This window comes from Lolium perenne, chromosome 3 (assembly GCF_019359855.2).
Source record: "Lolium perenne isolate Kyuss_39 chromosome 3, Kyuss_2.0, whole genome shotgun sequence".
Taxonomy (NCBI): Eukaryota; Viridiplantae; Streptophyta; class Magnoliopsida; order Poales; family Poaceae; genus Lolium; species Lolium perenne.
In genome coordinates this window covers 66,196,317-66,484,674 of record NC_067246.2, presented here as the reverse complement: position 1 = coordinate 66,484,674, position 288,358 = coordinate 66,196,317, and positions in this window count along the sequence as shown.

Here is a 288,358-nt window from a genome sequence, read left to right as displayed (position 1 = left end):
TTGTAATGCGCACAATAAGCAAACAAAGAGTGCATGCCGCATACCAACAGCCAATATAACAGAGCATGTTAGAATGAAACAACAGACTTACTACTGTCGAGTCTCATGCAAACCAACATGTTCAGGGAGTACAAAATTGGCATGAACAACATAGTAGCAGGCTATAAATTTTGTAACAACGACTGAGCAAGATGAAGTTATGATGGCTACATCTACAGAGCAGGGAATGTAAACCAAAAATAGAAGTTACGATGGCAAAAGCTAAAGAGGAGGGAATGTGAACCAACATGTGCCAAGTGCAATTACTTCATTTTAGCCGTGAACTAAATAATACTCCTGAACTTATAGTGAAGGGGATACAAATCAAGATGTTTCGGGATATAAACTTGTAATGAGCAACACATAGAGGATAGTTAATGCTGGAGCTTAGGATGGACCGATTCTGAGAATATAGTGGGATCACCTGTGAACTTGTATAAGAGGGAATGCAAACCAATATGTTCAGCATTCCATATGTGAGCGTCATGCCAAGTCAGAGAAACAAGTCAATAATGCAGCTTCTGAAGAACAAGATGGCACGCAAAATTATTATGTAGTAGTATGACAAGTTTATTTGTACTACAGGCTAGATAGCAGAGTGATAGCATGCCAAACTAAGTACTTACTTTGTTAGCTTACAATGAACTAGATACAAAACAATGACATCACCTGTAGTACAGGGAATGCAAGCCAACATGTTCATGGAGTAAAAAATTGGCACAAACAACATAGTAGCAGGCCATAATTTTTGTAACAACGACTGAGCAAGATAAAGTTATGATGGCTAGATCTACAGAGCAGGGAATGTAAACCAAATATAGAAGTTACGATGCCAAAAGCTATAGAGCAGGGAATGCGAACCAACATGTGCAATTACTTAAAATTGGCCATGAACTAAAAAATAGCAGGATGTTACTATAATAGCTAGGAATAAAACAGATAGGAGTTATAATGGCATCACTCATAAACTTGTAGATAAGGGAAACAAATCAATTTGTTTCTGGATATAAAGTTGTGATGAGCAACACATATAGTATAGTTAATGCTACGGATTAGGATGGACCAGAAACGAAATATAGTGGGATCACCTGTGAACTTGTAGAAGAGGGAATGCACACCAATATGTTCACCATTCTATAAGTGAGCGCCATGCCAATTAAGAGAAACAAGTTAATATTGCAGCTTTTGAAGAATCAGATGGCAGACAAAATTATGATGGAAGTAGTCATTGTGGACGAGTTCAAATAAATTTGTATGCAGGATGGCAGAGCGATAGCATGCAGAACTAATAGCAGTGCGATTACTTTGTTAGCTTACGACGAAGTAGATAGAAATAACAATGGCATCACCTGTAGTACAGGGAATGCAAACCAACATGTTCAGGGAGAACAAGATTGGCATGAACAAAATAGTAGCAGCCTATAATTTTTTTAACAACGACTGAGCAAGATAGAAGTTATGATGGCTACATCTACAGAGCAGGGAATGCATACCAAAATGTTCAATCGCTTAAAGTTAGCAATGAACTAGAAAATAGAAAGGTGTTACGGTCATAGCTAGGGATGAACTAAAAGAGCTTCAGACAAACAAGCATCTGAACCCAGAACATGGCGCTAAAACAAGATTGGCATGAACTAAAAGAGCTTCAGACAAACAAGCATCTGAACCCAGAACATGGCGCCAAAACAAGAGACTTACATTAGGAGAAGCACTCTGTGGGAGTCACAGCAGATCTTCCTGGGGTTGATAGATCCGGTGATGAAGTACGCTACATGTGCTACTTGGGGTTGGAGAGACGGCCATTACACTTCATGGTTACTCATATCATCTGCAAAAACGTAACGGCACGTCATTAGCACAAACAGGTTCCCCCAAGATTAAACAAGAACTTGCAGGCAAACAATAGAAAAGCGACAGTAGAAAAGTTTAGATCATGCACGGCGCCGGTGAAGCAGATCCGGTTCATGCACAGCGGTGTCGGTGAGCAAGATCCGATGCGGTGGATGACGGATCCGGCGAAGCGGCTCCGGTGGGGTGGACGATACCGAAGCTGAAGCGACTGCGCTAGACTGCTGGATGAGCATATGGTTTCGAGGTTCGGCGGGGATGATCCGGTCCGGTTGATGACGGCGTCGATGAAGCGGCTCCGGCAGGCAGCCGGATGACGAGGATCGCGAGGCCTCGGGTAGGCCAGGGAAGTCCGGCGGGGATGTTCCGGTGCGGTGGTCGTGGAGGTGGGAGAGAGAGACTTGGGAAGTTCCGGCGGGTGGTCTGAGGGAAATGAATTTTTTTTGGGAGGGTTTCCGGGCTAGGGAGGTGGTGATCCAAAAAATGACGGGCATACCCCCCCACCAACCGACTTTGCTGCCATCTCCACAGGGGTAGAATGGGAATTTGGAAGCGTGTGAAATTTTTGTATTTTGTGGGCGGGAAGTTTTGCCGCTATGAGATTTTGAATTTGGCTACCGTCCAAGTATAATGATAAAAAATTGTGACACCGTACTAGTACCTCTGTTCAAGGCCGAGTGCAAAATCAAATCATCATCACATTAAATACCGGTCACTACCATGTGTTGGAGATATGCCCAAAAGGCAATAATAAATTAGTTGTTGTTATATCTTAGTGTTCATGATAAATGTTTACATCCCATGCTATAATTGTATTAACAGAAACATTGATACATGTGTGTTATGTAAACAACAAGGAGTCCCTAGTAAGCCTCTTGTATAACTAGCTTGTTGATTAATGGATGATCATGGTTTCGTGATCATGAACATTGGATGTTATTAATAACAAGGTTATGTCATCTATCTATTATATACTAAAAGCAAAATAAGATGTTTTAAATAGAGACACGAGGTTAATCTACATCATCTTAATTATTATTAATCGTTGGATCTGTAATTTGTGACTAGGATTTACTAATAGATGAATATAACGTAAACGTACACATGTGTAACACGAACTCAAACTTGACACGATCTATTTTTTTTTAATTTGGCGCGGGAAAGTCTAAGGCTGCACGTAAAAGTGTAGTTTGGGAAAAAACATGGAAACAGAGTCTGTTGCCCATACGAGTTTAACATATGTTGTTTTCTTTCTTTGACCGTAAGAATCCTATCAGATCACGTTTAAATGGGATCTAGATTGAGCCATATATTTACGTGCATGTGACCTATCCCGTCACGTTTAGACCAGTTTTTTTAAAAGTTTAGATGAGTTATCTGTGTATTATCCTAGCGTCGGACTGTGTCGTGTGCATACATATTCTGAACCACACGTGCATGACAAGGTTTTTAAACTAGGACGTGTAATATTTTAAAATTAGAATTCATTTTTTTAGTAACCACATGAGCTGAGCGAGAGTGCCGGCGAGGAGGACGTGTTATGCGTCGAGCTACTACGGTCGTCCTGCCGTCGAGCCGGGTAGCCCGGAAGATGAGGATGTACGCTAAATAGTGTGAAGTGGTTTATACTACATGAATTGAGTGTACTTAAACAAATCGAAAGAAAAAAGGTTACCCTCCCTCTCTAGAAGGATATAGCAGATTTTTAAAATTGGGACGTTTCTTTACACTTACACTAAATAGTGTATAGATTCATCAAAATTTAAAAAGAATTGCGACATCTTTTTCTGAACCAAGGTAGTACAAAGTAGAGCACATGTATGTACTCCCTCCGTTTGTTAATGTATGACATTTAAACAAGCTAGATTGGCTAGCTAAAACGTCTTATATTTAATAAACAGAGGAAGTATGATATAAAAAAATATTATCTAAAAATATTGAGCACGCATCTTGCTCCACAATTATCTTGCTCGATAGTTAGATACGAAGTTTTTCCCCAAACTTCATTTGTAGGTAATACGGTTGGTCATTGCCATAATCATATACACTCATGGTAACCACATGCTATCCTGTGTTCGTCACACACAAACATTCCATCTGGTCTATCCCAATTCATTCTAAATCAGTTATTATGAGAGAAGGGTGTAATTGGTTCTGAAGAGTGAATAAGTTCCAATTAGACCAATTATTTTCGATAGAGTGCTGTGTTTCGAAGAAACATGTTTGAAAAATCTCTATAGATGATTATACATACATTATTATATGATTTTGGATTTAAAGCTCACCGCCATGTTTAGCTACGTTTATTTATGAAAATTTTACAAAGTGTAATATCTAGATAGTCATGTCCCACTTCTAAGTCGGTTACACAAGTTTATGGTTATTCTAATTGGGACTCCGGGTCAGAGGGTACGACGCGGTAAATAAAAAACAATTATATCCGGGTGGGAGTACTATTTTGCGTGGATTTAAGTGGTTTTATCAAAATTTCCACAGGCGTATGGATATAGAATCAGGACAAGATTGCTCCATTGTACCTTAAGTGTTAGTTTTAGAAAGATCATGTCAACAATATTGGAGTTCTTATTTGGAATCAAACTCATAGGCACATAAGTAATCCACTAGCATAGTTGGATTAAATAGAAGAGAGAGTAAGGACAATATGTATATGGAGGTAGTTCGTCGGTCTATTATTAGAGAGAATAATGATGTAAGTGTAAGAGTAGCAATAACAATAGGTTGTTTTGTCACGATAAAAATCCACTAATGCAAGGCTACACCTTCAATATTTAGTCAGCAAACCAGTGGAATTTTAAATACCAAAAACTCAAATATAAATTGTAGAATATGTGACATGGTATTCTTGGAAATGTCATAGTAACTATTCATGGTAAATCAAAATTATTCAAAAAAAATACTACAAATGTGATGTTTTACCTCATATAATTTGTGGGAGCATTTCAAATTTCTGTTATCTATGACACCATATATTTATATCATCAAGAGCTTTAAACTGTTAAAGATGATGCCCTCGCATTTGCGAGGGCCATCTTGCTAGTTAGGTGAATGATATAATGGACACACACCCAAATAAGCATAGCATAAGATCAAGTCATTAAGTTCAATTTGCTATAAGCTTTCGATACATAGTTGCCTAAGTCCTTCGACCATGAGATCATGTAAATCACTTACACCGGAAGGGTACTTTGATTACATCAAACACCATTGCGTAAATGGGTGGTTATAAAGATGGGATTAAGTATTCGGAAAGTGTGAGTTGAAGCATATGGATCAATAGTGGGATTTGTCCATCCTGATGACGTATAGATATACTCTGGGCCCTCTCGGTGGAATGTCGTCTGATTAGCTTGCAAGCATATGATTGGATCATAAGAGATGACATACCACGGTACGAGTAAAGAGTACTTGTCGGTAACGAGGTTGAACAAGGTATGGAGATACTGATGATCGAACCTCGGACAAGTAAAATATCGCGAGACAAAGGGAATCGGCATCGTATGTAAATGGTTCAATCGATCACTAAGTCATCGTTGAATATGTGGGAGCCATTATGGATCTCCAGATCCCGCTATTGGTTATTGCTCGGAGAGGAGTCTCGACCATGTCTGCATAGTTCGCGAACCGTAGGGTGACGCGCTTAAGGTTCGATGTCGCATAAGTAGATTCGAAATATGAGATGGAGACCGAAGTTTTTTCGGAGTCTCGGATGGGATCCAGGACATCACGAGGAGGTCCGGAATGGTCCGGAGAATAAGATTCATATAAGGAAAGTTGATTTCTAGGTTTCGGAAAAGTTCGGGATTTTTCCGGTGAAAGACCGGGAAGGTTCTAGAAGGTTCCGTGGGTCCCAACAGTGGGCCCACGACCCTAGGAGGCCTAGCATGGGCCGAGGGGATGCTCCGTAGCCTAATGGGCCAGGGGCACATGCCCCTCAAGGCCCAGGCCGGCCAAACCCTAGGGTTTTCCCCAAAACCCTTAGGGGGATCAACTTGGGGGGGAAGAATTCCCCCTCCCCCCTTTGGCCGCCGGCCCTAGATGGGTTTGGGGCATTGGGGGGCCACCCAAACCGACCTCCCCCCCTATATAAAGAGGGGAGGGGCAGGGGGGCGTTCACCCCTTCAGACCTAGCTCTGGCCGCCCCCTCTCTCCTCCATAGTGTTGTACCGGCTTGGCGAAGCCTTGCAGTTTTTCTCCTCCACCACCACCACCACGCCGTCGTGCTTCTGGGATTCCGTGGAGATCTACCACACCTCCGCTGCCTGCTGGAACAGGGAGAGGAAGGGCTTCATCGACACCGTACGCGCGACCGAGTACGGAAGTGCTGCCGGATTGCAGCACTAGGGATGATCGTCTACACCAACAACGAGATCTAATCTCGTAGGCTTTGGAAATCTTCGAGGGTTAGTCTCATATCAATCTCGTTGCTACGATATTGTAGATTAGATCTTGGGTGTTCCATAGATTAGATCTTGGATTTATTCGTCTTGCGGTAGGAAATTTTTTGTTTTCTATGCTACGAACCCCATCAGTGGTATCAGAGCCATGTCTATGCATAGATCTGTTGCACGAGTAGTACACAATGGTTTTGTGGGCGTTGATGCTTTTGTTGCTTTAGTTTGTGCACTTTGCATCTTGCGGGATGGTGGGATGAAGCGGTCCGGGCTAACTTTACATGACCGCGTCTCATGAGACTTGCTCCACGCTTGACATGCAACTTGTATTGCATAAGTGGCTTTGCGGGTGTCTGTCTCTCCCACCATAGTGAAGATTGCAATTTGCACTTTCTATTGTCAACACTAGTATCACCGTTGTGGTTCATGTTCGTAGGTAGATTGGATCTTACTCGAAAACCCTAAACCACGTAAAATATGCAAACCAAATTAGAGGCGTCTAACTTGTTTTTGCAGGGTTTGGTGATGTGATATGGCCATGTGATGATGATTATATTTGATGTATGAGATGTTCATTATTGTATTATGGCAACCGGCAGAAGCCTAATGGTTGTCTTTAAATTTGTTAAGACCTGCGTGTCTATTCATCATGTAATAACTTTATTTCAAGTAGTTGTTATAGTAGCTATAAGTGATGGACAACCATGAAGCGGCGCCATGGACCTTAGTGCAATGTTGGTGATGATGGAGATCATGCTCATGTGCTTTGAAGATGGAGATCAAAAGCACAAGAAGAAAGGCCATATCATATCACATATTATGAAGGGATTTGTATTTTCGTGCCCTCGGGTCCTTAGTTGTGCTCAGTTTTCCCCAGCTCCTTAGTTTTTCCTCAGTTTTACCCAAGCCTTTGTCTGAAACCATCACACGTGATGTAACGGCCGGTTGCCCGATGGTTGACCGTTATCTTCTGACTAGTGGGGCCATGTAGAGCCCGCAAAGACACGTCAGACCATCCATCTTTGTTTGACCGTAAGCATCAGTGTATCCCTGACCAAAACGCACACGAGTGGGGCTTCGGTATATCGAATGACAAGTGGGCCATGGCGCTGATACAATGGGCAATACACGGGTAGGAATAGATTTTTAAACGGAGCTCTACAGCGATGTCACGGAGGAGGTGGCCTGCGGGGTGCCGAGATGAGATCGACGTCCACAAAGAACTGCATGAGGCGATTCCAGACGCATTAGATAGATATGAACTAGACGCGTTTAACCATGCAAAGAAGAGAAGAAATGGTCGACGACATCGACGACTACCTCAAAACTTTGACTGACCGTGTCCGACACGAACGCGAGCAATGTAGAGAAAACTAGTGTCTCTCCTTTCTGGCGTGTATAGATGGGTGCTAGAAGAGTGTGGTGGCGAAGGGAAAGACCTCGCGGTGGTCTGTGGCGTCCAGCATAGCGGGGCGGCGTGGCTGTGCCCACAGCGGCGTGCATGCATGTTCGGCATTGGCATCAGCATGTCCGTTCGGCATTGGCCTCGGCGGTATCTCTAGTGTGTCAGTGATCGAATGAGGGGACGGGATTGATGGTGCATCCCGACGGTGACCTAGCAGTGGCGGCGAGCATAGTCGTTCTGACCATGCCGATATCGGCATCAGCATCGTTTGGAGGCTGTGGTGCTCGAATCAAGGTGGGATTTGTTTCTTGTACGCCAAAAGTGATTTGAAACAAGTTTCGTGTTGAAGGTTAGGTAACGAAAGTTTGTAACTAAGCCCAAAATTATACTAGCGCCATGGTGAGGTTCTTTTTGATAGAGCTATACGGTTGGGCAAACTTTTTTGACACTTTTTAGATAGGGTTCCTTGTTGTTACACGTATGGCATCATGTATGGCAAATTTGGGGTCATTTGGAGATGTTCGAAAAAATCACTTTGCTTAAACGCATGCCGTTTCGTCTCACTGAAACCAGCTTTTCTAACAAGGTGATTTTTTCTACATTCTCTAAATGACCTCAAATTTCATACAGCTGATCTTCTATACATAGATAGATAGATGGTTTCGTTTTTACATTTTTCGAACTTTTTATTTCCCTTTATAATACCCAATTGATTTTCAGATTTTGTAACAAGTTATGGCATCATGTATGGCATCATTTTCGCCCTAAATTTCAAATTTTGTGAAACTTTCCCTTTTAGATATTCGTTGTTGTTATAGATATGGCATCATGTATGCCAAATTTTGTTAGGTCTCACTGAAACAAGCTTTTGCAACAAGTTAGGTTTTTTCGACCTTCTCAAAGGGATTTTTTTTCTACCTTCTCTAAATGACCTAAAAAATCATACAGACGATCTTCTATACAAAGATAGGTAGATTTTTTGCGTGAAAAGTAATGGCTACAACAAATCGGTGATGGTTTATCATTTTTTCGTGAAAATTAATGGCTACAACAAATCGGTGATGGTTTATCATTTTTTGCGTGAAAATTAATGGCTACAACAAATCGGTGATGGTTTATCATTTTTTGCGTGAAAATTAATGGCTACAACAAATCGGTGATGGTTTATCATTTTTTGCGTGAAAATTAATGGCTACAACAAATCGGTGATGGTTTATCATTTTTTGCGTGAAAATTAATGGCTACAACAAATCGGTGATGGTTTATCATTTTTTGCGTGAAAAGTAATGCCTAAAAGAGTTTATAATTTTTAGCGCGTGAAAATGAATACAGAAAACCGCCCTTTAGCATACTTAGAGAGTGGAAGGTAACCGCCGACAGAGAGAGAGAGAGAGAGGGGTTATCCTGCCCGTTAGATCATACGATCAACGGTCGGCGGGCACGATCCGCGTGACATGGGCTAGACCAATCAGGGCAATGTTGCACGTCTGCGAGAATTTGTGGAGGGAGAGGGCAAAACTGAGTAGTATCAAGAAACCAAGGGCACCTGTGTAATAAACAGACTAAGGGATTCAAATATAAGATTTAAAAAATGGAAAATGTGTGTTTTGTACAATGAAACCCATCTTGGCCTACCTCAAACTATTTGCAATACAAATATACATGAGTGTGAGAATTGTGGCCTCATTTAGACAAAGTATGTTTTGGGAAAAGCTGTTTTGGGAAGGGCTTATTGTGGAAAACCATGCACCTTCATAGCTACTAGGTGATTTGAGAAGGCCTTTGAGAAGTGGCAATTTGTGGTAAAACTTGATTTATCTATGACTTATCTATGTTTTGAGAACTGGAAATTTGTGGTAAAGACTCCATGAGTATGTGCCACTATTTTTCGGAATTTTTTGCACATTAAATGACTCATTTAACTAGTTAATCCCATTTGTTGACTGTCTGTTGACCAGCCACTTGAGGGTAAAACTGAGCATATTGCACTAGCCAGTATTAGCACTCAAGGGGAAAATTGAGCACACAAAAAATGCTAGTATATGACTCGAGGTTATATCTGAGTATATCTAAATTTCCAGGGTTAGACTCGAGGACGCGTGTTGCGGTGCAGAAATGGAAGACGTGCAATTGTTGACGCGTAGACGCGGGTCACGGTGCAGAAGTCGAAGACGTGCAATCGTGGACGCGTGTCGCATTGCAGAAGTCCAAGACGTGCAGACGTGCAGCGGTGGACGCGTAGGACGCGGGTCGCATTAACCACCCCTCGCCTTTATAGACACCTCCTCCCACTATCTCTGTCACTCTCACTCGCCCACGCAACGACGCCTCTCTCACGTCCCATCATCTTCTCCAAAGCAAAAAACCCTCTCCCTCTCCCTCTCCTCTGCCAGCGAGATGGACAAGGAGAATGCCAATCCCATCGTCCACGGTCCCGTCGGCTCCAAGCGCGACGCCTCCCTCTTCGACGCCGTCCCCTCAACGGACGTCGCCGCCGCCTCCGCCGGTGCATCGGAGGCTGCTGCCGCCGGTGGCGGTCAGATCCCGCCGGGATATGACCCCTATGAGCCGGTGCCGTACGTCCCGCCCCCGAACCCCTACGACACCTTCCTGGAGGACCCATGGAGCGAGGTAACTACGGTTTGCTTCCTTTTTTGTTCCCCATTCCTTTTTGAACCCTATTTTTCCTGGTGTAGATGGATCTGTAGATGGATGAGCATTGGGCTAATATTTGCGCCGTTTTTATTCCATTTTGTTTTGATCACTTCTTGATTTCCTTTAAGATTTGGGGTTCGGCCGTTCGGTTAATTTATGCAAGTAATAATTGGATCTCAATCAGTTAATTTATGCAAGTAATCATGGGATCTCAATTAGTTATTTTATGCACTAATCGAAAGATATCAACCATTTAATTTTGCAAATAATCTGGAATGTGTTCAAGTTCAGATCTGGAATCTGTTTCTTTGCCTATGATGAATCGTTGGGCACAAATTTTTACAGGGAGGGTTCAGCGAACCATTGCTGTGTACAAATCTGTTGTGCATGAGCTTTGGTTCGCTTACACCTTCCATGTAGATATATAATCGTGCCCACTCTAACTGGGGCAGACTCTGTTTTTCCTAACTTTGTTATCATGCACGTTCGTCATCGTTGCAACTCATTCACTCATAGTTTCTGTTTGATATGGACCAGATGTCTGGTAGTGACGTCGGCAGCGACGACGAGGAGGAGGACGTCAAGACTCGCCAGGTGCTGCGGAGGCTGCAGGTCGGCCAGTACATCTCCTACTTCGCCAAGGGTGTCTACATGTGCCCCTTCTGCACTAGGAGACTCGGCGGCACGGACTTCAACTGCCTCGTCACGCATGCTGAGAACATCAGCAACACCTTCCCCAAGGTCGGCATGACGGTGAACGTCTACTCCTTCCGCGCCAAGCACATGGCGCTCGGCATGCACCTCCGCAGCATGCAGCGGGTGGAGATCTCCGCCGGGCGCATGCCTCCGCTCAAGCCCAAGGCTCCCAAGGGGAGCAACAGCAACAAGTGGAGGGAGAGCCAGATGGTGTAGGCGGAGTCCTGGACGTGTGCTGCTGCTGCCTCCCATTTTGTTGTTGGGATCCCTTTGTTGTTAGTTAGGGATCCCTTGTTGTTATGTTGTTTGTATGATGGTGCTGTGAAGAACCTAGAACCTGTTACTATGTTGGCTGCTGTGTATGCAGCTTATTATCTAGGGAGGGATCCCTATTATCTATCCCTGTTCTACTATATTTTGTTGGCCCTACTTTGTTTTCTCGATTTACTATGACTGTGAATTTATCGTACATTACCCTGGATCCCTACTAGATTTGCTGCCATATTGGGCAAACAACGAGGGCCAAAAGGCACAAATAATTGAAGAAAGACAGAAATGCAAACTTCTCTAGATTTGATACTTATTTGGTGAAAAGGACAGAGAGAAAAGAGGGGAAAAAGGTGCTCTTAATAATGCCAATTTGGGGCCGAGAGAGACAGAACCCAGCTCCTGCTCATGTGCGCAACCAAACGCGGTCTCGTCCTGTCCCACGCGGTCCCTTTCTATCGGCCCCATACGACGTGGCCCCACACGTGACAGAACGGTCAACTAAACGGGAATCCTGCCGTCTGAGCTGCTTCTGCGGGTTTCAAACAAGGGCTTGGAGAAAACTGAGGAAAAACTAAGGAGCTGGGGAAAACTGAGTACAACTAAGGACCTGAGGGCACGAAAATAGAAATCCCTATTATGAATTGCATGTGATGTTAATCCTTTATGCATCTTATCTTGCTTAGATCGCGACGGTAGCATTATAAGATGATCCCCCACATTAATATCAAGATAATAAAGTGTTCTCCCCTCGTATGCACCGTTGCTACAGTTCGTCGTCTCGAAGCATCTCGTGATGATCGGATGTGATAGATTCTACGTTCACATACAACGGGTGTAAGCCATGTTGCACACGCGGAATACTTGGGTTTGCTTGGCGAGCCTAGCATGTACAAACATGGCCTCGGGACACAGGAAACCGAAAGGTTGAACACGAGTCATATGGATGATATGATCAATATGTTGATGTTCACCATTGAAGCTACATCATCTCACGTGATGATCGGTTTTGGTGTAGTGGATATGGATCGTGTACCACTTAACAACCATGAGGGATGTTGTATTAAGTGGGAGTTCATTAGTAATTAGATTAAAACATGAACTAATTATCATGAACATAGTCTGAATAGTATTTTGAATTAAAGTTTGTAGAATTGGCATCCGTTTTCTACCATGCGCTAGCCTTGTAATTGAGATAGAAATACTGTTAAGTCTGACAAATAACTTCACGGACTGTTACCGTATTGTTAAAGAATCAAGATATGATTGAGTCCTAATGCAAACTTTTAGTAAACCTCACATTGATGATTCAAAGAGCAATGGTTTCAATTAGTACCAAATCATCTTGTCTCTGTGAAACTTGAAGTTCAAATCCGTTTGAAAAGTAAGGAGCTGGAAATTTTGTTTTCAGAAATAAGCAAGGTATGAGATATGTGTGATATCTAAGACCCTATTGCAAGATGATAGAATATAATCTAGTGAGACTACATAAACTCATAAGTTTTATGGGAATGTACGAAGGTTGAAGACGCTAGGCGTCCCGATCCTCCAACTATTTGGGCACTAACGATATTCGCATATCCATGAAGTGATCGTCCTTAGTATGCACCGTTGCTAAGACTCGTCGTTTCGAAGCATCACATGATGATCGGGTGTTATAGATTCTATGTGTGCATACAACGGGTGCAAGCCAGATTTGCACATGCGAATACTAAGGTTAAACTTTACGAGCCTAGCATGTACAGACATGGTCTCGGAAAGTCGTCATGATTTGATGGATAAAATTATGAGTGAAATTGTTCATCACATTAAAAGGTTACTACTAGTGAAATCTGGAACACTTGTCATATGATGATCAACTTCAAAGTAAGAACCTCAAGGTTATTGGTATTTGACCAACAAACCTAGAAGTTATTGATGTTGAAGTGTTTTTCTGAGAATGAGGAAAGCTAAAAGAGAAACTACAAAAGATATTTTGGCAGAAAGAAAGAAAAAGACTAGAAAGTCTAGCTCAGGTGTATATAGATGATATACATGTTATGGATGTATTACTTGCTTGGTCACATAATAAAATTCTTGGGTATCTGTACCAGATTGGTTGGTATGAGATGTCATACAATACAACGCAATACAAGAATACGATGGCCTAAGTGACTGATAAGGAATATGGTAATAATGCACATCTGGAACATAATAAAGTGTTATTATGTTTGTCGTTGGCATTCTACCTAGCCCTTAGAATTTATAATAAAGAACTTAATAAATTGTTATTTTGCTCTGGTCAAATGAAAACAATGAGTTGTTCAAATTATGACATTACTCCATGTACGATGGATAAGTTATTATAAATTTTAATGGTGAAACACACATACATAACACTAACGCTAAAATGCCATAAGGCAAATGATTTGAATTCCACTTATTTGTGGAACCGCCATTTAGGTCATGTTAGAAAGGAACACATGATGGAACTCCATGCAAATGGATTTTTGGAGTCATTCGATTTTTGAATCGTTTGGCGCTTGCAAATTGATGCGTGTAATTGACACACGTCCGTTGGGAACCCCAAGAGGAAGGTGTGATGCGTACAGTAGCAAGTTTTCCCTCAGAAAGAAACCAAGGTTTATCGAACCAGTAGGAGCCAAGAAGCACGTTGAAGGTTGATGGCGGCGAAGTGTAGTGCGGCGCAACACCAGGGATTCCGGCGCCAACGTGGAACCGGCACAACACAATCAAAGTACTTTGCCCCAACGTAACAGTGAGGTTGTCAATCTCACCGGCTTGCTGTAATAAAGGATTAAACGTATTGTGTGGAAGATGATGATTGTTTGCGAAGAACAGTAAAGAACAATTGCAGTAGATTGTATTTCAGATGTAAAGAATGGACCGGGGTCCACAGTTCACTAGTGGTGTCTCTCCCATAAGATAAATAGCATGTTGGGTGAACAAATTACAGTTGGGCAATTGACAAATAAAGAAGGCATAACAATGCACATACATATATCATGATGAGTACTATGAGATTTAATCAGGGCATTACGACAAAGTACATAGACCGCTATCCAGCATGCATCTATGCCTAAAAAGTCCACTTTCAGGTTATCATCCGAACCCCTTCCGGTATTAAGTTGTAAACAACAGACAATTGCATTAAGTATAGTGCGTAATGTAATCAACACAAATATCCTTAGACAAAGCATCGATGTTTTATCCCTAGTGGCAACAGCACATCCACAACCTTAGAACTTTATGTCACTGTCCCAGATTTAATGGAGGCATGAACCCACTATCGAGCATAAATACTCCCTCTTGGAGTTACAAGTATCAACTTGGCCAGAGCCTCTACTAGCAACGGAGAGCATGCAAGAACATAAACAACATATATGATAGATTGATAATCAACTTGACATAGTATTCAATATTCATCGGATCCCAACAAACACAACATGTAGCATTACAAATAGATGATCTTGATCATGATAGGCAGCTCACAAGATCTAACATGATAGCACAATGAGGAGAAGACGACCATCTAGCTACTACTATGGACCCATAGTCCAGGGGTGAACTACTCACACATCGATCCGGAGGCGATCATGGCGATGAAGAGCCCTCCGGGAGATGATTCCCCTCTCCGGCAGGGTGCCGGAGGCGATCTCCTGAATCCCCCGAGATGGGATTGGCGGCGGCTGCGTTAGAGGGTTTCGCAACGAAGACTTTAAGTAGGCCGAAGGGCGGAGTCGGAGGAGTCACGGGGGCCCCACACGCTAGGGCCGCGCGCCCAATGCCTGGGCCGCGCCGCCCTAGTGTGGCATCGCCTCGTGGCCCCACTTCGTATCTCCCTCGGTCTTCTGGAAGCTTCGTGGAAAAATAAGCCCCTGGGCGTTGATTTCGTCCAATTCCGAGAATATTTCCTTACTAGGATTTCTGAAACCAAAAATAGCAGAAAACAGCAACGGGCTCTTCGGCATCTCGTCAATAGGTTAGTGCCAGAAAATGCATAATAATGACATATAATGTGTATAAAACATGTGAGTATCATCATAAAAGTAGCATGGAACATAAGAAATTATAGATACGTTTGAGACGTATCAAGCATCCCCAAGCTTAGTTCCTACTCGCCCTCGAGTAGGTAAACGATAACAAGGGTAATTTCTGAAGTGACATGCTATCATAATCTTGATCAATACTATTGTAAAGCATATGAGATGAATGCAGCGATTCGAAGCAATGATGAAGATAATGAGTAAACAACTGAATCATATAGCAATGACTTTTCATGAATAGTACTTTCAAGACAAGCATCAATAAGACTTGCATAATAGTTAACTCATAAGCAATAAATTCTTAGTAGAAAGCTTTGAAACAACACAAAGGAAGATATAAATTTCAGCGGTTGCTTTCAACTTCAACATGTATATCTCATGGATAATTGTCAACACAAAGTAATATAACAAGTACAATAGGTAAACATGTAAGAATCAATGCACACAGTTTACACAAGTGTTTGCTTCTAAGATAGAAAGAAGTAGGTAAACTGACTCAACAATAAAGTAGAAGAATGGCCCTTCGCAGAGGGAAGCATGGATTACTATTTTTGTGCTAGAGCTTTTCATTTTGAAAACATAGAAACAATTTTGTCAACGGTAGTAATAAATCATATGTGTTATGTATAAGATATCCTATAAGTTGCAAGCCTCATGCATAGTATACTAATAGTGCCCGCACCTTGTCCTAATTAGCTTGGATTAACACGGATTATCATTGCATAACATATGTTTCAACCAAGTGTCACAAAGGGGTACCTCTATGCCGCCTGTACAAGGGTCTAAGGAGAAGGTTCGCATTGGATTTCTCGCTTTTGATCATTCTCAACTTAGACACCCATGCCGGGACAACATAGACAACAGATAATGGACTCCTCTTTTAATGCTTAAGCATTCAACAACAGGTAATATTCTCATAAGAGATTGATGTTTTGTGTCCAAACTGAAACTTCCACCATGATTCATGGCTTTAGTTAGCGGCCCAATGTTCTTCTCTAACAATATGCATACTCAAACCATTTGATCATGAAAATTGCCCTTACTTCAGACAAGACGAACATGCATAGCAACTCACATGATATTCAACAAAGGTAAAAGTTGATGGCGTCCCCAGAAACATGGTTACCGCTCGACAAGCAACTTATTAAGAAATAAGATACATAAGTACATATCCTTCACCACAATAGTTTTTAAGGCTATTTTCCCATGAGCTATATATTGCAAAGGCAAAGAATAGAATTTTAAAGGTAGCACTCAAGTAATTTACTTTGGAATGGCAGAGAAATACCATGTGGTAGGTAGGTATGGTGGACACAAATGACATAGTTTTTGGCTCAAGGATTTGGATGCACGAGAAGAATCCCTCTCAATACAAGGCTAGGCTAGCAAGGTTGTTTGAAGCAAACTCAAGTATAAAATGGTGCAGCAAGACTCACATATGAACATATTGTAAGTATTATAAGACTTTACATCGTCTCCTTATTGTTCAAACACCTCAACCAGAAAATATCTAGACTTAGAGAGACCAATCATGCAAACCAAATTTGAACAAGCTCTATGTAGTTCTTCATTAATAGGTGCAAAGTACATGATGCAAGAGCTTAAACATGATCTATATGAGCACAACAATTGCCAAGTATCAAATTACTCAAGACATTATACCATTTACCACATGCGGCATTTTCCGTTTCCAACCATATATCAATGAACGAGGTAGTTCAACCTTCGCAATGAACATTAAGAATAAAGCTAAGAACACATGTGTTTATATGCACCAGCGGAGCGTGTCTCTCTCCCACATGAAGAATGCTAGGATCCGAGTTTATTCAAACAAAAACAAAAACAAAAGCAAACAGACGCTCCAAGCAAAGCACATAAGATGTGACTGAATAAAAATATAGTTTCACTAGAGGTGACCTGATAAGTTGTCGATGAAGAAGGGGATGCCTTGGGCATCCCCAAGCTTAGATGCTTGAGTCTTCTTAAAATATGCAGGGATGAACCACGGGGGTATCCCCAAGCTTAGAATTTTCACTCTTCTTGATCATATTGTATCATCCTCCTCTCTTGACCCTTGAAAACTTCCTCCACACCAAACTCGAAACAAACTCATTAGCGGGTTAGTGCATAATTGAAAATTCATATATTCAGAGGTAACATAATCATTCTTAACACTTCTGGACATTTCACAAAGCTACTGAAAGTTAATGGAACAAATAAATCCATCAAACATAGCAAAACAGGCAATGCGAAATAAAAGGCAGAATCTGTCAAAACAGAACAGTCCGCAAAGATGAATTTTCCAGGGGCACTTAACTTGCTCAGATGAAAATGCTCAAATTGAATGAAAGTTGCGTACATATCTGAGGATCACGCACGTAAATTGGAAGATTTTTCTGAGTTACCTACAGAGAATTCTACTCAAATTCGTGATAGCAAGAAATCTGTTTCTGCGCAGTAATCCAAATCTAGTATTGACTTTACTGTCAAAGAATTTACTTGGCACAACAATGCAATAAAATAAAGATAAGGATAGGTTTCTACAGTAGTAACAACTTCCAAGACTCAAATATAAAAAAAAGTGCGGAAGTAAAATGATGGGTTGTCTCCCATAAGCGCTTTTCTTTAACGCCTTTTAGCTAGGCGCAGAAAGTGTGAATCAAGTGTTATCAAGAGATGAAGCATCGACATCATAATTTGTTCTAATAATAAAATCATAAGGTAACTTCATTCTCTTTCTAGGGAAGTGTTCCATACCTTTCTTGAGAGGAAATTGATATTTAATATTACCTTCCTTCATATCAATAGTAGCACCGACAGTTCGAAGAAAAGGTCTTCCCAATATAATGGGACAAGATGCATTGCATTCAATATCCAAGACAACAAAATCAACGGGGACAAGGTTATTGTTAACCATAATGCGAACATTATCAATCCTCCCCAAAGGTTTCTTTATAGCATTATCAGCAAGATTAACATCCAAATAACAATTTTTCAATGGTGGCAAGTCAAGCATATCATAGATTTTCTTAGGCATAACAGAAATACTTGCACCAAGATCACATAAAGCATTACAATCAAAATCATTGACCCTCATCTTAATGATGGGCTCCCAACCATCTTCTAACTTCCTAGGAATAGAAGTTTCAAGTTTTAGTTTCTCTTCTCTAGCTTTTATGAGAGCATTTGTAATATGTTTTGTAAAGGCCAAATTTATAGCACTAGCATTAGGACTTCTAGCAAGTTTTTGTAAGAACTTTATAACTTCAGAGATGTGACAATCATAAAAATCTAAACCACTATGATCTACAGCAATGGGATCATTGTCCCCAATATTTTGAAAAATTTCAGCAGTTTTATCACAAACAGTTTCAGCAGTTTCAGCAGTTTTAGGCAGTTTTGCACGCTTTGCACTAGGAGTAGAAACATTGCCAACACCAATTATTTTACCATTGATAGTAGGAGGTGTAGCAACATGTAAAGCATTATCATTACTAGTGGTGGTAATAGTCCAAACTTTAGCTACATTGTTCTCTTTAGCAAGTTTTTCGTTTTCTTCTCTTTCCCACCTAGCATGCAATTCAGCCATCAATCTAATGTTCTCATTAATTCGAACTTGGATGGCATTTGCTGTAGTAACAATCTTATTATCATTATCCTTATTAGGCATAACTTTCAATTTTAAAAGATCAACATCAGAGGCAAGTCTATCAACCTTGGAAGCAAGAATATCAATTTTATCAAGCTTTTCCTCAACAGATTTGTTAAAAGCAGTTTGTGTACTAATAAATTCTTTAAGCATGGCTTCAAGACCAGGGGGTACACTCCTATTATTGTTGTAAGAATTCCCATAAGAATTACCATAACCATTACCATTAGCAGAAGGATATGGCCTATAGTTGTTACCAGAATTATTCCTATAAGCATTGTTGTTGAAATTATTATTTTTAATGAAGTTCACATCAACATTCTCTTCTTGAGCAACCAATGAAGCTAAAGGAAAATTATTTGGATCCACATTAGATCTACCATTCACAAGCATAGACATAATCACATCAATCTTATCACTCAAGGAGGAGGTTTCTTCGACAGAATTTACCTTCTTACCTTGTGGAGCTCTTTCCGTGTGCCATTCAGATTAATTTATCATCATATCATCAAGAAGCTTTGTAGCCGCCCCCAAGGTGATGGACATAAAAGTACCTCCAGCAGCTGAATCCAATAGGTTCCGCGAAGAAAAATTCAATCCTGCATAGAAGGTTTGGATGATCATCCAAGTAGTCAGTCCATGGGTTGGGCAATTCTTTACCAAAGATTTCATTCTCTCCCATGCTTGAGCAACATGTTCATTATCCAATTGCTTAAAATTCATTATGCTAATTCTCAAAGATATAATTTTAGCAGGAGGATAATATCTACCAATAAAAGCATCTTTACATTTAGTCCATGAATCAGTACTATTCTTAGGCAAATATAGCAACCAATCTTTAGCTCTTCCTCTTAATGAGAAAGGAAACAATTTTAATTTTATAATGTCACCATCTACATCCTTATACTTTTGCATTTCACATAGTTCAACAAAATTATTAAGATGGGCAGCAGCATCATCAGAACTAACACCAGAAAATTGCTCTCTCATAACAAGATTCAGTAAAGCAGGTTTAATTTCAAAGAATTCTGCTGTAGTAGAAGGTGGAGCAATAGGTGTGCATAGGAAATCATTATTATTAGTGTTTGTGAAGTCACACAACTTAGTGTTTTCAGGAGTATTCATTTTAGCAATAGTAAATAAAGCAAACTAGATGAAGTAAATGCAAGTAGCTAATTTTTTTTTGTGTTTTTAATATGGAGAACGCAAACAAGATAGTAAATAAAGTAAAGCTAGCAACTAATTTTTTTGTGTTTTGTTTTAGTGCAGCAAACAAAGTAGTAAATAAAATAAAGCAAGACAAAAACAAAGTAAAGAGATTGGAAGTGGAGACTCCCCTTGCAGCGTGTCTTGATCTCCCCGGCAACGGCGCTAGAAAATGTGCTTGATGCGTGCAATTGACACACGTCCGTTGGGAACCCCAAGAGGAAGGTGTGATGCGTACAGTAGCAAGTTTTCCCTCAGAAAGAAACCAAGATTTATCGAACCAGTAGGAGCCAAGAAGCACGTTGAAGGTTGATGGCGGCGAAGTGTAGTGCGGCGCAACACCAGGGATTCCGGCGCCAACGTGGAACCTGCACAACACAATCAAAGTACTTTGCCCCAACGTAACAGTGAGGTTTCAATCTCACCGGCTTGCTGTAACAAAGGATTAAACGTATTGTGTGGAAGATGATGATTGTTTGCGAAGAACAGTAAAGAACAATTGCAGTAGATTGTATTTCAGATGTAAAGAATAAACCGGGGTCCACAGTTCACTAGTGGTGTCTCTCCCATAAGATAAATAGCATGTTGGGTGAACAAATTACAGTTGGGCAATTGACAAATAAAGAAGGCATAACAATGCACATACATATATCATGATGAGTACTATGAGATTTAATCAGGGCATTACGACAAAGTACATAGACCGCTATCCAGCATGCATCTATGCCTAAAAAGTCCACTTTCAGGTGATCATCCGAACCCCTTTCGGTATTAAGTTGTAAACAACAGACAATTGCATTAAGTATGGTGCGTAATGTAATCAACACAAATATCCTTAGACAAAGCATCGATGTTTTATCCCTAGTGGCAACAGCACATCCACAACCTTAGAACTTTCTGTCACTGTCCCAGATTTAATGGAGGCATGAACCCACTATCGAGCATAAATACTCCCTCTTGGAGTTACAAGTATCAACTTGGCCAGAGCCTCTACTAGCAACGGAGAGCATGCAAGAACATAAACAACACATATGATAGATTGATAATCAACTTGACATAGTATTCAATATTCATCGGATCCCAACAAACACAACATGTAGCATTACAAATAGATGATCTTGATCATCATAGGCAGCTCACAAGATCTAACATGATAGCACAATGAGGAGAAGACGACCATCTAGCTACTGCTATGGACCCATAGTCCAGGGGTGAACTACTCACACATCGATCCGGAGGCAATCATGGCAATGAAGAGACCCCCGGGAGATGATTCCCCTCTCCGGCAGGGTGCCGGAGGCGATCTCCTGAATCCCCCGAGATGGGATTGGCAGCGGCTGCGTCTCTGGAAGGTTTTCCGTATGGTGGCTCTCGGTACAGAGGGTTTCGCGACGAAGACTTTAAGTAGGCGGAAGGGCGGAGTCGGAGGAGTCACGTGGGCCCCACACGCTAGGGCCGCGCGGCCAAGGCTTGGGCCGCGCCGCCCTAGTGTGGCGTCGCCTCGTGGCCCCACTTCGTATCTCCCTCGGTCTTCTGGAAGCTTCGTGGAAAAATAAGCCCTGATGCGTGCAATTAACACACGTCCGTTGGGAACCCCAAGAGGAAGGTGTGATGCAGACAGTAGCAAGTTTTCCCTCAGAAAGAAACCAAGGTTTATCGAACCAGGAGGAGCCAAGAAGCACGTTGAAGGTTGATGGCGGCGAAGTGTAGTGCGGCGCAACACCAGGGATTCCGACGCCAACGTGGAACCTGCACAACACAACCAAAGTACTTTGCCCCAACGTAACAGTGAGGTTATCAATCTCACCGGCTTGCTGTGAACAAAGGATTAACCGTATTGTGTGGAAGATGATTGTTTGCGAAGAACAGTAAAGAACGAGTATTGCAGTAGATTGTATTTCAGATGTAAAGAATAGGACCGGGGTCCACAGTTCACTAGCGGTGTCTCTCCCATAAGATAAATAGCATGTTGGGTGAACAAATTACAGTTGGGCAATTGACAAATAAAGAAGGCATAACAATGCACATACATATATCATGATGAGTACTATGAGATTTAATCAGGGCATTACGACAAAGTACATAGACCGCTATCCAGCATGCATCTATGCCTAAAAAGTCCACTTTCAGGTTATCATCCGAACCCCTTCCGGTATTAAGTTGCAAGCAACAGACAATTGCATTAAGTATGGTGCGTAATGTAATCAACACAAATATCCTTAGACAAAGCATCGATGTTTTATCCCTAGTGGCAACAGCACATCCACAACCTTAGAACTTTCTGTCACTGTCCCAGATTTAATGGAGGCATGAACCCACTATCGAGCATAAATACTCCCTCTTGGAGTCACAAGTATCAACTTGGCCAGAGCCTCTACTAGCAACGGAGAGCATGCAAGAACATAAACAACTCATATATGATAGATTGATAATCAACTTGACATAGTATTCAATATTCATCGGATCCCAACAAACACAACATGTAGCATTACAAATAGACGATCTTGATCATGATAGGCAGCTCACAAGATCGAACATGATAGCACAATTAGGAGAAGACGACCATCTAGCTACTGCTATGGACCCATAGTCCAGGGGTGAACTACTCACACATCGATCCGGAGGCGATCATGGCGATGAAGAGACCTCCGGGAGATGATTCCCCTCTCCGGCAGGGTGCCGGAGGCGATCTCCTGAATCCCCCGAGATGGGATTGGCGGCGGCGTATCTGGAAGGTTTTCCGTATCGTGGCTCTCGGTACTGGGGGTTTCGTGACGAAGACTATATGTAGGCGGAAGGGCAGGTCAGGGTGAGTCACGAGGGCCCCACACAACAGGCCGGTGCAGCCAGGGCTTGGGCCGCGCCGCCCTAGTGTGTCGCCACCTCGTGGCCCCACTTCATTTCCTCTTCGGACTTCTGGAAGCTTCGTGGAAAAATAGGCCCCTGGGCGTTGATTTCGTCCAATTCCGAGAATATTTCCTTACTAGGATTTCTAAAACCAAAAACAGCAGAAAACAGCAACTGGCTCTTCGGCATCTCGTCAATAGGTTAGTGCTGGAAAATGCATAATAATGACATATAATGTGTATAAAACATGTGAGTATCATCATAAAAGTAGCATGGAACATAAGAAATTATAGATACGTTTGGGACGTATCAAGCATCCCCAAGCTTAGTTCCTATTCGCCCTCGAGTAGGTAAACGATAACAAGGGTAATTTCTGAAGTGACATGCTATCATAAACTTGATCAATACTATTGTAAAGCATATGAGATGAATGCAGCGATTCAAAGCAATGATGAAGATAATGAGTAAACAACTGAATCATATAGCAATGACTTTTCATGAATAGTACTTTCAAGACAAGCATCAATAAGACTTGCATAATAGTTAACTCATAAGCAATAAATTCTTAGTAGAAAGCTTTGAAACAACACAAAGGAAGATATAAGTTTCAGCGTTGCTTTCAACTTCAACATGTATATCTCATGGATAATTGTCAACACAAAGTAATATAACAAGTGCAATAGGTAAACATGTAAGAATCAATGCACGCAGTTTACACAAGTGTTTGCTTCTAAGATAGAAAGAATAGGTAAACTGACTCAACAATAAAGTAGAAGATAGGCCCTTCGCAGAGGGAAGCATGGATTACTATTTTTGTGCTAGAGCTTTTCATTTTGAAAACATAGAAACAATTTTGTCAACGGTAGTAATAAAGCATATGTGTTATGTATAAGATATCTTATAAGTTGCAAGCCTCATGCATAATATACTAATAGTGCCCGCACCTTGTCCTAATTAGCTTGGATTAACACGGATTATCATTGCATAGCATATGTTTCAACCAAGTGTCACAAAGGGGTACCTCTATGCCGCCTGTACAAGGGTCTAAGGAGAAGGTTCGCATTGGATTTCTCGCTTTTGATCATTCTCAACTTAGACACCCATACCGGGACAACATAGACAACAGATAATGGACTCCTCTTTTAATGCTTAAGCATTCAACAACAGATAATATTCTCATAAGAGATTGAGGTTTTATGTCCAAACTGAAACTTCCACCATGATTCATGGCTTTAGTTAGCGGCCCAATGTTCTTCTCTAACAATATGCATACTCAAACCATTTGATCATGAAAATCGCTCTTACTTCAGACAAGACGAACATGCATAGCAACTCACATGATATTCAACAAAGGTAAAAGTTGATGGCGTCCCCAGAAACATGGTTACCTCTCAACAAGCAACTTATTAAGAAATAAGACACATAAGTACATATTCTTCACCACAATAGTTTTTAAGGCTATTTGTCCCATGAGCTATATATTGTAAAGGCAAAGAATAGAAGTTTAAAGGTAGCACTCAAGTAATGTACTTTGGAATGGCGGAGAAATACCATGTGGTAGGTAGGTATGGTGGACACAAATGGCATGGATTTGGCTCAAGGATTTGGATGCACGAGAAGAATCCCTCTCAATACAAGGCTAGGCTAGCAAGGTTGTTTGAAGCAAACTCAAGTATGAAATGGCGCAGCAAGACTCACATATAAACATATTGTAAGCATTATAAGACTTTACATCGTCTCCTTGTTGTTCAAACACCTCAACCAGAAAATATCTAGGCTTAGAGAGACCAATCATGCAAACCGAATTTTAACATGCTCTATGTAGTTCTTCATTAATAGGTGCAAGGTACATGATGCAAGAGCTTAAACATGATCTATATGAGCACAACAATTGCCAAGTATCATATTATTCAAGACATTATACCATTTACCACATGCGGCATTTTCCGTTTCCAACCATATAGCAATGAACGAGGTAGTTCAACCTTCGCAATGAACATTAAGAATAAAGCTAAGAACACATGTGTTCATATGCAACAGCGGAGCGTGTCTCTCTCCCACACAAAGAATGCTAGGATCCGATCTTATTCAAACAAAACAAAAATAAACAAACAGACGCTCCAAGTAAAGCACATAAGATGTGACTGAATAAAAATATAGTTTCATTAGAGGAACCTGATAATGTTGTCGATGAAGAAGGGGATGCCTTGGGCATCCCAAGCTTAGACGCTTGAGTATTCTTGAAATATGCAGGGATGAACCACGGGGGCATCCCCAAGCTTAGACTCTTCACTCTTCTTGATCATATTGTATCATCCTCCTCTCTTGACCCTTGAAAACTTCCTCCACACCAAAATCGAAACAAACTCATTAGAGGGTTAGTGCATAATTGAAAATTCATATATTCAGAGGTGACATAATCATTCTTAACACTTCTGGACATTGCACAAAGCTACTGAAAGTTAATGAAACAAAGAAATCCATCAAACATAGCAAAACAGGCAATGCGAAATAAAAGGCAGAATTTGTCAAAACAGAACAGTCCGTAAAGACGAATTTTCCAGGGGCACTTAGCTTGCTCAGATGAAAATGCTCAAATTGAATGAAAGTTGCGTACATATCTGAGGATCGCGCACGTAAGTTTGCAGATTTTTCTGAGTTACCTACAGAGAATTGTTCCCAGATTCGTGACAGCAAGAAATCTGTTTCTGCGCAGTAATCCAAATCTAGTATTGACTTTACTATCAAAGACTTTACTTGGCACAACAATGCAATAAAATAAAGATAAGGAGAGGTTGCTACAGTAGTAACAACTTCCAAGACTCAAATATAAAACAAAAGTACTGTAGTAAAATCATGGGTTGTCTCCCACAAGCGCTTTTCTTTAACGCCTTTCAGCTAGGCGCAGAAAGTGTGAATCAAGTGTTATCAAGAGATGAAGCATCGACATCATAATTTGTTCTAATAATAGAATCATAAGGTAACTTCATTATCTTTCTAGGGAAGTGTTCCATACCTTTCTTGAGAGTAAATTGATATTTAATATTACCTTCCTTCATATCAATAATAGCACCAACAGTTCGAAGAAAAGGTCTTCCCAATATAATGGGACAAGATGCATTGCATTCAATATCCAAGACAACAAAATCAACGGGGACAAGGTTATTGTTAACCATAATACGAACATTATCAACTCTCCCCAAAGGTTTCTTTTTAGCATTATCAGCAAGATTAACATCCAAATAACAATTTTTCAATGGTGGCAAGTCAAGCATATCATAGAGTTTCTTAGGCATAACAGAAATACTTGCACCAAGATCACATAAAGCATTACAATCAAAATCATTGACCCTCATCTTAATGATGGGCTCCCAACCATCTTCTAACTTCCTAGGAATAGAAGTTTCAAGTTTTAGATTCTCTTGTCTAGCTTTTATGAGAGCATTTGTAATATGTTTTGTAAAGGCCAAATTTATAGCACTAGCATTGGGACTTTTAGCAAGTTTTTGTAAGAACTTTATAACTTCAGAGATGTGACAATCATCAAAATCTAAACCATTATGATCTACAGCAATGGTATCATTGTCCCCAATGTTGGAAAAAATTTCAGCAGTTTTATCACAAGCAGTTTCAGCAGTTTTAGCAATTTCAGGTAATTTTGCACGCTTTGCACTAGGAGTAGAAACATTGCCAACACCAATTATTTTACCATTGATAGTAGGAGGTTTAGCAACATGTGAATCATTATCATTACTAGTGGTGGTAATAGTCCAAACTTTAGCTACATTACTCTCTTTAGCAAGTTTTTCATTTTCTTCTCTATCCCACCTAGCATGCAATTCAGCCATCAATCTTATATTCTCATTAATTCTAACTTGGATGGCATTTGCTGTAGTAACAATCTTATTTTCAATATCCTTATTAGGCATAACTTTCAATTTTAAAAGATCAACATCAGAGGCAAGTCTATCAACCTTAGAAGCAAGAATATCAATTTTATCAAGCTTTTCCTCAACAGATTTGTTAAAAGCAGTTTGTGTACTAATAAATTCTTTAAGCATGGCTTCAAGACCAGGGGGTACACTCCTATTATTGTTGTAAAAATTCCCATAAGAATTACCATAACCATTACCATTAGCAGCAGGATATGGCCTATAGTTGTTACCAGAATTGTTCCTATAAGCATTGTTGTTGAAATTATTACTTTTAATGAAGTTCACATCAACATTTTCTTCTTGAGCAACCAATGAAGCTAAAGGAACATTATTTGGATCCACATTAGATCTACCATTCACAAGCATAGACATAATCACATCAATCTTATCACTCAAGGAGGAGGTTTCTTCGACAGAATTTACCTTCTTACCTTGTGGAGCTCTTTCCGTGTGCCATTCAGAGTAATTGACCATCATATCATCAAGAAGCTTTGTAGCCACCCCCAAGGTGATGGACATAAAGGTACCTCCAGCAGATGAATCCAATAGGTTCCGCGAAGAAAAATTCAATCCTGCATAGAAGGTTTGGATGATCATCCAAGTAGTTAGTCCATGGGTTGTGCAATTCTTTACCAAAGATTTCATTCTTTCCCATGCTTGAGCAACATGTTCATTATCCAATTGCTTAAAATTCATTATGCTACTTCTCAAAGATATAATTTTAGCAGGAGGATAATATCTACCAATAAAAGCATCTTTATATTTAGTCCATGAATCAATACTATTCTTAGGCAAAGATAGCAACCAATCTTTAGCTCTTCCTCTTAATGAGAAAGGAAACAATTTCAATTTTATAATATCACCATCTACATCCTTATACTTTTGCATTTCACATAGTTCAACAAAATTATTAAGATGGGCAGCAGCATCATCAGAACTAACACCAGAAAATTGCTCTCTCATAACAAGATTCAGTAAAGCAGGTTTAATCTCAAAGAATTCTGCTGTAGTAGCAGGTGGAGCAATAGGTGTGCATAGGAAATCATTATTATTAGTGTTTGTGAAGTCACACAACTTAGTGTTTTCAGGAGTATTCATTTTAGCAGTAGTAAATAAAGCAAACTAGATAAAGTAAATGCAAGTAACTAATTTTTTGTGTTTTTGATATAGAGAACAAGACAGTAAATAAAGTAAAGTTAGCAACTAATTTTTTTGTGTGTTGTTTTAGTGCAGCAAACAAAGTAGTAAATAAAATAAAGCAAGACAAAAACAAAGTAAAGAGATTGCAAGTGGAGACTCCCCTTGCAGCGTGTCTTGATCTCCCCGGCAACGGCGCCGAAAAAGAGCTTGATGCGTGCAATTAACACACGTCCGTTGGGAACCCCAAGAGGAAGGTGTGATGCGTACGATAAGCAAGTTTTCCCTCAGAAAGAAACCAAGGTTTATCGAACCAGGAGGAGCCAAGAAGCACGTTGAAGGTTGATGGCGGCGAAGTGTAGTGCGGCGCAACACCAGGGATTCCGGTGCCAACGTGGAACCTGCACAACACAACCAAAGTACTTTGCCCCAACGTAACAGTGAGGTTGTCAGTCTCACCGGCTTGCTGTGAACACAAAGGATTAACCGTATTGTGTGGAAGATGATTGTTTGCGAAGAACAGTAAAGAACGAGTATTGCAGTAGATTGTATTTCAGATGTAAAGAATAGGACCGGGGTCCACAGTTCACTAGCGGTGTCTCTCCCATAAGATAAATAGCATGTTGGGTGAACAAATTACAGTTGGGCAATTGACAAATAAAGAAGGCATAACAATGCACATACATATATCATGATGAGTACTATGAGATTTAATCAGAGCATTACGACAAAGTACATAGACCGCTATCCAGCATGCATCTATGCCTAAAAAGTCCACTTTCAGGTTATCATCCGAACCCCTTCCGGTATTAAGTTGCAAGCAACAGACAAATGCATTAAGTATGGTGCGTAATGTAATCAACACAAATATCTTTAGACAAAGCATCGATGTTTTATCCCTAGTGGCAACAGCACATCCACAACCTTAGAACTTTCTGTCACTGTCCCAGATTTAATGGAGGCATGAACCCACTATCGAGCATAAATACTCCCTCTTGGAGTCACAAGTATCAACTTGGCCAGAGCCTCTACTAGCAACGGAGAGCATGCAAGAACATAAACAACTCATATATGATAGATTGATAATCAACTTGACATAGTATTCAATATTCATCGGATCCCAACAAACACAACATGTAGCATTACAAATAGACGATCTTGATCATGATAGGCAGCTCACAAGATCGAACATGATAGCACAATTAGGAGAAGACGACCATCTAGCTACTGCTATGGACCCATAGTCCAGGGGTGAACTACTCACACATCGATCCGGAGGAGATCATGGCGATGAAGAGACCTCTGGGAGATGATTCCCCTCTCCGGCAGGGTGCCGGAGGCGATCTCCTGAATCCCCCGAGATGGGATTGGCGGCGGCGGCGTCTCTGGAAGGTTTTCCGTATCATGGCTCTCGGTACTGGGGGTTTCGCGACGAAGACTATATGTAGGCGGAAGGGCAGGTCAGGGTGAGTCACGAGGGCCCCACACAATAGGCCGGCGCGGCCAGGGCTTGGGCTGCGCCGCCCTAGTGTGTCGCCACCTCGTGGCCCCACTTCGTTTCCTCTTCGGACTTCTGGAAGCTTCGTGGAAAAATAGGCCCCTGGACGTTGATTTCGTCCAATTCCGAGAATATTTCCTTACAAGGATTTCTGAAACCAAAAACAGCAGAAAACAGTAACTGGCTCTTCGGCATCTCGTCAATAGGTTAGTGCCGGAAAATGCATAATAATGACATATAATGTGTATAAAACATGTGAGTATCATCATAAAAGTAGCATGGAACATAAGAAATTATAGATACGTTTGGGATGTATCAAGCCCCTGGGCATTGATTTCGTCCAATTCCGAGAATATTTCCTTACTAGGATTTCTGAAACCAAAAACAGCAGAAAACATCAACTGGCTCTTCGGCATCTCGTCAATAGGTTAGTGCCGGAAAATGCATAATAATGACATATATTGTGTATAAAACATGTGAGTATCATCATAAAAGTAGCATGGAACATAAGAAATTATAGATACGTTTGAGACGTATCACAAATCTTTTCTAAAGAGAATGACTAAAATACCGTTCATAGGCCAAGAGTTGAACGGGCAACTAACTTAGTGGAAAAATACATGATGATGTATGTGGTTCACTGGGCATAGTTATGTGCGGGAGATTCTTTTACTTCATGAAAACTTCCAACAATGAATTGAGTATATATATGTGGATATATTCGATAAGGAAGAAGTTTTAAACATTTGAATGGATTCAAATAAATTTCAGCATGAAGTGGAAATCATCGTAATAGAAAAGTCAAATATCTATGATTGGATCATAGTGGAAATATTTGAATTACGAGTTTTAGCGAACATCTAAGAGAGTTATGAAGTTGGTCTACAACTCACGTGTCATGGAGTATCATAGTGATGATGGAGTATCCTAGAGACGTATCCAAACCTTGTTGGATTAATGATGAGATAAAATAAAATGAAGCCATTATATTTCTGTGGATTATGCTTTAGAGACTACCGCTTTTACACTGAATAGAGCATCATCGTGATCCATTGAAATGACACCATACGAGTTATGGCACGGGTATAAACCCTAAATAGTCCTTTCTTAAATTTTGGTATGCATAGCATAAGTAAATGAGTTTACAACCAAAATCGGATAAATGTCTTTGTTGATTATCCCATAAAATTGATTGGGAATTCTTTCCACTATGAAGTAAAAGACAAAAGTGTTTGTTAATGTTACTTGCTTATTTCCAAGAAATTGTTTTCTAGCGAAGTATTTAAGTGGGAGGACAATAGAACTTGATAAGGTTTATGAACCTGAGCATAATGATCAGAGTAGCGCAGCATCGGAAATGGTTCCGGAAGCGGCCACGACGATCATGGTTCCCATGACTACAAAGTGTTTTAGCCATGGAGATCAAAGTACCTATTGAACCTTGTAGGTATGGTTTACTTTGTAATCAAATAAATGATTTGTGGACAAAGGATTGTTTTTGAACAATGATAAACCAACTACAAACAAAGAAGTTATGATGGGCCCTGACTCCGTTAAAATGGCTATACGCCATGAAATCCAAGATAGATGAATACTTTTTGAAAGTAAATGGATCTATAAAATAGATGGACTTGGATGGAATATCCTTAAAGAAGCTTGACTTATCAAAAAGTTGTTTACGACAAAGTTCAAAGAGTTGACTACGATAAGATTAGATCTTCCGTGGCAATGCTTGTAGTCTATGTGGATTATTCTAGTAATCGCTACATATTTCTTTTATGAGATATGATAGTAGGATGGCAGAAATACATTCCTTACCCGAAGTGTGTATAAAGGATGTATACTAGATACAACCAAGAGTTTTGCTGGTCCATGGAATACTAGATAGGTATACGAACTTCAAATGGATAAAGTAAGTATCACGGAGTTGGAATCTTCACCGGATGAAATAGTCAAAGAGTTTTTGATTTCATCAGAAACGATGAAGATGCTTGCATTTGCAAGAAATTAAGTGGGAGCGCTGAGACATATTTATAATACTTTATGTAGATGACATATAGTTGGTTATAAATGATGTAATTATATACTTGATTAAAAGGTTTCATTGAGAATTAATTTCAATGAAATGATGTGGACTGAAACATATTTAGTGTCAAGATCTATGAAGATAGATTGAAACACATAATAAGTTTAAGTCAAAGTACATAGAATGGATATTGAAGTGGTTCAATATAAAGAAGGTGTTCTTTTCCATGTGAAGGTTTAACAAGACTTGAGTGTATTTGACACTCGATGAGTAAAAACACATGAGTGATTTTAGATCACGAATAATATGTATAAAGTCAAATGTCATGTGATCTAAAGTCTTACAAGCATATACCAGAATGATTCATGTAATGATCATTGGACAACAGTAAGAATATCCCTGAGTGCTTTAGAAGAACAAATCGCTGTAAAGTGTTGCACCGATATTAGTTTGATCACATATAAAAATAAAATTTCAATCTCAATTAGGCTAAGTGTTATTTAAAAGGGTAGCACAATGAGCTAGAATATGTCTATGCTAGATTTAGATGAGTTCTAAATATTGTGACGGATTCTACAAATGAAGGCAGAGTATGTCATTGTTTTGACAATAACTGGGGATGTTGAGTCAAGGAGTTCTTTGAGAACTTGGTGTAGTTCTGATAGTGTCAGAACTTTGAAGCTATATTGTGTATGACAATATTAGTGACTTATTTTCAGACCGCGGAATTAAGGTTCCACCAAAGGACTAAGCATATATAATTAATGCCGACTCATTTGGAAAATGAGTGATGCGTTGAGACGCAAATGAATTGCAAAATACATACGTTTCTGAGCGTGTCAGATCCGTTGGCTAAAACGTCTCCCGTGAGCAAAACATGATAAGCACCAGAAGGCCAAGGTGTTATATCTTTACAAATGTAAACTAGATTATTGACTCTAGTGCAAGTGGGAGACTGTTGGAGATATGCCCAAGAGGCAATAATAAATTAGTTGTTGTTATATCTTAGTGTTCATGATAAATGTTTACATCCCATGCTATAATTGTATTAACCGAAACATTGATACATGTGTGTTATGTAAACAACAAGGAGTCCCTAGTAAGCCTCTTGTATAACTAGCTTGTCGATTAATGGATGATCATGGTTTCGTGATCATGAACATTGGATGTTATTAATAACAAGGTTATGTCATTAGGTGAATGATATAATGGACACACACCCAAATAAGCATAGCATAAGATCAAGTCATTAAGTTCAATTTGCTATAAGCTTTTGATACATAGTTGCCTAAGTCCTTCGACCATGAGATCATGTAAATCACTTACACCGGAAGGGTACTTTGATTACATCAAACGCCATTGCGTAAATGGGTGGTTATAAAGATGGGATTAAGTATTCGGAAAGTGTGAGTTGAAGCATATGGATCAATAGTGGGATTTGTCCATCCTGATGACGGATAGATATACTCTGGGCCCTCTCGGTGGAATGTCGTCTGATTAGCTTGCAAGCATATGATTGGATCATAAGAGATGACATACCACGGTACGAGTAAAGAGTACTTGTCGGTAACGAGGTTGAACAAGGTATGGAGATACTGATGATCGAACCTCGGACAAGTAAAATATCGCGAGACAAAGGGAATCGGCATCGTATGTAAATGGTTCAATCGATCACTAAGTCATCGTTGAATATGTGGGAGCCATTATGGATCTCCAGATCCCGCTATTGGTTATTGCTCGGAGAGGAGTCTCGACCATGTCTGCATAGTTCGCGAACCGTAGGGTGACGCGCTTAAGGTTCGATGTCGCATAAGTAGATTCGGAATATGAGATGGAGACCGAAGTTTGTTCGGAGTCTCGGATGGGATCCAGGACATCATGAGGAGGTCCGGAATGGTCTGGAGAATAAGATTCATATAAGGAAAGTTGATTTCTAGGTTTCGGAAAAGTTCGAGATTTTTCCGGTGAAAGACCGGGAAGGTTCTTGAAGGTTCCAGAGGTCCCACCAGTGGGCCCACGACCCTAGGAGGCCTAGCATGGGCCGAGGGGATGCTCCCTAGCCTAATGGGCCAGGGGCACATGCCCCTCAAGGCCCAGGCCGGCCAAACCCTAGGGTTTTCCCCAAAACCCTAGGGGGGATCAACTTGGGGGGGGGGGGGGAAGAATTCCCCCTCCCCCCTCTGGCCGCCGGCCCTTGATGGGTTTGGGGCATTGGGGGGCACCCAAACCGACCTCCCCCCCTATATAAAGAGGGGAGGGGGCAGGGGGGCGTTCACCCCTTCAGACCTAGCTCTGGCCGCCCCCTCTCTCCTCCATAGTGCTGTACCGGCTTGGCGAAGCCCTGCAATTTTTCTCCTCCTCCACCACCACCACGCCGTCGTGCTGCTGGGATTCCGTGGAGATCTACCACACCTCCGCTACCCGCTGGAACGGGGAGAGGAAGGGCTTCATCGACACCGTACGCGCAGCACTGGGGATGATCGTCTACACCAACAAAGAGATCTAATCTCGTAGGCTTTGGAAATCTTCGAGGGTTAGTCTCATATCAATCTCGTTTCTCCGATCTTGTAGATTATATCTTGGGTGTTGCATAGATTAGATCTTGGATTTATTCGTCTTGCGGTAGGAATTTTTTTGTTTTCTATGCTACGAACCCCGTCACCATGATCATGATCTATCTCTGAAATTAGCGTATCCGCTAGATCTTGCAAAGTATAATGATAAAAAGAATTGTGAGACCGTACTAGTACTTCTCTTCTAGGCCGAGTGCAACAGCAAATCATCATCACGTTTAAAATTTGTTACCATGATCATGATCTATCTCTGAAATTGGCGCATCCGCTATATCTTGCAAAGTATAATGATAAAGAATTTGTGAGACGGTACTTCTGTTCAAGCCCGAGTGCAACATCAAATCATCATCACGTTGAAAATTTGTTACCATGATCATGATCTATCTCTAAATTTGGCGCATCCACTAAATCTTGCAAAGTATAATGATAAAGAAATTGTGAGACAGTAGCAGTACTTCTGTTCAAGGTCGAGTGCAACATCAAATCATCATCATGTTGAAAATTTGTTACCATGATCATGATCTACCTCTGAAAATGGGCGCATCCGCTAAAACTTGCAAAGTATAATGATACAAAATTGTGAGACCGTACTAGTACATATGTTCAAGGTCGAGTGCAACATCAAATCATCATTACATTGAATATTGTGTTACCATGATCATGATCTATCTCTGAATTTGGCGCATCCGCTAAATCTTGCAAAGTATAATGATAAAAAAATTGTGAGACTGTACTAGTACTTATGTTCAAGCCCGAGTGCAGGATCAAATCATCATCACGTTGAAATTTGTTACAACGATCATGCCATATCTCTAAAATTGGCGCATCCGCTAAATCTTGCACGTGGCGCATCTCGGTGCGGAGCAACAGGACGGTGATATCAAGGTTGAGGCGTCAATAGCGTCATCGGGCTCTCTTCTCTTGATAGATCTTCTACATGGCACGGCGCACCGCCTGCCGAGAAGAAGTCACATTTGAGACCGAGGTGGAGACGTCGCCGGCATCCTCGAGGCGCGGCCGCCCTTCTACGAGCCAGCCTCGACTCAAGGTATGAATCCATGCGTTGTCGCGCCCTTCTGCCAATGAAGTGGGGTGCCTTAGATTTATTGTTCTTCTCTTACAATTATTTCGAGCCGAACATGTGTGCTCTTTCTCTGAATATATTGCTTGAAAAGCTAACCAAGTTACTTAAATTCACTTTGTTCTTAATCTTGCGTGCTAATTTTGTTATTTTTGCTGACGGTGGTGCGCGCAATGAGATTTATTTGTGGGTGTGTTGAGCTATTAGGCCTAAGTCGAAATCCTCAGCTAAACGAGGCCTCAGCTTAATACATAAAAAAGGTGTTCAATCTCGCCCACAATGTCCTCTTCTTTCCTCTTCCTTTATTGGAACTTGTTTTGCAGACAAGGAAAGTGACACGTGTAATGTGAGTAAAACCCTCTTAGCCAAAATTAGCTACGAGCAATATTTTCTGTATTGTAGATGCCTCAATTGACTCTCATCCCCAGTGTAGTCTTTTTTATGTCAGTATAGACTTCTTTACTGGATGTATACTATCGTACATGGCATGCATTTGCCTAATGAGCAGCATTCTATTGCTATTCTAGCCAACCTGATCGATCTATCAAGCTTCATGCACGAGATGCCATGTTTAATTTACTCCCTCGCTCTGAACTTTAAACAGGACCAGGAGCATGAGAGCCACATTAACCCACGATCCTAAAAAACTGTTGGTCTATCCCGAGAAATGAGGAGGTTTAAGGAAACGAGGAGTCCAGCGCGTGCGGAAGGTGCTTTAATCGTGCGAGCATGCAGGGGCAAAATGAGGAAACTAGCGATTACTTTCTCTCCTGCCAGTCTTATACCTTAATAAATGGGCAAACTGAGCATGTTGTAGCTAATCCTTTTATTAATTAAGCAGCTATATTAGTCAATAAGATTGCCTTATGTTTTTCCTCAGTTTTCCCCAAGCCCTTATTTGTAACCCGCAGAAGGAGCTCAGACGGGAGGATTCCCGTTTAGTTGACCGTTCCGTGCTGACGTGTGGGGCTAGTAGAAAGGGACCGCGTGGGACAGGACGAGACCGCGTTTGGTTGTACATGTGCAGGAGCTGGGTTCTGTCTCTCTCGGCGCGAATTGGCATTTTTAAGAGCACCTTTTCCCCCTCTGTCTCTTTGTCTTTTTTAACCAAATTAGTATCAAATCTAGAGAAGCTTGCATTTTTGTCTTTCTTCAATTATTTGTGCCTTTTGGCCCTCGTTGTTTGCCCAATATGGCAGCAAATCTAGTACTCCCTCTGGTCCATATGTATGTAGTTAAATCTAGAAGCAAATCTCCAGAGTAATGTACGACAAATTCACAGTGATAGTAATTCGAGAAAACAAAGTAGGGCCAACAAAATATAGTAGAATAGGGATAGATAATAGGGATCCCTCCCTAGATAATAAGCTGCATACACAGCAGCCAACATAGTAATAGGTTCGAGGTTCTTCACAACACCATCATACTAACAACATAACAACAAGGGATCCCTAGCTAACAACAAAATAGAAGCTGCTTTAAAGCAGCAACACACGTCGAGGACTCCGCCTACCCCATCTGCCTCTTCCTCCACTTGTTGCTCCCCTTGGGGGCCTTGGGCTTGAGCGGAGGCATGCGCCCGGCGGAGATCTCTGATACGTCTCCAACGTACCTATAATTTCTGATGTTCCATGCTTTTTTTATGACAATACTTACATGTTTTGCTTACACTTTATAATGTTTTTATGCATTTTCCGGAACTAACCTATTAACGAGATGCCGAAGGGCTAGTTGCTGTTTTCTGTTGTTTTTGGTTCCAGAAAGGCTGTTTGGGCAATATTCTCGGAATTCGACGAAACGAAGACCCAACACCTTATTTTTCCCGGAACCTTCCAGAAAGTCAGAGGGGGACCAGAGGGGTGCCCTGGGGGCCCCACACACCAGGGCCGCGCGGGCTCCACCCTGGCCGCGCCGGCCTATGGGGAGGAGGCCCAGTGGCCCCTCCGACTCCGACTCTTCGCCTATTTAAGCCGTCCTGACCTAAAACATCGATACCGATTGACAAAACTCCAGAAAGACTCCAGGGGCGCCGCCACCATCGTGAAACTCCAATTCGGGGGACAGAAGTCTCTGTTCCGGCACCCTGCCGGGACGGGGAAGTGCCCCCGGAAGCCATCTCCATCAACGCCACCGCCTCCATCATGCTCCGTGAGTAGTTCCCCCATGGACTACGGGTTCTAGCTGTAGCTAGTTGGTATTCTCTCCCCCATGTACTTCAATACAATGATCTCATGAGCTGCCTTACATGATTGAGATTCATCTGATGTAATCGGTGTTGTGTTTGTTGGGATCCGATGGATTGTTACATTATGATTAGTCTATCTATAAAGTTTGTGAAGTTATTGTTGCTGCAATCTTGTTGTGTTTAATGCTTGTCACTAGGGCCCGAGTGGCATGATCTTAGATTTAAGCTCTATACTTATTGCTTAGATTGTATCTACAAGTTGTTTGCACATGTCTATGTCCGGAACCAAAGGCCCCAAAGTGACAGAAATTGGGACAACTGGAGGGGAAGGCTTAGATATGAGGATCACATGTTTTCACGGAGTGTTAATGCTTTGCTCCGGTGCTCTATTAAAAGGAGTACCTTAATTTCCAGTAGATTCCCTAGAGGCCCGGCTGCCACCGGCTGGTAGGACAAAAGATGTTGTACAAGTTTCTCATTGCGAGCACGTATAACTATATATGGAAAACATGCCTACATGATTAATAATCTTGATGTTCTCTTAATGCTATTTCAATCCTATCAATTGCCCAACTGTAATTTGTTCACCCAACACTTGTTATTGGAGAGTTACCACTAGTGTAGATAGCTGGGAACCCCGGTCCATCTCTCATCATCATATACTCGTTCCTACATGTCATTGGAAGTAGTATCAACTATTTTCCGGTGCCATTGCTCTCATATTACTGCTACTGCTGCCGTGTTACTGTTACTACTGCTCTCATATTATTGCTGCTTTCACATCACCCCTGTTACTAGTGCTTTTCCAGGTGCAACTGAATTGACAACTCAGTTGGTAAGGCTTATAAGTATTCTTTACCTCCCCTTGTGTCGAATCAATAAATTTGGGTTTTACTTCCCTCGAAGACTGTTGCGATCCCCTATACTTGTGGGTCATCAAGACTATTTTCTGGCACCGTTGCCGGGGAGGCATAGCTCTACTCATAAGTTCACCTGGGGAGTACACTCCACCTCTCTCTGTTTTATTTTATTTTGTTTTGTTTTGTTTACTTTTGTCTAGTTTATTTGTGCTTAGTTTATTTCTGTCTAGTATTATTTTGCTTAGTTTACTTTTGTTTAGTTTGATTTTGTTTTGTTTTACTTTTCTCATATACCCAAAAATCCATAAAAATTTGAAAAACCGAAAAATTAAAAAACTGCTATTATGGGAGAACCTACAACCTATTTGGAGCTTATTGAATTATATAATAATTATAGAGAATCAAGAACGGGAAAAGTTATGAGTGTTGTGATAGAAAAATTGAATACAATTGCTAAAATCTTGCTTAAACGCCATGATATAAACTGTTGCTCTAAACAGGATACTAAACATCTTAAATTTCAATGTGGCTTTAGTGAGGAAGTTTTAATTAAGAACTATAATTGGAATAGCTATATTCATTTTGGGTTCGAAGAGGTAGAACAATTTGTCTTATTTATGGGAGCCTCTGAGATAGAATCCTTCATATGTAAAAATTATGAAACTTGTGTTGTTTGTAAGGACCTTAAAGATTATGTCTCTTCTATCCTTAATTTTTGCATAGAAAGCTACAGTGATAGCCCTTATATCATTGATTATAAAGAGATACTCATTAATGCACAAGAATGCACTCACAATTTGCAGGAACCAGTGGAAGAAGAAATTGATGAACATGAAAGCTCATTGGATGAAAAAGAGGAGGAAATTGATGAACCTGAGAGCTCATTGGATGAAAAAGAAGAAGAGAGTGATGAACAAAAGGAGGAAGAATGGATTAGCTACCCATGCCGACCTTCTAATGAGAGTAACTCTTTATCTCTTACACTATTTGATTGTCCTCCATGCTTACCAAAGGAGGTTGAATGTTATGTTCCTGTGGATTCTCTTGAAATATTTCCTATGAGTAAAACTTGTGAGAATAATTATGCTACTGTTATCTATGATAATCCATGCTACTTTGATAAATTTTATGATAATGCTTTGATTGTGCCTGATGTCGAAATGCATGGTACTAAAGAGTTTTGCTTGGCAAATGTTTATGATAAATCTCTAGATGATGGTCCTATGTTACTTGATAATATTAATTGTACTACTAATGAAAATGGGATTGGAAAGGTCTTGACTTTACTAGGAGTCCCATATCTCTTGAGAATGATCAATCATCTTGTTATATTATTGATAAAAGTGGATTCGAAAGTTTTAATCCCACTATTTTTAAGCTTGATAAAAATTATGTGTTTATGGATCATGAAAAGCATGCTGCATGTGATAGTTATATTGTTGAGTTTATCCATGAAGCTACTGAAAATTATTATGAGAGAGGAAAATATGGTTGTAGAAATTTGCATGGTACTAAAACACCTCTCTATATGCTGAAAATTTTGAAGTTGCTCTTGTTTTATCTTGCTATGATTGTCACTTTGTTCTTCATGAATTTATTTGTGTACAAGATTCCTATGCATAGGAAGTGGGTTAGACTTAAATGTGTTTTGAATTTGCTTCTTGATGCTCTCTTTTGCTTCAACTCTTATTTCTTGCGAGTGCATCATTAAAATTGCTGAGCCCATCTTAATGGCTATAAAGAAAGCACTTCTTGGGAGATAACCCATGTCTTTATTTTGCTACTGTTTTGTTGTGTTTTGGAAGTTGTTACTACTGTAGCAACCTCTCCTTATCTTTATTTTATTGCAATGTTGTGCCAAGTGAAGTCTCTAATAGAAGATTGATACTAGTTTTGGATTACTGCGCAGAAACAGATTTCTTGCTGTCACGAATCTGGGTATGATTCTCTGTAGGTAACTCAGAAAAATCTGCCAATTTACGTGAGTGATCCTCAGATATGTACGAAACTTTCATTAGTTTTGAGTTTTCTGATTTGAGCAACGGAAGTACCTCTTAAAAATTCGTGTTTACTGGCTGTTCTGTTTTGACAGATTCTATCTCTTTTTTTTTGCATTGTCTCTTGTGGACTTTAAGTGAGGCTTTCTAGACGTGGAGAGCTGTAGCTATTGTTTTATTGAGTTCTTGCAATGTATCACTACAGGGACAAAGTGGATTAAAGTTTTTTGAGTACTAACCCCTCTAATGAAGTTTATGAGAAGTTTGGTATGAAGGAAGTTTTCAAGGGTCAAGAGAGGAGGATGATATATGATCAAGAAGAGTGAAAAGTCTAAGCTTGGGGATGCCCCCGTGGTTCATCCCTGCATATTTCAAGAAGACTCAAGCGTCTAAGCTTGGGGATGCCCAAGGCATCCCCTTCTTCATCAACTTATCAGGTTTCTTCTATTGAAACTATATTTTTATTCGGTCACATCATATGTGCTTTACTTGGAGCGTCTGTTCGTTTTTATTTTTGTTTGTGTTTGAATAAATTCGGATCCTAGCAATCCTTGTGTGGGAGAGAGACACGCTCCGCTTTTTCATATGAACACTGGTGTTCTTAGCTTTATTTTAATGTTCATAGCGGAGTTGAAAACCGCTGCACTTATTGGTATTTGGTTGGAAACAGAAAATGCTTCATATTGTCTTGAATAATTTGATACTTGGCAATTGTTTTGAGCTCTCAATTAGATCATGATTAAGCTCTTGCATCATGTAGTTTAAATCTATTAGTGGAGAACTACCGTAGAGCTTGTTGAAATTGCATGATTGATCTCTCTAAGGTCTAGATATTTTCTGGTAAAAGTGTTTGAGCAACAAGGAAGACAGTGTAGAGTCTTATAATGCTTGCAATTTGTTCTTATGTAAGTTTTGCTGTACCGGTTCATACTTGTGTTTGCTTCAAACAACCTTGCTAGCCAAAGCCTTGTACTGAGAGGAAATGCTTCTCGTGCATCCAAAACCTTGAGCCAAAACCTATGCCATGTGTGTCCACCATATCTACCTACTATGTGGTATTTCCTGCCATTCCAAGTAAATACTTTATGTGCTACCTTTAAACAATTCAAAAGCTATTATCTCTTATTTGTGTCAATGTTTTATAGCTCATGAGGAAGTATGTGGTGTTTTATCTTTCGATCTTGTCATTTACTTCGGACAAACTTTCACAATGGACTAGTGGCTTCATCCGCTTATCCAATAATTTTGCAAAAAGAGCTGGCAATGGGGTTCCCAGCCCCAATTAATTACAACTTGCATTAATAATTCTCTTCACGTGTTTTGTCCTGATCTATCAGTAAGCAACTTAATTTTGCAAATAGACACTCCTCCATGGTATGTGAATGTTGGAAGGCACCCGAGGATTCGGTTAGCCATGGCTTGTGTAAGCAAAAGGTTGGGAGGAGTGTCATCCGTAAATAATGAAACTAAAGTACATGTGTAAACAAAAGAGAAGAGGGATGATCTACCTTGCTGGTAGAGATAACGTCCTTCATGGGAGCTACTCTTGAAAGTCTGGTTGATAAGGTAGTTAGAGTACCCATTACCATTCGTTGACAACAACAAACACCTCTCAAAACTTTACTTTTATGCTCTCTATACAATTTCAAAACTTAAAAAGCTCTAGCACATGATTTAATCCCTGCTTCCCTCTGCGAAGGGCCTTTCTTTTACTTTATGTTGAGTCAGTTTACCTACTTCCTTCCATCTTAGAAGCAAACACTTGTATCAACTGTGCATTGATTCTTACATACTTGCTTATTTGCATTCATCATATTACTTTATGTTGACCATTATCCATGAGATATACATGTTGAAAGTTGAAAGCAATTGCTGAAACTTAAATCTTCCTCTGTGTTGCTTCAATGCCTTTACTTTGAATTTATTGCTTTATGAGTTAACTCTTATGCAAGACTTTTGATGCTTTTCTTGAAAGTACTATTCATGAAAAGTTTTGCTATATGTTATCTATTTGTTAGCAACTATAGATCATTGCCTTGAGTCACTGAATTCATCTCATATGCTTTATAATAGTATGATCAAGATTATGTAAGTAGCATGTCACTACAGAAATTACTCTTTTTATCGTTTACCTACTCGAGGGCGAGCAGGAACTAAGCTTGGGGATGCTGATACGTCTCCAACGTACCTATAATTTCTGATGTTCCATGCTTGTTTTATGACAATACTTACATGTTTTGCTTACACTTTATAATGTTTTTATGCATTTTCCGGAACTAACCTATTAACGAGATGCCGACGGGCCAGTTGCTGCTTTCTGTTGTTTTTGGTTCCAGAAAGGCTATTCGGGCAATATTCTCGGAATTCGACGAAACGAAGACCCAACACCTTATTTTTCCCGGAACCTTCCAGAAAGTCAGAGGGGGACCAGAGGGGTGCCCTGGGGGCCCCACACAACAGGGCCGCACGGGCTCCACCCTGGCCGCGCCGGCCTATGGGGAGGAGGCCCCGTGGCCCCTCCGACTCCGACTCTTCGCCTATTTAAGCCGTCCTGACCTAAAACATCGATACCGATTGACGAAACTCCAGAAAGACTCCAGGGGCGCCGCCACCATCGCGAAACTCCAATTCGGGGGATAGAAGTCTCTGTTCCGGCACCCTGCCGGGACGGGGAAGTGCCCCCGGAAGCCATCTCCATCAACGCCACCGCCTCCATCATGCTCCGTGAGTAGTTCCCCCATGGACTACGGGTTCTAGCTGTAGCTAGTTGGTATTCTCTCCCCCATGTACTTCAATACAATGATCTCATGAGCTGCCTTACATGATTGAGATTCATCTGATGTAATCGGTGTTGTGTTTGTTGGGATCCGATGGATTGTTACATTATGATTAGTCTATCTATAAAGTTTGTGAAGTTATTGTTGCTGCAATCTTGTTGTGTTTAATGCTCACTAGGGCCTGAGTGGCATGATCTTAGATTTAAGCTCTATACTTATTGCTTAGATTGTATCTACAAGTTGTTTGCACATGTCTATGTCCGGAACCAAAGGCCCCAAAGTGACAGAAATTGGGACAACTGGAGGGGAAGGCTTAGATATGAGGATCACATGTTTTCACGGAGTGTTAATGCTTTGCTCCGGTGCTCTATTAAAAGGAGTACCTTAATTTCCAGTAGATTCCCTAGAGGCCCGGCTGCCACCGGCTGGTAGGACAAAAGATGTTGTACAAGTTTCTCATTGCGAGCATGTATAACTATATATGGAAAACATGCCTACATGATTAATAATCTTGATGTTCTGTCTTAATGCTATTTCAATCCTATCAATTGCCCAACTGTAATTTGTTCACCCAACACTTGTTATTGGAGAGTTACCACTAGTGTAGATAGCTGGGAACCCCGGTCCATCTCTCATCATCATATACTCGTTCCTACATGTCATTAGAAGTAGTATCAACTATTTTCTGGTGCCATTGCTCTCATATTACTGCTACTGCTGCTGTGTTACTGTTACTACTGCTCTCATATTACTGCTTCTTTCACATCACCCTGTTACTAGTGCTTTTCCAGGTGCAGCTGAATTGACAACTCAGTTGGTAAGGCTTATAAGTATTCTTTACCTCCCCTTGTGTCGAATCAATAAATTTGGGTTTTAATTCCCTCGAAGACTGTTGCGATCCCCTATACTTGTGGGTCATCAATCTCCACCAGCTGGAAGCTGCGGAGGTGCATGCCGAGCGCCATGTGCTTGGCGCGGAAGGAGTGGGGGTTCACCGTCGCGCCGACCTTGGGGAAGGTGTTGCCGATGTTCTCGGCATGCGTGAGGAGGCAGTTGAAGTCAGTGCCGCCGAGCCTCCGAGTGCAGAAGGGGCACCTGTAGACACCCTTGGCGAAGTAGGAGACGTACTGGCCGACCTGCAGCCTCCGCAGCACCTGGCGAGTCTTGATGTCATGGTGCTCGTCGTCGCTGCCGATGTTGCTGCCAGACAGCTGATCCATATCAAACGGGAACTATTAGTGAATGAGTTGCAACGATGACTAACGTGCATGATAACAAAGTAAGGAAAAACAGAGCCAGCCTCAGTTAGAGTGGACACGATTATATGTCTACAGGGATGGAGTAAGTGAACCAAAGCTCATGCACAACAGATTTGTACACAGCAATGGTTCGCTGAACCCACCCTGTAAAAATTTGTGCCCGACGATTCATCATAGGCAAAGAAACAGATTCCAGATCTGAATTTGAACAGATTCCAGAATATTTGCAAAATTAAACGGTTGATATCTTTTGATTCGTGCATAAAATAACTGACTGAGATCCCATAAATTAACTGATTGAGATCCCATTATTACTTGCATAAATTAACCGAACGGCTGAACTCCAAATCTTAAACGAAATCAAGAAGGGATCAAAGCAAAATGGAATAAAATCGGCGCAAATATTAACCCAATACTCATCCATCTACAGATCGGCACTAATAGTTACTAGGGAACCATCAAAAATAGGGTTCAAAGAGGAATGGGGAACAAAAAAGGGAGCAAACCATAGTTACCTCGTTCCATGGGTCGTCCATGCAGGTGTCGTAGGGGTTCGGAGGCGAGATGTACGGCACCTCCTCATAGGGGTCCCATCCCGGCGGGATCCGACCGCCACCGGCGGCGGCGACGGCCGTTGAGGGGACGGCGTCGAAGAGGGAGGCGTCGCGCTTGGAGCCGACGGCGTCATTGACGATGGGATTCGCATTCTCCTTGCACATCTCGCCGGTGATAACCCACAAGTATAGGGGATCGCGATAGTCTTCGAGGGTAGTATAACCCAAATTTATTGATTCGACACAAGGGGAGGTAAAGAATACTTATAAGCCTTAACAACTGAGTTGTCAATTCAGCTGCACCTGGAAAAGCACTAGTAACAGGGGTGATGTGAAAGTAGCAGTAATATGAGAGCAGTAGTAACAGTAACACAGCAGCAGTAATAGCAATATGAGAGCAATGGTACCAGAAGATAGTTGATACTACTTCCAATGACATGTAGAACAGGTATATTATGATGAGAGATGGACCGGGGTTCCCAGCGATCTACACTAGTGGTAACTCTCCAATAAGTGACAAGTGTTGGGTGAACAAATTACAGTTGGGCAATTGATAGGAATCAAAGCATTAAGATAGAACATCAAGATTATTAATTATGTAGGCATGTTTTCCAATTATAGTCGTACGTGCTCGCAATGAGAAACTTGCACAACATCTATTGTCCTACCAGCCGGTGGCAGCCGGGCCTCAAGGGAAACTACTGGATATTAAGGTACTCCTTTTAATAGAGTACCGGAGCAAAGCATTAACACTTGGTGAAAACATGTGATCCTCACATCACTACCATCCCCTCCGGTTGTCCCGATTCTTGTCACTTCGGGGCCTTTGGTTCCGGACAGTGACATGTGCATACAACTTGTAGATACAATCTAAGCAGTAAGTATAGAGCTTAAATCTAAGATCATGCCACTCGGGCCCTAGTGACAAGCATTAAGAATAACAAGATTGCAGCAACAATAACTTCACAAACTTTATAGATAGACTAATCATAATGTATCATCCATCAGATCCCAACAAACACAACACCGATTACATCAGATGAATCTCAATCATGTAAGGCAGCTCATGAGACCATTGTATTGAGGTACATGGGGGAGAGAATACCGACATAGCTACTGCTAGAACCCGTAGTCCATGGGGGAACTACTCACGGAGCATGATGGAGGCGATGGCGTTGATGGAGATGGCTTCCGGGGGCACTTCCCCGTCCCGGCGAAGTGCCGGGGACAGAGTTCTGTCCCCCGAATTGGAGTTTCGCGACGGTGGCGGCGCCCCTGGAGTCTTTCTGGAGTTTCGTCAATTGGTACTGCGTTTTTAGGTCGAAAGGGATTTTATAGGCGAAGAGGCGGCGCAGGAGGGTCGACAGGGTGGCCTCACCCTAGGCCGGCGTGGCCAGGGTCTGGCCCGCGCGGCCCTATGGTGTGGGGCCCCCTGGCTCTCCTCCGACTCTTCTTTGGTGTTCTGGAGCCTTCCGGGAAAAATAGGAGGTTTGGAGTTGATTTCGTCCAATTCCGAGAATATTGCCCGAACAGCCTTTCTGGAACCAAAAACAGCAGAAAACAGGAACTGGCACTGTGGCATCTCGTTAATAGGTTAGTTCCGGAAAACGCATGAAATCATCATAAAGTGCAAGCAAAACATGTAAGTATTGTCATAAAACAAGCATGGAACGACAGAAATTATGGATACGTCTGGGACGTATCAGCATCCCCAAGCTTAGTTCCTGCTCGTCCCGAGCAGGTAAACGATAAAAAGAATAATTTCTGTAGTGACATGCTACTTACATAACCTTGATCATACTATTACAAAGCATATGAAATGAATGAAGTGACTCAAGGCAATGATCTATAGTTGCTAACAAGTAGATAACATATAGCAAAACTTTTCATGAATAGTACTTTCAAGACAAGCATCAAAAGTCTTGCACAAGAGTTAACTCATAAAGCAATAGATTCAAAGTAAAGGCATCGAAGCAACACAAAGGAAGATATAAGTTTCAGCTGTTGCTTTCAACTTTCAACATGCATATCTCATGGATAATTGTCAACATAAAGTAATATGATGAATGCAAATAAGCAAGTATGTAAGAATCAATGCACAGTTAACACAAGTGTTTGCTTCTAAGGTGGAAGGAAGTAGGTAAACTGACTCAACATAAAAGTAAAAGAATGGCCCTTCAAAGAGGAAAGCATCGATTGCTATATTTGTGCTAGAGCTTTGGTTTTGAAAACATAAAGAGAGCATAAAAAGTAAAATTTTGAGAGGTGTTTGTTGTTGTCAACGAATGGTAATGGGTACACTAACTACCTCGCCAACCGGACTTCCAAGAGCGGCTCCCATTTTATTTTATTTTTGGGTGGCACTCCTTCCAACCTTTCTTTCACAAACCATGGCTAACCGAATCCTCGGGTGCCTGCCAACAATCTCATACCATGAAGGAGTGCCTTTTTATTTTAGTTTTATTATGATGATGACACTCCCCCCAACCTTTGCTTACACAAGCCATGGCTAACCGAATCCTTCGGGTGCCGTCCAACAATCACAAACCATGGAGGAGTGTATATTTAAGTTAATTAATTTGGGACTGGGAATCCCATTGCCAGCTCTTTTTGCAAAGTTATTGGATAAGCGGATGTGCCACTAGTCCATATGAGAGTCCGTCAAAAGTAAATGACAAGGTTGAAAGCTAAACACCACATACTTCCTCATGAGCTATAAAACATTAACACAAATTGAGAAGCATTTTGAATTGTTTAAAGGTAGCACTCAAGCAATTTACTTTGGAATGGCAGGAAATACCACATAGTAGGTAGGTATGGTGGACACAAATGGCATAGTGGTTGGCTCAAGGATTTTGGATGTATGAGAAGTATTCCCTCTCGATACAAGGCTTAGGCTAGCAAGGTTGTTTGAAGCAAACACAAGTATGAACTGGTACAGCAAAACTTACATAAGAACATATTGCAAGCATTATAATACTCTACACTGTCTTCCTTGTTGCTCAAACACTTTACCAGAAAATATCTAGACCTTAAGAGAGATCAATTATGCAAACCAATTTCAACAAGCTTTACGGTAGTTCTCCACTAATAGGTTTAAACTACATGCAAAAACTATGATCTACTTGAGTGCTCAAAACAATTGCCAAGTATCAAATTATCCAAGACATATGAGGCATTTTCTGCTTCCAACCAAATAAAGATAAGTATTGTAGCTTCCAACTTTTATCATTGAACATTAAAAGTAAAACGAAGAACAAGTATTCATATGAAAAAGCGGAGCGTGTCTCTCTCCCAAACAAGGATTGCTAGGATCCGAATTTATTCAAACACAAACAAAAATAAAAGCACACAGACGCTCCAAGTAAAGCACATATGGTGTGACCGAATAAAAATATAGTTTCAGGGGAGGAACCTGATAAGTTGATGAAGAAGGGGATGCCTTGGGCATCCCCAAGCTTAGACGCTTGAGTCTTCTCGAAATATGCAGGGATGAACCACGGGGGCATCCCCAAGCTTAGACTTTTCACTCTTCTTGATCATATATCATCCTCCTCTCTTGACCCTTGAAAACTTCCTTCACATCAAACTTCTCATAAACTTCATTAGAGGGGTTAGTACTCAAAAAATTTGAATCCACCTTGGTCCTGTAGTAGCACATTGCAAGAACTCAGTAAAACATTAGCTACAGCCCTCTACGTCTAGAAAACCTCGCTTAAAGTCCACAAGAGACAATGCAAAAAAAACAGAGACAGAATCTGCCAAAACAGAACAGCCAGTAAAGACGAATTTTAATAAAATACTTCCGTTGCTCAAATCAGAAAACTCATAACTAATAAAAGTTGCGTACATATCTGAGGAACACGCACGTAAATTGGCATAATTGTCTGAGTTTCCTACAGAGAATTAGACCCAGATTCGTGACAGATAGAAATCTGTTTCTGCGCAGAAATCCAAATTTAGTATCAACCTTCGATTAGAGGCTTCACTTGGCACAACAAAACACAAAACTAAGATAAGGAGAGGTTTCTACAGTAGTAAACAACTTCCAAGACACAAATATAAAACAAAGTACTGTAGCAAAATAACACATGGGTTATCTCCCAAGAAGTTGCTTTCTTTATAGCCATTAAGATGGGCTCAGCAGTTTTAATGATGCACTAGCAAGAAATAGTATTTGAAGCAAAAGAGAGCATCAAGAAGCAAATTCAAACACATTTAAGCCTAACATGCTTCCTATGCAAAGGAATCTTGTAAATAAACAAGTTCATGAAGAGCAAAGTAACAAGCATAGGAAGATAGAACAAGTGTAATTTCAACAATTTCAGCATATAGAGAGGTGTATTAGTACCATGAAAATTTCTACTACCATATTTTCCTCTCTCATAATAATTTTCAGTAGCTTCATGAAAAAACTCAACAATATAACTATCACATGCAGCATACTTTTCATGATTTCCAAACACATAATTTTTATCAAGTTCAAGAATAGTGGAATTAAAACATTCAAACTTACTTTTATTAATAATATAACAAGGTAGTTGATCAATCTCAAGAGATATGGGACTCATAGAATAAGTCAAGAACTCTCCAATCCCATTTTCATTAGTAGTACAATTAATAGTATCAAGTAACATAGGACCATCATCTAGAGCTTTATCATAAACATTTGCTAAGCAAAATTCTTTAGTACCATGCATTTCGACATCAGGCACAAACAAAGCATTATCATAAGATTTATCAAAGTAGCATGGATTATCATAAATAACAGTAGCATAATTATTCTCACAAGCATTACTCATAGGTACTATTTCAAGAGAATCCACAGGAACATAACATTCAACCCCTTTCGGTAAGCATGGAGGACAATCAAATAGTGTAAGAGATGAAGAGTTACTCTCATTAGAAGGTTGGCATGGGTAGCTAATCCATTCTTCCTCCTTTTGTTCGTCGCTCTCCTCTTCTTTTTCATCCAATGAGCTTTTGTTATCACCAGATGTTGGCCAAATCAGGAGGTGGGCCGTAAGGGAGATGGGCTTGAAAGATTACACGTGAAGGATCTCTGAAGCGGCTTTGCATGAAGAGTTTGGGCTAGATTGCCCGTGTATCTTTAATTATAGTAGATTGCATCGTAGATTAAAAGTTAGAGTTTGTCTCGTGCACGGTGGGATTATTCCCTCGTTAGAAAGTCCCCTGGACTATAAATATGTATCTAGGGTTTATGGAATAAACAACAACTCACGTTCAACCCAAACAAACCAATCTCGGCGCATCGCCAACTCCTTCGTCTCGAGGGTTTCTATCCGGTAAGCGACATGCTGCCTAGATCGCATCTTGCGATCTAGGCAGCACAAGCTCCACGTTGTTCATGCGTTGCTCGTACTGAAGCGTTTTTGATGGCGAGCAACGTAGTTATCATAGATGTGTTAGGGTTAGCATAGTTCTTCATTTAAACATGCTAGCGTAGTGCAACCCTTGCATATCTAGCCGCCCTCACACCTATCTTAGGTGTGGGGGCGGCACCCCGCTTGATCATTATTTAGTAGATCTGATCCGTTACGGTTGCTCCTTGTTCTACAAGGATTAGTTTAATATCTGCAATAGTTAGGCCTTACAAAGGGGGGGAGGATCCAGCGGCACGTAGGGTGTCGTTCGCAAGTCCTAAACAGGATGTTCCGGGGATCAACTTCGTGTTGGTTTTTAGGCCTTGTTTAGGATCGGCTTACGATCACCGTGCGTGGCCGCGAGGCCCAACCTGGAGTAGGATGATCCGATTATGCGGTGAAAACCCTAAATCGTCGTAGATCTCATTAGCTTTATCTTGATCAAGCAGGACCACCATATATTCGTGCACCCCGTACGAATCATGGGTGGATCGGCTCCTTGAGCCGATTCACAGGATAACCTGAGAGCCGATCGAGGCTCGTATTTAATGTTTACGTGTATGCCATGCAGGAACTAAGCGAGGCATCTCCATCACCTTCCTGACCAGGTATAGGTCAGGTGGCACGCCCTTGCAAATCGCATCGGACGTGTGACCAGAAGAGCTTTGCGGGCCGTCGCTCGGAGGGGTCTCAGCCAGCCGCAGCTCTAGACTCTTCCCGGCTCTACCGTGTTGACAGTCGCTGCCCGCCGGTGGGTTTTGGCAGTCAACACATTCTGGCACGCCCGGTGGGACAATCGTCTACATCAACCACATCGCCATCTACATCTGAGATGGCGGACGGCACGCCAGTCACGTACGAGGATCTGACGGAGGAGCTCAAGAAGAAGTATGATGAGATCAAAGTCATCCTCGAAGCCGACCTCATCGGCTCTTTTCACAGGACCCGTTCCCATGGCATCAGATGGAAAGGGTTCTCGCCTCAAGGTGCACTCGATGGGATAGACCTCTCTGCCCCGTCAGAAGAACGCACCAGGTCCCTGCGGCAGGAGATCAACTACTTGGTGGCTCATTCGCTACACCGCCACTCTGAGAATCTGGTCAACACGTTGGAGCGTGTCGCTCTTCGTGTGATCCAGGAGATCATGAGGCACCAGTACTCGCCGTCAGGACCAGCTCTCGGGACGCATCAAGGAGAGTTGCCACTCCAGTCCCGTCCACCGCTGCCATATGCGTTGGCAGCACCAGAAGTGCCGGCTACACCGGCATTCGTCGTCTACAAGATTGGTGGTGACCCTAGTGACTACCAGTTCTTGCCCGAGGCGCCTAAGGAGATCCCCCACGGATACGCGTGCACGTATGTGCCAGATTGTGGCAAATGGGCACTCACGAACCAGGCCACAACATCAGGGACTCCGGCGAAAACAGGAGGAACGTCAGCGACAGAGCTTGAGAAGCAGACGCGGCTAACTAAGTACGCCACCCCGACGAACCTCCAGAGCCCAGCTCCTGCAGTTGGCTCAGAGCTGGAAAAGCAAGGATGGCTGGCTAAGTACGCCACTCCGGCGAATCTTCAGAGTTCAACTCCTGCAGCTAGCACAGCGGATCAAATCAGTACCATACTGAGAGACCAGTTCGGCATGGTGCCGAAAAGAAGGGCAATCGGCTATTCCAAGCCGTACCCCGACGAGTACGAGATGATCCCGCTGCCACCTAAATATCGGCTCCCTGACTTCTCCAAATTCAGTGGATCAGATGGCTCCAGCTCCATCGAGCACGTCGTCCGATATTTGGCACAACTAGGACCGGCTTCGGTGTCGGATCAGCTACGCGTGAGGCTCTTCTCACAGTCCCTCACGGGATCGGCTTTTGGATGGTACACTTCTTTGCCAGCAGACTCCATCCGGACTTGGAAGCAGTTGGAAGAGCAGTTCCATATGCAATACCATTCAGAAGCTTCCGAGTCTAGCATTGCCGATCTAGCACAACTACGTCAGAAGCGCGGAGAAACTGTGACAGAGTACATCCAGCGCTTCAGGAATCTTAGGAACCGATGTTATTCGGTTCGTATAACTGAAAAAGAAGCAGTCGAGTTGGCAGTAGCAGGCCTTGCAACGCAGCTCAAGGACATGGCCTCCCAAGCAGATTACCCCTCACTGGCGCATATGGTTCAGAAACTATCAGCATATGAACAGCGCCACCCGGACCTGTGCCAGGACAAGTTCAAGCGTGCAGTAGTCCTGGTCGATGCAGAGGAAGACGAAGTTCCTGTGGGAGACCAAGAGGTAGCAGCGGCTGAATGGACTCGGGGAGGAACCCCCGTGTCTTGCAAGTGGGTAAAGCCACCAGGCCCGCCTAGGGGATTTGATTTTGACGTGACCAAGACTGAACAAATCTTCGACCTCCTACTCAAGGAAAAGCAGTTGAAGATACCTGAAGGTCTCAAATTCCCCACGGCGCAAGAGCTGAATGGAAAGCCATACTGCAAATGGCACAACTCGCTCTCCCATGCCACCAACGACTGCAGGGTGTGGCGTCAGCACATCCAAGCGGCGATAGAGAAAGGGCGTCTAATTTTCAACCAGTACGCCATGAAGGTCGATACCCAGCCCTTCCCCGCCGTTAACATGGTAGAGTTCACCTACCCTGAAGGTTGCCAGCCAGGATCCTCGTTCACCATCAACATGGTAGGACCTGGGAATCACTCTGGCAAAGATGGAGATGAGGGCAGCTGCTCTCATAGCAAGGACACAGAGGAGGCCGCTCCACGCGATCGGCTCCATCATGATGGCAAGCGCTACGTCACAGAGGGAGAGGTGAAGAACATAAGATATCAGCGATCTCTCTCTGATCACCTCCTCAACAAGTATGTAAGGCAGTATGCCCAACGCCGACAGTCCAGCTATGATGATGAGGAAGATCGTCTGGCTAGAGAAGCCAGAAGACATCGTCGGCATGATCGCGATGAGGAGGAGCACGAGCGCCATGCCAAAGAAGAATCAAGGGAGCAAGATGACAACGCCAGGCACTGGGACTGCCCCTTCTTCAGACACTGCTGAGATTCAGGAATGAGCCGATTGCCCACAATCGGCAATTGCCCAGAATGCAACCAGAAGAAGAAGGAGGCAGCCAACGTATCTGTGTTCAAGCGCCTAGGGCCGCTCCCGCCACAAAGCAAACATGCTGAGTCCCCTCGGTGGGCAGATCTCGAGGATTCTGAAGACGAGGGACAAGAAGAAGAAGAAGACAGGTGCCACCGGCCAAGGTGGTGCCCCGATGGACTCAGCCGTTCCCAAAAGCGCAGGGTTCAGCGGTTGCGCGGCCTGGAGGAAGCCGAAAGGTTGTACTTGCATACGTTAAGGAAGGCACGACCTGATCTGGCCGCAAAAGTTCAGCGAACCCTGGATGAAGAGGGTCGCCCACGTAAAATGGAGTGGCGTCCCAAACAAAGGAAAGCCGATGATGAAACATCGGCTGGCACGAACATGGTGCTCGTCCTTCCGACAGAGCTTAGTGCTCCACGAGTCTACGATGCACTCAAGGTGGACGACAGCAGGCGCATCAAGTCAGAGGTTGGGTTGGTTCTGTCCAGCCTGACCGAGTAGCAGGACAAACCAACGAACAAATGTGGCGAGGCTGATCCTTGTGATCGGACCCAGAAGGCTATGGAGGGACATTACAGAACCTTCAGTCAGTGCTGCAATCAACATGGCGGCCGATTCCAGTAATCGGCCAAAATTATCTTCACCACATGTTCTGCTTGTGTTCAGCATCGATCTACTGAGCAGTGGCCACGTCGGCAGATGAAAGTCAGCACGGATCTTTGCGGAGCCGACGTGCAAGTACAGTGCCCTGGCTAACCGTACAAGCCAATATCTGTAGTCATCTGGCAGATATCGGCTCGGGGGGCATATAGTCAGATGAACATGTGCAGATAAACATGTGTAAACATGCGTTCAGTGAAACATTGGGGGCCGACCAAGAAAAATCGGCCAAATAAAAAAAAAAATTTGCGCAAGAAGCGAAGCCGATGCGCAGCCATCGACTCTAGTACAGTTACACAAGACCAAGACCTACTGGCTATGTGCTCAAGGTTTACATCAACGTCGACGTTCAGTAGAAGAAAGCTGATCAGCGACCTATGCATCCTCGCCGGTATTCTTGCCTTGATTAAGGCTCGGGGGGCAGCTCGCCCTAAAATATCTTTAGAAAGCCGATTTTGATGGAATCGGCCGATTCTGCATTACGATTCGGAGGCCGATGGTTGCACATGTGGTTGGCTTGCTACTGTTCTCGCCTTGATGAAGGCTCGGGGGGCAACGGACTACATGGATATTTGGTTCTTAAGAGACCGATTGGAATTGCATCGACTGCCCCTGCGTCGTGATCCTCTCTGAAAGCAGTTCCGGTTGCGAAAGAAGATTGCTGGAGCTACGGAGAGGAACCGGAAAAGGAGGCCATCGGCTTTACAGGTTTTGGACCGTCCTGTTGCTGCGAGAAAGGAAAGGGACTGGATTTTCAAAATAACCGATGAGTAGTCATCGGCTAAGGGATTGCGGAAAATTATGGTCAGATATCAAATCGCAGCCTGAATTTGAGAGGTGTTTAACTGGCGGTCTAATCGACATTTGAGTCCAGCTTCACGGGCGTCCAAAGGAAAAGGGATCCGATACGTTGCTATCGGTCTTGGTATGACAAGCAGGAGGGGTGAAATTGGATTAATTGAAAGATGAATTGAAAGAACAATTTTCATTAATTCAAAGGAGCGGCTTTACAAGAAAGAGCCGATGGCTCTCAAAAGAGGGATCTGGTGCCTAGTGCACTGCTACTACTAGTCCTACTCTACTAGTCGTCGCTGTCCTCATCATCGCCGTCGTCGAGGTCGTCGGCGCTGCTCCCAGGAAGCTCCTCGTCGCTGCTACCCCAGCCCTTGGCCGGAGCTTCGTCTTCCTCGTCATCATCATCATCCTCGCTGTCCGCCCAGGAGCGGAAGCGCTTGGTCGGCGGATACCCGATGGAGGAGGAGGATTCATCCTCCTCCTCTTCCTCCTCGTCATCATCATCGTCTTCGCTGTCCGCCCAAGCGCGGAATCGCTTGGCCGGCAGAAGCTTAGCGGGGGGAGAGGGGCCGCCCTCCTCTTCTTCTTCTTCCTCTACTTCTTCCCCCTTCCCATCGGGGGAGGTGGGTTTCGCCCAAGGATGGAGGTCGTCTTCACTTTCGCTCATCAGCTCCCCATCGATGAGGAACTTGAGGTCCTCTTCCCCGTCGGTCAGAGGCAGGTCGCCCTCTGGCGCGTGATCGGAGTTCCACTCCGGCTCGCTTGAAGAGAAGGATTGGAGAGAGACGGAAGAGGAGGAAGAAGAAGACATGGCTGAGGGAGAAGAGGGTTTTTTGGTGCCGATGGCTGGAACAGAGGAAGGGGATGAAGAGAGCTAATCAATCGGCACAGTTAAATAATGAGAAGCCTGGTGGAAATTTAATGCCACTGCAGTTTCCGAGGAAGTGATGCCAAAGCTATCGAATTTTGCAGAGAAGCTGGAAAGACAGGTCATCATGATGAAGAATACTGCACCAGGTCTGCTCTGCCACGACATGACCCTTTGATAAAAAAACAGAGTGGTTTTGGAATTATCATTGCCAAAACCAGGGGGGCATGTGTTATCACCAGATGTTGGCCAAATCAGGAGGTGGGCCGTAAGGGAGATGGGCTTGAAAGATTACACGTGAAGGATCTCTGAAGCGGCCTTGCATGAAGAGTTTGGGCTAGATTGCCCGTGTATCTTTAATTATAGTAGATTGCATCGTAGATTAAAAGTTAGAGGTTGTCTCGTGCACGGTGGGATTATTCCCTCGTTAGAAAGTCCCCTGGACTATAAATATGTATCTAGGGTTTATGGAATAAACAACAACTCACGTTCAACCCAAACAAACCAATCTCGGCGCATCGCCAACTCCTTCGTCTCGAGGGTTTCTATCCGGTAAGCGACATGCTGCCTAGATCGCATCTTGCGATCTAGGCAGCACAAGCTCCACGTTGTTCATGCGTTGCTCGTACTGAAGCGTTTTTGATGGCGAGCAACGTAGTTATCATAGATGTGTTAGGGTTAGCATAGTTCTTCGTTTAAACATGCTAGCGTAGTGCAACCCTTGCATATCTAGCCGCCCTCACACCTATCTTAGGTGTGGGGGCGGCACCCCGCTTGATCATTATTTAGTAGATCTGATCCGTTACGGTTGCTCCTTGTTCTACAAGGATTAGTTTAATATCTGCAATAGTTAGGCCTTACAAAGGGGGGGAGGATCCAGCGGCACGTAGGGTGTCGTTCGCAAGTCCTAAACAGGATGTTCCGGGGATCAACTTCGTGTTGGTTTTTAGGCCTTGTTTAGGATCGGCTTACGATCACCGTGCGTGGCCGCGAGGCCCAACCTGGAGTAGGATGATCCGATTATGCGGTGAAAACCCTAAATCGTCGTAGATCTCATTAGCTTTATCTTGATCAAGCAGGACCACCATATATTCGTGCACCCCGTACGAATCATGGGTGGATCGGCTCCTTGAGCCGATTCACAGGATAACCTGAGAGCCGATCGAGGCTCGTATTTAATGTTTACGTGTATGCCATGCAGGAACTAAGCGAGGCATCTCCATCACCTTCCTGACCAGGTATAGGTCAGGTGGCACGCCCTTGCAAATCGCATCGGACGTGTGACCAGAAGAGCTTTGCGGGCCGTCGCTCGGAGGGGTCTCAGCCAGCCGCAGCTCTAGACTCTTCCCGGCTCTACCGTGTTGACAGTCGCTGCCCGCTGGTGGGTTTTGGCAGTCAACAGCTTTCAGGTTCATCAATTTCCTCCTCTTTTTCATCCAATGAGCTTTCAGGTTCATCAATTTCTTCTTCCACCGGTTCCTGCAAATTGTGAGTGCATTCTTGTGCATTAATGTGTCTCTCTTTATAATCAAGGATATAAGGATTTCTACTGTTGCATTCTATGCAAGAATTAAGGATAGTAGAGACATAATCTTTAAGGTCCTTACAAATAGCACAAGTTTCATAATTCTCAACCATGAAGGATTCTATCTCGGAGGCTCCCATAAATAAGACAAATTGTTCTACCTCTTCGAACCCATAATGAATATAGCAATTCCGATTATAGCTCTTAATAAAATATTCCTCACTAAAGCCACATTGAAATTTAAAATGTTTAGTATCCTGTCGAGAGCAACAGTTTATATCATGGCGTCTAAGCAAGATTCTAGCCATTGTATTCAATTTTTCTATCATAGCACTCATTATTTTACCAGTTCTTGATTCTCTATAACAATTATAACATTCCATAAGCTCCAAGTAGGTTGTTGGTTCTCCCATAACATCAGCTTTTAATTTTTTGGTTTTTCAAATTTTTATGGATTTTTGGGTATATGAGACAAATAAAACAAGACAAAATTAAACTAAGCAAAAGTAAACTACGCAAACTAATACTAGACAGAAATAAACTAAGCACAAATAAACTAGACAATAGTAAACTAAGCAAAACAAAATAAAACAAAATAGAGAGAGATGTTGAGTGTACTCCCCAGGTGAACTTATGAGTAGAGCTATGCCTCCCCGGCAACGGCGCCAGAAAACAGTCTTGATAACCCACAAGTATAGGGGATCGCGATAGTCTTTGAGGGTAGTATAACCCAAATTTATTGATTCGACACAAGGGGAGGTAAAGAATACTTATAAGCCTTAACAACTGAGTTGTCAATTCAGCTGCACCTGGAAAAGCACTAGTAAGAGGGGTGATGTGAAAGTAGCAGTAATATGAGAGCAAAAGTAAAGAATACAGCAGCAGTAATAGCAATATGAGAGCAATGGCACCAGAAGATAGTTGATACTACTTCCAATGACATGTAGAACAGGTATATTATGATGAGAGATGGACCGGGGTTCCCAGCGATCTACACTAGTGGTAACTCTCCAATAAGTGACAAGTGTTGGGTGAACAAATTACAGTTGGGCAATTGATAGGAATCAAAGCATTAAGATAGAACATCAAGATTATTAATTATGTAGGCATGTTTTCCAATTATAGTCGTACGTGCTCGCAATGAGAAACTTGCACAACATCTATTGTCCTACCAGCCGGTGGCAGCCGGGCCTCAAGGGAAACTACTGGATATTAAGGTACTCCTTTTAATAGAGTACCGGAGCAAAGCATTAACACTTGGTGAAAACATGTGATCCTCACATCACTACCATCCCCTCCGGTTGTCCCGATTCTTGTCACTTCGGGGCCTTTGGTTCCGGACAGTGACATGTGCATACAACTTGTAGATACAATCTAAGCAATAAGTATAGAGCTTAAATCTAAGATCATGCCACTCGGGCCCTAGTGACAAGCATTAAGAATAACAAGATTGCAGCAACAATAACTTCACAAACTTTATAGATAGACTAATCATAATGTATCATCCATCGGATCCCAACAAACACAACACCGATTACATCAGATGAATCTCAATCATGTAAGGCAGCTCATGAGACCATTGTATTGAGGTACATGGGGGAGAGAATACCGACATAGCTACTGCTAGAACCCGTAGTCCATGGGGGAACTACTCACGGAGCATGATGGAGGCGATGGCGTTGATGGAGATGGCTTCCGGGGGCACTTCCCCGTCCCGGCAGGGTGCCGGGACAGAGTTCTGTCCCCCGAATTGGAGTTTTGCGACGGTGGCGGCGCCCCTGGAGTCTTTCTGGAGTTTCGTCAATTGGTACTGCGTTTTTGGTCGAAAGGGATTTTATAGGCGAAGAGGCAGCGCAGGAGGGTCGACAGGGTGGCCTCACCCTAGGCCGGCGCGGCCAGGGTCTGGCCCGCGCGGCCCTATGGTGTGGGGCCCCCTGGCTCTCCTCTGACTCTTCTTCGGTGTTCTGGAGCCTTCCGGGAAAAATAGGAGGTTTGGCGTTGATTTCGTCCAATTCCGAGAATATTGCCCGAACAGCCTTTCTGGAACCAAAAACAGCAGAAAACAGGAACTGGCACTGTGGCATCTCGTTAATAGGTTAGTTCCGGAAAATGCATGAAATCATCATAAAGTGCAAGCAAAACATGTAAGTATTGTCATAAAACAAGCATGGAATGACAGAAATTATGGATACGTCGGGGACGTATCAGCCGGCAGAGAGGGAGAGGGTTTTTTGCTTTGGAGAAGATGATGGGACGTGAGAGGAGGCGTTGCTTGAGCTAGTGTGAGTGACAGAGAGAGTGCGAGGAGGCGTCTATAAAGGCGATGGCTGGTTAATGCAACCCGCGTCCTACGCGTCCACCATTGATCGTCTGCACGTCTTGGGCTTCTGCAACGCGACACACGTCCACGATTGCACGTCTTCGACTTCTGCACCGCGACCCGCGTCTACGCGTCAACAATTGCACGTCTTCCACTTCTGCACCGCAACACGCGTACTCGAGTCTAACCCTGCAAATTTAGCATTTTTTGTGTGCTCAGTTTTCCCCTTGAGTACTAATACTGCCTAGTGCAATATACTCCGTACTCAGTTTTACCTCAAGTGGATGGTCAACAGAGAGTCAACAAATGGGATTAACTAGTTAAATGAGTCAACAAATGGGATTATCAAGCTTACTTATTCGTTTTCACGTGTTAAATTTGTCTAAATCTTGGTCAAACCTAGGATTTGACCAAGATTCAAATGGGCAGAAAATAAAAAAAACAGAAAAATGAAAAACCAAAGCACATAGTCTTGTTATGTCATATAGTAAGCATTACAGTTGATAAACAAGGTCTAGACATATTCAAACCATACAAATCATGTATCTACCCTCTAACCCCTAAACTATGTCCTATGAAGTCAAGCATGAAGAGAAGCGGTTTTGGGTTTCAAACATGGAAATTTCAAAAACCTCCCAAAAACTTCATTTTAGAGTGACTAAGAAGGATACATGCTTCCCTTTTCATTTTCATGTTTTAAACTTGTTTAAATCTTGGTCAATCCTAGTATTTGACCAATATTCAAATGGGCATCAAATTTAAAAAAAAACAGAAAAATGAAAAACCAATGCACATAGTTTTCTTATGTAATATAGTAAGCATTCAAGTTGATAAACAAGGTCTATACATATTCAAACCAGACAAATCATGTATCTATACCCCTAACACCTAAACTTTGTCTTATGAAGTCAAGCATGAAGAGAAGTGGTTTTGGGTTTCAAACATGGAAATTCAAAAACCTCCCAAAAGCTTCATTTTAGAGTGACTAAGAAGGATCCATGCTTACCTTTGCATTTTCATATTTTAAACTTGTTTAAATCATTGTCAAACCTAGGATTTGACCAAGATACAAATGGGCACAAAATTAAAAAAATCAGAAAAATGAAAAACAAAAGCACATAGTCTTCTTGTGTCATATCGTAAGCATTCAAGTTGATAAACAAGGTCTAGATATATCCAAACCAGACAAATCATGTATCTACCCCCTGTCGATCTTATGAAGTCTAGCATGAAGAGAAGTCGTTTTGGGTTTCAAACATCGAAATTTCATGAACATCCTAAAAGCTTCATTTTAGAGTGACTAAGAAGGATCAAGGCTTACCTTTTCATTTTCATGTTTTAAACTTGTTTAAATCCTGGTCAAATCTAGGATTTGACCAAGATTCATATGGGCATAAAATAAAAAAAATAAAAAACGAAAAACCAAAGCACATAGTCTTCTTATGTCATATAGTAAACATTAACGTTGATAAACAAGGTCTAGAGATATTCAAACTAGACAAATCATGTATCTACCCCCTAACCCCTAAACTCTGTCTTATGAAGTCAAGCATGAAGAGAAGTGCATGGTTTTGGGTTTCAAACATGGAAATTTCAAAAAACTCCCAAAAACTTCATTTTATAGTGACTAAGAAGGATACATTTTCCCTTTTCATTTTCATGTTTAAACTTGTTTAAATCTGTGTCAAACCTAGGATTTTACAAGATTCAAATGTACATCAAAATTCCAAAAAAATCAGAAAAATGAAAAACCAAAGCACATAGTTTTCTTATGTCATGTAGTAAGCATTAAAGTTGATAAACAAGGCCTAGACATATTCAAACAAGAAAAATCATGAATCTACCCCTACCCCTAAACTCTGTCTTATGTAGTTAAGCATGAAGAGAAGTGGTTTTGGGTTTCAAACATGGAAATTTAAAAAACCTCCCAAAAGCTTTATTTTAGAGTCACTAAGAAGGATCCATGCTTACCTTTTCATTTTCATATTTTAAACTTATTTAAATCATTGTCAAACCTAGGATTTGACCAAGATTCAAATGGGCATAAAATTAAAAAAATCAGAAAAATGAAAAACAAAAACACATAGTCTTCTTATGTCATATATATAGTAAGCATTCAAAAGTTGATAAACAAGGTATAGACATATTCAAATAATACAAATCATGTATCTACCCCTAACCCTAAACTCTGTCTTATGAAGTCAAGCATGAAGACAAGTGGTTTTTGGTTTCAAACACGGAAATTTCAAAAACCTCCCAAAAGCTTCATTTTAGAGTGACTAAGAAGGATCCAGGCTTACCTTTTCATTTTCATGTTTTAAACTTGTTTAAATCTTGGTCAAACCTAGGATTTGACCAATATTCAAATGGGCATAAAATAAAAAATAAAAAACCAAAGCACATAGTCTTCTTATGTCATATAGTAACCATTCAAGTTCATAAACAAGGTCTAGACATATTCAAACCAGACAAATCATGTACCCCCTAACCCTAAACTCTATCTCATATATGAAGTCAAGCATGAAGAGAAGTGTGGTTTTGGGTTTCAAACATGTAAATTTCAAAAACCTCCCAAAAGCTTCATTTTAATTAGACTTACTTATTAATTAAGAAGGATCCAGGATTAATTACCTTTTCATTGTCACTTTTAAACTTGTTTAAATCTTGGTCAAACCTAGGATTTGACCAAGATTCAAATGGGCATAAAAATTCAGAAAAAAATCGAAAGAATGAAAAACCAAAGCACATAGCCTTCATATGTCATATAGTAAGCATTCAAATTGATAAACAAGGTCTAGACATATTCAAACAAGAAAAATCGTGTATCTACCCCTAAGCCCTAACCCTAAACTCTGTCTTATGAAGTCAAGCATGAAGAGAAGTGGTTTTGGGTTTCAAACATGGAAATTTCAAAAACCTCCCAAAAGCTTCATTTTAGAGCAACTAAGAAGGACCGATGCTTACCTTTTCATTGTCATGTTTTTAACTTATTTGAATCTTGGTCAAATCCTAGGTTTGACCAAGATTTAAACAAGTTTAAACATGAAAATGAAACGGGAAGTCTGTATCCTTCTTAGTCACTCTAAAATGAAGCTTTTGGGATGTTCTTGAAATTTCCATGGTTGACTTCATAAGACGGAGTTTAGGGTTAGGGTAGACATATACATGATTTGTCTGGTTTGATTATGTCTAGACCTTGTTTATCAACTTTAATGCTTACTATATGACATAAGAAAACTATTTGCTTTTGTTTTTCATTTTTCTGTTTTTTTTATTTTGATGCCCATTTGAATATTGTCAAATCCTAGGTTTGACCAAGATAATTTAAACAAGTTTAAAACATGAAATGAAAAGGGAAGCACATATCCTTCTTAATCACTCTAAAATGAAGTTTTTGGGAGGTTTTTGAAATTTCCATGTTTGAAACCCAAAACCACTTCTCTTCATGCTTGACTTCATAAGATAGAGTATGTGATTTGGTTTTTCATTTTTCTGTTTTTTTTCTGCCCTTTTGAATCTTGGTCAAATCCTAGGTTTGACCAAGATTTAGATAAGTTTAACACGTGAAAACGAATAAGTAAGCCTGGATCCTTCTTAATCACTCCAAAATGTACCAATTGATAGGTGTGTTAACTTTGCTTCATGAAAAAATAATGTCATGTAAATGAGTTAACTTGGATTTCCTACCCTTGAATCCATAGGAAACTTTTTTCTAATGCACTATAATAATCAATCGAGTTTTTACGCCAACAGGTCTGTCACTTACGTGTGGTGCCTGATACGTCTCCGACGTATCGATAATTTCTTATGTTCCATGCCACATTATTGATGTTATCTACATGTTTTATGCACACTTTATGTCATATTCGTGCATTTTCTGGAACTAACCTATTAACAAGATGCCGAAGTGCCAGTTGCTGTTTTCTGCTGTTTTTGGTTTCAGAAATCCTAGTAAGGAAATATTCTCAGAATTGGACGAAATCAAAGCCCAGGGGCCTATTTTTCCACGAAGCTTCCAGAAGTCCGAAGGAGAGACGAAGAGGGGCGACGAGGGGGCCACACCCTAGGGCGGCGCGGCCCCCCCCTTGGCCGCGCGGCCCTGTGGTGTGGGGCCCCCGTGCCGCCTCTTGACCTGCCCTTTCGCCTATAAAAAGTCTCCGTGACGAAACCCCCAGTACCGAGAACCACGATACGGAAAACCTTCCAGAGACGCCACCGCCGCCGATCCCATCTCGGGGGATCCAGGAGATCGCCTCCGACACCTGCCGGAGAGGGGAATCATCTCCCGGAGGACTCTACGCCGCCATGGTCGCCTCCGGTGTGATGTGTGAGTAGTCTACCCCTGGACTATGGGTCCATAGCAGTAGCTAGATGGTTGTCTTCTCCCCATTGTGCTATCATTGTCGGATCTTGTGAGCTGCCTAACATGATCAAGATCGTCTATCTGTAATTCTATATGTTGCGTTTGTTGGGATCCGATGAATAGAGAATACTTGTTATGTTGATTATCAAAGCTATGCTTATGTGTTGTTTATGATCTTGCATGCTCTCCGTTATTAGTAGATGCTCTGGCCAAGTTGATGCTAGTAACTCCAAGAGGGAGTATTTATGCTCGATAGTGGGTTCATGCCTCTGTGAATCTGGAGGAGTGACAAGAACCACTAAGGTTATGGATGTGCTGTTGCCACTAGGGATAAAACATTAGTGCTATGTTCAAGGATGTAGTCACTAGTTACATTACGCGCAATACTTAATGCAATTGTCTGTTGTTAGCAACTTAATACTGGAGGGGGTTCGGATGATAACCCGAAGGTGGACTTTTTAGGCATAGATGCAGTTGGATGGCGGTCTATGTACTTTGTCGTAATGCCCAATTAAATCTCACTATACTCATCATGATATGTATGTGCATGGTCATGCTCTCTTTATTTGTCAATTGCCCAACTGTAATTTGTTCACCCAACATGCTGTTCGTCTTATGGGAGAGACACCTCTAGTGAACTGTGGACCCCGGTCCAATTCTCTTTACTGAAATACAATCTACTGCAATACTTGTTCTCTTGTTTTGCAAACAATCATCTTCCACACAATACGGTTAATCCTTTGTTACAGCAAGCCGGTGAGATTGACAACCTCACTGTTTCGTTGGGGCAAAGTACTTTGGTTGTGTTGTGCAGGTTCCACGTTGGCGCCGGAATCCCTGGTGTTGCGCCGCACTACATCTCGCCGCCATCAACCTTCAACGTGCTTCTTAGCTCCTCCTGGTTCGATAAACCTTGGTTTCTTTCTGAGGGAAAACTTGCTGCTGTGCGCATCATACCTTCCTCTTGGGGTTTCCCAACGAACGTGTGAAATACACGCCATCAAGCTCTTTTTCTGGCGCCGTTGCCGGGGAGATCAAGACATGCTGCAAGGGGAGTCTCCACTTCTCAATCTCTTTACTTTGTTTTTGTCTTGCTTTATTTTATTTACTACTTTGTTTGCTACACTAAATCAAAACACACAAAAAATTAGTTGCTAGTTTTACTTTATTTGCTATCTTGATTGCTATATCAAAAACACAAAAAAATTAGTTACTTGTTTTACTTTACTTAATATCATGCATGTTTTTATTTCACTAGTTAAGCATAATGGAAAACAACAAAAATATGAGAGATCTTTATGAACTTTATCTTGAATTAGGACATGATGTGTTTGAAGAGAGAATTAAAAAACCCATGGAACTTTATATGCATGCTAATGGGAATGTTATTACTATGAATGCTTTGAACACCATTGTTGCTAATGCTATGGAAAATTCTAAGCTTGGGGAAGCTGGCTTTGATGAGCATGATCTTTTTAGTCCCGCAAGCATTGAGGAGAAAATTTTCTTTTATGATTACAATATGCCTCCTATATATGATGATAGCCACTTTGTTGAATTTGCTCCCACTACAACTAATAAAATTGATTATGCTTATGTGGAGAGTAATAATTTTATGCATGAGACTCATGATAAGAATGCTTTATGTGATAGTTATATTGTTGAGTTTGCTCATGATGCTACTGAAAGTTATTTTGAGAGAGGAAAATATGGTTGTAGAAATTTTCATGTTACTAAAACACCTCTCTATGTGCTGAAATTTTTGAAGCTACACTTGTTTTATCTTTCTACGCTTGTTGCATTATGCTTCTTGAACTTGTTTATTTACAAGATTCCTCTTCATAGGAAGCATGTTAGACTTAAATGTGTTTTGAATTTGCCTCTTGAAGCTCTCTTTTGCTTCAAATACTATTTCCTGCGAGTGCATCATCAAAACTGCTGAGCCCATCTTAATGGCTATAAAGAAAGAACTTCTTGGGAGATAACCCATGTTTTTACCTACAGTACTTTGTTTTTATTTTGTGTCTTGGAAGTTGTTTACTACTGTAGCAACCTCTCCTTATCTTAGTTTTGTGTTTTGTTGTGCCAAGTTAAGCCGTTGATAGAAAAGTAAGTACTAGATTTGGATTACTGCACAGTTCCAGATTTCTTTGCTGTCACGAATCTGGGTCTACCTCCCTGTAGGTAACTCAGAAAATTAAGCCAATTTACGTGCATGATCCTCAGATATGTACGCAACTTTCATTCAATTTGAGCATTTTCATTTGAGCAAGTCTGGTGCCATTTTAAAATTCGTCAATACGAACTGTTCTGTTTTGACAGATTCTGCCTTTTATTTCGCATTGCCTCTTTCGCTATGTTGGATGAATTTCTTTGATCCACTAATGTCCAGTAGCATTATGCAATGTCCAGAAGTGTTAAGAATGATTGTGTCACCTCTGAATATGTCAATTTATATTGTGCACTAACCCTCTAATGAGTTGTTTCGAGTTTGGTGTGGAGGAAGTTTTCAAGGATCAAGAGAGGAGTATGATGCAACATGATCAAGGAGAGTGAAAGCTCCAAGCTTGGGGATGCACCCGGTGGTTCACCCCTGCATATATCAAGAAGACTCAAGCGTCTAAGCTTGGGGATGCCCAAGGCATCCCCTTCTTCGTCGACAACATTATCAGGTTCCTCCCCTGAAACTATATTTTTATTCCATCACATCTTATGTGCTTTTTCTTGGAGCGTCGGTTTGTTTTTGTTTTTTGTTTTGTTTGAATAAAATGGATCCTAGCATTCACTTTATGGGAGAGAGACACGCTCCGCTGTAGCATATGGACAAGTATGTCCTTGGTTTCTACTCATAGTATTCATGGCGAAGTTTCTCCTTCGTTAAATTGTTATATGGTTGGAATTGGAAAATGATACATGTAGTAATTGCTATAAATGTCTTGGGTAATGTGATACTTGGCAATTGTTGTGCTCATGTTTAAGCTCTTGCATCATATGCTTTGCACCCATTAATGAAAAAATACATAGAGCATGCTAAAATTTGGTTTGCATATTTGGTTTCTCTAAGGTCTAGATAATTTCTAGTATTGAGTTTGAACAACAAGGAAGACGGTGTAGAGTCTTATAATGTCTTCAATATGTCTTTTATGTGAGTTTTGCTGCACCGGTTCATCCTTGTGTTTGTTTCAAATAAGCCTTGCTAGCCTAAACCTTGTATCGAGAGGGAATACTTCTCATGCATCCAAAATACTTGAGCCAACCACTATGCCATTTGTGTCCACCATACCTACCTATACTACATGGTATTTTCCGCCATTCCAAAGTAAATTGCTTGAGTGCTACCTTTAAAATTCCATCATTCACCTTTGCAATATATAGCTCATGGGACAAATAGCTTAAAAACTATTGTGGCATTGAATATGTAATTATGCACTTTATCTCTTATTAAGTTGCTTGTTGTGCGATAACCATGTTTACTGGGGACGCCATCAACTATTCATTGGTTGAATTTCATGTGAGTTGCTATGCATGTTCGTCTTGTCTGAAGTAAGAGAGATCTACCACCATATGGTTAAGCATGCATATGTTAGAGAGGAACATTGGGCCGCTAACTAAAGCCATGCTCCATGGTGGAAGTTTCAGTTTTGGACAACAATCCTCAAATCTCAAATGAGAAAATTATTAATTGTTGTTATATGCTTATGCATAAAAGAGGAGTCCATTATCTGTTGTCTATGTTGTCCCGGTATGGATGTCTAAGTTGAAGAATAATCAATAGCGAGAAATCCAATGCGAGCTTTCTCCTTAGACCTTTGTACAGGCGGCATAGAGGTACCCCTTTGTGACACTTGGTAAAAACAATGCATTGTGATGATCCGGTAGTCCAAGCTAATTAGGACAAGGTGCGGGCACTATTAGTACACTATGCATGAGGCTTGCAACTTATAAGATATAATTTACATGATGCATATGCTTTATTACTACCGTTGACAAAATTGTTTCATGTTTTCAAAATCAAAGCTCTAGCACAAATATAGCAATCGATGCTTTTCCTCTATGGAGGACCATTCTTTTACTTTCAATGTTGAGTCAGTTCACCTATTTCTCTCCACCTCAAGAAGCAAACACTTGTGTGAACTATGCATTGATTACTACATACTTGCTTATTGCACTTATTATATTACTCTATGTTGACAATATCCATGAGATATACATGTTACAAGTTGAAAGCAACCGCTGAAACTTAATCTTCTTTTGTGTTGCTTCAATACTTTTACTTTGAATTATTGCTTTATGAGTTAACTCTTATGCAAGACTTATTGATGCTTGTCTTGAAGTGCTATTCATGAAAAGTCTTTGCTATATGATTCACTTGTTTACTCATGTCATATACATTGTTTTGATCGCTGCATTCACTACATATGCTTTACAAATAGTATGATCAAGATTATGATGGCATGTCACTCCAGAAATTATCTGTGTTATCGTTTTACCTGCTCGGGACGAGCAGAACTAAGCTTGGGGATGCTGATACGTCTCCGACGTATCGATAATTTCTTATGTTCCATGCCACATTATTGATGTTATCTACATGTTTTATGCACACTTTATGTCATATTCGTGCATTTTCTGGAACTAACCTATTAACAAGATGCCGAAGTGCCAGTTGCTGTTTTCTGCTGTTTTTGGTTTCAGAAATCCTAGTAAGGAAATATTCTCGGAATTGGACGAAATCAAAGCCCCGGGGCCTATTTTTCCACGAAGCTTCCAGAAGTCCGAAGGAGAGACGAAGAGGGGCGACGAGGGGGCCACACCCTAGGGCGGCGCGGCCCCCCCCTTGGTCGCGCGGCCCTGTGGTGTGGGGCCCCCGTGCCGCCTCTTGACCTGCCCTTTCGCCTATAAAAAGTCTCCGTGACGAAACCCCCAGTACCGAGAACCACGATACGAAAAACCTTCCAGAGACGCCGCCGCCGCCGATCCCATCTCGGGGGATCCAGGAGATCGCCTCCGGCACCCTGCCGGAGAGGGGAATCATCTCCCGGAGGACTCTACGCCGCCATGGTCGCCTCCGGTGTGATGTGTGAGTAGTCTACCCCTGGACTATGGGTCCATAGCAGTAGCTAGATGGTTGTCTTCTCCCCATTGTGCTATCATTGTCGGATCTTGTGAGCTGCCTAACATGATCAAGATCGTCTATCTGTAATTCTATATGTTGCGTTTGTTGGGATCCGATGAATAGAGAATACTTGTTATGTTGATTATCAAAGCTATGCTTATGTGTTGTTTATGATCTTGCATGCTCTCCGTTATTAGTAGATGCTCTGGCCAAGTTGATGCTAGTAACTCCAAGAGGGAGTATTTATGCTCGATAGTGGGTTCATGCCTGTGAATCTGGAGGAGTGACAAGAACCACTAAGGTTATGGATGTCTTTGTTGCCACTAGGGATAAAACATTAGTGCTATGTTCAAGGATGTAGTCACTAGTTACATTACGCGCAATACTTAATGCAATTGTCTGTTGTTAGCAACTTAATACTGGAGGGGGTTCGGATGATAACCCGAAGGTGGACTTTTTAGGCATAGATGCAGTTGGATGGCGGTCTATGTACTTTGTCGTAATGCCCAATTAAATCTCACTATACTCATCATGATATGTATGTGCATGGTCATGCTCTCTTTATTTGTCAATTGCCCAACTGTAATTTGTTCACCCAACATGCTGTTCGTCTTATGGGAGAGACACCTCTAGTGAACTGTGGACCCCGGTCCAATTCTCTTTACTGAAATACAATCTACTGCAATACTTGTTCTACTGTTTTCTGCAAACAATCATCTTCCACACAATACGGTTAATCCTTTGTTACAGCAAGCCGGTGAGATTGACAACCTCACTGTTTCGTTGGGGCAAAGTACTTTGGTTGTGTTGTGCAGGTTCCACGTTGGCGCCGGAATCCCTGGTGTTGCGCCGCACTACATCTCGCCGCCATCAACCTTCAACGTGCTTCTTGGCTCCTCCTGGTTCGATAAACCTTGGTTTCTTTCTGAGGGAAAACTTGCTGCTGTGCGCATCATACCTTCCTCTTGGGGTTGCCCAACGAACGTGTGAAATACACGCCATCAGTGCCCACTTATGAGGTCCCACACTTTAGTGAGCACATGTCACGTGCAATAGGTACGCAAACTCCCAGCCATCTTCTTTGTCAAGAGAAGACGCATCAGGATGCGTATCGGTTGTCCCTCTCACAAAAAATGCTATTAACAGAGGTTCGAGTGACGCTAAACATCCAAATCCAGATGCAACCTAACTTGCTACTATCTCCTTCCCTAATTACGATACATATATTTTTTCAGCCAAGTCAAAATTCAAAAGATTGAGGAACTCTACATAAAAAATATCAACATCTACAATTTTAGAAGCACATACTACGAAAGTATTATTCAGAGGGGGTACTGAATAATACATTTTTAGCGAGTACAAATAATGTCAGTTGGAACTAGACTTGTAAGGCACATGGCCACAAATCTTTCGTCAGAAGAGTCGAATCTGCAAATCAGTAGTTACAAAAGTGACCCAGCTTAGGGATGGATAATAAGACTTAGGCAATATAAATGTTGAAATATATGTATCTTGACATATTTCAGTTGTAGATACATCCATTTTAACATCAAGTAATATGGATCGGAGGACTAGCTAAAGAACAATGAGAGTCAGTGCTTTTCTCCCCCAGCCTACCTGGCGGAGTGGCCCTCCTTCAGGTCAGGTGGAGATTCCGCTTCTCTCCCTGGAATTCCTTATCCCCCAGCCTACTCGGCGACGTGCGCTCCTCAGCAACCTGCGCGAGGGCGCCTCGGCGACCTACGCAAAGGTGGCTGGACTCGGAGCACATCGACTTCCTTCTGCGGTGCCTGGATTGGATCGACCATCCCGCGCGTGTCCTCCACCATATTGTTTTTCTTCAAGATGCTGTCATCCATCATCTTCTTCACCGCATCATGTTGGGTGTTGAGGCTCCCGTTGAGAGCTTGAACGCACCTGTTTGATAGCTCGACGTTTTCTTTGCGAAGAAAGCCGCACTCGATCTTAAGCATCAAATTCTCGCCCTTGAGCTTCTTGATGACAGAGTTCGTTTCCTCACTTGATGGAACGCTCACATCATGCAGCTTGCCCCGGCCGGTGACCTCGTCCTTCAAAGTATCGAGATCATCGCGAAAGTTGGAGGCGAGTTCCACGAGAGTTTTAAGCTCATCTCTGAAACACGCCGACGCTTCCTGCATGGCAATATCATCAGTACCAAACAAAGTGTGACGAGAGGAAGACGAAAATGTCCAATCAGTGGTAACCTCTAAGCGTAGGAGACAGGGGTTGAAGTCTTCATGAGAAGATGGCAGGGTGCGTCGTGGGGCACTGAGATATGTATAAAAAGGATTAATACGGAATAAAGAGTTGGGACCTCCGGGCCAGGAAGAATCAAGAAACATGGCGATGGAAACCAACCAGGAATCTTCGACCGCACGACGGACGCCGTTCCGAGACGAGCGTGAAGCAGGGCCTTCATTTTCTGGCGGGTCCTTTCTCGCGGCCAGCATCTGGATAGACCGCCGGCGGGAACTTTCGCGTCCCTGGTCAACACTAGATGGTGCTTCTTCAAGCGAGATGGTGGCCTTGACTTCGGAGGCATCGCTGGAAGTGGAAGGAGACTAGAAGTGAAGCAAGAAGGGAATGGACGAAGTACTCCCCCCTATTAAAACCAGACAGCCGTCTCCTGCCCTCGCTTCGAGCAACCTGGTCCGCCCATCCTAAATCAACGGCCGAGAGGGGGCTCCCTTGCGAACTCAGATCCAGTGACTTGACCCAACAGAAGTTACCATGAACTTTACGTATACGAGCCATCAGATTAAGATCCAACGCACATGGTTGATCTAAAATTTTAAATTAAAATTTATGTTGCTCAGAAAAAAAGAAAATCCCTTTATCGAAAAAAAAAGTTTACATTAAGACGTATATATTCCCTTGAGTATTCTCGGAAAGTTCCAGTCCATTTAAAAAATTAGTTTAGTTTAAGTTCAAAATTTGGATCAACCGCGAGCGTTGGATCTTGATCGAATGGCTCACGTGTGTGAAGTCGCATGGTGACTTCTCTTACTGAAGTCACTGGATCTCAGTCCCTGGTCAGGACTCGGGAGCAGAAGCAAATGAATCGAGAGCGGTCCGGAGTAGTACGTATGCTTCAACACAGAGATGTTCTATCATGTCCGTCCACCGTAAATCAACGGGACAGAGCGGCTACCTTCTCTTCGAAGGCTCTGGCGCGCAACCCGAGGAATGGACATCTGTCGGCTAGTATAGAATTTTATAACATGCCATTAATCGAGCTAGCAGTACTGTACTACTGACTACTACTACTCTGATGGACGTCCAAAGCTCTAAATAGTTAGGGGAAACAATGAATGCGCGCCAGGGTAGTACTGTAGTAGTGAAGCAATGGGGATTATCTGGAGCAAGTACGGAGTACCGAGTACAGTACTACAAAAGTGTTGTTCGTTGTTTTCGCAGTTCATTTTAGCGTAACGTCCAGATACAAAAATGTGGGTTTTCTGGAGCAAGTACTGCTGCGCATTGATATAGTGTGCACGTGATGTCTGGTGCCCAGCTGCATATAAAATCACCATGGTACATATTTGATGGATTAAATTTAACTACTCCTACCTTATCACTTCTAAAATGATTGATATGGATTATCAAGATTTGCATATGTCATATAGTAAGCATTCAAGTTGATAAACAAGGTATAGACATATTCAAACCAGAAAAATCATGTATCTAGCCCTAACCCCTAAACTATGTCTTATGGAGTCAAATATGAAGAGAAGTGGTTTTGGGTTTCAAACATGGAAATTTCAAAAACCTCCCAAAAGCTTCATTTTAGAGTGATTAAGAAGGATCCAGACTTACCTTTTCATTTTAATGTTTTAAACTTGTTTAAATCTTGGTCAAACCTAGGATTTGACCAAGATTCAAATGGGCATAAAAAAACATGAAAAAACAGAAAAAACGAAAAACCAAAGAACATAGCCTTCTTATGTAATATATAGTAAGCATTCAAGTTGATAAACAAGGTATAGACATATTCAAACCAAAAAAATCATGTATCTACACCTAACCATAAACTCTGTCTTAAGTGGTTTTGGGTTTCAAACATGGAAATTTCACAAACCTCCCAAAAGCTTCATTAAACAGTGACTAAGGAGGATCCAGGCTTACCTTTTCATTTTCATGTTTTAAACTTGTTTAAATCTTGGTAAATCCTAGGATTTGACCAAGATTCAAATGGGCATAAAAAAATCAGAAACAATGAAAAACCAAAGAACATAGCCTTCTTATGTCATATATATAGTAAGCATTCAAGATGATAAACAAGGTCTAGAGATATTCAAACCAGAAAAAAGCATGTATCTACCCCTAACCCTAATCTCTGTCTTATGAAGCCAAGCATGAAGAGAAGTGATTTTGGGTTTCAAACATGGAAATTTCAAAAACCTCCCAAAAGCTTCATTTTAGAGTGACTAAGAAGGATCCATGCTTACCTTTTCATAGCCATGTTTTAAACTTGTTTTAACCTTGGTCGAACCTAGGATTTGACCAAGATTCAAATGGGCATACAAAATTCAAAAAATTCAAAAAAAAAATTGAAAAACCAAAACAAATAGTCTTCTTATATATGTCATATAGTAAACATTCTAGTTGATAAACAAGGTCTAGACATATTCAAACCAGAAAAACCATGTATCTACCCCTAACCCTAAACTCTGTCTTATGAAGCCAAGCATGAAGAGAAGTGGTTTTGGGTTAATTTCAAGCATGGAAATTTCAAAAACCTCCCAAAAGATTCATTTTAGAGTGAGTAAGAAGGATCCATGCTGACCTTTTCATTTTCATGTCTTAAACTTGTTTAAACCTTGGTCAAACCTAGGATTTGACCAAGATTCAAATGGGTGTAAAAATTCAGAAAAAATCAAAAAATGAAAAACCAAAGCACATATATAGCCTTCTTATGTCATATAGTAAGCATTCAAGTTGATAAACAAGGTCTAGACATATTCAAACCAGAAATATCATGTATCATATCTACCCCTAACCCTAAACTCTGTCTTATGAAGTCAAACATATGAAGAGAACTGGGGTTTTGGGTTTCAAACATAAAAATTTCAAGTACCTTCATTTTAGAGTGACTAAGAAAGGATTCATGCTTACCTTTTCATTTTCATGTTTTGAACTTATTTAAACCTGAGTCAAACCAAGGATTTGACCAAGATTTAAATGGTCATAAAAAATTTGAAAAAAATCAAAAAATGTAAACCCAAAGCACATATATAGCCTTCTAATGTCATATAGTAAGCATTCAAGTTGATAAACAAGGTCTAGACATATTGCAACAAGAAAAATCATGTATCTACACCTAACCATAAACTCTATCTTAAGTGGTTTTGGGTTTCAAACATGGAAATTTCACAAACCTCCCAAAAGCTTCATTTTACAGTGACTACTTAATTAAGCAGGATCCAGGCTTACCTTTTCATTTCTTGTTTTAAACTTGTTTAAATCTTGGTCAAACCTAGAATTTGACCAAGATTCAAATGAGCATAAAAATTTAGAAAAAAAATAGAAAAAATGAAAAACCAAATAACATAGTCTTCTTATGTAATATAGTAAGCATTAGTTGATAAACAAGGTCTAGACGACATATTCAAACCAAAAAAAATGTATCTACCCCTAACCCTAAACTTTGTCTTATAGTAAGCATTCAAGTTGATAAACAAGGTCTAGACATATTCAAACTAGAAAAATCATCTATCTACCCTTAACCATAAACTTTGTCTTATGAAGTCAAACATGAAGAGAAGTGGTTTTGGGTTTCAAACATAAAATTTCAAGTACCTCCCAAAAGCTTCATTTTAGAGTGAATAATTAAGAATGATTCATGCTTACCTTTCCATTTTGATGTTTTAAACTTGTTTCAATCTTGGTCAAACCTAGGATTTGACCAAGATTCAAATGGGTTTAACAAATAAAAAATTAGAAAAATGAAAAAGCAAAGCACATAGTATTCTTATGTCATATAGTAAGCATTCAAGTTGATAAACAAGGTCTAGACATATTCAAACTAGAAAAATCATCTATCTACCCTTAACCATAAACTCTGTCTTATGAAGTAAAACATGAAGAGAAGTGGTTTTGGGTTTCAAACATAAAATGTCAAGTACCTCCCAAAAGCTTCATTGTAGAGTGAATAATTAAGAATTATTCATGCTTACCTTTATATTTTGATGTTTTAAACTTGTTTCAATCTTGGTCAAACCTAGGATTTGACCAACAAGATTCAAATGGGTTTAACAATTAAAAAAATTAGAAAAATGAAAAAGCAAAGAACATAGTATTCTTATGTCATATAGTAAGCATTCAAGTTGATAAACAAGGTCTATACATATTCAAACCAGAAAAAAAGCATGTATCTACCCATGCATATATAACCCTATACTTTGTCTTCTGAAGTCAAGCATGAACAGAAGTGGATTTGGGTTTCAAACATGGAAATTTCAAAAACCTCCCAAAAGCTTCATTTTAGAGTGATTAAGAAGGATCCAGGCTTACCTTCTCATTTTCATGTTTTAAACTTGTTTAAATTTTGGTCAAACCTAGGATTTGACCAAGATTCAAATGGGCATAAAAAATAGAAAAAAATAGAAAAAATGAAAAAATGAAAATCCAAAGAACATAGCCTTCTTATGTCATAAAGTAAGAATTCAAGTTGATAAGCAAGGTCTAGACATATTCAAACTAGACAAATCATGTATCTACCCCTAACACTAAACTCTGTCTTATGAAGTCAATTATGAAGAGAAGTGGTTTTGGGTTTCAAACATGGAAATTTCAAGAACCTCCCGAAAGCTTCATTTTAGAGTGACTAAGAAGGATCCATGGTTACCTTTTCATTTTCATGTTTTAAACTTGTTTAAATCTTTGTCAAACCTAGGATTTGACCAAGATTCAAATGGGCATAAAAATTCAGGAAAAACAAAAAGAATGATAAACCAAAGCACATAACATTCTTTATGTCATATAATAAGGCATTAAAGTTGATAAACAAGGTCTAGACATATTCAAACCAGAAAATCATGTATATATCTGCCCCTAACCTTAAACTCCATCTTAATTATGAAGTCAATCATGAAGAGAAGTGGTTTTGGGTTTAAAACATGAAAATTTCAAGAACATCCCAAAAGCTGCTTCATTTTAGAGTGATTAAGAAGGATCCAGGCTTACCTTTTCGTTTTCATATTTTATACTTGTTTAAATCCTGGTCAAAAACCTAGGATTTGACCAAGATTCAAATGGGCATAAAATTCAAAAAAATTAGAAGAATGAAAAACAAAATCACATAGTCTTCTTATGTCATATAGTAAGCATTCAAGTTGATAAACAAGGTTTAAAAATGTGATCAAACCAGAAAAATCATGTATCTACCCCCTAACCATAAACTCGGTCGATCTTATGAAGTCTAGCATGAAGAGGAAGTCGTATGGGTTTCAAACAAAGAAATTTCAAAAACATCCCAAAAGCTTCGTTTTAGAGTGACTAGAAAAGATCCAGGCTTGCCTTTTTCATTTTCATGTTTTAAAATTGTTTAAATCTTGGTCAAACCTAGCTAGTATTTGACCAAGATTCAAATGGGCATAAAATTCAAAAAAATGAAAAAATAAAAAAACTAAAGCACGTACATAACCTTCTTATGTCATATATATATAGTAAGCCTTCAAGTTGATGAACAAGGTCTAGACATATATATTCAAAACAGAAAAAGCATGTATCTACCCGGCCCCTAACCCTTAACTATGTCTTATGAAGTCAAGCATGAAGAGAAGTGGTTTTGGTTTCAAACATGGAAATTTCAAAAACTTCCCAAAAGCTTAATTTTAGAGTGAGTAAGAACGATCCAAGCTTACCTTTTCATTTTCAGGATTTATGCTTGTTTAAATCTTGGTCAAACATAGGATTTGACCAACACACATATAGTCTTCTTATGTCATATAGTAAGCATTCAAGTTGATAAACAAGCATGCATGTCTAGACATATTCAAACCCGACAAATCATGTATCTACCCCAAACCCTAAACTCTGTCTTATGAAGTCAACCATGAAGAGTAGTGGTTTTGGGTTTCAAACATTGAGATTTCAAGAACCCCCCAAAAGCTTCATTTTAGAATGACTAAGAAGGATCCAGGCTTACCTTTTCATTTTATGTTTTAAACTTGTTTAAATCTTGGTCAAACCTAGGATTTGACCAAGATTCAAATGGGCATAAACATTCAGAAAAAACAAAAAATGAAAAACCAACGAACATATAGTCTTCTTATGTCATATAGTAAGCATTCAAGTTGATGAACAAGGTCTAGACATATTCAAAATAGAAAAAGCATGTATCTACCCCCTAACCCTTAACTTTGTCTTATGAAGTCAGGCATGAAGATAAGTGGTTTTGGGTTTCAAACATGGAAATTTAAAAAACATCCCAAAAGCTTAATTTTAGAGTGACTAAGAAGGACCCAAGCTTACCTTTTCATTTTCATGTTTATGCTTGTTTAAATCTTGGTCTAACATAGGATTTGACCAAGATTCAAATGGGCATAAACATTCAGAAAAAATTAAAAAATAAAAAACCAACGCACATTAGTAGCCCAAAATCGAACCAGTAGTTGGATATTTTTGAACTTGATCTGTAGTAGTGGGCAAAACCCTAGATTAACCTTTTAATGGAGTAGTTTTTTTATTATTGCTATACAGCACATGTGTGTTTGCCCGTCGAGTGAAACTCGGAGGAAGAGGGATCACTCGGAAGGAGAGAAGAAGGGAGTGCATTCTGGTGTCTCCCCTTCTTCGGGTGATGATGTTGACTGTTGTGCAGGTTTTGTCAGTGAGCAGGAGGTGCGAGCGAGCGAGTCGAGCGAGGCCGAGAATGAGAGTTTTTTTTATGAGAGGGACAACCGAAGGATCCTGAAGGACCCAGAGACTTCCAGTACGCATCCTGATGCGTCTTCTCTTGACAAAGAAGATGGCTGGGAGTTTGCGTACCTACTGCACGTGACTTGTGCTCACTGAAGTGTGGGACCTCACGCATGGGCACCACACGTAAGTGACAGACCCGTTGGTGTAAAAACTCAGTTGATTATTATAGTGCATTAGAACAAAGTTTCCTATGGATTCAAGGGTAGGAAATCCAAGTTAACTCATTTACATGACATTAATTTTTCCATGAAGCAAAGTTAACACATCTATCAATTGGTACATTTTGGAGTGACTAAGAAGGATCCATGCTTACTTATTCGTTTTCACGTGTTAAACTTGTTTAAATCTTGCTCAAACCTAGGATTTGACCAAGATTCAAATGGGCATGAAAATAAAAAAATGAAAAAATGAAATACCAATCCACATAGTCTTATTATGTCATATAGTAAGCATTCAAGATGATAAACAAGGTCTAGACATATTCAAACCAGGCAAATCATGTATCTACTCCCTAATGACCCTAAACTCCGTCTTATGAAGTAAGGCATGAAGAGAAGTGGTTTTGGGTTTCAAACATGGAAATTTCCAAAACCTCCCAAAAGCTTCATTTTAGAGTGACTAAGAAGGATCGAGGCTTACCTTTTCATTTTCATGATTTAAACATGGTCAAACCTAGCTAGTATTTGACCAAGATTCTAATGGGCATAAAATTAAAAAAAAAATCAGAAAAATGAAAAACCAAAGCACATAGCCTTCTTATGTCATAAAGTAAGAATTCAAGTTGATAAACAAGGTCTAGACATATTCAAACTAGACAAATCATGTATCTACCCCTAACACTAAACTCTGTCTTATGAAGTCAATCATGAAGAGAAGTGGTTTTGGGTTTCAAACATGGAAATTTCAAGAACCTCCCGAAAGCTTCATTTTAGAGTGACTAAGAAGGATCCATGGTTACCTTTTCATTTTCATGTTTTAAACTTGTTTAAATATTTGTCAAACCTAGGATTTGACCAAGATTCAAATGGGCATAAAAATTCAGGAAAAACAAAAGGAATGATAAACCAAATCACATAACATTCTTTATGTCATATAGTAAGGCATTAAAGTTGATAAACAAGGTCTAGACATATTCAAACCAGAAAATCATGTATATATCTGCCCCTAACCTTAAACTCTGTCTTAATTATGAAGTCAATCATGAAGAGAAGTGGTTTTGGGTTTCAAACATGAAAATTTCAAGAACATCCCAAAAGCTGCTTCATTTTAGAGTGATTAAGAAGGATCCAGGCTTACCTTTTCAATTTCATATTTTATACTTGTTTAAATCCTTGTCAAAAACCTAGGATTTGACCAAGATTCAAATGGGCACAAAATTCAAAAAATTAGAATAATGAAAAACAAAATCACATAGTCTTATTATGTCATATAGTAAGCATTCAAGTTGATAAACAAGGTCTAAAAATGTGTTCAAACCAGACAAATCATGTGTCTATCCCCTAACCATAAACTCGGTCGATCTTATGAATTCAAGCATGAAGAGAAGTCGTATGGGTTTCAAACATGGAAATTTCAAGAACATCCCAAAAGCTTCATTTTAGAGTGACTAGAAAAGATCCAGGCTTGCCTTTTCATTTTCATGTTTTAAAATTGTTTAAATCTTGGTCAAATCTAGCTAGTATTTGATCAAGATTCAAATGGGCATAAAATTCAAAAAAATGAAAAAATATGTCATATATATATATATATATGTAGTAAGCCTTCAAGTTGATGAACAAGGTCTAGACATATATATTCAAAACAGAAAAAGCATGTATCTACCCGGCCCCTAACCCTTAACTATGTCTTATGAAGTCAAGCATGAAGAGAAGTGGTTTTGGTTTCAAACATGGAAATTTCAAAAACTTCCCAAAAAAGCTTAATTTTAGAGTGAGTAATAAAAAGGATCCAAGCTTACCTTTTCATTTTCAGGATTTATGCTTGTTTAAATCTTGGTCAAACATAGGATTTGACCAACACACATATAGTCTTCTTATGTCATATAGTAAGCATTCAAGTTGATAAACAAGCATGCATGTCTAGACATATTCAAACCCGACAAATCATGTATCTACCCCAAACCCTAAACTCTGTCTTATGAAGTCAACCATGAAGAAAAGTGGTTTTGGGTTTCAAACATTGAGATTTCAAGAACCACCCGAAAGCTTCATTTTAGAATGACTAAGAAGGATCCAGGCTTACCTTTTCATTTTATGTTTTAAACTTGTTTAAATCTTGGTCAAACCTAGGATTTGACCAAGATTCAAATGGGCATAAACATTCAGAAAAAACAAAAAACGAAAAACCAACGCACATATAGTATTCTTATGTCATATAGTAAGCATTCAAGTTGATGAACAAGGTTTAAACATATTCAAAACAGAAAAAGCATGTATCTACCCCCTAACCCGTAACTTTGTCTTATGAAGTCAAGCATGAAGAGAAGTGGTTTTGGGTTTCAAACATGGAAATTTCAAAAACTTCCCAAAAGCATAATTTTAGAGTGTAGGAAGGATCCATGCTTACCTTTTCATTTTCATGTTTTAAGTTTGTTTAAATCTTGGTCAAACCTAGGATTTGACCAACAAGATTCAAATGAGCATAAAAAGTTAGAAAAAATCAAAAAAAAAGAAGAAAAACCAAAGCACATAGTATTCTTACGTCATATATATAGTAAGCATTCAAGTTGATAAACAAGGTCGATCTAGACATATTCAAACCTGGCAAATCATGTATCTACCCCTAACCCTAAACTCTGTCTTATGAAGTCAGCCATGAAGAGAAGTGGTTTTGGGTTTCAAATATTGAGATTTCAAGAACCCCCCAAAAGCTTCATTTTAGAATGACTAAGAAGGATCCATGCTTACCTTTTCATTTCATGTGTTTTAAACTTGCTTAAATCTTGGTCAAATTAACCTAGGATTTGACCAAGATTCAAATGGCCATAAACATTCAGAAAAATTCAAAAAATGAAAACCAAAGCACATAGCCTAGCTTCTTATGTCATATATATATATAGTAAGCATTCAAGTTGATGAACAAGGTCTAGACATATTCAAAACATAAAAGCATGTATCTACCCCCTAACCCTTAACTATGTCTTATGAAGTCAAGCATGAAGAGAAATGTTTTTGGGTTTCAAACATGGAAATTTCAAGAACCCCCCCCCCCCCCCAATCTTCATTTTAGAGTGACTAAGAAGGATCAAGGCTTACCTTTTTCATTTTCATGTTTTAAACTTGAAATCTTGGTCAAACCTAGGATTTGACCAAGACTCAAATGGGCATAGAAATTCAAAAAAATGAAAAAAATGAAAAACCAAAGCACATAGCCTTCTAATGTCATATATAGTAAGCGTCATTCAACTTGATGAACATGGCCGGTCTAGACATATTCATAACATAAAATGCATGTATCTACCCCCTAACGCTTAACTCTGTCTTAATTATGAAGTCAAGCATGAAGAGAAGTGGTTTTGGGTTTCAGACATGGAAATTTCAAAAACTTCCCAAAAGCTTAATTTTAGAGGGACTAAGAAGGATCCAAGCTTACCTTTTCATTTTCATGTTTTAAGCTTGTTTAAATATTGGTCAAACATAGGATTTGACCAAGATTCAAATGGGCATAAAAATTCAGGAAAAATAAAAGAATAAAAAACCAAAGCACATAGTCTTCTTACGTCATATATATATAGTAAGCATATTCAAGTAGATAAACAAGGTCTCGACATATAGTAAGTAATATGTATCAAAAAATGATTTTTGGGGATTTATAGGACGAAGTTATAACACACCTACATTTCAAATTGGAATTACTTTCAATAAATCAGCATAAAGTCATTTAAATGTGTGAAACTAGCTAGAAAGCACTAAAAACGTAAAGAGTTGGGAATTTTCACTAATATGTGGCCTAATTTATCTTTAAAATGTGGAGGCGTCATTTTGAGTTGTATCTTATGTACCCCATTCACAAAATAAACCTATTTTGACATCTAGAAAATGAAAAATGAGTTTTTATATACCGAAAAGTTGAAAAGTCTAGTCAGCAACATTGTTGGGAATGGCAAGATGCACCACCATGCCCAATTTGGGCACATTATAACAAACTATGCCACAAATATGGCCATAACTACGCCATTTGTTGGCTTGAAACCCATGAATCTTCATACACGATAGTCCGTTTTGTGAAGACATTTTGTTTTTTACTACCCTATCACAGATTTCTTATTTTCCCTGTCAACTAGTACACCTATAAGCACTCAATGCGGAAGGGTTTCATTTTTGAGGTTTTCTTCATTTTCATTTATTTATTTCAAAACTAGGTAAAAATGGTCGACATGATTATCCATGCAAAGGGGTCGAATATTTCTAGGCATCACATGTGTTTGCCCGTCCAGTGAAACTCGGAGGAAGAGGGATCAAACGGAAGGAGACGAAGGGAGAGAAGTGAGTGGGGCCCTCTTATTTATTGTTGATACGTCCCAAACGTATCTATAATTTCTTATGTTCCATGCTACTTTTATGATGATACTCACATGTTTTATACACATTATATGTCATTATTATGCATTTTTCGGCACTAACCTATTGATGAGATGCCGAAGAGCCAGTTGCTGTTTTTTGCTGTTTTTGGTTTCAGAAATCCTAGTAAGGAAATATTCTCGGAATTGGACGAAATCAACGCCCAGGGGCCTATTTTTCCACGAAGCTTCCAGAAGTCCGAAGAGGAAACGAAGTGGGGCCACGAGGTGGCGACATACTAGGGCGGCGCGGCCTGGGCCCTGGCCGCGCGGCCCTGTTGTGTGGGCCCCTCGTGACGCCCCTTGACCTGCCCTTCCGCCTACATATAGTCTTCGTCGCGAAACCCCCAGTACCGAGAGCCACGATACGGAAAACCTTCCAGAGACGCCGCCGCCGCCAATCCCATCTCGGGGGATTCAGGAGATCGCCTCCGGCACCCTGCCGGAGAGGGGAATCATCTCCCGGAGGTCTCTCCATCGCCATGATCGCCTCCGGATCGATGCGTGAGTAGTCCGCCCCTGAACTATGGGTCCATAGCAGTAACTAGATGGTTGTCTTCTCCTCATTGTGCTATCATGTTAGATCTTGTGAGCTGCCTATCATGATCAAGATCATCTATTTGTAATGCTACATGTTGTGTTTGTTGGGATCCGATGAATATTGAATACTATGTCAAGTTGATTATCAATCTATCATATATGTTGTTTATGTTCTTGCATGCTCTCCGTTGCTAGTAGAGGCTCTGGCCAAGTTGATACTTGTGACTCCAAGAGGGAGTATTTATGCTCGATAGTGGGTTCATGCCTCCATTAAATCTAGGACAGTGATAGAAAGTTATAAGGTTGTGGATGTGCTGTTTCCACTAGGGATAAAACATCGATGCTTTGTCTTAGGATATTTGTGTTGATTACATTACGCACCATACTTAATGCAATTGTCTGTTGCTTGCAACTTAATACCGGAAGGGGTTCGGATGATAACCTGAAAGTGGACTTTTTAGGCATAGATGCATGCTGGATAGCGGTCTATGTACTTTGTCGTAATGCCCTGATTAAATCTCATAGTACTCATCATGATATTTGTATGTGCATTGTTATGCCTTCTTTATTTGTCAATTGCCCAACTCTAATTTGTTCACCCAACATCTGTTTATCTTATGGGAGAGACACCACTAGTGAACTGTGGACCCCGGTCCTATTCTTTACATCTGAAATACAATCTACTGCAATTGTTCTTTACTGTTCTTCGCAAACAAACATCATCATCCACACGATACATCTAATCCTTTGTTTACAGCAAGCCGGTGAGATTGACAACCTCACTGTTACGTTGGGGCAAAGTACTGTGATTGTGTTGTGCAGGTTCCACGTTGGCGCCGGAATCCCTGGTGTTGCGCCGCACTACACTCCGCCACCAACAACCTTCAACGTGCTTCTTGGCTCCTACTGGTTCGATAAACCTTGGTTTCTTTCTGAGGGAAAACTTACTGCTGTGCACATCACACCTTCCTCTTGGGGTTCCCAACGGATGTGTGTCTCACGCGCATCAAGACTGTTTTCTGGCGCCGTTGCCGGGGAGATCAAGACACGCTGCAAGGGGACTCTCCACTTCCAATCTCTTTACTTTGTTTTTGTCTTGCTTTATTTTATTTACTACTTTGTTTGCTGCACTAACACAAAACACAAAAAAATTAGTTGCTAGCTTTAGTTTATTCACTGTCTTGTTCTCTATATCAAAAACACAAAAAAATTAGTTACTTGCATTTACTTTATCTAGTTTGCTTTATTTACTACTGCTAAAATGAATACTCCTGAGAACACTAAGTTGTGCGACTTCACTAGTTAGGCTTAATGGAAAACAACAAAAATATTAGAGATCTTTATAGTATTTATCTTGAGTTAGGACATGAGGTGTTTGAAGAGAAAATTAAAAAACCTATGGAACTTTATATGCATGCTAATGGCAATGTTATTAATATGAATGCTTTGAACAACATTGTTGCTAATGCTATGGAAAATTCTAAGCTTGGGGAAGCTGGTTTTGATGAGCATGACATTTTGAGTCCCCCAAGCATTGAGGAGAAAATTTTCTTTGATGATACTTTGCCTCCTATTTATGATGATTATAATGATAGTGGTCTTTTGGTGCCGCCTACTATGGAGAGTAAATTTTATTATGATTATACTATGCCTCCTACACTTGATGAGAATAATAATGATAGCTACTTTGTTGAATTTGCTCCCACTACAACTAATAAAATTGATTATGCTTATGTGGAGAGTAATAATTTTATGCATATAGCTCATGATAAGAATGTTTCATTTGATAGTTATATTGTTGAGTTTGTTCATGATGCTACTGAAAATCTTTATGAGAGAGGAAAATATGGTTGTAGAAATTTTCATGTTACTAGAACACCTCTCTATATGCTGAAATTTTTGAAGTTACACTGGTTTTATCTTCCTATGCTTGTTGCATTATGCTTCATGAATTTGTTTATTTACAAGATTCGTTTTCATAGGAAGTGGGTTAGACTTAAATGTGTTTTGAATTTGCTTCTTGATGATCTCTTTTGCTTCAACTCTTATTTCTTACGAGTGCATCATTAAAATTACTGAGCCCATCTTAATGGCTATAAAGAAAACACTTCTTGGGAGATAACCCATGTGTTTATTTTACTACAGCACTTTTGTTTTATATTTGAGTCTTGGAAGTTGTTACTACTGTAGCAACCTCTCCTTATCTTTATTTTATTGCATTGTTGTGTGATACGTCCCAAACGTATCTATAATTTCTTATGTTCCATGCTACTTTTATGATGTAACTCACATGTTTTATACACATTATATGTCATTATTATGTATTTTCCGGCACTAACCTATGGACGAGATGCCGAAGAGCCAGTTGTTGTTTTCTGCTGTTTTTGGTTTCAGAAATCCTAGTAAGGAAATATTCTCGGAATTGGACGAAATCAACGCCCAGGGGCCTATTTTTCCACGAAGCTTCCCGAAGTCCGAAGAGGAAACGAAGTGGGGCCACGAGGTGGCGACACACTAGGGCGGCGCGGCCCAAGCCCTGGCCGCGTCGGCCTGTTGTGTGGGCCCCTCGTGATGCCCCTTGACCTGCCCTTCCGCCTACATATAGTCTTCGTCGCGAAACCCCCAGTACCGAGAGCCACGATACGGAAAACCTTCTAGAGACGCCGCCGCCAATCCCATCTCGGTGGATTCAGGAGATCGCCTCCGGCACCCTGCCGGAGAGGGGAATCATCTCCCAGAGGTCTCTTCATCGCCATGATCACCTCCGGATCGATGCGTGAGTAGTTCACCCCTGGACTATGGGTCCATAGCAGTAGCTAGATGGTTGTCTTCTCCTCATTGTGCTATCATGTTAGATCTTGTGAGCTGCCTATCATGATCAAGATCGTCTATTTGTAATGCTACATATTGTGTTTGTTGGGATCCGATGAATATTGAATACTATGTCAAGTTGATTATCAATCTATCATATATGTTGTTTATGTTCTTGCATGCTCTCCGTTGCTAGTAGAGGCTCTGGCCAAGTTGATACTTGTGACTCCAAGAGGGAGTATTTATGCTCGATAGTGGGTTCATGCCTCCATTAAATCTGGGACAGTGACAGAAAGTTCTAAGGTTGCGGATATGCTGTTGCCACTAGGGATAAAACATCGATGCTTTGTCTAAGGATATTTGTGTTGATTACATTACGCACCATACTTAATGCAATTGTCTGTTGCTTGCAACTTAATACCGGAAGAGGTTCAGATGATAACCTGAAAGTGGACTTTTTAGGCATAGATGCATGCTGGATAGCGGTCTATGTACTTTGTCGTAATGCCCTGATTAAATCTCATAGTACTCATCATGATATTTGTATGTGCATTGTTATGCCTTCTTTATTTGTCAATTGCCCAACTCTAATTTGTTCACCCAACATCTGTTTATCTTATGGGAGAGACACCACTAGTGAACTGCGGACCCCGGTCCTATTCTTTACATCTGAAATACAATCTACTGCAATTGTTCTTTACTGTTCTTCGCAAACAAACATCATCATCCACACGATACATCTAATCCTTTGTTTACAGCAAGCCGGTGAGATTGACAACCTCACTGTTACGTTGGGGCAAAGTACTGTGATTGTGTTGTGCAGGTTCCACGTTGGCGCCGGAATCCCTAGTGTTGCGCCGTGATACGTCTCCGACGTATCGATAATTTCTTATGTTCCATGCCACATTATTGATGTTATCTACATGTTTTATGCACACTTTATGTCATATTCGTGCATTTTCTGGAACTAACCTATTAACAAGATGCCGAAGTGCCGATTCTTTGTTTTCTGCTGTTTTTGGTTTCAGAAATCCTAGTAAGGAAATATTCTCGGAATTGGACGAAATCAAAGCCCAGGGGCCTATTTTCTCACGAAGCTTCCAGAAGTCCGAAGGAGAGACGAAGAGGGGCCACGGAGGGGCCACACCCTAGGGTGGCGCGGCCCCCCCTTGGCCGCGCGGCCCTGTGGTGTGGGGCCCCCGTGCAGCCTCTTGACCTGCCCTTCCGCCTATAAAAAGTCTCCGTGACGAAACCCCCAGTACCGAGAGCCACGATACGGAAAACCTTCCAGAGACGCCGTCGCCGCCGATCCCATCTCGGGGGATCCAGGAGATCGCCTCCGGCACCCTGCCGGAGAGGGGAATCATCTCCCGGAGGACTCTACGCCGCCATGGTCGCCTCCGGTGTGATGTGTGAGTAGGCTACCCCTGGACTATGGGTCCATAGCAGTAGCTAGATGGTTGTCTTCTCCCCATTGTGCTATCATTGTCGGATCTTGTGAGCTGCCTAACATGATCAAGATCATCTATCTGTAATTCTATATGTTGCGTTTGTTGGGATCCGATGAATAGAGAATACTTGTTATGTTGATTATCAAAGTTATATCTATGTGTTGTTTATGATCTTGCATGCTCTCCGTTATTAGTAGATGCTCTGGCCAAGTTGATGCTAGTAACTCCAAGAGGGAGTATTTATGCTCGATAGTGGGTTCATGTCTCCGTGAATCTGGAGGAGTGACAAGAACCACTAAGGTTACGGATGTGCTGTTGCCACTAGGGATAAAACATTAGTGCTATGTTCAAGGATGTAGTCACTAGTTACATTACGCGCAATACTTAATGCAATTGTCTGTTGTTAGCAACTTAATACTGGAAGGGGTTCGGATGATAACCTGAAGGTGGACTTTTTAGGCATAGATGCAGTTGGATGGCGGTCTATGTACTTTGTCGTAATGCCCAATTAAATCTCACTATACTCATCATGATATGTATGTGCATGGTCATGCTCTCTTTATTTGTCAATTGCCCAACTGTAATTTGTTCACCCAACATGCTGTTCGTCTTATGGGAGAGACACCTCTAGTGAACTGTGGACCCCGGTCCAATTCTCTTACTGAAATACAATCTACTGCAATACTTGTTCTACTGTTTTCTGCAAACAATCATCTTCCACACAATACGGTTAATCCTTTGTTACAGCAAGCCGGTGAGATTGACAACCTCACTGTTTCGTTGGGGCAAAGTACTTTGGTTGTGTTGTGCAGGTTCCACGTTGGCGCCGGAATCCCTGGTGTTGCGCCGCACTACATCTCGCCGCCATCAACCTTCAACGTGCTTCTTGACTCCTACTGGTCCGATTAAACCTTGGTTTCTTACTGAGGGAAACTTGCCGCTGTGCGCATCACACCTTCCTCTTGGGGTTCCCAACGGACGTGCCAACCACACGCATCAAGCAAATTTCTGGCGCCGTTGCCGGGGAGATCAAGACACGCTGCAAGGGGAGTCTCCACTTCTCAATCTCTTTACTTTGTTTTTGTCTTGCTTTATTTTATTTACTACTTTGTTTGCTGCACTAAATCAAAATACAAAAAAAATTAGTTGCTAGTTTTACTTTATTTGCTATCTTGTTTGCTATATCAAAAACACAAAAAAATTAAGTTACTTGCATTTACTTTATCTAGTTTGCTTTATTTACTGTTGCTAAAAGGGCCAACGCTGAAAATACTAAGTTGTGTGACTTCACAACCACGAATAATAATGATTTCTTATGCACACCTATTGCTCCACCTGCTACTACAGCAGAATTCTTTGAAATTAAACCTGCTTTACTGAATCTTGTTATGAAAGATCAATTTTCTGGTGTTAGTTCTGATGATGCTGCTGCCCATCTTAATAATTTTGTTGAACTATGTGAAATGCAAAAATATAAAGATGTAGATGGTGATATTATTAAACTAAAATTGTTCCCTTTCTCATTAAGAGGAAGAGCTAAAGATTGGTTGCTATCTCTGCCTAAGAATAGTATTGATTCATGGACTAAATGCAAGGATGCCTTTATTGGTAGATATTATCCCCCTGCTAAAATTATATCTTTGAGGAGTAGCATAATGAATTTTAAACAATTAGATACTGAACATGTTGCTCAAGCTTGGGAAAGAATGAAATCTCTGGTTAAAAATTGCCCAACTCATGGATTGACTACTTGGATGATCATCCAAACCTTCTATGTAGGACTAAATTTTTCTTCACGGAATTTATTAGATTCAGCTGCTGGAGGTACCTTTATGTCCATCACTCTTGGTGAAGCAACAAAGCTTCTTGATAATATGATGATCAATTACTCGGAATGGCACATGGAAAGAGCTCCACAAGGTAAGAAGGTAAATTCTGTCGAAGAAACCTCTTCCTTGAGTGATAAGGTTGATGCTATTATGTCTATGCTTGTGAATGATAGGACTAATATTGATCCTAATAATGTTCCGTTAGCTTCATTGGTTGCACAAGAAGAACATGTTGATGTAAACTTCATTAAAAATAATAATTTCAACAACAATGCTTACCGGAACAATTCTAGTAACAACTATAGGCCATATCCTTATAATAATGGCAACGGCTATGGTAATTCTTATGGGAATTCTTACAACAATAATAGGAATTCACCCCCTGGACTTGAAGCCATGCTTAAAGAATTTATTAGTACGCAAACTGCTTTTAACAAATCTGTTGAAGAAAAGCTTGGGAAAATTGATATACTTGCTTCTAAAGTTGATAGTCTTGCTGCTGATGTTGATCTTTTGAAATCAAAAGTTTTGCCTAATGAGAATCATCATAATAAAATTACTACTACAGCAAATGCCATTCAAGTTAGAATTAATGAGAATATAAGATTAATGGCTGAACTGCGTGCTAGGTGGGATAGAGAAGAAAATGAAAAACTAGCTAAAGAGAAGAATATAGCTAAAGTTTGGACTATTACCACCACTAGTAATGCTAATGCTACACATGTTGCTACACCTCCTACTAATACTAATAAAAGAATTGGTGTTAGCAATGTTTCCACTTCTAATGCAAAGCGCGAAAAAGCTACTGAAAGCTGCTAAAAGCTGAAACTGCCTGTGATAAAGCTGCTGAAATTTTTTCCAACATTGGGGATGATGATCCCATTGCTTTAGATTATAATGGTTTGAATTTTGATGATTGCCACATCTCTGAAGTTATAAAGTTCTTGCAAAAACTTGCTAAAAGTCCTAATGCTAGTGCTATAAATTTGGCTTTCACGCATCATATTACAAATGCTCTCATAAAAGCTAGAGAAGAGAAACTAGAGCGCGAAGCCTCTATTCCTAAAAAGCTAGAGGATGGTTGGGAGCCCATCATTAAGATGAAGGTTGAAGATTTTGATTGTAATGCTTTATGTGATCTTGGTGCAAGTATTTCTGTTATGCCTAAGAAAATTTATAATATGCTTGACTTGCCACCGCTGAAAAATTGTTATTTGGATGTTAATCTTGCTGATCATTCTACAAAGAAACCTTTGGGGAAAGTTGATAATGTCCGCATTACCGTTAACAATAACCTTGTCCCCGTTGATTTTGTTGTCTTGGATATTGAATGCAATGCATCTTGTCCCATTATATTGGGAAGACCTTTTCTTCGAACTGTTGGTGCTATTATTGATATGAAGGAAGGTAATATAAAATATCAATTTCCTCTCAAGAAAGGTATGGAACACTTCCCTAGAAAGAGAATGAAGGTACCTTTTGATTCTATTATGAGAACAAATTATGATGTTGACACTTCGTCTCTTGATAATACTTGATGCACACTTTCTGCGCCTAGCTGAAAGGCGTTAAAGAAAAGCGCTTATGGGAGACAACCCATGTTTTTACCTACAGTACTTTGTTTTTATTTTGTGTCTTGGAAGTTGTTTACTACTGTAGCAACCTCTCCTTATCTTAGTTTTGTGTTTTGTTGTGCCAAGTTAAGCCGTTGATAGAAAAGTAAGTACTAGATTTGGATTACTGCGCAGTTCCAGATTTCTTTGCTGTCACGAATCTGGGTCCACCTCCCTGTAGGTAGCTCAGAAAATTATGCCAATTTACGTGCATGATCCTCAGATATGTACGCAACTTTCATTCAATTTGAGCATTTTCATTTGAGCAAGTCTGGTGCCATTTTAAAATTCGTCAATACGAACTGTTCTGTTTTGACAGATTCTGCCTTTTATTTCGCATTGCCTCTTTCGCTATGTTGGATGAATTTCTTTGATCCACTAATGTCCAGTAGCATTATGCAATGTCCAGAAGTGTTAAGAATTATTGTGTCACCTCTGAATATGTCAATTTATATTGTGCACTAACCCTCTAATGAGTTGTTTCGAGTTTGGTGTGGAGGAAGTTTTCAAGGATCAAGAGAGGAGTATGATGCAACATGATCAAGGAGAGTGAAAGCTCTAAGCTTGGGGATGCACCCGGTGGTTCACCCCTGCATATATCAAGAAGACTCAAGCGTCTAAGCTTGGGATGCCCAAGGCATCCCCTTCTTCATCGACAACATTATCAGGTTCCTCCCCTGAAACTATATTTTTATTCCATCACATCTTATGTGCTTTTTCTTGGAGCGTCGGTTTGTTTTTGTTTTTTGTTTTGTTTGAATAAAATGGATCCTAGCATTCACTTTATGGGAGAGAGACACGCTCCGCTGTAGCATATGGACAAGTATGTCCTTGGTTTCTACTCATAGTATTCATGGCGAAGTTTCTCCTTCGTTAAATTGTTATACGGTTGGAATTGGAAAATGATACATGTAGTAATTGCTATAAATGTCTTGGATAATGTGATACTTGGCAATTGTTGTGCTCATGTTTAAGCTCTTGCATCATATGCTTTGCACCCATTAATGAAGAAATACATAGAGCATGCTAAAATTTGGTTTGCATATTTGGTTTCTCTAAGGTCTAGATAATTTCAAGTATTGAGTTTGAACAACAAGGAAGACGGTGTAGAGTCTTATAATGTTTTCAATATGTCTTTTATGTGAGTTTTGCTGCACCGGTTCATCCTTGTGTTTGTTTCAAATAAGCCTTGCTAGCCTAAACCTTGTATCGAGAGGGAATACTTCTCATGCATCCAAAATACTTGAGCCAACCACTATGCCATTTGTGTCCACCATACCTACCTACTACATGGTATTTTCCGCCATTCCAAAGTAAATTGCTTGAGTGCTACCTTTAAAATTCCATCATTCACCTTTGCAATATATAGCTCATGGGACAAATAGCTTAAAAACTATTGTGGTATTGAATATGTAATTATGCACTTTATCTCTTATTAAGTTGCTTGTTGTGCGATAACCATGTTTACTGGGGACGCCATCAACTTTTCATTGTTGAATTTCATGTGAGTTGCTATGCATGTTCGTCTTGTCTGAAGTAAGGGCGATCTACACTGAGTTGAATGGTTTGAGCATGCATATTGTGAGAGAAGAACATTGGGCCGCTAACTAAAGCCATGCTCCATGGTGGAAGTTTCAGTTTTGGACAAACATCCTCAAATCTCTAATGAGAAAAGAATTAATTGTTGTTGAATGCTTAAAGCATTAAAAGAGGAGTCCATTATCTGTTGTCTATGTTGTCCCGGTATGGATGTCTAAGTTGAGAATAATCAAAAGCGAGAAATCCAAATGCGAGCTTTCTCCTTAGACCTTTGTACAAGCGGCATAGAGGTACCCCTTTGTGAAACTTGGTTAAAGCATATGTATTGCGGTGATAATCCAGGTAGTCCAAGCTAATTAGGACAAGGTGCGGGCACTATTGGTACACTATGCATGAGGCTTGCAACTTATAAGATATAATTTACATGATGCATATGCTTTATTACTACCGTTGACAAAATTGTTTCATGTTTTCAAAATCAAAGCTCTAGCACAAATATAGCAATCGATGCTTTTCCTCTATGAGGACCATTCTTTTACTTTCAATGTTGAGTCAGTTCACCTATTTCTCTCCACCTCAAGAAGCAAACACTTGTGTGAACTGTGCATTGATTCCTACATACTTGCTTATTGCACTTATTATATTACTCTATGTTGACAATATCCATGAGATATACATGTTACAAGTTGAAAGCAACCGCTGAAACTTAATCTTCTTTTGTGTTGCTTCAATACATTTACTTTGAATTATTGCTTTATGAGTTAACTCTTATGCAAGACTTATTGATGCTTGTCTTGAAGTGCTATTCATGAAAAGTCTTTGCTATATGATTCACTTGTTTACTCATGTCATACACATTGTTTTGATCGCTGCATTCACTACATATGCTTTACAAATAGTATGATCAAGATTATGATGGCATGTCACTCCGTAAATTATCCGTGTTATCGTTTTACTCGCTCGGGACGAGCAGAACTAAGCTTGGGGATGCTGATACGTCTCCGACGTATCGATAATTTCTTATGTTCCATGCCACATTATTGATGTTATCTACATGTTTTATGCACACTTTATGTCATATTCGTGCATTTTACGGAACTAACCTATTAACAAGATGCCGAAGTGCCGATTCTTTTTTTGCTGTTTTTGGTTTCAGAAATCCTAGTAAGGAAATATTCTCGGAATTGGACGAAATCAAAGCCCGGGGGCCTATTTTCTCACGAAGCTTCCGGAAGTCCGAAGGAGAGACGAAGAGGGGCCACGGAGGGGCCACACCCTAGGGCGGCGCGGCCCCCTTGGCCGCGCGGCCCCGTGGTGTGGGGCCCCGTGCCGCCTCTTGACCTGCCCTTCCGCCTATAAAAAGTCTCCGTGACGAAACCCCCGCACCGAGAGCCACGATACGAAAAACCTTCCAGAGACGCCGTCGCCGCCGATCCCATCTCGGGGATCCAGAGATCGCCTCCGGCACCCTGCCGGAGAGGGGAATCATCTCCCGGAGGACTCTACGCCGCCATGGTCGCCTCCGGTGTGATGTGTGAGTAGTCTACCCCTGGACTATGGGTCCATAGCAGTAGCTAGATGGTTGTCTTCTCCCCATTGTGCTATCATTGTCGGATCTTGTGAGCTGCCTAACATGATCAAGATCATCTATCTCGTAATTCTATATGTTGCGTTTGTTGGGATCCGATGAATAGAGAATACTTGTTATGTTGATTATCAAAGTTATATCTATGTGTTGTTTATGATCTTGCATGCTCTCCGTTATTAGTAGATGCTCTGGCCAAGTTGATGCTAGTAACTCCAAGAGGGAGTATTTATGCTCGATAGTGGGTTCATGTCTCCGTGAATCTGGAGGAGTGACAAGAACCACTAAGGTTACGGATGTGCTGTTGCCACTAGGGATAAAACATTAGTGCTATGTTCAAGGATGTAGTCACTAGTTACATTACGCGCAATACTTAATGCAATTGTCTGTTGTTAGCAACTTAATACTGGAGGGGGTTCGGATGATAACCTGAAGGTGGACTTTTTAGGCATAGATGCAGTTGGATGGCGGTCTATGTACTTTGTCGTAATGCCCAATTAAATCTCACTATACTCATCATGATATGTATGTGCATGGTCATGCTCTCTTTATTTGTCAATTGCCCAACTGTAATTTGTTCACCCAACATGCTGTTCGTCTTATGGGAGAGACACCTCTAGTGAACTGTGGACCCCGGTCCAATTCTCTTACTGAAATACAATCTACTGCAATACTTGTTCTACTGTTTTCTGCAAACAATCATCTTCCACACAATACGGTTAATCCTTTGTTACAGCAAGCCGGTGAGATTGACAACCTCACTGTTTCGTTGGGGCAAAGTACTTTGGTTGTGTTGTGCAGGTTCCACGTTGGCGCCGGAATCCCTGGTGTTGCGCCGCACTACATCTCGCCGCCATCAACCTTCAACGTGCTTCTTGACTCCTACTGGTCCGATTAAACCTTGGTTTCTTACTGAGGGAAACTTGCCGCTGTGCGCATCACACCTTCCTCTTGGGGTTCCCAACGGACGTGCCAACCACACGCATCACGCCGCACTACACTCCGCCACCAACAACCTTCAACGTGCTTCTTGGCTCCTACTGGTTCGATAAACCTTGGTTTCTTTCTGAGGGAAAACTTACTGCTGTGCACATCACACCTTCCTCTTGGGGTTCCCAACGGACGTGTGTCTCACGCGCATCAAGACTGTTTTCTGGCGCCGTTGCCGGGGAGATCAAGACACGCTGCAAGGGGAGTCTTCCACTTCCAATCTCTTTACTTTGTTTTTGTCTTGCTTTATTTTATTTACTACTTTGTTTGCTGCACTAAAACAAAACACAAAAAAATTAGTTGCTAGTTTTACTTTATTTACTGTCTTGTTCTCTATATCAAAAACACAAAAAAATAGTTACTTGCATTTACTTTGTTTTGTTATCATGTCTAGCTCTGTACCTGTTACTTCCTCACCTGAGGAATTAGTTTTTACTTTCAAACAAGGGGATGAGGAAAGTTTTAAAGATGCTTGGTCTAGAATTTTTGATTCCTATCGTAAAGCTGAACCTCAAATGACTCTAAGTTTGCTCCTTAGTAACTTTTATTTTGGGCTTATGATTCGCTATAGATATGCCTTGGATGCTGTAGTGGGAGGAGATTTCCTTCATTGCGATGGGGATCGAGCTTTTAATGCCATAAAGAAATTGGTTGCATCACATAGTTCAGCTAATAACTTTGATTCAGCTCTTATTAGCATTTATAATAGATTAAACACTCTTGAGACAAGTGCATCTTGCTTGAAAGAAAATTATAGTTATGTTCGTAACCATCTTGATCAAGTTTTAGTGAAGTCTGAACCTTCAATGTGGGACCCTACTATTAAAGTTATTATTGGTGGTGAAACTTTTCATGCCCGTTGTGATATTATGTCTGAATTTTGCCTTATGCCCAAGAGTATTTATGAATCTTTGACGCTTTGGGGACTCGTTGAAGGGGGAGAAGGAGTAACTCTTATTGATAACTCTGTTATAATTCCTAAGGGAATAGCCGAGTGTGTGCACACAACCATTCTTGGAAGAACGGTATCCACTGATTATCTTGTTATTGAATGTGTAGGAACAGGACAAATCACACTTGGGAGATCCCTGCTGAAACTATTGGGAGCAATCATAGATGTGGGAGAAGGCACCCTAAAATTCACCTCTACACCGGGAGGTAGACATGTATTCCCTAACCCAAAGAGTAAGAAAAAGAGTAAGAAGGGTAGGCATAAAACCCGAGGTAATGTCGATGCTTCATCTCTTGATAATACTTGATTCACACTTTCTGCGCCTAGCTGAAAGACGTTAAAGAAAAGCGCTTATGGGAGACAACCCATTATTTTACTACAGTACTTTGTTTTATATTTGAGTCTTGGAAGTTGTTACTACTGTAGCAACCTCTCCTTATCTTTATTTTATTGCATTGTTGTGCCAAGTAAAGTCTTTGATAGTAAAGTCAATACTAGATTTGGATTACTGCGCAGAAACAGATTTCTTGCTGTCACGAATTTGGGTATGGTTCTCTGTAGGTAACTCAGAAAAATCTGCCAATTTACGTGCGTGATCCTCAGATATGTACGCAACTTTCATTCAATTTGAGCATTTTCATCTGAGCAAGTTAAGTGCCCCTGGAAAATTCGTCTTTACGGGCTGTTCTGTTTTGACAGATTCTGCCTTTTATTTCGCATTGCCTGTTTTGCTATGTTTGATGGATTTCTTTGTTCCATTAACTTTCAGTAGCTTTGTGCAATGTGCAGAAGTGTTAATAATGATTACGTCACCTCTGAATATATGAATTATGCACTGACCCTCTAATGAGTTTGTTTTAAGTTTGGTGTGGAGAAGTTTTCAAGGGTCAAGAGAGGAGGATGATACAATATGATCAAGAAGAGTGAAGAGTTTAAGCTTGGGGATGCCCCCGTGGTTCATCCCTGCATATTTTAAGAAGACCCAAGCGTCTAAGCTTGGGGATGCCCAAGGCATCCCTTCTTCATCGACAACTTATCAGGTCACCTCTAGTGAAACTATATTTTTATTCCGTCACATCTTATGTGCTTTACTTGGAGCGTCTGTTTGTTTTTTATTTTTGTTTTGTTTGAATAAAATCGGATCCTAGCATTCTTTGTTTGGGAGAGAGACACGCTCCGCTGTTTCGTATGAACACATATGTTCTTAGCTTTATCTTTAATGTTCATTGCGAAAGTTGGACTATTTCATTCATTGTTATATGGTTGGAAACGGAAAATGCCGCATGTGGTAAATGGTATAATGTCTTGAATAATGTGATACTTGGCAATTGTTGTGCTCATATAGATCATGTTTAAGCTCTTGCATCATGTACCTTGTACCTATTAATGAATAACTACATAGAGCTTGTTAAAATTTGGTTTGCATGATTGATCTCTAGAGTCTAGATATTTTCTGGTTAAGGTGTTTGAACAACAAGGAGACAATGTAAAGTCTTATAATAGCTACAATATGTTCATATGTGAGCTTTGCTGCACCATTTTATACTTGAGTTTGCTTCAAACAACCTTGCTAGCCTAGCCTTGTATTGAGAGGAATTCTTCTCGTGCATCCAAATCCTTGAGCCAAATACTATGCCATTTGTGTCCACCATACCTACCTACAACATGGTATTTCTCCGCCATTCCAAAGTATATTACTTGAGTGCTACCTTTAAACTTCTATTCTTTGCCTTTACATAATATAGCTCATGGACAAATAGCCTTAAAAACTATTGTGGTGAAGAATATGTACTTATGTGTCTTATTTCTTAATAAGTTGCTTGTTGAGCGGTAACCATGTTTCTGGGGACGCCATCAACTTTTACCTTTGTTGAATATCATGTGAGTTGCTATGCATGTTCGTCTTGTCTGAAGTAAGGGCGATTTTCATGATCAAATGGTTTGAGTATGCATACTGTTAGAGAAGAACATTGGGCCACTAACTAAAGCCATGATTCATGGTGGAAGTTTCAGATTGGACAGAAATCCTCAATCTCTTATGAGAATATTAACTGTTGTTGAATGCTTATGCATTAAAGAGGAGTCCATTATCTGTTGTCTATGTTGTCCTGGTATGGATGTCTAAGTTGAGAATAATCAAAAGCGAGAAATCCAATGCGAACTTTCTCCTTAGACCTTTGTACAGGCGGCATAGAGGTACCCCTTTGTGACACTTGGTTGAAACATATGCTATGCAATGATAATCCGTGTTAATCCAAGCTAATTAGGACAAGGTGCGAGCACTATTAGTATACTATGCATGAGGCTTGCAACTTATAGGATATCTTATACATAACACATATGCTTTATTACTACCGTTGACAAAATTGTTTCTTGTTTTCAAAATGAAAAGCTCTAGCACAAATATAGTAATCCATGCTTCCCTCTGCGAAGGGCCTATCTTCTACTTTATTATTGAGTCAGTTTACCTATTCTTTCTATCCCAGAAGCAAACACTTGTATCAACTGTGTGCATTGATTCTTACATGTTTACCTACTGCACTTGTTATATTACTTTGTGTTGACAATTATCCATGAGATAAATATGTTGAAGTTGAAAGCAACCGCTGAAACTTATATCTTCCTTTGTGTTGCTTCAATGCCTTTACTTTGAATTTATTGCTTTATGAGTAACTCTTATGCAAGTCTTATTGATGCTTGTCTTGAAAGTACTATTCATGAAAAGTCTTTGCTATATGATTCATTTGTTTACTCATTACCTTCATCATTGCTTCGAATCGCTGCATTCATCTCATGTGCTTTACAATAGAAATGATCAAAATTATGATAGCATGTCACTTCAGAAATTATCTTTGTTATCGTTTACCTACTCGAGGGAGAGTAGGAACTAAGCTTGGGGATGCTTGATACGTCCCAAACGTATCTATAATTTCTTATGTTCCATGCTACTTTTATGATGATACTCACATGTTTTATACACATTATATGTCATTATTATGCATTTTTCGGCACTAACCTATTGACGAGATGCCGAAGAGCCAGTTGTTGTTTTCTGCTGTTTTTGGTTTCAGAAATCCTAGTAAGGAAATATTCTCGGAATTGGGCGAAATCATCGCCCAGGGGCCTATTTTTCCACGAAGCTTCCAAAAGTCCGAAGAGGAAACGAAGTGGGGCCACGAGGTGGCGACACACTAGGGCGGCGCGGCCCAAGCCCTGGCCGCGCCGGCCTGTTGTGTGGGCCCCTCGTGACGCCCCTTGACCTGCCCTTCCGCCTACATATAGTCTTCGTCGCGAAACCCCCAATACCGAGAGCCACGATACGGAAAACCTTCTAGAGACGCCGCCGCCGCCAATCCCATCTCGGGGGATTCAGGAGATCGCCTCCGGCACCCTGCCGGAGAGGGGAATCATCTCCCGGAGGTCTCTTCATCGCCATGATCGCCTCCGGATCGATGCGTGAGTAGTTCACCCCTGGACTATGGGTCCATAGCAGTAGCTAGATGGTTGTCTTCTCCTCATTGTGCTATCATGTTAGATCTTGTGAGCTGCCTATCATGATCAAGATCGTCTATTTGTAATGCTACATGTTGTGTTTGTTGGGATCCGATGAATATTGAATACTATATCATGTTGATTATCAATCTATCATATATGTTGTTTATGTTCTTGCATGCTCTCCGTTGCTAGTAGAGGCTCTGGCCAAGTTGATACTTGTGACTCCAAGAGGGAGTATTTATGCTCGATAGTGGGTTCATGCCTCCATTAAATGCGGGACGGTGATGAGAAAGTTCTAAGGTTGTGGATGTGCTGTTGCCACTAGGGATAAAACATCGATGCTTTGTCTAAGGATATTTGTGTTGATTACATTACGCACCATACTTAATGCAATTGTCTGTTGCTTGCAACTTAATACCGGAAGGGGTTCGGATGATAACCTGAAAGTGGACTTTTTAGGCATAGATGCATGCTGGATAGCGGTCTATGTACTTTGTCGTAATGCCCTGATTAAATCTCATAGTACTCATCATGATATTTGTATGTGCATTGTTATGCCTTCTTTATTTGTCAATTGCCCAACTCTAATTTGTTCACCCAACATCTGTTTATCTTATGGGAGAGACACCACTAGTGAACTGTGGACCCCGGTCCTATTCTTTACATCTGAAATACAATCTACTGCAATTGTTCTTTACTGTTCTTCGCAAACAAACATCATCATCCACACGATACATCTAATCCTTTGTTTACAGCAAGCCGGTGAGATTAACAACCTCACTGGTACGTTGGGGCAAAGTACTGTGATTGTGTTGTGCAGGTTCCACGTTGGCGCCGGAATCCCTGGTGTTGCGCCGCACTACACTCCGCCACCAACAACCTTCAACGTGCTTCTTGGCTCCTACTGGTTCGATAAACCGTGGTTTCTTTCTGAGGGAAAACTTACTGCTGTGCACATCACACCTTCCTCTTGGGGTTCCCAACGGACGTGTGTCTCACGCGCATCATTGTGCCAAGTAAAGTCTTTGATAGTAAAGTCAATACTAGATTTGGATTACTGCGCAGAAACAGATTTCTTGCTGTCACGAATTTGGGCAGGGTTCTCTGTAGGTAACTCAGAAAAATCTGCCAATTTACGTGCGTGATCCTCAGATATATACGCAACTTTCATTCAATTTGAGCATTTTCATCTGAGCAAGTTAAGTGCCCCTGGAAAATTCGTCTTTACGGACTGTTCTGTTTTGACAGATTCTGCCTTTTATTTCGCATTGCCTGTTTTGCTATGTTTGATGGATTTATTTGTTCCATTAACTTTCAGTAGCTTTGTGCAATGTGCAGAAGTGTTAAGAATGATTATGTCACCTCTGAATATATGAATTATGCACTGACCCTCTAATGAGTTTGTTTTAAGTTTGGTGTGGAGGAAGTTTTCAAGGGTCAAGAGAGGAGGATGATACAATATGATCAAGAAGAGTGAAGAGTTTAAGCTTGGGGATGCCCCCGTGGTTCATCCCTGCATATTTTAAGAAGACCCAAGCGTCTAAGCTTGGGGATGCCCAAGGCATCCCTTCTTCATCGACAACTTATCAGGTCACCTCTAGTGAAACTATATTTTTATTCCGTCACATCTTATGTGCTTTACTTGGAGCGTCTGTTTGTTTTTATTTTTTGTTTTGTTTGAATAAAATCGGATCCTAGCATTCTTTGTTTGGGAGAGAGACACGCTCCGCTATTTCGTATGAACACATATGTTCTTAGCTTTATCTTTAATGTTCATTGCGAAAGTTGGACTATTTAATTCATTGTTATATGGTTGGAAACGGAAAATGCCGCATGTGGTAAATGGTATAATATCTTGAATAATGTGATACTTGGCAATTGTTGTGCTCATATAGATCATGTTTAAGCTCTTGCACCATGTACCTTGTACCTATTAATGAATAACTACATAGAGCTTGTTAAAATTTGGTTTGCATGATTGATCTCTAGAGTCTAGATATTTTCTGGTTAAGGTGTTTGAACAACAAGGAGACAATGTAAAGTCTTATAATAGTTACAATATGTTCATATGTGAGCTTTGCTGCACCTTTTATACTTGAGTTTGCTTCAAACAACCTTGCTAGCCTAGCCTTGTATTGAGAGGGATTCTTCTCGTGCATCCAAATCCTTGAGCCAAATACTATGCCATTTGTAGGGATACGTTGCATAGAAAACAAAAATTTTCCTACCGCGAGAACGCAATCCAAGCCAAGATGCAATCTAGAAGACGGGAGCAACGAGGGGTTGATCAAGACTCACCCTTGAAGATTTCCAAAGCCTATAAGAGTAGGCTCTTATTGCTGCGGTAGACGATCACTTGCCGCTTGCAAAAGCGCGTAGAAGATCTTGATCACGGTGCCACGATCGGGCAGCACCTCCGTACTCGGTCACACGTGCGGTGTTGATGATGACGTCCTTCTCCCCGTTCCAGCGGGCAGCGGAAGTAGTAGATCCTCCTCGGAATCCTGGCAGCACAACGGCGTGGTGGCGGTGGTGGTGGAGATCTCCGATAGAGCTTCGCCTAAGGTATGTGGGAGAGAGAGGTAGGAGGAAACCGCTAGGGTTTGGGAGAGGGGGCGCCGGCTAGGGCAGCCTTGAGGGGTGCGGCCATGGTGGTGTTGTGGTGGCCGGCCAGCCCCTCTCCTCCCCTCTTTATATAGGTGGAAGCCCCAAGGTTTAGGTCAAAGTGTCCGAATAAGACCCCAACAAAAACCTTCCATGTGACCAAACCTAGGGGGAGTGGGACTCCCCCCTTTCCTTGGTGGGGTGGCCAGCCACCATGGTGGGGAGTCCACTTGGGACTCTTCCTCCCTTAAGCTGGCCGGCCAAGGTGGGTGGAGTCCCTCTGGGACTCCACCTTCCATCCTTATTTCTTCCAGACTCTTCTAGAACCTTCTAGAACCTTCCAGAGAAAATACCGGATCATTTTCAAACCTAGAAAAATTACTTCCTATATATGAATCTTATTCTCCGGACCATTCCGGAACTCCTCGTGATGTCCTGGATCCCATCCGAGACTCCGAACAAAACTTCGAACTCCATTCCATATTCCATATCTACTTAAACGACATCAAACCTTAAGTGTGTCACCCTACGGTTCGTGAACTATGTAGACATGGTTGAGACTTCTCTCCGACCAATAACTAATAGCGGGATCTGGAGATCCATAATGGCTCCCACATATTCAACGATGACTTAGTGATCGAATGAACCATTCACATACGATACCAATTCCCTTTGTCACGCGATATCTTACTTGTCCGAGGTTTGATCATCGGTATCACTCTATACCTTGTTCAACCTCGTCTCCTGACAAGTACTCTTTACTCGTACCGTGGTATGTGGTCTCTTATGAACCATTCATATGCTTGCAAGCTATTTAGACGACATTCCACCGAGAGGGCCCAGAGTATATCTATCCGTCATCGGGATGGACAAATCCCACTGTTGATCCATATGCCTCAACTCATACTTTCCGGATACTTAATCCCACCTTTATAACCACCCATTTACGCAGTGGCGTTTGATGTAATCAAAGTACCTTTCCGGCATAAGTGATTTACATGATCTCATGGTCATAAGGACTAGGTAACTTATGTATCGAAAGCTTATAGCAAATAACTTAATGATGTGATCTTATGCTACGCTTAATTGGGTGTGTCCATTACATCATTCACATAATGATATAACCTTGTTATTAATAACATCCAATGTTCATGATTATGAAACTAATCATCTATTAATCAACAAGCTAGTTAAGAGGCTTTAGTAGGGACTCATTGTTGTTTACATAACACACATGTATCAATGTTTCGGTTAATACAATTATAGCATGGTATATAAACATTTATCATAAACATAAAGATATATAATAACCACTTTTATTATTGCCTCTTGGGCATATCTCCAACAGTCTCCCACTTGCACTAGAGTCAATAATCTAGATTACATTGTAATGTACCTAACACCCATGGCATTCTGGTGTTGGTCATACTTTGCCCTAGGGAGAGCTTTAGTCAACGGTTCTGACACACTCAGAAACGTATGTATTTTGCAATTCATTTGCGTCTTCACGCATCACTCATTTTCCAAATGAGTCGGCATTAAATATGTTTGGTCTTCTGGTGGAACCTTAATTCCGCGGTCTGAAATATGTCACTAATATTGTCATACACAATATAGCTTCAAAGTTCTGACACTATCGGAACTACACCAAGTTCTCAAAGAACCTCTTGACTTAACATCCTCAGTCATTGTCAAAACAACGACATATTCTGCCTTCGTTTGTAGAATCCGTCACAACATTTAGAACTCTTCTAAATCTAGCATTGTGCTACTTTTTAAACAACACTTAGCCTAATTTTGAGATTGAAATTTTATTTTTATATGTGACAAAACCAATATCGGTGCAACACCTTACAGCGATTTGTTTGTCATTTCTCCATACAAAACTATTTATATATCCTTGGTTCTTCTAAAGTACACAGGGATATTCTTACTGTTTGTCCATTGATTATCACATGAATCATTCTGGTATATGCTCCTAACATTTTAGATCATAGGACATCTGATTGTGTACATATTAATTGTGATCTAAATCACTCATGTGTTTTTACTCATTGAGTGTCAGATACACTCAAGTTTTGTTAAAACTTCACATGACAAGAACATTTTCTTAATATTTCTATATTGAACTACTTCAATATCCTTTCTATGTACTTTGACTTAAACTTATTATGTGTTTCAATCTATCTTCATAGATCTTGACACTAAATATGTTTCAGTCCATATCCTTTCATTGAAGTTAATTCTCAATGAAACCTTTTATAATCAAGTATATAATTACATCATTTATAACCAACTATATGTATCTACATAAAGTATTATAAATATGTCTCAGCGCTCCCACTTAATTTCTTGCAAATGCAAGCCTCTTCATCGTTTCTGATGAAATCAAAAACTCTTTGACTACTTCATCCGGTGAAGATTCCAACTCCGCGATACTTACTTCATCCAATTGAAGTTTGTTTACCTATCTAGTATTCCACGGACTAGCAAAACAATTGGTTGTATCTTGTATACACCTTTAATACACACTTCTGTTAAGTAATGTATTTTGCCATCCTACTATCATATCTCATGAAAGAAATATGTAGCGATTACTAGAATAATCCACATAGACTATAAGCATTGCTATGGAAGATCTAATCTTATCGTAGTCAACTCTTTGAACTTTGTCGTAAACAACTTCTCGACAAGTCGAGCTTATTCAAGGATATTCCATCCAAGTCCATCAATTTTATAGATCCGTTTACTTTCAAAAAGTATTCATCTATCTTGGATTTCATGACGTATAGCCATTTTAACGGAGTCAGGGCCCATCATAACTTCTTTGTATGTAGTTGGTTTATCATTGTTCAAAAACAATCCTTTGTTCACAAATCATTTATTTGATCACAAAGTAAACCATACCTACAAGGTTCAATAAGTACTTCGATCTCCATGACTATAACATTTTGTAGACATGGGAACCATGATCATCGTGGCCGCTTCCGGAACCAATTCCGATGTTGCGCTACTCTGATCATTATGCTCAGGTTCATAAACCTTATCAAGTTTTATTGTCCTCCCACTCAAATACTTCGCTAAAAACAATTTCTTGGAAATAAGTAAGAAACATCGACAAACACTTTTGTCTTTGTCTCCATAGTGGAAAGAATTCCCAATCAATTCTGTGGGATAACCAACAAAGACATTCATTCGATTTTGGATGTAAACTTATTTACTTTGTGCTATGCATTCCAAAATTTTAGAAAGGACTATTAGGGTTCATACCCATGCCATAACTCGTATGGTGTCATTTCAACGGATCATGATGATGCTCTATTTAGTGTAAAAGCGGTAGTCACTAAAGCATAATCCACAAAAATATAATAGCATCAATATTTTATCTCATCATTGACCCAACAAGGTTTAGATACATCTCTCGGATACTCCATCATCACTATGATACTCCAAGAAACGTGAGTTGTAGAACAATTTCATAACTCTCTTAGATGTTCGCTAAAACTCGTAATTCAAATATTTCCACTATGATCCAATCATAGATATTTGACTTTTCGATTACGATGATTTCCACCTCATGCTGAAATTTATTTGAATCCATTCAAATGTTTCAAACTTCTTCCTTATCGAATATATCCACATATATATACTCATTTCATTGTTTGAAGTTTTCATGAAGTAGAAGAATCTCCCACACAACCTATGCCCAGTGAACCACATACATCAACATGTATTTTTTCACTATGTTAGTTGCCCGTTCAACTCTTGGCCTATGAACGGTATTTCAGTCATTCTCTTTAGAAAAGATTTGCAAGCGCCAAACGATTCAAAAATCGAATGACTCCAAAAATCCATTTGCATGGAGTTCTTTCATGCGTTCCTTTCTAATATGACATAAATTACGGTTCCACAAATAAGTGGAATTCAAATCATTTGCCTTATGGCATTTTAGCGTCAGTATTATGTATGTGTGTTGCACCATTAAGATTTATAATAACTTATCCATCGTATATGGAGTAATGTCATAATTTGAACAACTCATTGTTTTCATTTGACCAGAGCAAAATAACAATTATTAAGTTCTTTATTATAAATTCTAAGGGCTAGATAGGATGCCAACGACGAACATAATAACACTTTATTTTTGTTCCAGAAGTGCATTCCTATCATATTCCTTGTCAGTCACTTAGGCCATTGTATTCTTGTATTGCGTTGTTTTGTATGACATTTCATACCAACCAATATGGTACTAATACCCAAGAATTTCATTGTGTGACCAAACTAGGAATACAACCATAACATGTATTTCATGTATATACACCTGTGCTAGACTTTCTAGTCTTCTCTTTTCTTTCTGCCAATTTTTTTTTTGTAGTTTCTCTTTTAGCTTTCCTCATTATTCAGAAAATACTTGACCTTCAATAACTTCTAGGTTTGTTGGTCAAATACCAATAACCTTGAGGTTCTTACTTTGAAGTTGATCATCATATGACAAGTGTTTCAGATTTCACTATTAGTAACTTTGTAATATGATGAACAATTTCACTCATAATTTTATCCATCATATCATGACGACTTTTCCGAGACCATGTCTGTACATGCTAGGCTCGTAAAGTTTAACCTCAGTATTCGCATGTGCAAATCTGGCTTGCACTCGTTGTATGCACACGTAGAATCTATCATACCCGATCATCACGTGATGTTTCGAAACGACGAGTCTTAGCAACGGTGCATACTAAGGATGATCACTTCATGGATATGCGAATATCGTTAGTGCCCCAATAGTTGGAGGATTGGGACGCCTTGCGTCTTCAACCTTCGTACATTCCCATAAAACTTATGAGTTTATGTAGTCTCACCAAATTATATTCTATCATCTTGCAATAAGGTCTTTAGATATCATATATATCTCATACCTTGATTATTTCTGAAAACTAAATTTTCAGCTCCTTACTTTTCAAACAGATTTGAACTTCAAGTTTCACGGAGACAAGATAACTTTAGGTACTAATTGAAACCATAGCTCTCTGAATCAACAATGTGAGGTTTACTAAAAATTTGCAATAGGACTTAATCATTTCTTGATTCTTTAACAATACGGTACCAGTCCGTAAAGTTTCTTGTCAGATTTTAACACTATTTCTATCTCAATTATAAGACTAGCGCTTGGTAGAAAACAGATGCCAATACTACAAATTAATTCAAAATACTACTCAGACTATGTTTATGATAATTAGTTCATGTTTTAATCTAATTACTAATGAACTCCCACTTAATACAACATCCCTCATAGTTGTTAAGTGGTACACGATCCACATCTACTACACCAAAACCGATCATCACGTGAGATGATGTAGCTTCAATGGTGAACATCAACATGTTGATCATATCATCCATATGACTCGTGTTCAACCTTTCGGTTTCCGTTGTCCCGAGGCCATGTCTGTACATGCTAGGCTCGTCAAGCAAACCCAAGTATTCCGCGTGTGCAACATGGCTTACACCCGTTGTATGTGAACGTTGAGTCTATCACATCCGATCATCACGAGATGCTTCGAAACGATGAACTGTGCAACGGTGCATACGAGGGGAGAACACTTTATTATCTTGATATTAATGTGAGGGATCATCTTATAATGCTACCGTCGCGATCTAAGCAAAATAAGATGCATAAAGGATTAACATCACATGCAATTCATATGTGATATGATATGGCCCTTTAGTCTTTGTGCCTTCGATCTTCATCTCCAAAGCACGGACATGATCTCCATCATCAACGGGCATGATCTCTATCATCGTCGGCGTAGCGTCAAGGTTCATGGCGCCGTCTTCATGGTTGTTCACCTCATGTAGCAACTATTACAACTACTTTGAAATACTACTCAACATGAAATTTAAAGACAACCATAAGGCTCCTGCCGGTTGCCACAATACAATAATGATCATCTCATACATATTCATCATCACATTATGGCCATATCACATCACCAAACCCTGCAAAAACAAGTTAGACGTCTCTAATTTGGTTTGCATATTTTACGTGGTTTAGGGTTTTCGAGTAAGATCTAATCTACCTACGAACATGAACCACAATGGTGATACTAGTGTTGTCAACAGAAGAGTAAATTGAATCTTCACTATAGTAGGAGAGACAGACACCCGCAAAGCCTCTTATGCAATACAAGTTGCATGTCGAACGAGGAGCAAGTCTCATGAACGCGGTCATGTAAAGTTAGCCCGAGCCGCTTCATCCCACTATGCCACAAAGATGCAAAGTACTCAAACTAAAGAGAACAAAAACATCAACGCCCACAAAACCATTGTGTTCTACTCGTGCAACCATCTATGCATAGACACGGCTCTGATACCACTGTAGGGATACGTTGCATAGAAAACAAAAAATTTCCTACCGCGAGAACGCAATCCAAGCCAAGATGCAATCTAGAAGACGGGAGCAACGAGGGGATGATCAAGACTCACCCTTGAAGATTTCCAAATCCTATAAGAGTAGGATCTTATTGCTGCGGTAGACGATCACTTGCCGCTTGCAAAAGCGCGTAGAAGATCTTGATCACGGTGCCACGATCGGGCAGCACCTCCGTACTCGGTCACACGTGCGGTGTTGATGACGACGTCCTTCTGCCCGTTCCAGCGGGCAGCGGAAGTAGTAGATCCTCCTCGGAATCCCGGCAGCACAACGGCGTGGTGGCGGTGGTGGTGGAGATCTCCGACAGAGCTTCGCCTAATCTATGTGGGAGAGAGAGGTAGGAGGAAACCGCTAGGGTTTGGGAGAGGGGGCGCCGGCTAGGGCAGCCTTGAGGGGTGCGGCCATGGTGGTGTTGTGGTGGCCGGCCAGCCCCTCTCCTCCCCTCTTTATATAGGTGGAAGCCCCAAGGTTTAGGTCAAAGTGTCCGAATAAGACCCCAACAAAAACCTTCCATGTGACCAAACCTAGGGGGAGTGGGACTCCCCCTTTCCTTGGTGGGGTGGCCGGCCACCATGGTGGGGAGTCCACTTGGGACTCTTCCTCCATTAGGCTGGCCGGCCAAGGTGGGTGGAGTCCCTCTGGGACTCCACCTTCCATCCTTATTTCTTCCGGACTCTTCTAGAACCTTCTAGAACCTTCCAGAGAAAATACCTGATCATTTTCAAACCTAGAAAAATGACTTCCTATATATGAATCTTATTCTCCGGACCATTCCGGAACTCCTCGTGATGTCCTGGATCCCATACGAGACTCCGAACAAAACTTCGAACTCCATTCCATATTCCATATCTACTTAAACGACATCAAACCTTAAGTGTGTCACCCTACGGTTCGTGAACTATGTAGACATGGTTGAGACTTCTCTCCGACCAATAACCAATAGCGGGATCTGGAGATCCATAATGGCTCCCACATATTCAACGATGACTTAGTGATCGAATGAACCATTCACATACGATACCAATTCCCTTTGTCACGAGATATTTTACTTGTCCGAGGTTTGATTATCGGTATCACTCTATACCTTGTTCAACCTCGTCTCCTGACAAGTACTCTTTACTCGTACCGTGGTATGTGGTCTCTTATGAACCATTCATATGCTTGCAAGCTATTTAGACGACATTCCACCGAGAGGGCCCAGAGTATATCTATCTGTCATCGGGATGGACAAATCCCACTGTTGATCCATATGCCTCAACTCATACTTTCCGGATACTTAATCCCACCTTTATAACCACCCATTTACGCAGTGGCGTTTGATGTAATCAAAGTACCTTTCCGGCATAAGTGATTTACATGATCTCATGGTCATAAGGACTAGGTAACTTATGTATCGAAAGCTTATAGCAAATAACTTAATGACGTGATCTTATGCTACGCTTAATTGGGTGTGTCCATTACATCATTCACATAATGATATAACCTTGTTATTAATAACATCCAATGTTCATGATTATGAAACTAATCATCTATTAATCAACAAGCTAGTTAAGAGGCTTTACTAGGGACTCATTGTTGTTTACATAACACACATGTATCAATGTTTCAGTTAATACAATTATAGCATGGTATATAAACATTTATCATAAACATAAAGATATATAATAACCACTTTTATTATTGCCTCTTGGGCATATCTCCAACACCATTTGTGTCCACCATACCTACCTACCACATGGTATTTCTCCGCCGTTCCAAAGTACATTACTTGAGTGCTACCTTTAAAACTTCTATTCTTTTCCTTTACAATATATAGCTCATGGGACAAATAGCCTTAAAAAACTATTGTGGTGAAGAATATGTACTTATGTGTCTTATTTCTTAATAAGTTGCTTGTTGAGTGGTAACCATGTTTCTGGGGACGCCATCAACTTTTACCTTTGTTGAATATCATGTGAGTTGCTATGCATGTTCGTCTTGTTAGCGATTTTCATGATCAAATGGTTTGAGTATGCATACTGTTAGAGAAAAACATTGGGCCATTAACTAAAGCCATGATTAATGGTGGAAGTTTCAGTTTGGACACAAATCCTCAATCTCTTATGAGAATATTAACTGTTGTTGAATGCTTATGCATTAAAGAGGAGTCCATTATCTGTTGTCTATGTTGTCCCGGTATGGATGTCTAAGTTGAGAATAATCAAAAGCGAGAAATCCAATGCGAACTTTCTCCTTAGACCTTTGTACAGGCGGCATAGAGGTACCCCTTTGTGACACTTGGTTGAAACATATGCTATGCAATGATAATCCGTGTTAATCCAAGCTAATTAGGACAAGGTGCGAGCACTATTAGTATACTATGCATGAGGCTTGCAACTTATAGGATATCTTATACATAACACATATGCTTTATTACTACCGTTGACAAAATTGTTTCTTGTTTTCAAAATGAAAAGCTCTAGCACAAATATAGTAATCCATGCTTCCCTCTGCGAAGGGCCTATCTTCTACTTTATTGTTGAGTCAGTTTACCTACTTCTTTCTATCCTAGAAGCAAACACTTGTATCAACTGTGTGCATTGATTCTTACATGTTTACCTATCCATGAGATAAATATGTTGAAGTTGAAAGCACCCGCTGAAACTTATATCTTACTTTGTGTTGCTTCAATGCCTTTACTTTGAATTTATTGCTTTATGAGTAACTCTTATGCAAGTCTTATTGATGCTTGTCTTGAAAGTACTATTCATGAAAAGTCTTTGCTATATGATTCATTTGTTTACTCATTATCTTCATCATTGCTTCGAATCGCTGCATTCATCTCATATGCTTACTATAGTATGATCAAGATTATGATAGCATGTCACTTCAGAAATTATCTTTGTTATCGTTTACCTACTCGAGGGCGAGTAGGAACTAAGCTTGGGGATGCTTGATACGTCCCAAACGTATCTATAATTTCTTATGTTCCATGCTACTTTTATGATGATACTCACATGTTTTATACACATTATATGTCATTATTATGCATTTTCCAGCACTAACCTATTGACGAGATGCCGAAGAGCCGATTCTTTGTTTCTGCTGTTTTTGGTTTCAGAAATCCTAGTAAGGAAATATTCTCGGAATTGGACGAAATCAATGCCCAGGGGCCTATTTTTCCACGAAGCTTCCAGAAGTCCGAAGAGGAAACGAAATGGGGCCACGAGGTGGCGACACACTAGGGCGGCGCGGCCTGGGCCCTGGCCGCGCGACCCTGTTGTGTGGGCCCCTCGTGACGCCCCTTGACCTGCCCTTCCGCCTACATATAGTCTTCGTCGCGAAACTTCCAGTACCGAGAGCGACGATACGGAAAACCTTCCAGAGACGCCGCCGCTGCCAATCCCATCTCGGGGGATTCAGGAGATCGCCTCCGGCACCCTGCCGGAGAGGGGAATCATCTCCCGGAGGTCTCTTCATCGCCATGATCACCTCCGGATCGATGCGTGAGTAGTAAACCCCTGGACTATGGGTCCATAGCAGTAGCTAGATGGTTGTCTTCTCCTCATTGTGCTATCATGTTAGATCTTGTGAGCTGCCTATCATGATCAAGATCGTCTATTTGTAATGCTACATGTTGTGTTTGTTGGGATCCGATGAATATTGAATACTATGTCAAGTTGATTATCAATCTATCATATATGTTGTTTATGTTCTTGCATGCTCTCCGTTGCTAGTAGAGGCTCTGGCCAAGTTGATACTTGTGACTCCAAGAGGGAGTATTTATGCTCGATAGTGGGTTCATGCCTCCATTAAATCTGGGATAGTGACAGAAAGTTCTAAGGTTGTGGATGTGCTGTTGCCACTAGGGATAAAACATCGATGCTTTGTCTAAGGATATTTGTGTTGATTACATTACGCACCATACTTAATGCAATTGTCTGTTGCTTGCAACTTAATACCGGAAGGGGTTCGGATGATAACCTGAAAGTGAACTTTTTAGGCATAGATGCATGCTGGATAGCGGTCTATGTACTTTGTTGTAATGCCCTGATTAAATCTCATAGTACTCATCATGATATTTGTATGTGCATTGTTATGCCTTCTTTATTTGTCAATTGCCTAACTGTAATTTGTTCACCCAACATCTGTTTATCTTATGGGAGAGACACCACTAGTGAACTGTGGACCCCGGTCCTATTCTTTACATCTGAAATACAATCTACTGCAATTTTTCTTTATTGTTCTTCGCAAACAAACATCATCATCCACACGATACATCTAATCCTTTGTTTACAGCAAGCCGGTGAGATTGACAACCTCACTGTTACGTTGGGGCAAAGTACTGTGATTGTGTTGTGCAGGTTCCACGTTGGCGCCGGAATCCCTGGTGTTGCGCCGCACTACACTCCGCCACCAACAACCTTCAACGTGCTTCTTGGCTCCTACTGGTTCGATAAACCTTGGTTTCTTTCTGAGGGAAAACTTACTGCTGTGCACATCACACCTTCCTCTTGGGTTTCCCAACGGACGTGTGTCTCACGCGCATCAATGGTGTCTGACCTTTTTCAGGGTTTGTCAGTGCGCAGGAGGTGCGAGCGAGCGAGCGAGGCCGATAATGAGAGAATTTTTTTTTTGAGAGAGGGACAACCGAAGGATCCTGAAGGACTCAGACTTCCAATACGCACCAGAGCACAGTTTACAACAAGACACAGAATAAACAGGAAATTTCATCTAAATCCCTAACTTTTACATGGAAGACCCCATGCTGAAAGCAAGAAATGCGATCGGGTCCTTAACAGCCACCGCCCAGATTGATCCTCGTCGCAGCCGGGGACGAACCACTTAGCGCGACCAAATCGCCATGGCTACAGTGCGTGCACACCATGGCCTCCGAGCTGAGCTAGAAACGCAATGCCAAAACCGGCAGCCAGCGGAGGTGGATAACTAGAGAGAGAGAGAGAGAGGGGGAGTTTTGATGCGTCTTCTCTTGACAAAGAAGATGGGAGTTTGCCTACCGACCGCACATGACTTGTGCTCACTGAAGTGTGGGACCTCACGCATGGGAACCACATGTAAGTGACAGACCTGTTGGTGTAATAACTCGGGTGATCATTATACTGTATTAGTACAAAGTTTCCTATGGATTCAAGGGTGGGAAAGCCAAGTTAACTCATTTACATGACCTTATTTTTTCCATGAAGCCAAGTTAACTCATCTATCAATTGGTACATTCTGGTTATATTCGAAATTTTACTTGAAACTTGTTGTTCATGCCATTTTACTACTCGCCTAACACTTTTTCCGCGCGTGAAGGGAGGGGGTGGGCATGATGCTACCCTGAATTTGTGTGACCCCCCAAAACTAGCAAATACGAGAGATGCATCCAAAGAAACACACTCGTCCCCTACCCCCCCTCCCTAAATTTCAAATCCAGCCAAAGCAGGTGGATCAAAAAAGGCAATCGAAAAGCATGGCCGGATTGTTCATATTTTTCTATATAGTTAGGGTTAGGGTTTATGGTTTATAGAGATGCACATATTTTCATTTCACATTTGTGATGTAAAATAATACATAGGTAAGATTCCAAGCATGACCTTTGTTAGAATAACCTTTAACGTGTTCTCTCACCTTTAGATTCAAATGTGCATAAACATTCAAAAAAAAATCAAAAAATGAAAAACCAAAGCACATAGTCTTCTTATGTCATATAGTAAGAATTGAAGTTGATAAACAAGGTCTAGACATATTCAAACCAGTCAAATCATGTATCTACACCTAACCCTAAATAACTTTATCTTATGAAGTCAAGCATGAAGAGAAATGGTTTTGGGTTTCAAACATGGAAATTTCAAAAACCTCCCAAAAGCTTCATTTTAGAGTGACTAAGAAGGATACAGGCTTACCTTTTCATTTTCATGTTTTAAACTTGTTTAAATCCTGGTCAAAACTCTGTATTATGAAGTCAAGCATGAAGAGAAGTGGTTTTGGGTTTCAAACATGGAAATTTTAAAAACCTCCCAAAATCTTCACCTTAGAGTGACTAAGAAGGATCCATGATTACCTTTTCATTTTCATGTTTTAAATTAACTTTTTTAAATCTTGGTCAAACCTAGCTTGTATTTGACCAAGATTCAAATGGGCATAAAATTCAAAAAAACCAGAAAATGAAAAACCAAATTAAGCACATAGCCTTCTTATGTCATATATATAGTAAGCATTCAAGTTGATAAACAAGGTCTAGACATATTCAAAACTGAAAAAGCATGTATCTACACCCCCTAACCTTTAACTATGTCTTATGAAGTCAAGCATGAAGAGGAAGTGGTTTTGGGTTTCAAACATGGAAATTTGAAAAACTTCCCAAAAGCTTAATTTTAGAGTGAATAAGGAAGGATCCAAGCTAGCTTACCTTTTCATTTTCAGGATTTATGCTTGTTTAAATCTTGGTCAAACATAGGATTTGACCAACACACATATATATAGCTAGTCTTCTTGTCGTCGTGGTGAACAGACAGATGCCATGGGATGGCTTAAGTTGGGGCCGAGTTGGACGCTAGAGGATTCGGGGGAGGGTTTTGGATCAGGTAGGATGAACTTCCGGGTGCTTTCCTCAAGAACTTGGCCTAGGCCAGAGGTAGGAGAAGAGAGACACAAGGATGAACTCCGTTCTAGATCTTCTCTATTGCATAATCAACAGGGTTACAAGTTTCTCTACACAGGGATCGTACATACATGCGTGCCCGTGAAGAGGGCTGCCCCCTCTCCTTATATAGGGGAGAGGGTGGCTTACAGGGGAAGAAACCCTAATGGCATCTTTGAACAGACAAACTACTTTACAAAGCTACTTTACAAAGCTACTTTAATCATAGGTGACGCCGGTATCTTCTTTAATCAGGGAGGCTGATGTCCTCCGGTTGCTTTGGGCGTCACCCTCGTCTTTTACGTCATGGCTTCGTTTAAAGCCACTTTGCTTAGGTCATGCTTGTCCTCTAGCTCCCGAGGGAATCTTTGACCAGCTTTGCTCATACCGGTAGCCCGGTATCTCTTTAACTCATTCCGACATGCCCCTCCTTGGGCATACCGGTGTAGGTTTCCTCGGCCTAAGTTCACAGTCTGGATTAAACTGTAAACCGGTATCTTGATATGCCAAACCATCCGGGTTGGCCTGCCTTTGGCATACCGGGGGTCATCCCCCCAACATTAGTCCCCGAAGCTGGTATAGTCCGGTGGATGTTATCCGACGGGCCGTGCCAGGTTCCTATCTTGCAAGATACCGGTTTGATCTTCCCGGCGTCCTGTTCGAAGATGCCGGCTTCTTTGCCTTAGCCTCTTTCTGTTATCTCCCGGATTTTTCCGGTATCTCATGTGATACTTACATCCTCTTCTCTTTGCAAAGTGTCTCCGGTATCTTCTCCTCCGGTATCATTGACATTTACTCTTTCCTCGGCGAAGTCGAGAATTTCTCGGGTACAGTGCCTGTCAGGGACATGCGCACTGTTTCTGATGTGTCAGTGTCAGTGGTCACTTCCGTTCGGCTTCTGCGCCAACATTTAATGTGCCACACCGGATCCCTCTGGCCATTCCGGATCCGTGCGGCGACCCTGTGGCCTCTTAATTTTTGCGCGCGTATCTTCGCGCCACGTGGCGGCCCACGAGACGAACCGCCGCGGCCCGATGGTTTTCGGCCCACTAACTCCTTCTCCTATATAAGGGCGGAGCGGTTCCACTTCATCTTCTCCTTCGCATTTGCCCCCATTCCAGAGCACTTCGAGCCCTTCGCCCCTTGCTTCCTCGCCGCCACCGGTCGCTGCCAGAGCGCTGCTCCGGTCGAGGTTGCGACGCTGCCCTTGCTGCGCTGAAGCTTTTCGCCGCGCGGAGTTCCTGCTACGCTCCTTCTCCGCTGCTACCTTGAGCTTTCTCCGGCGGACTTCGCCCTTCTCCATCGCTGGCCTTCGTCGACGGCCACGGGCTCGCCATTTCTCCGGTGAACTTCTTCCTCGCGTCTCGCGCAGCCTCAGGTGAGACCCAATGCTTGTCTGCTCTGCTTTTCTCGTTTCCCAGATCTTGGGTTGGTAGCGTATTTATTCTTTCTTTTCTTTCGCTTTTTTGTCTTATTCGTAGATCTCCGCGCAAGGGTAGATCTTGGGAAATCTGTTTTTCGAGTAGATTCCGGCATCCCGTAGGCCTGTATGTCTAGAGGGGACCATCTTTCCGAATCTTCCTCCAGCAGCCGTGAAAGCCAAGCTTCCGACGAGCCTTCGGCTGAGCGCATCCGGATGGAAACCGATGCCGGAACAAGTCAAGATGCCGGCAGTTCTAGCCAGGCTTCCGGAGCAGATCTTTCCGGCGTCACTCGCGGAACCTGGAAGGGCTCCGAGGTAACTCAACACGAGATTGACTGGTTGTACCGGTCCAGAAGGATACCGGAAGGAGTATCCTGCCGGATTCCGAAAGACGAGATCGAACCGGATCTGGAAGAGGGTGAATTCGTCGTTTTTCTCGCCCACTTCGAACGCGGCTTCGGCCTTCCTGCCTCAGATTTCTTCCGCCAATTTCTTGATTTCTACAAACTCCAACCTCACCATCTTCCTGGCAATGCCATCTTCTATCTCTCTTGCTACACAACGTTCATGGAGGCCTACATGGGTCTCCGCCCCACTCGCGAGACTTTTGCTCGCTTCTTTTCCCTTCGGATTAACTCCGTTCAGGGCAAAGAGATTCCCAAGCCTAAACCCCCCGTTCAATGCTGGTCTTGTATCATTGGGTCCCGCCAGGGGAGCCCTTTCTTTAAGTTTGCCGGTCTCGACTCATGCCGAGCATGGGAAAGGACCTTCTTCTATGTGAAGAACACCGGCGCCCCAAACCTTATTAACCTGCCGGCTTTCAATCCGGCAGTGCCCACGAAGACCAACTGGAGCTACAACCCGAAGGACTCTCACATAGAAACCAACCGGATTGTACGCTTCATGAAGCAACTTATGAAGGACACTGCCATCTGTTCGGATGACATTGTTCGGATTTTTATTTCGCGCCGGGTGCTTCCCCTCAAGCGCCGGGCTCACAAAATGAGCGAAATGTACGTCCCTGGTGATGGGATTCGTAGCATAGAAAACAAAAAATTTCCTACCGCGAGAACGCAATCCAAGCCAAGATGCAATCTAGAAGATGGGAGCAACGAGGGGATGAATGAGACTAACCCTTGAAGATTTCCAAAGCCTACAAGAGGAGGCTCTCGTTGCTGCGGTAGACGATCACTTGCCGCTTTCAAAAGCGCGTAGAAGATCTTGACGGTGCCACAATTGGGCAGCACCTCCGTACTCGATCACACGTTCGGTGTTGATGAAGACGACGTCCTTCTCCCCGTTCCAGCGGGCAGCGGAAGTAGTAGATCCTCCTCAAAATCCCGACAGCACGACGGCGTGGTGGCGGTGGTGGTGGAGAACTCCGGCAGGGCTTTGCCTAAGCGTATGCGAGAGAAGTGGTGGAGGAGGAGAGGCTAGGGTTTGGGGAGAGGGGGTGTCTAGGGCGCCGGCCATGGGCAGCCCTAGGTGGTGCGGCCAAGAGTGGGCAGCCCCCTCCCTCTCCTCCTCATTATATAGGTGGAAATCCACAAGTGTTGGTATCCAACTCTTCGAATAAGACCCGAAACCAAAACCTTCCATAGGGACAAAACCTACCCAAGGGGGGAATCCCACTCAAGGTGGGACTCCCACCCCTTCCTTGGGGGGTTGGCCGGCCACCCTTGGGGAGTCCACCTTTAGGGTTGGCTGGCCATGTAAGGTGGAGTCCCTCCGGGACTCCACTTTCCATGGTGATTTCTTCCGGACTTTTCTAGAACCTTCTAGAACCTGCCATAAATGCACCGGATCATTTCCAAACTTGGAATATGACTTCCTATATATGAATCTTATTCTCCGGACCATTCCGGACCTCCTCGTGATGTCTTGGATCCCATCCGAGACTACGAACAAAACTTCGAACTCCATTCCTTATTCCAGATCTACTTAAACGACATCAAACCTTAAGTGTGTCACCCTATGGTTCGCGAACTATGTAGACATGGTTGAGACCTCTCTCTCCGACCAATAACCAATAGCGGGATCTGGAGATCCATAATGGCTCCCACATATTCAATGATGACTTAGTGATCGAATGAACCATTCACATACGATACCGATTCCCTTTGTCACGCGATATTTTACTTGTCCGAGGTTTGATCATCGGTATCTCTATACCTTGTTCAACCTCGTCTCCTGACAAGTACTCTTTACTCGTACCGTGGTATGTGGTCTCTTATGAACCATTCATATGCTTGCAAGCTATTTAGACGACATTCCACCGAGAGGGCCCAGAGTATATCTATCCATCATTGGGGGGACAAATCCCACTGTTGATCCATATGCCTCAACTCATACTTTCCGGATACTTAATCCCACCTTTATAACCACCCATTTACGCAGTGGCGTTTGATGTAATCAAAGTACCTTTCCGGTATAAGTGATTTACATGATCTCATGGTCAAAAGGACTAGGTAACTATGTATCGAAAGCTTATAGCAAATAACTTAATGACGTGATCTTATGCTACGCTTAATTGGGTGTGTCCATTACATCATTCATATAATGATATAATCTTGTTATTAATAACATCCCATGTTCATGATTATGAAACTAATCATCTATTAATCAACAAGCTAGTTAAGAGGCTTACTAGGGACTTCTTGTTGTTCACATAACACACATGTATCAATGTTTCGGTTAATACAATTATAGCATGGTATGTAAACATTATCATAAACACAAAGATATATTATAATAACCATTTTATTATTGCCTCTTGGGCATTTCTCCAACACCTGGCGATCCTACCAAGATCACCAGCTTCCCTCTCACCAAGGAGGATGTAGCCCTTAAGGCTAGGCACATCTGCCAAAGCGCCATGCCGCTGGATTGGGAGTGGGGCCTTCTGCCTCTCAGCTCCCTCAACCCTCCAACTGACGAAGTAAGAAATTAGGCAATCCGGGTTGTTTTCCGGTATCTTTTCGATATATTACTAACTGTCTTTCTCTTACTTTTCAGGCCAAGCAACGCTTCCCTCGCATCGCGGCGGAGCAGCGAGGCCCTCCCCGGAACCGGGCTCTGGATAAGGTTGATCCGGATCCTTATATCCACTGGACCGACCTCAAGATGGGCCGGACTCACACTTCACGCCCCGGTAACTTTTCCAACAAAGACTCTGGTTCGGACGACGAAGTTGTTATACTCGAGGTACTTAGCCCTTTCGTTTCCTCACTGGTTATCTTTTTGTAGACGCTCCCTCAGCCAGCACCAACCCGCAGGTCCACGAACACGTGGTTCCGCTGCAGGCCGAGGTCGGCCATGAGTTTCTGGAGAAGCTCAGCTCCCAGGAGAAGAGAAAGGCTCCGGCACCTGAAGCCAGCTCCAGCGAGGTTCCTCCCGCCAAGCGCCCAAAGAAGCCCTCTAAGAGGCATTATGTGAGGCGAGAGATGCCGACTTTTGCCGGGTAAGATTCTACCTTCCGTTTTGTTTCGTTGTTCCTTTTCCGGATCGTTTTTCCAACGTTCCTTTTCCTATCTTTTCAGCCCAGCGCTCAAGATTTCCAAGAGCGCTTCCGGCATGCCTCCGGAAAGCTCCGAAGACGCCGCAAGGCCTTCACCTCCTCCTCAACAAAGTCCGGTGCCTTCTGGTGCCGGCAACTCTTCTGCCTCCCCTTTGGGGGGCACAACAAGTGCGGGGCGCGCGGCCCCTACACCTCCAGATTACCGCGCGGAGGAGGACATCGTCTCCACTCCTAAGAACCAAGACACCGGCGCCAGCAACACCAGCGCCGATACTGAAGATGCCGGGCAGACGGAAACTTTGGTTTCCACCGTCCCCCAAAAGAAGAAGAAGACTTCCGCTTCCTCCCCCTCTACGTCTGTTCCGAAAACTTCCGCGCCGGGCGCGCCTGATGCCTCTGCACCGCCCAAGTCTACTTCCATGCCCCCTCCAGCAAGTTCAGCCGGAGGTTCCAGCGCGGCCAAGCCTCCAACACCGCCGCCAAGCCAAGAGCCCGTTGTGGCCAAAACTAAGCTGATGCCGCCGCCAGAAGGCGCCAAGCTGCGCGTGTCGGAACATTTTAAGGCGAAGGCAACGACTTCCGACCCGCAGTCGCTGGTGCTACACTCCGGCCCCGCCGCTGTCGTGGCTGGAGAGAGAGCTACCGGCCTGCTAGGCCGGATCACAGAGCTCAAGCGCGAGGGCCGCGAGCTGGGGCACTTGCTTGATTATGCTGAGAAGTGGAATCAAGCAGATGTGTCCGCGGCTACGCGCGGCGTGGGGAAGGACCGGCTTCCTATCATCGATCCGGCCGGCCCCCGGAGCACCGAAGAACACTTCATGCGACTCAAGCGCGTAGTGAAGGAGTTCGACAATGCGTGGCATGGCGCCACCAGCAATGTGGTGGTAAGTTTCACCAAACTTTTTGCAACTTTTCTGTTGATGCAGGTTTTGTTCTTTCCGGATTCATATATATCCTCCCAGTTCCCGAGTTTCGGGTTGAGAGCACAGCTCTGAGCGCGAAACTTTCTCTAAAACTCTCGAAACCGGCACCTTTCTCATAATTGTTTTCCTTTGAACAGAGCACGGCGGACGCCCGGAAGCAGCTCTTCGAGGAGCTTCTCTGGGAGCACCGGGATCTTGCCGAGGCCCATAGCCACTGCCAAGGTTTGTTTCCTTCGCACATCCGGCTTCTTTCTTGCGCAAAAATTTTGCTTCTCAACACTTATGAGTTTTTCCATAACAGCCATTCCGGAAGCCTCCCTTGAGGCCCTCAAGACCCAGGTTGGCAACCTCCAAGGTACTGTCTTTTCTCCGGTTGCATTGTCTTTCCGTGCTTTACCGGTTAGACTTTTGTTCAAATTTCTTTCTCCGGATTTCAGCTGAAAAGGAGCAGCTCATCCGGGACCACCAGAAGGCCTTGGACGCCCAGAAAACCATCTCCAGGGAGCTCAAGGAGCAGGCTATCCAGGCCACGCTCCGGCATGACCAAGAGCTAAAGGATGCCAAGGCAGCAGCCGAGGCCAGGCTGGCGGAGGTTGTGGATGATTCCGCGAACTCCACCGCGGTGCTGAGGGCAGAGCTGGAGGAAATGGGCAAGTTCCAGAAGGCTGCCGAAGACCAGGTCGCCCGCTTAACCGCGGAGCAGAAGGAGTACGATGAGCTGGTTACGCGAACCGACGCGCTCGCCCTCAGTAAGTGTTTCTTCTTTCTTTTCCGGTTTTTGCTTATAAGCTTATATGTTCCGGTAGCATTTTTCCTTATATCTTACCTTTATTTTGCAGGACTCTTTCCGGACTCGCAGGTGCACACGCAAAAGAAAGTTTCAGATCGCCGGATTGCACAGCAATTCCAAAATCTGGCCGCGCCTTGGGATCCTTATGATCACTTGGTTGCTCTTTCTGCCCGCGTCCAGCATATGCGCACTGTGGACCGGCATCTCGACGACCTGCCTGACGTAGCGATCCAGCTCTATAAGGTCTTGTGGCCTGGGGAAGCGCTGCCGGCAAACCTGACGCTCACCTCCGAGCGGCTGAAAGATGCCAGGCGAAGGATCCGCGAGTGGCAGTGCTCTGCGGCCCGTGCCGGAGCGGATGCGGCGTTACGCGTCGCCTGCTCCTGGTATGTGGATCTGGACTTGGACGTGCTCCATAGCTTGCGTCAGGAAGCTCCCACCGACACGGATCCGGTCCTCACCGCGAAGCGGAAGGACCGTGCCTACCAGATCGCGGAGTACGCCCCGGTGCGCACCTTTATTCCCCCTCCTCCTGGAGTTGAAGATTGGCTCAACGACGAAGGAGAAGAAGAGGAGGAGGAAGAAGAGGATGCCGAAGACGCGCCCCCGGAAGGTCCAGAGGCCGGTGATGCTCCCCCTGAAGCCCCCATTGCCTGAAGACTCTCTATTGTGTCTGTTAACTGAAAACAATGCTCGTTAAATTCTACCCCGGTATGCCGGGGTTTATGATGTAAGATAAAACTTATCCTTTTGGTTGTGGTACAACTTTATGCCGGTATCTTGCATACCGGTAACTTATTAAGTTATGTTGGTTGGTTAACTTAGCATGTTGCCTTTGTTGTTTGCTTTATCTTGCACTGTGAAGATTCCGGAATCGTTTCCGCATCCAATTTGATGCACACTTGGTTCTTTCCCTTTGCCTCTGCCTACCTCTTTTGGGTGTTTTGGCGTACGAGTTACAAAGTTCTTTTGCCAAGCGAACACTTCCTTGAACTTAGGAAAAATTCGAAATTTTTCACAAAAAACCGGTAAAACCGGGGTTAGTTAAGCTTTTCCGGATTGCTCGTTCCCACTTCCTCTTTTCGCAATTCACGTGCTTAATTCCTACCGGTTTATCTTGCTTGCCATGAAGCCGGTTTGCGGACAGCAGCAGAGTCGAAGACTCCGGTAGGTTTAGCACGTTACTAAACCGGAAAGAAAAATGTTCAACAAGCAACCGGCAAACGGAAAAAATAAACAGATTACATGCAAGTTTGATAGAGGTAGTCCCCGAGAAACATTCGAGGTGCCGGATTCTTTTATTCATAGCATAAGGTACAAAAAGGAACTTCTTACAGTACAACTTCATGAGTAGAAAGGGCGCAACAATGCTATGTTCCAAGGACGCTTGGTCTCATCTCCGGATTTGTCCGCCTTTCCTTCTTTCCATTCCTGTGCGTCAATCAAGTAGTAGGCATCATTGTGCAGAGCTTTGCTTACAATGAATGGCCCTTCCCAAGGAGGTGAGAGCTTGTGCCGGCCTTCAGTGCGTTGCACTAAGCGTAACACCAAGTCTCCTTCCCGGAAAACTCTCGGGTTAACCTTCCGGCTGTGATAGCGTCTGAGGTTTTGCTGGTAAATGGCTGTTCTTGCCAGTGCCAGTTCTCTTGCTTCTTCTAGCAAGTCCACATCGTTTTCTCGGGCCTCTTTTACCTCTTTTTCGGTATAGAGTTGCACCCTTGGTGAGTCATGGAGGATGTCGGTTGGTATGACCGCTTCTGCTCCGTAAACCATGAAGAATGGGGTGTATCCGGTAGTCCGGTTTGGAGTCGTTCTTATGCTCCACAGCACTGACGGTAGCTCATCGAGCCAACAGCCCGGTGTCTTTTCGAGTGGCTCAATGAGCCTTGGTTTTATACCGGAAAGCACCAGTGCATTGGTTCTTTCAACTTGGCCATTGCCTTGTGGGTGTGCCACTGAGCACAGATCTAGCCGGATATTGTTGTTCTCACAGAACCGCTTGAACTCTCCTTGGGCAAAGTTTGAGCCATTGTCAGTTATGATGCTATGCGGATATCCATACCGGAGGATGACATCTTTTAGGAACTTCACCGCTGTGTGGCCATCACACTTTGCGATAGGCTTCACTTCCAGCCATTTGGTGAATTTATCCACCATCACCAAGATGTGGGTCATGTTTCCTCTTGCGGTTTTGAATGGGCCAACCATGTCAAGGCACCAAACAGCAAATGGCCATGTTAACGGTATAGTTTTTAAGCCGGAAGCTGGGGTATGATTTTGCTTGGCGTACCTCTGGCAACCATTGCACTTTCTTACCAAATCCTCAGCATTTTCCAAAGCAGTGGGCCAGTAGAACCCATGCCGGAACACTTTTGCCACCAGCGCCCTTGATGAAGCGCGGTGCCCACATTCTCCTTGGTGAATCTCCTTGAGCATCTCCTTTCCTTCTTTCGGTCCCACACATCTTTGTAGGACACCGGTAACACTTCTCTTGTACACCTCACCATTGATGAAGGTGTATGCTTTGGCTCTCCGTTGGATCCTTCTTGACTCAGTTTCGTCAACCGGCAAGGTGCCGTTGATCAGGAATTCCTTAATAGGTTTAACCCAAGATGGTGTTTCTCTAACAACAAACACCGGCACGTCTATGTCCATGCTGTCCACAAGCATTGCTTCTTCCGGTATAGGCGTCGCAGTCCCCGAGCTTACCGGTGCAGTCCCCGGGTTTGCCGGAATAGTCCCCGAGTGTGCCGGAATAGTCCCCGGGTTTCCTTCGTCAATATCCATCGGCACCACATGTGACTCCTGTACGAAAATTGATTCCGACTCCGGACTTGGCTTGATTGATGGAACTCTTAAGTGTGCCAAGGCTATTCCGGGAGGAATTTCTTGCCTGGACGAACCTAGCTTGGATAAAGCATCCGCGGCATCATTCTCAGCCCGCGGCACATGGTGAAACTCACATCCTTCGAAGAAGCTGGCAATCTTTTGCACATGAAACCGGTATGAGGCCATGTTGGCATCTTTCGCATCCCAATCTCCGGAACACTGCTGCACCACAAGATCTGAATCGCCGTAGCAAATGATCCGGTGTGCACCGATTTCTTTTGCGACCTTAAGCCCATGTATCAGAGCCTCATACTCAGCGACATTGTTTGATGCCCTGAAGTGCACTTGCAAAACATACCGGAGATGATCTCCCTTTGGTGAGGTGAGTACCACGCCGGCACCTAGTCCCTCTTTGAGCTTGGATCCGTCAAAATGCACCTAGCCTTTTCTCCCAACCTGCTTATGAACCGGCTTAGCGATGCCAAGCTTCCGGTAAACTTTTGCACATCTTTTAGTTCCCGTGGGACATTCATTCTTTCTATTGCCCGGATTTTTACCGGATTTACCTCTATGCCCCGGCTTGACACAAGAAAACCAAGCAGCTTACCAGCAGGGATTTTTAGGTTGTCAAACGTTTGCCGGATGTCATCGATTAAGGTGTCTTTTACCTTAGTTTTTATCACAATGTCGTCTACATAGACTTGCACATTCTTTCCGATTTGATCAAACAAGCATTTTTGCATACAGCGCTGGTACGTTGCACCAGCGTTGCGCAAACCGAAAGGCATAGTAACATAGCTATAAGCCCCGTGCGAGGTAATGAACGCAGTTTTTATTTGATCTTCCTTTTTCAGGGGGATTTGGTGGAAACCGGAATAAGCATCAAGGAAAGACAATAACTCACACCCAGCAGTAGAATCAATCACTTGATCGATCCGGGGCAGAGGGAAAGGATCTCTCGGGCAAGCTTTGTTGAGGTTGGTGTAGTCGATGCACATGCGCCACACCTTTGGAGCTTTTGCCTCCAGGTTCTCATCTTTCTTCTTTTCGACCATCACCGGATTGGCCAGCCACTCAGTGTGTGTGACCTCCACTAGGAAACCGGCAACCAACAGTTTCGTCACCTCTTCTCCAATGATCTTCCTCCTATCTTCAGCGAACCGGCGCAAAGGTTGTCGCACCGGCTTGGCATCCTTCCGGACGTTTAGAGAGTGCTCAGCCAGCTCCCTCGGAACACCCACCAAGTCATCAGTAGACCAGGCAAAGATATTCCGATTCTCACGGAGGAAGCTGACGAGCGCGCTTTCCTATGCTTGATTCAGGCCGGCACCAATACGAACGGTGCACTCTGGGTAAGCCGGATCCAGCACAATGTCATTTGTTTCATTTGTCGGCTTGAATGCCGGTGTGCCCAAGTTTCCAATCATTGCCGCTAAGCTCAACTGTGAGGACTGAGCCAGCGCAACTGCGGTTTGCATCCTTCTTTTTTCCTCTGCGATCACCAGCGATTCCGCTACGTTTGATCCGGCAGACGCTGTTTCCAGTGAGACTTTGTAGTTTCCCACCACAGTCAAGGGTCCACGAGGTGCCGGCATCTTCATTTTGAGGTAAGCTGTATGAGTTGTGGCCATGAAAGCTGCCAATGTCGGTCTCCCTAGCAGTGCATGGTAGGGACTGTCTAGGTCCACCACTTCAAAGAGAATGTTTTCCACCCGGCAATTGTCACGTCCTCTGAAAGACACATCCACCCGGACTTTTCCTACCGGTGCACAGGATAGGCCCGGAACAATTCCATGGAACGTTGTGTGAGTTGGCTGCAGCATGTTTTCGGTTATTCCCAGTGTATGCATTGTATGCTTGTACATGATGTTTATGCTGCTTCCATTGTCTATCAGCACTTTGCTAAACTTTACTCGAGTTTCTGGCCCTCGCATGATTGGGTCCACAACAAGAGCGTATCCACCCGGATTCGGCATGATCTTAGGGTGATCCTTGAACGACCAGGTGATTTCCTGATCTGACCACAGCATGTACTTGGGAACTGCCGGCATTACAGCGTTTACTTCCATGGAGCGGCGATGCACGCTCTGCCTGTCGGTTGGCTCAGTGACAAATACAACACAACACAAATGTGGGTCCTCGTAAACATTCCGGCCTAAAGGTGCCGGTGGAGGTGGTCGATCATTATTTTCCTCCACCCGGTTAACTTGCTGGTATTGTTGTACCGGTATGGTATTGGCTCCGGTAAGAGGTGGTGGTGGTGGTAACGGGTGCTGGTGCAGCATGTCGTGCGAGGGCGGCAGCACTGTGGAACAGCCATCTGCTTGCGCATTCTTTGCCGCTCCTCTCAGCATCAAGTGCTTGATCCAGGAACAATCCTTTGTCAAATGGTTTGCCAGCTTCGATGGGTGTGCAGTATGAAGCTTGCACGGCATGTCCATTGCCGCTTCCATGGTGTATCTCATATGTTCTTGCCAATCTTTTTTCTGTCCCCATCCTTCTTTTTGGACCCATTTCTTCTTAGGACCTGCCCATGACTGCGATCCGGTTTTTTGCCTCTGGTTCCCGCTGGGGCCAGAATTTTCCTGCACCGCGGCTACTTGCTGCGGTCCATACCTTCAATCCGGGAAATCCTCCCTTCTTTTGTTATGCCGGTTGTCCCGGTGTTGATCTTGCCGGGGTTGGTTTGACTGCGTCGGTTCAGCTTGCACAGCCGGCTGCAGGGGGTCTCCCAACGCATAGTTTTCCGCCACTCGCATCATTTCAGCCAATGTGCTTGGCATGTTTCTCTGCAGCCTTTGCCATAGTGGTGATCCTCTCCGGCATCCCTGACTGAACCAAGCAATCGCTTGTGCTTCAATCACTCCTTCACACGTGTTTCTCATTGAGTTCCACCGGGTGAGATAGTCCCGGTCTGTTTAACTTGCATGCTGCTGGCATAAAGCGAGCTGCTGGGGCCGGTTTGGCCTCTTGTAAGTGCTGCTGAAGTTGCTCACAAAGGCTTCCTCAAAGTCCAACCATCCGTTAATACTTCCTGCCGGCAAGTTGTTAAGCCAAATGCGTGCAGGTCCTACCAGGTAGGACGGTATGATTCTTACCGCCCAGCGCCGGTTTACTCTGCCACCAGCTACATAGACAGCTGTGACATAGTCCGCCAGCCAATCTTCCGGCTTGGTCGTACCATCATACGTTTTTGTGTCTCGGGGCAACTGGAAATTGCGTACCGGTGGCTCTTCTCCCATGATTCGCGGGCCAAAGCACCTTGGTCCAGGAGGACCCTCAGATTCGATCATCTCGGAAAGATGCACTCTGTCCAGCCTGTGCCTCGCATCCCGGCCTGGCAAGCATCTTTCCCCCACGCGTTCCCCCAAGGGGTTCCGGTAGGCTCTGACTCGTTCCACTTCGGAATCTCCTTCTTCATATCTTTCCGGTTCCGCGGCTCTTGCCTGCCGGTACCTTGGTGGTCGCATTTCTTCTTCAGCATACGCTGCCCTTGCAGCTCGATAGTTTTGCCCGGTTTCATGTCTACCGGCATGATTGTTTCCGGCATAGCCATAACCATTGCCGGCATAACCGCGACCTGCTCCATAACTTTTTTCTCCGGCATTATGTGGCCCGGCTTTTTGTTTTCCGGCAAGAACCGGATCATACACGGTCATCTGCCGCGCATTCATTTCTTTTTCCCTTCTTTTATCCGGATGAGGGGACGAGGCCTGCCCCTGGGACTTGCTTCCGGCAACCTTTGTCGACCGGATCGATTTCGACTCTAGCGCTGCTTTGTTCATTCTAGCAAGCTCATCATTATTGTGCCTGTATGGTATCAAGCAACTCTCTAACTCTATCCTGTTGCTTTGCCAGAGCCTCGCCGGATAGCGAGTCACACATCTCCATAGCGGCCTTAGCAGCTTTTATAGTTTTATCCGGACTACTGTACTTAGGTTTCTCTACGATACTCACAGATGCAGAGGTACTTTTGTCGCCATGAATTTCCTTACGCAAATCCTGATCTAGATTGCGAGCCTTAAGCCGGTTTTCCGGCATCCTAGCGGCATGAGCGCTAACTGAAGCAAAGCCATGGGTAGCGTTGTACTCACGTAGGGTTAGGTTCAGCTCACGCTGCGCCTGGAGGATGTTCGCGCCGCCGGTAAGCAGCGTCTTGCGTGTCGCCTCCAGCTGCGCTTGGGCCGCAGCCGGGTCGATGTTCTGCGCGATAGGCGTCGCCAGCATGTTCATCGCTGCTTGGAGTGGCGTTTCCGGTGGTGCTGAAGATGCTCCCGCAGCGCCTGCGTCATGCTCCAGCGGTGGCTTGGCCGGGCGGGTCGATGCCGCACGGCCAGCGCCTTCCTCCGCAGTGTCCTTGCCGGCGCCGGCCACGCCAGCCATCATGACCTCCACGCTGCCGGCAGCGCTGCCAGCACATAGCCACCTTGGCGGATCCGGTGCCACCAGCACCGGCGAGAGGCACTGGCGCACAGGGACGGTGCCGAAGTAGATGCGGTGGCTGCCGAACTCGATGATGCGACCGTTCTTGGGGAACTTACCGCCGTTGGCGAAGCAGCCCGCGTTTTCGTTGATGAAGTCCATGGCGTAGATGTTCTGTACGAGCGCGGATACCGTTCGCTCGCCGTCGACGTCGAGGAGGCCCGCCCGAATATGAACTCCAGCAAGCGCCTCTCTCTGCCCCACGGTGGGCGCCAACTGTCGTCGTGGTGAACAGACAGATGCCATGGGATGGCTTAAGTTGGGGCCGAGTTGGACGCTAGAGGATTCGGGGGAGGGTTTTGGATCAGGTAGGATGAACTTCCGGGTGCTTTCCTCAAGAACTTGGCCTAGGCCAGAGGTAGGAGAAGAGAGACACAAGGATGAACTCCGTTCTAGATCTTCTCTATTGCATAATCAACAGGGTTACAAGTTTCTCTACACAGGGATCGTACATACATGCGTGCCCGTGAAGAGGGCTGCCTGATGTCTACGTTCCCCCTCCTTTCCTGTAGACAGTGTTGGGCCTCCAAGAGCAGAGGTTTGTAGAACAGCAGCAAGTTTTCCCTTAAGTGGATCACCCAAGGTTTATCGAACTCAGGGAGGAAGAGGTCAAAGATATCCCTCTCATGCAACCCTGCAACCACAAAGCAAGAAGTCTCTTGTGTCCCCAACACACCAAATAGGTGCACTAGTTCGGCGAAGAGATAGTGAAATACAGGTGGTATGAATATATATGAGCAGTAGCAACGATGCCAGAAAATAGCTTGCTGGCGTGTAGTTGATGGTGGTAGTATTGCAGCAGTAGTAACACAGTAAAACAGTAAACAAGCAGTAGTAACGCAGCAGTATTTAGGAACAAGGCCTAGGGATTACACTTTCACTAGTGGACACTCTCAACATTGATCACATAACAGAATAGATAAATGCATACTCTACACTTTTGTTGGATGATGAACACATTGCGTAGGATTACACGAACCCTCAATGCCGGAGTTAACAAGCTCCACAATAATGCTCATATTTTAGTAACCTTTAGTGTAAGATAGATCAAAAGACTAAACCAAGTACTAGCATAGCATGCACACTGTCACCTTCATGCATATGTAGGAGGAATAGATCACATCAATATTATCATAGCAATAGTTAACTTCGCAATCTACAAGAGATCATGATCATAGCATAAACCAAGTACTAACACGGTGCACACACTGTCACCTTTACACACGTGCAGGAGGAATAAAACGACTTTAATAACATTGCTAGAGTGGCACATAGATAAATTGTGATACAAACACATTGCAATCATAAAGAGATGTAAATAAGCACCTCACTATGCCATTTATCAGTGAATAAGTATTCTGTGAAATATAGCCTAAGAGACCCACACGGTGCACACACTGTCACCTTTACACACGTGGGACAAGGAGTCTCCGGAGATCACATAAGTAAAACTCACTATACTAGCATAATGACATCTAGATTACAAGCATCATCATATGAATCTCAATCATGTAAGGCAGCTCATGAGATTATTGTATTGAAGCACATAGGAGAGAGATGAACCACATAGCTATCGGTACAGCCCCGAGCCTCGATGGAGAACTACTCCCTCCTCATGGGAGCAGCAGCGGTGATGAAGATGGCGGTGGAGATGGCAGCGGTGTCGATGGAGAAGCCTTCCGGGGGCACTTCCCCGCTCCGGCAGGGTGCCGGAACAGAGACTCCTGTCCCCCAGATCTTGGCCTCGCGATGGCGGCGGCTCTGGAACGTTTCTGTGGTTTTCGCCAATCGTGATAGGGTTTTCGCGACGGAGGCTTTATATAGGCGAAGAGGCGGCGCCAGAGGGTCGAAGGGGTGACGACACCATAGGGCAGCGCGGCCAGGGCCTGGGCCGCGCCGGCCTATGGTCTGGGGGCCCAGTGCCCCCCCTCTGGTCCTTCCCGTGTGTTCTGGATGCTTCCGGTGAAAATAGGAACTTTGGCGTTGATTTCGTCCGATTCCGAGAATATTTTGTTACTAGGATTTCTGAAACCAAAAACAGCAGAAAACAGGAACTGGCACTTCGGCATCTTGTTAATAGGTTAGTTCCAGAAAATGCACGAATATGACATAAAGTGTGCATAAAACATGTAGATAACATCAATAATGTGGCATGGAACATAAGAAATTATCGATACGTCGGAGACGTATCAGCATCCCCAAGCTTAGTTCTGCTCGTCCCGAGCAGGTAAAACGATAACAAAGATAATTTCTGGAGTGACATGCCATCATAACCTTGATCATACTATTTGTAAAGCATATGTAGTGAATGCAGCGATCAAAACAATGGTAATGACATGAGTAAACAACTGAATCATAAAGCAAAGACTTTTCATGAATAGCACTTCAAGACAAGCATCAATAAGTCTTGCATAAAAGTTAACTCATAAAGCAATAATTCAAAGTAGAGGTATTGAAGCAACACAATGGAAGATTAAGTTTCAGCGGTTGCTTTCAACTTGTAACATGTATATCTCATGGATAGTTGTCAATGCAAAGCAATATAACAAATGCAATAAGCAAGTATGTAAGAATCAATGCACAGTTCACACAAATGTTTGCTTCTTGAGGTGGAGAGAGATAGGTGAACTGACTCAACAATAAAAGTAAAAGAATGGTCCTCCATAGAGGAAAAGCATCGATTGCTATAATTGTGCTAGAGCTTTGATTTTGAAAACATGAAACAATTTTGTCAACGGTAGTAATAAAGCATATGTATCATGTAAATTATATCTTATAAGTTGCAAGCCTCATGCATAGTGTACTAATAGTGCCCGCACCTTGTCCTAATTAGCTTGGACTACCGGATCATCACAATGCACATGTTTTGACCAAGTGTCACAAAGGGGTACCTCTATGCCGCCTGTACAAAGGTCTAAGGAGAAAGCTCGCATTGGATTTCTCGCTATTGATTATTCTTCAACTTAGACATCCATACCGGGACAACATAGACAACAGATAATGGACTCCTCTTTTATGCATAAGCATGTAACAACAATTAATAATTTTCTCATTTGAGATTAAGGATATATGTCCAAAACTGAAACTTTCACCATGGATCATGGCTTTAGTTAGCGGCCCAATGTTCTTCTCTAACAATATGCATGCTCAACCATAAGGTGGTAGATCGCTCTTACTTCAGACAAGACGAACATGCATAGCAACTCACATGAAATTCAACAATGAATAGTTGATGGCGTCCCCAGTGAACATGGTTATCGCACAACAAGCAACTTAATAAGAGATAAAGTGCATAATCACATATTCAATACCACAATAGTTTTTAAGCTATTTGTCCCATGAGCTATATATTGTAAAGGTGAATGATGGAATTTTAAAGGTAGCACTCAAGCAATTTACTTTGGAATGGCGGAAATACCATGTAGTAGGTAGGTATGGTGGACACAAATGGCATAGTGGTTGGCTCAAGTATTTTGGATGCATGAGAAGTATTCCCTCTCGATACAAGGTTTAGGCTAGCAAGGTTGTTTGAAACAAACACAAGGATGAACGGCGCAGCAAAACTCACATAAAGAGACATATTGTAAACATTATAAGACTCTACACTGTCTTCCTTGTTGTTCAAAACTCAATACTAGAAATTATCTAGACTTTAGAGAGACCAAATATGCAAACCAAATTTTAGCAAGCTCTATGTATTTCTTCATTAATGGGTGCAAAGTATATGATGCAAGAGCTTAAACATGAGCACAACAATTGCCAAGTATCACATTACCCAAAACATTTATAGCAACTACTACATGTAGCATTTTCCAATTCCAACCATATAACAATTTAACGAAGAAGAAACTTCGCCATGAATACTATGAGCTAAGAACACATGTGTTCATACGAACCAGCGGAGCGTGTCTCTCTCCCACACAAGCATGATGTAATCCAATTTATTCAAATACAAACAAAAACAAAAGCACACAGACGCTCCAAGTAAAGTACATAAGATGTGACCGAATAAAAATATAGTTTCAGGGGAGGAACCTGATAATTTGTCGATGAAGAAGGGGATGCCTTGGGCATCCCCAAGCTTAGATGCTTGAGTCTTCTTGAAATATGCAGGGATGAACCACCGGGGCATCCCCAAGCTTAGACTCTTCACTCTTCTTGATCATAGTATATCATCCTCCTCTCTTGACCCTTGAAAACTTCCTCCACACCAAACTCAAAGCAAACTCATTAGAGGGTTAGTGCATAATCAAAAACTCACATGTTCAGAGGTGACACAATCATTCTTAACACTTCTGGACATTGCCCAAAGCTACTGGAAGGTAATGGAACAAAGAAATCCACCCAACACAGCGAAAGAAGCAATGCAAAATAAAAGGCAGAATCTGTCAAAACAGAACAGTCCGTAAAGACGAATTTTAAAATGGCACCAGACTTGCTCAGATGAAAATGCCCAAATTGAATGAAAGTTGCGTACATATCTGAGGATCATGCACGTAAATTGGCTTAATTTTCTGAGCTACCTACAGGGAGGTGGACCCAGATTCGTGACAGCAAAGAAATCTGGAACTGCGCAGTAATCCAAATCTAGTACTTACTTTTCTATCAACGGCTTTACTTGCCACAACAAAACACAAAACTAAGATAAGGAGAGGTTGCTACAGTAGTAAACAACTTCCAAGACACAAATATAAAACAAAGTTCTGTAGCAAAATAGCACATGGGTTATCTCCCAAGAAGTTCTTTCTTTATAGCCATTAAGATGGGCTCAGCAGTTTTAATGATGCACTTGCAAGAAATAGTATTTGAAGCAAAAGAGAGCATCAAGAGGCAAATTCAAAACACATTTAAGTCTAACATGCTTCCTATGCATAAGAATCTTGTAAATAAACAAGTTCATGAAGAGCAAAGTAACAAGCATAGGAAGATAAAACAAGTGTAGCTTCAAAAATTTCAGCACATAGAGAGGTGTTTTAGTAACATGAAAATTTCTACAACCATATTTTCCTCTCTCATAATAACTTTCAGTAGTATCATGAGCAAATTCAACAATATAACTATCAAATGAAACATTCTTATCATGAGTCTCATGCATAAAATTATTACTCTCCACATAAGCATAATCAATTTTATTAGTTGTAGTGGGAGCAAATTCAACAAAGTAGCTATCATTATTATTCTCATCATCAAATATAGGAGGCATATTGTAATCATAATCAAATTTATCCTCCATAACAGGTGGTAACAAAAGACCAATATCATTATAATCATCATAAATAGGAGGTAAAGTATCATCAAAGAAAATTTTCTCCTCAATGCTTGGGGGACTAAAAAGATCATGAAAACCAGCTTCCCCAAGCTTAGAACTTTCTATATTATTATCAACAATGGTGTTCAAAGCGTTCATACTAATATTACTACCAGCATGCAAATAAGATTCCATAGGTTTTTAAATTTTCGCATCAAACAATCCATGTTTTAAATCAGGAAATAGAAATAGAAGCTCATTCTTGTCCATTAAGCCAAACTAGTGTAAACAAGAAACAAAAAGATGCAATTGCAGGATCTAAAGGAAATAGCTTTGAGCACAAACACAACGGCGCCAGAAAAGTACTTAACCTGGAACTGGAGTATGAGTGCCTTTTACCTTTCCTCCCCGGCAACGGCGCCAGAAAAGTGCTTGATGTCTACGTTCCCCCTCCTTTCCTGTAGACAGCGTTGGGCCTCCAAGAGCAGAGGTTTGTAGAACAGCAGCAAGTTTTCCCTTAAGTGGATCACCCAAGGTTTATCGAACTCAGGGAGGAAGAGGTCAAAGATATCCCTCTCATGCAACCCTGCAACCACAAAGCAAGAAGTCTCTTGTGTCCCCAACACACCAAATAGGTGCACTAGTTCGGCGAAGAGATAGTGAAATACAGGTGGTATGAATATATATGAGCAGTAGCAACGATGCCAGAAAATAGCTTGCTGGCGTGTAGTTGATGGTGGTAGTATTGTAGCAGTAGTAACACAGTAAAACAGTAAACAAGCAGTAGTAACGCAGCAGTATTTAGGAACAAGGCCTAGGGATTACATTTTCACTAGTGGACACTCTCAACATTGATCACATAACAGAATAGATAAATGCATACTCTACACTTTTGTTGGATGATGAACACATTGCGTAGGATTACACGAACCCTCAATGCCGGAGTTAACAAGCTCCACAATAATGCTCATATTTTAGTAACCTTTAGTGTAAGATAGATCAAAAGACTAAACCAAGTACTAGCATAGCATGCACACTGTCACCTTCATGCATATGTAGGAGGAATAGATCACATCAATATTATCATAGCAATAGTTAACTTCGCAATCTACAAGAGATCATGATCATAGCATAAACCAAGTACTAACACGGTGCACACACTGTCACCTTTACACACGTGCAGGAGGAATAAAACTACTTTAATAACATTGCTAGAGTGGCACATAGATAAATTGTGATACAAACACATTGCAATCATAAAGAGATATAAATAAGCACCTCACTATGCCATTTATCAGTGAATAAGTATTCTGTGAAATATAGCCTAAGAGACCCACACGGTGCACACACTGTCACCTTTACACACGTGGGACAAGGAGTCTCCGGAGATCACATAAGTAAAACTCACTTGACTAGCATAATGACATCTAGATTACAAGCATCATCATATGAATCTCAATCATGTAAGGCAGCTCATGAGATTATTGTATTGAAGCACATTGGAGAGAGATGAACCACATAGCTACCGGTACAGCCCCGAGCCTCGATGGAGAACTACTCCCTCCTCATGGGAGCAGCAGCGGTGATGAAGATGGCGGTGGAGATGGCAGCGGTGTCGATGGAGAAGCCTTCCGGGGGCACTTCCCCGCTCCGGCAGGGTGCCGGAACAGAGACTCATGTCCCCCAGATCTTGGCCTCGCGATGGCGGCGGCTCTGGAAGGTTTCTGTGGTTTTCGCCAATCGTGATAGGGTTTTCGCGACGGAGACTTTATATAGGCGAAGAGGCGGCGCCAGAGGGTCGAAGGGGTGACGACACCATAGGGCGGCGCGGCCAGGGCCTGGGCCGCGCCGGCCTATGGTCTGGGGGCCCAGTGCCCCCCCTCTGGTCCCACCCGTGTGTTCTGGATGCTTCCAGTGAAAATAGGAACTTTGGCGTTGATTTCGTCCGATTCCAAGAATATTTCGTTACTAGGATTTCTGAAACCAAAAACAGCAGAAAACAGGAATTGGCACTTCGGCATCTTGTTAATAGGTTAGTTCCAGAAAATGCACGAATATGACATAAAGTGTGCATAAAACATGTAGATAACATCAATAATGTGGCATGGAACATAAGAAATTATCGATACGTCGGAGACGTATCACTGCCCCCTCTCCTTATATAGGGGAGAGGGTGGCTTACAGGGGAAGAAACCCTAATGGCATCTTTGAACAGACAAACTACTTTACAAAGCTACTTTACAAAGCTACTTTAATCATAGGTGACGCCGGTATCTTCTTTAATCAGGGAGGCTGATGTCCTCTGATTGCTTTGGGCGTCACCCTCGTCTTTTACGTCATGGCTTCGTTTAAAGCCACTTTGCTTAGGTCATGCTTGTCCTCTAGCTCCCGAGGGAATCTTTGACTAGCTTTGCTCATACCGGTAGCCCGGTATCTCTTTAACTCATTCCGGCATGCCCCTCCTTGGGCATACCGGTGTAGGTTTCCTCAGCCTAAGTTCACAGTCCGGATTAAACTGTAAACTGGTATCTTGATATGCCAAACCATCCGGGTTGGCCTGCCTTTGGCATACCGGGGGTCATCCCCCCAACACTTCTTATGTCGATCATATAGTAAGCTAGCATTCAAGTTGATAAACAAGCATGTGATATAGACATATTCAAACCTGACAAATCATGTATCTACCCCTAACCCTAAACTCTGTCTTATGAAGTCAACCATGAAGAGAAGTGGTTTAATTTGGGTTTAAACCATTGAGATTTCAAGAACCCCCCAAAAGCTTCATTTTAGAATGACTAAGAAGGATCCAAGCTTACCATTTCATTTTCATGTTTTAAAATTGTTTAAATATTGGTCAAACCTAGGATTTGACTAAGATTCAAATGTACATAAAAAATCAAAAACATTGTCTTCTTATGTCATACGGTAAACATTCAAGTTGATAAACAAAGTCTAAACATATTCAAACAAGAAAAATCATGTATCTACCCCTAACCCTAAACTTTGTCTTAATTATGAAGTCAAACATGAAGATATGTGGTTTTGGGTTTACAACATGGAAATTTCAAAATCCTCCCAAAAGCTTTATTTTGGAGTGACTAAGAAAGGATCCATACTTACTTTTTCATTTTCATGTTTTAAACTTGTTTAAAGCTTGGTCAAACCTAGGATTTGACCAAGATTCAAGTGTGCATAAAAAATTCGAAAAAACCCCAAAAAATGAAAAACCAAAGGACATATATAGTCTTCTTACGTCACATATATATATAGTAAGCATTAAAGTTGTTAAACAATATCTAGACATATCAAACAAGAAAAATCATATGTATCTACTCCTAACCCTAAATTTGTCTTATGAAGTCAAGCCTGAAGAGAAGTGGTTTGGGTTTCAAACATGGAAATTTCAAAAACCTCCCAAAAAGCTTCATTTTAGTGTGATTAAGAAGGATCCAGGCTTACCTTCTCATTTTCATGTTTTAAACTTGTTTAAATCTTGGTCAAATTAACCTAGGATTTGACCAAGATTCAAATGGGCATAAAAAATTAGAAATAAACAGAAAAAATGAAAAACCAAATAACATAGCCTTCTTATGTAATATAGTAAGCATTAGTTGATAAACAAGGTCTAGACATATTCAAACCAAAAAAATCATGTATCTCTACCCCTAACCCTAAACTCTCTTTCTTATGAAGTCAAGCATGAAAAGAAGTGGTTTTGGGTTTCAAACATGGAAATTTCAAAAACCTCCCAAAAGCTTCATTCTAGAGTGTGACTAAGAAAGATCCATGATTACCTTTTCATTTTCATGTTCTAAACTTGTTTAAATCTTGGTCAAACATAGGATTTGGCCAAGATTTTAATGGGCATAAAAAATTCGAAAAAAATCAAAAAATGAAAAACCAAAGCACATATATAGCCTTCTTATGTCATATAGTAAGCATTCAAGTTGATAAACAAGGTCTATACATATTCAAACCAGAAAAAGCATGTATCTACCCCTAACCCTAAACTCTATCTTACGAAGTCAAGCATGATGAGAAGTGGTTTTGGGTTTCAAACATGGAAATTTCAAAAACCTCCCGAAAGCTTCATTTTAGAGTGACTAAGAAGGATCCATGCTTACCTATTCATTTTCATGTTTTAAACTTGTTTAAACCTTGGTCAAACCCAGGATTTGACCTATTTAATCATCGGTTCATAGGTCGATTTTTTACTTTTTAATTATTACTATGCAGCACATGTGTGTTTGCCCGTCCAGTGAAACTCGGAGGAAGAGGGATCACTCGGAGGGAGAAGAAGGGAGAGCAGTCACGGGGCAGGAGGTGCAGGGCTGCGAGGGAGGCTATCCTTTTTCTGGTTGTGCAGGGTTTGTCAGTGTGCAGGAGGTGCGAGGCTGCGAGCGAGCGAGCGAGCGAGGCCTAGAAGAGAATGAGAGTTTCTTTTTTTGTGTGAGAGGGACAACCGAAGGACTCAGAGACTTCCAGTATGCATCCTGGTGCGTCTTCTCTTGACAAAGAAGATGGCTGGGAGTTTGCGTCCCTACTGCAAGTGACTTGTGCTCACTGATGTGTGGGACCTCATGCATGGTCACGTAAGTGACATACCTGTTGGTGTAAAAACTCGGGTGATTATTATACAGTATTAGTACAAAGTTTCCTATGGATTCAAGGTAGGAAAGCCAAGTTAACTCAATTACATGACATTATTTTCCCCATGAAGCCAAGTTAACACATCTATCAATTGGTACATTTTGGAGTGACTAAGAAGGATCCAGGCTTACTTATTCGTTTTCACGTGTTAAACTTGTTTAAATCTTGGTCAAACCTAGGATTTGACCAAGATTCAAATGGGCATAAAAATCCAGAACAAAATCAGAAAAAATGAAAAACCAAAGCACATAGTCTTCTTATGTCATATAGTAAGCATTCTAGTTGATAAACAATGTCTAGCTAGCCATATTCAAACCAGAAAAATCATGTATACCCCCTAACCCTAAACTCTGTTTTATGAAGTCAAGCGTGAAGAGAAGTGGTTTGGGTTTTCAAACATGGAAATTTCAAAAACCTCCCAAAAGCTTCATTTCGGAGTGACTAAGAAGGATTCATGCTTACTTTTTCATTTTCATGTTTTAAACTTGTTTAAATCTTGTTCAAACCTAGGATTTGACCAAGATTCAAATGGGCATAAAAAAATTCGAAAAAATCAAGAAATGAAAAACCAAAGCACATAGTCTTCTTATGTCACATAGTAAGCCATTCAACTTGATAAACAAGTTCTAGACCTATTCAAACCAGAAAAATCATGTATCTACACCCCTAACCCTAAACTCATCTGTCTTATGAAGTAAAGCATGAAGAGAAGTGGTTTTGGGTTTCAAACATGGACATTTGAAAAGCCTCCCAAAAGCTTCATTTTGGAGTGACTAAGAAGGATCCATGCTTAATTTTTCATTTTCAAGTTTTAAACTTGTTTAAATCTTGGTTAAACCTATGATTTAACCAAAATTCGAATGGGCATAAAAATTCAAAACAAATCAAAAAAATTAAAAACCAATGCACATAGTACATATTCTTATGTCACTAAGCATTCAAGTTGATAAAAGCAAAGGTCTAGACATATTCAAACTAGAAAAATCATGTATCTACCGCTAACCCTAAACTCGATTTGTCTTATATATGAAATCAATCATGAAGAGGGTGTTTTGGGTTTCAAACATGGAAATTTCAAAAACCTTCCTAAAGCTTCATTTTGAATTAGTTACTAATTAAGAAGGATCCAGGCTTACTTTTTTGTTTTCATGTCTTAAATCTTAGTCAAACCTAGGATTTCACCAAGATACGTACAAATGGGCATAAAAAATTCAAAAAATTAAAATAATGAAAAACCAAAGCACATAGTCTTCTTATGTCATATAGTAAGCATTCAGGTTGATTAACAAGGTCCACACATATATATTCATAGCAGAAAAGCATGTATCTACGTACCCCCTAACAACCCTAAACTCTGTCTTAGGAAGTCAAGGATGAAGAGAAGTGGTTTTGGGTTTCAAACATGGAAATTTCAAAAAAAAACTCCCAAAAGATTCATTTTGGAGTGACTAAAAAGGACCCATGCTTACTTTTTCATTTCCATGTTTTAAACTTGTTTAAATCTTTGTCAAATCTCGGATTTGACCAAGATACAAATGGGCATAAAAAATCGAAAAAATCAAGAAAATGAAAAACCAAAGCACATAGTCTTCTTATGTCATATAAGTATTCAAGTTGATAAATTAAACAAGTTCTAGACATATTCAAACCAGAAAAATCATGTATCTACGTACCCTAACCCTAAATTCTGTCTTATGAAGTCAAGCATGAAGAGAAGTGGTTTTGGGTTTCAAACATGGAAATTTAAAAAACCCTTCCCAAAGATTCATTTTGGAGTGACTAAGAAGGATCCAGGCTTAGTTTTTCATTTTCATGTTTTGAACTTGTTTAAATCTTGGAAAAACCTAGGATTTGACCAAGATTCAATTGGGCATTAAAAATTCAAAAAATTAAAACCAAAGCACATAGTCTTCTTATGTCATACAATAAGCATTGAAGATGATAAACAAAGTCTAGACATATTCGAACGAAAAAAATCATGCATGTTTGGGTGGAATTAAGCTGGACGGTGTCCAACATGGTGCCAAACTACTTGAAGGGCTCTTCTCTAAAACACTAATATATATGACATTCTGGTATACACCAAGATTCAATTAGGCATTAAAAATTCAAAAAATTAAAACCAAAGCACATAGTCTTCTTATGTCATACAATAAGCATTGAAGATGATAAACAAAGTGTAGACATATTCAAACGAAAAAATCATGTTTGGGTGGAATTAAGCTTGACGGTGTCCAACATGGTGCCAAACTACTTGAAGGGCTCTTCTCTAAAACACTAATATGACATTCTGGTATTTTCCCTAGCTATGTACAAACTGATGAACAATCCATGTTTTTCGATTGCCTTTTTGAACCACTTGTAGTTTGATTTCATATCTAGGACAAATCACTGGGGGAGGGGGACAGATGTGTTTCTTTTTGTTGCATCGCTCATATCCTTCCCGCGTAGAAAAAGTGTTAGGCGAGTAGTAGAATGGCATGACCTACAAGTTTCAAGTAAAATTTTGAATATAACCAAAATATACCAATTGATTTTTTTCGAAATGGGGGAAAAATAGCCCCAGCTTCTGCATCCAAAGGATGCACACGACTTTTTTATTATTAGATTATTCACGAACCTTACAAGAAACAATACAAAAGATCAAACTCGAAGCAACCTTACTATACCTACAGTCGGATGAAGAGGGTGACAATTGATAGATGAGTTAACTTGGCTTCATGGGTGTGTGACCTGAGATTGAGCCATGGTACATTTTGCCAACAAAGTAGCAACTGAGTTGGCTTTCTACCTTAGCTGGCGTATACGTTGGGTACGTAGGCGTGCATTGGAAGGATGCATTATGCCGGCAAAGTTTTCAAACGTTCAAACTTTTCCGGATTCTCATACGGTATTTGGCTCCTTGAGAAGCATTGATGTGATCATATAAGGTTATGCAAAACTTCCCCTTTCCCGTACTTGCCCGAGCACTCAACACCCCTCGTCCCATGGCGACTCCTCCAGCCTTAGCCCCGTGCACCCAGGCTCCACGACTCAGCCTCGGAGGGGTGTGCGCTAAAAGCTCGCAAATATCTGTGTGCCATTGGTGTGCGATGAAGCAGGCGGCTCTGTGTCTTGCTGTGGCTAGACTCCTGGCGCCCTTTGATCTAGGAGAGGGAGAGGAGGGAGGGGGTCCCATGAAGCGGCGGTGGCCCAGGTATCGGCGGCAGCCCAGGCAGCAGCGGCAAAGTGGGCTGGTCGGAGCAGATGCATGCGCCGGGGGCGAACCTCGCCGGGTGACACTACAAGAAAAGTTGCCATGGCCGACGAAGTTGAAGTCGCACCGTGGTTGCTGGTGTACCATGGCCGACGATTTTGGGTCCCTCCGTGGTGCATGTCAAAACTTTTTTTTTCTCGTTTTTGAGGCCACCTAGCCCGACGAAAGCGGCCAAAACGTCGCGTATGGTGGCCCGGGACGTGGTGCATCTCGAAATCTCGGGTTCGCCGGCCGAGTCAACGCAAATCCGCACCGCCGAGGGATGTAGGGCCCAGATGGCAGCCTCTCTGGCATTGTTTTTTTTCTCGATCGCGCCATCTCGTTCAACGTTCTCCGATCGAGCCGTTTACGATGCAGGATCATGGGTCCCGCATGTCATCCTCTATGAACCAAAATTCTTTCTATTCTTGGATTTTTTTTGACCCCCTGATTTCTGGCTACTTCCTTTTTCTTTTGATCCCTTCCCGCCTTGGAAACGTTGAGACCACTGCTGCTAAATGGGACCCGCATGTCATCCTCTATGTGCAATCAACTTTCTTTTCTTGGAGTTTTTTTTGGCACCTCATATTTGGTCACTTGCCTTTTTTTTCGATCCCCTGCCGCCTCTCAAACGGTGATACCGCTGCTGCTAAATGGGACCCGCATGTCATCCTCTATGTACTATAAAACTTTCTTTTCTTGGATTTTTTTGGCACCTCATATTTGGTCACTTGCCTTTTTCTTTCGATCCCCTGCCGCCTCTCAAACGGTGATACCGCTGCTGCTAAATGGGACCCGCATGTCATCCTCTATGTACTATAAAACTTTCTTTTCTTGGATTTTTTTTTGGCACCTCATATTTGGTCACTTGCCTTTTTCTTTCGATCCCCTGCCGCCTCTCAAACGGTGATACCGCTGCTGCTAAATGGGACCAGCATGTCATCCTCTATGGACTATAAAACTTTCTTTTCTTGAATTATTTTTGGCTCCTGATATTTGGTCACTTGCCTTTTTCTTTCGATCCCCTGCCGCCTCTCAAACAATGAGACCGCTGCAGCTAAATGGGACCCGCATGTCATCCTCTATGAGCAATCAACTTTCTTTTCTTGGAGTTTTTTTTGGCACCTCATATTTGGGCACTTGCCTTTTTCTTTCGATCTCATGCCACGTTTGAAACGTTAAGGAACCTGCAGGCTCATGGGACCCGCATGTCATCCTCTATGTACTATAAAAGTTCATTTTCTTGGTTTTTTTCACCCTCTGATTTTTGGCAATTTCTTTTTTCTTTTGAACCCCTGCCGCCTCTCAAACGGTGATACCGCTGCTGCTAAATGGGACCCGCATGTCATCCTCTATGTACTATAAAACTTTCTTTTCTTGAATTATTTTTGGCTCCTCATATTTGGTCACTTGCCTTTTTCTTTCGATCTCATGCCACGTTTGAAACGTTGAGGAACCTGCTGGCTCATGGGACCCGCATGTCATCCTCTATGTGCTATAAAAGTTTATTTTCTTTATTTTTTTTTCACCCTCTGATTTTTGGCTATTTCCTTTTTCTTTTGATCCCCTGCCGCCTTGGAAACGTTGGGTAAGCTGCTGACTCATGGGACCCGCATGTCATCCTCTATGTACAATCAACTTTCTTTTTCTTTTGATCTCAAGCCGCATTTGAAACATTGAGACCGCTGCTGCTAAATGGGACCCGCATGTCATCCTCTACGTACAATAAAGTTTCTTTTCTTGGATTATCTTTGGCTCCTGATATTTTGTCACTTGCCTTTTTCTTTCGATCTCATGCCGCCTTTGAAACGTTGAGTAAGCTGCTGGCTCATGGGTCCCGCATGTCATCCTCTACGAACAATAAAAGTTTCCTTTCTTGGAGTTATTTTTTACCCCTAATTTCTGGCTATTTGCCTTTTTCTTTTGATCTCCTGCCCCCTCTGAAACGATGAGGACGTCATTGGCAGGTCGGACCCACCTGTCATCCTCTATGAACAATAAAAGTTTCCTTTGATGGATTTATTTTGAACCCCTAATTAATTTCTGGATATTCCCCCGCCGCCTTGGAATCGTTGAGGATGCTGCTGCCTCATGGGTCCCGCATGTCATCCTCTCAGAACGGTGAATGTTTATTTTCTTGGATTTTGTTGACCAAACGATTTTTGGCTTATTTTTTCTTTCGATCACCTGCAGCCTTTAAAACGTTGAGGACGCTCGCCGGCTCACGGGTCCCACATGTCAACCTCTATGAACAATAAACGCTGAGGATGCTGCTGCCTCATGGGTCCCGCATGTCATCCTCTCAGAACGAAAATGTTTCTTTTCTTGGATTTTTTACCAACAGATTTATGGTTTATTTTTTCTTTCCATCCCCTGCCGCCTTTAAAACGTTGACGACGCTGTTGGCTCATGGGTCCCCGATGTCAGCCTCCCCGTACAAGAAACATATGATATCTTGATTATTTTGCGGACAATAAACAATGTATTGCGCTCTGAGCTATTTCAAACGGATAATTAAATCTTTATTTTTACATAAACAAACTTATATGTTGAATCTCCTTGTTTTTTTGTCTTTGCGAAGCATAGGACTTTCCTGTTTTTTTAGAAAATTCGGAACTTTCCTGTTTTGGAGTGGGCTGAAATTGTACGAGTCAAAAGGCCAAGCAGGATAGTTCGAAGGCCCAGATGTCCAGATGCAGCCCAATTGAAATCTTTCTTCTTGGATTTTTTTCACCCCTTGATTTCTGGCTACTTCATTTTTCTTTCGGTTCTGTGCCGCCTTGGAAACGTTGAGACCGCTGCTGCAAAATGGGACCCGCATGTCATCCTCTACGTACAATAAAATTTCTTTTCTTGGATTATTTTTGGCTCCTGATATTTGGTCACTTGCCTTTTTCTTTCGATCCCGTGCAGCCTCTCAAACGGTGATACCGCTGCTGCTAATTGGGACCCGCATGTCATCCTCTATGTACAATCAAGTTTCTTTTCTTGAATTATTTTTGGCTCCTGATATTTGGTCACTTGCCTTTTTCTTTCGATCTCATGCCACGTTTGAAACGTTGAGGAACCTCTTTGGCTCATGGGACCCGCATGTCATCCTCTATGTACTATAAAAGTTTATTTTCTTTGTTTTTTTTCACCCTCTGATTTTTGGCTATTTCCTTTTTCTTTTGATCCCCTGCCGCCTTGGAAACGTTGAGTAAGCTGCTAGCTCATGGGACCCGCATGTCATCCTCTATGTCCATCAACTTTATTTTCTTGGATTTTTTTGACCCCCTAATTTCTGGCTACTTTCTTTTTCTTTTGATCTCAAGCCGCATTTGAAACGTTGGGACCGCTACTGCAAAATGGGACCCGCATGTCATCCTCTATGTAAATAAAGTTTCTTTTCTTGGATTATCTTGGGCTCCTGATATTTTGTCACTTGCCTTTTTCTTTCGATCTCATGCCGCCTTTGAAACGTTAAGTAAGCTGCTGGCTCATGGGTCCCGCATGTCATCCTCTACGAACAATAAAAGTTTCCTTTCTTGGAGTTATTTTTTACCCCTAATTTCTGGCTATTTTCCTTTTTCTTTTGATCTCCTGCCCCCTTTGAAACGATGAGGACGCTGTTGGCAGGTCGGTCCCACATGTCATCCTCTATGAACAATAAAACTTTCCTTTGATGGATTTATTTTGAACCCCTAATTAATTTCTGGCTATTTCCTTTTTTTCTTTGATCCCCTGCCGCCTTGGAAACGTTGAGGATGCTGCTGCCTCATCGGTCCCGCATGTCATCCTCTCAGAACGATAAATGTTTCTTTTCTTGGATTTTTTACCAACTGATATTTGGTTTATTTTTATTTTCGATCCCCTGCCGCCTTTGAAACGTTGACGACGCTGCTGGCTCATGGGTCCCTGATGTCAGCCTCCCCGTACAAGAAACATGTGATATCTTGATTATTTTGCAGACAATAAATAGTGTATTTCGCTCTGAGCTATTGCAAACGGATAAATTAAATCTTTATTTTTACAACTTATATCTTGAATCTCCTTTTTTTTGTTTTGGCGATGCATAGGACTTTCCTGTTTTTTTTTTGAGAAAAATCCAAACTTTCATGTTCTGGAGTGGGCTGAAATTGTACGAGTCAAAAGGCCCAGAAGGATAGTTCGAAGGCCCAGATGTCCAGATGCAGCCCAATTGAAATCTTTCTTTTCTTGGATTTTTTTCACCCCCTGATTTCTGGCAACTTCATTTTTCTTTTGGTCCTGTGCCGCCTTGGAAACGTTGAGACCGCTGCTGCAAAATGAGACCCGCATGTCATCCTCTATGTACAATAAAGTTTCTTTTCTTGGATTATTTTTGGCTCCTGATATTTGGTCACTTGCCTTTTTCTTTCGATCTCATGCCACGTTTGAAACATTGAGGAATCTGCTGACTCATGGGACCCGCATGTCATCCTCTATGTACAATCAATTTTCTTTTCTTGGAGTTTTTTTTACCCCCTAATTTCTGGCTACTTTCTTTTTCTTTTGATCTCAAGCCGCATTTGAAACGTTGGGACAGCATGTCATCCTCTATGTACAATAAAAGTTTCTTTTCTTGGATTATTTTTCACCCTCTGATTTTTGGTCACTTGCCTTTTTCTTTCGATCTCATGCCGCCCTTGAAAACGTTGAGGAACCTGCTGGCCCATGGGACCCGCATGTCATCCTCTATGTACTACAAAAGTTTCTTTTCTTGGATTTTTTCACCCTCTGATCTTTGGCTATTTCCTTTTTCTTTTCATCCCCTGCCGCCTTGGAAACGTTAGTAAGCTGCTGACTGGTGGGACCCGCATGTCATCCTCTATGTACAATCAAGTCTCTTTTCTTGGATTTTTTTTACCCCCTTATTTTTGTCACTTGCCTTTTTCTTTCGATCTCAAGCAGCCTCTGAAACATTGAGGAAGCTGCTGGCTCATGGGACCCACATGTCATCCTCGATACTATAAAAGTTTTCTTTTCTTGGATTTTTTTCACCCTCTTATTTTTGGCTGTTTCCTTTTTCTTTTGATCCCCTGCCGCCTTGGAAACGTTGATTAAGCTGCTGACACAAGGGGCCCGCATGTCATCCTCTATGTACAATCAACTTGCAAGATCTTGGGGCGGAAGAGCTTGTATAAGTGGGACCCATATGTCATCCTCTATGTACAATAAAAGTTTATTTTTCTTGGATTATTTTTTGCTCCTGGTATTTGGTCCCTTTCCTTTTTCTTTCGATCTCATGCCGCCTCTGAAACGTTGAGTAAGGTGCTGGGTCATGGGACCCGCATGCCATCCTCTATGTACAATCAACTTTCTTTTCTGGGAGTTTTTTTTACCCCTAATTTCTGGCTACTCTTTTTCTTTTGATCTCAAGCCGCATTTGAAACGTTGACACCGCTGCTGCAAAATGGGACCCGCATGTCATCTTTTATGTACAATAAAGTTTCTTTTCTTGGATTATTTTTGGCTCCTGATATTTGGTCACTTGTCTTTTTCTTTCGATCTCATGCCCCCTTTGAAACGTTGAGGAAGCTGCTAGCGCATGGGTCCCGCATGTCATACTCTATGAACAATAAAAGTTTCCTTCCTTGGAGTTATTTTGACCGCTAATTTCTGGCTACTTCCTTTTTCTTTTGATCCCCTGCCGCCTTGGAAACGTTGAGTAAGCTGCTGACACAAGGGGCCCGCATGTCATCCTCTATGTACAATCAACTTGCAAGATCATGGAGCGAAAGAGCTTGTATAAGTGGGACCCATATGTCATCCTCTATGTACAATAAAAGTTTCTTTTCTTGGATTATTTTTTGCTCCTGATATTTGGTCACTTTCCTTTTTCTTTCTATCTCATGCCGCCACTGAAACGTTGAGTAAGGTGCTGGCTCATGGGACTGTACAATAAAGTTTCATTTCTTAGATTTTTTTTACCCACTGATTTTTGCTAACTTGCCTTTTTCTTTTCGATCATATGCCGCCTTTGAAATTGAGGTTGCCGCTGGCTCATGGGTCCCACATGTCAGCCTCTATGAACAATAAACCTTTCATTTGTTGGATTTATTTTTTACCCCTAATTTCTGGCTATTTGCCTTTTTCTTTTGATCCCCTGCGGCCTTTGAAACGATGAGGACGCTGCTGGCAGGTCGGTCCCACATGTCATCCTCTATTAAGAATAAAAGTTTCCTTTTTGGATTTATTTTTGACCCCTAATTTCTGGCTATTTGCCTTTTTCTTCTGATCCCTGCCGACTTCGAAATGATGAGGATGCAGCTGGCAGATCGGTCCCACATGTCAGCCTCTATGAACTATAAATGTTTCCTTTGTAGGATTTATTTTTTACCCCTATTTTCGGGCTACTTGCCTTTTTCTTTGAAACGTTGAGGACGCTACTGTCTCATGGGTCCCACATGGCATCCTCTCTGAACGATAAACCTTCATTTCTTGTTAACGACAGGTTTATCAGTATTATTTTCGCAGACTAATACAAGCTCTTTGGCTCCAAGATCTTGCAAGTTGATAGATTAAATCAAGGAATTATTAGGATATGTTTTAAATTTCAAATCCACTTTATGAATTTTTAAAAATACCGTTATCCATGTGGGTATGGAGCGATCAAGGATTTTCATATTGGGCATGAGCAGTTTCAAAAATTGGAACCCTATAATTCAAAATAAATAAAAACAACTTTTATGTAGAATCTCCGTGTATTTTTATTTGCCAATCATAGGATCTGTGTTTCATTAGAAAAGGGCCGAAATTGCATGAGCAGAAAGGCCCATTTGTAGTTATTGGGCTTCGACAGCCGGATCAAGTAGACCGATAACAATTACCATGTAGATGTTCCTTGGCAACCCAAAAGTGAAATATTGGGCCCAACAGGGGAAGGTTGAACAGTACTTTTTTCTATTGGGAAGGTGGTACATGGGGTTATCCTGACAAAAAAAAATGGAACATGGGTTACTGAAGGTTGCCCATTTGTGCCTAATATGTTTGTCAGCAGGAGCTTTACCTTCCGCCGCCGCCGCTCCGCTTCCGCCGCCGCCGCCATGCCTCGTCGCGGGTCGAGCTACCGTACGGCGGCGTCTCGAGCTCGGGGTACCGCAGCGTCCGCGCGCGCCCCAAATTAAGGTACTTCCTCCTCGGGACGGCACCTACGATAGGCTCGGCTGGCCTTGGGGCATTTACCCCTAGCCTCTTCCATGCTCAAGTTTTTGAAATGTTTCTGGCTCTGTTCAACACTGGATCAAATTTGTCAACATGACCATTCTTATGGAGTAGCAACGAGTTGAATCTCTCAAAAATCTTTAAGTTCTGCAATATAACGACTAATTGGTACTACCTTATACAAAATGATTACATATCCTTATTTTGGAAGCAAGCAATCACACACTTATAGTTTGCTAGTCAGCTGCACGTAACGTTAAAAATCGGCAATTATAATGAATAAACCTGTAATTTTCACTTAAAATGCATTAAGGAGCATCAAATTTGACAAATCAAACCATGTCGTACTGAAAATTGACATGTCTTTCTCATGCAGAAATGTAAAATTATCCATGCATGTGCGTTTATACAGGTTAAGTTTTGCACGTATTATTTTTTGTAACTTTTCTGACTACCTTCAAAGCTCCAATCCTTCTTCATCATCTTTGTTGTACCGCACTGATGCAAGTGAATGCGAGCTGCTCGCCAGACACGACTTCGTGTCCGATATGTGTACTATGCCTTCTCCATCTAGTGCTAGTTACGCCTCTGTGCTAATTAATTCAGCACAAACCTCTGTCATTGCAGCTGTGACTCACCTCGACCATTGGAGCCCAATCACAAGAGCGAGCTCAGTCTCAACCAGAGAGGCATGTGTCTCATGGTTAGCTATCTACAACTTGCTGTCTTACTAAAACCGTGCCTATCATAGAGATCACCTCGCTGGTGTAGCAATGGCTGCAAGTAGCTGCTAGCATGAGCGAAGGGGATAAGGAAGAAAAGATTAAAAAAATGGGTTGGGGCCAACAAGCAGGAAAGCTATCAACTAGCTTTATGGATGTTTCTGGAATTGGGTAGAAAATAGTAGATGTGTTGCGGTCAAAACCCACCGGCGGGCAGCGACGGGCAACACAGTAGAGCCGGGAACAACTTAGGGCTGCGGCTGGCCCTGGTCCCTCCGAGCGACGGCCCGCAAAGCCTTCTGGTCACACGTCCGATGCTGGTGCAAGGGCGTGCCACCTGACCTATACCTGGTCAGGAAGGTGATGGAGATGCCTCGCTTAGTTTCCTGCATGGCATACACGTAAACATTAAATACGAGCCTCGATCGGCTCTCAGGTTATCCTGTGAATCGGCTCAAGGAGCCGATCCACCCATGATTCGTACGAGGTGCACGAATATATGGTGGTCCTACTTGATCAAGATAAAGCTAATGAGATCTACGACGATTTAGGGTTTTCACCGCATAATCGGATCATCCTACTCACGGTTGGGCCTCGCGGCCACGCACGGTGATCGTAAGCCGATCCTAAACAAGGCCTAAAAACCAACACGAGGTTGATCCCCGGAACATCCTGTTTAGGGCTAGCGAACGACACCCTACGTGCCGCTGGATCCTCCCCCCCTTTGTAAGGCCTAACTATTGCAGATATTAAACTAATCCTTGTAGAACAAGGAGCAATCGTAACGGATCGGATCTACTAGATAATGATCAAGCGGGGTGCCGCCCCTACACCTAAGATAGGTGTAAGGGCGGCTAGATATGCGAGGGTTGCACTACGACAGCATATGATACGAAGAAAAATGCTAACCCTAACATATCTATGATAACTACGTTGCTCGCCATCAAAAAGGCTTCAGTACGAGCAACGCATGAACAACGAGCATAAGCTTCTGCTGCCTAGATCGCAAGATGCGATCTAGGCAGCATGATGCTTACCGGTAGAAACCCTCGAGACGAAGGAGTTGGCGATGCGCCGAGATTGATTGATTGGTTGAACGTTGGTTGTTGTTTTTTCCATAAACCCTAGATACATATTTATAGTCCAGGGGACTTTCTAGCGTGGGAATAATCCCCACCGTGCACGAGACAAATTCTAACTTTTAATCTAAGATGCGATCTACTATAACTAAAGATGCACGGGCAATCTAGCCCAAATTCTTCGTGCAAGGTCGCTTCACGCATTTCTTCAATATATAATCTTTAAGCCCATCTTGATCGCAGCCCACCTCTGACTTGGTCAAATTCTGGTGATAACAAGATGACACTGTAGCAGCGAATCCCAGAGACCAAGGCCGTTGGATGATGTCTAATGAACGGCAGAACAAAATCGGCGAAATTAACTTGAATTTTGATAATAAATCTTGGGCATTTTCCCTCGAACATGATTTATCAACTTTGGGTAGTCTCTGGACTAGTCTCCCTCGTCCACCAATTATTATCATACTACTGCGGAAAGTTGAGGGCAGTCCCTAGTCCCGAGCACTTCGCCCACTTCCCCTGGCCTCATCCCAGAGATCTCACACCAACCACCTCACCGTCGACTAGCCGCCAGTCTACAGCCCTCCGAAGAATCCCCAATGGCGGCGACGCCCCTACTAGAGCGCTCCTCACGCGAGCGCATCATCGAGTCTGGCCCACATGTCTTCCGTGCCTGCCGTGTGTCGGCAAGCACGACCGACTTCTCCGTCGGCGAGCCGCTGGCCGTGGGCGAGGGCGAGGCGTCCCCGTACACTATGACAGTGCACATCTTCTTCTCGAGGACGTACGAGCTCAGGAGGATGGCCGGCCCCCTCCCTGCCCCACTGGATGAGGACGATATCACCACTACACCCTGCGAAGAGGTGGTGCTGGATCTTGGCTTGCCTCCGAGGGAGCTGCGTAGTGGGGGCAATGTCGTGCGAACTATGCGCGAGATTCTTGCCCGTGTATGGCTGCTCAAGAACCTGAACCTCACGGAGGAGGAGTGGGACATCATCATGCCTTACGATGTTATGCACCTGATGTGGCAGCAGGCGTGTCGTCGGCTCGGTGGCCTCCACTTCGACCTCACCCTTAGGGTGGACCACCGGCTCATCGTCAACTTGCCGGCGCTGCAGGACAGTTGGGTCCTAGTTGCGCCGGAGGACGGCCACTGCAGCATATGCATGCTGGGGCTGTCGCAGCGCACAACGGTGCGTCTCCGGGGATGCAAACACCCGTTCCATAGGAAGTGCATCTTCTCCTGGTTTGTAACGAACGCCAGCTGCCCTATCTGCCGCGATAAAGTGCTGACCCATCTTATTTTCGATTTGTAGCATAGTATGAATAAAACCCCTGTATGATAGGGATGCCATGCCAACTTGAATCCTATGTCAAGAGAAATTCTATTTGATTGTGGTTATAAGATATTCTGCATTAGTTTGATCAAGTATTATCATTCTATTTTCCTATGGGATATGACCCTATGAATCAAACAGCATGGGATTACTTCCACACAATTAAGTTTGACCAACTTTTAGTAGGACAACAAACATAAATAATTAGTCATCATGGGATTACAATCCGACAGATAATTGTCTTCAGGACTCATACATTTTCCAAATAGAAAAATCAAAACAAATCATGGTTCTTCATCTCACAGCATGATACAGAGACAAGAGTCTAATCATCATCATCATCATCATCATCATCATCACCTCCGTCTTCATTCTGATATTCGTGCATGGTCTCATCCTGCTCGTCGTGTCCATTCTCCTCCTGAGATTCACCAGGTAGCTTCAGTTTATCCATCTCTTTGTCGACTATGCTAACCTCAACAAGTGAAATCTACTTCTCCATCATGTGCAGGGATACCCAGATCCAACGAGGTTTCATCAATGTCAGCAACTTTAGTTTGCATACAACCAGCGAAATCATCTTGCTGGGCACCAATTATTGGATCCGCATTCTCATCCAAATCATATATGTTCCTTGCCACAAACTTTTGCACATACTGCCATCCTTTTCTAGATCTGTCTTCCAAGAAAAGTACCTTGGCCGCTTGAGGTACCAAAATATAAGGATCATCCTTGTACCACCGAGCGTAGTATTAATCGATATGAAATACCCATCATTTCTGGCACCTTTGCCCTTGTTTGGATCTTGGTTGTACCAATAACACTTAAATAGAACCACAGATCGGACAGTAACCTTATCACTATAGAACAACTGAATAACCTCTTCTATGTGACCATAATGGTCAAATGACTCTGATCTCTTCTTTCTGGTTGTCAAGTGATCTCCACTGGTTGTGATGCCACTATTTCGTGTCTTCAAATGTTGTTCACGCTCATAGGAGCTGTAATGGACACCATTGGCATTGCAAGCTGCAGCTACCAACACCCTCTTATCTGGACCACGTGATAGGACAAGGAGATCAGCACTAACAGCGCCTGGATTCTCCGCATGGAGTTTCGAGATCTACGATTACAAAATAGACAAGAGGTCATCTCATGTGAAAACACATAGACAAGTCAGAGTGCAATTGAACATCTTACATATTTCTCAAACCAGTCCTGAAACCCACTCCCACGTGCCGATAGCTTTCCATTCGTTTCCATGTATAACCTGTAAAACATAGCCAAGTCAGCTGAATATATTTCATTTTGATACAAGTTCATAGTATATGCGAGGAACTGAGTATTTCGTGTGCATAGTACCCACTTAACATATTCATCAGCCTCTGTAGCATTATTCAGCACATACCAAGACAAACTGTTCAAATTCAGACTGCTCTAATGTTTTTCGGTCCTCTTTCCTATTAGCTCAACACCATGATTAAAAACAGATCCTCCAACTTCCAAAATTCTGCGACCCCGGTTGAATATGGTCTCAATATCATGAATATATCTTGAGGCAAATGTATATGCTTCAGCAGCAATATACGCCACTGCAATGCACGCCTCCGGTCTAGCTTTGTTCCTAACTGTATTCTTGAAAGTGCACAGTCGACGTTCTATAGGGTACATCCATCCATACTGTACCGGACCTCTTAAAAGTGCCTCATCAGGTAGATGAACAGCCAAATGCACCATCACATCAAAGAAGGCTGGAGGATATATCAGCTCCAGCTTGCACAGGATTACTGCTATGTCCACCTTAAGACGTTCTACAACAGCTCTGCTTAGAGTTTTACTACATATTTCCCTAAAGAACCTTCCCAACTCTGCAATCACGTTGTACATATTTGGCTTCACTAAATCTTTAATGCCAATAGCTAAAAGCCTTTGCAGCAGGATATGACAATCGTGAGTTTTCAACCCTTGGAGCTTGTTTCCTTCAGCATTGAGACAATTTGCAATGTTGGAAGCAAATCCGAACGGGAACATCACACCTCGGAGGTACTCACAAAATAATCTCCTTTTAGGCATCGGCAATGTGAATTCCACGCCTCGAAATTTATAATGTTTTTCCTTGCCTTTGTTCACTTTGTCATTACGATCCAGTTGCAAGTGCCTGTTAACATTCAATGTTGCACAATCAATCCTAGCATTTGAGCTATCTTTTGTCTTGGATGGAATGTTGAGTAATGTGCCGACAATGCTGTCACATATATTCTTCTCCATGTGCATGATATCAATATTATGCCGAAGCTTCTTACCAGCCCAATACGGCAAGTCCCAAAGAGTGGTCCTGCGCTTATAAAATATTCTCGGTCTATCATTTTCCATTTCCTTCCTCTTGGTACATGCTGCTATTTCACCTCCCATCTTCCTTTTGGTAGCTGCTAGACTCAGTTCATCTCCTCTCTTCTTCCTTTTTCTATCTCGCTACTACTGCTGCTGCATCTTCTGTATCCTTCTCTGCTGTACCTGCTGTGGCGGCTGGTGGTTTTCCTGGTTTAACATTTCTAACCGCTTCTAGGTGCGCCTCCAACTCGTGACTCTTAAAGTGCTACGGTTTAGTCTTTTTACAGGCCTGATCACCAATAAATTGCAATTTTTTCTATTTTTTCGGAAACTATGATCTAATGGAAGGAAACGGCGATGGCCCATATAGCATATCTTGTTTATTATCCTCACTGCCAGCTGATCAGTATCACAGTGAACACATGCATTATAACCTGATGTTACTCTGCCTGACATAGTGCCCAAAGCTGGATAATCATGGGTGCAATACAAAGACAGCAAAGACGTAATAGAAAATTTTGTTCTTTAGGTTGACACACATCTCGTGTAGGGACACCCTCCCATAATGTTTGCAAGTCTCTAATAAGAGGCTGCATGAACACATCAAAATCCTTCCCAGGAGATTTGGGACTCGGGATGAGTAAGGCCATCATACGATTCGACCGATCGGTGCATGTCCAGGGAGCCTGGTTGTAAGGTGTAACTAGTACTGGCCACATGCTATACGAGTTGCTCATGTTGCCAAATGGGTTGAATCCATCTGTAGCAAGGCCAAGTCTCAGGTTCCTTGGATCTGCAGCAAAATCTGGATGATCCAGGTCGAATTGCTTCCATTCATCGCCATCAGCAGGATTCCTCAGTAAATCAGGGTCGGGCGTGAGAATCTCTTTGTGCCATCTTGTTTCCCGAGATGTTTGTTCTGAAGCAAACAACCTCTGCAATCTTTGTACAAGTGGAAAGTATCTCAGAACCTTCCAAGGTCTCTGTTTCTTACCACCAGGTCCATCATGTTTCCATCTTGATTCCTTACATAATCGGACATTCATCAAGGTCATTATACTCCATCCAAAACAAAGGTACGCTATTTTTGCAAAAATCAATCTTCTCATATCCAAGTCCCGCACCTTGATGTACCGCTTCACCTCATAAAAGGATTTTGGCAGTCCAGCCCCAGGGAGTGCATCGTCGTATGTCTTCGCAACCGCATTGAACGCTTTATTGGTAATCCCCTGGTATGACTTGTCATGAAGTAATTTCACAATTAATTCGAATCTTGACACAACAGAACCAGGGCCACTAAGCGCTTAGCATCTTCTATCGTGTCATGGAAAAGAGGCTTTTTGTGATAACCATGGGGCTGTTGGCTTGCATATGGATACAGATCCCGTAACAAATTAGCAAAGAGCCTCATCCCGGACGAGATCTTCAGCCGATAACCATCAGAATAAAGAGGATCAATAATGTCAGGCTGATCATAGTGTTCACCATGGTTAATCCACCTGATATATGTCTGGTCCATCCCATAAACGAATATATGATCTGAGACTACATGTTGAGGCTTGGACCCAATATTCAAACATACGCGGCATGGACAAATCACTTCATTTGTCTTGTCGCCGTCAGTAAAATCACTAACGTGCTTCATGAAGTCTTCAATACCACTCAAATATGTTGGTGTGTTTAATGAGTGAAATAATATCCAAGTTCTGTCCATCTGTTGAGGAGATAGATGGTCAGAGAAGCGATAAGCTATTTCAACAAACAGGTCACCTACGAATGTAAGCAAACATACCTGAGCAAAAAGGTCGAATATAAAACTATAAATGCTACATTATTTGAGCCGATTTCAGCAAACGAACTGAGTGCAAAACTACGGCTACCTAGCGAACAGATTTTTTTTAGGCTGACCACTGGGTTTCACCACTTTGTATTTTTTTTAATAAAAAGAGGGAAATATGTACAAAAGTTGCTGGAGAGCAGCAACTAAAAGGATCATAGATCCCAAACAGCAAAATATATATAAAATGTTCTACCCATGATATGATTTCCTCTTTGCCTTATGAACAAGGAGAGCAATTTCATCCTTGAATCTCTTGTGCCATCTGTAAATGCTTGGGGGGGAGGGGCGAACATATCTATCGAAAGCAATACAATACCAACACATTCTTTCTTCTTTTTTGCCGTAATTCCGCCGATCTATTAGTCGTGCAAAGAAGCCAAAAGTAATAAGATTACATACAGGTTCATAGACCACCAGGGCCGTACCTGAGAATACAGAGGGCCTGAGCAAAACAAGAAATAGAGGCCCTCAACATGATCATTGGCAACTAAAATGATTTTATATATACTAATCACTCCATTTCAATAAACAATGCACCCTTGTTTTTCGTATTTTATCTTCGAAAAAATATTAATCTATATCTCTCTATTTAAAAATGATGTTTCAATTTTATGTAGATATACATGTATTTAGATGAGTTTAGTTTGCAGATACATGCAAGTTTTGATGAAGTTGAAACATATTTTTCAGGATGAAGTATATAAAAAAATTGATATAAAACTGGTATCATTAGAAAGTATTTTCCAACACGATTCTAACAATGCTGCTTATGTATTATATGATCGTGATATTGTTGTCCTATTTATTTGGTCAAGGTTCACATTCAAATGTGGTAAAATAAATTAAAAGAAGTGCATCGTGTGAAAAAGCAATCTAAGAATTCAAAAGTGCTAATTGTTAGTCGAAACATGACATCATTGAGAGAAAATATTAATATTCATTGGAAGACTAACTGAATTAGCTGCACTCGCGATGAAAGAGAAAGAGAAGATATGGGTAAAAGCAAGTACAATAAGGTACAGTCTTTTTTTGTTTGTTTGGGTTGCTCATCAAGCTTATCGCTCGATACAATAAGGTACAGTCAGCGGGAGTGGTGTTTGGAACATGGGTGCATAGTGGGTGGTATCATAGAGTACTATCATAGATATGCTATATTTATTATAGTGGAGTATTAAAAATGGCATATATAGAAGGGGATATTGAGAATTGAGAGTGGCATAAACACAACTTCAGTTTTTGTAATGGCATAAACACAACTTCAGTTTTTGTAATGGCATAAACACAACTTGTGAATTGAGGAGTGGCATAGAACCAATTAACACTTGTTTCAATAACAGCCATCAAAAGCCAATCGAACGCACGAGAATGGATCGAAAATTTACCATTTTAAGTTTCACGAGAAATTTTAAACTTAAAATTCGTACTGCCTAGAAGTTTTTGAAACAAAAATCCAGTAAATCTTATATGTCGGGTTATGCATTCTGGGGGAGTTTCATCAGATTCAGCCATATTGTTTATCAATAAACCTCATTTTATGTTTTACAACAAACTTTAAACTTAAAATTCAAACTGTCCAATAAAAAGAACAACATTCCAGTAAATCTTATATATTTCTTCTGCATTCCAGGAAAGATTGGTCGGATTCAAAAAAAATAGTTTGGGAATAAACATTGTTTTAGTCTGGAAACGACTTATTGTAGAGTGATTTTTGGTTGGATACATTCATGTGTGTTCGATTGGCTTTGGATGGCTGATATTGAACCAAAGTCAACGCTGGGCTTTTGACCTGAACGTCACTGGAGCTGCGTCAAAAGTCCAGCCATGACTTTGTCTCAATAACAGCCATCAAAAGCCGATCGAACGCACAGAATGGATCCAACCAAAAATCACTCAACCGCTGGAATTTTGACACGAAAGTCATCAAGCTGTGTCCATACTTGCCCAACAAAGTTGCGTATGAATGTAAACCAACATATCTGAGCAAACAGGTCGAATATAAAACTATATAACTAAATGCCACGTTATTTGAGCCGATTTCAGCAAACCAACCGAGGTCTATTTTTTTAGGCTGGACAGTGGTTTCCTCGCTGTGTATTTTTCACTGTAATAAAAAAGAGGGAAAATGTTACTGGAGAGCAGCAACTAAAAGGATCATAGATCCCAAACAGCAAAATCTAGCTAAAAAGGTTATACCCATGATGATAAGCCATGATATGATTTCCTCTTTGCCTTACAAACAAACAAAGGTACAAGCATTTAACGAATTCGAGCAAATAGGTAAAGCGGAAAACAATGTCAAACAAACACATCGAGAGGAAAACAATATCAACCGATCGATTCGAACGAACTAACGAACTTATAAGGGCTGGGCGACGGCGACTGACTTCGATTGAGCTATAATGAATCGTACTTGCCCAGGCCTGAAGATAGCATGCATACCGTGAGGATCTACCAGCTGACCGCGCCGCCGGTGCGGGCTGGAGAAGAACGGCGCCACCCGCGATCGCCGGCTGATGCGGCTGATAGAAAGCGTGGGGAAGTTTTGGTGCGCGGCCTGGTTCACCGAGGGTGTGTCTAGAGAAGAACAGGGCGCCGAAGGAGGTGTCTAGAGAAGAACAAGGTGGGCTGGGTGCTGAGTTAAAGGCGAGCATTCGAAATATTGGGCGCGCGTTCGAAAGTTTAGGTGCGCGAGGGAGGTGTCTCGAGTTAAAGGCGAGCGTTCGAAATTTCCCCGTCCTCTTCTTTTTTGGGCTAATCTATCTATACCTCTATTCTATCTACATGTTTTTTATTTTTTTCTATTCTATACATGAGTTTTTGAATTTGAATTTTTTCACTCTGTCAGCCTTCCGGCCAATGCTCATTTGAAGTAATTGAAGCTGTTGATTTGCAGCTTAGAGGTGCTATCTACCGCTCATCATACAAGGACTCTTCAGATCTAACGGCTGTGAATGCACGGATTCGTCACCCATCCTTCCCTTGGACTGGCGATGCTGAAAGCCTGAAACACTGAAACCCTCTAGATACTTCGGGATACCTCACTGCCCCACATTATTAAACAGGCCTTTTCCGACACGGGAAGTCAAAAGTTGGGGGCTCCATGCAGTACATATGAATACTCGCTAGCTGCATGGTCTAGAAGCAGACTAGAGTAAATCATCAATTCGTCACATCAATTGGTGTATAATTTTTTTTAGGAGCTAAGACGCCGGCATGAACCATTTTATCAACCTGAATGCTTACTACATGACATAAGAAGACTATGTACTTTGGTTTTTCATTTTTCTGATTTTTTAAATTTTGTGCCCATTTGAATCTTGGTCAAATCCTAGGTTTGACCAAGATTAAACAAGTTTAAAACATGAAAATTAAAAGGTAATCATGGATCCTTCTTAGTCACTCTAAAATGAAGCTTTTGGGATGTTCTTGAAATTTCCATGTTTGAAACCCAAAACGACTTCTCTTCATGCTTGACTTCATAAGACAGAGTTTAGGGGTTAGGGGGTAGATACATGATTTGTCTAGTTTGCTTATGTATAGACCTTGTTTATCAACTTTAATGCTTACTATATGACATAAGAAGACTATGTGCTTTGTTTTTTCATTTTTCTATTTTTTTGAATTTTATGCCCATATATTTGAATCTTTGTCAAATCCTAGGTTTGACCAGGATTTAAACAAGTTTAAAACATGAAAATGAAAAGGTAAGCCTGTATCCTTCTTAGTCACTCTAAAATGAAGCTTTTGGGAGGTTCTTGAAATTTCCATGTTTGAAACCCAAAACCACTTCTCTTCATGATTGACTTCATAAGACATAGTTTAGGGTTAGGGGTAGATATATACATGATTTTCTGGTTTGAATATGTCTAGACCTTGTTTATCAACTTGAATGCTTACTATATGACATAAGAAAACTATGTGCTTTGGTTTTCATTTTTCTGATTTTTTTATGCCCGTTTGAATCTTTTGGTCAAATCTTAGGTTTGACGAAGGGGAGCATGCATCCTTCTTAATTAGTCACTCTAAAATGAATTTTGTAAGAGGTTTTTGAAATTTCCATGTTTGAAACCCAAAACCACTTCTCTTCATGCTGGACTTCATAAGACAGAGTTTAGGGGTTAGGGGGTAGATACATGATTTGTCTAGGTTGAATATGTCTAGACCTTGTTTATCAACTTTAATGCTTGCTATATGACATAAGAAGACTATGTGCTTTGGTTTTTCATTTTTCTATTTTTTTGAATTTTATACCCATATATTTGAATCTTTGTGAAATCCTAGTTTTGACCAGGATTTAAACAAGTTTAGAACATGAAAATGAAAAGGTAAGCCTGAATCATCCTTCTTAGTCACACTCTAAAATGAAGCTTTTGGGAGGTTCTTGGAATTCCAATGTTTGAAACCCAAAACCACTTCTCTTCATGATTAACTTCATAAGACAGAGTTTAGGGTTAGGGGTAGATATATACATGATTTTTCTGGTTTGAATATGTCTAGACCTTGTTTATCAACTTGAATGCTTACTATGTGACATAAGTAGAGTATGTGATTTGGTTTTCATTTTTCTATTTTTTATATTTTATACACATATATTTGAATCTTTGTGAAATTCTGGGTTTGACCAGGATTTAAACAAGTTTAGTACATGAAAATGAAAAAGGTAAGCCTGGATCCTTCTTAGTCACACTCTAAAATGAAGCTTTTGGGAGGTTCTTGAAATATCCATGTTTGAAACCCAAAACCACTTCTCATCATGATTGACTTCATAAGACAGAGTTTAGGGTTATGGGTAGATATATACATGATTTTCTGGTTTGAATATGTCTAGACCTTGTTTATCAACTTGAATGCTTACTATATGACACAAGAAGACTATATGCTTTTGTTTTTCATTTTTCTGATTTTTTTGAATTTTATGCCCGTTTGAATCTTTTGGTCAAATCTTAGGTTTGACCAAGATTTAAACAAGTTTAAGACATGAAAATGAAAAGGGAAGCTTGCATCCTTCTTAGTCACTCTAAAATGAATTTTTAAGAGGTTTTTGAAATTTCCATGTTGGAAACCCAAAACCACTTCTCTTCATGCTTGACTTCATAATACAAAGTTTAGGGGTTAAGGGGGAGATACATGATTTGTCTAGTTTGAATATGTCTAGACCTTGTTTATCAACTTTAATGCTTACTATATGACATAAGAAGACTATGTGCTTTCGTTTTTCATTTTTCTATTTTTTTGTATTTTATACCCATATATTTGAATCTTTGTGAAATCCTAGGTTTGACTAGGATTTAAACAAGTTTAGAACATGAAAGTGAAAAGGTAAGCCTGGATCCTTCTTAGTCACACTCTAAAATGAAGCTTTTGGGAGGTTCTTGAAATTTCCATGTTTGAAACCCAAAACCACTTCTCTTCATAAGACAGAGTTTAGGGTTAGGGGTAGATATATACATGATTTTTCTGGTTTGAATATGTCTAGACCTTGTTTATCAACTTGAATGCTTACTATATGACATAAGAAGACTATATGCTTTTGTTTTTCATTTTTCTGTTTTTTTTGAATTTTATGCCCGTTTGAATCTTTTGGTCAAATCTTAGGTTTGACCAAGATTTAAACAAGTTTAAGACAAGAAAATGAAAAGGGAAGCCTGCATCATATCCTTCTTAGTCACTCTAAAATGAATTTTTAAGAGGTTTTTGAAATTTCCATGTTTGAAACCCAAAACCACTTCTCTTCATGCTTGACTTCATAAGACAGAGTTTAGGTTAGGGGGTAGATACATGATTTGTATGGTTTGAATATGTCTAGACCTTGTTTATCAACTTGAATGCTTACTATATGACATAAGAAGACTATGTACTTTGGTTTTTCATTTTTATGATTTTTTTAATTTTCTGCCCATTTGAATCTTGGTCAAATCCTAGGTTTGACCAAGATTTAAACAAGTTTAAAACATGAAAATGAAAAGGTAAGCCTGGATCCTTCTTACTCACTCTAAAATGAAGCTTTTTGGGATGTTCTTGAAATTTCCATGTTTGAAACCCAAAACGACTTCTCTGTACTACAGTTTGTACATACTCTCAGATAATCTGGACCGTACTTTGCACCTATGTTTAATGGATCATATGTGCCCAGAAATGGCTCATATTAGAATAGTATACTCATATTAGTGTTCTTGACATTCTGTAAAATTATCAGATTTTTCGAAGTTTGTTTTTTTGGACAAAATTTTACCAATTTCTAGACAGAACAAAAAATGTCAGTCTTTTTATGCAAATCTGCACATAAGTGGCTCAAATTAAAACAGTATACTCGTTTCAGTGTTTTTGATTTCCTATAAAAAATAGATTTTCCTGAGAAGTTCTAATTTTTGCCAGAATTTGAAAATTTTGGATTTCTTGTGTGCCCGAAACACCCAAAAGTCGCTCCAAATCTGAACACAGGATTATTTTGGTCAATACGAAAGTATAAACTGAAATACGACTATTTATTGAACCGTTTTCATGTTGTATTGTTGAAAATGGCATAGATGGGGGTATTGAGAATTGAGAGTGGCATAAACACAACTTCAGTTTTTGGAATGGCATAAACATAACTTGTGAACTGAGGAGTGGCATAGAACCAATTAATCCTAGAACCAATTAACCCCACCAAAAATGGGTGATGCATGTCTCCTTCACCAAAACAGCAATACCTGTCTGAAACAAGTACATGAACACAAGTACACCACCATAATAATAATAATAGGTGACTCAACGACTAAACATTGACTCGACTCTCACACAACTACTACATTGACACAAGTACTAATATAATAAAGTAAGAGTACTAGTTTGTTTACATTTCCACATGCCAATTTTACGAACAAAATTTCGAAAATTAACCTTCAGAAACTCGGAAGCCAGGTGACACAGCAGTCATCAAGGATTGCAGCTAGTGGTACACAGTGACCTGGTCAAGATCTACCTTGAGCCTGCTTGACGCTTCAGCTCGGAGTTGAGAGCCTTAACCTGTGACAGCTCGGCCTCTAGTTTGTCCGTCCTAACCGTGAGGTTCAGGATCAGTCCGGCGAGTTTGTCCATGGTCTCCGCCTGGCCGAGGCTCCGCCGCTGGATCTCATTACTCGCAGTGAACGATTTCATGGCGATATCGTCGAGAATGCGAATCCGGATCTTCTCAGTGGCGAGCTCAGAATAAAGTCTCATGCACTCATCGGCGAGGGCGCTTCTGTCCGCCGTCTCGACGCAGAAATCGCCCATAACCATTTCTAAAATGGGCCCGATCTCGTAGCGGGGCTTCTATCAGATGGGGATGGAGCACAAAATCAGAAGTGTACCCAGAGAAGTACCAAGAAAGAGAAAATGGGAATCCCAATTTGCACGAATGTCTATACCTCGCTGCTTTGAGAACTTGGCTCCGTGGAAGATGTTTCCGCAGGCAGGAGGGCTGCGGGAAAACTAAGGCCGCCCGACCTGAATATACGATTGAGAGAAGGTAAGAAAAGGAGGGGATGATAAGTTGTGAAAGACATAGAAAGATGCGCAAGAACGGAGGATCGCCTGAAGGTGGCAGTCGCGGGCTGCGACGCCCTTGAAGACTCTTGCGCAGAAGGCACCTCGACAGCAGCACAGGGACGACATTGTTGGGATTCCCTCAGCTTCGCCGCAGCCGCACGAGCCCTTCTGTGGCGAGACTTGCTCCCGGTCATGGTGGCGAAGTAGTATTCCAAGAGGTAAACAAAGTGGTGAACTGAGGAAGACGGCAAGAGCAAAGGTTAGTCCTTAAATTTGGCCTCCCCGTCTCCTCGGCACCTCGCGAGTAGTAATACTTATCTGGTCAAAGAGCAAACTTCGAGGCGAGAGACTTGGTGGGCCATTCATCTCCAACTATACTTCCTCCGATCCGAATGATACCAAATTTTTGAATGACAAATCACCCAAAACAGTATTCCAAGAGTATATGTAAGCTTTCATTTTGGAGTGACTAAGAAGGATGCATGCTTACCTTTTCATTTTCACGTTATAAACTTGTTTAAATATTGGTTAAACCTATGATTTGACCAAGATCAAATGGGCATAAAAATTCAGAAAAAATCAAAAAATGAAAATCAAAGCACATAGTATTATTATGTCATATAGTAAGCATTCAAGTTGATAAACAAGGTCTAAACAACAAACCAGACAAATCATGTATCTACCCCCAACCCTAAACTCTGTCTTATGAAGTCAAGCATGAAGAGAAGTGGTTTTGGGTTTCAAACATGGAAATTTCAAAAAACTCCCAAAAGCTTCTCATTTTAGAGTGACTAAGAAGGATTCATGCTCACCTTTTCATTTTCATGTTTTAAACTTGTTCAAATCTTGGTCAAACTTAGGATTTGACCAAGATTCAAATGGGCATAAAAATTGGGAGGAAGGGTATGAATTACAATTCAAAAAAAACAAGGTAACTTAAATACTTGGATGACTCATATTAGTGTTCTTGACATTCTGTAAAATTATCAGATTTTTCGAAGAAGTTTGATTTTTTGGACAAAATTTTACTAATTTCTAGACAGAACAGAAAATGTCAGCCTTTTTATGCAAATCTGCACATAAATGGCTCAAATTAAAATAGTATACTCGTTTCAGTGTTTTTGATTTCCTATAAAAAATTAGATTTGTCTGAGAAGTTCTAATTTTCACCAGAATTTGAAAATTTTGGATTTCTTGTGTGCCCGAAACACCCAAAAGTCGCTCCAAATCTGAACACAGGTTTATTTTGGTCAATACGAAAGTATAAACTGAAATACGACTATTTATTGAACCGTTTTCATGTTGTATTGTTGAAAATGGCATAGAAGGGGGTATTGAGAATTGAGAGTGGCATAAACACAACTTCAGTTTTTGGAATGGCAAAAACACAACTTGTGAATTGAGGAGTGGCATAGAACCAGTTAACCCTAGAACCAATTAACCCCACCAAAAATGGATGATGCATGTCTCCTTCACCAAAACAACAATACCTGTCCGAAACAAGTACATGAACACAAGTACACCACCATAATAATAATACTAGGTGACTCAATGACTCAACATTGACTCGACTCAGACACAACTTGATATAGTAAGCACTCAAGTTGATAAACAAAGTCTAGACATATTCAAACCAGAAAAATCATGTATCTCTACCCCTAACCCTAAACTTTGTCTTAATTATGAATTCAAGCATGAAGAGAAGTCGTTTTGGGTTTCAAACATGGACATTTCAAAAACCCTCCCAAAAGCTTCATTGTGGTGTGACGTACTAACAAGGATACATGCTTACATTTTCAACAACCCCCCTAAAAGCTTCATTATAGAGTGACTAAGAAGGATCCAGTCTGGTGGGCTTACCTTTTATTTTATTGTTTTAAACTTGTTCAAATCTCGTTCAAACCTAGGATTTGACCAAGATTCAAAATGTGCATCAAAATTCAAAAAAAATATAAAAATTAAAAACCAAATTAAAGCACATAGTGTTCTTATGTCATATAGTAAGCATTAAAGTTGATAAACAAGGTCTTGACACATATTCAAACAAGACAAATCATGTATCTATACCCCTAACCCCTAAACTCTATCTTATGAAGTCAACAACATGCATGAAGAGAAGTGGTTTTGGGTTTCAAACATGGAAATTTCAAAAACCTCCCAAAAGATTCATTTTAGAGTGACTAATATATATAAGAAGGATCCATGCCTGCTTACCACCTTTTCATTTTCATATTTTAAACTTGTTTAAATTAATCCGTGTCAAATTAAACCAAGGATTTGACCAAAAGATTCAAATGGGCATAGAATTTTAAAAAAAAATCAGAAAAATGAAAAAAAAGCATATAGTCTTCTTATGTCATATATTAAGCATTCAAGTTGATAAACAAGGTTTGGACATGCATATTCAAACCTAGGCAAATCATGTATCTATCCCCTAGCCCCTAAACTCTATCTTATGAAGTCAAGCATGAAGAGAAGTGGTTTTGGGTTTCAAACATGAAAATTTCAAGAACATCCCAAAAACTTCATTTTAGAGTGACTAAGAAGGATACAGGCTTCCCCTTTTCATTTTCATGTTTTATACTTGTTTAAATCTTGGTCAAACCTAGGATTTGACAAAGATTCAAATGTGCATCAAAATAAAAAATCAGAAAAATTAAAAACCAAAGCACATAGTTTTCTTATGTCATATAGTTAGCATTAAAGTTGATATAAACAAGGTCTAGATATATTCAAACAAGAAAAATCATGTATCTACCCCTAACCCTAAACTTTGTATGTCTTATGTAGTCAAGCATGAAGAGAAGTACGTGGTTTTGGGTTTCAAACTTGGAATTTCAAGAACCCCCCAAAAGCTTCATTTTAGAGTGACTAAAGGATCCAGGTCGGGCTTACCTTTTATTTGCATGTTTTAAACTTGTTTAAATATTGGTTAAGCCTAGGATTTGACCAAGATCAAATGGGCATAAAAATTCAGAAAAAATCAAAAAAAAATGAAAACCAAAGCACATAGTATTATTATGTCATATAGTAAGCATCGATAGTTTGAACTAAATTTGAAATCAAAGAGAAGGTGGTTAGAAAAAATCGAAATTGGCAAAGCAAAGCATGAAATCATAAATTTGTGATGCACTATAGCTATGAAAAGTATCAACAAATGCATACCAAAATGATTTTTTAGAGGAATACTAGTTCAACTTATTTTAGTTTTATATTAGTAGCCCAAAATCAAAGTAGTAGTTGGATATTTTTGAACTTGATCTGTAGTAGTGGGCAAAACCCTAGTTTAACATATTTAATCATAGATTCGTAGGTCGATTTTTCTACTTTTTTATTATTACTACGCAGCACATGTGTGTTTGCCCGTCGAGTGAAACTCGGAGGAAGAGGGATCACTCGGAAGGAGAGAAGAAGGGAGAGAATTATGGTGTCTCCCCTTTTTCGTGTGATGATGTTGACTTTTGTGCAGGGTTTGTCAGTGAGCAGGAGCGAGCGAGCGAGCGAGCGAGTCGAGCGAGGTCGAGAATGAGAGAGATTTGTTTTTTTTTGTGAGAGGGACAACCGAAGGATCCAGAAGGACCCACATACTTCCGATACGCATCCTGATGCGTCTTCTCTTGACAAAGAAAATGGCTGGGAGTTTGCGTACCTATTGCACGTGACTTGTGCTCACTGAAGTGTGGGACCTCACGCATGGGCACCACACGTAAGTGACAGACCTGTTGATGTAAAAACTCGGTTGATTATTATACTACTACATTTATACAAAGTTTCCTATGGATTCAAGGGTACGAAAGCCAAGTTAAATCATTTACATGACATTATTTTTTCCATGAAGCCAAGTTAACTCATTTATCAATTGGTACAATTTGGAGTGACTAAGAAGGATCCAGGCTTACTTTTTCATTTTCATGTTTTAAACATGTTTAAATCTTGGTCAAACCTATAACTTGACCAAGATTCAAATGGGCATAAAAATTCAAAAAAAAATCAAAAAAAAAAACAAAAAACAAAAGCACGCCGTCTTCCTATGTCATATAGTAAGCATTCAAGGTGATAAACAAGGTCTGGCATATTCAAACCACAAAAATCATGTATCTACCCCCTAACCCTAAACAAGGATCCAGGCTTACCCTTTTCATTTTCATGTTTTAAACTTGTTCAAATCTTGGTCAAACTTAGGATTTGACGAAGATTCAAATGGGCGTAAAAATACTTAGAAAAATCATGTACGTATCTACCCCAAACCCTAAACTCTATCTTACGAAGCCAAGCATGAAGAGAAGTGGTTTTGGGTTTCAAACATGGAAATTTCAAAAACCTCTCAAAAGCTTCATTTTAGAGTGACTAAGAAGGATCCATGCTTACCTTTTATTTTCATGTTTTAAACATGTTCAAATCTTGGTCAAACCGTACGTACCTAGGATTTGACCAAGATTCAAATGGGCATAAAAATTCAAAAAAAAAATGAAAAACCAAAGCACATAGCCTAGCTTCTTATATATGCCATATAGTAAGCACTCAAGTTGATAAACAAACTCTAGACATATTCAAACCAGAAAAATCATGTATCTACCCCTAACCCTAAACTTTGTCTTAATTATGAAGTCAAGCACGAAGAGAAGTCGTTTTGGCTTTCAAACATGGACATTTAAAAAAACCCTCCCAAAAGCTTCATTGTGGTGTGACGTACTAAGAAGGATACATGCTTACATTTTCAACAACCCCCCTAAAAGCTTCATTATAGAGTGACTAAGAAGGATCCAGTCTGGCGGGCTTACCTTTTATTTTCTTGTTTTAAACTTGTTCAAATCTCGGTCAAACCTAGGATTTGACCAAGATTCAAAATGTGCATCAAAATTCAAAAAAATTATAAAAATTAAAAACCAAATTAAAGCACATAGTGTTCTTATGTCATATAGTAAGCATTAAAGTTGATAAACAAGGTCTAGACACATATTCAAACAAGACAAATCATGTATCTATACCCCTAACCCCTAAACTCTATCTTATGAAGTCAACAACATGAAGAGAAGTGGTTTTGGGTTTCAAACATGGAAATTTCAAAAACCTCCCAAAAGCTTCATTTTAGAGTGACTAATATATATAAGAAGGATCCATGCCTGCTTACCACCTTTTCATTTTCATATTTTAAACTTGTTTAAATCCGTGTCAAATTAAACCAAGGATTTGACCAAAAGATTCAAATGGGCATAAAATTTAAAAAAAACCAGAAAAATGAAAAACAAAAGCATATAGTCTTCTTATGTCATATACTAAGCATTCAAGTTGATAAACAAGGTTTGGACATGCATATTCAAACCTAGGCAAATCATGTATCTATCCCCTAGCCCCTAAACTATATCTTATGAAGTCAAGCATGAAGAGAAGTGGTTTTGGGTTTCAAACATGAAAATTTCAAGAACATCCCAAAAACTTCATTTTAGAGTGACTAAGAAGGATACAGGCTTCCCCTTTTCATTTTCATGTTTTATACTTGTTTAAATCTTGGTCAAACCTAGGATTTGACAAAGATTCAAATGTGCATCAAAATAAAAAATCAGAAAAATTAAAAACCAAAGCACATAGTTTTCTTATGTCATATAGTTAGCATTAAAGTCTATATAAACAAGGTCTAGATATATTCAAACAAGAAAAATCATGTATCTACCCCTAACCCTAAACTCTGTCTTATGTAGTCAAGCATGAAGAGAAGTGGTTTTGGGTTTCAAACTTGGAAATTTCAAGAACCCCCCAAAAGCTTCATTTTAGAGTGACTAAAGGATCCAGGTCGGGCTTACCTTTTATTTTCATGTTTTAAAATTGTTCAAATCTTGGTCAAACCGTACCTAGGATTTGATCAAGATTCAAAAATGGGCATAAAATTTCAAAAATGAAAAACCAAAGCATATAGCCTTCTTATGTCATATAGTACGTAAGCACTCAAGTTCATAAACAAGGTCTAGACATATTCAAACCAGAAAAATCATGTTTCTACCCCTAGCCCTAAACTTTGTCTTATGAAGTCAAGCACGAAGAGAAGTCGTTTTGGATTTCAAACATGGAAATTTCAAAAACCTTCCCAAAAGCTTCATTTTGGAGTGACTAATTAAGAAGGATACAGGCTTACCTTTTCATTTTCATGTTTTAAACTTGTTTAAATATTGGTTAAGCCTAGGATTTGACCAAGATCAAATGGGCATAAAAATTCAGAAAAAATCAAAAAAAAATGAAAACCAAAGCACATAGTATTATTATGTCATATAGTAAGCATTCAAGTTGATAAACAAGGTCTAAACAACAAACTAGACAAATCATGTATCTACCCCCTAACCCTAAATTAACTCTGTCTTATGAAGTCAAGCATGAAGAGAAGTGGTTTTGGGTTTCAAACATGGAAATTTCAAAAAACTCCCCAAAGCTTCTCATTTTAGAGTGACTAAGAAGGATTCAGGCTTACCTTTTCATTTTCATGTTTTAAACTTGTTCAAATCTTGGTCAAACTTAGGATTTGATCAAGATTCAAATGGGCATAAAAATTGGGAGGAAGGGTATGAATTACAATTCAAAAAAACAAGGTAACTTAAATACTTGGATGCCCCAAAGATGTGTGGAAGCCCAAAACAATGGCAAAACATGTGCGCACGCTGCATCCAATTCAAGTAGAACACATAGTAGGCATCGATAGTTTGACCTAAATTTGAAATCAAAGAGAAGGTGGTTAGAAAAAATCGAAATTGGCAAAGCAAAGCATGAAATCATAAATTTGTGATGCACTATAGCTATGAAAAGTATCAAACAATGCATACCAAAATGATTTTTTAGAGGAATACTAGTTCAACTTATTTTAGTTTTATATTAGTAGCCCAAAATCGAAGTAGTAGTTGGATATTTTTGAACTTGATCTGTAGTAGTGGGCAAAACCCTAGTTTAACATATTTAATCATAGATTCGTAGGTCGATTTTTCTACTTTTTTATTATTACTATGCAGCACATGTGTGTTTGCCCGTCGAGTGAAACTCGGAGGAAGAGGGATCACTCGGAAGGAGAGAAGAAGGGAGAGAATTATGGTGTCTCCCCTTTTTCGTGTGATGATGTTGACTTTTGTGCAGGGTTTGTCAGTGAGCAGGAGCGAGCGAGCGAGCGAGCGAGTCGAGCGAGGCCGAGAATGAGAGAGATTTGTTTTTTTTTGTGAGAGGGACAACCGAAGGATCCAGAAGGACCCACATACTTCCGATACGCATCCTGATGCGTCTTCTCTTGACAAAGAAAATGGCTGGGAGTTTGCGTACCTATTGCACGTGACTTGTGCTCACTGAAGTGTGGGACCTCATGCATGGGCACCACACGTAAGTGACAGACCTGTTGATGTAAAAACTCGGTTGATTATTATACTACTACATTTATACAAAGTTTCCTATGGATTCAAGGGTACGAAAGCCAAGTTAAATCATCTACATGACATTATTTTTTCCATGAAGCCAAGTTAACTCATTTATCAATTGGTACATTTTGGAGTGACTAAGAAGGATCCAGGATTACTTTTTCATTTTCATGTTTTAAACATGTTTAAATCTTGGTCAAACCTATGACTTGACCAAGATTCAAATGGGCATAAAAATTCAAAAAAAATAAAAAAAAAATAAAAAACAAAAGCACGCCGTCTTCCTATGTCATATAGTAAGCATTCAAGGTGATAAACAAGGTCTGGCATATTCAAACCACAAAAATCATGTATCTACCCCCTAACCCTAAACAAGGATCCAGGCTTACCCTTTTCATTTTCATGTTTTAAACTTGTTCAAATCTTGGTCAAACTTAGGATTTGACGAAGATTCAAATGGGCGTAAAAATACTTAGAAAAATCATGTACGTATCTACCCCAAACCCTAAACTCTATCTTACGAAGCCAAGCATGAAGAGAAGTGGTTTTGGGTTTCAAACATGGAAATTTCAAAAACCTCCCAAAAGCTTCATTTTAGAGTGACTAAGAAGGATCCATGCTTACCTTTTATTTTCATGTTTTGAACATGTTCAAATCTTGGTCAAACCGTACGTACCTAGGATTTGACCAAGATTCAAATGGGCATAAAAATTCAAAAAAAAAATGAAAAACCAAAGCACATAGCCTAGCTTCTTATATATGCCATATAGTAAGCACTCAAGTTGATAAACAAAGTCTAGACATATTCAAACCAGAAAAATCATGTATCTACCCCTAACCCTAAACTTTGTCTTAATTATGAATTCAAGCATGAAGAGAAGTCGTTTTGGGTTTCAAACATGGACATTTCAAAAACCCTCCCAAAAGCTTCATTGTGGTGTGACGTACTAAGAAGGATACATGCTTACATTTTCAACAACCCCCCTAAAAGCTTCATTATAGAGTGACTAAGAAGGATCCAGTCTGGCGGGCTTACCTTTTATTTTCTTGTTTTAAACTTGTTCAAATCTCGGTTAAACCTAGGATTTGACCAAGATTCAAAATGTGCATCAAAATTCAAAAAAAATATAAAAATTAAAAACCAAATTAAAGCACATACTGTTCTTATGTCATATAGTAAGCATTAAAGTTGATAAACAAGGTCTAGACACATATTCAAACAAGACAAATCATGTATCTATACCCCTAACCCCTAAACTCTATCTTATGAAGTCAACAACATGAAGAGAAGTGGTTTTGGGTTTCAAACATGGAAATTTCAAAAACCTCCCAAAAGCTTCATTTTAGAGTGACTAATATATATAAGAAGGATCCATGCCTGCTTACCACCTTTTCATTTTCATATTTTAAACTTGTTTAAATCCGTGTCAAATTAAACCAAGGATTTGACCAAAAGATTCAAATGGGCATAAAATTTAAAAAAAATCAGAAAAATGAAAAACAAGAGCATATAGTCTTCTTATGTCATATACTAAGCATTCAAGTTGATAATTAAACAAGGTTTGGACATGCATATTCAAACCTAGGCAAATCATGTATCTATCCCCTAGCCCCTAAACTATATCTTATGAAGTCAAGCATGAAGAGAAGTGGTTTTGGGTTTCAAACATGAAAATTTCAAGAACATCCCAGAAACTTCATTTTAGAGTGACTAAGAAGGATACAGGCTTCCCCTTTTCATTTTCATGTTTTATACTTGTTTAAATCTTGGTCAAACCTAGGATTTGACAAAGATTCAAATGTGCATCAAAATAAAAAATTAAAAAAATTAAAAACCAAAGCACATAGTTTTCTTATGTCATATAGTTAGCATTAAAGTTGATATAAACAAGGTCTAGATATATTCAAACAAGAAAAATCATGTATCTACCCCTAACCCTAAACTCTGTCTTATGTAGTCAAGCATGAAGAGAAGTGGTTTTGGGTTTCAAACTTGGAAATTTCAAGAACCCCCCAAAAGCTTCATTTTAGAGTGACTAAAGGATCCAGGTCGGGCTTACCTTTTATTTTCATGTTTTAAAATTGTTCAAATCTTGGTCAAACCGTACCTAGGATTTGATCAAGATTCAAAAATGGGCATAAAATTTCAAAAAAAATGAAAAACCAAAGCATATAGCCTTCTTATGTCATATAGTACGTAAGCACTCAAGTTCATAAACAAGGTCTAGACATATTCAAACTAGAAAATCATGTTTCTACCCCTAGCCCTAAACTTTGTCTTATGAAGTCAAGCACGAAGAGAAGTCGTTTTGGATTTCAAACATGGAAATTTCAAAAACCTTCCCAAAAGCTTCATTTTGGAGTGACTAATTAAGAAGGATACAGGCTTACCTTTTCATTTTCATGTTTTAAACTTGTTTAAATATTGGTTAAGCCTAGGATTTGACCAAGATCAAATGGGCATAAAAATTCAGAAAAAATCAAAAAAAAAATGAAAACCAAAGCACATAGTATTATTATGTCATATAGTAAGCATTCAAGTTGATAAACAAGGTCTAAACAACAAACTAGACAAATCATGTATCTACCCCCTAACCCTAAATTAACCCTATCTTATGAAGTCAAGCATGAAGAGAAGTGGTTTTGGGTTTCAAACATGGAAATTTCAAAAAACTCCCAAAAGCTTCTCATTTTAGAGTGACTAAGAAGGATGTGGGGACCCCGGACTAGCTGTCCGAAATACCCTGTTATGCATTCAACTCACGATCCCATGATCATTGCACCGTGAGCACATAACCGAACTGAATATCCAAAATTACATCATCCATTACAGTACCGAATAAATAAGTCTTACAAAGCGGGTCACATGACCGAGCTTACACAAATGCCTCTATGGGCAAGTTCATCAACACAGCAGCGGATACACATCAACGTCGTCGGGCCCAAGTCATGCCTTAGACCTACAGGCGACTGACTTGGAGAGCGTCCTAGGTCGCATAGTCGTCATGATATCCTCCATCGTCTTCATAGTCCTCCTCATAGTCTGGCCAAGTTAATAGCCAGGGACAAAGCCGTAAGTACATTTGGAATTGTACTTGCAAACCATCATAAGAGGGGTGCAACAATTCTAACTAAAGGAGACAAGAGAGTCCAACAAGTTTCTCTTGTGGGTATAGCATGTTCCTACCTTTTATGGTTTGCATAGCATTCCGACTTCTCAAGTGAAGGGAACACTATGATTGTCCTATGACATCCCTATATCTTTGTTAAAGAAGAGTGGCATTCATTCATCTCAAGTGATGAAGATGCGAGGAAAGTCCTATGACATCTCTATATCTTTGTTAAAGAAGAGTTGCATTCATTCATCTCAAGTGATGAAGATGCGAGGAAAGTCCTATGACATCTCTATATCTTTGTTAAAGAAGAGTTGCATTCATTCATCTCAAGTGATGAAGATGCGAGGAAAGTCCTATGACATCTCTATATCTTTGTTAAAGAAGAGTTCCATCTACGGAAACATTTAGGAAAGAGTTCCCCACTTGGTCCCAATTTTTCCCACGACCATCTCCATATGGTCAACACACGCCCACTTTCCGTACCCTTCCGGTACATAAAACACAACACTTTCTTTGCAAAGCCTTTGTCAAAACAAAACGCAAGCCCCGGTAAAGGTAGACCATTGCAACCTGTCCATGACCGCGGACGCGGCTATTTGAATAGATTTAACTCTGCAGAGTGTGCGCACTTTCCCCACAAGAACTGATAAATCCGCCGGGATCATCCCCGGATCGTCATACAAAAGTATGCGAGACTCGGATAACCAGTCATAGTCTTTCGCCCGTCTCCATTGGCACAAGTCCTTCCCTGCGGGCTTACCCCTTCCCGGCACCCCGGCAGCATACCTCCTTTTGAGCGTATCTCCGGCGCCACGACAGAAGACCCTCAGTAATCGTCCGGCTATAGACAACTACAGTGTATTGCCTCCTTCAGAGCGCAACCCGGCGTCGGAGGTCATCTTGACCCTCTCTAGAAAGTTGTGAAGGGTGCTTATGCCAACTTCAACAAACTACGGACTAAGCCCGTGCCCATATTGGATAATGTGGTTGCGCGAATAAAAGTTGGGCTGGTGTACACATATACGCAGTGCCCCTTTTTAGAAACCCTTTCCTTTTTCCCACAACACCTTGGTGTTCCACGAACAGCCATACACACCTTTCCCAACATCTTTATCAAGATCCTTTGCTTTTATAAACCATACACTTGGGTTAACTTACCCAAGGTTTTCATAAACATTTACAACAAGGTAAACCTTGAGGGGTTCCCAACCTAAAGTTTCTTGAGAAGGAACTACTTTGGCAACATGGCCGAGATGAAGATCATCATGCCATGAGAGCATAAGGGGGTGGCAAAAGAAATGGATCTCACTTGCTTAAGGTAAGCATGTAAGATGATAATATAGGGTGGCTCAACTTTCAGATTTGGTGGTGTTATTATTCAACTTGGGTGGGGTAGGTGTATCACCCTTTTAACAATGAAGGGGGTACACGGCATACTTCTCTCAATGTGAGAATTACACCAAGCTTCATGACTTTGATACCTCTAGACTCAACAAAGTGGGGGTGTGGTGTAAAACTCTAACATAGAAAGGTACGTGCTCAGGTTGAGCACTCCCGAGGACTCAAGGGAGTAGCACGGCAGTGACCATGCATCCCAGCATGTGTGAACCAATATGAAGGACCACCACAAGAAACTACTCCTATTACATCCATACATAGACCAACATAGAGAAAGATCATCACATAAAAAAAGTAAGATGCTTATGGACATCAACAAATGACATCCAACCCACATCATTCAGAGTTCAAAGATGGCTTGCCTTGGTTGGCTTGTCCCTGGTCTTCCTCAAGTTCTTCACCAAAATCCTCCCCTTCCACTTCTCCTTCGTTTATATCTAGCGTCGCAAAAGTAAACGTTGCATACAATCAACACATAGTTCAAGAAACAAGAACAAATAAATGAAAAAGGAAAATATGCAGGGGAGTTGTTTGACAGTAACAAAGCATGATTTGGCCATTTTTATAAACAAGAAGCAACAAGGTTTAAGTATAAACATCAAACAATAGCCTTATCATTTCATGTAACACACATGCACTAATAACCAGAGATGAAAAACTACTAACAGAGACTAATGATATTTTTCCTGGATGCATAGTAACAAAACAAGACTAACCCAATTGGAATCATTCAAAAATATTAATTTTTCAATTTTAGGAATTAGGAATACTAACCAGAAACAGAGATCTTGTCATATTTATTAAAAATCGCACAAAAATCCTAAAAATACAAGGCCAGTGGCATCTGAAAGGTAATTTCATACTGGTTCTAATGCAAGTGGAATCATGTTAATCAGAGTTACCAAACTAATTTAATTAACAAAACAGTATACTGGCAGTTTTTCATTTTTAATTTCTGTTTTAACAAATTTTCAAACAAAAGAAAAGGGCGGGAACGCCCTGGGCCGTGCGGTGCTGCGCAGATGGGCCGGCCCAGTGGGGCTCTCCGGTGGCCGGTGAAAAAAACTAAAAGTAAAAACGGCCGGGGGCCCGTGGCGGGCCAGGCAGGCCGACGTGGCCATGCACGCCGACGTGGCCGTGCATGCGCCATGCGCCCGCCCGATCTGGATCCGACGGCCCAGATCTGGCGCGTGCGCGACGTCGGAGGCGCTCGCCGGCGCGGAGGAAGAAAGGGGGCGGCTAGGGGGCTTACCGGCGGCTGGCGGTGGCGTGGATCGGTGCAGGCGGGTCGGTGGCGTAGGCGTGCGTGACGTGCGCCTGCTGGCGGCGTCCAGGGGCTGCTGCTCCTCCTCGCTCGGCGTCGTCTGCGTCACGGACGGCATCGGAGCGTCGAGAGCGGCGGCGTCCTGCGGTGTTCCTGGGAAGAAGAAGAGAGGGGCAGGGTCAGGAGATGCGGGAGGGGGTGCTGGCGACGAGGGAGTAGGAAGAGAAGCGTCGACGGCGTCGCGGCGGTGACCACCTGCGCGTCACCCACACGGTGACCGTGGTGAGCGCCTGGGCGCGTCGCAGCAGTGACGAGGGCGGCTGCCCAAGCGGACAGGGAGTGGGAGAGGCAGCCTGACGGCGCAGTGGGTGGGGAGCTGAGGGTAGAGGGGTGCCTCTCGGTGGGTTTTTATAGGCGGTGGGAGGCGAGGCAGTGGCGTGGGCGGTGGCGATGGCCAACCGGTGGCCAGGGGCTGGCGTCACGCGTCGGCCCCACTGTGACGTCGCCCTGGTGGCGTTAGCGAGGGGAGGGTAACGAGGGGGTGCGCGGCAGGCGAGGCTGATGGCGGGCGACGCGAGGCGTCGGGCCATCATGACGCTTGACCAGCGTGGCACGCGCGGGCTAGGGTTTTTGGCGCGGCGAGGGAGAGATGGGCTGGTGGCCTTTGGGCCTGAGAAGAGAGAAAAAGAGAGAGGGCCAGGGTTGGGCCAAGGTAGAGAGAGGGGAGTGGCGTCGGCCACGGTCCAAGGCAGAGAAGAAAAAAGAGAGGGAAGAGAGAAAGAAAAGAGAGGGGGAGGTTTCCCCTCTTATCTCTCGGCCAAAACCCAAGAGAGAAAAGAGAGAGAAGAAAAAGGGGCAGGGGTGAAAAAGAGAGAAGCCATGCCAAGTGCATGTGCCCAAGAGTGACAAGGGATCAAGTACACAAATGTGAAAATACAAAATGACAATAAAAAGGTGATGATGGTGTGGATGGTGCAACCCTAGGTGAATTTGGTGGTGGTGTAGGGAAGAGGGTAGAGTGTTCCTCCCCTCCAAGGGTAATGCCCTCCACCCCAGGGTTAGGGTTTCTGAGGAGCATAGTGCATAAGAGGTGGTGCCAACCAATTAAGAAGAGCAAACCCTAAATTTTTAAAGAAGGTGTAAAAATTAACCTAAGGTGAGGCGTCACACACAACATACCAAGAAAAGTATTTGAGTCAACCCAAGCAAGAATTCTAACCTACACTCAATCATAAGTGTTAAATAAAAAAATTTGTTGGCTCAAAATTTTAACTTGGAGAAATATGCAGGTTTTTGAAAAATGGGGTGTTACAGACCTTCCCCCCTTAAAAGAATCTCGTCCCGAGATTCCACGGCTAAGAGCTTGAACAGGTGTGGGAATTCTTGTCTCAGATAATCCTCTCGCTCCCATGTGGCTTCATCTTCGGAGTGGTTGCTCCACTGGACCTTGAAGAATTTAATCTTCCTCCGACGGGTGACCCTAACGGTTTCATCCAGAATACGGATAGGGTTCTCTCGGTAAGTTAAGTCGTGATTGAGGTCGATGGCACGGTAATCAATATCCTTAAAAACTTCAGGCTTGCTTGGTGCTTGGAGGCATCTTCGAAGTTGGGAGACATGAAAAACGTCATGGAACTCAGACAATTCGGGAGGTAACTCCAGCTGGTAAGATACTTCTCCCTTTCGTCCTAGCACCTTGAAAGGACCAATGTATCTTGGCGGAAGCTTGCCTTTAACATGGAAACGTTTCATTCCTTTGAGAGGGGTTACCCGGAGATAGGCGAAATCTCCGGTGCCGAAAGTTAATTCCCGACGCTTGTTGTCGGCGTAACTCTTCTGGCGGGACTGTGCAGCCTTTAGACGGTCACGGATAAGCTGAACTTGTTCTTCTGCTTCCCAAAGTATATCTGGACCGAACACTTGGCTTTCTCCGGTCTCGGTCCAGTTGAGAGGGGTCCGGCATCTCCTCCCATAGAGGGCTTCAAAGGGTGCCATCCGAAGACTGGCATGATAACTGTTGTTATAAGAGAACTCGGCGAATGGCAGGCAATCCTCCCACTTGGTTCCATAAGCGAGAACGCATGCGCGGAGCATGTCTTCCAGAATCTGGTTCACCCTTTCGGTCTGTCCTCCGGTCTGAGGATGGTAGGCTGTGCTGAAAAATAGTTTGGTGCCCATGGCTTCGTGAAGCTGTTTCCAGAAATGCGAGGTAAACTGGGTTCCTCGATCGGATATGATGACCTTGGGAACTCCATGAAGACTGACAATCCTTGAGATGTACAGATCTGTTAACGCTCTTCCGCGATCGGTGGTCTTGACAGGTAGGAAATGAGCGACTTTGGTGAGACGATCTACTATCACCCAAATGGAATCATGTCCACGGCTAGATCTGGGAAGTCCGGTGATAAAATCCATTCCCACTTCTTCCCATTTCCACACGGGTATCTTCAAGGGTTGCAATAATCCAGCCGGGCGTTGGTGCTCAGCTTTAACTTTCTGGCAGACGTCACATCGAGCAATAAAGAAAGCAATAACCCGCTTCATCCCATGCCACCAAAAAGTATCTTTTAGATCTTGGTACATCTTGGATCCTCCAGGGTGAATAGAGTAGGGAGTATTATGGGCCTCCTCCATTATAAGATTCTTCAAATCGGGAATATTTGGTACGCAGAGGCGCCCATTGTACCATAGTACACTATTGGGATCTATCGAAAATCCTTCTAGCTTTTTCCTGCTCATGCGACGCTTGATCCCTTCGATACTCTTATGCCCAACTTGGGCTTCCTTGATCTGATCTTGAAGGGTGGGTTTGGCTTCCATGGCAGCAAGGAATCCATGGCTAACCAATTCTAATCCGAATTCCTCAAATTCTTGATACAACATGGGTTGCTCGACTTTTAAACGAGAGTTAAGGGAACAGGGTTCTCGGCTGAGGGCGTCGGCTACAACATTAGCTTTTCCGGGGTGGTAATGGATACTAAGGTCATAATCCTTGATGAGCTCTATCCATCTCCTCTGTCGCATATTCAACTCTCTCTGGGTGAAGATATACTTAAGGCTTTTGTGATCGGTGTAAATATCACACCTATTTCCGATGAGATAGTGGCGCCAAGTCTTGAGAGCATGAACCACGGCTGCTAATTCTAGGTCATGAGTGGGGTAATTGGCTTCGTGGGGTTTCAGCTGTCGAGAGAGATAAGAAATTACCTTTCCTTCTTGCATTAAGACACTTCCAAGACCAACTTTGGAAGCATCACAATAGATCACAAAATCCTTGGTGACGTCGGGCATGGTCAAGATGGGGGCGGATACAAGTCACCTTTTTAATTCTTGAAAACTTTCTTCACACTTTTCCGTCCATTCAAACTTCTTACCCTTTTTAAGCAAAAGAGTCATAGGTTTGGCAATGCTTGAGAATCCTTCAACGAACTTGCGGTAGTATCCCGCCAATCTGAGGAAAGACCTCACTTCCGTAACATTCTTAGGTGTTTGTCGGTCCACAATAGACTTGATCAGAGAGGGATCAACAGAGAGTCCTCCAGCAGACAAGATGTGGCCAAGAAATCCAACTTCCTTGAGCCAAAACTGACATTTACTAAACTTTGCATAAAGTTGATGTCGCCGAAGGGTACCCAAGACTAGTCGCAGGTGCTCCTCATGTTCGTCCTCAGTTTTTGAGTAGACCAAGATGTCATCGATGAACACAACCACAAATTTGTCTAGGTATTCCATGAAGACCTTGTTCATGAGGTTCATGAAGTAGGCAGGGGCATTGGTGAGTCCAAACGACATTACGGTGTACTCATACAGTCCGTAACGGGTGGTGAAAGCAGTCTTGGGAATGTCGGATTCTCGTACTTTAAGTTGGTGATACCCGGTGCGAAGGTCAATTTTGGAGAAAACCTTTGCTCCGTTCATTTGATCGAATAAATCATCGATCTTAGGCAAAGGGTACTTATTTTTAATGGTTACTTCATTAAGTCTCCGATAGTCCACACACAAGCGAATGGTTCCGTCTCTCTTGTCCACGAAGATCACAGGCGATCCCCATGGTGATGCACTTGGCCTGATCAGACCTTTGGCCAACAGGTCATCCAACTGTCGCTTTAACTCAATCAATTCTTGGGGATTCATACGATAAGGTCTCTGGGCTATGGGGGCAGTTCCTGGGAGTAGTTCTATGATGAACTCAATGTCTCGGTCAGGGGGCATACCGGGCAATTCTTCAGGGAAGACATCGGGGTATTCGCAAACAACAGGAACTTGTTCGAGGCCGGGTCCAGAGATACTCTTCTTGTAGAAGGCTTTGGAGGAGTGTATAGTGGCGGTGTATTTTACGGGTAGGCCTTGATCATTGGTGAGGGTAATGGATTTCTGGACGCAGTCTATGTGTCCCTTATACTTGGTCATCCAGTTCATTCCAAGGATTACCTCTAAACCTTGTGCTCCTAAGACAATTAGATCAGATTGGAAAGATACTTCTTGTATGACTATGGGAACGTTTAGACAAGACATCCGGGCCTTAGCGGTGGATCCCGGAATTTGAACTAACATGAGGCGTCTCATGGCGGTTGGTTTCATCCCACTTTTCTTAACGAACGGTTCGGTAACGAAGGAATGAGATGCGCCGGAATCAAAAAGGACTCGGGCAGGAGTGGAGTTGACTAGAAACGTACCCATCACGATATCCGGAGCTTCCTCGGCCTCTTCAGCGCTGGCATGGTTCAGATGTCCATGGGCGGCATTGGCCTGCTTCTTGACCATGGGCTTCTTTCCTGACGCAGTCCTAGCTTGAGCTTGAGGGGGCCTTGGGGCGTTGGCGCGTTGAGGTGTCCTCATCTTGGTGGGACACTCACGAGAGAAGTGTCCAGGCTTCCCACAAGCGAAACATCCATCGCCTTGAGGGCGAGCTGGCGGATTGGGGCGGGGGTTGGTGTTGAATCCTCCGGAACGGGGCTGCGGAGCTGAGCGATTGGGGGCATAGTTATTGGAGCGGTAAGCTGGTGCTGGCGAAGGGTTCCTTTGGGGTGGGTTGACGGGTCTTGATGGGGGCGGACTGCGGTACTTGGGGTTGCTGGGCCCACCCTGCTGCTGTTGCATCTTGCGCTTCCTGGTTTCATAGGCAGCCTTGCGCTTAGACTCCACCAAAATAGCGGCATCCACAAGCGCTTCCAGGTCGGGGTAAGGTACAGCCACTAGGATACTCTGGATTTCTTCATGCAGACCATTCATGAAATGGTCGCGCTTCTTCTCGTCAGTGTCAACATCTTGCGGGGCATACCTAGCCAGGGTGTTGAACTTCTCAAGATAATCCACCACGTTGGAGTTGTTCTGCTTCAGGTTGAAGAATTCATCACGCTTCATCTTGATCAAACCAGTGGGTATGTGAGCCTTACGGAACTTGGCGGTGAATTCCGCCCAGTTGATGACATGATCAGGAGCTTGCATGGCCTTGACATTCTCCCACCAAGCTCGGGCGGGTCCCGAGAGGAAATGAATGGCGAGAAGAACTTTCTCGTGGTCTCCTACCACGGCGACTTCAAGGTTGTTTTCAATGGTGTGGAGCCAATCATCCGCGTCGAGGGGAGCGACACACTTGGAGAACACGGGCGGGTTGGTATTCTGAAAGTCCCTAAGGCGTGACCTTGGTGCTTCCTCGCCGTGTCCTTCTCCTTCTTCATTGTTGCGGTTTCCCGCGGCGGCTTGAGCGATTTGCCGAAGTGCGGCAATGTTAGCTTCACTCTCCTGGCGGGCACGCTGGCGATCCTCCATCAAGAGGCGTAGGATCTGAGCCATGTTGGGGTCCGGAGGTGGTGGTGGTGGTGGGTTTCCGGAAGTGGAACCTCCATGGCGAGTTTCAACCATCTGAGGAGGTGAAGACGACATTCATGGAAATGAGATGATGGAAAAGTTCGTGGGTTCAAGTGCTGGTTGAATAAGGGGAAGGAATGTGCATGCATAAAAAGAAAACTCCAACATAAAGGGAAATAAAAACCAACACAAATACTATCATGCAACCACAAACATTGGTACCACCAAAAGCATCAAGTTCACATCCAACATGGTCACATATGGACCAACAAGTTCATCGCATAAAAAGGGACATCCTATCATCGACCAAGTCTCGAAGGTGCACATCTAGAAATCATCAAGTGGTGCGGAAGGGCCATCGAACGGGGGCTCCTCGGGATCCTCCTCATCATCCGGAGTAGCCTCCATGGTGTGAAGTGGTGCGGGTTCTTCGATCACGTCGTTGATGAAGGCGCGGTCCTCGTCATCTTCATCATCAAGCCCATCAAGTCCTTCTTCCTCCATGTAGTCCTCATCGTCGCTAACAAGAGCGGTGTTCTCCTTGCGGATATCTTCACCGTCGTCCTGAGTCTCCTCGAGCTTCTCCTCGGCTTCGCGGAGGGCGGCCTTGAGGTGCATAACCTTGACCTTGAGCATGTAGTTGGACTCGCGGACACGGAGGGCCTTCTTCTGTTGGCGGCGATGCTTGAGCTTAGCCAACTTCAAGTCCATCTTGAGCCCCTCCATCTCATGCTTCAACACCTCATTCTCCATCCTATTGGAGTCAAGGCTGAGCTGAGTCTTGAACAACAAGTTCTCCATCTGGCTCACTTGGCGTCCAAGGGGCCAAAAGTAGGGGATCATAGTAGGAACCCCCTCCTCATTGCGGTGTCCCAAGAAGGCGTGAGGAAGCCCCATGGCCTCCAACTCGACACGGTGGTGGAAGACAAGACGAGAGAGGGCCGCTTGGAGCACCCTCACAAGTCCTTCCTCCCATGTGTGGTCAAAGACCTGGACCTCTATCTCCTCAAGCTGCTTCACATGAGAGCCACGAAGTGTGCAAACCACCATCCAGGACATCTCGCCGTCCTTGGTGCTCTCCATCTGTCCTCCCTTCACTTCGGGTGCCAGGCGTCCAACGGCCCGGGACACCTCGACAAGGGAGGTCTCAAACAGGTAGGGAGGCTTCTTGAAGCCAAGCTGGATGCTCTCAGTGAACATCGGTAGATCCATCTACAAAAATTTTAAGTTCTTTATTAGTATGATGATCAAAGTGTGCCAAATTTTAAGTGCATAAAGTAAAAACATTAATAATTAATGCAAGTAAAGTTACTATCCAAAAGAAAGTAGGGGAGAGACTAGGCATTATTTCAGCATATAGTCATCTCGTTTTTATTATAGAAAATAGTTTTTGCACTATCTTAGCGTCCATGCTAACTAGGGCCTCCTATGGTCAGGATGGCTCTGGTACCAGCTCTGTGGGGACCCCGGACTAGCTATCCGAAATACCCTGTTATGCATTCAACTCACGATCCCATGATCATTGCACCGTGAGCACATAACCGAACTGAATATCCAGAATTACATCATCCATTACAGTACCGAATAAATAAGTCTTACAAAGCGGGTCACATGACCGAGCTTACACAAATGCCTCTATGGGCAAGTTCATCAACACAGCAGCGGATACACATCAACGTCGTCGGGCCCAAGTCATGCCTTAGACCTACAGGCGACTGACTTGGAGAGCGTCCTAGGTCGCATAGTCGTCATGATATCCTCCATCGTCTTCATAGTCCTCCTCATAGTCTGGCCAAGTTAATAGCCAGGGACAAAGCCGTAAGTACATTTGGAATTGTACTTGCAAACCATCATAAGAGGGGTGCAACAATTCTAACTAAAGGAGACAAGAGAGTCCAACAAGTTTCTCTTGTGGGTATAGCATGTTCCTACCTTTTATGGTTTGCATAGCATTCCGACTTCTCAAGTGAAGGGAACACTATGATTGTCCTATGACATCCCTATATCTTTGTTAAAGAAGAGTGGCATTCATTCATCTCAAGTGATGAAGATGCGAGGAAAGTCCTATGACATCTCTATATCATTGTTAAAGAAGAGTTGCATTCATTCATCTCAAGTGATGAAGATGCGAGGAAAGTCCTATGACATCTCTATATCTTTGTTAAAGAAGAGTTGCATTCATTCATCTCAAGTGATGAAGATGCGAGGAAAGTCCTATGACATCTCTATATCTTTGTTAAAGAAGAGTTCCATCCACGGAAACATTTAGGAAAGAGTTCCCCACTTGGTCCCAATTTTTCCCACGAACATCTCCATATGGTCAACACACGCCCACTTTTCGTACCCTTCCGGTACATAAAACACAACACTTTCTTTGCAAAGCCTTTGTCAAAACAAAACGCAAGCCCCGGTAAAGGTAGACCATTGCAACCCATCCATGACCGCGGACGCGGCTATTCGAATAGATTTAACTCTGCAGAGTGTGCGCACTTTCCCCACAAGAACTGATAAATCCGCCGGGATCATCCCCTGATCGTCATACAAAAGTATGCGAGACTCGAATAACCAGTCATAGTCTTTCGCCCGTCTCCATTGGCACAAGTCCTTCCCTGCGGGCTTACCCCTTCCCGGCACCCCGGCAGCATACCTCCTTTTGATCGTATCTCCGGCGCCACGACAGAAGACCCTCAGTAATCGTCCGGCTATAGACAACTACAGTGTATTGCCTCCTTCAGAGCGCAACCCGGCGTCGGAGGTCATCTTGACCCTCTCTAGAAAGTTGTGAAGGGTGCTTATGCCAACTTCAACAAACTACGGACTAAGCCCGTGCCCATATTGGATAATGTGGTTGCGCGAATAAAAGTTGGGCTGGTGTACACATATACGCAGTGCCCCTTTTTAGAAACCCTTTCCTTTTTCCCACAACACCTTGGTGTTCCACGAACAGCCATACACACCTTTCCCAACATCTTTATCAAGATCCTTTGCTTTTATAAACCATACACTTGGGTTAACTTACCCAAGGTTTTCATAAACATTTACAACAAGGTAAACCTTGAGGGGTTCCCAACCTAAAGTTTCTTGAGAAGGAACTACTTTGGCAACATGGCCGAGATGAAGATCATCATGCCATGAGAGCATAAGGGGGTGGCAAAAGAAATGGATCTCACTTGCTTAAGGTAAGCATGTAAGATGATAATATAGGGTGGCTCAACTTTCAGATTTGGTGGTGTTATTATTCAACTTGGGTGGGGTAGGTGTATCACCCTTTTAACAATGAAGGGGGTACACGGCATACTTCTCTCAATGTGAGAATTACACCAAGCTTCATGACTTTGATACCTCTAGACTCAACAAAGTGGGGGTGTGGTGTAAAACTCTAACATAGAAAGGTACGTGCTCAGGTTGAGCACTCCCGAGGACTCAAGGGAGTAGCACGGCAGTGACCATGTATCCCAACATGTGTGAACCAAGATGAAGGACCACCACAAGAAACTACTCCTATTACATCCATACATAGACCAACATAGAGAAAGATCATCACATAAAAAAAGTAAGATGCTTATGGACATCAACAAATGACATCCAACCCACATCATTCAGAGTTCAAAGATGGCTTGCCTTGGTTGGCTTGTCCCTGGTCTTCCTCAAGTTCTTCACCAAAATCCTCCCCTTCCACTTCTCCTTCGTTTATATCTAGCATCGCAAAAGTAAACGTTGCATACAATCAACACATAGTTCAAGAAACAAGAACAAATAAATGAAAAAGGAAAATATGCAGGGGAGTTGTTTGACAGTAACAAAGCATGATTTGGCCATTTTTATAAACAAGAAGCAACAAGGTTTAAGTATAAACATCAAACAATAGCCTTATCATTTCATGTAACACACATGCACTAATAACCAGAGATGAAAAACTACTAACAGAGACTAATGATATTTTTCCTGGATGCATAGTAACAAAACAAGACTAACCCAATTGGAATCATTCAAAAATATTAATTTTTCAATTTTAGGAATTAGGAATACTAACCAGAAACAGAGATCTTGTCATATTTATTAAAAATCGCACAAAAATCCTAAAAATACAAGGCCAGTGGCATCTGAAAGGTAATTTCATACTGGTTCTAATGCAAGTGGAATCATGTTAATCAGAGTTACCAAACTAATTTAATTAACAAAACAGTATACTGGCAGTTTTTCATTTTTAATTTCTGTTTTAACAAATTTTCAAACAAAAGAAAAGGGCGGGAACGCCCTGGGCCGTGCGGTGCTGCGCAGATGGGCCGGCCCAGTGGGGCTCTCCGGTGGCCGGTGAAAAAAAAGAAAAAGGAAAAACGGCCGGGGGCCCGTGGCGGGCCAGGCAGGCCGACGTGGCCATGCACACCGACGTGGCCGTGCATGCGCCATGCGCCCGCCCGATCTGGATCCGACGGCCCAGATCTGGCGCGTGTGCGACATTGGAGGCGCTCGCCGGCGCGGAGGAAGAAAGGGGGCGGCCAGGGGGCTTACCGGCGGCTGGCGGTGGCGTGGATCGGTGCAGGCGGGTCGGTGGCGTAGGCGTGCGTGACGTGCGCGTGCTGGCGGCGTCCAGGGGCTGCTGCTCCTCCTCGCTCGGCGTCGTCTGCGTCACGGACGGCGTCGGAGCGTCGAGAGCGGCGGCGTCCTGCGGTGTTCCTGGGAAGAAGAAGAGAGGGGCAGGGTCAGGAGATGCGGGAGGGGGTGCTGGCGACGAGGGAGTAGGAAGAGAAGCGTCGACGGCGTCGCGGCGGTGACCACCTGCGCGTCACCCACACGGTGACCGTGGTGAGCGCCTGGGCGCGTCGCAGCAGTGACGAGGGCGGCTGCCCAAGCGGACAGGGAGTGGGAGAGGCAGCCTGACGGCGCAGTGGGTGGGGAGCTGAGGGGAGAGGGGTGCCTCTCGGTGGGTTTTTATAGGCGGTGGGAGGCGAGGCAGTGGCGTGGGCGGTGGCGATGGCCAACCGGTGGCCAGGGGCTGGCGTCACTCGTCGGCCCCACCGTGACGTCGCGCTGGTGGCGTCAGCGAGGGGAGGGTAACGAGGGGGTGCGCGGCAGGCGAGGCTGATGGCGGGCGACGCGAGGCGTCGGGCCATCATGACGCTTGACCAGCGTGGCGCGCGCGGGCTAGGGTTTTTGGCGCGGCGAGGGAGAGATGGGTGATACGTCCAAAACGTATCTACTTTCCCGAACACTTTTGCTATTGTTTGGCCTCTAATTTGTGTATTTTGGATGCAACTAACACGGACTAACGCTGTTTTCAGCAGAACTGCTCTGGTGTCTCGTTTTTGTGCAGAAATCCAACTTTCGGGAAAAACCTTGGAATTTATGCAGAAGGCCCTATTTTCCCAGGAAACTAACGGAGCCAGAAGGGCAATTGAAGTGGAGGCCCGAGGGCCCCACACCATAGGGCGGCGCGGCCCAGGGGGGCCCGCGCGGCCCTGTGGTGTGGCCCCCTCGGCCGGCCTCCGACGCCCTCCTTCGGACTACTTATTCGCCTCGACCTAAAAACGCCAGGGGAGAAGTCGAAGTCGCCAGAAACCCTCAAGAACGCCGCCACATCGCGAAACTCCGTCGCGGGAGCCAGAAGTCTCCGTTCTGGCACTCCGCCGGGACGGGGAATTGGAGGAGATCATCACCGCCATCACCGCCAACGCCTCTCCATCAACCAGCAATGTTTCCCCCATCCATGTGTGAGTAATTCCCCCGCTGTAGGCGAAGGGGATGGTAGGGATTGGATGAGATTGGTCATGTAATAGCATAAGATTGTTAGGGCATAGTGCCTAGTGTCCGTAGATGGTACTTTTATGATATTGTTGCAACTTGTTATGCTTAATGCTTGTCACTAGGGCCCGAGTGCCATGATCTCAGATCTGAACATGTTATTGTTTCATCATGATATTCATTGTTTATGGTCTTACCTATAAGTTGTATACACATGTCGCTGTCCGGAACCAATGGCCCCGAAGTGACAGAAATCGGGACAACCGGAGGGAATGGTAGTGATGTGAGGATCACATGTGTTCACGGAGTGTTAATGCTTTGCTCCGGTACTCTATTAAAAGGAGTACCTTAATATCCAGTAGTTTCCCTTGAGGCCCGGCTGCCACCGGCTGGTAGGACAAAAGATGTTGTGCAAGTTTCTCATTGCGAGCACGTACGACTATAATTGGAACACATGCCTATTGATTGATTAGTACTTGGACACCGTTTTATTACTATCTGCAAATGCCCTGCTATGATTGTTACATGAGTTTCTCTCATCCATGCAACGCCCGTCATCCGTCCCCGTGCCTACAGTATTTTAATCCTGCTGTTTACTATAATCACTACTGCTGTCTTTGTTACTCTGCTGTTATTTCACTATGCTATCGCTATAAAACTGCACTATCGATAAACTCTTGCGAGCAAGTCTGTTTCCAGGTGCAGCTGAATTGACAACTCCGCTGTTAAGGCTTTCAAGTGTTCTTTGTCTCCCCTTGTGTCGAATCAATAAATTGGGTAATACTTCCCTCGAAGACTGATGCGATCCCCTATACTTGTGGGTCATGAAGACTATTTTCTGGCGCCGTTGCCGGGGAGCATAGCTTTATTTGGAAGTTCACTTGGATTAATATTGTTCGCTGCAAATTCTCCATCATGGGTAAACCTCGCGATACTAAGATCGCCATATTACCATCCACTACAAGAAAAGGTACAATTCTGAGTACCTCCGCTACACTTGATTCACCATCTGTGATTGATAAACTTGTTTCACCGCCACATGCTTCGCATGTGGGTACATCTGCTGAATCTGAACACTCTCATAATATTGATAATGTTTCTGCTGTGCTTGATGATAGTGGTTCATTGGGATCTTTTCTAGATGCTACAATTGCTAAGTCTAGACAAATTGAAAATACTGAAACTCCTAATGCTACTACACCTGTTAGTTCACCTGAACTTGATTATTTTAGTGATGATCCTGAGGAAGATTATGTGGAGCTTGATGATGATTTTATTGAAAAATGCAATGCTACTACTGATGCAAGAAAAATTAAAAAGTTGCTTGCAGAACATACTGTTAGATATAAACTGTCTCCTGATCCTAAATTTGCCACATCTCCTATAAACATTAGGGATAAAGATTATGATTTTTCTCTTGATCTATCTCATATAGCTATTGTTGAGAAAACACCTTTCTGTGGTACTGAAAAAGAAAGTGCTGTTGAACACATGACTGAGTTATCTACTTTGAGTAGCTTGTTTTCTAATGATGTTAAGAAGCGTACTTACTTTGTTGCTAAAATATTTCCATTCTCATTGAAGGATGACGCTAAAACTTGGTATAATAATTTGCCACCTAGTTCTATTAAAAGTCCAAAAGAATTGCTTGCTGTTTTCTTTCGGAAATACTTTCCTGCTAGTGCTCAACATGCTGCTTTGCAGAGAGTTTATAATTTTGATCAGGGAGATGAAGAGAAATTGCCTGAGGCTTGGGCGAGATTTTGCTCTCTTATTAGAGCTTTGCCTGACCATGATTTAGAAAAGCATGATTTACTTGATATATTTTATAGTGGACTAACCATTGAGTCTAGGGCATACCTGGATAGTTGTGCTGGTTGTGTTTTCAGGAAAAGAACTCTGCATTTATCGCTGAAGAATTATTGGCTAAAATAGGCCGGAATTATGATGATTGGAATACGCCTGAACCAACTCCAACGCCAATAGTGAAGAAGAGGGGTTTAATTAAATTGAATGATGAAGATATGAGGGAAGCCAAGAAGTCTCTCAAGGAGAAAGGTATTAAATCTGAAGATGTGAAGAATCTACCTCCCATAGAAGATATATGTGAGATAATTCCCCCTTCATCAATGATTGAGGTAAACTCCCTTCAACGCTTTACTAGGGAAGATATTCCGTATTCGAAACCTCCTGCACAATGCTTAGATGAGTTTGATAATTATATTGTTAAGCAAGAAAATTTTAATATGAGAGTAGAGAATCATCTAATGGAAAATTCTCAAGCTATTAGTCAATTGCATGATATTGTGGAGAGAACCTCCAATGATGTTAAGATGCTTGTTAAACATTTTCATATGATTCAAACTCAAATTGATCAACTCACTAAAGTGCAAAATGACTTGTTAGGGAATAATTCTAAAAAGAAACATGCTTATGAAGTAACAACTAGAGGTGGTGTCTCTACCCAGGATCCTCTATATCCTGAAGGGCATCCCAAAAGAATTGAACAAGATTCTCAACGCATTGAACCTAGTGCTCATTCTAGGAAGAAAAAGAAAAAGAAACATAAAAATGTTGTAGAATCCTCTGAACCTGTTAATGATCCTAATAGTATTTCTATTTCTGATGCTGAAACTGAAAGTGGTAATGAACATGATAATGATAAAGATAATGATAAGAATGATACTCCTGATAAAGAAGAGGTTGAAGAAGAACCTGAAAAGCATGCTAAAAATAAAAAGTACACTAAAGAAGATTTTATTGCTGAGAAACATGGTAATGAAAGAGAACCTTGGGTGCAAAAGCAAATGCCTTTTCCTGCTAAGAAACTAAAATCAAAGGAAGAAGAACACTATAATAAATTCTGCGATTGGATGAAACCTTTATTCTTGCAAATCCCTTTGACTGATGCTATTAAATTGCCTCCTTATTCAAAGTATATGAAAGATATTGTTACTAACAAAAGGAAAATCCCCAATGAGGAAATTTCCACTATGCTTGCTAATTACTCTTTCAATGGCAAAATTCCAAAGAAGTTGGGCGACCCAGGTATACCTACTATTCCTTGTTCTATTAAGAATAATTATGTTAAAACTGCTCTATGTGACTTGGGAGCCGGTGTTAGTGTTATGCCTTTTTCTCTTTATAAGAGACTTTACTTAGATAAGTTGATACCTACTGATATATCTTTGCAAATGGCTGATAAATCTACTGCTATTCCTGTTGGTATATGTGAGAATGTTCCTGTTCAAGTTACTACTAACTGCTTGATATTAACTGATTTTGTTGTGTTGGAAATGCCTGAAGATGATAATATGTCCATTATTCTTGGGAGACCTTTTCTTAACACCGCAGGGGCTGTTATTGATTGCAATAAAGGAAAGGTTACTTTCAATGTCGATGATAAGGAACACACCGTCTATTTCCCCAAGAGGATTGAGAAAGCGTGTGGAGTTAATACTATTTCTAATGTGAGAACTATCAAAGTGGGAACTATTGATTGTCCTATATATGAGCCTAAAGAAGAATATCAAACTCTCGTGATTGGATCCATATCAATACAATTCAAGGTAACATGATTGATTTGAGGTTTATTTCTTCTTATGCTATGAAAAAGTTATTTGGTGACAAGACTTGATCAACCTTGTTAACGGATACTTTTTATATGCATAAAGGAGGTAAACAACATATCTTTCTTCCTCCACTTGCTCTAGTTGCTGTAGCATTTTTAATTTGCAAAGTTCTTTGGTTATTTGAAGATTTCGAAATTTTTCCTGGCCAGTAATAATAAACTTAATACCCAGAAAATGTGCATTTTTCAAAGTTTTCAAAAATTCGCGAAAATTATACCGTTGGTCCTATTTTTCGACGAGGCACCTGGGAGCACCAGAGGATGACCTGTGGGGCACCAGAGGGCGCCAGACCACAGGCCGGCGCGGCCAAGGAGGTGGCCGCGCCACCATGTGGTGTGGGCTCCCCTCTGCCCCACTTTGTCATCTCTTTCTCCCAGCACCTTCTCTCTCCCGAAAAAACTCGTACCAAGTTCATCTCTCTCGCGTTTTTGCTCCAGAGCTCCAGATTTCTCGATCTCTTTGCTCAGCCCAGATTTCTGTCTGAAATTTGGCACATTTGCTCTTCGGTATGTGACTCCTCCACCCATCCAAGTAGAATTTCGTTTGGTTGAGTATATCTTGAATATTTTGCTGCTGTAGGTAACATGTTTAGTGAGCTTGCATGCTTGTTCTAAGTGGTAGAAACTAGTTTTGATGCATGATTAGTACTCTAGCAAGTTCCTATGGTAGTTTCCCTCAATTTTATGTCACCAAATCAAATTTTTATGTTGGTTGTTGAAATTTCAGAAAATGGAATGGAATAGATATCACTTGAACCAGCAAGAATTGGAAGTCCAACAAGTTATGATAGTCAATCGTGAAGAGGGAGTATACCCCTCTTACTACCCGTGTGTGGATTTCATGAGAAGCGCGGGGATATTTGAAGATGTTCAAACTCTAATTTCTCGTGCAGGGCTGAGTGACTTTGTTGAAGGAGAGCCAAGACAATATGTAAAATTAACTATGGCTTTTGTGCAGGACTTCAAGTTTAATTGGTCGCGATCTAACCCCACGGTCCAGTATAAAATTTACAATAAAACTGTCAACTTGCCATTTAGTGCTTTTTGTGCAGCAATTAGAATACCGCAATGGGGGTCGTGCGAGAAGATAAGGGGATCGCCGCAAGAACTCTCGGATATTTACAAGATGATTTGCGATGGATGGAGTTTCTCAGGGGAGATTGGTCGGTCACAGAAGGTGCACTGGATGCACACATAGAGAGAGGAGGCCATCATGCAAGAGACGACATAGAGGTCGAGGAGCACCTCGACTCATCATCCGATGCAGCAAGTTCCTCGCATCAACATGGTGGATATGCGGAGCCTCCACGCTTTTCTTCTGCGCAGGAGCTTTACTATGACTACTCCATGGACTACCCACCGGCGAGGAACAACGACCCTCGTTGGGGTTGAACTCCACTTAGGCCAAAAGCCTAAGCTTGGGGGGAGGTATACCGGCATCACTCATTCTTTGCATATTATGGTTGCTGGATACTTGCACATACTTGTTTTGTTCGTTTGAGTGGTTTTCTAATGAGAGGAAGATGATATTTGGGGAAGTGCTGCCTGAAAACAGATTCTGGAACGTTACCGTAAAAATTCTCAAAAATAGCCAGAGCGTCATTTTGAGCTGCACATTTTTGTGCATGTTCCCCAGGTTGTTATCTAACTTTCATTAGTTGAACACTTTTTGAACTGAGCAACGTAAGATTTTTGTAAAAATCGATTTCTGTACTGCTGTCAGGTTTTGGCAGATTTCTGCCGTCTCGTTTTTCTGTGTTTCTTTTAGTTTGCTATTTCTTGTTTTTGTTTTGCTTCCTTTCCAAAACACAAAAAGACCAAAAATATTTCTGTTGTTTCTCTTCATAATTTGTTTGCTTTGGTTTCTCGCATTTGTTTCACTTTATTTGCTATTGCTAGTTTGCTATAAGAAAACCCAAAAAGATTTTGCTTTGTTTGCTTGTTTTCTCTTGTTCTTATTTGCAATTTGAAAACACCAAAAATATTTGCTGTTCTTCTTTGGTTTGTAAAGTTCTTTATGAGTTCAATGGTCTTCGGTGGCTGGAGCGTGGTTTTCATTTCATATTATCCAAGCTACACAAGTGAAAAGGCAATAATGACGATCTACGACAATCTGATTGTGGTGAGAGGCTGGTATGAACTCTATTTGTTTTCATTTTTGTACATATACTCATCCATGTGAGCATGCTTAGTTGGTTCATGTGAGGTATATGTTATTTGAGAAAGTCTAGTAGTTCATGATCTCTCATGTTTAGCTCCAATTTATTAATATGAGTAGCATGTCATGGATGTTTGCTTGCATTGTTTTATTCATAAGTAAGTATGGCATTGTGGTATCCTCCTCTGAATAATTCATTTATATCGACTTGGCACATGCTCACGCATGCATATGACTGAACAAAAAGTCAATTAAGCCTCGATGATCTATATTGTTTCAGAGTTCTTGTATCACTTTTATGCCTCCGTTAATTTATTTTGCCGCAAGCATGATTATGACAGTTACTGCTCTCTTGATTTGTCGCTCCCTAGTCTTTTGCTAGCCTTCACTTGTACTGAGCGGGAATGCTGCTCGTGCTTCCAAACACCTGAAAACCAAGTTGTTCCAAAGTGTCCACCATAAATACCTATGCATGGCATTTCAAACCATTCCAAGTAAATTCTCATGCGCTACCTTTAAAACCTTCAAAATGCTTCTTAATTTGTGTTAATGTTTCATAGCTCATGAGGAAGTATGTGGTGTTTAGCTTTCAACCTTGTCATTTACTTTTGACGGACTCTCATATGGAATAGTAGCACATCCGCTTATCCAATAATCTTGCAAAAAGAGCTGGCAATGGGATTCCCAGTCCCGAATTAATTAAACTTAAATAGACACTCCTCCATGGTTTGTGATTGTTGGACGGCACCCGAAGGATTCGGTTAGCCATAGCTTGTGTAAGAAAAGGTTGGGGGGAGTGTCATCATCATAATAAAACTAAAATAAAAAGGCACTCCTTCATGGTATGAGATTGTTGGCAGGCACCCGAGGATTCGGTTAGCCATGGTTTGTGCAAGAAAGGTTGGAAGGAGTGCCAAATAAGCAAATAATTCATGGGAGCCGCTCTTGAAAGTCCGGTTGGCGAGGTGGTTAGTGTACCCATTACCATTCGTTGACAACAACAAACACCTCTCAAAATAATTTTACTCCTGATTTATAAAAATGAAAAGCTCTAGCGCATGTTAATCCCTGCTTCCCTCTGCGAAGGGTCAATCTTTTACTTTTATGTTGTGTCTCCATTATTTCTTTGAGCACTATCTTGAGAGCACAACTGTCATTCTTAGTATAATATGCTTGTCTCAAAATATGATTGATTGTGGTATAACCTTGATGCATTTATCCTTTGACAATCACTACTTCTAGTCTTTTTATGAACTCCAGAGGTGCCCGGGCATTTATGTTTTGCCAATCAAATACAGGCAAGCGAGATACCACTTTATCATACTCTCTTATGAACATTGCAATCCTGCTCATATACATGATTCATGATGCTTATTATTAATTGTTGGTACCTCTCCATGATTGACATAGCTGTTAGATGATCTTATTTGCATGTATCTCATTATGAACTGCTTAAGTGTTAGCCATTGCATGAGAATATATACATCATATGAGCAAATGTGTTCGTGAAAGTTCTTTTATCGCTCAGTTGTTAACTGAATTGCTTGAGGACAAGCAATAAGCTAAGCTTGGGGGGAGTTGATACGTCCAAAACGTATCTACTTTCCCGAACACTTTTGCTATTGTTTGGCCTCTAATTTGTGTATTTTGGATGCAACTAACACGGACTAACGCTGTTTTCAGCAGAACTGCTCTGGTGTCTCGTTTTTGTGCAGAAATCCAACTGTCGGGAAAAACCTCGGAATTTATGCAGAAGGCCCTATTTTCCCAGGAAACTAACGGAGCCAGAAGGGCAATTGAAGTGGAGGCCCGAGAGCCCCACACCATAGGGCGGCGCGGCCCAGGGGGGGCCCGCGCGGCCCTGTGGTGTGGCCCCCTCGGCCGGCCTCCGACGCCCTCCTTCGGACTACTTATTCGCCTCGACCTAAAAACGCCAGGGGAGAAGTCGAAGTCGCCAGAAACCCTCCAGAACGCCGCCACATCGCGAAACTCCGTCGCGGGAGCCAGAAGTCTCCGTTCTGGCACTCCGCCGGGACGGGGAATTGGAGGAGATCATCACCGCCATCACCGCCAACGCCTCTCCATCAACCAGCAATGTTTCCCCCATCCATGTGTGAGTAATTCCCCTGCTGTAGGCGAAGGGGATGTGATGACCCACAAGTATAGGGGATCGCAACAGTCTTCGAGGGAAGTAAAACCCAATTTATTGATTCGACACAAGGGGAGGTAAAGAATACTTATAAGCCTTAACAACTGAGTTGTCAATTCAGCTGCACCTGGAAAAGCACTAGCAACAGGGGTGATGTGAAAGTAGCAGTAATATGAGAGCAGTAGTAACAAAGAATAAAGCAGCAAGTAATAGCAATATGAGAGCAATGGCACGAGAAGATAGTTGATACTACTTCCAATGACATGTAGAACAAGTATATGATGATGAGAGATGGACCGGGGTTCCCAGCGATCTACACTAGTGGTAACTCTCCAATAACAAGTGTTGGGTGAACAAATTACAGTTGGGCAATTGATAGGATTGATAAAGCATTAAGAAAGAACATCAATTCATTAATCATGTAGGCATGTTTTCCGTATATAGTCGTACGTGCTCGCAATGAGAAACTTGCACAACATCTTTTGTCCTACCAGCCGGTGGCAGCCGGGCCTCAAGGGAAACTACTGGATATTAAGGTACTCCTTTTAATAGAGCACCGGAGCAAAGCATTAACACACCGTGAAAACATGTGATCCTCACATCACTACCATCCCCTCCGGTTGTCCCGATTTCTGTCACTTCGGGGCCATTGGTTCCGGACAGTGACATGTGCATACAACTTGTAGATACAATCTAAGCAACAATATAGAGCTCAAATCTAAGATCATGCCACTCGGGCCCTAGTGACAAGCATTAAGAATAACAAGATTGCAGCAACAATAACTTCACAAACTTTATAGATAGACTAATCATAATGTATCATCCATCGGATCCCAACAAACACAACACCGATTACATCAGATGAATCTCAATCATGTAAGGCAGCTCATGAGACCATTGTATTGAAGTACATGGGGAGAGTATACCGACATAGCTACTGCTAGAACCCGTAGTCCATGGGGGAACTACTCACGGAGCATGGCGGAGGCGATGGCGTTGATGGAGATGGCTTCCGGGCACTTCCCGTCCCGGCAGGTGCCGGGACGAGTTGTCCCCGAATTGGAGTTTCGCGACGGTGGCGGCGCCCCTGGAGTCTTTCTGGAGTTTCGTCAATTGGTACTGCGTTTTTAGGTCGAAAGGGATTTTATAGGCGAAGAGGCGGCGCAGGGGGGCACCTGGGGGCGCCACACCCTAGGCCGGCGCGGCCTAGGCCTGGCCCGCGCCGCCAGGTGGTGTGGTGGCCCCCTGGCCCCTCTCCGACTCTTCTTCGGTGTTCTGGAGCCTTCCGGAGAAAATAGGAGGTTTGGCGTTGATTTCGTCCAATTCCGAGAATATTGCCCGAACAGCCTTTCTGGAACCAAAAACAGCAGAAAACAGGAACTGGCACTGTGGCATCTTGTTAATAGGTTAGTTCCGGAAAACGCATGAAATCATCATAAAGTGCAAGCAAAACATGTAAGTATTGTCATAAAACAAGCATGGAACGACAGAAATTATGGATACGTCGGGGACGTATCAGCATCCCCAAGCTTAGTTCTGCTCGTCCGAAATGTAAACGATAAAAATAATAATTTCTGTAGTGACATGCTACTTACATAACCTTGATCATACTATTACAAAGCATATGAAATGAATGAAGTGACTCAAGGCAATGATCTATAGTTGCTAACAAGTAGATAACATATAGCAAAACTTTTCATAAAGAGTACTTTCAAGACAAGCATCAAAAGATTGCACAAGAGTTAACTCATAAAGCAATAGATTCAAAGTAAAGGCATCGAAGCAACACAAAGGAAGATATAAGTTTCAGCGGTTGCTTTCAACTTTCAACATGTATATCTCATGGATATTGTCAACATAGAGTAATATGATGAATGCAAATATGCAAGTATGTAAGAATCAATGCACAGTTAACACAAGTGTTTGCTTCTTGAGGTGGAGAGAAATAGGTGAACTGACTCAACATTAAAAGTAAAAGAATGGTCCTTCAAAGAGGAAAGCATCGATTGCTATATTTGTGCTAGAGCTTTGGTTTTGAAAACATATAGAGAGCATAAAAGTAAAATTTTGAGAGGTGTATGTTGTTGTCAACGAATGGTAATGGGTACACTAACTACCTCGCCAACCGGACTTTCAAGAGCGGCTCCCATGAATTATTTGCATATTTATGTGGCACTCCTTCCAACCTTTCTTACACAAACCATGGCTAACCGAATCCTCGGGTGCCTGCCAACAATCTCATACCATGAAGGAGTGCCTTTTTATTTTAGTTTTATTATGATGACACTCCTCCCAACCTTTGCTTACACAAGCCATGGCTAACCGAATCCTTCGGGTGCCTTCCAACAATCACATACCATGGAGGAGTGTCTATTTAGTTTAATTAATTTGGGACTGGGAATCCCATTGCCAGCTCTTTTTGCAAAGTTATTGGATAAGCGGATGTGCCACTAGTCCATATGAGAGTCCGTCAAAAGTAAATGACAAGGTTGAAAGCTAAACACCACATACTTCCTCATGAGCTATAAAACATTGACACAAATCAGAGGTAATAAATTTTGAATTGTTTAAAGGTAGCACTCAAGCAATTTACTTTGGAATGGCAGAAAATACCACATAGTAGGTAGGTATGGTGGACACAAATGGCATAGTGGTTGGCTCAAGGATTTTGGATGCATGAGAAGTATTCCCTCTCGATACAAGGCTTAGGCTAGCAAGGTTGTTTGAAGCAAACACAAGTATTAACCGGTACAGCAAAACTTACATAAAAACATATCGCAAGCATTATAATACTCTACACTGTCTTCCTTGTTGCTCAAACACTTTTACCAGAAAATATCTAGACCTTAAGAGAGATCAATTATGCAAACCAATTTTAACAAGCTTTACGGTAGTTCTCCACTAATAGGTTTAAACCACATGCAAAAACTTATGATCTACTTGAGAGCTCAAAACAATTGCCAAGTATCAAATTATCCACAACATATGAGGCATTTTCTGTTTCCAACCAAACAATAAGTATTGTAGCTTCCAACTTTTATCATTGAACATTAAAAGTAAAACGAAGAACAAGTGTTCATATGAAAAAGCGGAGCGTGTATCTCTCCCAATCAAGGATTGCTAGGATCCATCTTATTCAAACAAAAACAAAACGAAAATAAACACACAGACGCTCCAAGTAATGCACATAAGATGTGACTGAATAAAAATATAGTTTCAGGGGAGGAACCTGATAAGTTGATGAAGAAGGGGATGCCTTGGGCATCCCCAAGCTTAGACGCTTGAGTCTTCTTGAAATATGCAGGGATGAACCACGGGGGCATCCCCAAGCTTAGACTTTTCACTCTTCTTGATCATATATCATCCTCCTCTCTTGACCCTTGAAAACTTCCTTCACAACAAACTTCTCATAAACTTCATTAGAGGGGTTAGTACTCAAAAAATTTGAATCCACCTTGGTCCTGTAGTGGCACATTGCAAGAACTCAATAAAACATTAGCTACAGCTCTCTACGTCTAGAAAACCTCGCTTAAAGTCCACAAGAGACAATGCAAAAAACAGAGACAGAATCTGCCAAAACAGAACAGCCAGTAAAGACGAATTTTAATAAAATACTTCCGTTGCTCAAATCAGAAAACTCAAAACTAATGAAAGTTGCGTACATATCTGAGGATCACTCACGTAAATTGGAATAATTTTCTGAGTTACCTACAGAGAATTTTGCCCAGATTCGTGACAGCAAAGAAATCTGTTTCTGCGCAGAAATCCAAATCTAGTATCGACCTTCGATTAGAGGCTTCACTTGGCACAACAAAACACAAAACTAAGATAAGGAGAGGTTGCTACAGTAGTAAACAACTTCCAAGACACAAATATAAAACAAAGTACTGTAGCAAAATAACACATGGGTTATCTCCCAAGAAGTTGCTTTTTTTATAGCCATTAAGATGGGCTCAGCAGTTTAAACGATGCACTCGCAAGAAATAGTATTTGAAGCAAAAGAGAGCATCAAGAGGCAAATCCAAAACACATTTAAGTCTAACATGCTTCCTATGCAAAGGAATCTTGTAAATAAACAAGTTCATGAAAAGCAAAGTAACAAGCATAGGAAGATAGAACAAGTGTAATTTCAACAATTTCAGCATATAGAGAGGTGTATTAGTACCATGAAAATTTCTACAACCATATTTTCCTCTCTCATAATAATTTTCAGTAGCTTCATGAACAAACTCAACAATATAACTATCACATGCAGCATACTTTTCATGATCCACAAACATATAATTTTTATCAAGTTCAAGAATAGTGGAATTAAAACTTTCAAACTTACTTTTATTAATAATATAACAAGGTAGTTGATCAATCTCAAGAGATATGGGACTCATAGAATAAGTCAATAACTCTCCAATCCCATTTTCATTAGTAGTACAATTAATATTATCAAGTAACTTAGGACCATCATCTAGAGCTTTATCATAAACATTTGCCAAGCAAAATTCTTTAGTACCATGCATTTCGACATCAGGCACAAACAAAGCATTATCATAAGATTTATCAAAGTAGCATGGATTATCATATATAACAGTAGCATAATTATTCTCACAAGTTTTACTCGTAGGTACTATTTCAAGAGAATCCACAGGAACATAACATTCAACCTCTTCCGGTAAGCATGGAGGACAATCAAATAGTGTAAGAGATAAAGAGTTACTCTCATTAGAAGGTTGGCATGGGTAGCTAATCCATTCTTCCTCCTTTTGTTCGTCGCTCTCCTCTTCTTTTTCATCCAATGAGCTTTCAATTTCATCAATTTCCTCCTCTTTTTCATCCAATGAGCTTTCAGGTTCATCAGTTTCTTCTTCCACCGGTTCCTGCAAATTGTGAGTGCATTCTTGTGCATTAATGTGTCTCTCTTTATAATCAAGGATATAAGGATTCCTACTGTAGCATTCTATGCAAGAATTAAGGATAGTAGAGACATAATCTTTAAGGTCCTTACAAATAGCACAAGTTTCATAATTCTCAACCATGAATGATTCTATCTCGGAGGCTCCCATAAATAAGACAAATTGTTCTACCTCTTCGAACCCATAATGAATATAGCAATTCCGGTTATAGTTCTTAATAAAAAATTCCTCACTAAAGCCACATTGAAATTTAAGATGTTTAGTATCCTGTTGAGAGCAACATTTTATATCATGGCGTCTAAGCAAGATTTTAGCAATTGTATTCAATTTTTCTATCATAGCACTCATTATTTTACCAGTTCTTGATTCTCTATAACAATTATAACATTCTATAAGCTCCAAGTAGGTTGTAGGTTCTCCCATAACAGCAGTTTTTAATTTTTCGGTTTTTCAAATTTTTATGGATTTTTGGGTATATGAGACAAATAAAACAAGACAAAAATAAACTAAGCAAAAGTAAACTAAGCAAACTAATACTAGACAGAAATAAACTAAGCACAAATAAACTAGGAAAAAGTAAACTAAGCAAAGCAAAATAAAACAAATTAAAAACAGAGAGAGAGGTAGAGTGTACTCCCCAGGTGAACTTATGAGTAGAGCTATGCCTCCCCGGCAACGGCGCCAGAAAATAGTCTTGATGACCCACAAGTATAGGGGATCGCAACAGTCTTCGAGGGAAGTAAAACCCAATTTATTGATTCGACACAAGGGGAGGTAAAGAATACTTATAAGCCTTAACAACTGAGTTGTCAATTCAGCTGCACCTGGAAAAGCACTAGCAACAGGGGTGATGTGAAAGTAGCAGTAATATGAGAGCAGTAGTAACAGTAACACAGCAGCAGTAATAGCAATATGAGAGCAATGGCACGAGAAGATAGTTGATACTACTTCCAATGACATGTAGAACAAGTATATGATGATGAGAGATGGACCGGGGTTCCCAGCGATCTACACTAGTGGTAACTCTCCAATAACAAGTGTTGGGTGAACAAATTACAGTTGGGCAATTGATAGGATTGATAAAGCATTAAGAAAGAACATCAATTCATTAATCATGTAGGCATGTTTTCCGTATATAGTCGTACGTGCTCGCAATGAGAAACTTGCACAACATCTTTTGTCCTACCAGCCGGTGGCAGCCGGGCCTCAAGGGAAACTACTGGATATTAAGGTACTCCTTTTAATAGAGCACCGGAGCAAAGCATTAACACACCGTGAAAACATGTGATCCTCACATCACTACCATCCCCTCCGGTTGTCCCGATTTCTGTCACTTCGGGGCCATTGGTTCCGGATGCGACATGTGCATACAACTTGTAGATACAATCTAAGCAACAATATAGAGCTCAAATCTAAGATCATGCCACTCGGGCCCTAGTGACAAGCATTAAGAATAACAAGATTGCAGCAACAATAACTTCACAAACTTTATAGATAGACTAATCATAATGTATCATCCATCGGATCCCAACAAACACAACACCGATTACATCAGATGAATCTCAATCATGTAAGGCAGCTCATGAGACCATTGTATTGAAGTACATGGGGGAGAGTATACCGACATAGCTACTGCTAGAACCCGTAGTCCATGGGGGAACTACTCACGGAGCATGGCGGAGGCGATGGCGTTGATGGAGATGGCTTCCGGGGGCACTTCCCCGTCCCGGCAGGGTGCCGGGACAGAGTTCTGTCCCCCGAATTGGAGTTTCGCGACGGTGGCGGCGCCCCTGGAGTCTTTCTGGAGTTTCGTCAATTGGTACTGCGTTTTTAGGTCGAAAGGGATTTTATAGGCGAAGAGGCGGCGCAGGGGGGCACCTGGGGGCGCCACACCCTAGGCCGGCGCGGCCTAGGCCTGGCCCGCGCCGCCAGGTGGTGTGGTGGCCCCCTGGCCCCTCTCCGACTCTTCTTCGGTGTTCTGGAGCCTTCCGGAGAAAATAGGAGGTTTGGCGTTGATTTCGTCCAATTCCGAGAATATTGCCCGAACAGCCTTTCTGGAACCAAAAACAGCAGAAAACAGGAACTGGCACTGTGGCATCTTGTTAATAGGTTAGTTCCGGAAAACGCATGAAATCATCATAAAGTGCAAGCAAAACATGTAAGTATTGTCATAAAACAAGCATGGAACGACAGAAATTATGGATACGTCGGGGACGTATCAGGATGGTAGGGATTGGATGAGATTGGTCATGTAATAGCATAAGATTGTTAGGGCATAGTGCCTAGTGTCCGTAGATGGTACTTTTATGATATTGTTGCAACTTGTTATGCTTAATGCTTGTCACTAGGGCCCGAGTGCCATGATCTCAGATCTGAACATGTTATTGTTTCATCATGATATTCATTGTTTATGGTCTTACCTATAAGTTGTATACACATGTCGCTGTCCGGAACCAATGGCCCCGAAGTGACAGAAATCGGGACAACCGGAGGGAATGGTAGTGATGTGAGGATCACATGTGTTCACGGAGTGTTAATGCTTTGCTCCGGTACTCTATTAAAAGGAGTACCTTAATATCCAGTAGTTTCCCTTGAGGCCCGGCTGCCACCGGCTGGTAGGACAAAAGATGTTGTGCAAGTTTCTCATTGCGAGCACGTACGACTATAATTGGAACACATGCCTATTGATTGATTAGTACTTGGACACCATTTTATTACTATCTGCAAATGCCCTGCTATGATTGTTACATGAGTTTCTCTCATCCATGCAACGCCCGTCATCCGTCCCCGTGCCTACAGTATTTTAATCCTGCTGTTTACTATAATCACTACTGCTGTCTTTGTTACTCTGCTGCTGTTATTTCACCATCAAGCTATCGCTATAAATCACATTATCGATAAACTCTTGCGAGCAAGTCTGTTTCCAGGTGCAACTGAATTGACAACTCCGTTGTTAAGGCTTCCAAGTGTTCTTTGTCTCCCCTTGTGTCGAATCAATAAATTGGGTAATACTTCCCTCGAAGACTGTTGCGATCCCCTATACTTGTGGGTCATCAATGGGCTGGTGGCCTTTGGGCCTGAGAAGAGAGAAAAAGAGAGAGGGCCAGGGTTGGGCCAAGGTAGAGAGAGGGGAGTGGCGTCGGCCACGGTCCAAGGCAGAGAAGAAAAAAGAGAGGGAAGAGAGAAAGAAAAGAGAGGGGGAGGTTTCCCCTCTTATCTCTCGGCCAAAACCCAAGAGAGAAAAGAGAGAGAAGAAAAAGGGGCAGGGGTGAAAAAGAGAGAAGCCATGCCAAGTGCATGTGCCCAAGAGTGACAAGGGAATCAAGTGCACAAATGTGAAAATACAAAATGACAATAAAAAGGTGATGATGGTGTGGATGGTGCAACCCTAGGTGAATTTGGTGGTGGTGTAGGGAAGAGGGTAGAGTGTTCCTCCCCTCCAAGGGTAATGCCCTCCACCCCAGGGTTAGGGTTTCTGAGGAGCATAGTGCATAAGAGGTGGTGCCAACCAATTAAGAAGAGCAAACCCTAAAGTTTTAAAGAAGGTGTAAAAATTAACCTAAGGTGAGGCGTCACACACAACATACCAAGAAAAGTATTTGAGTCAACCCAAGCAAGAATTCTAACCTACACTCAATCATAAGTGTTAAATAAAAAATTTTGTTGGCTCAAAATTTTAACTTGGAGAAATATGCAGGTTTTTGAAAAATGGGGTGTTACAAAGGATTCAGGCTTACCTTTTCATTTTCATGTTTTAAACTTGTTCAAATCTTGGTCAAACTTAGGATTTGACCAAGATTCAAATGGGCATAAAAATTGGGAGGAAGGGTATGAATTACAATTCAAAAAAACAAGGTAACTTAAATACTTGGATGCCCCAAAGATGTGTGGAAGCCCAAAACAATGGCAAAACATGTGCGCACGCTGCATCCAATTCAAGTAGAACACATAGTAGGCATCGGTAGTTTGACCTAAATTTGAAATCAAAGAGAAGGTGGTTAGAAAAAATCGAAATTGGCAAAGCAAAGCATGAAATCATAAATTTGTGATGCACTATAGCTATGAAAAGTATCAAACAATGCATACCAAAATGATTTTTTAGAGGAATACTAGTTCAACTTATTTTAGTTTTATATTAGTAGCCCAAAATCGAAGTAGTAGTTGGATATTTTTGAACTTGATCTGTAGTAGTGGGCAAAACCCTAGTTTAACATATTTAATCATAGATTCGTAGGTCGATTTTTCTACTTTTTTATTATTACTATGCAGCACATGTGTGTTTGCCCGTCGAGTGAAACTCGGAGGAAGAGGGATCACTCGGAAGGAGAGAAGAAGGGAGAGAATTATGGTGTCTCCCCTTTTTCGTGTGATGATGTTGACTTTTGTGCAGGGTTTGTCAGTGAGCAGGAGCGAGCGAGCGAATAGCGAGGCGAGCGAGTCGAGCGAGGCCGAGAATGAGAGAGATTTGTTTTTTTGTGAGAGGGACAACCGAAGGATCCAGAAGGACCCACATACTTCCGATACGCATCCCGATGCGTCTTCTCTTGACAAAGAAAATGGCTGGGAGTTTGCGTACCTATTGCACGTGACTTGTGCTCATCAAGTGTGGGACCTCACGCATGGGCACCACACGTAAGTGACAGACCTGTTGATGTAAAAACTCGGTTGATTATTATACTACTACATTTATACAAAGTTTCCTATGGATTCAAGGGTACGAAAGCCAAGTTAAATCATTTACATGACATTATTTTTTCCATGAAGCCAAGTTAACTCATTTATCAATTGGTACATTTTGGAGTGACTAAGAAGGATCCAGGGTTACTTTTTCATTTTCATGTTTTAAACATGTTTAAATCTTGGTCAAACCTATGACTTGACCAAGATTCAAATGGGCATAAAAATTCAAAAAAAATCAAAAAAAAGAAAAAACAAAAGCACGCCGTCTTCCTATGTCATATAGTAAGCATTCAAGGTGATAAACAAGGTCCGGCATATTCAAACCACAAAAATCATGTATCTACCCCTAACCATAATCAAGGATCCAGGCTTACCGTTTTCATTTTCATGTTTTAAACTTGTTCAAATCTTGGTCAAACTTAGGATTTGACGAAGATTCAAATGGGCGTAAAAATACTTAGAAAAATCATGTACGTATCTACCCCAAACCCTAAACTCTATCTTACGAAGCCAAGCATGAAGAGAAGTGGTTTTGGGTTTCAAACATGGAAATTTCAAAAACCTCCCAAAAGCTTCATTTTAGAGTGACTAAGAAGGATCCATGCTTACCTTTTATTTTCATGTTTTAAACATGTTCAAATCTTGGTCAAACCGTACGTACCTAGGATTTGACCAAGATTCAAATGGGCATAAAAATTCAAAAAAAAAATGAAAAACCAAAGCACATAGCCTAGCTTCTTATATATGCCATATAGTAAGCACTCAAGTTGATAAACAAAGTCTAGACATATTCAAACCAGGAAAATCATGTATCTACCCCTAACCCTAAACTTTGTCTTAATTATGAAGTCAAGCATGAAGAGAAGTCGTTTTGGGTTTCAAACATGGACATTTCAAAAACCCTCCCAAAAGCTTCATTGTGGTGTGACGTACTAAGAAGGATACATGCTTACATTTTCAACAACCCCCCTAAAAGCTTCATTTTAGAGTGACTAAGAAGGATCCAGTCTGGCGGGCTTACCTTTTATTTTCTTGTTTTAAACTTGTTCAAATCTCGGTCAAACCTAGGATTTGACCAAGATTCGAAATGTGCATCAAAATTCAAAAAAAAAATATAAAAATTAAAAACCAAATTAAAGCACATAGTGTTCTTATGTCATATAGTAAGCATTAAAGTTGATAAACAAGGTCTAGACACATATTCAAACAAGACAAATCATGTATCTATACCCCTAACCCCTAAACTCTATCTTATGAAGTCAACAACATGAAGAGAAGTGTGGTTTTGGGTTTCAAACATGGAAATTTCAAAAACCTCCCAAAAGCTTCATTTTAGAGTGACTAATATATATAAGAAGGATCCATGCCTGCTTACCACCTTTTCATTTTCATATTTTAAACTTGTTTAAATCCGTGTCAAATTAAACCAAGGATTTGACCAAAAGATTCAAATGGGCATAAAATTTAAAAAAAATCAGAAAAATGAAAAACAAAAGCATATAGTCTTCTTATGTCATATACTAAGCATTCAAGTTGATAATTAAACAAGGTTTGGACATGGATATTCAAACCTAGGCAAATCATGTATCTATCCCCTAGCCCCTAAACTATATCTTATGAAGTCAAGCATGAAGAGAAGTGGTTTTGGGTTTCAAACATGAAAATTTCAAGAACATCCCAGAAACTTCATTTTAGAGTGACTAAGAAGGATACAGGCTTCCCCTTTTCATTTTCATGTTTTATACTTGTTTAAATCTTGGTCAAACCTAGGATTTGACAAAGATTCAAATGTGCATCAAAATAAAAAATCAGAAAAATTAAAAACCAAAGCACATAGTTTTCTTATGTCTAGTTAGCATTAAAGTTGATATAAACAAGGTCTAGATATATTCAAACAAGAAAAATCATGTATCTACCCCTAACCCTAAACTCTGTCTTATGTAGTCAAGCATGAAGAGAAGTGGTTTTGGGTTTCAAACTTGGAAATTTCAAGAACCCCCCAAAAGCTTCATTTTAGAGTGACTAAAGGATCCAGGTCGGGCTTACCTTTTATTTTCATGTTTTAAAATTGTTCAAATCTTGGTCAAACCGTACCTAGGATTTGATCAAGATTCAAAAATGGGCATAAAATTTCAAAAAAAATGAAAAACCAAAGCATATAGCCTTCTTATGTCATATAGTACGTAAGCACTCAAGTTCATAAACAAGGTCTAGACATATTCAAACCAGAAAAATCATGTTTCTACCCCTAGCCCCAAACTTTGTCTTATGAAGTCAAGCACGAAGAGAAGTCGTTTTGGATTTCAAACATGGAAATTTCAAAAACCTTCCCAAAAGCTTCATTTTGGAGTGACTAATTAAGAAGGATACAGGCTTACCTTTTCATTTTCATGTTTTAAACTTGTTTAAATATTGGTTCAGCCTAGGATTTGACCAAGATCAAATGGGCATAAAAATTCAGAAAAAATCAAAAAAAAATGAAAACCAAAGCACATAGTATTATTATGTCATATAGTAAGCATTCAAGTTGATAAACAAGGTCTAAACAACAAACTAGACAAATCATGTATCTACCCCCTAACCCTAAATTAACTCTGTCTTATGAAGTCAAGCATGAAGAGAAGTGGTTTTGGGTTTTAAACATGGAAATTTCAAAAAACTCCCAAAAGTTTCTCATTTTAGATTGACTAAGAAGGATTCAGGCTTACCTTTTCATTTTCATGTTTTAAACTTGTTCAAATCTTGGTCAAACTTAGGATTTGACCAAGATTCAAATGGGCATAAAAATTGGGAGGAAGGGTATGAATTACAATTCAAAAAAACAAAGTAACTAAAATACTTGGATGCCCCAAAGATGTGTGGAAGCCCAAAACAATGGCAAAACATGTGCGCACGCTGCATCCAATTCAAGTAGAACACATAGTAGGCATCGGTAGTTTGACCTAAATTTGAAATCAAAGAGAAGGTGGTTAGAAAAAATCGAAATTGGCAAAGCAAAGCATGAAATCATAAATTTGTGATGCACTATAGCTATGAAAAGTATCAAACAATGCATACCAAAATGATTTTTTAGAGGAATACTAGTTCAACTTATTTTAGTTTTATATTAGTAGCCCAAAATCGAAGTAGTAGTTGGATATTTTTGAACTTGATCTGTAGTAGTGGGCAAAACCCTAGTTTAACATATTTAATCATAGATTCGTAGGTCGATTTTTCTACTTTTTTATTATTACTATGCAGCACATGTGTGTTTGCCCGTCGAGTGAAACTCAGAGGAAGAGGGATCACTCGGAAGGAGAGAAGAAGGGAGAGAATTATGGTGTCTCCCCTTTTTCATGTGATGATGTTGACTTTTGTGCAGGGTTTGTCAGTGAGCAGGAGCGAGCGAGCGAGCGAGCGAGCGAGTCGAGCGAGGCCGAGAATGAGAGAGATTTGTTTTTTTTGTGAGAGGGACAACCGAAGGATCCAGAAGGACCCACATACTTCCGATACGCATCCTGATGCGTCTTCTCTTGACAAAGAAAATGGCTGGGAGTTTGCGTACTTATTGCACGTGACTTGTGCTCACTGAAGTGTGGGACCTCACGCATGGGCACCACACGTAAGTGACAGACCTGTTGATGTAAAAACTCGGTTGATTATTATACTACTACATTTATACAAAGTTTCCTATGGATTCAAGGGTACGAAAGCCAAGTTAAATCATTTACATGACATTATTTTTTCCATGAAGCCAAGTTAACTCATTTATCAATTGGTACATTTTGGAGTGACTAAGAAGGATCCAGGGTTACTTTTTCATTTTCATGTTTTAAACATGTTTAAATCTTGGTCAAACCTATGACTTGACCAAGATTCAAATGGGCATAAAAATTCAAAAAAAATCAAAAAAAAAGAAAAAAACAAAAGCACGCCGTCTTCCTATGTCATATAGTAAGCATTCAAGGTGATAAACAAGGTCTGGCATATTCAAACCACAAAAATCATGTATCTACCCCCTAACCCTAAACAAGGATCCAGGCTTACCCTTTTCATTTTCATGTTTTAAACTTGTTCAAATCTTGGTCAAACTTAGGATTTGACGAAGATTCAAATGGGCGTAAAAATACTTAGAAAAATCATGTACGTATCTACCACAAACCCTAAACTCTATCTTACGAAGCCAAGCATGAAGAGAAGTGGTTTTGGGTTTCAAACATGGAAATTTCAAAAACCTCCCAAAAGCTTCATTTTAGAGTGACTAAGAAGGATCCATGCTTACCTTTTATTTTCATGTTTTAAACATGTTCAAATCTTGGTCAAACCGTACGTACCTAGGATTTGACCAAGATTCAAATGGGCATAAAAATTCAAAAAAAATGAAAAACCAAAGCACATAGCCTAGCTTCTTATATATGCCATATAGTAAGCACTCAAGTTGATAAACAAAGTCTAGACATATTCAAACCAGGAAAATCATGTATCTACCCCTAACCCTAAACTTTGTCTTAATTATGAAGTCAAGCACGAAGAGAAGTCGTTTTGGGTTTCAAACATGAAAATTTCAAGAACATCCCAAAAACTTCATTGTGGTGTGACGTACTAAGAAGGATACATGCTTACATTTTCAACAACCCCTAAAAGCTTCATTATAGAGTGACTAAGAAGGATCCAATCAAGCGGGCTTACCTTTTATTTTCTTGTTTTAAACTTGTTCAAATCTCGGTCAAACCTAGGATTTGACCAAGATTCAAAATGTGCATCAAAATTCAAAAAAAATTATAAAAATTAAAAACCAAATTAAAGCACATAGTGTTCTTATGTCATATAGTAAGCATTAAAGTTGATAAACAAGGTCTAGACACATATTCAAACAAGACAAATCATGTATCTATACCCCTAACCCCTAAACTCTATCTTATGAAGTCAACAACATGAAGAGAAGTGGTTTTGGGTTTCAAACATGGAAATTTCAAAAACCTCCCAAAAGCTTCATTTTAGAGTGACTAATATACATAAGAAGGATCCATGCACCTTACCACCTTTTCATTTTCATATTTTAAACTTGTTTAAATCCGTGTCAAATTAAACCAAGGATTTGACCAAAAGATTCAAATGGGCATAAAATTTAAAAAAATCAGAAAAATGAAAAACAAAAGCATATAGTCTTCTTATGTCATATACTAAGCATTCAAGTTGATAATTAAACAAGGTTTGGACATGCATATTCAAACCTAGGCAAATCATGTATCTATCCCCTAGCCCCTAAACTATATCTTATGAAGTCAAGCATGAAGAGAAGTGGTTTTGGGTTTCAAACATGAAAATTTCAAGAACATCCCAGAAACTTCATTTTAGAGTGACTAAGAAGGATACATGCTTCCCCTTTTCATTTTCATGTTTTATACTTGTTTAAATCTTGGTCAAACCTAGGATTTGACAAAGATTCAAATGTGCATCAAAATAAAAAATCAGAAAAATTAAAAACCAAAGCACATAGTTTTCTTATGTCATATAGTTAGCATTAAAGTTGATATAAACAAGGTCTAGATATATTAAAACAAGAAAAATCATGTATCTACCCCTAACCCAAAACTCTGTCTTATGTAGTCAAGCAAGAAGAGAAGTCGTTTTGGATTTCAAACATGGAAATTTCAATAACCATCCAAAATCTTCAATTTAGAGTGACTAAAGGATCCAGGTCGGGCTTACCTTTTATTTTCATGTTTTAAAATTGTTCAAATCTTGGTCAAACCGTACCTAGGATTTGATCAAGATTCAAAAATGGGCATAAAATTTCAAAAAATGAAAAACCAAAGCATATAGCCTTCTTATGTCATATAGTACGTAAGCACTCAAGTTCATAAACAAGGTCTAGACATATTCAAACCAGAAAAATCATGTTTCTACCCCTAGCCCCAAACTTTGTCTTATGAAGTCAAGCACGAAGAGAAGTCGTTTTGGATTTCAAACATGGAAATTTCAAAAACCTTCCCAAAAGCTTCATTTTGGAGTGACTAATTAAGAAGGATACAGGCTTACCTTTTCATTTTCATGTTTTAAACTTGTTTAAATATTGGTTAAGCCTAGGATTTAACCAAGATCAAATGGGCATAAAAATTCAGAAAAAATCAAAAAAAAAAATGAAAACCAAAGCACATAGTATTATTATGTCATATAGTAAGCATTCAAGTTGATAAACAAGGTCTAAACAACAAACTAGACAAATCATGTTTCTACCCCCTAACCCTAAATTAACTCTGTCTTATGAAGTCAAGCATGAAGAGAAGTGGTTTTGGGTTTCAAACATGGAAATTTCAAAAAACTCCCAAAAGCTTCTCATTTTAGAGTGACTAAGAAGGATTCAGGCTTACCTTTTCATTTTCATGTTTTAAACTTGTTCAAATCTTGGTCAAACTTAGGATTTGACCAAGATTCAAATGGGCATAAAAATTGGGAGGAAGGGTATGAATTACAATTCAAAAAAACAAGGTAACTTAAATACTTGGATGCCCCAAAGATGTGTGGAAGCCCAAAACAATGGCAAAACATGTGCGCATCGCCGCATCCAATTCAAGTAGAACACATAGTAGGCATCGATAGTTTGACCTAAATTTGAAATCAAAGAGAAGGTGGTTAGAAAAAATCGAAATTGGCAAAGCAAAGCATGAAATCATAAATTTGTGATGCACTATAGCTATGAAAAGTATCAAACAATGCATACCAAAATGATTTTTTAGAGGAATACTAGTTCAACTTATTTTAGTTTTATATTAGTAGCCCAAAATCGAAGTAGTAGTTGGATATTTTTGAACTTGATCTGTAGTAGTGGGCAAAACCCTAGTTTAACATATTTAATCATAGATTCGTAGGTCGATTTTTCTACTTTTTTATTATTACTATGCAGCACATGTGTGTTTGCCCGTCGAGTGAAACTCGGAGGAAGAGGGATCACTCGGAATGAGAGAAGAAGGGAGAGAATTATGGTGTCTCCCCTTTTTCGTGTGATGATGTTGACTTTTGTGCAGGGTTTGTCAGTGAGCAGGAGCGAGCGAGCGAGCGAGTCGAGCGAGGCCAAGAATGAGAGAGATTTGTTTTTTTTTTGTGAGAGGGACAACCGAAGGATCCAGAAGGACCCACATACTTCCGATACGCATCCTGATGCGTCTTCTCTTGACAAAGAAAATGGCTGGGAGTTTGCGTACCTATTGCACGTGACTTGTGCTCACTGAAGTGTGGGACCTCACGCATGGGCACCACACGTAAGTGACAGACCTGTTGATGTAAAAACTCGGTTGATTATTATACTACTACATTTATACAAAGTTTCCTATGGATTCAAGGGTACGAAAGCCAAGTTAAATCATTTACATGACATTATTTTTTCCATGAAGCCAAGTTAACTCATTTATCAATTGGTACATTTTGGAGTGACTAAGAAGGATCCAGGGTTACTTTTTCATTTTCATGTTTTAAACATGTTTAAATCTTGGTCAAACCTATGACTTGACCAAGATTCAAATGGGCATAAAAATTCAAAAAAATCAAAAAAAAAGAAAAAACAAAAGCACGCCGTCTTCCTATGTCATATAGTAAGCATTCAAGGTGATAAACAAGGTCTGGCATATTCAAACCACAAAAATCATGTATCTACCCCCTAACCCTAAACAAGGATCCAGGCTTACCCTTTTCATTTTCATGTTTTAAACTTGTTCAAATCTTGGTCAAACTTAGGATTTGACGAAGATTCAAATGGGCGTAAAAATACTTAGAAAAATCATGTACGTATCTACCCCAAACCCTAAACTCTATCTTACGAAGCCAAGCATGAAGAGAAGTGGTTTTGGGTTTCAAACATGGAAATTTCAAAAACCTCCCAAAAGCTTCATTTTAGAGTGACTAAGAAGGATCCATGCTTACCTTTTATTTTCATGTTTTAAACATGTTCAAATCTTGGTCAAACCGTACGTACCTAGGATTTGACCAAGATTCAAATGGGCATAAAAATTCAAAAAAAAAATGAAAAACCAAAGCACATAGCCTAGCTTCTTATATATGCCATATAGTAAGCACTCAAGTTGATAAACAAAGTCTAGACATATTCAAACCAGAAAAATCATGTATCTGCCCCTAACCCTAAAATTTGTCTTAATTATGAAGTCAAGCATGAAGAGAAGTCGTTTTGGGTTTCAAACATGGACATTTAAAAAACCCTCCCAAAATCTTCATTGTGGTGTGACGTACTAAGAAGGATACATGCTTACATTTTCAACAACCCCCCTAAAAGCTTCATTATAGAGTGACTAAGAAGGATCCAGTCTGGCGGGCTTACCTTTTATTTTCTTGTTTTAAACTTGTTCAAATCTCGGTCAAACCTAGGATTTGACCAAGATTCAAAATGTGCATCAAAATTCAAAAAAAATTAAAAAAATTAAAAACCAAATTAAAGCACATAGTGTTCTTATGTCATATAGTAAGCATTAAAGTTGATAAACAAGGTCTAGACACATATTCAAACAAGACAAATCATGTATCTATACCCCTAACCCCTAAACTCTATCTTATGAAGTCAACAACATGAAGAGAAGTGGTTTTGGGTTTCAAACATGGAAATTTCAAAAACCTCCCAAAAGCTTCATTTTAGAGTGACTAATATATATAAGAAGGATCCATGCCTGCTTACCACCTTTTCATTTTCATATTTTAAACTTGTTTAAATCTGTGTCAAATTAAACCAAGGATTTGACCAAAAGATTCAAATGGGCATAAAATTTAAAAATAACCAGAAAAATGAAAAACAAAAGCATATAGTCTTCTTATGTCATATACTAAGCATTCAAGTTGATAAACAAGGTTTGGACATGCATATTCAAACCTAGGCAAATCATGTATCTATCCCCTAGCCCCTAAACTATATCTTATGAAGTCAAGCATGAAGAGAAGTGGTTTTGGGTTTCAAACATGAAAATTTCAAGAACATCCCAAAAACTTTATTTTAGAGTGACTAAGAAGGATACAGGCTTCCCCTTTTCATTTTCATGTTTTATACTTGTTTAAATCTTGGTCAAACCTAGGATTTGACAAAGATTCAAATGTGCATCAAAATAAAAAATCAGAAAAATTAAAAACCAAAGCACATAGTTTTCTTATGTCATATAGTTAGCATTAAAGTTGACAAACAAGGTCTAGATATATTCAAACAAGAAAAATCATGTATCTACCCCTAACCCTAAACTCTGTCTTATGTAGTCAAGCATGAAGAGAAGTGGTTTTGGGTTTCAAACTTGGAAATTTCAAGAACCCCCCAAAAGCTTCATTTTAGAGTGACTAAGAAGGACCATGCTTACCTTTTCATTTCATGTTTTAAACTTGTTTACATCTTGGTCATAGCTAGTGTATTTGACCAAGATTCAAATGGGCATAAAATTAAAAAAACAAAAAAATGAAAAACCAAAGTACATAGTCTTCTTATGTCATATAGTAAGCATTCAAGCTGATAAACAAGGTCTAGACATATTCAAACCAAACAAATCATGTATCTACCCCCTAACCCCTAAACTTTATCTTATGAAGCCAAGCATGAAGAGAAGTGGTTCTTGGTTTCAAACATGGAAATATCAAAAACCTCCCAAAAGCTTCATTTTAGAGTGACTAAGAAGTATCCATGCTTACCTTTTCATTTTCATATTTTAAACTTGTTTAAATCATTGTCAAACCTAGGATTTGACCAAGATAAGTATGGGCACAAAACCCTCTTAGCCAAAATCAACTACGAGCAAGATTTTCTGTATTGTAGATGCCCCAATTGACTCTCATCCCCAATGTAGTCTTTTTTATGTCACTATAGACTTCTTTACTAGATGTATACTATCGTACATGACATGCATTTGCCTAATGAGCAGCATTGTTTAGCCATTCTAGCCAACCCGATCAATCTGTCAAGCTTCATGCACGAGATGCCAATTTACTCCCTCGCTCCGATCCATATTTCTTGGTGCTAAAAAGAATGTGAATCGGAGGGAGTACTTTTCTTAGATAGTACTATATCAGTTCAAAAAAAAGTATAGTACTACTACATCACAAATGCTACAAAAGAGTACTAGTACTGTACATCACAAGACCATGACAGTTGTATAGTAGAGTTTAATGCTGAACTTTAAACAGGACCAGGAGCATCAGGGCCAGCAGCAGGGGCGTTGACCGGCAACAAACCAGTCAAAAGACGTAAGGAAGAGGCCATATGCTGCGTGCTTGGCCTTGATTGCAGGGTGGTGATTCTTCGTCGCTCGCCATGTATTCACGCCGTACCAGTTCCTCGTCGCCCGCGAGCGGATCGAAGCGATCCCGCGCGCCGGACACGCTTGAGGAGGCGTGGCGGCTCCAGTGCAAGCAGTCCGCCGCCGGGAGTCGGCGCGCGGCGTGCAGGTACAGAGGCTCCCTGTACATGCCTTCGTCGCTCCGCGAGTTCGCCCCGGGCGGGCTCTGGTACAAGGCGGATCCGCCGCTCAAACCGATGAGCGGCCCCATCTTCAACAAATGGTGCGCCGACCGGGAGAGGAACCGCCGGTCGAAGGCGGCGTGGGAGGCGAGCACCAGCGGCGGATTCGCGCCGCCAGCCGGAGAGGAGGCGGAGGAGGCGGAGGAAGGGGAAGACCCCCTCTTCTTGAAGGCGCTGGCCGCGTCCCTCAAGGACGATGCCGACAAGAAGAGAGCGGAGGAAGAAGACAAGGCGGCGGCCATCGCCGCCGTGAAGGAGAAGGAGGCGCGGGATGCGGAGGAGAACGCGACCATCATCTTCCTCGACGACTAGATAGGTCAGAAGTCGCGATAAGGATCGCGCAATTCTGTATGTATGATCCGTATGTATGATCAACTATGAATTATGAACAATGAACTATCAAACCAAACCACATAGTTTTTTTTATGTCATATAGTAAGAATTCAAGTTGATAAAACAAGGTCTAGACATATTCAAACTAGACAAATCACGTATATTACCCCTAACCTTAAACTCTGTCTTGTGAAGTAAAGCATGAAGAGAAGTGGTTTTGGGTTTCAAACATGGAAATTTCAAAAACCTTCCGAAAAGCTTCATTTTGGAGTGACTAAGAAGGATGCAGGCTTACCTTTTCATTTTCATGTCTTAAACTTGTTTAAATCTTGGTTAAACCTAGGATTTGACCAAGATCAAATGGGCAAAAAAAATCAGAAAAAATCAAAAAAATGAAAACTAAAGCACATAGTATTCTTATGTCATATAGTAAGCATTCAATTTGATAAACAAGGTCTAAACATATTCAAACCAGACAAATCATGTATCTACCCACTAACCCTAAATTCTGTCTTATGAAGTCGATCAAGCATGAAGAGAAGTGGTTTTGGGTTTCAAACATGGAAATTTCAAAAACCTCCCAAAAGCTTCATTTTAGAGTTACTAAGAAGGATCCATGCTTACCTTTTATTTTCATGTTTTAAACATGTTCAAATCTTGGTCAAACCGTACCTAGGATTTGACCAAGATTCAAATGGGTATAAAAATTCAAAAAAACTGAAAAACCAAAGCACATAGCCTTCTTATGTCATATATAGTAAGCACTCAAGTTGGTAAACAAGGTCTAGAGATATTCAAACCAGAAAAATCTTGTATCTACCCCTAACCCTAAACTTTGTCTTATGAAGTCAAGCACGAAGAGAAGTCGTTTTGGGTTTCAAACATGGAAATTACAAAAACCTTCCCAAAAGCCTCATTTTGGAGTGACTAAGAAGGATGCAGGCTTACCTTTTCATTTTCATGTTTTAAACATGTTTAAACCTTGGTTAAACCTAGGATTTGACCAAGATCAAATGGGCATAAAAATTCAGAAAAAATCAAAAAATGAAAACCAAAGCACATAGTATTCTTATGTCATATATTAAGCATTCAAGTTGATAAACAAGGTCAAGACATATTCAAACCAGACAAATCATGTATCTACCCTAACCCTAAACTCTGTCTTATGAAGTCAAGCATGAAGAGACGTGGTTTTGGGTTTCAAACATGGAAATTTCAAAAACCTCCCAAAAGCTTCATTTAAGAGTGACTAAGAAGGATCCAGACCGGGCTTACCTTTTATTTTTATGTTTTAAACTTGTTCAAATCTTGGTCAAACCTAGGATTTGACCAAGATTCAAATGGGTATAAAAAAATGAAAAACCAAAGCACATAGCCTTTTTATGTCATATAATAAGCACTCAAGTTGATAAACAAGGTCTAGACATATTCAAACCAGAAAAATCATGTATCTACCCCTAACCCTAAACTTTGTCTTATGAAGTCAAGCACGAAGAGAAGTCGTTTTTGGGTTTCAAACATGGAAATTTCAAAAACCTTCCCAAAAACTTCATTTTGGAGTGACTAAGAAGGATGCAGGCTTACCTTTTCATTTTCATATTTTAAACATGTTTAAATCTTGGTCAAACCTATGATTTGACCAAGATTCAAATGGGCATAAAAATAGTTAGAAAAATCATGTACGTATCTACCCCTAACCCTAAACTCTATCTTACGAAGTCAAGCATGAAGAGAAGTGGTTTTGGGTTTCAAACATGGAAATTTCAAAAACCTCCCAAAAGCTTCATTTCAGAGTGACTAAGAAGGATCCAGACCGGGCTTACATTTTATTTTCATATTTTAAACTTGTTCAAATCTTGGTCAAACCGTACCTAGGATTTGACCAAGATTCAAATGGGCATAAAATTTCAAAAAAAAGAAAAACCAAAGCACATAGCCTTCTTATGTCATATAGTAAGCACTCAAGTTGATAAACAAGGTCTAGTCATATTCAAACCAGAAAAATCATGTATCTACCCCTAAGCCTGAACTTTGTCTTATGAAGTCAATCACGAAGAGAAGTCGTTTTGGGTTACAAACATGGAAATTTCAAATACCTTCCGAAAAGCTTCATTTTGGAGTGACTAAGAAGGATGCACGCTTACCTTTTCATTTTCATGTTTTAAACATGTTTAAGTAAGGATGCGTGGTTCTGAAACCTCATACACATTGTTGCAAAAGTAATTACATCACCTAAACAATACTACCAGTTCATAATTCTAAACTTATGTACAATCTTGGAAACATATAACGCCAGCCTAGTTCACCAATTATCATCATCCCTCTTGATGCGCTTGCCGGTGCCGCTTGTACCTGCCTCCCATGGGTTGGCAGTCCAAGTTCTGCACTCGTTCGCACTTCGTGTGTCGGGAATCCTTGTTGGAGCTTCCCAACCAGATACAGGCCCTGCCCTTGCTAGCTCACCACATCCAGCTGTTGCCCTAGCTTGCTCACCATGTGAACCGCCATCCCACGGAGACCCCGAAGTAGGCTCGCACGGGTCCTTTATCCATGGTGGCATATTCTTCGGATCAAATGGTATGTTGTGCCTAAAGCAATAAGATACAAATTCCCAGTAGGTTGTCCCAACACACTGCTTCTTCTCGTCGCGCCAGGCAGGGGGAAGAGCGGCCAACCTAGCCGCTTCCTTGCAATCCGGGCAAACCACTTCCCTTGGAATTGGTTGTGCTTGACGCTGCCCATCATTGATTTTTTTGAGTCGCCTGTACAACTCAAAACTGACATACCCATCAATCGCATCATACCTCAAGTTTACTTCAGGCAAAGGCATGCACTCCCATTGATAGTGGCTGCTAGTAGGGAACTTGGTCTTCATGTCTTTGTAAGATGGGTCAATGATGGCGGCTGCCAAATCACCCATGCCAGTCCTATTGCCAGGACCATTGAAATTGATCATATCCTGAATGGCAATCCAATTATGTTTAGGAATTTTAATGCCATCTCTAGCAAACCTGCTAGAGTCACCCCTGATGTCAACAGTTGTGAAACAATTCCTTTATGTTGAAGGAATTCTTGCAGTGCCAGATTATCAGGACTCCTGCATGTTAACACAAATCAATCTTGTAAGATCGTATATGCTGAAATAGTACACATATTTTTCTTCCAGTAAACTGTATACTTGTTGCAGTGAAACAATGATTTTGCATCAGTGATACACATCAAAATAACATGAATTATTGTTGCGACTATATGATCTAATTATTTAAGTGTCAAGTTAAGATTCAGTTACTATATGTTAATATCTTGACATCCATGCCGATTATCGGTGAGTATGAGTACATGAAATTTGTGCAAATTTTGAGTACCAAAATCAAGAAACTAGATATCGTGGTCAATCCAAAAAAAAATTATACAAGTATGTTGGATATTACGTTCCAGACCACATTTTTCATACAAGTTAGTTTGTTCGTGTTTTCATACAAGTTAGAACCTAGTCTATTTCGAAATAAAAAAGCAGATCCAAGATAAAGGAAGAGTTTCTATATTAAAAAACAAAAGGATAAAGGAAGGCATGTGAAGAACATACCTGCAGAAATGGTACACCAGGACGTGGTCGTCCATGGCCAACTGAACAACGGCGGTACTTACTTGGTTCGCAGTGTATTCTAGGTCGAGGCCGACGAACCTGGGCCTGTCCTCTAGTAGCTTTTGTTCGTACATCTTGAGGGTGTGCTCGAGAACGGAAGGGTCATTCGTGTAGACCACGTTCACCTTGGTCGTCCCATGGGGAACGACGCTCCTCTTCAGCGTAAACAGGCCGCCGTCGGCCATGGCAGCGCTGAAGCACGTCGAACTGATCGGAGGGATTGAGGGGGAGGGAGGGAGAGCAACTGCAAACAATGGGGTTTTTTGGAACTTGCCGAAATGCAGGGAGAACGAACCGCCAGGGGTTTTTTAGTGGGGACAGATGGGAATAATACTGCGATGAGGTTGAGGAATTAACTCCAACCGCCATTTAAATCTAGTACTCCCTATAGTCAGGTGATAGGAAATGGACGGGCAAGATTGATTATAGGGAGGCGAATCCCAGTATTTTCCCAATTTATTTGAATTGTAATATAACCATCGTTAATACTTGAATTGAAAAATATTTACAAAATAAATTTATTATATACTACATGATGAGATAATCCAACAAACCATGGAAATGCATGGCCATCCAACCATGTCACCCGCTTGTGAAAATTGTATAGGTGGTAGTGTGCGCAATACACGCGGTAGCCACTTCACAAATACATCCTTTTAATTTTGCCCCCCTTAATTCGGCCAATAAAAATGAAAAGACTTTATGTGGAAAACCAAAAAAACTGTATTTGGCAAAGTATAGTCGAAAATAAGAAGTTTTTCATTGATCTCTTAAAAATGGGGTCATGATTCGAAAGTTCGCCATGCATGGTTCTTGCGGTAACCAAGCTAGCTCACCCATGTGGCAAGAAGAGAATCAATGTCCAACATGCATGGTTCCAAAAAAAAATATTTACAGAATGATTCTGCTTCTCAAGAATATTTGCATGCCATCATGTTTGTTATTTTTCCTAGATAAAAGTAGTAATTGGTGACTTCATGATTGCCTTGCTTGCTGATTTCAATAAGTTTGAACCTCATTTTTGGCTTTTTTTCAAATTTAGGCAAAAACTTCTTGGCAATCGACTTTGTGAGTTACTATACTTGGATGCAACCCACATTTTCGTTGGCTAATTAATGTTTTCTGATTCCACAACAATAGGGCACATCCCTATATCATCCCAATTTTTGAATTCTTATTAGTTTGGTTGATGACCACCATTCATATCCGAACTTAATTAATTGGAGTACAAATGATGGTTTCATGGTAAGCTAGTTTGACAAATTAGCCTTCGAAATGGCGATTCTCCTACCATGCATGCATGTTTGGCCTACCCGTGAAATTTTGATTTGTGGTATTGTGCACACACTGCACATGATAGCGAATAAACAAAACACATATTTGGACCCCTTTGGCCAGCAAGGGCATGTTTGGTTCCTAGCCACAATTTGTCAAGAAGCCAAAATTTGGCAGCCATGCATATAGTTTATTTGGCAAGTGTTTGGTTTTTGCCACAATTTGGCTTATCACACTTCATTGCATGTATATATGGTCCATTTGTCATAGACTCAACTTTTTTTACAAAGTTTTGACAAAGTTTGGCTTTAATATTTTAAGCCACAATTTGGTGGCTAGCCATACTAGCTTTTTTTTGTTGCTAACCACACTTTGGCTTTGGAAAAATGTGGCTACCAAACATGGGTCCTAATAAAAAGAAAACAACACACTAATGTGTGGTAAACCAAAATCCCTACTTTGCAAAGTTGCATATGTGCAAAAGGGGGGCAATGCATGCATTATTCAGAAGTTGACTGTGGTTTTCGTAGTGTAACCAATTAATTAAGCTTACATATGGGAAGAGGCTAGCGAGGCGAACTCAAGCAGCTATGGTTCCAATGTTGTCAAGTTTGAAGTGGACACTGCATGAAGCTTGCTCAAATTAATGGGTAGAAAGCCAAAAGTAGTCCATATTTATTCTATATGTGTGTGAATAATAACTCTTCACCCCAAACCTCTATGTATGATAGGGTTTTATATTTTTTACTTGTTAGTAGTAAGTACATGTCATGTGATGGCTCCATGCACATGTTTCACAACAATTTTTTTGATTTGTTTCTACCTCATTTGGTTGGTTTCAAATTTGCTCAAACTTCCTATATATGCGCGCAATGTTGTACTATTGGGACCCATGTTTGGGCTTTGTTTGTGGTACCACACTTGCAGGGTACCTCCAAGTATTTTATTCCCAAAAATTATGAATCTAATTAAATGGTGAACTATAAACTGATCATCTAAAGTTGGAAAATAAAATCCATATATAGCTACACATCGAGATATGTGTATAAGGTAGACAAACTGCATTGCCACACATGCCTTATATAAGTTTGTTTTTTCTAGCGGAGTGGATTCCCTAATCACCCCACGGTTGTGACATTGTCAATGTTGTCATGATAAATAACATTGCGAGACTTTCCATATTATTCTTTTTTGTAGAAATGATTGTCCCATTATGGCAAACGTCCCCATTCGTTTTTCAAATTAAGTAAACGTTATAGGATGAAAATTCATTGAAGTGACAAATTTTCTAGATTTCTAACTATTTTAGCTCATTCAAACAAGTTTGCAATAGGCCGACCTGTTGTCCAGTGACAATTTTAGAGTACAATTTGATCAACATCACAAAAAAGTGCTTTTAAGGCTCGTAAGTAGTATCATACATGCCATGTTGGCAAAAATCTAATGTGTCACATCAATTATCAGGTGAGAGATGAGAGTAGTATTATAACACATAAACCTAGAAAACTTAGAAAACTTCATGACAAATACATCATGTACACACATTTGCATTGAGATTCTACAAAACTTTAAATATGACATAAGTATGAACCATATTATGATACTATGCATTGTGGAGGTAGTATCACAAACTAGTAGTGTATGATACTACGTACTACGTACTTCCCATTGTGACTAGTCTTAATCACTCTGACCTCGCCGTCTCGCCGTCTTACTATAGTACATACTACACCCCCACTCCGTCTCTCATACATCGCCCCACTCGTTTCCCACTCCGTCTCTCATACAGCGGCTGCGCTTTGTAGATATCTTCGAGGATCTGGCGATTTTGACCCGCTTTTCGGCGCTCGCCGTTTCAAGGTGAAGACCCCAATCTTAGCATGCATGTTGGACCAATTAGGAGTACAAAATTATGTTCTAAATGTTGCTCAAACTTTCCATACAACTAATATATAACTTATACTACGTAGGTTACACCATCGAAAAAGGTATGACCAGTTGAGAAATGGGAACAATAACTTGGAACCTTTCTTACTATCGAGTGGGACGTGTGATATTGGTGTGACCCTGCTTTTTCTTCTTCTACATAATGGCTACATGATGGTTCTAGAAAGAAGTGTATGCTGTTGTGGTATCTCTTGACGCGAATCCCTCTAATCACAAGCGTTAGATTTTGGAAACCAACGGTTAGTACTTCTGTTACATGTCTAGTTCAAAATCGGTGCATTTTGTATGTTGTTGTAGTAGTCTAGTAGATAGATTCAGATGCATGGTCAGGAGTGCAAACATTTCGCAACTAGTTGATCCCTCATCTTATTGTCGGATGTCACATTTCAAGTTTGTAAAAAAATGTAAATTCAAATCATAGTCACGGGTTATGTTGTATCTTGCGCACATCTAAACATTTGTTTCGAAAAGTGACCATATGTGAGCTGTGGAAAAAAGAAGAGACCAAAGTGAATAATATTCCTTAACTATTCACATATCATTTGTCTTTTTTGTGCAAGCTAGAATTTTTTTTTACATACTCATCTGTGACCTGTGGAGCAATACACTACTTAATCTGTGTCCCGGTTTGGTTTTTCTTCATATTTTTTAAAAGTGCGTATGTGATATCCGATAATAGGATGCGAGTGCAACTAGTTGCAAATGAGATGCTAATGCATGCTGATATGATACTACCTCTGTCCATAATTAGATGTATGTCTTTTGTCGTGGCCCCATCCTACTTCTGCATTTTCTTTACGACCATTTTTGAGTAGTTGGGACCTGGACGTGATCGGACTAGTCGATACTCGATAGTAGTCGTAGTACTGTACAACTTCTGCATGTGGCGTCAGCCTCTAGAGTGGTAGTACTAGCTAACGGATAGATTATATCTGGAGAAACTGACATGGCCATTGATATGACAAGACTATACCCGGATTCGGACGCATTGTAGTGACTCCATCAATGTTCCGCTATGATGGTGTATTTTACTGCTACACCAGATTGTCGACGCAGAGGATTCCTTGGCTTCCGCGCAAGACCTTCCCAAAGAAGGCATCTGCTCTGGCCCGTTGATTCTATGTGGACGGTTCCAGATTGCTTTATGTGTTTTTGTACAAGATCGTATACTAGGTTTTCCTTCCCTCCATATTAGGGGTTGTTTGGTTTAGGAGATAGGTTTATGGGGTGAGAGTATCCCCAACCACCTGGCTAGGGATAGCCAATTTTTGTTGTTTGGTTGTGTAGGAATTGAGTGTAGGACGAGAGGTGGGTAGTGGTATAGATTTTTTTTTTGCTCGAAATGTTAGGGGTGGCTATAAGATGGTGAGATTATCTCTACACACATCAAATATACCACACCTCCTATTTTTATAGCCCAAAAAATACATAACCGGTGGTATGTGAATTGATCCGGTAGAAATATTACACAACCGTACAAATATTCAAATCCTATAGTCAAATCCTACATAACTCCTATAGTCAAATCCTACATAACTCCTATACAAATTGTACGAATCAAAGGATATGATTTTCCCCCTATATAGCTTGTTTGATTTGAAGAATTGAATCCTCCAAAATTTCTATGTATTGTTTTCTTATACTAGTACAACCCTATGGGATTTCTAATAAGAGGTTAGACCTCTTGGAAAAATTCATATGCATCTGTGACAACTATGCTATGCACTCTCAATCTATATAGAAATTTCCTTTGTCTTTCCTATGATACCATCACGCACCTAGCTCTACCAATTCCCGTAGATTTCTTTCCCGTAGGATTCAAGGAGGCATATGTCATAGCGATTCTCCATTATTCTATCATATGAATCTAACATGCACTCTCAGTTTGAGTGATGCAAAGTGGCCACTATAAGATTTATTTAGTCAGATTAATTGGTCATGCATACACTAGTTGTTTTCTATCTTTCCTACACATGTCAATTAGCGAAATTTATAAGTAAAATCCTAAAATTCAAATAAATTGCTGAAAATTGGAAATATTATTACAGTTGTAGCAAATTACTAAATCGATCCAGAAAATATGTACATGGCTTCAAGAATCTTTTTGCCGAACTGAGTAGTCCGTAAATGATGTCCTTGGAGTAGTTTGTGAGTTAAAGAACGTCCATTTTGTCAAACTGACAAGGCCTTTGATTTGATAAGAGAACACTAATATTTTGGACCTGAATCAGAGTGGTAAAGGCGTACAGCTCGATCAATGCAATGGTATGATGGCTATGCAGCTATACCTATATAGGAGTAGACTACTAGTAGACTTTGGGACACAGAGATTTGGCTTCCGCGCCGACCCCGAACAAGATTCTTTTACATTGCCCATCTTTTCACCGACATTGAATCGCTGAAACTTGGGGTCCGCCCGTGGCAGGACCAGCACAATGGCCCAAAGTCTTATGTGCTCCCGCCCTTTTATTTTGGATGGACGGACAAGATTGCCCAAATTCCATCCCTGTCCCGTTCGTTCCAGCTTTTCATCCTCCTCCCCGGGGAACCCTCCCCGGAGAGCTCTACACCGACCCCTTCTATCCCCACCTGCTTGTCCCTTCCTTCTTCCTCCAGCGATTCATCCATCGTTCAACAAGTTGTCTAAGAAGAACATGAAGAAGTGTAAGAAGAGGAAGGAGGCGTTGTTGTCTGAGACTAAATCTGCGGTGAAATCCATCCCGCTGAAAGTCCTGCAAACTCCGACTTTGAAAGTGTACCAGCGGCGCCGGCGGACAGGCATGTCTGCGCTTCCATCGCAAGCTCAGTCTGCGCTTCCATCGCAAGCTCAGTCTGCGCTTCCATCGCAAGCTCGATCGGGCTTGTTGGGTCGTGGCAGTAATCCAAAGAAGAGTCCTGGTAGGTTTTTATCGCCATGTGCTTTCTTTGCCCCCATGAACGCAGATTACAGCAAGGCAAACAGATCCAACTATTTTTTTACCCAGGAGAACCAGCTATTTGACCGTCTTTCTTCCAGGGCCGCCCGTTCAAGTGTCGCCCTTCCTACCGATGCCGAGAAATCGACCGTGTTTCGCCAAGATGGTGGGTACGTAGCTCCCCGGTATGTTTCCATGCTGAAGTTTCTCTGCCTTCTGGCTGGCTAGCGGATCAAACAATTTAACCGTCTTTCTTCCATGGCGGCTGGTTTCAGCGCCATTCCTACCCAAGTTGAGAAATCGCTCGTTTCTCGCCAACCTGGTGGGTACGAAGCTCCTGGGTATGTTTCCATCGCCATGCCGGATTTTCGTTGAGTCCTTGCTGGCAGGCGGTGCCAACTAAACCGGCTATCATCTTCCAGGGCCGACGGTTCCAGGCTCGTGCTTTCTACCGCAGGATCCACTTCGTACTTAGGTATCGAGGACCCGTTGTTTGATGAGCACTTGTTAGCTCTCAAGAGCATTAATAATGTATGCACTATAATATACGAAGTATATCCATTGCTTTTTTTTTCTTCCTCTTCATCTCCGTACTGCATGAGGGCTTCTTTAATTCGTAGGACTTCTATAAGAATTGTGTAGCATTTAGATCCTATGGGTTCTTCCCTACATTAGTTTTTTGATTTATAGAAATATATCCTATGTTTGTTCCTTTTTTCGAAATGGGGGACATATCACAGCCTCTGCATCAAAATGATGTATATGGCTGCTTTATTGCTTTCCCAGTTCATACACAAATTATGACAACTTCTCACGGATCAGCTAGAGTCGACACAAAGATCCACCAACGAAACATAGAAAACAGCAGGTGCCAAAAAGGCAAAAACACATCAGTAAGTAATTCTATGAGGAAACTGCCAGCCACCCTGGCTATAAAAATCCCGTGCGGCTGTCTCTTGTCGGGCTTGCACCTGCACTCCCCCGATATCCCCGCTGATCCTCGGGCTGGAGATAAGAAACATACGGATCTAGTGAATAATCATAGGGATAACCTGCAAGAAGGGATGAGATTTGGGTTTATTAAACACGACTTCATTTTGTACATTCCAAAATAGCCCATAAAATAGCGCATACACCCTCTCTAATGTATACAAAATCCTATGCTTTTCCTAATCTTATGATTTTCATATCCTGTGAATGAAAAAGGATCCCTGATTCGTTACTGGTGAATTTTTTCATGCAGGAAGGGATTATGAGATTAAAGGGCCACAACACCACCCTTCGTAATCGTAAACCTCAAACTCTTGCATAGGTTTGGTAACCTGAATGCAGAATCGCAGACGAATGCTCGCCTCCGAGAGAGGAGCAGCCGGTGCACGTGTGTGCATCTTCGGCCGTGTATGTTTCCATTGCCGTGCCGCAGTTTCATCGCCTCCTTGCCGCTGCCAGATCCAACTACTTAACTGTCTTTCTTCCAGGGATGGCGGTTCCATAGTTGAAGAGGTTCCTATGGACAAGGACTTTGCAGCTCTTAGGCATATTGAAGAGGTTGGCACTCCATTTGTTTATTTCTCCCCCCTCATCTGCACTCTTCATACTTCATTGCTGTTGAATTTGCAATGCAGGATGTGATAACACGATTCTCCGCGAAACTGGACCAGATCAAGGGCCACAACACCATCCTTCATAAGAAAATCCGCCACCTCGTGGGCAGGGGCATTTTAAATCGTGCCATATCGGCGGAGAATGCCCGTTCCGAGCAATCTTCTTTGATAAACGGTACTCAGATGTTCTCGCGAGTGTAAGAAGTTGAAGAAGGAAGTCGAGGAACTACGCGCCCAGCCACCGATGAGTGTGGTCACCGACAAGGCTGGTCGGTGTGATTGCAACTGATCGTGAAAGTTTTCAACAGAAGTGGAGTTGCATGCTGAACATGCTAATATTTCGAGACGAAGTACTTGAAAGTTCGCACGAGTGCGATAAGTTGAAGAAGGAAGTCGAGTGTCTCCGCTCCCAAAGAGCCAACTATTGTGACATCAGAGACCAGGGTGTGCTAATTGCAGCCAGAATTTTGGAATCGATGAAAAGTTGAATTTGGCTTTGTTGTGCAATATAGCAAGACCTGTTCCTCCTCTCGCCTTCGTCTTTTGGCATAATTGCTTTGTCTTCGTATTGACTCTGAATGATTCGTATATTTCTGACGGTTTCTGAATTATGTACAACTTTTGTAATATTGGTCAAACTAGTTTTGACCAGGGTTTGTGTAGGGTGGTTGAATTTTTTTGGTTGGTCCAAATTGTGTTGTGTGGTCCAAATGTGATGTATCATCACACCACCATGTGCCCCGCCACCCCCAGGTTTTGGTAATGCCATTCTGATACATGCTTCATAGAAGGAACATACATTTTTTCCGTTAGGGCATGACAATTTTGAAAAATTCAAACAAAAATGGGAAGAGAGAATGGTAACATCATTTTCCATGTGATGCCCCTGTGCCAAATTTTGGTTCATTTTAAGAATGTAAGGTGACAAATTACTCGAGGAAGCTAGTTGGAGTAGACGGGCATGACCGGATTGGCATAGGGGATTTATTTTTTGAAGGATGTTATTTTTCATGGACAATATTTGACACAAACAATAAAATGTTAAGGTCTCATATTATTCTGAATGATTGTGAATTACTTATGACGTTTGGAAGTATTGGTATACGTGAGAATCGAGTACATGCACGACTTCACGCGTCCACAACTAGTCGGCCTCATCGTCTGTCGCGTCCACAACTAATGCCATTCTGATACAGAGAGTCAGAGGCTATAAAATAATCGGCCTCATCGTCTCTCGCGAGCTCGTCCTCTCCCCTCCCATCAACTCACCGCACCTCCGAGGCATCGACTTCCTTGTTTCCAACCGCAGCAGCATGAAGACAGGTCTTGCGTACGAGGCGGAGCAATCGGCGGCCGCTCGCGTAGAGGATTCCTCTGCGGTAGTGGCCGCCGCGGCGGGTGAGGCTTCACCGGGCACCCAGGCCGCTCGTCTCCTCTGCTTGTCTGATTCTTCGACCTCGGTCGAAACGGGCGTCCTGGCCGTCGAGGAGAAGGTGGATAGCAACGCCGTTGCTCCCGCCGAAGATCCACAAGGCGTTCAGGCCACCACGGCGAGGTCTTCCTAGACCCGGTGCTGGACGCGGACCTCGACCCCTTCGACGATTTTGGCCCAAACGTTCGGGCCTGTGAGGATGTCGAGGGTGACGACGAGGAGGTACTGCTCTTTTACCGAAACTGTCCCGATCCTTTTTGTGTCATATTACTGTTCGCGTGGTTTGCACGAACCTGGTTCTTGATTGATTTGATCCCCTACCTTGTCTTGTAGACGTACTTGATTCTACGGTTCGTACGGTCAGATTCTAGTTTAATTTCGACTAATCTGCCATGTAGTTGGCTTGATTTGTCATATAATTAATTTATGTGTGCATACTTAGTGGACTTGCAATTGTTGTGGCTTATGTTCATTGCTGTTCATAGGGTTTTCTCATGATTTAGTATGATTTCTTCTGCCATTTACTTGTTCTACACATTTAATTTTAGGGTTTCTAAGGTTTGCTTATGATAGTGCAGTATTTATTCGATCTTTCATTAAGCACCTGATTATTATGTACTTTATAATTCACAAGAATATTCTGATGACATGGACGACAACAAGGAGCGCAGGGACCAGAAGAGCCGCTACGTTCTGAAGCGGCTGAATGGTGGTGAAATTCGTTTCCGCATGCGCGGGGAGCTATTTTGCCCATTCTGTGGCAAAATCCTCCAGAAGGACATCCGCAGCCTGATCCAGCATGCGATGGGTGTAGGCCTAAGTACATCGGGGAAGCACCGCCCTGCAACCAAGGCCAAGCACGCAGCATATGGCCTCTTCCTCCAGAATTACGTCTTGCCTGGCTTGTTCCCAGTCAATGCCCCTGCTGCTGGCCCTCATGCTCCTGGTCCTGTTTAAAGTTCATATGTGTAATCTTATTCCCTTTGGAAGTTCAGTATTAAACTCTACTAGTACAACCGTGGTGGTCTTGTGATGGTAGTACTCTTTTGATGCATTTGTGATGTAGTAGTACGAAGTACTAGTATTTTTTTTGAAATGGTATAGTACTATCTAAGAAAAGTACTCCCTTCGATTCACATTCATTTTACACCAAGAAATATGGATCGGAGTGAGGGAGTAAATTAAACATGGCATCTCGTGCATTAAGCTTGACATATCGACCAGGTTGGCTAGAATGGCAATACAATGCTGCTCATTAGGCAAATGCATGCCATGTAAAGAAGTCTATACTGACATAAAAAAAAGACTACATTGGGGATTAGAGTCAATTGGGGCATCTACAATACAGAAAATCTTGCTTGTAGCTGATTTTGGCTAAGAGGGTTTTACTCACATTACACGTGCCACTTTCCTTGTCTGCAAAACAAGTTCCAATAAAGGAAGAGGAAAGAAAAGGACATTGTGGGCGAGATTGAACACCTTTTTTATGTGTTAAGCTGAGGCCTCATTTAGCTGAGGATTTCGACTTAGGCCTAACAGCTCAGCACACCCACAAATAAATCTCCTTGCGCGCACCACTGTCAGCAAAAATAACAAAATTAGCACGCAAGATTAAGAACGAAGTGAATTTAATTAACTTGGTTAGCTTTTCAAGCAATATATTCAGAGAAAGAGCACACATGATCGGCTCGAAATAATCGTAAGAGAAGAACAATAAATCTAATTCACCCCACTTCATCGGAAGAAGGGGCGCGACAACGCATGGATTCATACCTTGAGTCGACGCTGGCTCGTAGAAGGGCGGCCGCGCCTCGAGGATGCCGGCGACGTCTCCACCTCGGTATCACATGTGACTGCTTCTCGACGGGCGGTGCGCCGCGCCATGTAGAAGATCTATCAAAAGAGGAGAGCCCGATGACGCTACTGACGCCTCAACCTTGATAGCACCGGCCTGTTGCTCCGCACTGAGATGTGCCACATGCAAGATTTAGCGGATGCGCCAATTTCAGAGATATGTCATGATCGTTGTAACAAATTTCACCGTGATGATGATTTGATCCTGCACTCGGCCTTGAACACAAGTACTAGTACAGTCTCACAATTTTTTTATCATTATACTTTGCGAGATTTAGCGGATGCGCCAATTTTAGAGATATGTCATGATCGTTGTAACGAATTTCAACGTGATGATGATTTGATCCTGCACTCGGCCTTGAACATAAGTACTAGTACATTCTCACAATTTTTTTATCATTATACTTTGCGAGATTTAGCGGATGCGCCAAATTCAGAGATAGATCATGATCATGGTAACACACTTTTCGATGTAATGATGATTTGATGTTGCACTCGACCTTGAACATAAGTCCTAGTACGGTCTCACAATTTTTTTATCATTATACTTTGCAAGTTTTAGCGGATGCGCCCATTTTCAGAGGTAGATCATGATCATGGTAACAAATTTTAAACGTGATGATGATTTGATGTTGCACTCGACCTTGAACAGAAGTACTACTACTGTCTCACAATTTCTTTATCATTATACTTTGCCAGATTTAGCGGATTCGCCAAATTTAGAGATAGATCATGATCATGGTAACAAATTTTCAACGTGATGATGATTTGATGTTGCACTCGGGCTTGAACATAAGTACTAGTACGGTCACCCAAAATTTTAGCATTATACTTTGCAACGGATGCACCAATTTCAGGTGCATGTCACCAGATCTGTGTCCGATGATGATCATGGTAGTAACCGATGTTCAACTTGATGATGATTTCATTTTACAGTCGGCCTTGAACAGAGGTACTAGTACGGTCTCACAATTTTTTATCATTATACTTGGACCTTAGCGAAATTCAAAATCTCATAGCGGCAAAACTTCCCGCCCACAAAATACAAAAATTTCACATGCTTCCAAATTCCGATTCTACCCCTATGGAGATGACAGCAAAGTCGGTTGGTGGGGGTTCTGGCCGTCATTTTTTGGATCACCACCTCCCTAGCCCCGGATACCCTCCCAAAAAAATTCATTTCCCTCAGTCTCTCATCTGAGACCACCCACCGGAACTTCTCAAGTCCCTCTCTCTACCACCTCCACGACCACCGCACCGGAACATCCCCGCCGGACTTCCCTGGCCTACCCGAGCCCTCGCGATCCTCGTCATCCGGCTGCCTGCCGGAGCCGCTTCATCGACGCCGTCATCAACCGGACCGGATCATCCCCGCCGAACCTCGAAACCATATGCTCATCCAGCAGTCTACCGCAGTCGCTTCAGCTGCGGTATCGTCCACCCCACCGGAGCTGCTTCGCCGGATCTGTCGTCCACCGCATCAGATCTTGCTCACCGACACCGCTGTGCATGAACCGGATCTGCTTCACCCGCGCCGTGCATGATCTAAACTCTTCTACTGTCGCTTTTCTATTGCTTGCCTGCAAGTTCTTGTTTAATCTTGGGGGAACCTGTTTGTGCTAACGACGCGCCGTTACGTTTTTGCAGATGAGATAGGTAATCATGAAGTGTAATGGCCGTCTCTCCAACCCCAAGTAGCACATGTAGCGTACTTCATCACCGGATCTATCAACCCCAGGAAGATCTGCTGTGACTCCCACAGAGTGCTTCTCCTAATGTAAGTCCCTTGTTTTAGCGCCATGTTACGGGTTCGGATGCTTGTTTGTCTGAAGCTCTTTTAGTTCATTCCTAGCTATGACCGTAACACGTTGCTATTTTCTACTTCATTGCTAACTTTAAGCGATTGAACATTTTGGTTTGCATTCCCTGCTCTGTAGATGTAGCCATCATAACTTCTATCTTGCTCAGTCGTTGTTACAAAAATTATAGGTATTATAGTAACATCCTGCTATTATTTAGTTCACGGCCAATTTTAAGTAATTGCACATGTTGGTTCGCATTCCCTGCTCTATAGCTTTTGGCATCGTAACTTCTATATTTGGTTTACATTCCCTGCTCTGTAGATCTAGCCATCATAACTTTATCTTACTCAGTCGTTGTTACAAAAATTATGGCCTGCTACTATGTTGTTTGTGCCAATTTTTAACTCCATGAACATGTTGGCTTGCATTCCCTGTACTACAGGTGATGCCATTGTTTTGTATCTAGTTCATTGTAAGCTAACAAAGTAAGGACTTAGTTTGGCATGCTATCTAGCCTGTAGTACAAATAAACTTGTCATACTACTAGATAATAATTTTGCGTGCCATCTTGTTCTTCAAAAGCTGCATTATTGACTTGTTTCTCTGACTTGGCATGACGCTCACATATGGAAAGCTGGACATATTGGTTTGCATTCCCTCTTATACAAGTTCACAGGTGATCCCACTATATTCTGTATCTGGTCCATCCTAAGCTCCAGCATTAACTATCCTCTATGTGTTGCTCATTACAAGTTTATATCCCGAAACATCTTGATTTGCATCCCCTTCACTATAAGTTTAGGAGTATTATTTAGTTCACGGCCAAAATGAAGTAATTGCACTTGGCACATGTTGGTTCACATTCCCTCCTCTTTAGCTTTTGCCATCGTAACTTCTATTTTTGGTTTACATTCCCTGCTCTGTAGATGTAGCCATCATAACTTCATCTTGCTCAGTCGTTGTTACAAAATTTATAGCCTGCTACTATGTTGTTCATGCCAATTTTGTACTCCCTGAACATGTTGGTTTGCATGGGACTCGACAGTAGTAAGTCTGCTGTTTCATTCTAACATGCTCTGTTATATTGGCTGTTGGTATGCGGCATGCACTCTTTGTTTGCTTATTGTGCGCATTACAATGATCTTGTTATAACGACGAAATGATGAGTTCCAAATTCTTTGGCAAACAATATTGCAGTGTCTTTGCGTTTCCATTGTTGCTGTCTTAACTTGTAACTAGCAGGCTGACCCGCGCAATTGCGCGTCTAGATTATTTACAAATTAAATATGTACTTATATCTGTTGACTTCAGAATTTGGTATTAGATTTTTTTTGTAATATCACACAACTTGAGCTTGTTTCGAATCAGTAAAGTTTTGGACTTGGCATTAGAACTGGTCTTACATGTTTTGTTGGATTTTTTTTCATGTGTCGTTATATATCTCCACTTCAGTTAAAAAAAAAATCATATTGTTAAGGATATATTGTCATCTTCAATGGATTTAGAAATTCCAATTAAGGTGTTAGTGCCAGATGAGTTATACGCTTCGGCTAATGATCTATAATCTCCACACAAATTAAAATGGTGTACAATTTACATGCCAAAACTACGCTTGGGGCATGCTATAGAAGAGATAAGAATCTCCATGGTACAACCATTTTTTTAGAGAGATGATAGAAGTCATAGAAGATAGATGGGGACTACACCAAAAAAATCTCTTACAGTAGTATATGTATTTCCAATAATGGATTTATTCAATTGCTTAATTCAGTAGAGATATCAACAAAAGCTTACACGAAATAGATTTTCTAGAAGATGTCTATAATCAAGCACAAATATATACTCCCTCCGTCCTTATTATTTTACAATCTTAGACTAAAATTTTATTTCATATTAGTCTACATTATAGCTTTGTAATCAACAATAACATAGAAACTGGAGAAGGCATACTCGCTCTATTGGATGTCATTGTTTTAGTGTAACTTGTATTGGTTATTTACATGTCAAAGTAGTGGCATTAAATGACTTGCTATTTTTTGTAGAATGTTCACTAAATGGCTTACGTTATGACGCATAGTGATAATTTGTATGTCGAGAATATCACATGTAAGTTACCATTGTTGCTCTTTCTCTATCTATTCCTGTGGATCATTGATCCTTAGTAAATACAAAACTACAGCATAAAAATTATATGATAATCATTTTTCACATACTTTACCTTTGCATTATTTAGTGCACAAATATCTTTTTATTTCATCGCTTACCAAGCGATATGTGCAGATTCTAGAGCTTTAAAATTGCTCACATTAATCTTTTATCTGTAGTAGCCGGAAGTATATATCCTAATAGTAGCTTAACAATACATGAATTGATCAAATAAAACATCATCGCTGCAATCACTGTAATGTTGCATGTTTGTCATGTTTGTCATCTTGCGGTCAGCTCGCTCAGATTCTTTGTAGTAATATAGCTGATTCCTTCTGAACTGCTTCAAAGAATAGTTGTTTATTGATATAATATGCACATGAATTTAGATCAGAAATCAGAGATTTAACTACATGAACTGGACATGGAATTATTTTGGTTAATAAGGAAGCTGCGATACTTGTTGAGCTGGATCTAAACACTCATAATGGCGTGTGGTATGTGGATATTACTCATACTGGATTGCTTTTTGAGTTGTACTCTTACTTAGAGGAAACAATACTTCTCTACCTTCTTTTAGTCATTAGCCTTTTGATGTCGCAACTATCGTGATGGAGTATTGCTACATTGTCTGTCGAATCCTTTGGGCACTGAGCGTCATAGTTGCAAAGTGGGTGAAGATGTTGGTGAAGGTAGAGCTTTGCAGCATGCACGAACCGCAGACGTGGCCATGTATCCATTATGTTAAGTGTGTCGATTGTCCCGCAATCATGCACGCATCCGGCGTTGATTAATCGTGCCGCTGCTCGCTGCATACGATCGATAAATCCAAAACTATCCGCAGATCGAGGGTACCTCTTGCATCCATCCTAGGAGGGATCCTTGAAGAAGCTGGGGCGCATGATGATGACAACATGGATGGCGTTGTGGAGCTCGGCCAGTAACATCTAGTCCATGGCCTCCTGAGTCCTGATTCATTAGTAGCTAAGCTGCAGCTTCTGTAGTTCTGCTTCTCTGCACGTTGATGATGATCGTGTCCATCGTTCCGCACCCATGCACGGATCTGCCGTTAGTTAATGATGGCGCTGCTCGCCGCCGGCAATATCAATCTAGAGAATATACGGTCGACCGGCCGATTGATGGTACGACGTTCCTTGCATCCTTCGAGGAGATCCTTGAAGATTTTTTTGGAGCAGGATGTGAGGATGATGGCGCCGTGGAGCTGGCTAGCAGCATCTCCTTTTTGACCTTGGTGAAGACGTCCGTGTTGTACCCGAAGTGGTGCCGTGGTGGGAGACTGAAGCAGACGCAGTTCCTTCATGGTTTTGAGCTCTATATCCTGTGATCGCCGGAGCCGTTGGCTCCATCGCCGGCATCGTCCTGCAGAATCGCCTACCGCCTGCAGCTCGATCTGATTAAAAGGGGCATGGTGAAATATTGTAGTCTGCAATACTTTGGAAATAGACCCTATACGATCCATGTGGGTGATAATTGAATCTAATCCGCCGACTCCATTGCTTCTCGCAGATCAATATCAAGCTTGTCGATCGTTTCGACGGGACATGTAAAACACGTCGGTCGTGTAAAACCTGCAAGCGTATTGGGTACTTGGTGTTACCGCATCGAAGGCTTATGTACATCTAAAGAGATATCGTTTTTTATTTGAGGGAGATAGATGTTTAGATCTCAAACGTGGTGGAGAAGGACAGTTTCTATGCGCATACTCAAGTCCTATTAGATCTAGAGATAGAGTTAAGGATTTTTCTTGGTAGAGTAGAATTATTGTTTAGATATATTGCAAACGTGGTGGAGAACTGTCGATGCGCATGAAACAGACCCCAGCCAGGCTTCACGAATTTAATCTTAGCCGTTGTCTTTTAGGTGATTATGCTTACCTAATCTACACCGTTGATTGTTTGTTGTTTTAATTATATAATAGATGTCTTTGTTTCAGATATAGGTGCTGCATGGACAACTTAAAAGATTGCTGGATCGCTTCATTGTATTATAGGTTTAATTACCATTCAATTTCTCTGGGTTCTGTAATATTTTTTCAAAGCCTTGCAGCTGATGTAATATTTAGTTAGTTTTTATAGTTCTTTCGCGCATTTTTTCTTTGGTGCTTGTGGTAAGTGAGGCTATCCGACAGAAATCAATGCTGCGTAAATATTCTCAGTATCTAAATCACGAATTCCCATCCCTTAAACGGCCCAATTAAGCGAAATCACATATGTGCCGGCTCGCAAAATCCTAAAACGCCTATTACGCCGGCATATAAACAGCAACTAAACGGGCTGGCCCACTTACTTATTGGGCCAGCCCACTTGATTTACTGTGGACCCCACACTCTAAGTGGGCCGGCCCACTTGCTTTAAGGTGGACCCCACCCACAACTGGGCCGGCCCACTAACTAGTTGGGCCAGCCCAATTGCTTTTGTGGTGGACCCCACATACTAAATGGGCCGGCCCTTTAAGACCAAAGTGGGACCCACCAGGGTTTTTGGCCCGGCCCACTCTCTTGTTGGGCCGGCCCACTTGCTCTATGGTGGACCCCACATTCTAAACGGGCTGGCCTTTTAAGAGGAAAGTGGGACCCACTTGTGTTTTTGGCCCGGCCCACTAGCGTGTTGGGCTGGCCCACTTGCTATATGGTGGACCCCACGTACTAAATGGGCCGGCCCTTTAACAGGAAAGTGGAACCCACCTGTGTTTTTGGCCCGGCCCACTATCTTGTTGGGCCGGCCCACTTGCTATATGGTGGACCCCACATACTAAATGGGCCAGCCCTTTAACTGGAAAGTGGGACCCACCTGTGTTTTTAGCCCAGCCCACTATCTTGTTGGGCCGGCCCACTTGCTATATGGTGGACCCCACATACTAAATGGGCCAGCCCTTTAACTGGAAAGTGGGACCCACTGTGTTTTTGGCCCGCCCACTATCTTGTTGGGTGGCCCACTTGCTATATGGTGGACCCCACATACTAAATGGGTCGGCCCTTTAACAGAAAGTGGGACCCACTTGTGCTTTTGGTCCGCCCATCGGCTTGTTGGGCCAGCCAGCTGATCTAATGTGGACCCCACGTACTAAATGGGCCGCCCGATAGCAGAAAGTGGGACCCACATGCTAATTGGGCCGGCCCAATAATTTTTGGGCCGGCCCACTTGCTTTAATGTGGACCCCACTTTGTAAATGGGCCGCCCGATACCAGAAAGTGGGTCCCACATGTCTTGTGGGCCGGCCCTTTGCCTCGTTGGACCTGGTCAAACGAGTGCATTCGGCCCGCCCACATGCTTAGTGGGCCAGCCCATTAAAGTTTTGACCGATCAACTTTAGAGGTTAGGCCCTACCACGTAACTAATGGACCAGCCCAGCTATATAGTTGACCGGTCAAACTAAGTCACTGGCCCGCCCGCAAACTTAATGGGCCGGCTGCTTAAGACGTGGCAGCCTCGTGTGGGCCTACCATCTACCACGGGGTTTCAGCCAGGTTAACGCCGTTAATCGCGCTAACGGCGTCGCCACATGTCGCTTGCATGACGTCAGCAGTCAACGGGCTCCCGGAAACACTTGGGCAACGGTCCGATTTTCCGTGGCGGAAGGGCGCCCAAGCGCGACGGACCGAAAAAATCGTCGTAGGACTTTGCCTGACGCAGTTTCCACAACAGAACCCATATCGTCGGGTTAGGCCCATAGGCGACGAAAAATACCCCTTAGCGGACGATTTGGAGACGTTGTCTATCAGAACTTTTCTTGTAGTGTGAGGATGCTTCCATTGTGAAGAAGCACTTGCCATCCAGGGCTTCGGGTTTGCCAACAAACTCAGCGCCCCGTTCCATGGCGATGTCGTCGTGGGGACGTCGGGGGCGGCGGCGACGTGCTGCAGCCCCAGCCTTTAGTGGGGACCAAAGTGCGACCGACCACATCACGGCGTCGGCAGCATTGGGGATGCCGATGGGCATCCACTGCCACACACAGATTTGGGAGGTTCTAGCCGGGCCGAGTTCCAAACTTCCACCATCGGAGCCGAGGGCTTGGTACTTCAAATTCCGAATCAGGCAATCCTTCGACCCCAATCAGCTTCTGCCTGTGGTCCAAATCTGAGATATCTTGGCGGCAGCTATGCTGGTTAAGCTTAGTCGGACAGCGACAATCGATGATCTGCAAGACCTAGATGCCTTCCGAGGATTTGCAGCAGCCGTCAATGCACTCGTGGAGGCATCGCATGCTGGTAGCAGCGACGAATGCGGGTATGTTGGTTTTACTCGCTTTGTATGCTTTTGTCATAGAAATCAATTTTCTAATTCTCATTCGATTGAAAATTAGACCCATTCACCATCAACTCTCAAACAGTGGACACTAGTAATGTGTAGAACTAGAAATTACACAAGATTTCTGTACTCCTAGTACTACTACTTCGACGCTACATGTTGTTTACACGAGGAAATTGCACAAACTACCGCTTATTGCTGCCTTCGTTGCGTAAACACTTATTTAAACTGTTATTTTTTTCGCACAAACCACCAACTATCGTGTTCTGTTGCAGGGAGGTTCAAATTTAGGATTGAGCTGTTTAAGAGCAAATCAGATGATCGGGGATCACCAACTACTAGTTTTAATTGCAAATAGAATCGATTTTCCAAAATTATGAAACGCACTTAACGGTCGAATTACTACAATTACTTTGAAGGTTTGATATTTTTCATCATTTTTGTGTGAATCTCACACCAAGTGACACAACTTTCATACGGAATACAAAATATTTTCAAACTTCATAGATTTGTTAGCTCAAATATTTTTAATTACTAGCTTTTTCAGTATTTTAGAAAGTCGAAACACTATATTTTGGCTGAATGTTAGAAAATAAATTTCATGATTATCCCATATTGGTTAAGAAGTACATAAACTAGTAGTAGTAATAAAGAACAGAGGGAGTTTATGGAGATACATCCATTAAGGGCATGTTAGTGTGTGTTGGTGTATTACTTATGCCTTCTTTGGTTAATACACTTCTCAAGTGATCCCCGCAAACCCTCTATTCTTGCGTAGAATTAAAAAACTCCCCATCAAAGTATTAGTGCATTTTTTGGATGAGTATTCGAGAGGATTGGGTGAACCCCAAGGATTTGCATAGGAAATTGGTAGAATTGAATCCTTGGCTGTTTGATTTGTAGGATTGTTTCCGATAGGAATTTTCCTAAGGATTCCTTTGCATATATTCCATAGGAAATTAAACATCTACTCCTGCCTCTTTTTAAGAATCCTTTACTTTTCCTATAGTGGAATCAAACAAAGTTTGGTTTCTATGAATTCCTATAGGATTGGAGTGGACATGACATTGCAATCCTACATTTTTCCTATTCCTACATCTTTCGGTAGGCATTTGCCTAGAATAAATAACCATGTGTATTAGCAATAAAATAGAGGTTTATTTATCTAAAGCATCTTGCACTGTAATACATGGCTTAAGAGACAATATTATTACGATAGTTACTACATTTTATTGGATGATGAAGTGATAGCCCTCATCAATGCATTGTGAATTATTAGGGCATGGGTCGCACGTGATTTACGAGTGCACCGCACGATCGAGAGCCGCCGTTCCTCTTTGCTTTCTACCGATGCGGCGGAGCTCCTCCCCACACCCACGAACAACTGAAAGCCACAACTGCTGGGGAAAAGTCTTGCGCCGAGAAAATCTACAACCGTGGTTGAGTACATGTGTTTCTTAAGATACGAGTGCTCCAATGCATTTTTTTCTTTCCTTTTACTAATTTACCTTGAAAATCCCACACGTCCACTTATTTGTGGACGGAGGGAGTATCACGCCAAGAGGAATTAGGACAATAGTGGGCGCTTATATCCCGCCTACGTGGCACTTTTGCCATTGATACGTCCAAAACGTATCTACTTTCCCGAACACTTTTGCTATTGTTTTGCCTCTAATTTGTGTATTTTGGATGCAACTAACACGGACTAACGCTGTTTTCAGCAGAATTGCTCTGGTGTCTCGTTTTTGCGCAGAAATCCAACTTTCAGGAAAATCCTCAGAATTTATGCAGAAGGTCCTATTTTCCCAGAATATTGGCGGAGCCAGAAGGGCAAGCCAGGTGGAGGCCCGAGGGCCCCACACCATAGGCCAGCGCGCACTACTAGGGAAAAGCCTATAGGTGGAGGCAAGTGGTGCCGGCGCACCACCTTGTGCATGCGCCGGTGGAAAGCATTGCCGGCGCACCACATTTCAGCCGCGCCGGCGATGAAGGCCTACTGCCGGCGCACCTCGGGGAAAGGCTCGCCGGCGCTATTTCCTGGCATGGCCCCGGCCGATTCGGGCCAGGCCCAAGAATCATTGCCGGCGCACCGGCCCAGTGGTGCGCCGGTGGAAAATTTACTATTGCCGGCGCACCCCTGGGCCGGTGCGCCGGCAATGATTCTTGGGCCTGGCCCGGGGGTGATATAGCCGAAAGGGGTATATATTGTCGGCGCACCATGGTCCAGGTGCGCCGGCAATAACCTGGCAGTTATTTCAGCCACCAACCAGCCCACTCACTCACACACTCACTACACTCCACTTCTCCACACAAACCCGAGCCTTCTCCCAACCCAGCTCATTTTTGCCCATTTCTATCCCCAATTTCACCAATTTGACCAAACAAAATCATATTTTTTGAGCAAATCTTCCCTTCCTACATGCATCTCCCACATCCCCCTATGTAGATCTAGATCTACTATCCCGCATTGACCGCTCAATCTAGATCTAGATCTAGAAAGTCGGCTTCCATACGCCATTGTCGCGGCGCGTCGTCTCGATCTTATCGACGAATATATCAAACAAATAGGTGATTAATGAACAAATTAAGGAATAAAATCGATGTATGTTGGACATTTGAAGAAAAGCTCTCGTGTGTGGCATATATATATGTTGTGCTTGTGCTTGTGTGTGTGTTGGCGTTGAAAATGAGTTGCCAACGTTGCGCCGAAATGTTGATTCTTCAAGTTTCCGTTTCGGCACATTTCTGGCGCTCCTATGTCCTACCGTGTAGGAAGGTCATGCCGAAATTTTCCGTGAAAACTACCGACGGATGCATGGTTCTAATGAATTATGTAATCTTACCATGCAGGCGATAATGGTTATCGAGATGAGTGAAAGCATCGTGATGAGATATCTGAAACACGCGATCATCGACATGTATGAAAATAACCGCACGGAGGTATTGTGTCCGTGCCAGAGATGCAAACGAGGGAAATGGTTTGACCCGTATTCAGGCAAATTGCAGGGGCACCTGCTCACTAATGGTTTCATGCATGGACACACTCAATGGATGAGTGATGATGGCGCGGAGGTCAATGGGGCGACGGCGGCAGTTGGTAAAAATGGCCGGCAAGAAGGAGGGCATCATGATACTGATGACGATGAAGAGTTTGTCGCACATGACGATAACCTTGACGACGACAATAACCTTGACGACGACGAAGAGGTGCCGCTAGCTTCAGTCGTGCGGGACCCTCATCTTCAAGATCTGCTTCTCGAAAAGACGAAAGGCGCCAAGCGGAAATCAAAGCTTGAGCAACTCGAGATAGACTCGAATACTCCGTTGTACGACTCAGGTCGCGGGTTGGGGGAGTCTCGCTTGAGAGTAGCTCTCGATGTGTCAGATGAAGGCGAAACACGGATGGACGGACACAAGCGTCGACGACATCCTGGAATACGTGAAAGATCTCCTTCCTGCCGGGAACACGTGTCCTGGTAGTCTAGCCGAGGCCAAGAGAATCACGTGCCCTCTCGACTTACCCCACGAAAAGTATCACGCCTGCATCAACGACTGTATCATGTATCGCAAGGAGCACATGGACAAGACCAAATGTCCTGTGTGTGAAGCTGAACGGTACAAGAAAGGGAAGAAGAAAGCTCCTCGGAAAGTTGTGTGGTACTTCCCGCTCGCCCCCCGGCTTCAACGGTTCTACGCGGACCGCAAGGAAGCAAAGCTCATGCGCCGGCACGCGAGAAAGAAAGGAGGCAAGTGTTGAATGATAAAGAGCGGATTGAGCACCCAGTCTTGACGCACCCTTCGGATGCAAGCCAGTGGCAAGCACTAGACAATGAATTCGGAAGTTTTGGGGCAGATCCCGAAACATCAGGTTGGGTGCGAGCACGGACGGATTCAATCCGTTCGGAAACCAGTAGCAGCACACATAGCACATGGCCCGTGTTTGTATGGATCTACAACCTCCCGCCCTGGTTGTGCATGAAGAGGAAGTACATACGTATGAGTATGCTAATTCAAGGGCCGACACAGCCAGGAAACGATATCAACATGTATCTCGAACTATTAAAGGAGGAGCTTGAAACGTTGTGGGCGGAGGAAGGGGTAGATACATGGGACGCCGTCGCGGAAGAATATTTCCCTTTGAGAGCCGCGTTGATCACGACGGTGCAGGACTACCTCGGATACGGTTACATTTCGTGCCAGGTGTGCCATGGACACAAGGCATGTGTCAGGTGCATGGAAGAGACGATGTTTTTGCAGCTTGGTAAGGATGGCTCTTCGAAAACAGTTTACATGGGGCATCGAAGGTGGCTACGTAAAACTGACCCGTGGAGAAAGCGTGGAGATCTGTTCGATGGTACAAATGAACCCCGAGGACCTCCACGTAAGAAGAGCGGCGAAGAGATCGATACATTACCGAAAGGTAGGAATGCGTGCCCTGCGCCGGGAAAGATTCGTCAACAGCCTGTAGAGAAGAATAAGAAACAGGAAACCACGCCGCTCATTGGTGTATGGAAAAGGAGGTCCGTGTTTTGGGACTTGCCGTCGAAAATTCTCGATACACCTCACGCCTTGATGTCATGCATATTACAAAGAACGTGTGCGAGAGCTTGCTTGGCACTCTTCTCAACATGCCGGACCGGACCAAAGATGGGCCGAAAGCAAGACAGACCTGAAAGTTTTGGGCATCGAGGAAGAGCTTCAGATCCCGCCGGCCCAAGAGGGACAATGGAGGAGGAGGCGGACGGCGGTCGAAGTGCAAAAGGATTAAGCAGCCAGACTATTACCGTCCCCCTCCTCGCTTCACTTTTAGTCCGGCCGAGGTCGATCAATTTTTCAATTGCCTTGTAGGAGTCGAGTGCCCTTCGGTTACTCCGGCTAATAAGCAGATACCTGGACCCCAAGAAACGAAACTTCAGCGGCATGAAGTCTCATGACTGTCACGTGATGATGACGCAGATTCTTCCGGTTGCAATCCGAGGTATAATGGATGACCATGTCCGTGCAACGCTGATCGGGCTCTCAGAACTTCTTCGACGTCATAACTCGGAAGTCGATAAGCGTGGAAGAAACTCGCAAGGCTCCAGGAAGAGATCGTGGTGATCCTATGTGAGAGGGAGATGTACTTCCCGCCTGCATTCTTTGACGTGATGGTCCATCTGTTGGTCCATATCATGGATGATATCGTCAGTCTAGGGCCGGCATTCTTACACAACATGATGCCGTTTGAAAGAATGAATGGGGTCATTAAAGGATACGTTCATAACAGGTCACATCCAGATGGAAGCATCGTACAGGGCTGGCTCACCGACGAGTGCATCTCTTTCGCACGAATTATCTAGACATCGAGGACCCCGTTGGTTTGCCTCAAAACAAGTACCTCAGTAGGTTCGAGGGAGTAGGCCACAAAAATGGAAGGAAGGAACCGCACGTGCACATGTCTGGTCGGAGTGCCGACTTTGACAGGCCAACTTAGTAGCGCTACAACACATTGACTTGATCGATCCTTGGTTGAAAGAGCACAAAACCATGATAGAGAACAGTGGCAAGCCGATGATGACGGAAGCAGAAATATACAGAGAGCACAACTCCTCTTTCGCGCGCTGGTTCAAAGACCACATTGATGCTAATCCCCCACCAATGGATTCTGACAAGGATAAACTAGTATTGGCCTTGTCACATGGCCCCGCGCCCAACATCATGACTTACCAAGCGTACGATATCAACGGGTACACATTCTACACGGAAGAAAAAGACAAGAACAGTGTTTACCAGAACTCAGGGGTAACGATGGATTCCTGGACGGGTGACGTAAAGACTAGATACTACGGAAGAATCGCGGAAATCTGGGAGCTTAGCTACGCTGGGGAGAAAGTGCCGATGTTCCGTATCAGATGGGCTAAGAGCGTCAGAAAAGAAGACCGGTATTTCACCACCATGTTTCTACCCGAAGCCAACAAATCAAAATCCACGAACGCCACCGCGCAGAATGAGCCATGGGTACTGGCAGAACACGTGCACCAATGCTTCTTCATAACCGACCCATCCAGGCCTAGCCGTGTTATCGTGAGGAGAGGCAAGAGGACCATCGTCGGAATGGATGGAGTCGCCAACGAGGAAGACTTCGAAGGACAAGTCGGAGACCCAATGATGGAAGAATCCGAGGATGAAGACACAACATACACCACAAGAAGAAGCAGGACCACGCTACCGAGGTCAGGTCGACCCTTCAAAAGAAGAAGTCACGACACGGGGCTAAATTATTCAACGACGAGCAAGAAAAGCAAGAAGAAAGCGAAACACTCTTCTCAATCGATGATGTAAAAATTTATTTGCAAACTATAACTCATATTTTGTGTATGTATATATAACTCATATTTTTTTGTAATGCCTAATTAACTCATATTGCTTTGTTATTATCTTGAAAAGAGAAGGAAAAAAATAGTATAGGATTTGTGGGAAAAGAAAATAAACATAAAAGAAAGTGAAAAGAAATAAAGAAAAGAAGAAAAATAAAATAAAATAGAAAAAGGAAATGTTTTAGAAAAGGAAAAAAATAGTATAGGATTTGTGTTGGTCAATATTTTATGCATGCATGTATATATAACTCATATCTTCATGTTTTTACATAACTCATGCATATTGCTTTGTTATTATCTTAAAAAGATAAGAACATAAATATAATGCATAACTCATTTTTTGTATATGATTTGGGAGGAAAGAAAATAAACATAAAATAAAGTGAAAACAAATAAAGAAATGAAGAAAAAGTAAAAGTAAAATAGAAAAGGAAATGGCCAGCCAGGGGCTGGTGGGGGCTAAGTCCCACGTATAGCCGGACCCATGTTATTGCCGGCGCACCACCTGTTTGGTTCGCCGGGGGTAGCGTTGTCCCCGGCGAACCAAACAGTGGTGCGCCGGCAATAACATGGGTCCGGCTATACGTGGGACTTAGCCGGACCGCGTGTGTCGATCCTCTTCCCACCAGTCACAATCTCACGCGCCCTAGCACACGCCGAACCCTAGCACCGCCGCGCCGTCGTCGACCTCTGCACGCCCCTGCGCCGTCGTCGACCTCGCAGCACGCCGGAGCCGCCACGCAAGGAGGAGCAGGGCGTCGCCGCGGAGAGGAGGGGGAGGGCGTCACGCGCCGGCCACCGTCGCGGAGAGGAGGAGGAGGCCGTTGCGCGCCACCATCGCCGGCCACCGTCGCGGAGAGGAGCAGCAGGGCGTCGCCGGCCATCGCCGTTGGTAAGAACCTCTCTCCCTTCCCCTCTTCCTTCCCCTCTCCCTCCCCCGCGTCCTTCCCTCTCCATCCCCCGCGTCCGTCCCTCTCTCTGCGCCGTTGTTCTTGCAGTAGTTGAATTCGATCTTGCGCCGATTCTTGTATTACTCATAGAAAATTTGATTTGATGCCCTGTACCCTTGCAAATTTGCTACTGCTCATGCTCAATTTGCTATATATTCATGCTCAATTTGCTACTGCTCATGCTCAATTTGCTACTGCTCATGCTCAATTTGATTTCAATTTGCTACTGCTCATGCTCAATTTGCTATATATTCATGTTAAAGAATTAAATAAATGCAATAGCAGGTGAAAGAGTCAATTTTGAAGTTCAAATTTGAAAAATTAAGCACATCATTGTCTATATGAGTTAAGTACTTAGGTTGATTAGTTAGTTTTACTCAATGTTGTGCTCATGATGAAATGCAGTAATCAGGGTTCATAAAATGATGAAATGCAGTAGCAAATGATGAAATGCAGTAGAAAATGATGAAATGCACTCATATTCATTCTCTGGTTTGAAATTTTGAGAGAGCACTAAAATAAATTGCTACTGGTTCATTTAAATGTAGTGCCTTCTATGGCAATGCTATTAAATGTTGGCTGCCTGAAATTCTATAAATGTAGTGCCTTCTATGACAATGCTCTCTGGTTCATTTAAATTCTATAAATTCTCTAGATGTTGGCTGGTTGATATAGCAATAATGCTCTCTGGTTCATTAATTTATAGATGTGCTACTGGTTTAGCTACTGGTTTACTTAATTTAAGAAGAAGAAGTGCTATGTTCATTCTCTGGTTCATTTAAAATTGTGTTTTTGCAAATATATGATGTGCTGTTGCAAATGGACAGTAGCTAGCTAGGTTCATTTAGTTGATTTATAATTGGAGCTTTCTGATAATCCACAAATGAGAAATGACACATGTGAGCTTCTCTGGTTCATTTAAAAGAAAATGAAAATTGGTGCTATGTTCCTTATCTGGTTCATTTAAAACAAAATGAAAATGATAAGGTACCTAGTGTATTTTGTATAAGTGTGGGTACAAGCTCTCTGCCATTTATGCTCTCATGCTCATGCTACTGTCAAATTATGTTAGCAATAAAAATAAAATGCTTTAATAAAATGCTTTATATACTAAGTGCTGTTGAAAAAAGAAATTGAGTTGGGCTGTGGAAATGCTACTGGTTCCAGAGAAAATGCTCTCTGCCATTTATGCTCTCATGCTCATGCTACTGTCAATGCAATGAAAATTGATTTTGTTTATTATAGTGTAAATGAAATGTAGCCAGAGAGTAGCATGGTGTTGATGTACAAGCTCTGTTTGGCACTGGTTGTAGTACATGCAATGCTGCTGCTACTATTTGCTACTATTGTTGCTGCTACATTTTGAGTTATGTAACTTGAGAGTTAAGATGTTTCTGCTACTATTGTTGCTGCTACATTTTGAGTTATGTAATTGGAGAAAATTCCTATATGTGAATTGCATTTCTGTTACAGGGATTGAGTTGCTATTGAGTGCCGGAATGTCGATTCATTTCCGTTCCGGCAATTCTAGCACTCGGCATGACCAATTTTTAGCAAAGGTCATGCCGAATTTTTCCGTGAATTCTAACTCTTTTTCGTCTTCTATTAGTGCAAGCCACCATGTCGTCTCAAGAAGAGTTAGAGGAGCACTACAATAGGCACTTCTTTAGGACGGAGGAGGATGCCGAGGCCGCTGGTGTTGGCGGCGACGAGGACCATGAGATGGAGGATGCCGCTGGGGGTAGTGCCGACGAGCCGAGCGGCAACGAGGCAAGCGCCGCCGCCGGGGGTAGTACCTACGAGCCTAGCGGCGATGAGGCAACCGGCGCCGCCGGGGGTGGCGGCGAGACAAGCGGCGACGATCCTAGCGCCGCCGCCGGGAGTAGTGGCACCGGGACAAGTGGAGCCAAGAGGCCGCGGAAGGCAAGGCGCCAAAACACGGTCGGCACCGGCAGAGACACAGTCACAGAGGTGGACCCCGCCAGTGGTTTGCCGGTGTTGCCTAAGGATGTTGCCAAGGGGTACGGCAACCAACTGGCATGTATCCTCCGAGAGGTCGTCAATCTCAACGAGACGGACCTCCGAGCTGAGAGCAAAGCGCCTTTGCGAGCCCAGCTCATTGCGAGGTTGCACGCACGATACAAGTTCCTAGGCGACTACGCCTCCAGTCATCAAACCAACAACATTGTGAACTCACAAGCCCTCCTGAAGTTCACCAAACACCTCAGCAGCTATAAGTACATGGTGCGGAGGCTGATTGCTGAGGGCAAAGGTTTCGAAGAGGTCCACTCCACCTTTCCGCATGTCACCCAGGCGGACTTTGATGCTTTTGTGGCCAATGAAGAGCTACAAGCAACCAAGAATCGCAAGTTGTGGGGGAAGGAAATGCGGGAGCTTAACATCGGCAACCACAACCTTGGGAGCCGTGGGTACGAGGGAAAGGAGCCCTATTGGGTGAAGGAGGACGAGGCGTATGTAAATGCCGGCATTGAGAACCCCTGGCTCAAGTACAAGGACCCGCTTGAAAGAAGATTCATCAGGTCCCGGTACCATAAGAAGAAACTAACCGGGGAACTTGTCACGGACCCGAAGGTCGTAACCGACATAATTTGGTTCACGAACGACCAGAAGGTCCTGGCGTTGGAGAAAAAACTGGTAAGCAATTTACCGGTTTTATTAGATCAAGTATCGTTCATATAATAGAGCAACATTTCTAAATGGTTCGCGTTTCTTCCGCAGGAAGAAGAAAGACAAAGACTTTCTCAAGCCTCCCAAGGTGACGAAGGCTCCTCGTCCCAGGCGTCGACGGGCAGGGTAGCCTGGGACAAGCCTCTCGTACGGGCGCTAAACATCGTTAATGAGCATTCACCGACGAGAAGGCCGCATAGAGGCCGTGTGGCTGGCGCCGGTACAGGCTACAAGCATGGTCACTATGGCTTGTCGTCTGCGGCCGATAAAAATGCGCGTAATGAGAGGAAGCAGCGGGAGGCGGAGGAAATGAGGGAGTCAATCCTAGCCCAAGTCCAAGCTGGTTTGGTACCGCAACTGGTACCGCAACTCAAAGCTACACTCGTACCTGAAGTCAAAGCTGAAGTCGCCGCTGGAGTCCAAGCAGATTTCAACGCTATGCAAGCGTGGTATGAGGGTGGCAAACAAGCCCCCCCCCCAAAAATGCAAGTGGTTAGCTTCAACGGCAGCAACTCGATGGTGCCGCCGTCCGCCGGCAATGACAATGTTATAATGGAGACTCCTCCGGCCGCCGGCAATGTCGCTGGTGCTAGGGATTCACCGTCCATGCCGGGTAGCAGCCCCTCCGTCACTTGCACGCCCGCCGCCGCATGTGCTGGCCCGTCGACATTAGCCGAGCTCAACGCCCTCACGGTAATTAACTAATGTGTACATCAAGTTAATATATTAGTTTCGTCATCCTTGCCCTCTCTCTAACGCCATACACATGTTCTCGCAGGCGCTCTCGACGCCATGCACCTTTTTGATGAGAGTAAACGACGAACTCAAAGACGTCGCGAGGGGGTCCATCATTCGGCCCCTGGATAAGAAGTGGCACACACGAGATATGGCGGATGACGTTTACCGGGTTGAAGTGGATCGGGCGTTACCGGGCTATGAGGATTTGTTTCCTCCTAATCAACCGCATGGTGCCGATGACGATAGCCCGTTGAATCTGGCCTCACTGAAGGGTTGGGTACTGCTATGGCCGAAGACCCTAATTCGGATCAACACCTACTCGGGGTCGACGGCAAGCAAAGACAAGCACCTTGCGGCGCCACATGTCGGCGTCCCTCCACGACAGCAGCCAGCGGCGCCCGTGGTCATCGCCCCACCAGAACGGCCAGCTGCGCCAGAGGTCAGCGCCCCACCACAACAGCCAGCTGCGCCAGAGGCCGAGGAATATGAACGTGACAACTTCCAATGGGATATTCCTACGTCTTCACAAGTTGTCCATGAGGATGCGCCGGGCTTCAAATATGTGTGCTCCAAGAAGCTGTTCGATTCTCAAGAAACGGCTGATGAGGAGGAAAATCCCGAGGAGGTCGCCACCGCCGCCGTCAAAAATATGTTGAGCCCAAACACACTCCGTGCTACGGCCACTACGGCGATGGATGGTCCAGCACTACAACCCAAGAAGAGGAAGAGGGCAAATAAGAAGGACGCCCAAGACAAGGCGGCGGCGGCCAAATCCAAGGACAAGGTCCCACTCCTTGACAAGTTGCCAAACACCATTTGGCGACCTCTCGCATCACTTGGGTCAACCGATGCTGCCGGAGCATGTCGTGAAGAAACTCACCCCGGATATGAGGAGCTTGCATGAGACTGTCTTGCATGTGGAGAACCTTCTTCTCAAATCAAAAGATCCTGGTTACCCTCTCTTCGTGGCGAAGGTGCCAACTGGCATGAACTTCGTCGAGAAGTACCCCGCGACTTGTGCTTCATCCGGTTCAACGACATCTTCGGCATCTATCGCATGCAAGCGCTCCACTTTAGTGTGGTTCGCCTAGTTGCTCTTAGCATGTCTTCCCAGATTGTTAAGGAGGGGACGCCGACCATCGCGATCATGGACCCCTTCTATATGCGGGAGAGCATCATCCGCAACCCCGGGGACCGCGCGAGTGCCACCCAGCAGGTCGAGGCGGTCCTGCTGGCGAACATTAAGAAGGGCGCCATTCTCATCCCTTACTTCCCGAGTAAGTAATCACTCGCTAGTCCCCCATCACCATTCTATCCTATATCTCCATTTGCATTTCCAAAGGTTAATCCGTGTGTTTTCCGCAGAGACAAGTTCTGCACCCTCATCGTCGTGCACCCGCAACACTCGCATGCGCCTATCTCGACTCGGGTAGGGACCGCAAGAAAGACTACTCCCACATCGTGGCCCTTCTCAATGATGCTCTCACCGGCTTCGCCAACAAGGCAGGCCCCCTCAAAGTAGAGAGGAAATCCCGAGGAGGCTTCGTCTTAACCCGCACAACCAACTTCCCTGCCTCGTGCACCGACGCCCGACAATGGGATGGACGCGTGGTACGCCATCCTTCGTATGCAGGAGTACATAAAGTACGCAGATGACATGTTGCTGCCAGATAATCTTAGAAACAGGTTTGCAAACATGGCGGATGTCCCTGATAGAGAGATTAGAAAGAACTGGGGTCGCATCCAGCAGTTCATTTGCACGATAATCCTGCAGGATGTCAACAATAGGTCTGGCGAGTTCTTCTACGGCTATGGTCTACCACCTAATGACGAGATAGACCTCCGCTTGGAGATGTCGTGTGATGAGAGGCCGTTCAACTCGCTTGAGGGCTGCCGTCCATTCCCCCCTAGGCGTACAACCTGATCCTACGACGGGAACACTTGCTAAAGCTTGAACGATATGTCCTTGAACTTCCGTACTGTAATAATTGTTATATATTCCCATAGAATCGACTAGTTGCTTTTATTTAGTTGTATGAATGTGCATGTGAACATGTGTCTCGTAGTTTCATTTACTTTGCTATATATTTCAAGATTATGGCGTACATAGCTTAATAATTATTTGCATTTACTCGACCACTACTTGCCTCGTATTTGGAGTTCGCCGATGATTAGAATGTTCGGTCAATCGTACACTCGGGTGGAGCCAAAGTGAGCCTTGGTGCGACGGCCACAAGTATCAATCTATTGTGCATCCTACCTAGCCTCACTGACTCCATCCCTGGATGTTAATATTTGTTTCGACCGACAAAGTATGAGGCACGCTATTTAATTCGTACTACTTGTCTTCTATTTGAGTTCGCACTTCTTAATTGCATTGGCCGATGATTAAAATGTTCGGTCACTTGTACACTCCGGGGTGGGGCCAGTGAGGCTTGGTGTGATGGCCACAAATATCAATGTATTGTGCATCCTACCTAGCCTCACTGACCCCATCCCTGTATGTTATTATTTATTTCGACCAACAAAGTATGAGGCACATGCTATTTAGTTCATACTACTTGTCTCTTATTTGAGTTGGCACTTGTTCATTGCATTGGTACTAACGTTTTACTTGTCTTGTGAATGGAGATGCCGACGACATATGTCGTGTACAAGGGGAGGGTTCCTGGAGTCTACGACGACTGGGAGGACTGTCGGAGACAGGTGCACCGTTTCAGCGGCAACAGCTACAAGGGATACCCCACTAGGGTGGAGGCGGAAGGAAGATACGCCCGTTATCTAGCGGGAGAGATGAGGGACATGAGGAGGAACCGGATGAAGACCATGGCCTTCGTGATGATGGTCATGACCATGTTGGTCATGTTCTATGTGATTCTAGTTTAGGTTAGGACCTACATTGTGAGGTGTATGACGATACTTGTGACGACTATGTACCAAGACTTCTAACTTTGTGAAACTTCGCCGTTCGGTGTTGCATATGCACATGTGTTGTATGAATCAACACATTCCGAAACGAGACTTGCGTATTTGTGTACTGATACCGAAATGAAACTTGGCTCTCTATGTGCTTCTCATATTGCATGTAATACTGTATAAATATGAACTGCGTTGTAAATATATACTGCTGTCAAATATGTATTGTAATATGCTGGAAAAAAGCTGGAAAAAAGAATTTTCGAATTAATTGCCGGCGCACCTAAATGACACATTGCCGGCGCACGTGGCGTGCGCCAGTGCTGGAAGCACTACTGCCGGCGCATCTGATAGTGCGCCGGTGGAATAGATCTTTGCCGGCGAAGCAGGGTGGTGCGCCGGCAGTAGCTGAGATATCGCCGGCGCACTACCTGGTGCGCCGGCAGTGTCCGTTTATCACCGGCGCGTTCGCACCGGCGGGCTCGTGGTGCGCCGGCAATGGGGGTTTTAGGTGCGCCGGCAATGGGCCTTTCCCTAGTAGTGGCGGCCCAGGAGGGGCCCGCGCGGCCCTATGGTGTGGCGGCCCCGGTTGGCCTCCGACGCCCTCCTTCGGACTAATTATTGCCTTCGACCTAAAAACGCATGGAGAGAAGTCGAAGTCGCCAGAAAGCCTCCAGAACGCCGCCACATCGCGAAACTCCGTCTCGGGAGCCAGAAGTCTCCGTTCTGGCACTCCGCCGGGACGGGGAATTGGAGGAGATCATCGCCATCATCACCACCGACGCCTCTCCATCAACCAGCCATGTTTCCCCCATCCATGTGTGAGTAATTCCCCCGCTGTAGGCCGAAGGGGATGGTAGGGATTGGATGAGATTGGTCATGTAATAGCATAAGATTGTTAGGGCATAGTGCCCAGTGTCCGTAATTGGTACTTTGATGATATTGTTGCAACTTGTTATGCTTAATGCTTGTCACTAGGGCCCGAGTGCCATGATCTCAGATCTGAACATGTTATTATTTCATCATGATATTCATTGTTTATGGTCTTACCTGCAAGTTGTATACACATGTCGCCGTCCGTAACCAATGGCCCCGAAGTGACAGAAATCGGGACAACCGGAGGGGATGGTAGTGATGTGAGGATCACATGTGTTCACGGAGTGTTAATGCTTTGCTCCGGTGCTCTATTAAAAGGAGTACCTTAATATCCAGTAGATTCCCTTGAGGCCCGGCTGCCACCGGCTGGTAGGACAAAAGATGTTGTGCAAGTTTCTCATTGCAAGCACGTACGACTATAATTGGAACACATGCCTATTGATTGCTTTGTACTTGGACACCGTTTTATTATTATCTGCAAATGCCCTGCTATGATTGTTACATGAGTTTCTCTCATCCATGCAACGCCCGTTATCCGTCCCCGTGCCTACAGTATTTTAATCCTGCTGTTTACTAAAATCACTACTGCTGTCTTTGTTACTTTGCTGCTGTTATTTCACTATACTGCATCGCTATAAAACTGTTACTACTGATAAACTCTTGCGAGCAAGTCTGTTTCCAGGTGCAGCTGAATTGACAACTCCGCTGTTAAGGCTTCCAAGTGTTCTTTGTCTCCCCTTGTGTCGAATCAATAAATTGGGTTATACTACCCGCGAAGACTGCTGCGATCCCCTATACTTGTGGGTCATCAAGACTGTTTTCTGGCGCCGTTGCCGGGGAGCATAGCTTTATTTGGAAGTTTACTTGGATTGATATTGTTCGCTGCAAATTCTCCATCATGGGTAAACCTCGCGATACTAAGGTCGCCATATTACCATCCACTACAAGAAAAGGTACAACTCTGACTACCTCTGCTGCTCTTGATTCACCATCTGTGATTGATAAACTTGTTTCACCGCCACATGCTTCACATGCGGGTACTTCTGCTGAATCTGAAAACTCTCATAATATTGATAATATTTCTGCTATGCTTGATGATAGTGGTTCATTGGGATCCTTTCTAGATGCTACGATTGCTAGGTCTAGACAAATTGAAAATACTGAAACTCCTAATGCTACTACACCTGTTAATTCACCTGAACTTGATTATTGTAGTGATGATCCTGATGAAGATTATGTGGAGCTTAATGATGATTTTATTGAAAAATGCAATGCTACTACTGATGCAAGAAAAATTAAAAAGTTGCTTGCAGAACATGCTGTTAGATATAAACTGTCTCCTGATCCTAAATTTGCCACATCTCCTATAAACATTAAGGATAAAGATTATGATTTTTCTCTTGATTTATCTCATATAGCTATTGTTGAGAAAACACCCTTTTGTGGTACTGAAAAAGAAAGTGCAGTTGAACACATGATTGAGCTATCTACTCTGAGTAGCTTGTTTTCTGATGATGTTAAGAAGCGTACTTACTTTGTTGCTAAAATCTTTCCATTCTCATTAAAGGATGACGCTAAAACTTGGTATAATAGTTTGCCACCTAATTCTATTAAAAGTCCAAAAGAATTGCTTGATGTTTTCTTCCGTAAATACTTTCCTGCTAGTGCTCAACATATTGCTTTGCAGAGAATCTATAATTTTGACCAGGGAGATGGAGAGAAATTGCCTAAGGCTTGGGCGAGATTTTGCTCTCTTATTAGAGCTCGGCCTGACCATGATTTGGAAAAGCATGATTTACTTGATATATTTTATAGTGGACTAACCATTGAGTCTAGGGCATACCTGGATAGTTGTGCTGGTTGTGTTTTCAGGAAAAGAACCTCACGACGCTGAAGAATTATTGGCTAAAATAGGCCGGAATCATGATGATTGGACTACGCCTGAACCAACTCCAACGCCAATATTAAAGAAGAGGGGTTTAATTAAATTGAATAATGAAGATATGAGGGAAGCCAAGAAGTCTCTCAAGGAGAAAGGTATTAAATCTGAAGATGTGAAGAATCTTCCTCCCATAGAAGATATATGTGAGATAATTCCCCCTTCATCCATGATTGAGGTAAACTCCCTTCAGCGCTTTACTAGGGAAGATATTCCGTATTCGAAGCCTCCTGCACAATGCTTAGATGAGTTTGATAATTATATTGTTAAGCAAGAAAATTTTAATATGAGAGTAGAGAACCATTTAATGGAAAATTCTCGAGCTATTAGTGAATTGCATGATATTGTAGAGAGAACCTCCAATGATGTTAAGATGCTTGTTAAACATTTTCATATGGTTCAAACTCAAATTGATCAACTCACTAAAGTGCAAAATGACTTGTTGGAAAATAATTCTAAAGAAAAACATGCTTACGAAGTAACAACTAGAGGTGGTGTTTCTACTCAGGATCCTTTATATCCTGAGGGACATCCCAAAAGAGTTGAACAAGATTCTCAACGAACTAAAACTAGTGCTCCATCTAAGAAAAAGAAAAAGAAACATAAGAATGTTGTAGAACCCTCTGAACCTGTTAATGATCCTAATAGTATTTCTATTTCTGATGCTGAAACTGAAAGTGGTAATGAACATGATAAAGATAATGATAAGAATGATACTCCTGATAAAGAAGAGGTTGAAGAAGAACCTGAAAAGCATGCTAAAAATAAAAAGTATACTAAAGAAGATTTTATTGCTGAGAAACATGGTAATGAAAGAGAACCTTGGGTGCAAAAGCAAATGCCCTTTCCTGCTAAGAAACTAAAATCAAAGGAAGAAGAACACTATAATAAATTTTGTGATTGGATGAAACCTTTATTCTTGCAAATCACTTTGACTGATTCTATTAAATTGCCTCCTTATTCAAAGTATATGAAAGATATTGTTACTAACAAAAGGAAAATCCCCAATGAGGAAATTTCCACCATGCTTGCTAATTACTCTTTCAATGGCAAAGTTCCAAAGAAGTTGGGCGATCCAGGTATACCTACTATTCCTTGTTCTATTAAGAATAATCTATCATCTATTATTATTATAATTAAAGTACAAGACAACTGATGGTGAAGATTAAACAACGTAAAACCAATGGATTAGATTAAAGTAGTCAGGTACGAAAAAAGAGACAACGTACGCAACCAGGATCGCTTGGAAAAAGCCTGAATATATATGCGCACCAGCACGTGCAATAAAATATCGATTCAATGTTACACACAAAAATTAATAAGACGTAGGCAACCAGGTTTCCACGATCGCTAGGAAATAACTGCACTGCACAGATATCAGCGCGAGCATGTACAATAAAATATGTCTTCAAGTACGCAACCAGGATCGCTTGGAAAAAGCCTGAATATATATGCGCACCAGCACGTGCAATAAAATATCGATTCAATGTTACACACAAAAATTAATAAGACGTAGGCAACCAGGTTTCCACGATCGCTAGGAAATAACTGCACTGCACAGATATCAGCGCGAGCATGTACAATAAAATATGTCTTCAATTTATCCCGTCCCCTCCATAAATCATATCTAAACTAACTGGCGGATCGAACAACAACCAACTGATCGTGATGATTTGCCACCCTAAAACACAGATGTATAAACGGTGCATATTTAAATTTAAAGTAAACAAAAACCACGTATATAGAGAGGCAAAGAACGGATCTACTTGACTTGCCAAAATGCACCACACACGCAATCTTAAAACAGAAGGACCCTGATCAATGAAAATCCGAACAGAAAACAAACACTGATCCGCAGACCATATACACGCAAATCAAGTCAGAACATGGAGGCTCACCAACAACTATAGCTTGCATGCATCGGCAAATTGACAGCGCGTCTGGGCAGCAGGACGAGATGCTGCTAGGCCAGCTCCACGGCGCCATCATGCGCCCGGTCATCTTCAAGGATACCTACAACAATGAACGAGGTACCACTGATCGATCGGCCGGATATTCTCTTGATTGATAAATTGTCGGCGGCAAGCGGCAGCATGGTATATACATCTTCCGAACATTCTTAGATTGGCCGATCGCCGCTTGCGAGAGGCAACACGATTAATACACGGGATGCGCGCATGGGTGCCGGACGATCGACACGACCATCAGCAAAGTACCAAGCAGAACCAGCAGCTTAGCTTCATGGATCGGGATTAGGTGAGTATTTTTTTCTATTAGATACAAATTACTTTCATTAGAAAAAAAAGTTCGCCGATGGATTTAGAAAGGAGGTACATCAAATTCTGTGGATTTTTAGATTGATCAATCGCCAGCGGCGAGCGGCAGCACGATTAGGTGCCGGACGAAGTATGAAGCAGAAATTAGGTGAGTATATGCAAGATGATACAAATAACTTTTATTTGTTTGAAACTGCACAAGTTGAATCACAGATCCGTCAACACAGATGTGCTCTGGAGGCTTGCATGGAGCTGCTAATCTGCCATCCATCACCATGCCCGAGCTGCATGCGATGTGTAACATCCCCGGCCGGTTACAGCAGGGTAGAGAAAGCGGAGTGCTCGACTAAGTCTGACGAAGTAAATCCAGATGTAAAAGAGATATATGCTAGCAACGGTAGATCATCAACGGTGTCGTACATCAGCCTCTTCTTTCACACGGATTAACTTGAGGAAGCTATATTGGGTAGACACGCTGATTACACGTCGTACAGCTCCTATTAATTGCACAAGGCCGTCAATTCATCGACGCCGGCGACCCTTGCGCAGCAGCGCTTCATGAAACAAATTCCATATTCGTGTCTCTTCTCTTGGGCACTATTTTCCATTCATTGAATTCTGAGGGAGTAGAAAACTTTGATATATAAAAGTATGTTAACATATTTAATCTGTTGCAGGTTTCTTAATATGAATTTCTTTCTTCATACCATGGCGTTGTTGGACTTTATGTACTGTTGTATCATCTTAATAGATTTTCAGTGATTTGTGGTGGAACATACTGCTATATAATAGGTACATTACCCTGGTTTTTTTTTATCATCGGTTTGAAATCTCAGAGACAGAAAAAATTGTGCATGTTAATTCTAAATTATTACGACTCTATATTACTACTAACCCACGATCTGAAACAGTTAAAATACAATTATATAAAGCAATGGAAGATTTATTCTTAGCAGGCAAGTACATTCATGTAATTTGTTATCGTGAAATTGTAGTTGTGAAAGGGATGTATTTACTGAATATTCTAAACTAGGTCCCAGTACAGTACCCATTTTCTAGGCCATCATATACATAAAAAAGGTGCAGGAACATGGGACGTTTCAGAGTTACGCAAATTTTCTATCCTACCAGTAGGGGCTTGGTCAATTGAGGTAATGTATTTATGCAATTACAGTAATTTTCTATTTCGTACTCACAGAGCATGCTCATGGTAATGTCACAGATTTGTATAGAGTACGAAAAAATAGGATTACCAGCCGCAATTTAAAAAATGCTGCTTATAACAAAGGTCAACATAGTTTTGCCGTTGCTGCTGGATGGCTCAGCGCTGACCCACGCCCTGAAGAAAAAGACCAGCGAGGCCCTGGCCAAGTGGAGCTCTGTTGCTGCTGTGGTTGCCTCCCGCATTGTCGCAATGAGGCAAGACCGAGCTGGTGCAGCTGCACCTCGGGCGGGTGGAGAGCTGGCGTTGCTTGCCTCTGCATGCCGAGAGAAGGCTGGTACAGTGTGAGTATGTTTTTGTTGACTGCCAAAACCCACCGGCGGGCAGCGGCCTTGTCAACACCGTAGAGCCGGGAAGAGCCTAGAGCTGCGGCTGGCTGAGACCCCTCCGAGCGACGGCCCGCAATGCTCTTCTGGTCACACGCGGCGATGCGAAGTGCAAGGGCGTGCCACCTGACCTATACCTGGTCAGGAAGGTGATGGGGATGCCTCGCTTAGTTCCTGCATGGCATACACGTAAACATTAAATACGAGCCTCGATCGGCTCTCAGGTTATCCTGTGAATCGGCTCAAAGAGCCGATCCACCCATGATTCGTACGGGGTGCACGAATACTTGGTGGTCCTGCTTGATCAAGATAAAGCTAATGAGATCTACGACGATTTAGGGTTTTCACCGCATAATCGGATCATCCTACTCCAGGTTGGGCCTCGCGGCCACGCACGGTGCTCGTAAGCCGATCCTAAACAAGGCCTAAAAACCAACATGAAGTTGATCCTCGGAACATCCTGTTTAGGACTTGCGAACGCCACCCTACGTGCCACTGGATCCTCCCCCCCTTTGTAAGGCCTAACTATTGCAGATATTAAACTAATCCTTGTAGAACAAGGAGCAATCGTAACGGATCAGATCTACTAAATAATGATCAAGCGGGGTGCCGCCCCCACACCTGAGATAGGTGTGAGGGCGGCTAGATATGCAAGGGTTGCACTACGTAAGCATGCTTAAACGAAGAACAATGCTAACCCTAACACATCTATGATAACTACGTTGCTCGCCATCAAAAACGCTTCAGTACGAGCAACGCATGAACAACGTGGGGCTTGTGCTGCCTAGATCGCAAGATGCGATCTAGGCAGCATGTCGCTTACCTGATAGAAACCCTCGAGACGAAGGGGTTGGCGATGCGCCGAGATTGGTTTGTTTTGGGTTGAACGTGAGTTGTTGTTTATTCCATAAACCCTAGATACATATTTATAGTCCAGGGGACTTTCTAATGTGGGCGTGCACCAAACCGTGCACGAGTAAGATTCTACTTTCTAAACTAAGATGCGATCTAATATTTTACAGATACAAGGGCAATTAAACCCAACTTGGTATAACGGGCCGATTCACGTAATTCTCCATGTATATTTCTTTAAGCCCATCTTGATTGCGGCCCACCTCTGGCTCGGTCAAATTCTGGTGATAACAGTTTTGACCACCAATGATTAACACGAATCTAGATAGATGCTTGATGCAAATGAGAAAATTTGTTTGTGTTTATAATGTTTTGTCAGGCTGTTATGGGCGTGAGATGAATGGGAAGTTCATATTTCTACTGGAGCATTCACATGTTTTCTAGAAATAGAAGAACCTTGGTGCTAATCACATGAGCTAATTATATGCTTTTTTCATTTTGTTTCAGGTCTGCTATCACTGTGATTAGATCCAACCCGACAATGAGGATAGCCATTCTTTTAACAGCAATGAAGCAAGTTCGGATAGTCGATGAAATTATATGTTTTGGAAAAGGCAATCGGGTCATTCATGCCACTATTGTCAGTGTATCCGGAGCATTCGTGCTTTATCATCAATAGTTCAAACTATTAAATAGATCATACCGGAGGTTTGCATCAGTTGGTGCTCACCTGAGTTTCTTTAGGGTCCAACTAAATGTTCGGGCGGCCTGGCCAATGCATCAAGTTGACTCAAATAGGTTCGGTTATGTGCGTCCAGATAATGTGATGAATGTACAGAAACTATATACCACATGCTTAATATTCAAATAAGAGACGTCATTATTTTAGCAAAGCAAACAATCGGAGCAAAACAAAATGGGGCAGTTAATATACAAGCCGGACTTTAGTATAAAATAACACATGGGAGAAAAAGACTATCATTCAAATTTAGTGATCATAATTATTGGATTAAAGTTTTAATTAAAATAATAAACGTGTATATTAATATTGAATAAATACAACAAAATATATTGTCCCTAAAACTTCTACCTCCCAAATATTGTCTAGCCCCGCGAATTCGCGGGCCACCCTGCTAGTTATGTTAAAACTGCTCTATGTGATTTGGGAGCGGGTGTTAGTGTTATGCCTTTTTCTCTTTACAAGAGACTTTACTTAGATAAGTTGATACCTACTGATATATCTTTGCAAATGGCTGATAAATCTACTGCTATTCCTGTTGGTATATGTGAGGATGTTCCTGTTCAAGTTACTAATAACTGCTTGATATTAACTGATTTTGTTGTGTTGGAAATGCCTGAAGATGATAATATGTCTATTATTCTTGGGAGACCTTTTCTTAACACCGCAGGGGCTGTTATTGATTGCAATAAAGGAAAGGTTACCTTCAATGTTAATGATAAGGAGCATACCGTCTATTTCCCCAAGAAGATTGATAAAGTATGTGGAGTCAATACTATTTCTAATGTGAGAACTATCAAAGTTGGAACTATTGATTGTCCTATATATGAGCCTAAAGAAGAATATCAAACTCTCGTGATTGGATCCATATCAATACAATTCAAGGTAACATGATTGATTTGAGGTTTATGTCTTCTTATGCTATGTAAAATTTATTTGGTGGCAAGACTTGATCAACCTTGTTAACAAATACTTTTTATATGCATAGAGGAGGTAAACAACATCTCTTTCTTCCTCCACTTGCTCTAGTTGCTGTAGCACTTTTAATTTGCAAAGTTCCTTAGTTAATTGGAGATTTCAAAAAATTTCCTGGCCAGTAATAATAAACTTAATACCCAGAAATGTGCATTTTTCAAAGTTTTCAAAAATTCACAAAAATTATACCGTTGGTCCTATTTTTCGACGAGGCACCTGGGAGCACCAGAGGATGACCTGTGGGGCACCCCAGGGTGCCACATCATAGGCCGGCGCGGCCAAGGAGGGGGGGCGCGCCACCCTGTGGTGTGGGCCCCTCCTTGCCCCACTACTTCATCTCTTTCTCCCAGCATCTTCTCTCTCCCGAAAAAACTCGAACCAGTTTCCTCTCACTCGCGTTTTTGCTCAAGAACTCAGGATTTTTCGATCTCTTTGCTCAGCCCAGATTTCTGTCTGAAATTTGGCACATTTGCTCTCCGGTATGTGACTCCTCCGCCTATCCAAGTAGAATTTTGTTTGGTTGAGTATATCTTGAATATTTTGCTGCTGTAGGTAACATGTTTAGTGAGCTTGCATGCTTGTTCTAAGTTGTATAAACTAGTTTTGATGCATGATTAGTACTCTACCAAGTTCCTATAGTAGTTCCCCTCAATTATATGTCACCAAATCAAATTTTATATCACTTGTTGAAAATTTCAGAAAAGAGATGAAGAAGTTCAACTTTGGAGAGTTGTTCAAGAAAGGAACAACCAGCACCGGGAGGCCTTCTAGGGCCGCCACCCGGCTTAGGCGATCGTACAATGAGGATATCATCGCGCCTAGCTTCGCGCCCGAAGAGGACAACGGGGCTCCTAATGCTTCATCTTTTCCATGCTATGATTTTCTGAGAAATGCAGGGATATTGGATGATTTCTTCACCCTTGTCAATAGGGCGGGCTTAACCACCTACGTGGAAGACGAAAGGGAGCAATACTATATGCTCACCAAAATTTTCGTCGAGAGCTTCAGGTTCAACAACACGCAATACGAGCCGACAGTTGCATTCAAGATCTATGGTAATCCTGTTACTATGGAATTGGAAGATTTTTGTCGTGCATTGGATATTGCCCCTGTAGGTACAACAAGGAGGATTGATGACAACCCCCGGGACTTGTTGGAGCTCTATCGAGGGATCACCGACGATGATTGTCACACCATTCAGTGTGGCAAGATAAGGAACATTCAACTCCCCGCCATTAAGTATTTTGCATATTACATTGCTACTAGCATTCTTGGTAGGGAGAACACTAGCAATATTTTTAGTTACCATCTTGCTTTCTTGAATATTGCACTTACTGGACGGACATCTTATCATCTTGGTTCTCTTATTGCTCGCCGCCTGACTAACAGAGGGCCTATTTTTGGAGGAACTATTGCATTGCGCGTTTTAACACATTTAAGACTTCCTATTGATCCTAATGATGTGCCATTAACCCCTAGGAGGCTTGACATCGCTGCTATGAAAAGCCATCATTTTGTTACCACTGATTCCACTTTAGATAATATGGTCTATAGAATGTTGTTTGCTGACGGGGATGAGAAAGAAATCCCTCTTCCCCAGACAGGTTTGTTTTGTATTGACAGGCAACCATGGTCGCGCACTAAGGAGGAGGTGGATGAACATATGAAGATACAAGATTTCCACCAGCAGCATGACTCCGAGGACGCCGAGCCCTCCTATGACTACACCGTCACGTATCCGGGTGCTTCTTCTAGCACATACCCGGAAGATGATCCATCTTCGTCGTACTACGGAGATACTACCTCATGGGGTCGATGGGATTGAACTCCACTTAGGCCAAAAGCCTAAGCTTGGGGGGAGGTATACCGGCATCACTCATTCTTTGCATATTATGGTTGCTGGATACTTGTACATACTTGTTTAGTCTCTTTGAGCGGTTTTCTAATGAGAGGGAGATGATATTTGGGGAAGTGCTGCCTGAAAACAGATTCTGGACTGTTACTAGAAAAATTCGTGCGCCCAGCCAGAACGTTATTTTGAGCTGCCAATTTTTTTCAATGTTCCCCAGGTTGTTATCTAACTTTCATTAGTTGAACACTTTTCGAGCTGAGCAACGTAAGATTTTTGTAAAAATCGATTTCTGTACTGCTGTCAGGTTTTGGCAGATTTCTGTCATCCTCTGTTATGTGTTTCTTTTAGTTTTCATTTTCTTGTTCTTGCTTTGTTTCTTTCCTAAAACACAAAAAGACTAAAAATATTTCTACTGTTTCTCTTCACCATTTGTTTATCTTGGTTTCTTGCATTTGTTTCGCTTTATTTGCTATTGCCAGTTTGCTATAAGAAAACCCAAAAAGATTTTGCTTTGTTTGTTTGTTTCCTTTTGTTCTTGTTTCCAAATTTGAAAACACCAAAAATATTTGCTGTTCTTCTTTGGTTTGTAAAGTTCATCTTGAGTTCAATGGTCTTCGGTGGCTGGAGCGTGGTTTTCATTTCATATTATCCAAGCTACACAAGTGAAAGGCAATAATGACGATCTACGACAATTGGATTGTGGTGAGAGGCTGGTATGAACTCTATTTGTTTTCATTTTTGTACATATACTCATCCATGTGAGCATGCTTAGTTGGTTCATGTGAGGTATATGTTATTTGAGAAAGTCTAGTAGTTCATGATCTCTCATGTTTAGTTCCAATTTATTAATATGAGTAGCATGTCATGGATGTTTGTTGCATTGTTTTATTCATAAGTAAGTATGGCATTGTGGTATCCTCCTCTGAATAATTCATTTATATCGACTTGGCACATGCTCACGCATGCATATGACTGAACAAAAAGTCAATTAAGCCTCGATGATCCATATTGCTTCAGAGTTATTGTATCATTTTTATGCCTCCGTTAATTTATTTTGCCGCAAGCATGATTATGACAGTTACTGCTCTCTTGATTTGTCGCTCCCTAGTCTATTGATAGCCTTCACTTGTACTGAGCGGGAACGCTGCTCGTGCTTCCAAACACCTGAAAACCAAGTTGTTCCAAAAGTGTCCACCATAAATACCTATGCATGGCATTTCAAACCATTCCAAGTAAATTCTCATGTGCTACCTTTAAAACCTTCAAAATGCTTCTCAATTTGTGTTTATGTTTCATAGCTCATGAGGAAGTATGTGGTGTTTAGCTTTCAACCTTGTCATTTACTTTTGACGGACTCTCATATGGACTAGTGGCACATCCGCTTATCCAATAATTTTGCAAAAAGAGCTGGCAATGGGATTCCCAGTCCCGAATTAATTAACTTAAATAGACACTCCTCCATGGTTTGTGATGGATGGACGGCACCCGAAGGATTCGGTTAGCCATGGCTTGTGTAAGCAAAGGTTGGGGGGAGTGTCATCATAATAAAACTAAAATAAAAAGGCACTCCTTCATGGTATGTGATTGTTGGCAGGCACCCGAGGATTCGGTTAGCCATGGTTTGTGAAAGAAAGGTTGGAAGGAGTGCCACATAAACATAAAAATAATTCATGGGAGCCGCTCTTGGAAGTCCGGTTGGCGAGGTAGTTGGTGTACCCATTACCATTCGTTGACAACAACAAACACCTCTCAAACTAATTTTACTCCTGTTTTAGAAATGAAAAGCTCTAGCGCATGTTAATCCCTGCTTCCCTCTGTGAAGGGTCAATCTTTTACTTTTATGTTGTGTCTCCACTCTTTCTTTGAGCAATATCTTGAGAGCACAACTGTCATTCTTAGTATAATATGCTTGTCCCAAAATATGATTGATTGTGGTATAACTTTGATGCTTTTATCTTTGACAATCACTACTTCTAGTCTTTCTATGAACTTCAGAGGTGCCTGAGCATTTATGTTTTGCTAATCAAATATGGGCAAGCGAGATACCACTTTATCATACTCTCTTATGAACATTGCAATCCTGCTTATATACATGATTCATGATGCTTATTATTAATTGTTGGTACCTCTCCATGATTGACATAGCTATTAGATGATCTTATTTGTATGCATCTCATTATGAACTGCCTAAGTGTTAGCCATAGCATGAGAATATATACATCATATGAGCAAATGTGTTCGTGACAGTTCTTTTATCGCTCAGTTGCTAACTGAATTGCTTGAGGACAAGCAATAAGCTAAGCTTGGGGGGAGTTGATACGTCCAAAACGTATCTACTTTCCCGAACACTTTTTCTATTGTTTTGCCTCTAATTTGTGTATTTTGGATGCAACTAACACGGACTAACGCTGTTTTCAGCAGAATTGCTCTGGTGTCTCGTTTTTGCGCAGAAATCCAACTTTCAGGAAAATCCTCAGAATTTATGCAGAAGGTCCTATTTTCCCAGAATATTGGCGGAGCCAGAAGGGCAAGCCAGGTGGAGGCCCGAGGGCCCCACACCATAGGCTGGCGCGGCCCAGGAGGGGCCCGCGCGGCCCTATGGTGTGGCGGCCCCGGTTGGCCTCCGACGCCCTCCTTCGGACTAATTATTGCCTTCGACCTAAAAACGCATGGAGAGAAGTCGAAGTCGCCAGAAAGCCTCCAGAACGCCGCCACATCGCGAAACTCCGTCTCGGGAGCCAGAAGTCTCCGTTCTGGCACTCCGCCGAGACGGGGAATTGGAGGAGATCATCGCCATCATCACCACCGACGCCTCTCCATCAACCAGCCATGTTTCCTCCATCCATGTGTGAGTAATTCCCCCGCTGTAGGCCGAAGGGGATGGTAGGGATTGGATGAGATTGGTCATGTAATAGCATAAGATTGTTAGGGCATAGTGCCTAGTGTCCGTAATTGGTACTTTGATGATATTGTTGCAACTTGTTATGCTTAATGCTTGTCACTAGGGCCCGAGTGCCATGATCTCAGATCTGAACATGTTATTATTTCATCATGATATTCATTGTTTATGGTCTTACCTGCAAGTTGTATACACATGTCGCTGTCCGGAACCAATGGCCCCGAAGTGACAGAAATCGGGACAACCGGAGGGGATGGTAGTGATGTGAGGATCACATGTGTTCACGGAGTGTTAATGCTTTGCTCTGGTGCTCTATTAAAAGGAGTACCTTAATATCCAGTAGATTCCCTTGAGGCCCGGCTGCCACCGGCTGGTAGGACAAAAGATGTTGTGCAAGTTTCTCATTGCGAGCACGTACGACTATAATTGGAACACATGCCTATTGATTGCTTTGTACTTGGACACCGTTTTATTATTATCTGCAAATGCCCTGCTATGATTGTTACATGAGTTTCTCTCATCCATGCAACGCCCGTTATCCGTCCCCGTGCCTACAGTATTTTAATCCTGCTGTTTACTAAAATCACTACTGCTGTCTTTGTTACTTTGCTGCTGTTATTTCACTACTGCTACTGCTATAAAACTGTTACTACTGATAAACTCTTGCGAGCAAGTCTGTTTCCAGGTGCAGCTGAATTGACAACTCTGCTGTTAAGGCTTCCAAGTGTTCTTTGTCTCCCCTTGTGTCAAATCAATAAATTGGGTTATACTACCCGCGAAGACTGCTGCGATCCCCTATACTTGTGGGTCATCAGCCAGCTGTTGGCTCTTCTGTTGTTCTTGCTCTGCCTTCCACAATGTAGCCGGTGCCCAATTGCTGAAAAAGCTAACATGTCACCACCGATCCCAAATAAAAGTTTTGAGGCACCGAGCTCACAACGTAGAGCATCGCTTGTCAGAAAGGAAGTGAGCCCACATTTGATAAAGAATCCATTCAGCTAACCATCAGTGTACCTGTGGACAGAGAAAGGAGCTGAATAGAGGAAGGTTTGCTGCGGGTGAGCAGGAAAATAATACGGAGTAGTATTCTATCCACAGCTGAGTAGATGATTCGATTCCCTGGAAATAAATTGGGACACCGGTTGTGCAGCGTAGGGCACCGATGCCCAAAGCCTGAAAAGTTGTTTGGGCACCGAAAATGTGCAACGTTGTGGAGGGCCTAAGAAACCCCGATTGTGAAAGGCACCAAGGCGTACTTCTTTTGGTCACGCAAAATTCGAAATACTGCCATGGACATTGAATTGACATGACAACACAGAGCTTGGGATGTCCAAATTTGCACGTTAGACCAGTGACTTGTTCTTCACCTTTTCAGAGGGAAAAGTGACTTTTTATTATGGGTCTATACACTTTCCAAGAAATAGGAGGAGATGCTGTAGATTGTAGAGGAGCGAAGTCAAGCGCCCCGCCCCCACCTGCCCTATTTCGGTTCACCTCCATCGTCTACCTCCGCCCCAGCCCCCGCCCGCACCCACTCTCCAATCGACCACCTTCCATAGCACGCGCCAGTGCCGCCTCCATGCAGCTTTAGAATCAATTCCACCGCCCAGTTTGAGAGCCTCTGTTCTTCATCTTCCCCCCCACCTGCCGCCATCGAACCCAAATGAAACTCCAATCAGTTGAACCCAAACCTCATAGACCCACCCCCTGCCCTGCGATGGCGGCATCGAACAAGGAAAATGATGACTCTGAACTATTTCAGAAGGTCTTTTCCGAAGGTCCCCTTGAAGAACTCGTAACAAGATGCGACGTCATCACCGCCACGAGCCTCGTCGGTTCGTCCAAACTATTTTTTGACTCTGCAAATGATAGTGCAACTCTATCTATTTCTCTCCCGTTTGGGCTCCCATGTGTTCTTCATTCTCACCCGACGAAGGTAGCACGAGATTGCAAGCTGACGCCGCTGGACAGGTTCTCCTCCGACGCTGTGATGCCAGACGGTACGGGTAAGCAGTGGGTAGGTGCCAATGGAGATTGGGTTGCCATGGTTGACACTGGCTTTCCTGCTTGCAAATGGAAACTTGTCAACGTCTACACTCGCCGTGAAATTCCTCTCCCTGTGCCGTTTGAAACCACCCACATTCCAAATATATACCACCACAACCTTCGTGCTATTATATTTCACAAGATATATATTTGCCAAGTTCCCACAGCTGCTGGGGGGTACAAAAATTTCTCTCTTGTTGCTGTTTTTGACATCAGAGTTGCCCTCCTTTACGGCGCTGATTCTGGATGGACAGTTCTTACAGAGCCCAAGTCCCACATCTTTTACAATTACAGCGATGCAATTCTCCACAATGGGCTTGTGTTTGCCACAACTCATACTGGCACTGTTCACGCATGGAAACCTCAGCAAGCAGGTAATTTTCCTCCGGACGTAGTGTATGATGAGCTTCATTATTCATGGCTGTAAAGATAATTTTAATGCACAAACTTATTAATTTTCGAACCTGGCTGATCTGACTTGGGGCATATTTGCTTCGGATGAAATTTCATTGGTATTTAGACTTTTTATTCGAGATGATTACCATAGAAAAATTTGAGGATTGTATAATTAGGAGTTTTATTCTCAGATTGAATTATGTTGGATTTTGACCTCTACTTGAACTTCTTGAAATGAATCCTTTGGTTTCCCATGTGATGTACTCAAATACACCAATATGTTGTATTATTCAATGGAAATGACATTATTTCATCCCATCTGAATCCTAATGTGTTTTCCCAATTCTTACGTTTTCAGATTTTTGCAAACCAAACATGCCCTTCTTAACAGTAATTTCGTTTTCAAGCAGGTCCTCCACTGATCGTAGAGCCATCATCCATTGTGTTTGAATGGCGGTGTGCACTTGATGATGCTCTTGGCCATGATCACGAGGTCTATTATGGTGTGTGGTGGTTAGCAAGATCTATAGATGGTTCTAGACTTCTTCTGATCCATACACTGGGCATTGCTGATGAAAGGGAATATTCATGTAAAGTTTGCCATACTGCTTCTGATCGTCATGTTCATCATGGTCGCACTGTTGGCAACTATGCTTCTGGGTTTGGTTGCCTGGTGTTCACGAAGGACACTAGTAAGTTAAATGAAGGTACTCCATGGGAAAAGATTGATGACCTTGGAGAATATTCTCTTTTCCTTGGAGTGAACTATCCGATTATGCTGCCATTAGGCGGTGCAGATGTTGTCCCAGGATGTCTGACAAGAAGAAATTGTGTGTACACCTTGCCGAATGAAGCATGGCTTCGCAATTCGCAGCTGCCTGAAATATGCCGATTCAGTCTGAATCGTGAAGATTGCGCCGTTGGTTTCCAAACCAACGCCTTGGAGAAAACATGCAAAACAAAAAAAGATAGGTACCTGGTAAAGACACCGCTTTGGTTCATCCCAAACTTCGCCAACGCCCCGGATTGGAATAAGTGTGATGTTTAATTATGAAACAGGTCCTGCAGCCATTGTAGCTACTGATAGTATGTAATTTCATAGCTAATGAACGATGCACTTGTGGTCTACTAATTACAACTATTTTGTAAAGAGGTGGTCTATAAGTATACCCCTCTCTTCATTGATGCATTTGTGGTCTACATGATGGTACTCTTAAATATATGGGTGTGGCTCCTCAACACATAATGTGGAGGTATTATTGTGTTAAAGTTGAAGGCTTGATCAACTATAGGTTCACTTCTCTAGTTACACTACTAGGTACTCCGGTTGGCTATGTTGTGATGAACACATTGTGTTCTGTTGTTTGGTGAAGACAAAAGTAGAACTATGGTATGCTTATGTTTAAGACCAAGCGAGGGTTTAGCTTGAGATGTTAAAATTCAGATTTGAACTATTTTTTGATATGGAAATTTGAAATATATATGGTACTGCATATGATTATGTATAGCAACAAGCGACGAAAGGCCTGATGCTCCTATTCCTTGTCGGCGGGAGGGCTATGTGTGCGGCGACTTGAGCCAAATTAGAAGGCCATAGCTATGTCGATTGGTCCTTGAAGTTGGAGGGGCTAGGATTTCGGACGAGCGGAGTGGGGGAAGTTGTTGCTCATGGAACAAAAGTCCTTAAAATAATAATATTGGTATATACAAGGTATATAGTTGTACTATTTTAGTACTATAATAAGTATATCGGGTTCATCAAAAAGAAAATTATCTCGGGTCACAACCACGTGGGGTCAAGGTGAGGGAAAGTTGGTCAATACCTCGGAATCTGTTACCACTATATCCCCGCCCCAAGTTCTAATGAGCAAGTGCGGTTATTTTTTTTACTCCGTAAAAGGGAAATAGTGGTTCCTATCCCCCGGAAACATATGCCCCGCATCTCCACCTCCTAGTATCGTAGTACTACTGCATCTTCTCCAAAAAAAACCTCTTCTGTCTCTTTCTCCCATTCACCCCTCTCTCCCTTGCATTAGATTACCGACTCCAATGAAGCAGAAGCGTAAGGTTGAGGAGATTCCTGATTGCTACCACCAGTCCATGGGGTGGGGCAACCTCCACTACCCACTGGTGGAGAACATAGCCGAGCGGGCGGATATCCTCAGCACTGGTCGCCTCGCTCGAGGCATGATCGGCATGCGGCATGCCATCCGCGAAGCGCATAAGGTTCCGTTCGGTGTACCGAGCCTGCTCCACTGCGACCCCGAGACATGGCCAGACGACCGCGACAATACTGTAAGAGTATTTATTTATTTACTCATCTCGTTTCAGCTTGTGTTTTTTCAATCAACTTTTCTTACTGCCAAACATCATGCATATATTTAGACTCAACATCATCACCTAATTTGGGAGTACTGTAAGGTTTGCTGCCTTCACTATGCACATGTACTCTTCGGAATTGCTTTATTTATCCATTGCATCTGTGCTTCAGTTCTGCACAATCCGCTCTTCATTCTGTCGAATACCTTGCATGCATAGACAATATTGAAACAAATCCTATTTGCAGGGCATTCACACGTTGCTGATGCCATTAGACAAGCCGACAGTTCCAGCATTTATCCATACCAAGGAGGAACTGGATGGACATGGACCCATGCACTGGGTGGGTTGTAACGGCGACTGGGTGGCATTTGTCCAGTAGGACGGGCACTTGACGATCCGCAACATATACATATCAGATACTATTATACCTCTTCCATCTCTGCAAGATGCAGGAATTTCTTTGGGCCCTACTCGTGAATGGTGGCATGCCAGCCCACCATTCCTCTTCAAATACAAAATAGATAAAAGTTTGGAACTGCTCAAAGTACGGATCGTCAAGAGGCCGTACAAAGATGATCTAGCAGGGCCATGGCATTACGAGGTAATCATTGTATTTGACTACTTGATCGCTATCCTACAAGCGCCCCTAGAAAAGGAGTGGAATATCCTGGGAAACCCCAAATTCTTTGAAGAAACCAGCTATGTCGATGCCATGGGCATTCCTGGATATGGTACAAGTTCACACCTGCATCATGTATACGCAGTTACATATCCGTATGGAGATGTTCTGGTTTGGGAACCATATACCTGGGGTGAGTCTTTGTTTTATGTCTTAACTAGTAAATGGCATGCTGCACATGTTGGACCAATTATGATTCGCAATACTGATGTAAGTTGCGTTCTAAATGTTGTTCAAACTTTCAATACAACTAATAATTTGGTTATACTATCAAAATAAGTGTGAGCATACAGTTTATAAATATGAACAAAAAATTGGAACCTTTCTTAATCACTATCAAGTGGGACGTGTGATATCGGTGTGAGACTGCTCTGATTTTTCTTCATAATGGAAACATGACGGTTCTAGAAACACGTGGACACTGGTGTGGTATTTTTTTCACGCGAATACCTCTAATCCCAACCGTTAGATTTTGGACACCAACAGTTGGAATTGCTGCTACATGTCTTGTTCAAAACTGGTGCCTTATAGTAGTAGAAGATAGAAGATAGAATATAGAAGAGAAGAGATAATTTACAGTGTAGTTCCTCCTACTTGCTACATTGTGGTTGATCTTTGTCCATTGCAGGGACACATGCAGCCCCGCGTCTCTTTGACGCCCCTGTCATTGAAGATGAAGAAGCAGAAGCGGCTGCAATTTTGGCTCAAATCGAGGGGGATGCTGTCATGGAAGATGATGAAGCAAATGTGGCTCAAGGCGATGGAGGTGCCGATGAAGATAATGATGTTGCTGTAGAAGAATTAGAAGAAGAAGAATTAGAAGAAGAAGAATTAGAAGAAGAAGAATTAGAAGAAGACGAATTAGATGATGAAGAATTAGATGATGAAGAATTAGATGATGAAGAATTAGATGATGATGGTGATAATCATAATGATGAAGATGAAGATGTATTTCTTGGATTTTCTGACCAGCGCACTTGGTTCCTGGCACCAAGAGAGCAGATTCCATTACTGGTGAATCTGATCTCGCGTGGATTCAGGTTAAGGGTTATCGGCCCATCCTCGGTCCTCCAATGTTACATATGGGTAACAAGCTAAGGTCTTATCCTTTGGTACGGTGCTACGTTTTCTTGAGATCTGCCCATACCTTGGACCCTGTAGAAGAGGCAAGGTGGGAAAGATTGAACAATTTGAAGGGGCATTCTTTATTTCTTGGACTCAATCACCCAATTTTCATGCTACCCCCGCCAATCGACGCTGAGGCTGCAGAACCAGATTTCCAATTGTTCAAACCTGACTATGTCTTTGCTACCCACAATCACGCCCGTGCTACATAGATACGTCCAAGGCCAAATTGGTGCAGAATGCACGTCAATGGAGGTCCTGCCATAGGCTCAAGATTGCAGTACAAAAAAGAGAAGATTGAACATAGAGCTGAAGCACCCATGTGGTTCGTCCCAACACTTCCACCTGTTTTTCCTTGAGAAATAAGAGACGGATGGTGACCTTATTTTATAGAGAAAACATAGTGTTCGTGAACTTAACCTCATGAACATTCGCTGTTCGGTTTTTGGTGAAATCAAAATTTTGCAGAGATGAAGATCTTTGTTTGAATCCCGTGCTGAACATATTTTTCACAAATTAGCTACCCGTATTGTGATGAATACATGTTGGTCTATTGTTTGGTGGAGTAGCAGACATGAAGATCTTTGTCCTGAATACCACAATGGACATCTTTTTTTCTTCAAAAATTAGCTAAGCTCGCGCTATTAGGCGCAAATGCCTAAGAGATTTGGTGCTCTTGGGCACCAGTGCTCCTGCTATTTTAGAAAAAATAAAAAACATATTTATGTGTTTCAAAAAAATTAGAAAAAAATCATGGTGTAGCTAATGAATTGTCCCATAAGCGTGCAAAATTTCAGTTTCAAATACAAAAAAATCTGGGCTACACAAAAATAACAAACGTGTGGATCTGGGTATGCATATTTCAGATCTCCAAATTTAAACAGATTTTGTCTTTTTTGTGTAGTGGGACCTATCTTGCAGCCGCGGCCACAACATTTATCATTCAGAGAGGATGACATGTGGGACCCACGAACCAGCATCATTCTCGACGTTTCTCAAAGGGGGCAGGAGATCGAAAGAAAAAGGCAAGTAGCTAGAAATCAAGTGTCCAAAAATGGGATGTTTTCGGTCAGGTCTGCTTATCACATTGAGTGGCGACATCAATTCAATGGCGTCACCTGCCGATCCCTCATCTCTGGGACATCACCTGAAAATCCTACTTGGAAGATCTTATGGAACCTAGCAGTTCCGGCCAAGGTGAAAATTTTCTGTTGGCGTATTATGCATGGTGTTATCCCTCTGAAGGCGATTCTTTTCAGCAGACATATTGGTAATTCGGCTAACTGCCCACTCTGTGACCAACATCCGGAAGATATTCTCCATATGGTGTTTAAATGTAATCGCTCAGCTTTAATTTGGGAAGCGCTGGGGATTACAGATGTCCTTGACAGGGCTATATCAACCAGTAATTCGGGCCCTCAAGCTCTTGAGAAAATTTTCAAACTAGCTATGACGACGGTCCCTGGCTTGGACGAACTAAAGATTCCGTAGATAGTGGCTGTTGGAAGCTGGTATATTTGGTGGTTGCGGCGTCGGCAAACTCATGGGGAGCAGATCCCACCCATTCAGCATTGTGTTAATTCTATTCGAGCCATTACGGCTAATGCAAGAAAATCGGTATCCCAAGTGAATTATGTGGCAAAGAAGGTATGGGAAAGACCCCTAGCCAGAAATCTTAAAGTAAATGTTGATGCGGCTTATTTGGATGCCGACCATACGGGTGCAATAGGTGCAGTAGTGCGTGACAACCAAGGAAATTGTGTAGCGGCAACCTCCAAATTTTTATCACATGTGAGTTCGGCAATGATGGCTGAAGCATTGGCAGTATTATACGGCCTTGAGATGGTAAACCGGTTGGGATTTAATTCAATTGAGATTGAGTCGGATTCAATGGAAGTGATTCAGTTCTGCACAGGCGAAGAAAGCATTTGGAACAATGCAATGGCTGTCTATGCTGGTATTTTTTAACACGCTGCAAGCATTGGACATGTGGAGTTCCATCACTGCAGGAGGGAGACTAATATGGTAGCTCATGAAATTGCGAGGAATAGTCTTAGTACTAGAACTTCTAGTAATTGGGTCGATGAACCCCCTAGTTTTATTCTCTCGGCCCTCCTGAATGATGTAACCATACTATGATTTGGAGCAGCAAGTTTTTGACGCACTCTTTTCCTTACCAGGGTACCTTCGGGGACTGGAAGGTTTTTAATGAGGCGGCTTGCTGACTCGGGTTAATATATTTTAAATGTTCAAAAAAAAAGTGTCAAAAAAATCCAAGAAAGGAAAGGTTTATCGCACATAGATGCTGACATATTGGACCCGATTTGCAGCAGCGTCATCAACGTTTCAAAGGCGGTGGAGCTCGAAAGAAAAAGGCAAATAGCTAGAAATTAGGGGTCAAAAATAAATCCAGCAAAGGAAACTTTTATCGTACAAAGAGGCTGACATGTGGGACCCATGAGCCATCAGCGTCCTCAACGTTTCTAAGGTGGCAGGCGATCGAAAAAAGGCAAATAGCCAGAAATTAGGGGTCAAAAATAAATGCAACAAAGGAAACTCTTATTGTTCATAGAGGCTGACATGTTGGACCCATGAGCCAGCAGCACCCTCAACGTTTCAAAGGCGTCATGGGATCAAAAGAAAGAACCAAGTAGTCATTAATTAGGTGTCAAAAATAAATCCAAGAAACTAAATGTTTTATTTTTCAGGAGGCTGACATAAGGGACCCATGAGCCAGCAGCGTCCTCAACGTTTCAAAGGCGGCTGGGGATCGGAAAAAAGTGAAGTAGCCATTAATTAGGGGTCAACAATAAATCCAAGAAAAGAAAGGTTTATTGTTCATAGATGCTGACATGTGGGACCTATGCGCGAGCAGCGTCCTCATCGTTTCAAAGGCGGCCGGGGATCCAAAGAAAAATGCAAATAGCCAGAAATCAGGGGTAAAAAAATCGAAGAAAAGAAATATTATTGTTCATAGAGGCTGGCATGTGGGACCCATGAGCCAGCAGCGTCCACAATTTCAAAGGCGGCACAGGATCAAAAGAAAAAGGCAAGTGACCAAAAATCAGGGGGTAAGAAATCCATGAAAAAAAACTTTATTGTACATAGAGGATGACATGCGGGTCCCATGAGCCAACAACTTACTCGACGTTTCAGAGGGCCGAGGTGGCATGAGATCGAAAGAAAAAGGAAAGTGACCAAATATCAGGAGCAAAAAATAATCCATGAAAAGAAACTTTCATTGTACATAGAGGATGACATATGGGTCCCATGTTGTAGCAGCGTTCTGAACGTTTCAAAGACGGCATGAGATCGAAAGAAAAAGGCAAGTGACCAAATATCAGGAGCCAAAAATAATCCAAGAAAAGAAACTTTTATTGAACATAGATAATGACATGCGGGTCCCATGAGCCAGCAGCTTACTCAACGTTTGAGAGTCGGCATGAGATTGAAAGAAATAGGCAAGTGACCAAATATCAGGAGCCAAAAATAGTGCAAGAAAAGAAACTTTTATTGTACATAGAGTATGACATGTGGGTCCCATGACGCAGCAGCATCCTCAACGTTTCCAAGGCGGCAGGGGATCAAAACAAAAAGGAAATAGCCAAAAAGCAGAGGGTGAAAATAATCGAAGAAAAGAAACTTTTATTGTTCATAGTGGATGACATGTGGGACCCATGAGGCAGCAGCATCCTCAACGTTTCCAAGGCAGCAGGGGATCGAAAGAAAAAGGAAATAGCCAAAAATCAGAGCATGAAAAATAGTCCAAGAAAAGAAACTTTTATTTTACATAGAGGATGACATGTGGGTCCCATTTTGCAGCAGCGGTCTCAACGTTTCAAATCCGGCTTGAGATCAAAAGAAAAATAAAGTAGCCAGAAATTAGGGGAAAAAACTCCAAGAAAAGAAAGTTTACTGTACATAGAGGATGACATGCGGGTCCCAAGGCGGCAGGCGAACAAAAGAAAAAGGAAATAGCCAAAAATCAGAGGGTGAAAAAAAAACCAAGAAAAGAAACTTTTATAGATCATAGAGGATGACATGCGGGTCCCATGAGGAAGCAGCGTCCTCAACGTTTCCAAGGCGGCACAGGACCAAAAGAAAAAGGATGTATCCCTGCTGGGGCTGCATGGCCCTCTGGGCTTTCTAACCTGCTGGACGCCTTTTGACTCGTACAATTTCAGCCCACTCCAAAACAGGAAAGTCCTATGCTTCGCAAAAACAAAACAAAACAAGGAGATTCAACATATTAGTTTGTTTACGTAAAAATAAAGATATAATTTATCCGTTTGCAATAGCTTAGAGCGAAATACACTTTTTATTGTCTGCAAAATAATCAAGATATCACATAATTCTTGTACGGGGAGGCTGACATCGGGACCCATGAGCCAGCAGCGTCGTCAAAGTTTTAAAGGCGGCAGGGGATCGAAAGAAAAAATAAATCAAAAAATAGTTGGTAAAAAAATCGAAGAAAAGAAACATTTATCGTTCTGAGGGGATGACATGCGGGACCCATGTGGCAGCAGCATCCTCAATGTTTCCAAGGCGGCACGGGATCCAAAAAAAAGGCAAAATAGCCAGAAATTAGGGGTGAAAATAACTCCGAGAAAAGAAAGGTTTATCGTTCATAGAGGCTGACATGTGGGACCCATTAGCCAGCAGAGTCCTCAACGTTCAAAGGCGGCAGGGGATCAAAAGAAAAAGAAGTAGCCAGAAATTAGGGGTAAAAAATAACTCCAACAAAGGAAACTTTTATTGTTTATAGAGGATGACATGCGGGACCCATGAGCCAGCAGCTTCCTCAACGTTTCAGAGGCGGCATGAGATCGAAAGAAAAAGGAAAGTGGCCAAATATCAGGAGCAAAAAATAATCCAAGAAAAGAAACTTTTATTGTACATAGAGGATGACATATGGGTCCCACTAATACAAGCTCTTTCACTCCAAGATCTTGCAAGTTGATTGTACATAGAGGATGACATGCGGGCCCCATGTGTCAGCAGCTTACTCAATGTTTCCAAGCCGCCAGTTGATACGTCTCAAACGTATCTATAATTTCTTATGTTCCATGCTAGTTTTATGACAATACCTACATGTTTTGTTCACACTTTATATCGTTTTGATGCATTTTCCGGAACTAACCTATTAACGAGATGCCGAAGTGCCAGTTCCTGTTTTCTGCTGTTTTTGGTTTCAGAAATCCTAGTAAGGAAATATTCTCGGAATTGGACGAAATCAAGGCCCACGATCTTATATTTCCACGAAGCTTCCAGAACATCGGAGAGGCACCAGAGGGAAGGCCCAGGGCCTCCACACACCATGGCGGCGCGGCCAGAGGGGGGGCACGCCCCCCTACTGTGTGGGTCCCCCGTGGCCCTTCCGACTCCGCCTCTTCGCCTATTTAAAGCTCCCTGACCTAAATCTTCGAGACGGAAAAACCACGGTACGAGAAACCTTCCAGAGCCGCCGCCATCATGAAGCCAAGATTCGGGGGACAGAAGTCTCTGTTCCGGCACGCCGCCGGGACGGGGAAGTGCCCTCGGAAGGCATCTCCATCGACACCACCGCCATCTTCATCACCGCTGCTGTCTCCCATGAGGAGGGAGTAGTTCTCCATCGAGGCTAAGGGCTGTACCGGTAGCTATGTGGTTAATCTCTCTCCCATGTACTTCAATACAATGATCTCATGAGCTGCCTTACATGATTGAGATTCATATGAGCTTTGTATCACTATTCATCTATGTGTTACTAATACGTCTCCGACGTATCGATAATTTCTTATGTTCCATGCCACATTATTGATGTTATCTACATGTTTTATGCACACTTTATGTCATATTCGTGCATTTTCTGGAACTAACCTATTAACAAGATGCCGAAGTGCCGCTTGTCGTTTTCTGCTGTTTTTGGTTTCAGAAATCCTAGTAAGGAAATATTCTCGGAATTGGACGAAATCAAAGCCCAGGGGCCTATTTTTCCACGAAGCTTCCAGAAGTCCGAAGGAGAGACGAAGAGGGGCGACGAGGGGGCCACACCCTAGGGCGGCGCGCCCCCCCCCCCCCCTTGGCCGCGCGGCCCTGTGGTGTGGGGCCCCCGTGCCGCCTCTTGACCTGCCCTTCCGCCTACAAATAGCCTCCGTGACGAAACCCCCAGTACCGAGAACCACGATACGGAAAACCTTCCAGAGACGCCGCCGCCGCCGATCCCATCTCGGGTGATCCAGGAGATCGCCTCCGGCACCCTGCCGGAGAGGGGAATCATCTCCCGGAGGACTCTACGCCGCCATGGTCGCCTCCGGTGTGATGTGTGAGTAGTCTACCCCTGGACTATGGGTCCATAGCAGTAGCTAGATGGTTGTCTTCTCCCCATTGTGCTATCATTGTCGGATCTTGTGAGCTGCCTAACATGATCAAGATCATCTATATGTAATTCTATATGTTGCGTTTGTTGGGATCCGATGAATAGAGAATACTTGTTATGTTGATTATCAAAGTTATGCTTATGTGTTGTTTATGATCTTGCATGCTCTCCGTTACTAGTAGAAGCTCTGGCCAAGTAGATGCTTGTAACTCCAAGAGGGAGTACTTATGCTCGATAGTGGGTTCATGCCTGCATTGACACCGGGACAAAGGATGTAAAGTTCTAAGGTTGTGTTGTGCTGTTGCCACTAGGGATAAAATATTGATGCTATGTCTAAGGATGTAGTTGTTGATTACATTACGCACCATACTTAATGCAATTGTCTGTTGCTTTGCAACTTAATACTGGAGGGGGTTCGGATGATAACCTGAAGGTGGACTTTTTAGGCATAGATGCAGTTGGATGGCGGTCTATGTACTTTGTCGTAATGCCCAATTAAATCTCACTATACTCATCATGATATGTATGTGCATGGTCATGCTCTCTTTATTTGTCAATTGCCCAACTGTAATTTGTTCACCCAACATGCTGTTCGTCTTATGGGAGAGACACCTCTAGTGAACTGTGGACCCCGGTCCAATTCTCTTTACTGAAATACAATCTACTGCAATACTTGGTCTACTGTTTTCTGCAAACAATCATCTTCCACACAATACGGTTAATCCTTTGTTACAGCAAGCCGGTGAGATTGACAACCTCACTGTTTCGTTGGGGCAAAGTACTTTGGTTGTGTTGTGCAGGTTCCACGTTGGCGCCGGAATCCCTGGTGTTGCGCCGCACTACATCTCGCCGCCATCAACCTTCAACATGCTTCTTGACTCCTACTGGTCCGATTAAACCTTGGTTTCTTACTGAGGGAAACTTGCCGCTGTGCGCATCACACCTTCCTCTTGGGGTTCCCAACGGACGTGCCAACCACACGCATCAAGCAAATTTCTGGCGCCGTTGCTGGGGAGATCAAGACACGCTGCAAGGGGAGTCTCCACTTCTCAATCTCTTTACTTTGTTTTTGTCTTGCTTAGTTTTATTTACTACTTTGTTTGCTGCACTAAATCAAAATACAAAAAAATTAGTTGCTAGTTTTACTTTATTTGCTATCTTGTTTGCTATATCAAAAACACAAAAAAATTAGTTACTTGCATTTACTTTACTTATTTCATCATGTTTCCTTTTAATTTTACCACAAAAGACATACCGGTAGGACGTGGGTCTATAGTTGGGAGAAATAATATAGAAGAATTTTTCAATCATATTAGTACTATTGAAAATTTTGAAGATAGACACTTGGTAGACCTTGCGCCTACTTATGAAATTGCTGCTGCGCATTTAGTTCGCCTGTTGGAAACTAAATTTGTTAATCTTAATCCTATAATCCAACACATGTTTTTCACACTTAGCGATATGGAAGAAGGGGAAAAGAAAGATTTTGTATTAGAAACCCTTCTTAGAGAATTTGGTGGTCTAGCAAGAGAAGCTAGAAAGGTGTTTGCTAAATTTAATATGCTTGGTTCTCCTACTAATTTTGTTAGTCTCCTTGAAAAGATGGATATGGATAGAATAAGATACACTAATAATATTGATGATGGAGGGGAGATCAAAGCACCAATACCATGTAAGCTCCTAGCTATGAATGATGCACTAGAAAATAACTATGCTTGGCTTGTTCCAGAAAATTTGTTTGATGAGAGTAGCACGCCTAAGACTAATGAAAAGGGAGATGCTAAAACTTATGTATCTAATATACTATGCCTGGTTGAGAAAAGCCCACACCCCGCTGTAGAAGTACCACCCTTTGATAATACTTGATACACACTTTCTGCGCCTAGCTGAAAGGCGTTAAAGAAAAGCGCTTATGGGAGACAACCCATGTTTTTACCTACAGTACTTTATTTTTATTTTGTGTCTTGGAAGTTGTTTACTACTGTAGCAACCTCTCCTTATCTTAGTTTTGTGTTTTGTTGTGCCAAGTTAAGCCGTTGATAGAAAAGTAAGTACTAGATTTGGATTACTGCACAGTTCCAGATTTCTTTGCTGTCACGAATCTGGGTCCACCTCCCTGTAGGTAGCTCAGAAAATTAAGCCAATTTACGTGCATGATCCTCAGATATGTACGCAACTTTCATTCAATTTGAGCATTTTCATTTGAGCAAGTCTGGTGCCATTTTAAAATTCGTCAATACGAACTGTTCTGTTTTGACAGATTCTGCCTTTTATTTCGCATTGCCTCTTTTGCTATGTTGGATGAATTTCTTTGATCCACTAATGTCCAGTAGCATTATGCAATGTCCAGAAGTGTTAAGAATGATTGTGTCACCTCTGAATATGTTAATTTATATTGTGCACTAACCCTCTAATGAGTTGTTTCGAGTTTGGTGTGGAGGAAGTTTTCAAGGATCAAGAGAGGAGTATGATGCAACATGATCAAGGAGAGTGAAAGCTCTAAGCTTGGGGATGCCCCGGTGGTTCACCCCTGCATATATCAAGAAGACTCAAGCGTCTAAGCTTGGGGATGCCCAAGGCATCCCCTTCTTCATCGACAACATTATCAGGTTCCTCCCCTGAAACTATATTTTTATTCCATCACATCTTATGTGCTTTTTCTTGGAGCGTCAGTTTGTTTTTGCTTTTGTTTTGTTTGAATAAAATGGATCCTAGCATTCACTGTATGGGAGAGAGACACGCTCCGGTGTAGCATATGGACAAGTTTGTCCTTAGTTTCTACTCATAATATTCATGGCGAAGTTTCTTCTTCGTTAAATTGTTATATGGTTGGAATTGGAAAATGATACATGTAGTAATTGCTATAAATGTTTTGGGTAATGTGATACTTGGCAATTGTTGTGCTCATGTTTAAGCTCTTGCATCATATGCTTTGCACCCATTAATGAAGAAATACATAGAGCATGCTAAAATTTGGTTTGCATATTTGGTTTCTCTAAGGTCTAGATAATTTCTAGTATTGAGTTTGAACAACAAGGAAGACGGTGTAGAGTCTTATAATGTTTTCAATATGTCTTTTATGTGAGTTTTGCTGCACCGGTTCATCCTTGTGTTTGTTTCAAATAAGCCTTGCTAGCCTAAACCTTGTATCGAGAGGGAATACTTCTCATGCATCCAAAATACTTGAGCCAACCACTATGCGATTTGTGTCCACCATACCTACCTACTACATGGTATTTTCCGCCGTTCCAAAGTAAATTGCTTGAGTGCTACCTTTAAAATTCCATCATTCACCTTTGCAATATATAGCTCATGGGACAAATAGCTTAAAAACTATTGTGGTATTGAATATGTAATTATGCACTTTATCTCTTATTAAGTTGCTTGTTGTGCGATAACCATGTTTACTGGGGACGCCATCAACTTTTCATTGTTGAATTTCATGTGAGTTGCTATGCATGTTCGTCTTGTCTGAAGTAAGGGCGATCTACACTGAGTTGAATGGTTTGAGCATGCATATTGTGAGAGAAGAACATTGGGCCGCTAACTAAAGCCATGATCCATGGTGGAAGTTTCAGTTTTGGACAAACATCCTCAAATCTCTAATGAGAAAAGAATTAATTGTTGTTGAATGCTTAAAGCATTAAAAGAGGAGTCCATTATCTGTTGTCTATGTTGTCCCGGTATGGATGTCTAAGTTGAGAATAATCAAAAGCGAGAAATCCAAATGCGAGCTTTCTCCTTAGACCTTTGTACAGGCGGCATAGAGGTACCCCTTTGTGAAACTTGGTTAAAGCATATGTATTGCGGTGATAATCCAGGTAGTCCAAGCTAATTAGGACAAGGTGCGGGCACTATTGGTACACTATGCATGAGGCTTGCAACTTATAAGATATAATTTACATGATGCATATGCTTTATTACTACCGTTGACAAAATTGTTTCATGTTTTCAAAATCAAAGCTCTAGCACAAATATAGCAATCGATGCTTTTCCTCTATGAGGACCTTTCTTTTACTTTCAATGTTGAGTCAGTTCACCTATTTCTCTCCACCTCAAGAAGCAAACACTTGTGTGAACTGTGCATTGATTCCTACATACTTGCTTATTGCACTTATTATATTACTCTATGTTGACAATATCCATGAGATATACATGTTACAAGTTGAAAGCAACCGCTGAAACTTAATCTTCTTTTGTGTTGCTTCAATGCCTTTACTTTGAATTATTGCTTTATGAGTTAACTCTTATGCAAGACTTATTGATGCTTGTCTTGAAGTGCTATTCATGAAAAGTCTTTGCTTTATGGTTCACTTGTTTACTCATATCATATACATTGTTTTGATCGCTGCATTCACTACATATGCTTTACAAATAGTATGATCAAGATTATGATGGCATGTCACTCCAGAAATTATCTGTGTTATCGTTTTACCTGCTCGGGACGAGCAGAACTAAGCTTGGGGATGCTAATACGTCTCCGACGTATCGATAATTTCTTATGTTCCATGCCACATTATTGATGTTATCTACATGTTTTATGCACACTTTATGTCATATTCGTGCATTTTCTGGAACTAACCTATTAACAAGATGCCGAAGTGCCAGTTGCTGTTTTCTGCTGTTTTTGGTTTCAGAAATCCTAGTAAGGAAATATTCTCGGAATTGGACGAAATCAAAGCCAGGGGCCTATTTTTCCACGAAGCTTCCAGAAGTCCGAAGGAGAGACGAAGAGGGGCGACGAGGAGGCCACACCCTAGGGCGGCGCGGCCCCCCCCTTGGCCGCGCGTCCCTGTGGTGTGGGGCCCCCGTGCCGCCTCTTGACCTGCCCTTCCGCCTACAAATAGCCTCCGTGACGAAACCCCCAGTACCGAGAACCACGATACGGAAAACCTTCCAGAGACGCCGCCGCCGCCGATCCCATCTCGGGGGATCCAGGAGATCGCCTCCGGCACCCTGCCGGAGAGGGGAATCATCTCCCGGAGGACTCTACGCCGCCATGGTCGCCTCCGGTGTGATGTGTGAGTAGTCTACCCCTGGACTATGGGTCCATAGCAGTAGCTAGATGGTTGTCTTCTCCCCATTGTGCTATCATTGTCGGATCTTGTGAGCTGCCTAACATGATCAAGATCATCTATATGTAATTCTATATGTTGCGTTTGTTGGGATCCGATGAATAGAGAATACTTGTTATGTTGATTATCAAAGTTATGCTTATGTGTTGTTTATGATCTTGCGTGCTCTCCGTTACTAGTAGATGCTCTGGCCAAGTAGATGCTTGTAACTCCAAGAGGGAGTACTTATGCTCGATAGTGGGTTCATGCCTGCATTGACACCTGGGACAAGGATGAAAGTTCTAAGGTTGTGTTGTGCTATTGCCACTAGGGATAAAACATTGATGCTATGTCTAAGGATGTAGTTGTTGATTACATTACGCACCATACTTAATGCAATTGTCTGTTGCTTTGCAACTTAATACTGGAGGGGGTTCGGATGATAACCTGAAGGTGGACTTTTTAGGCATAGATGCAGTTGGATGGCGGTCTATGTACTTTGTCGTAATGCCCAATTAAATCTCACTATACTCATCATGATATGTATGTGCATGGTCATGCTCTCTTTATTTGTCAATTGCCCAACTGTAATTTGTTCACCCAACATGCTGTTCGTCTTATGGGAGAGACACCTCTAGTGAACTGTGGACCCCGGTCCAATTCTCTTTACTGAAATACAATCTACTGCAATACTTGGTCTACTGTTTTCTGCAAACAATCATCTTCCACACAATACGGTTAATCCTTTGTTACAGCAAGCCGGTGAGATTGACAACCTCACTGTTTCGTTGGGGCAAAGTACTTTGGTTGTGTTGTGCAGGTTCCACGTTGGCGCCGGAATCCCTGGTGTTGCGCCGCACTACATCTCGCCGCCATCAACCTTCAACGTGCTTCTTGACTCCTACTGGTCCGATTAAACCTTGGTTTCTTACTGAGGGAAACTTGCCGCTGTGCGCATCACACCTTCCTCTTGGGGTTCCCAACGGACGTGCCAACCACACGCATCAGTTACTCTGGTGATGTTATTAAATTAGTCTATTCCTCCTTCATGATGTAACGGTGACAGTGTGTGCATTATGTAGTACTTGGCGTAGGTTATGATTGTAATCTCTTGTAGATTATGAAGTTAACTATTACTATGATGGTATTGATGTGATCTATTCCTCCTTTCATAGTATGATGGTGACAGTGTGCATGCTATGTTAGTACTTGGTATAATTGCGTTGGTCTATCATGCACTCTAAGGTTATTTAAATATGAACATCGAATGTTGTGGAGCTTGTTAACTCCGGCATTGAGGTGCTCTTGTAGCCCTACACAATTAATGGTGTTTGTCATCCAACAAGAGAGTGTAGAGTGGTTTTATTATGTGATCAATGTTGAGAGTGTCCACTAGTGAAAGTATGATCCCTAGGCCTTGTTTCCAAACATCGAATCTCCGTTTATTTACTGTTCTGTTGCATGTTTACTCGCTGCCATATTTTATTCAGATTGCTATTACCACTCATATTCATCTATATTACTTGTATTTCACTATCTCTTCGCCGAACTAGTGCACCTATACATCTGACAAGTGTATTAGGTGTGTTGGGGACACAAGAGACTTCTTGTATCATGATTGCAGGGTTGCTTGAGAGGGATATCTTTGACCTCTTCCTCCCTGAGTTCGATAAACCTTGGGTGATCCACTTAAGGGAAACTTGCTGCTGTTCTACAAACCTCTGCTCTTGGAGGCCCAACACTGTCTACAGGAATAGAAGCGTGCGTAGACATCAAGCACTTTTCTGGCGCCGTTGCCGGGGAGGAAAGGTAAAAGACACTCATACTCCGGTCCCAGGTAACTAAGTTATTTTCTGTTGCCGTTGTGAGTGCTCGAAGCTATTTCCTTTAGATCCTGCAATTGCATCTTTTTGTTTCTTGTTAAACACTAGTAAGGCATAATGGAAAACATCTGTGAGCTTTTTAAACTATTTCCTGAGTCAAGACATGAATGGTTTAATGCGAAAATTAAAAAACCTATGGAACCTTATTTGCATGCTAGTAGTAATATTAGTATGAACGCTTTGAACACCATTGTTGATAATGATATAGAAAATTCTAAGCTTGGGGAGGTCGGTTTTGATGAAAATGATCTCTTTAGCCCTCCGGGTATTGAGGAGAAAGTTTATGTTGATTATGATATGCCTCCTATTTATGATGATCATAATGATAGTGGTCTTTTGGTGCCGCCTACTATGGAGAGTAAATTTTATTATGATTATACTATGCCTCCTACACTTGATGAGAATAATAATGATAGCTACTTTGTTGAATTTGCTCCCACTACAACTAATAAAATTGATTATGCTTATGTGGAGAGTAATGATACTTTTGTGCATGTGAATAAGAATGCTTTATGTGATAGTTATATTGTTGAGTTTGTTCATGATGCTACTGAAAATTATTATGAGAGAGGAAAATATGGTTGTAGAAGTTTTCATGTTACTAAAACACCTCTCTATATGCTGAAAATCTTGAAGTTGCGCTTGTCTAGTTTTCCTATGCTTGTTGCATTATGCCTACATGACTTGTTTATTTACAAGATTTCTTTTCATAGGAAGTGGGTTAGGCTTAAATGTGTTTTGAATTTGCTTTTTGATGCTCTCTTTTCTTCAACTCTTATTTCTTGGGAGTGCATCGTTAAAATTGCTGAGCCCATCTTAATGGCT